This window comes from Eretmochelys imbricata, chromosome 6 (assembly GCF_965152235.1).
Source record: "Eretmochelys imbricata isolate rEreImb1 chromosome 6, rEreImb1.hap1, whole genome shotgun sequence".
NCBI lineage: Eukaryota > Metazoa > Chordata > Testudines > Cheloniidae > Eretmochelys > Eretmochelys imbricata.
Genome location: NC_135577.1, coordinates 66,272,143 through 66,515,788, shown reverse-complemented (window position 1 = coordinate 66,515,788; position 243,646 = coordinate 66,272,143). Strand labels below are relative to the sequence as shown.

Here is a 243,646-nt window from a genome sequence, read left to right as displayed (position 1 = left end):
CGGGGCCCACTGGTGGGCGCGAGGTGCTGCAGGGGTGTGGGGGACCTGATAGTGGGACTGCAGCACCCACCATTTTCCCCCGAGGGTGCTCTAACCCCAGAGCACCCATGGAGTCGGCACCTATGGGAGGGGTGGCCTGTCTTCATATCGAGAGAAAAGATGGTCGTGTGGTTAAAGGAGAGGACCAGGAGACCTGGGTTTTGTTCCCAGTTCTTCCACAGATGTGTTATATGCCTTTAGCCAAATTGCTTTAATCTCTGTGTCTCAGCTTTTCAATCTGTATAACTGTGCTGGTAATGGCAACCTCACAAGAGTGCCAGGAGGCAAAATGTGTTGTAAAGCACAAATAGAAGGTCCTAGGACAGCATAAATTACCATCTTCTTTCTCTTATTGGTGCTCACAGGAACAGTTAATACTGGATTTGGAAGAGGGCTGATAAATGACAAACAATACCAGGGTTATCTTAAACAGATTATTATAGTTACAAATTCTTTCAGTTTCTCCCTTTCTCTGTTGCACATGTGGCAGCTTCTCAAGCATGACACCCTTCAAGATATCTGAGTTACTGAGAGACAAGTTTCAGAGTAACAGCCGTGTTAGTCTGTATTCGCAAAAAGTAAAGGAGTACTTGTGGCACCTTAGAGACTAACCAATTTATTTGAGCATGAGCTTTCGTGCATCTGATGAAGTGAGCTGTGGCTCACGAAAGCTCATGCTCAAATAAATTGGTTAGTCTCTAAGGTGCCACAAGTACTCCTTTACTTTTTACTGAGAGACAAGAAACTCATGGCCCTTTTAGGAAAAAATTCACCTTTTAAGGTTCAAGGAATGTTTAGCTTTAATTTGCAGTAGAATTCTAGATGCATAGATCATTGCTTTAAGATTGCATTGGTGCTGAAATATATCTGTGATGGCAATTGGCCAGTGTAAATAGGAGGGTGTAAATCAAAAGAAGTACATGATGTTGTTTCTGTGCTGCTTACTGTTCTTGTTTTAGCACTAACCCAGCCTCTTTCAGATGGGGGGGCTTAATGTACTTCACTTAAACTACAGCCAGAACAAGGCAGCATAGAATAAGCCCACCACTGTAATTTTACTTGAAAGGAAACATACAGAAGCTATAGCCAAGTCTTCATCTGGTTTCTTGTTTTTTTACAATAGGAAGTTAATAGAACAGAGAGGCCCTTTCAGCTGCAGAGGGAGGTTATTTCTGCTCCAAGACCGATTGCATCATTCAATTTGTTGCACACTTATGCTACCAATAGTGGTCACAGGGTGAAAACACAATAGCTTCCCTTTATACCTGCTTCTTTGTGACGACTTATCACTCAAGTTCTAGGATTTCTCAGCCACGATACCTTTTCATAGAAAACATGGGTCAAATTCTTCTCTGTTACACTGGGGCAACCCCATTATCTTCAATGGGTTTGCATTGGTATAAAAGCACAGGATTCCACATGGTGATTTCAGGGCTATTTATAGTTCCTAATTCTCATTTTGGAGAATGACTAGAGATTCCCCCCCGCCCCACCTTCCAGGTTTAGATGCCATGTTTTCTAATATGTCTCTGTGCGTGGATGAGATTAGTAAAAATAGCTGAAAATTACTCTAGGTAAGACTGCAGTTATAGTGGGAAGGAGGAGACATTTACAGGAACTAGCCTATACATTTTCTATCAAGGTTACATGCCCTCTGATAGTTAAAAGAAAAGGAGTACTTGTGGCACCTTAGAGACTAACAAATTTATTTGAGCATAAGCTTTCGTGAGCTGTAGGATTTCAGTGGAAATGCATCAGATGACGTGAGCTGTAGCTCACGAAAGCTTATGCTCAAATAAATTTGTTAGTCTCTAAGGTGCCACAAGTACTCCTTTTCTTTTTGCGAATACAGACTAACACAGCTGCTACTCTGAAATCTGATAGTTAAGTCAGTCTGCAGCCTAACAGTCCTCGTGGACCCTCACTGCTACTGAATACTCAGGTACCATCAGCAGGTAAGAGAACCTTCTTCTGCCTGTGGGTGGCCTGTTGTCATCTCCCACTTTCATGACTACAGTGTACTGCACCTAGAAGTGAAGTTGGGGTTTCAGAAAAAACTCATATGAATCAGAACTCAGCAGCCCATCTGCTCACCCACACAGACTGCTGTGAACATATCACTCTGGTGCTATAGATTCACCATTCAATACCAGATTAGGTTCAGGGGCCTGATTCTGAACTTCAAAGCCCTCAAATAGACGGGGACTATACTAGTTCAGAGAGAGAGACACATCAGTTGCATTCACCAGGAACAATGAAACTGTCTAGGCTAGACTGAAGCTTGAGTGAGTTTGGGACAAGGTGCTCTCTCAGCAATGGTACCATCACTATGGCATTGAATTTCCTTTCACAAGAGTTGAGAATACCCATAGATCTTACTATTAGGACTAAATGCAAAACTCCATCTTTGCATCCTAGTTTATCACCCCTATCTGACTCCCAAAAAACAAACAAAAGACCCTAATAATGAATAATCAGTGCCTAAAATCTCTAACAGTGGAAAGAAAGATGATCAGGGATCTATCTGTTTATATAATCTGTGCAAGGTGTTCAGGTAGAATGGTGATGAATACCTTGATAGGTTTACTGCATTACAAATTCAATGTCATTTACCATTTATTATCACTAAGGTCTAGATTTTTAAAGGTATTTAGGCATCAGTATAGCAATGCCTAATTGATTTAGGAGTCTAAATCTAATTTTCAAAAGGGATTTATGCATTTAGGAACCCAAATCCCGTTGACTGTCAATAGAATTTTGAGACCACATTAAAGCACATTAACAAATTGTTAATGAGCATCAGCAGGGACTACATGGACAGATAGTTCGTGACAGGCTAGTCGGGGGTGGATTCAAACCCCAACTTGGCACAAAATGAATGTTTGTGAAGACAAGCCCTAAATCCCTTTTGAAAATGACAGTTAAGCTTCTAAATTATTGCTGAGCACAGCAGTGCCTAAATACCTTTAAATCTCTGGGCCTAAGTCTCTTTCAGCATTACTACTTTCTAGCTATCATCCTCCCAATGAATAGCCATGTTTGGGAATTGCCTTACATTTTTCCAAAATGAATTTCATTTTGATATTTTCTAGACATGTTATTTCTCTGTGCTCACTGATGTTTATACCACCACCTCCCAATTCGGTATAATTTGTGAATATCAGTAATATAACATTTACTCCTTCTCCTAGAGCATTAATAACAATAGAGCTAACCTAGATTCCTGCAGTATCTCACTAAACTGAACACCTCACCCCCGCCTCCAGCTGATATTTTGCCATATTGTTACCTGTTTTTACAGACCTTCAGTTAGTTTTTATACTCAGGTGTCTTTGTCATATCCAAGCCAATTTAAATTAATTTTGAGGTACACTGTCAAATCCAGATATATTCCATTTTTTAAATGTGTTCCCTTCATCTGCTGATTTTGCAACTGTCTGATTGATTTATTTAAAATTCATCTTACTATGGCATATGCAGGTTTATTTGAGAACACATGACTGCTGTTCCCATAGTCTTGGTAAACTATGTTTTAGGCAATCTTTTTGTTGCTGAGAAGTCTAAAGACCACAGGCAGGGAGGGTTTAGTTCACAGGAAGCCCCTGAGGTGGTTTTGTCATTAAGGGAGATTTCATCTTTTTGTCTGCAGGATTCAAACTTTATACTGCCCTTTTTTGGGTTACAAAAAGCCCTCTAGAGACCTTTTTTCTTATCGTATGAAACTGCTTGCTGGGGAGATCTAGTTTAAAATCCACCTTTTTCCTGTTATGGAATCTTACAGGGGTGCCTGGTCCTCATTCTCTTTATTGATGATTGTGGTAGAACTCCTGTCAAGGTTCCTCCCCCACTCTGAACTCTAGGGTACAGATGTGGGGACCTGCATGAAAACCTTCTAAGCTTACTTTTACCAGCTTAGGTTAAAACTTCCCCAAGGTACAAATTAATTTTATCCTTTGTCCTTGGAATATCCACTGCCACCACCAAACTCTAACTGGGTTTACTGGGAAACGTAGTTTGGACACGTCTTTCCCCCCAAAATCCTCCCAACCCTTGCACCCCACTTCTTGGGAAAGGTTTGGTAAAAATCCTCACCAGTTTGCATAGGTGACCACAGACCAAACCCTTGGATCTGAGAACAATGAAAAAGCATTCAGTTTTCTTACAAGAAGACTTTTAATAGAAATAGAAGTAAATAGAAGTAAAGGAATCACCTCTTTAAAATCAGGATGGTAGATACCTTACAGGGTAATTAGATTCAAAACATAGAGAATCCCTCTAGGCAAAACCTTAAGTTACAAAAAAGACACACAGACAGAAATAGTCATTCTATTCAGCACAGTTCCTTTCTCAGCCATTTAAAGAAATCATAATCTAACACGTACCTAGCTAGATTACTTACTAAAAGTTCTAAGACTCCATTCCTGTTCTAACCCTGGCAAAAGAAGCATATAGACAGACACAGACCCTTTGTTTCTCTCCCTCCTCCCAGCTTTTGAAAGTATCTTGTCTCCTCATTGGTCATTTTGGTCAGGTGCCAGTGAGGTTACCTTTAGCTTCTTAACCCTTTACAGGTGAGAGGATTTTTCCTCTGGCCAGGAGGGATTTTTAAAGGGGTTTACCCTTCCCTTTATATTTATGACAACCCCTGGCAGCAGTCATCAGTTTAACATCAGTTTAGATGGGATATACATACGGGAGATTAATAATAGGGTATGTTTTACAGGGATGGTTCACTAATATATTTTTTTAATCACAGAGGGGCCTTGCATCACACTTTTTAAACACTCAGGACTTTAAGAGAATGCTTTGGACTAGCCATAAATTGGTGCAAAAAGAATAAATTATTCAGCATTGCTAAAATAGCTTTGTTATTCCAGAAAGCAACTCAGTACTAAAAGTTCTTCAAGCATAAAGACCTATGAAATAAATATCACAATGGAGGTGAATAATATAACTTCAGCTATAAAATTCCTACTTACTGAAACATGTAAATGTTTCAACAATTGGATATGGTTACTCCTGACAATCACTGGTTAGGAATGTGTGCTAAAATGGCAACATTACATAGGTGCAGACACTAAGGGGTGAGAAGAACATGTCTCCACTGAACTTGTAGATGCCCTCATTAATCCCATTTCATTTCAATCCTGATCCTCACAACAATTCTTATGATTGCACCTCTACACCATTATCCAAATATATATATCTCTTTGGATCCCTAATAGCTTTACTGTTTGTAAAGCACTTGAGATTCTCAGACAGAAGACTCTTGAGAAGTCCAAAGTATTATACAAAGGAAAACTCCAGTGAGAGATAAGTTAATCTTCATTGTCTCTAATTACAGAGAATAAAAAACACTTGTATCTTAACTTTAATAAAAACAAGCAATTAATCAAAGCTGTCACCCTGAGTATAATATTCAATATTTATTATCTAACATACTAAAACAAATCATGGAAGTCTGCCTTTTAAATCGTTAAACTTCATTATAAGTTCTTTTCTTATGCCAGTTTTGGGAGATCTGTTTACCCAAATAACCTTATTGTTAGAGAAGGAAAGTCACTATTACCCAGTTTTATGAATGGCAACCTAGCACTTTTACCCAGTTAACCAGTTTATGTATTCCCTGATACGATTCACCTCTAACCCAACAAACAAGCTAGATCAAACACAAGTGGGAGACATCTCACCTCAAAACATTCTGCAAGAACTTCCTAAAATTGTTTCAAAATGAGATATTTGTATGTTAACTTAGAGTAAAAATATGGAAGGAAGACTTCATGCTGTTGGGAACCATGAACGGATAAGAACATAGGCTACCAGTGTGTTTACTCACAGCTACTGACTGACTTTTAAGAAATTGCTTTACAAAATGAAGATTAGTTCTGCACAAAGGCATCTCATCACAGAGCTGGAAGGTAATAGTCCTTCTGAACAAATCTCTGGTGTGACCAGATGGCGGTGTAGTGCATTTACTGCTGGACATTGCATTACTTACAGATATTAACAATTTATAGGGAGTACAGTGAAGAGCCCATGTTTCATAGTCTACAGGATAGACTTACAAGCCTATGTTAAATGCCTACTGCTTCTCTTATTAAAGCCAGCGACAAAACTTTCATTGTCTGCAAGAAGAAATGGATCTGACCCTAAAAGAATTAATACATATAGCATAGCTAAGTGATAGCTGGAGGGATATAAAAAGGTGTAAACACCCTGAAGAGAGAGGCACTACTGAGCATAATAAAAGAGGGTAGGACTAGAATTAAAGGATGATGTTATGGGAGGAAAACATAGCATATCAGAAAGGACTTCCTGGAAGTGAGATCTGTGGAATTATTTCACAAGGGTGAAATTGTGGAAGCACCATCACTTGGCACACTTAAAGTTAATTTGGACAAATGAATAGTCAGAGTGGATAAAAATTGATGATTTTTAAGAATTTTTTAAAAATCCTTTATATTAGATTTGTAAAATTTAAATACCTTTTTAAAAACCCTATTTAAAATTTAAATTGACAACCTATGTTAGTCCAAATTTGCTGTAGTCTATAAACATAATATAAATTAAATAAAAAGATTATATTAAAGCAGTATATATTTGCTGCCAATGTTGTATAGAAAGTCAAACCACTGAACTGATGGAAGACGCTAGCTAAGTACCTGGAACTAGAGTTTGCTGAAGTGGTAAATCAGCTTTTGAGAGCAGTAGTCTCTCCTGCAGGTACAGACAAAATACTGTCTTCATTTCAGTTTATTCAGATAGTGCAGTTCAATGACTAATTCAAAAGTTGGAAAACTCATTGGTAGTGACAAAGCAGAAAAGTTGGTTTTCCTGTTCCAAACTATAAATAATAATCAGGTTTTGAGGACATCTGTCACCAGACGCAGCTCTCACTCCTGCAGGTACTGGTTCACCTCCCACAATCTTTGCTAATTTTCAAGCACGGTCTGGATTTGCCCTTGTTGCTTATCTATCCCATTTGCTGGAGGTGGCAAGTCTGGGGTCCAGCCTGGGAGGGTTTTGCTGCCCTCTGCAAAGAGTGCCTCTGCCCAAAGCGACTCCATAGTCTTTTTCTCTTCTCCCCTCACCTTAAGGGTGTCTGTCCTGCACTGCACCACAACCTTCCCTTATGTTGGGATGACTGTGCTATATAGCTCCTTCAGTTCCCTTTCCTCGGGGTCAACTGCCTCATGCAATCCTTCACCCAGTGCTCAATCCTTCGCACCATCCCCTTACTTCAGGGACGATCGATTGCCCGCGTTCTCCATCAAGTTGTCACAGGGTGCAGCTCTCACCACTAAACTGGTGCCTCTTCTTGGTCACTCTGGAGGTTAGCTCAAGGCAGACACCCTCCTCTGTGATCTGCACATTATCACTCTCTCTGATTCTGCTTACAGCCCCTCTCTCCATTTCAGGAACTGCAGCATCCTTCTTCCCAACTCAACCCTCCGGCTATGGTGCCAGCTGTGTTTCCCCCTTCTGATGGTGTGTTTCTGTGTCCAACAGTCCAGTCACTTCCTCAGTGGCAAGTGGGGGATGGACCCGGGCCCACCTACTACTCTGGGTCCTGACCCAGAGACCCTGTAAACAGCAGCCTCCTGCTGCACCTCTTTAACTCCTGTCAATGCTGCTATATATCCCTGGGCCATTTCCCCATGGCCCCAGCACCTTCTTCACCCTTACCTCAGGGCATTCAGCTGCTCTGCCCCGCAGCCAGCCAAGAGCTCCCTCTTGCTCCTCCGGTCCCTGTTAGCAGTTGCTCTGTCCAAGGTGCTTACTGTTCTCTCAGCCCTCCAGGGACACAATCCTTACTCCCTGGCAGCAGTGACTGACAACCTCGGTCCCTACAACCCTTTTTATGTCAGCTTTCTGGGCCCTGATTGGCTGCTCCTTGCAGCTTCTCTCCTATTAGCTGCTTCCTGTGCAGTCTCCCTAGGACTTTATTAACCCCTTTTATGCTAATGTAGGGTAAACAACCCATCACAACATGTACCGGTTCTGAAATTTTAAAGGACATATGGCCAGATTCTCAAGGATACTTAGGCTCCTAAATTCCGTAGAAATCACTGGAAGTTACGAGCCTAAATACCTTTGAGGATCTGGGCCAGAGAGACCAGAACAAGCAATTCAACTCACTAACTACGGATAATACTTCCTTTGTTTAATAAATCAGTTAGTTTAAATGCAAATATTTTTATAACAGAGAAAGTAAGATAATGTATCACATTTAAGATTGTTTATTAGTTAAATAAAACTATTTAAAATCCTGTTTTGTGCATTTTAATTGAATTCCAATTTCCATCAAATGCAGCTTGACACAAATCACGAGTAAAAAATTAATCCTCATCTAGTAAATGTCATTCATCATTTTCTAATTTAAAAATTAAAAATCTGAATAAATGTATATCAAGCTATATACTTGTGTAAATGTGTACACATACCAAGAGTCATGGTGGATTCTCCATTATTGACAATTTTTATATCCAGGTTGGATGTTTTTCTAAAAGCTAAGCTCTAGGAATTATTTTGGGGAAGTTCTGTGGCCTGTGTTATACAGGAGATCAGACTAGATTATCACAGTGATCCGTTCTGTCCTGGGCATCTATGAAAAATATAGTGTATCTGCCTGATTAGCAAAAAGTAGTACCAACTTATACAAACAAAAAAGAATAAATTTTTTTTAGGAAAATAACTAAAAAATGCAAATGTAAATCAAGGTTAAAATAAATTATTTCAACCCAGGTTTTTTGCTTGCTGATTTAAATCAAGATTAAAATGGATTTAAATCAAAGTGATTTAAATCAATCCACTATGGCAATAATGAATGTACAATAGGGGACAATCGTGCTTTGGCAGGGTGATGAATTAAATAAGTCTTTTCTATCTCTAGATTCTTTGATCCAACTGTTTGCAAGATTTATTTACAAACAAATTAAGATTATTCAAACAATGTCAAGGAGAACTGAGACATGCCTATACATTTTTCCAACACAGGCTATTATAAAACATTTTTCAAGATAGAGCTAGAGAGAACTAATATAACCCTGAAAAAGGTATTACAGAATGCATTTTAACTCCTGCTAAATCCAATAAACTCCATCTCACAAATGCACTATTATCTCTAAAAAGTAGCCCAGAGATGGACCTGGTGGAAAGAGGAGTTTGAGCTGTCTGCAGACCTGGCCGTGCAGGATGACGACAACAGCAGGAAAGTAAAATTTATTTTACTTTATTGGAGAACAAGTCAGAGAGCTCTGCGCCACTCTGAAGCTCACCACTGTCTCAAGCCTCACAGCAGTCCAGTTCTAGAGCCCTGGAGACCTGTTGCTCCCCAAAGCAAAACAAAACTGTGAAATGACACAGGTTAGTCACTAGAGACCAATCCAAAGGGGAGGGGATAGACTTCTATGTTACTGCCTTACACACGTTGGCTGCTACATACAATTTTGGGTATTTGACAGGATAGTCTGCGGCACTTGAGAGCACTACCTGTGGGAGAGGTTGCTCCAGAAAGGCTGTCTCTCATTAGACAGATGCTTAGACATTGGTCGTGCAGTGGAAACCTCAAGGGAAAAGATGAAAGCTGTAGGAGGCACAACACCCCCTGAAGTACATGCTGTGAGATAACACCAAAGGAGAGCAGTGGTCAGGGTCCCAAACCCATAGAGAGATGCATTTACTACGGGAGGCAGCATATATGGGTAAAGGAGAAGTGTCCTGCACTAAGATAGCATTGGAAGGAATATGGCATGCTGAATCATTTTAGCAGTATGCACTAGAGTAGGGGAAGGTCCAGAATGACTGACTTGTACAAGACAGCTGTGGCACATCAGATAGCGGTGATGACATCATGACTCTCTCTTTGAGTCCAAAAGTATATCAGATTCAGGCTGTCAGGACAGGAAAGCAACAAGGGACAATGCTGCATACATGGAGGTTGGTAATATTAATAGGGAAATGCCCTATGGATAGCAGGGTGTCCTGAAAAATGATTCTTCAGGGTGAATTGGACTCAAAACACATGCATTACAAAGAGCAGGCACAATCTGATAATATGCAATGAGAGCATAATGCAGCCCCTGGGAAAATCTGACCTCATAGTAACTAACCCAAAAAATAACAGCCAGTACCAACTGAAGTTTGTAGTGATGGATGGTAATACCACAGACCGTACAACCCATGAATCTGATCAGGGTGTAGCATTAGAATTTTATAGCTGTAGTGTTAGAAGCAAAAAAAAAAAAAAGGGAATTCCATAGGCAATGGAGACAATTTTCTAAAGCGTATAGGGATGTTTTCAAAGGTGAGGAGTTCCTCAAAGGAAAGCTGTGACTGGTAAGACCCCGCAATGAAATCGGTGTGCTTACCACTAAGGAAAATTCCAGTGGCACTACATAATCCAGTACAAAAGAAGATCAAAAGTCTGTAAAGTTGGGGTATCATAGCCCCTGTGGAGGCCAGTACACTCTGGGTAAGCAGCATGAGAGTGGTAAAGAAGCCATCAGGCAAATTAAGCAGCTGCATAGACCCAAAGCCACTGAACCAGACATTAAAAAGATGCCACTATGCACTGCCCACAATTCATGACCTCTTTCCAGAACTTTCCAAAGCCAGAATTTTTATGGTCTGTGATGTGAGGAATGGATTTTGGCAAAAAAGTGTAAATGAACTTTGTGTTTTAAATCACTGAATTAGTGTTCTGTGTTCACAGAGATGATCTTGGGAGCCCAGCCTCCCTTTGTTATTGCCGGCTGAAGGACTGCACAGAATTAGAAAGTGGCCATGAAGAACTAAGGGGGACTTTCTGCATGATGTTATGATGCAGCCAAAAAACAGGAACTGAAGGAGTGGCGGGACCGAAATGAGCACACAGCATGCCAGAATGAAGCCACAGAGTGGCTCTTAAACATTATGGAACGCCAAGAGGACACACTCCAGGTGATACTAGCACTGCAAATCGAGCAGCTCCGCACCTGCCCTCTCCTGCAGCCGCTGTCACAAATCTCTTTCCCATGTGCCTCCCAGACACTTCCAACACACTCTTATCAACCCTCCTGGTTCCAGTCTGTACCCATGGCATTCCACTCCTCCCCCATCACAGTCCAGCACTGCAGACTCCCAGTACTCTCTGCACTCAACACCCATCCCTCTGCAGTTTGGCCCTGCTGAAGTACAATACCCACTGCACTGTACTCCAAAGGAGAAGACTGGATATGATCCCTGGACATAGACAAGTCTTTAACTGTCCTGGTACCCCCACTTCCTCCTGGGACCTTCCCTTCCCCATCCCCCTCAGTGCTGATATGGTTTTTTTTGTTTGTCTCTCTCCTCCAGTTGTTGTTGTTTTTTAAATAAAAAAAATGTGTTGGTTTGAAAGCAAACAGAACCCCGGAAAACAACAGACAGTTATCTTAAACCTTCATATTGCATCGTCTGCACCAATCACAATCACCTCCAAGCATTATAAGCACAGCACTCCCAAGCATAGCAGCAAATATTAGTCTCTGGCTGTTCAAATTCAGCCTCCAGGAACTGAGCCTCAGCAGTCCAGCCCTGAGTGAAGATTCCACCCTTCCCTTCACAAATATTATGGGGTGTACAGTATGCGGCTATAAGCCTAGGAATGTTGTCATCAGCCAGGTCCAGCTTCCCATATAGGCAGCACCAGGGGGCCTTTAAATGGCCAAAAGCACACTCAACAGTCATTCTGCTCTTGCTCAGCCTGTTGTTGAACTGCCCCTTGCTGCAGTCAAGGTGCCGGTGTATGGCTTCATAAGCCACCGCATTAAGGGGTATGTGGGGTCTCACAGGATCACAATGGGCATTTCGACTTTCCCTGTGGTGATCTTCTGGTCCGGCAAGAAAGTCCCTGCTTGCAGCTTCCTGAACAGGCCAGTGTTCCAAAAGATGCATGTGTCATGCACCTTTCCGGACCAGCCTGCGTTAATGTCTGTGAAATGCCCATGGTGATCCACAAGCACCTGGAGAACCATTGAGAAATACCCCTTCCGATTAATGTACTCAATGGGTAGGTGGTCTGGTGCCAGAATTGGAATATGCATGCCATCTGTCACCCCTCTGCAGTTAGGAAAGCCCATTTGTGTAAAGCGATCCACAATGTCACGCATGTTGCCCAGAGTCACGGTCTTAATGGCCCTGCACACTTCCGTCAACACGGTCGACTTTCCAACTCCGAATTTGTTAGCGACCAATCGGTAGCAGTCTGGAGTAGGCAGCTTCCACAGTGCAATCACCACGCGCTTCTCCAATGGCAGGGCAGCTCTCATTCTTGTGTCCTTACACCGCAGGGCTGGGGCGAGCTCATCACACAGTCCCATGAATGTGGTTTTCCTCATCCTAAAGTTTTGCAGCCACTGCTCACCATCCCAGACGTGCAGGGCGATGTGATCCCACCACTCAGCGCTTGTTTCTGGAGCTCAAAAGCAGCGTTCCAATGTAGTCAGCACCTCCGTGAATGCCACTAGCAATCTTGTGTCGTAGCTAGTATGCATGGCAAGATCAATGTCGCACTCCTCTTGCCTTTTTAGCTTAAGGAATAACTCTACTTCCACTTGTGACGTGTTAGTCAGAGTGAGCAGCATACTGGTCAACAGTTCGGGATCCATCCCTGCAGACTGAAGAGGCAGAGCACGCAGTACACAAACCATTGAAAGATGGTGCCAAATGCGGACAGAAGCACAGGGATTGCTGGCATGCAAAGCAATGCATCACAGGGCATTGGGACAGGACCCAGGATGCCCTGCAACCCCATCCGCCTTCCCACAGCTCTTAGTGGCAGAAGAGGAAGAGATGCTCTGTGGGATAGCTGCCCAGAGTGCATCATTGCAAGTGCCGCAAGTGTGAACATGCTATTGCGCAGGCAGCTAACAGTGTGAACACACAACAGCGGTTTCCCTTCAGTGCTCTCTGAGCGGCGCTCTAACGGCCAGCACTATAACTCTGCCAGTGTAGACATACCCGAAGTAGAGAGAGCCCAGTTACTTGAGTCATTTAAAATTAAACTGGAGAAAGTATTGGAAAATATATGATAGGGAACGAGCCTGCAATGGGCCCAGAGGGAAAGTAAATAACGGTACAGAAATTAGCTATTAAAAACCACCCACTATTTTGACTTTTTTTAACCTTCACAAAGCTTCACACACAGAAAACCAAATGTCTTTACAGTGAAAAGAAAAGGAGTACTTGTGGCACCTTAGAGACTAACCAATTTATTTGAGCATGAGCTTTCGTGAGCTACAGCTCACTTCATCAGATGCATACCGTGGAAACTGCAGCAGACTTTATATATACACAGAGAATATGAAACAATACCTCCTCCCACCCCACTGTCCTGCTGGTAATAGCTTATCTAAAGTAATCTTCAGGTTAGGCCATTTCCAGCACAAATCCAGGTTTTCTCACCCTCCACCCCCCCACACAAATTCACTCTCCTGCTGGTGATAGCCCATCCAAAGTGACAACTCTTTACACAATGTGCATGATAATGAAGTTAGGCCATTTCCTGCACAAATCCAGGTTCTCTCACTCCCTCACCCCCCTCCAAAAACCCACCCCCATACACACACAAACTCACTCTCCTGCTGGTAATAGCTCATCCAAACTGACCATTCTCCAAGTTTAAATCCAAGTTAAACCAGAACATCTGGGGGGGGGGGGGTAGGAAAAAACAAGAGGAAATAGGCTACCTTGCATAATGACTTAGCCACTCCCAGTCTCTATTTAAGCCTAAATTAATAGTATCCAATTTGCAAATGAATTCCAATTCAGCAGAGTGACCCAACACTCTCACAAATCTTGGGAGACAGGCCAGTCCTTGCCTACAGACAGCCCCGCAACCTGAAGCAAATACTCACCAACAACCACATACCACACAACAGAACCACTAACCCAGGAACTTATCCTTGCAACAAAGCCCGTTGCCAATTGTGCCCACATATCTATTCAGGGGACACCATCACAGGGCCTAATAACTTCAGCCACACTATCAGAGGCTCGTTCACCTGCACATCCACCAATGTGATTTATGCCATCATGTGCCAGCAATGCCCCTCTGCCATGTACATTGGTCAAACTGGACAGTCTCTACGTAAAAGAATAAATGGACACAAATCAGATGTCAAGAATTATAACATTCATAAACCAGTCGGAGAACACTTCAATCTCTCTGGTCACGCAATCACAGACATGAAGGTCGCTATCTTAAAACAAAAAAACTTCAAATCCAGACTCCAGCGAGAAACTGCTGAATTGGAATTCATTTGCAAATTGGATACTATTAATTTAGGCTTAAATAGAGACTGGGAGTGGCTAAGTCATTATGCAAGGTAGCCTATTTCCTCTTGTTTTTTCCTACCCCCCCCCCCCAGATGTTCTGGTTTAACTTGGATTTAAACTTGGAGAATGGTCAGTTTGGATGAGCTATTACCAGCAGGAGAGTGAGTTTGTGTGTGTATGGGGGTGGGTTTTTGGAGGGGGGTGAGGGAGTGAGAGAACCTGGATTTGTGCAGGAAATGGCCTAACTTCATTATCATGCACATTGTGTAAAGAGTTGTCACTTTGGATGGGCTATCACCAGCAGGAGAGTGAATTTGTGTGGGGGGTGGAGGGTGAGAAAACCTGGATTTGTGCTGGAAATGGCCTAACCTGAAGATTACTTTAGATAAGCTATTACCAGCAGGACAGTGGGGTGGGAGGAGGTATTGTTTCATATTCTCTGTGTATATATAAAGTCTGCTGCAGTTTCCACGGTATGCATCTGATGAAGTGAGCTGTAGCTCACGAAAGCTCATGCTCAAATAAATTGGTTAGTCTCTAAGGTGCCACAAGTACTCCTTTTCTTTTTGCGAATACAGACTAACACGGCTGTTACTCTGAAACCTGTCTTTACAGTGGTTATTTTATCTGTGCTTTTCTATATGTATCATCCTGGTTGAAGATTCCAAGGTAGCAACTGCTATGTAGTTTGTGGGACTCTCAAGGCTGAAAGATTACAAACAAATACGCATTTATCTCATGTATTTTTATATTCTTATTACTTCGCTATTCATCTATATGCCTTATTACCTCTCCTTGCTAAAGTGTTGCTTTCTTCACCTAATAATTGGTTCAAATGTGTGTTTCAAATTACAGTTTGGCCTTATCTTGCCTCTTTCAGTGTTTATGAAAGGTGATTTAAAAACAAAAAAGTTGATATCAAGTGAAGTCAGAAAGAAATTCATCTCAGATTTTATCTTAATAATCTTTCGAACATCACCTTTATATTTAAATACTCCTGCAATAGTTAGGGCTCCCCACTGATTGTCATTTTCTTTTGGTGATATCTGTGCCTCTGGGCAAAGTTTTGATTCAAAGATTGTTTGAATATTCCTGAAAGAAGAAAAGCAGCACATACTGGAAAGACAGGCATCAACTTCATTCACTGAGGGAGGCATACATCCCTCTCCTGTGAAAGGGGGGTGCCCTCACCTTCATGAAAGCGAGCCTTTACCAAAGCTGTAATAGACCTGTTGTGCAACTGAAACACTTACCTAAAAAACTGAAGGGCCTTTAGAGGACCGAAAATCCAGACCATCTGTCTTTGCTGGTACCTCATGTTTCTAGAAGCTTCAGGTGGAGAAAACCTGAAATCACGAGCAGAAAGACTTAATGAAAACATCCGTCCAAAAAGGCAACTAGCTACTGAAGACTTGATAATTAAACAAAAACAATTTGTGAGGAACTCAAAATTAATATAAATTTGCTCTGATTGTGTGACACTACCACTCCTTCTGGATGGAATGCTGGTCTGCTTGGCTTCTAGCCACTTGTCATTTAAATCCCTCCTGAAAACTCATTTTTCCATCAGTCCCATTATAAAGGAACCTACAGCATTCACTGTTATAATCATCATCTTTATCTTTATAGATTTAAACATAAGAAACGTAAGAATGGCCACACTGGGTCAGACCAAAGGTCTATTCAGCCCAGTGTCCTGTCTGCCGACAGTGGCCAATGCCAGGTGCCCCAGAGGGAGTGAACCTAACAGGTAATGATCAAGTGATCTCTCTCCTGCCATCCATCTCCACCCTCTGACAAACAGAGGCTAGGGACACCATTCCTTACCCATCCTGGCTCATAGCCATTAATGGACTTAACCTCCATGAATTTATCTAGTTCTCTTTTAAACCCTGTTATAGTCCTAGCCTTAACAGGGTTTAAAAGAGAACTACATAAATTCAATTCTTCCTGTCATCGATGAAGTTCCTTGCTGACTGATGGGTGCTATAAAAATAATAATAATTAATAATAGAGTGATTGGTGTTCCACAAAGAACTAAGACACTGACAGACAGAGGTGTGCGTAACTCTCTCAAGTTGAGTGCATGATCTTCTTGGCTTCCTTCTTAAAACCTCTTCTTGTGTTGTCATCTTCCTGTAGTTATCGTAATTTAGATTGTAAGCCCTTTGGTGAAGGGACTCCATCTTTATATATTTTGTAAAGAACCATGCACATTCAGTCCAGTTCAGCAGGTATAAATTGACATAGCTCAACTGAACTCTAAGGATCTGTCCCTATATAAATAATATCTAACAACAGGTACACATTCAGTGGAAAGATCAAATTGAATTGAACTACTACAGACACAAGGGCAGGTATTGCATCTAACAGAATGTGGAGAACCAGGAGCACAGACTTACTGATTAAACAAGTAAAAGTGCTCTGATGAAGAGAGAAGTGCCTAGTGCTTCCATCAGCAGTTCATCTTGGACAGGCTCTCAATGCATAAGTAAACAGATGACAGATGCCCTCATAGCAATGGTGTGACATCAAGAAATATTCAGGTGATGGATAGACATTTAAAGCATTCAGAAAAAATAATTTATTTTGCACCATTTGAGAACAGAAAAGGAAGTTTATCTATTAAAAAAAGAGCAATAGGCATTCTTGCAATCCCATCCACTTTCGGCCCATTTTAGTTAAACAGATTTTAGCCAAGTTCTGCACAGGGTGAAGAGACTCATTTAATAACTTCATCTTGGCCAAAAGGGCCAAGACTCTCAGAAATGGATCAACTAATGTGATATAACTCAGACTTTCCCTCTAGTTACTGTATAATTACACTCTAGTGTGTCACTCTTTGGTAGAATTCCTAAATTGGATAGCTGGATGGATGAAAGGCAAACAGCAAAAATTCCAATATTCTGCTCCTAGCAAGAAAACCTCTGCTGTTTTTTATTAAAATAATCCTTAGGGTGAACTTGGTACCCACAACTGTTGCATTAAAGCACCTCTAGTCTCACCTGTTGCATTGCCAGGCTCCCACAGTTGTTTCTACGTACTTCCATCTTCACTTCCTGCATCCCTTGCTATTGCAGCACTAGTCACTCTCTTCAACAGAAACTAGCAATAATACTAGCGTGGGATTTTTAGTTTGGTTTGGTTTGGGTGGTTTTTTTGTGCATGAAGTATAGTAGATAAATGCCCAGTAAATATGAGGATTTTGATCATTAAATTCACCCTACATTAGAGGGGGAAAGACTAGTGCATTAATCCCACTGCATCATCAAGGCTTACCAAGGCATTTTTACCAGGTTTTGTTTTTATTTTAGTATCAATACTTTATAAATATTTATTTCTGAACAAGTTAGAGCAGCACTTGATGTAATATCAAACCAACTGTTACCTTTATATCTTCTAAATCATTGGTTCTTTAGACTGACTGTATTTAAAATTCTGTATCATTCCGGCTGGGGTTATCTTTTTACCCAGATATAAAACCAATGGATGCATTCATTATTGCTACTTCCTTCATGACCGTAGTCACCTAACCTGAGAGAACCAGAATTATCTTTGGTGCTGGCAAAGAAAGTTACATTTTCGGTTACCACTAATGTGAATTTCACAGATGTCAATGAATCATCTCCTTTTTTATTAAAACTTAAGTTCCTAAGGAAGAAAGCTGGAACAGCTGTGAAATTACACCTTTGGTATATATCCACTGGAGAATGTCAGCCCAGATTTCTAACTGGCTCTCACCTTCATGCAAAAGAAATAAAATAAAAAACCCTCATTATAATACAGTAAATAATTGTCTGAAAACATTCAAACTGGTACGTGAAAGACTCACTGATATCCAGTAGAAAGTTATGTATATAGTGACAATGCATCTCACATCTCACTGGTATTTCTCTTCCCCTTTGTTATTTTATTACAAAGTTCATTAGCAAGGATACAGGGACTTTTCCCCCCATTGTGACCCTGATCCAGCAAAGCACTTAAGCATGTCCTTAAATTCATCCCTGTCTAGCAAAGCACTTAATCACGTCCGAGTCCCATTGACAATTTAGGTCACTGGTTGAACTGGGGCTTGTACCCACTTAACTGTGAACACTCATATGAACTTAACTTAACTCATATGAACTAGGCAGGTGATGAATTCTCCAATGGTATTAGGTTTGTTTTTGCATTGAGCTATCTGGAAGGTATTAGAATTAATCAATTTTAAGATGAATCATGAACAAATTATGAGAATATAGAATTTAATAATTTATTAAATAACTTTTTACAAAAATTCACCTAAGCTGTTTAAAATTTCTAATACAAATCCCCCCTCCCAAATATGTGCAAAATTACAATCTCTTGAATAGCAGAGTGATATAAACGTTTTCACAAAGTGCTTTTTCCTTTCTGCCTCTGCCTGCAACTAATGTGTGCATCTGTATATTACACACACATCTACATGTGTATTATATAGAAAACACTGTGTTAAATGAACATTATTTAGACTGCAAAGTGAAACACTCGAAAGTTACAAAATGCCAGATTTATGGTTTCCCATGCAACCGCGTTTCTGCTCCCGTGTGTGTCCATGAGGCAAAGGGGTCTTGTGGAAAAAAATCAGTATATGACTATGTAATTAAACGAAAGTATCATAACACATACATGGGGGGGAGGGAGACAGAATTTAGACTTGAACCCTAAACCTTCAGCATTCTAGCACTGATTATTACCACCTGAGCTATAAGACTAATTATATTATCTGGCATCATTGGGTCTGGTGAGTAGTTGCAGCCTGGCTTCTCTCTCTCTTTCTCTCTCCTCTGCATGGGAGTTAGGGAGACCCAGGTGGTGCTCCCAGATGGGGTGGGACTAGACTTCCTGAGGCAGGTGCAGAGTTTGGTGGGGGAGAAGCCATGCCTGTCTGTCTCTCTTGCAGCGGGATACAGGAGGAGAGGAGAAGCCAAAGGCAACCTTGCCCCTGCTCTCTCCCTGCTTATAGCAGCTTTGGCAACTGCCATGTGTGTGGCTGATGCTTTGAGGGTGATGTCAGCCCCCACCTAAGAATGCTCACCTTCAGTTATTGTTTTGGCATGCTGCCAACGTTTTTCTTGAGAAACACAAGCAAGAGAAAGGAAGTGGTGATTGTTAAAAATCTCTGCAAAAGCTTACTGGAATTTCATGGAACAAAGAAAAGGCACTGCTGTAGCCTGAAGGCTATCCCCTGATGCATATCAGTTGTCACCTGCAAACAACAGAGCTGTGAACTTCTCAAAGAAGTTGTCATAAGACTCTTTTAGAATGGAAATTATTAGGCAACCAAAACATAGGGGTTGCTAACAGCTTCCCCCTCTAATAAACACATTTCCTTCTAAAATAGCATCAAGACCCAGCCTGCTTAAAGTTTTTACAAGGCATCATGATTTTTTCTTGACCGACTGGGTTTTGGCTGGTGCTGGAGCCAGTGGTGATTCAAGAAGCTCCAACCCTCTAGTGAATTTGAGCCCTCTGATTGATTGGCTGCCCTCTCCACTTACTTGCCTGCCTCCTAGGTCACAATAACCAATCAGAGCTGCTGCAGGTAGACCTCTTTTCTCCTACCCATAGCAACCCAAAGCCATTCTTGAGGGGGTGGAGGGAAGAGGGGCAGGAAGAGAGCTAAAGAACCGCACAGCTCCACTCCTTCCTCTCCTCCCTCTCTCTGAGCTATGGGGACAGGGCAACACCTCTACTCCTCGCCACTCTCTTCTCCCTCTCTGCAGCGCCTGAGAAGGGGCAGAGTGGGATGAAGAGCAGAGCTGCCTCTACCAGGCGTGAGAGAGTGGGGTGAGGAACCCCAGAGCTGAGGTTGGGTGGGCTGAACTGATGGGTGTGCAGTCTGCGTGGGAACCTAATTAATTGTCAGGCAGAAGTGGTGAGAGCTCCTTGTGCTGGGGCCAAAATCACCTTCGGAGAGTGTGCATCACTAATTTTCCAAACACATACACTGGGAATGGGCAGAGAGAGTTCAGAAATCAAAAGATAAACCAGAAAACCGCAGTATAATCTTCAAAAAAAACCTCATGATTTTTGGAGTTTGACTTGTGATTTTTGAACTTTTAAGGGGGTCCAACCCCTGAATTTTGATCTTTGGATGTTGGCAATATTGCAGTTGTCTCCTCTTCCCTGACACTTAGAAGCCATCCAGAAATAGATGAAGATGAAAAAGTTCACAGTAAATTAGAGCAAATTTGCTGGATAAAACTGAAAAGAAACCTCAGTGCCCCATTCCATCAGTTTTTTGCACCAACATGAGCATCCTCAGCATGTGTAAATCATTCATATATTCTGTGCTCTGGCTGCCCAATGGATTGTGGATGCAATTTCATACTGCTAACTGCCTGGCAAATCCCATCATTCTAGCATGGCCTCACAATACCTCTAACATGCAAAGATTTTAAAAGTTAGGCTAGTGTGACTGTGTGTATATGTTTTCATGTGCCTAACGTATGTGAACAAATACCTCATGGGTGCATGCAGATCTGCTATTTGAAAACCACATGGCCCATTTAAGTGTCTAACTGGCCATGAGCACATACTTGACTTGCATGCTTAATTTAGGTGTACTCAGGTGTGTTTGTGAGTGCGAGAGAAAGATTGGGTGCACCCCAATGTAGACCTCAATGTAGTATGTGTTATTTAAATACTGTTAGTTTTTATTAGCTATTATACTGAAGAGCAAGAAAATAAGTTAATCATATATTTCAAACAATTGTATGCAACAATATACACTGTGGACAAGCTCTCACTGATAGCTACTACTATTTTATTATTGTACCATAGCTCCCACAATGCGTACAATATATTAAGTCAGGGGTGGGCAATCTACAGCCCGTGGGCCAGATCCAGCCCATTAGGGCTTTAGATCCAGCCCGTGGGTTTGCCACCCCTGTGGCACCACGGGCCCCATGCCGCTCCCAAAAGCGGCCAGCGCCATGTCCCTGCGGCCCTTGGGGGAGAGGGGGCAGAGGACTCCATGCATTGCCCTCGCCTGCAGGCACTGTCCTCCACAGTTCCCATTAGCCAGGAACAGGGAACCGCGGCCAAAGGGAGCTTCAGGGGAGGTGCCCACAGGCGAGGGCAGCATGTGGAGCCCTCTGCTCCCCCTCCCACAGGGGCTACAGGGACGTGGTGCTGGACGCTTCTGGGAGCAGGGTGGGGCCAGGGCAGGCAGGCAGGGAGCCTGCCCTGGCCCTGGTACGCACCGCTGTCACCCCAGAGCCCCTCCAGGTAAGCGGCGCTGGGCCAGAGCCTGCAGCCCAAATGCCTCCTGCACCCCAACCCCTTGCCTCACCCCACGCCAACCCCCGCCCTGAGCCCCCTGCTGCACCTCACACCCCCCTGCACTCTAACCCCATCCTGAGCCCCCTGCTACACTCCTCCTTGCACCCCTGCCCTGAGCTCCCTCCCGCACTCCGCACCCTATCCTGCAACCTTTTCAGGCTCGCGCTGGAGCCCAAGCTCTAGGACCCTGCGAGGTGGGAGGGTCCCTGAGCTTTGGCTGCAACCCGAGCCCAAACATCTATGTGCAGTTAAACAGCCCCTTAGCCTGAGGGCTTGTCTACCCTGGCAATTTACAGTGCTGCAACTTTCTCGCTCAGGGATGTGAAAAAACACCCTCCTGAGCGTAGCACGTTTCAGCTCTGTAAAGCGCCAGTGTAGACAGTGCACCAGTGCTGGGAGCCGCGCCCCCCGTGGAGGTGGGTTTTTTAGAGCACTGGGAGAGCTCTCTCCCAGCGCTCTGCCACAACCACACAAGCCACGTTAGCGTTGCCAGTGTAGACTAGCCCTGAGCGCCACGAACCTGATTCAGCCATGGGTGTCTAATTGTAGTGTAGACGTACTCTCTGAGTACATTTCCCAGTCCTGAAGAAGAGCTCTGTGCAAGCTCAGAAGCTTGTCACTCTGACCAACAGAAGTTGTTCCAATAAAAGATACTACTTCACCCACCTTGTCTCTATTTTAAGACATTATGTAAAACACTTGCACTTGATTTAGTTCATATTTAGAAGAGCAATATAATTTTGGAATAATCTTTTTACTTGTACTTGTGTTCCCCTATTGCAACAACACTAATTTTTGGAGGCAACAACCTTTAGCCCTTCAGACAATTCTCGTTCTGTACTGCCTTTTGGTAGGAGTTTTAAATCCATTTAATAACCACACTGGCATCTAAATAGCAATGACAATGCATATCAAGTGAATTTTAACACAGACTGAGTGTTTATGGTTTATAGTTTTTGTACACTCCTGAATAGCTTAATTAGCGACATAATTTCCCGCAGACCTCACTGCACTTGTGGGAACAGAGAAGAATTACAATTACAGTCCTGGGTGGTGGAAAGCAAGGGACAGCAGAGGGGGAAGAGAGAGAGAGAGAGCGCGAGAGGGAGATGCACAAAACCATTTCTCTGTAAGTGACGGTCATAAATATAAAGGGAAGGGTAAACACCTATACATCCCTCCTGGCCAGAGGAAAAACACTTTTACCTGTAAAGGGTTAAGAAGCTAAGATAACCTCGCTGGCACCTGACCAAAATGACCAATGAGGAGACAAGATACTTTCAAAGCTAGATGGGGGGAGGGGAACAAAGGGTCCCCTCTGTCTGTGTGATGCTTTTGCCAGGACCAGAGCAGGAATGCAGGTCAGAACTCCTGTTTTCCACGGTATGCATCCGATGAAGTGAGCTGTAGCTCATGAAAGCTCATGCTCAAATAAATTGGTTAGTCTCTAAGGTGCCACAAGTACTCCTTTTCTTTTTGCGAATACAGACTAACACGGCTGTTACTCTGAAACCTGTAAAAAGTCAGTAAGCAATCTAGTTAGATATGCGTTAGATTCTGTTTTGTTTAAATTGCTGATAAAATAAGTTGTGCTGAATGGAATGTATATTCCTGTTTTTGTGTCTTTTTGTAACTTAACGTTTTGCCTAGAGGGGTTCTCTATGTTTTGAATCTGATTACCCTGTATGGTATTTACCATCCTGATTTTACAGAGGTGATTCTTTTACTTTTTCTTTAATTAAAATTCTCTTTTAAGAACCTGATTGCTTTTTCATTGTTCTTAAGATCCAAGGGTTTGGGTCTGTGTTCACCTATGCAAATTGGTGAGGATTTTTATCAAGCCTTCCCCAGGAAAGGGGGTGTAGTGCTTGGGGGGATATTTTTGAGGGGAGACGTTTCCAAGTGGGCATTTCCCCTGTTTTTATTGTTAGACACTTTGGTGGTGGCAGCGTTTAACCTAAGCTGGTAAGAATAAGCTGAGGGGGTCTTTCATGCAGGTCCCCACATCTGTACCCTAGAGTTCAGAGTGGGGAAGGAACCTTGACAGTGGCATAATGAGGAAATGGCACTGAGCTAATGCAGGCATATGGAACTGTTCACAGCCATGTTGATAAAGGAATCATGAGTCATCATACGTGCAGCATCAGGGAAGGTATCTGTTTTGCATAGGGAGAAATGACATGTACTGTAATGAACTGGCTAGTGTCGGTAGCACTAGGCTATACTTCATGGAATCAAAGCTTCTCAACTGTATGTCATAGATCCTATGCTGTCGATGGAGATTCTCTTTTCTAGTAGCTGAGGTGGAAGAGACCTGTACTTGTGAAGCAGGAGGATCTGAATTATATCACCACTGTGTCTGTGAAATTTGAATGGCTACTGCTGTATTAGCAGAAGTATTATGGTAACATTCAAAGGCACAATTATTTTAGGTGCTGTACAGTCTCACAAAAAACCCAAGATCTTTGCCCTTTCAATTTAATTTAAGTCAAGGTGCAATGAGAGAGTGTAACAAAGAGGAGTCATCATGAGGGGAAGGACAAGGGCAAAGGTAATAAGGTCACATAGTCACTTAGGTTAACAGTGTGTACAACCTGAGGGTTTGAATCATATAAAGCTTCTTCCTTTTACAAATAAATGAAATCAGCTATACCTGACTGGAGATCAGCATGCTTGTCATTAGCTGGCGATTTCTTAAAGGCATAACAGCAGAAGTGTCATGAGAGTGGCAGTAGCCTAATGGATCTGTTCAAGGAGGGCACTAGATGTGTAAGGGGAAGAAAACATGGAGACATTTGTGGGAGAAGCTGAAATATGGGCATCATCAAGGCAGATATCACTGGTGGAGAGTGGGGTTTGGAAAGTGACCCAGTAAGAGACAAGAGCAGCACTGAAGAGCAGTGACATCCATGAAGTTCTTAGATGGTGATAAAATTGTTAGAGTATCTTACAGGCTGCATTAGCTTCCTTTGTACTAGTTTAAATGAATTCTTAGTGGGACACCTTTAAACTTCTCCTGGCAAATTGGTGAGCTTTTCCGGTCATTCGCATTGAATTTAGCCAGCTCTTGTCTTTTTAATATGTATGGTCAAATTGCTATGTCTGGACATTTTGTGTAATGAATTACCTTGACTAACTTGATAACAGGAAGTTATTTGACAAGAAAGAGTTAAGAATTAGCAGTTCTGACCCTTTTTGATTTATCCAATTTGACAGGCTTTTGAATTTCAGACAGTATCTCTCTTAAAATGCAGTTTGTTTCTGGGTGGTTAGCTGTATTTATATTCTCTTCCTCACTTCCCTAGCGACTGAATGTAGAATGAACATTTTAGCTCAGGGTTTGCAATTCACTTGTTAAATGACCCTCAGGCATTATTTTCTTTTTTTCCCCCTCACAGACACACTTCCCACTTTTCCTTAGAAAAATGTCCAAGTCCTGCTTCCTGTACTCTCACAGACAACTGGACTTACCCTAGTATCAGTGTTTGATGCATTTCACATTTACATCACTCTTGCTCTAAAAGCTTTATTCCCAATCCTCACAAAACACTCTAGTGGAAGAGCGGCAAAGAGTCCTGTGGCACACAGTCTAGTGGAAGTAATTATCTGGCCTTATACAGAGAAGACTCAAAAGTTTAGATTCAGATTTAGATTTAAGGGTGTGGGAGTATTTGGGCACAGGATTTTGGTTTAGTCCATTTTAAAGAAAGGTCAGATTTGCAAAATTCAAGTCCTGATCCTGGTGTGGGTTTTTAACACTTTTACGTTCAGCAGTATTCAGATCAGGTCTGGGCTACTTTCTAGTTTTGTGTTGAATTGCAACTGCTCAATTTTACCTTTAAAAAAAAACATACATAGAGAAGCTACTTCAGAGGCAACAGTAATACTTCATATATATTGGCTGCTATACAAGTACTAATGGCCTCACAACACCCCTCTCTCGTATGAGGTAGCTAAAATTGTTTCCACCTGTTTTCCAGATAGGTAAATGGAGGCACAAAGTGTTGAAACAACCTTACCCAAAGTCAAACAGTAACAGAACTTGGATTGGAATCCAGGATTTCTGTGGTCCCGTTCCCTGCTTTAATTGCTACATAAAAACTTTCACCCAACATTTATAATCAATCCCTATCTACACATTGTAATGCTTCCTGGTGAGGCACCCCACTAGGGTTGTGAGGCACCCCACTAACACCTCCCCTTAGCATGAGGAACTCTTGTCTGTGCTTGCTGTGGGTCACCTCCCCAATTCCAGCAGCCATGGGCAACATAAGCCCTCCCCTATAGGCTTTGCAAACCCTGCTGTTACAGGTTAGCGATTACACACCCCAACCCTCCTCAAGCCCTGTAAGCATCTACCTTGAGTGTTCAGCTCCTGGTTCACTGGGCACTCTCAGTATTCACAGATCAGCTGCTTTCAAAGAAGCAGTACACCCAAGCTCACCAGTTACACCAGATCACCGCTCCGCTCAACACAGTACTTAGATAATGTTTATAGTGAAACTAGGGGATTAGTTTATTTAACAAAGCATAGAGCTTAACAAGATACTCTCATTTCTAACCAAGTATTGCTCACCCAAAAGTCCTTGAAGCAGTGTACAGCCAAGTTGACTACGATCCTCCTTGCATGAGACAAGCACTCTGTCAGTTTGCCTCCTTGGTGAAGGACCCATGTTTCCTTACATCCAAAGCTACACCAGAATTAACCTTTGTGTTTATTCATTAACAGGATCTCTCCTCCCAACTGTTCATTTTTTCTTGTAGATTTTCTTTTTTGTATCCAATATCTTATTCCGCTTGTGGCTCAGTATACAAACAGACATACATTTTGAGGTATACAATACACAGATGACCAGACAGGGAGATGAGTGTCTGTTTCCTCCTGCCTCAAAGAATGTTTTCCAAGGTATGTCACCTTCTGGTGACCTGCTTTAACTCCTGGATCTGAAGAACATTATTTCTAGAATAGATACATAACTTCTTAAATATTATCTGTTCATACATTTTGCAGTGATTATGATGACCAATCTCAGTAGAGACCTCACACAACATCCTTCGATAAACTGTTAAGCATAACCCTGGGATCCCAGTAAAATTCTATTCATCCCCTGTGCCCTCTGCCACTTGGCATCAAGGGGTCCCTGGATCACACACATTGCTACCTAAGTCAAAACTAATACTTTAGGCAATTTTCTTTCAAGTGATTATGGTTTTGGAAAGAGCACTTGTAATTGTCCGCACACAGGAGGCATAATTTCACATTGTAATAACACGGCCATCATTTTTGGCCTTTCAAACTTAGTATTTAATAAACTAGTGAGGGGAAAAAATTTTTGAGGAAAAGTGGGAAGTGAGTATGAGAAAAATGAAAGTAAAATAATGCCTAGAGGGATTTTTAAAACGTGAATTGCAAAAATAAAATGTAAATTTATTTAAGCTCAAAAATATGTGCTGAATGCCCATATTACATAGGTTGAGAGAGGCTTTCGGGCAGGAATAAGTTATAGCTAGCTTTTCCTTAACTTTCTCTCCTCCTCTGAAATTCTCTGGCACTTCCTCCTTTACTAAAGACATCCCAGAATGCATCTTTTTGCGACATCGATACCAGATACCATAATTCTCATGTCACAGAGTAGTGTACTCTGAGAAGTTTTTACCAAATCAAGAAGTACCAGGGGATTATGCAGGGAATCATTAACTTTTACAAAGATTAATTATCGCTCATTTCTGTCTGAGTGCCCTTCATAGCCAGGTTAGTGGGTCAGTCTGTATTTCTTATCTTAACTCACTTTTCATTTTAAGCTTTGCAATTGTTGGTTGACCTGTAACGGAATACAGATTAAAAACCTGAAAATACTTTGGGAAGCACTAATCAAAGGTTATGGGGCAAAGTCATTATTTTAAATAAAAGATTTCTCACCTGGAGATTTGGGTAGATCTATGCAGCATGCTGGCTAAATGACCATGTGTTACCAGTGCTCTCTATTGGATGTTTCAGTGCAAATGGTGATTCTCCTTTAGTTCAAGGGGTAAAGGCTTGGGGCTTTTGGTACAAGTAGGCTATCCAACTTTTCAAAATGCAAAACTGGGAGAATGGTGGCGAGGATAGTGGCCAGGGTAGTGTGCAAGAGAGAGCGTGGCGGCTGGGGAGAGAGAGTAAGAAGTGCCTTCTCCTCAACCTATACCAAGTATCATCCCAGTGCATTCTCTGCCATTTCAGAATGCAACCCAGGAAATATGACAGTAAAAGTTGGAAGAAAACTATTTGCCCATCTGTGTCCCCTTTATTGTTTTCTTCCTGTGTCTGCAGACCTAGCTCCTTCTAAAAAACTCACCAGCACTGAGTTCCTACCATATGCCATGCTCGTCTTTTTTTTCTCTACTCCCAGCTCTTGCTGGGTTTTCTGTTCCTATACTTCAGTTTTCTCTTTCCCCCACATTCTCCTCTGTTTCTTCCTTTCTTCTCTCTCCATCTTTCAGTCTATTCCTCCTCCCCTCTTCCCTTCCTAGATTTCATTCTCCTGGCTCACCCTCTCAATCTTTTGAATCCCCATCAAAAATGGGCTCCCATTTGTCTTCCTGTGCCTGCTGCAAACTGGTGATGCATGGGAGGTGAGGAGAAGCACAGCCACCTGCCTAAGCCAAGTCAGTAGTTGCCTGCAGTCTGTAGACTCACTATTCATGTTAACTGGAGTCAGACAGATAGATCTGCAACTCTCTATTAATTTGACTTTGTATATAAGGAGGCCTACCTCAAATACTCATTGGAGTTCTCATAGCTGCCAAGTTGTGGGCAGCTCCATTTTATGCACATTATTTAATCCATATCTATAAATTAACATATAAAAAAATCTCAGTTTATGATCAACACACTCTGCCCCAAGTAGTGTGTGTGGGAGGAGGAGGTAGGACTTGGAGTTACATAAATCTTGGTAGCTGTGGCTGAAGATAGCGGAGGAAAGCTGGTGGTTGTCTAGGGGAAGCTGAGGGGAAAGCTAGGAGGGTGCTGCAGTAGTGGCAGCTACTGTGTTAATGTATTTTTTTGCCATTGAATTTCCTCAATTTATGAACAGGAAATGATATGTTGTTGGTGTGAGTTAGTAATCACCTAGACAGTTGTACATATTGTGTCCCGCAATTTGCGTACCGAGCCAAATCAGCCTGTAAGCAGCAATCTCCATGTCATGGTATACTCCTCGGTCTTCAGCAAACTTCTGCAACCTTGTGATCCAGGAATCACCGGGAATCCACATGCTGGCAACACTGGCAGTGTACATATTTATTTCCCCTCAGTGGTTAAGGTACCTGTGCTGTCAACTGCAAACCTCAGCATAGTGTGTCTTTGGAAACACCACATTAATATACCCCAGGAGCAGAAAGTAGCCTTTCCCTCTCCTCTCCCCCAGCCTTTCTCCAGGGGCTGGTAAAATACAGATTTTCCTCAACCAACCAACTAAAGGTTTGCCTATCACCCATCCTCATTGCCCAAACCCTCCGCAGCCACAATCCCTCTGCATGCCCCTTCCTCTCCCCAAATCCTCTGTCTCCAGCTCCTTCTCACACAATCTAACAAATATTTTGGTTGACCGGCTGTTGACTGTCCGGCTCTGTTCACAGTAAACCTTCCCATAAAATAAAAACATGTTATAACAGAGACAATTTATAGCAAGCAACATGAGCTGTACAAAAAAAAAGGTTTGGACTAAAAATGTCTGAGGTGGGATATCCCTGAGGGCCAATGGTGTCAGCACATTCCCTAGAACTACCTGCACAGAAACCCTCTCATGGTTTTTTTCTTTATCAGAGCATGTGCACAATGAGCCTTCCAGACTGTGCATATCTATGCACATGAAGAAGTGAACATGTTCTTAAATACCATTTGCAATCTGGTCCCCTAAACATTTAGTGGATGCCATGCACTACCTTGTCTAAAAATTGGCCAGCTGAGACCCATTGCAGTAATAGTTTGATCTCTAGCTCTGCGGAAAAAAACTCCATCTGGAAACTTTTTGAGCAATTGCTACTTGGGGAGGGGCTTATATTTCTGCGCATGTGCCCCCCCCCAACTCAAATGACTCAAAATTTGGGTCACTAACCCTACCCTGCACCCTCCTGAGGCACACCAACTTTTAAAGAAATCCAACCACGCGTGTAGATTTTAGAAGAACTCAGGTCAACCTTTAACCAGATGTCATGATGCTACCTTAATTATAAAAAGAAAAGGAGTACTTGTGGCATCTTAGAGACTAACAAAATTATTTGAGCATAAGCTTTCGTGAGCTACAGCTCACTTCATCGAATAGCAAGCTGTAGCTCACAAAAGCTTATGCTCAAATAAATTTGTTAGTCTCTAAGGTGCCACAAGTCCTCCTTTTCTTTTTGTGAATACAGACTAACCCGGCTGCTACTCTGAAACCTACCTTAATTATAGTGATGCTGCCTTGCCACTATAACCACAGTAAATAAGGCAGGGAACAGGGGACACTCCTGTATTTCTTGGACATTTTCTTGGACAAAAGGACCCAAACTCCATCCCTGTTTATAACCATGACATCCTGTAGAGTTAAGGCTACAAATTAGTCACAGAGGTCACGGCAGTGACAGATTCTATGACTTTACTGCACCTCTATGACTTCTTCCACTTTAGCTATCAGCAGCTGAAGCTGGGGCTGGAGGTGGGACTCTGCGTCGCAGCCCTGCAACTGGGACTGGAAACGGGACCCTGCAGCCGCAAGGAGGGGCTGCAGCCAGGCTGTGCACCCCCCGTGGCTGTGCCCCCCTGCTGCGCCTCAGCCCAACGGGTTCCACCAGGGTGCTGCAGCTGGGCCACACACCCCTGCCCTGTGGCGGGGGCTGAGAGTTCCCCTTGCGTCCTAGGGCCATGCACCCCTGTTCTGCGGCTGCAGCCAGCTCCAGAGCAGGGGCTCTGCGCCCCTCACTGCGGCTGCTGGAGCTGGGGCTGTGCCCCCTGCCCTGGCAGGGGTCTCGGCCTGTCAGCCCCTCCCCACTACTTAGTCCTGCCCCTGGTTATTTTTAGTAAAGTCACGGACAGGTCACGGGCTCCTTGAATTTTTGTTTATTGCCCTTGACTTGTGCATGACTTTTAGTAATAATAACCATGACAAAATCTTAGCCTTATGCATAGTCAGAACTGTCACACCAGCTGTATATTTCCAGCTTACTGGGAGTAGACACTTTATGGTGGCAAGTCAGTAATTTCCACAGAAAAGGTCTCACTGCATCTCTCTCATTTCAGAGCAAACCCTTAGCTTCTTCTGTACTTTTTCTCTCTAGATATATTCGCAAACATTTCATCCTTTATTACTGAATACTGCTGCCTGCCTAACAACAAAAAAGAGGACTTGTAACTAGGGATTGTGGTTGGTGAAGCTGAGGAGTGCTGAACTAGACTCTCAGTGAACTAGATTCTTAGTATTTTTTATCCTTATTGTAAAATTTTGAATTCAGCAAAGGGCAACAAACACAAAAAGCTGTGAAAAGCATCACTCAGAGTTACCTTTCCAAGGAGATTTCTCAGTGGCAGTTCAGCCATCATCTATACATCAACCAAGAAGAGATTAGTATTTTCCAGGGAATCATTGGCACATCTCTAGGACAGTTAAAATTGAACTGGATGAAGCAATTGAGATTATAGTGTAGGAATAGATACTTCATGGTCCTTGAGAGAGATGATTCTGTGATTCTATGATTTAATTGTTTTTTTTCAATCCAGGGGCAGAAGAGATCCATTATAGCAAAACTGAGTGAATGGAGGGAAATACTTATCACGTATATTTCTCTGAATTCTAGGAACACATTTCAGTTCAGCTGTTTGTGGCTATGATGCTTGCTGAACAGAACAGTGCAGTATGTGAACTTTGACTATTTACAACCAACTATTTGCACATTATGGGAAAGGCATTTTAAAAGAAATTAGTCAATAATTGAGTAATAATATTTGAAAATACTGTGATCTACTTGTAACCATTTCAAGAGAGAGAGAGGAGGTGAAACTTGACACCCTTTGTTTTGTAAATAAATTATTTGCTTAGCACACTTGTTAGGTCATGCACCCCATCTTCCTCCTAATACAAGATAGCTCACTACATTACATGTTCTGATGTTGTGTCCAATCTAGGTGTAAATATCCCAAGCAATGAAGCTTCCACTGCCACTCTTGGGAATCTGTTTCACAGGCTAACACAGTTCAATGTCAGGAAGTTACTCACAATAGTCTCTCTTTCTTAATAGCATCCCATTACTTTGACCGAAAAACAAACAGGAAAAATAGAAATTGAGGTCTACCATATTTAAAGAAAACAAGTTTCCTGCCTGTGTTACGTATGCAACCTGAGATTGTTAAAAATGAAATGATTAAAACAAAACCCAGTTTGCCTTTTGCTCTACAATCACTATAGACTATGAAAATACACTGAGCAATTTCTAGTCACTTTCACCTTTTGGTTCTTTTGAAATAGCCTTATTACAGGAACCTACATAATCAATTTCCTATGTAAAAGAAATATGTGAGTAGCAGTGGTCACTTATGGAATGGAACTGTAAATATAGTCTGTTCTTTTCTAATTTAATTACCCCTTAACATTCACAATACTAATTTCTATGTATTTAATAAACAAAATAATTTCATACTTTGGCTTTATGTAGTGTCTTTCATCTGAGAATCTCAATTCACTTTGAAAACATTCGTGGGCACATCCTCAGCTGGTGTAAATTTCCAGAGAATTTACATCATTTGCAGATCTGTCCTTAAGTGTCTCAAACTCCTGCACTGTAGATCAGGATTATTATCCCCATTTTGACAATAAGAGAACTGAGGCATAACAAAAAGAGGTTAAAGAACTTGCTGAAAAGTTGCACGGCAAGTTAGTGGTAGAGCTGGAAAAGAACCCAGAACTCCTAACACCTAGTCCCCCATGTTCTTCTCTGCTGCTTTAGGGTGTCGACAATTTTTGGCTGTTGTAAGGGGTAAAAAGTACTTGGACCTTGCAGGAAGAACTGTTTCTCCCCAATTTTCTTTGAAAAATACATTCATTTACATTATTTGTTTATTGTCTGAGATGTAATACAGCTTTGCAATGCCATTTTAATGTAGGAATTTAGTTCCCTGTCATGAAAACTGATTATGTCTAAAACAGTTAGAAGATCATGCACCATAATGTAATGTACAGATGAACTAATAATCACAGCCAATGTTGAATTCTGAACCAATTATTCATTTCACAGGCCACTTCCATTCATTATTACACAAGAGATAGATTTTAAAATGCAAAGCAAGAAACTGGAGACTGCTGTAGAATGTGCCTCTCATAAGTGATCAGTCAAGGTAACCATCCTACATACAGAGAATTCTCCAAAGAGAAAGTCCTGTAATAGCTGGTTAAACAGTAAACTGGAGGCAGTCGTGAGGCCTAAGCCAACATTTACAAAGATTTCTTCCACTAATTTGCTTAACAGCAACCAGCTGTTTAGAAGTGGCTATGTTACAAGCTCAACAATAGATCATGAGACATCATATATCTGGAGGCTGTCTTCTACTGCCATTAAGTACCATCCTTACTGATGCATCTGCCCACCAGCCTCACTGAGGGCTTTGAGATCTATGGATGAAAAGTGCTATATAAGAGATAGTGATTATTATTAATTATTATCCAAAAACAAGCTCAAGGGTGGAAGTTACCCCTCAAACCCTCACCGTTGTCTGTAATCTCCCCATAACTTGAAACATAGCCCCCATCTTTAGGGTTTCAATTTGACTCAGATGTAAATCTTTGATTCTTCAAAAGCAAGTCTCCTAGTCAATGAGGAAATACTGGAGTGTATCTTACCCCACACACAGTTTTCACCAAAAGGGCCTTGCCGGGTGATAGGGTACTGAACTGGCACACAAGCAATCAAGAGTTCAAATCTCAGTCTTGTCTTTCTGCTTGCAAGCAGGAGATAAGAATGAGAAGGACTTTAAAGTAGGTTCAAAGGGGGCAGGTGACAAAAATCCATAGTAAGCATAAAAAAGGTGATCTGTTAAAGAGAGTTAAATGTTTCAAGGGACATGAACAACTACAGCAGGGTCACAGAAGCAACAAGAGGGAAATCAGTAAGGAAATCTGCTCAATATCTTAGATGTTTGTACACAAAATCAAGGAGTATGGGGAATAAACAGGAAGAACTGGGAGTATTAATACAAAAGCTAAAGTATGACTTACTTGGCATCACAGAGAAATAAAGAATATATACACTTGTTCTGAGGTCCAGAAGGAGGCCAGTTGAAAGTCTCCAGGTAAGATAAAAGGAGAAAAAATAGGGGTGACCTCATGGTAGGGATTGGTTCTACTATAGATCACCAACCAGGAAGAGAACAAACAGAAGTATCTAAAAACACAAGACTTGGTAGTAATGGGAGACTAAACATCCAGGCATCTGTTAAAGAAGTAATATGGCAAAACACAAAAATTCCAATAAATTCTTGGCATTCCAAGAACTGGGAACAACTTCCAGAAAGTGAAGGACGTAGCCAGGGGGACAAACATTTTAGACTTCTTTGTGACCAACAGGGAGGACTTAGTAAAGAATCTGAAGGTGGAAGGCAATTTGGATGAAACTGATCATGAAATGATAGCTTTCACTATTCTAAGGGAAGGAAGGCGTGAGAGCAGCAGAATAAGGACAATGGAATTCAAAAAAGCAGACTTTAAACTCAGACAACTGGTAGAAAAGGTCTCATGAGAAGAAAATCTGAGGGCTTGTCTACACAGGCACTTTACAGCGCTGCAACTTTCTTGCTCAGGGGTGTGAAAAAACATCCCCCCCCCCCCGAGTGCAGCAAGTTTCAGCACTGTAAAATGCCAGTATAGACAGTGCACCAGGCCTGGGAGCTGCACCCCCAGCCCTGGTAGCTGCGCCCCTCGTGGAGGTGGGTTTTTTAGAGCGCTGGGAGAGAGCTCAACCAGCGCTCTGCCGCGACTACACATGCCTCGTCAGTGCTTTAACATTCCCAGGGTAGAGTAGCCCTAAGAGATAAAGGAGTTCAGGAGAGCTGGCAGTTTCTCATAAAGACAGTATTAAAGGCACAACTGCAAACTATTCTGATGTGAAAGAAAGACAGGAAGAAAAGTAAGAGGCCAGTATGACTCCATCAGAAGCTCTTTAATGACCTGAAAATCAAAAAGTGGAGACATGGACAAATTGCTAAAGAGGAGTATAAAGACTAGCACAAGAATAGCACATAGGGACAAAATCAGAAAGATTAAAGCACAAAATGAGTTACGCCTAGCAAAGGGCATAAAAGGCAATCAGAAGAGGTTTTTTAAATACATTGGAAGCAAAACAAAAGAAAGTGTAGGTCCCCTACTTAGCAGGGAAGGAGAGCAAATAACTAAGGCCATCAAGAAGGCTGAGGTGTTTAATGCCTATTTTGTTTCAGTCTTCACTGAAAAGGAAAATGGTGACCAGATATTCAACACAATTAATATTAACAGCAAGGGGGAAGACACGCAAGCCAAAATAGGGGAAGAACAGGTTAAAGAATATTTAAGTAGGATGGATGTATTCAAGTCAACAGGGCCCAATGAAATTCATCCAAGGATACTTAAAGAACTAGTTGAAGCAATCTCAGAACCTTTAGCAATTAGCAAGTACAGTATCTTCGAAAATTCATGGAGGACAGAGGACTGGAGAACGGCAAACTTAGTACCTACCTTTAAAGAGGAGCACAAGGAGGACACCAGGAGTTAGACCAGTCATCCTAACTTTGATACCTGGAAAGATACTGGATTATTAAACTATCAATTTGTAAGCATTTAGAGGACAATTGGGTTTTAAGGAATAGCCAGTATAGATTTGTTAAGAACATGCCAAGCCAATGTAATTTCTTTCTTTGATGGGGTTACTGGCCTGGGGGAAGCTGTAGACTTGTTATATCTTGATTTTAGTAAGGCTTTTTGACACAGTCCCACATTATATTTTCATAAGCAAACTAGGAAAATGTGGTTTAGATGAAATTACTATAAGGTGGATTTCACCTGGTTGAGTAGTTATCAATGGTTCACTATCTAACTGGGTGGGCGCAGGGTCAGTCCTGGGTCTGATACTATTCAATATTTTAATTAATGATTTGGATAATGGAGTAGAAGGGTATGCTTATAAAATTTGTGGATGACACCAATCAGGGAAAGGTTGCAAGCACTTTGGAGGGCAGGATTAGAATTCAAAAGGACATTGACCAATTGGAGAATTAGTCTGAAATCAACAAAATGAAATTAAAGAGAGACAAGTACAAACTACATCACTTAGGAAGGAAAAATCAAATGTACAACTACAAAATGGGGAATAACTGGCTAGGTGGTAGTACTGCTGAAAAGGATCTGAGAGTTATAGTGCAGAGGTGGCCAAACTTACTGACCCTCCAAGCCACACATGGCAAACTTCAGAAGTTTGAGATCTAGGGCACACCTGCTGGGGCTTTGGCAGGGGTGGGAAATAATATTCACATGGGGCCACTCCATGAATTTTGGTGAGTTGTCATGGACCACACATTTCTACTATATTAATGAAATTTTTAAATTCTACCCCTCCACTGCAGTGCCACATAATAATTTGTGCAAAAACTGAGGGGGCAGGAGAGGGTCCGGGGTCTGGGAGGAAATTTGGGTGCAGGAGGGAGCTGCAGGCTGGTGCAGAGTCTTGCGGTGCAGGAGAGGGTGAGGGGTGTAGGCTCTGGAAGGGAGTTTGGGTACAGGAGGAGGTTCTGACCTGGGGCAGGGGTGGGGGTGCAGGCTCTGGCCAGGAGGTGTTTACCACAGGCGGCTCCCGGCCGGCAGAGCAGCAGGGCTCAAGCAGGCTGCCTGCATGCTGTGGCCCCACACCGCTCCTGGAAGTGGCCAGCTGCAGGAACGTCTCTGTGCGTTCTTTGGCGGGAGGGGGCCAGTGGGTCTCTGTGTGCTGCCTGTGCCCACTAGCACCTCCCCTGCAGCTCCCATTGGCCGGTTTCCAGCCAATGGGAGCTGTGAGGATGGCACTGGGGCAGCACACGGAGCCACCTCCCCCAAACCTGGGGCACGCAGAGACATTCCAGCAGCAGCTGGCCACTTCCAGGAGTGGCGTGAGGCCATGGCAAGCAGGCAGCCTGCCTGAGCGCCCCGCTGTGCTGTGGGACTTTTAGCAGCCTGGAGATCATGAGGACAGAAATGTTAGTCATGGCGTACCAGACAGAAATGTTAGATGGGCCAGATCCAGAAAAATCTTATTTTTCCCACCACTGGGCTTGGGACTTCAGCCCCCTGGGAGGCACCTTTTAGGGCTTGGTGCTTCAGCCCCATTCCCGCTGAAGCCTTGAGCCCTGGGAGGTGCGCCCCACAGGGTTGAAGCCCTGAGACACCCCCCTCCCTGCTGGGCAGAAGCCTCTATCCCACCACCTTGCTGCAAGGCAGAGGTCCTGAGGCTCCAAGAGCCACACCTTAATGGTAAAAGAGGCGCATGTGGCTCGCAAGCCACAGTTTGGCCACCTCTGTTATAGTGGACAATATGATGCAGTTACAAAGGCTAACAACATTCTAGGGGGTATTAACAGGAATCTCATATGTAAGACATGGGAGGTAATTGTCCTGGGCTACTTGGTGCTGGTGAGTCCTCGGCTGGAGTATTATGTCCATTTCTGGCCACCACTCTTTGAGAAAGATGTGAACAAATTAACGATAACCTGACTTGTGAGGAAAGGTTTTCTAACAAAACTGGGAATGTTTAATTTTAAGAAGAGAAGACTGAGGCGGGACCTGATGTTAGTATTCAAATATGTTGACTTATCAAGAGGAGAGCGATCAATTGTTCTCCATGTTAACTGAAGATAGGACAAGAACTAATGGGCTTAATTTGCAGCAAAGGACATTTAGGTTAGATATTAGGAAAACGTTCTAACTATAAGGGGTAGTTAAGTTCTGGAATAGGCTTCTAAGAAAGGTGTGGAATCCCCGTCTTTGGAGGTTTTTAAGAACAGGTTAGACAAACATCTGTCAGGGATAGTCCAGGACGGTTTATTTGATCCTGTCTCAGCCAAGGGGCTGTTCTTGATGACCTCTCTAGGTTCTTTCCAGCCATTCATTTCTATTATTCTGTATTGGAGGAGAAGAATATATGCACCCCAGGTACAAAAGAATTCACACATTACAGCCTTATTGGCTCTTTCAAAGAGGAAACTGTGTCTACCCAAGGAAAACAGGATTCTGCCTTTGGTTGCTGTATATTATAAGAGCATGAATAGGGACTAGTATGATCATTCTGTGCACAATCAACAACAGGCAACCATTTGTGAGGAGGGTAATTTGCTGCATCTCATGAGAATACAATATCAGTACCTTAGAATCTCTACCATGTGGAGAACCTGGTTCTCAGATGAACCTCACTGGTGATGGGCAGAGAAGAGTCACAGAAGAAAACAAGAGACAGTGGTCGTGATATGGTCAGATGGAGAAGTCTTAGCACAAATGAGGCCACGTCAAGTGTCTGGAATGCAAAAATTATTAGGTTTATTCATTAAGTGTAACTATGCCTACTACATTTCAAATCTTTTGTCTCTCCCTTTACCCATTGTAAGAGGCAACCTCAAGTGTCTGTTTTCCATAAGAAACAGAAGAATTTTTACCTTGTTGGTTGCACCTGCCAGCCACTCCCCTGAGTGAATCTCCAAACCTGCTCCATTTGACTTAAAGGAAACTTGGGGTGGTTTTTACCACTCTCGGAGAGCACAACAGAAAACGTCACTTTATCAGAAAATGCAAGTTAAGCAAGGAAACAAGAAAGCAGTATTACAAGATACCAGAAAACATTTCAAAACCCTGAGTGCTCTGAAGTGGGCAGATGGGCAATCCTTGGGGGCTACTGACAGAAAATGCAGACTGACGTGTGTCAAGACAGGAAGAACAGACACAGAAAGTAGCTTTTTCTAAGCACTCATTTCCAGGGGAACATTTCAAGTACAGATATAGCTCAAGGATCCTCAGTCAATATTTCTGAAGCATGTTACCTGGGCATATCCCAGCAGACGCTGAAGGAAAATTACAAGCCAGTAGTAAGATTCACTCAGATAATAACGTTAAAATTTAAACAAGTGATAACAGGTATAATGAAAACTAGACAAGTTGGTCTTACATGTCACAGACATCCAAATGTCTTGGAAAGTAGGTGGGATACTGGAAGAGTGTATGTTCCCTCCAGTATCACGTCTCTTTTTATGAAAGCAATTATTCTAGACATTAACCAACTCATATTAACCATTTACATAACACCCATCCAATCTTAATCAGACATTCTGAAGGTCCAACAGAGCAGCTGGATACACAGCTTACCTCCCCAGGGATATAAAACAGCATACACTAAATAACAACAACAACAAAAATATTTAGCACTTATATAGCACTTTTCATCCATGGATGTCAAAGCACTTTACACCTCAATTTTATTGATGGAGAAAACTAAGGCATAGACAGTAGGATGTTTTTCCATTAACACCTATGACCCAAAGCCATCCACATAATAAAAGGCTCTGGGTGTTAAATCTAGCAGTTCCAGAAAGTTTAGAGTAATGACAGAAGGAGAAATAGAAAAGGAGTACTTGTGGCACCTTAGAGACTAACAAATTTATTTGAGCATAAACTTTAGTGAGCTACAGCTCACTTCATCGGATGCATGCATCCAATTAAGTGAGCTGTAGCTCACGAAAGTTTATGCTCAAATAAATTTGTTATTCGCATCCGATGAAGTGAGCTGTAGCTCACGAAAGCTTATGCTCAAATAAATTTGTTAGTCTCTAAGGTGCCACAAGTACTCCTTTTCTTTTCGTGGATACAGACTAACATGGCTGCTACTCTGAAAGAAGGAGAAATAGTTAGTGCCAGACACAGGTGGACTAGATTCAGTTTAGCCCTAGTGGAGGAAATATCACCACTTCCAGTTGCCGCCTGGTTAGATGTGCACAAGATGTTTTGATGGAACAAAATGCACCATTAATAACAAACAGTACCCAACTAAGAGTGACACAAAAGGTATTTTGTAATTGCTTCTAGTACATCAGAGTGCTTGCTCTTCCAAAGAGATCTGCTGTCTTATAATTCACATTGGGATGAGCAGCTAAGAATCTTGCTTTCTTCACAACTGAATTAATGTGCAACAACACTCAAGCAGTGAGAAACATTTAGAATGTATTAGGCTTCTTCTCAGTGGGTGTAGGTAACAATAAGGGGTAATCAGTCAAAGCTCTGGTAAATATGAAATGAACAAGAGAAAAAAAGTTAATGTACCATGGCAATTACATTGCTTGGGCTGGGGGAGGAGAGGAACAGGCTTGCTTCAAAACCCTGAGGTTTCTATGGTGAAGGAGGAAGGAGACTGGAGTAATTTCTGTTCATGGAGAATTTAATTTCAGACTCTCTCTCCTTCATCCCCTTAAAATAGCTTGTAAAATGTGCCAGATTGACAAGACTGGAAATTGTCCTTTAAAAAAAAGTGTTTCTCTTTTTACTGAGTACAGTCTTTTCCCTGTGATTTTGAGAAAGTGTGTGTTTGCACATGTGAGGAAAAGACTTTTGAATATCAGCTGTATGAAGAAATATTTTGGCTGCAAGGAGGGGATTGGAAGTGGCTAATGTGGCTGTGAAACGGTGATGCCTTTTTCTGTGTATTGTACCTTCACATTTCTAAGAACTCTGCCTGCGTGCAAAGACGGCAGCCATTTTATTCTCAGTGTTACTAAGTATATCTTACAGAGGAGAGAGACCTAGTGCTCTCATGGAGATTTTACTTAATAGACTTTTCTTGTTTTCCTTAATGAGAAGTAAGAAGCCATTTAGAATGAAAATACATCACAGTATATGGGAACATTACATGGAAGAAGCTGCCTTAGAATTTTTTTTTTGTTAAACATAGCTCTAGTTCCCAGCAAGGTGAATTGATTTAAATCAGAATGATTGAACTCACCAATTTTAATCTTGCTTTAAATCAGCAAGCAGGAAACCTTGATTTAAATAATTTATTTTAATCATGTTTTGCCTTTATATTTTTTAGTTATTTTCCTAAAGAAAGGTTGATTCCCATTGGCTGGCAACCATTAAAACATGTTAATTTGTAACTAAATATAGATTTTACATGAACTTTGGTGCTTCTCTTTGCTGACCCGGAGGATACCCTATATCTATATACATTTATTTAAGCAATTACATAGCTTAAATTTTTACTTGTGATTTGTTGTCAAGCTCTATTTGGATGGAAATTCCAGTTCAAGTAAAAATGCACAAAAACAGCATTTTATTTGTGTTTATTAAATAAAACTGTGTTGAACTATGAACTAAGAAAAAAGTTTTAAATGCAAAACATATTTTGATAAACTAACTGATTTATTAAACAAAGGGAAATATCATCTGTAGTTACTGAGTTGAACTGATTGTTATGGCCACAGTGTGCTTACGAGTCTAGAAATAGTAGATCTCATCCTCTCACACATAGTTTTTTCCCCATAGATCAGAAGAAGAAAACAAGCTTTCCTGCTTTTTCAACTCTGAAATGGTTCCTTAACTTTGAATGAACTAGTCATTCAACTGAATTAGTTGAATAAACTGAAGAGGAAATATTCTTTCTGCACCTGCAGAAAAAGCTACTGCTATCGAAAGCTATTTTAGCACTTCAGCAAACTCTGGTCCTGGTCGTTAGCCAGTGACTTCCACTAGTTCAGTGGTTTCAGTTTGGCAGCAAAAAGTAGTGCTTAATATTATTTCTTATATTTCATTTGAATTATTTTAATAGCTGATAATAAATGTAAGCCTGAATGTAGACTGGCAATTTTAAATAGGTTTATTTAAAAAATAATAATATATGACTATTTAATTTAAATTAAAAATCCAATTTAAAACAATCCATCTTTTTAAAACCATAAAAATTTATACACTCTGGTTCTCTGGTTTGAGAGCTCCTAAGGTTATTTAGCAGGAATGAACGGGCCATTGCTGTAGCAGCATTGTATGCAAGGTCAAATCACATATTTGGGGCGTTCATCTCTAAACTCTAAAACAACATAGTTAATGGAGACAATGCAGAGGGGATCCTTGTTAGGGCCACCCCCACTTAACTCCACTCTGTTAGAAAGATGAGGAAGAGGTTGTTTCTCTTCCTTTGCATGTCTTTTCCCTATTTCACTCTTGTTTGTCTTTTCTTCTGTTGCTATTTTTGTCTCTGTTCCTCTCTTCTCACTCACTACCCTGTAACAGCATCATTAGGAGCCAAGGCTTATTATTATTGTTATGATTAAAGTGATCTGCAAAGAGGAAAAAAATGGATTTGTGCCATTTTCCCTTTTTGATATATGAAGAAGGCCTGAAAGTAAATTTGTGGGCTTTTTCTTTCTTCCTTTTATTTTTTTATTTTTTATTTTTTAAAGTCAGCTTCTTCTTTTTCTTATTTGAAATTCTGGTCTTTTCTACCCTGCTTTCCCTGGAAGACTAAGAACTAGAGAACTGGTAGATTTATGACAGAGAGACCACACAAGTGAAACCTAATTAATGGATGGCGAAAAAGTCAAGCCTCTGGCCCTTCAGCACTGAAACCTTCAGCCAACCCTCCACTAAAACCAGAGAAGAGCAGACATGACATCCCTGCTATTTGTAGGATTATGAGAAGCAGCCACACAAACTCTTTTTGGGGTAGAGGTGAAGGAGAAGTCACTTTCAGGCCTTTACAATCTGTCAAAGAAGCAAAAAGAGCACAAACCCCATGTTTTCCCTTTACAAGTCATGGTTAAGTGTTCACATGTGATCAGTGCTGTATAGGACATAAAAAAAAGACAAGGTTCCCAGCCTAAGAAACTTACAAAGGACTAAGACTGAGCACTGAAGTACTTTATATATTGAACCAATTGGGTTCAGAAACTAAACCCCCATCTACACTAGAAAAATAATCAGTGACACAGGATCCCCTCAACTAAAGCAGAAAACAGTCCATCCATTAATATAAACTGGGCCAAATGGTTTATAACACTAGTCACAGAAAGCCCATGGTACAACAAGGTATCTAGAATTTTTTTTGCTATGACAAATGTTAGAGTTATACTCATATCTACTAATGGCCAAATAATTTTCTTTCATTGTTTACACAGAACAGAGAGGCCTGCAAATACCCATTATTATAGGGTATAATATAAACACCAAGTATAAACACCCCCTACTAATGCACAATCCTAGTCAGTTTACCTTTTTAGCCCATTCTGTTGATAAGGCAGTATTGGTTAAAAAACTAATCTGGTTTACAGGGGAAGTAAAGGAAACTATAAAAGTATCTAACAAATGGGAGAAAGGGGAAGATGATAGTAATGAATATAAATCAGATTCTAGGAATTGTAGAAAATTGATGAGCGAAGCAAAGGGACAAGGAGAAATCTATGGACAGCAGAGTTAAAGAGAATAAGGAGTTTTTAAAAAAAGAATTCTGACAATGGTATTAATCTATTACAAGATGGAAATGGTAAAATTATCAATAATGCAGAAAAATGCAGAAAAGTTCAGTAACTATTTCTGTTCTGTATTGGGAAAAAACACAAATGATATAGGCATATCATATGATAACTCTCTTTCTTCAAGTGCTTCCTCATGTCCATTCCAATGTAGGTGTGCACACCCTGGATACATTGCTGCTGGAAAGTTTTCCTTCAGTAGTATCCATCAGGTTGGCTCTGGTGCCCCCTGGAGTCGCACCCTCATAGTGCCGGTATATAGGGGGTCTGTGGCCTTGCCACCCCTCCAGTTGCTTCTTATTGACCGTGACGGTCGCTGGAACTTCAGCTTGTCTCTTGCTTTTCACAAGTGTTTCTTCTCAGTGGACTTTTCTGTATGCCTCGGTCCCCAGGGTTTAAACTGTGTGCAGCGTGCCACAAACCAATGCCTGTTGGTGACCTGCACAAGAGTTGCCTTAAGTGTCTTGGAGAGGCCCAGGTGCAGGAATGGTGCAGGATCTGCAGGAGCTTCAGACCAAGGACAAAAAAGGACAGGGACACTAGACTGAAGTTCCTCTTTATGGAGGCAGTACTCCATCCCCCTTCGGCACCGACTCAGGTGAAATCAACATAGTGTATTTCTAGGTCAGTAAGAAATGCCCCAGTGTCTCTGAGGGAGACGCAGTGCCATTCTGCGTCCCTGGCACCAAGAAAGGAATCCACGCCGATGGTCCAGGATTTATGACACTGACATGAGTCCTCGATGCCAAGGAAGTCAATTCCAGCGCTCACCATCGCCAGTGGTGAAGAAAAAACAGAAACAGATGGCACTCTCTAACCGCAAGGTCTACAGGCCATAGGGATGCAGTCAGTGTGACCCATGCTGAGCCACTTAGAGGCAGCAATGGGGCATGTGGCACTGTCAACTCCGGCCCCAGGAAGGACACGTGAGTCTGGTACCTTGGGACTCCTCACCTAGGGAGAGCCACCACAGGGTGACAGCCCTGACTCTACTGTCGACATTGAAGGCTTTTGAGACAGCAAGAGACTTCCTTTCCATCCTGGTGCCACTATCCCATACCATTTGGGAGATGTCAGCAGCAGCATCAGAGCTGAGGGATACCATGGCACTGAGGCCGGTACTGGCAAAGGGTAAGCTAGCCATGATAGTACAGCATAGATCCCCTCATTCACAGCACTGCTCTCTGCAACTGCCCCGGTCGCCAAGAAGCAACTCCTTGGCCTCTGAGTCAGAAGCAGAGTCCTGCGCAGGCGCAGACATTGCTCCAATCAACGGCACCCCGTGGCGGACATGAGCCAGGGCATGCTACCAGTGGCCATTTTGGAGCCCCTGGGAATTCCAATCTATCCAGGGATCCCAATCTAGAAGATTCTTCTCTGCGATATCGGAGGCATGAGCTCCCTTGCCCATCTCCCTCAGAGCGGGGATTGGTCCCCGGTGCTGCGCCTGGTAGCAAACCGTAGGACTTCCCCTCAGAGGACTCATCTGGAGCAGAGGGAGAAGTACAGGGCCTTGTGCCTGTACAGGCCTCATCATCTTCCTCCTCCGCTGAGGCAGTGGGGCCCGGGGCGGGGGGGGGGGGGCGCTTGCAGACAGCTATGACGCTGACCCAGGATGATTATAGAGCACACCAGGAACTCATGCAGAGGGTAGCCCAGACCGTGAGCATAAAACCAGAAGATATCTCTGAATCCTCCCATGGCTTAGTGGATATTTTAGTGACCTCAGGACCATCATGCATGGCCCTGCCATTGAATGATGCCATCCTAGAACCTATAAAATTGCTCTGGCAGACCCATGCATCCCTCCAACCTACTGCCAAGAGGATGGAGAGGAAATACTTTGTCCCTCCCAAGGTGTATGAGTTTTTGTATTCAACCCCCCACTCCCACCCCTCAGGCTTGCTGGCCATTTTGATGGCACATGAAAGGAAGAGATAGGGGCTGAAAGGGCTGTCCCCTAAGGTCAAAGATGCCATAAGACTTGACTCTTTTGGCAGAAAGGTCCACTCTACAGGTGGCCTCCAGTTAAGGATTGCCAACAACCAGGCTTTCCTGGGTCGGTATGACTAACTCCTGGACTGCAATGGCAAAGTTCAGGGAGCTCCTGCTGTTGGAATCCAAGGGTGAATTTTTGGTCCTGGTGGAGGAAGGCAAAGCAGTAGCCAAAGCATCCCTCCAGGTGGCTCTGGACATGGCAAACCCTGCAGCCCGCTCCATGGCTTCTGCAGTGGTCATGAGGCAGAGCTCCTGGCTTCAGTCTTTGGGACTGCCCTATGAGGTCCAGCAAATGATCTAGGACCTGTCGTTTGAAGGCAAATTGCTCTTTTTAGAGCAAACTGATTCAAAACTCTATAGTTTGAAAGACTCAAGGGCTGCTTTGAAATTCTTGGGTCTGCATACACCAGCCCCCATTAGGGAGCACTATAAGCCCCAACCAATGGCCTGCATTTATCCTCCACAGACCACAGCAGAAGCAGGAATACAGTAGGAGAAGGAACAGAGGCTACAAGAGGAGGCCCCCATCCCAATCCTCATCTGCTCCCTTGAGACATTTGGCAGGATCTAAGCAGGCCTTTTTAGAGTGTGCCTGAGGACAGCTTACCAGGACAGTGTCTGGATCCTATGTCCCCTGCATCTGTGGACTGCTTATCCCACTTCTGTCAGGATTGGGCCCTCATTACCACAGATCACAGGGTACTGTGCACAGTAGAAGTGAGATACACCCTTCAATTCAGTTGTTCCCCTCCTTCCCACCCTGCCTCCCTGTCCCTCTTTAGGAATCCTTCTCTTGAGAGAATTTTAGCTCAGGAGGTGCAGTTGCTCCTAAGGGCAGGAGCAGTGGAGAAGGTTCCACCAAAGCTAAGGGGCTGGGAGTTCTACTCCAGTTACTTCCTAATCCCAAAGGCCAATGGTGATCTCAGACTGATCCTGGACCTGCGAAACTGCAACAGATTCATGAAGAAACTGAAGTTCCACATGGTATCCTTGGCCTCCATTATCCCCTTTCTAGATCCAGGGGACCGGTATGCCACCCTCAATTTAAAGGATGCATATTTCCTGGATGCTGAAGTTAGACATTTTAAAATCAGTAGTTCCAAATAGCTTGCATCCAAGAGTTTTAAAAGAGCTCAGTGGACCATAATGTTGATTTTCAATAAGTCTTGGAACACTGGGAAAATTCCAGAAGACTGGAAGAAAGCTAACGTTGTGCCAGTATTTAAAAAGGATAAACAGGATAACCAGGGTAAGCATAGGGTTGTCAGTCAGACATTAATCTCAGGCAAGATAATAAAGTGGCTGATATGGGACTCAATTAATAAAGAATTAAAAAAGAGACTAATATAACTAATACCAGTCAACATGGATTTATGAAAAATAGATCCTGTCAAACTAACTTGATATCTGTTTTTTGAGGAGATTACAAATTTGGTTGATAAAGTTAATAGGGTTGATGTAATATAGAGTTCTGTAGTGCATTTGACTTGGTAGCGTAACTGATTTAAAAACTAGGTCAATATAAAATTAACATGGTACACATTAAACGTATTAAAAGCTGACTGACTGATAGATCTCAAAATAAAAATGTAAATGGGGAATCATCATTGAGCATGTGTGTGTATAGTGGGGTCCTGCAGGAATCAGTTCTTAGCCCTGTGCTAGTAAACATTCTTATCGATGACTTAGATGAAAACATGGAATTATAACTGATAAAATTTACGGATGACACAAAAATTGGGGTAGTGGTAAATAATGAAGATGACAGGTCACTGATACAGAGCGATCTATATTGCTTGGTAAACTGGGCTCAAGCAAACAATATGCATTTTAATACAGCTAAACATAAACATATAATCTGGGAAACAAAGAATGTAGGCCATTGTGAAAGGGTTGACTCACTGCTAGCACCTCCTTGTAGCCAGAACTGGTGTAGCAGCTCTCTTCCTGTTGGGTACCCGCTGCCAATGGTCGCTCTGCCTCTGCGGAGATCTGCCTCTTCCTGCAACTTGGCCCTCTAGCAGGTCACTGAAGTCTCTCCTCTTCCAGGGTAATCCATGAACAAAAAACAAGGGGAATTAATGCAAATAAACTGAGCTAACAGGAAATAGAGGGGAATGATTCCCTATCAAGGTGTGTTAGAATCTGGCACCCCCTTCCATCAGGGAGCAACCATTGGGCAACAGCCGCCTGGGAAGCGCCTGCTTCAGTCAGCCCTTTCCTTGAGAGTGGAGGGCCAAAAATCTGTTTGCTTCCCTGTTCTACCAGTGAGTGAGCTGCTCTGCTTCCCTTTTAGAGTCCTCCTCTAGTCTATGCATGCATCATGCGTGGTGGGGCAGAGCTGCCTGAGCCCAGAGCAGCTCCTTAATCCCTTGTTGTCGAGTGTGGGCTTTGTATACCTCACCACAGTTATATTTACAGGATGGGGACTCTATCCTGGGAAGCGGTGGCTCTGCAAATGCTTTAGAGGTGGTGGTGGATAATTGGCTGAACATGAGTTCCCAGTGCATTGTTGTGTCAGAAAGAGCTAACACGACCATTGGATGCATAAATAAGATAATCTCAAGTAGGAGTAGAGAGGTTATTTTACTTCTGTATTTAGCACAGGAATACCATGTCCAGTTCCAGTGCTGACAATTCAAGAAAGATGTTGATGATCTGGAGAGGGTTCAGAGAAGAGCCATGAGAATCATTAAAGGATTAGATAACCTGCCTTATAGTGACAGACTCTGTCATAAATATAAAGGGAAGGGTAAACCCCTTTGAAATCCCTCCTGGCCAGGGGAAAGCTCCTCTCACCTGTAAAGGGTTAAGAAGCTAAAGGTAACCTCGCTGGCACCTGACCAAAATGACCAATGAGGAGACAAGATACTTTCAAAAGCTGGGAGGAGGGAGAGAAACAAAGGGTCTGTGTCTGTCTGTAGTCGTCTTGGCCGGGGATAGACCAGGAATGGAGTCTTAGAACTTTTAGTAAGTAATCTAGCTAGGTATGTGTTAGATTATGATTTCTTTAAATGGCTGAGAAAAGAATTGTGCTGAATAGAATAACTATTTCTGTCTGTGTATCTTTTTTGTAACTTAAGGTTTTGCCTAGAGGGGTTCTCTATGTTTTTGAATCTAATTACCCTGTAAGATATCTACCATCCTGATTTTACAGGGGGGATTTCTTTATTTCTATTTACTTCTATTTTTATTAAAAGTCTTCTTGTAAAAAACTGAATGCTTTTTCATTGTTCTTAGATCCAAGGGTTTGGGTCTGTGGTCACCTATGCAAATTGGTGAGGCTTTTTATCCAACATTTCCCAGGAAAGGGGGGGTGCAAGTGTTAGGAGGATTGTTCATTGTTCTTAAGATCCAAGGGTCTGGGTCTGTAGTCACCTAGGCAAATTGGTGAGGCTTTTTACCAAACCTTGTCCAGGAAGTGGGGTGCAGGGTTTTGGGAAGTATTTTGGGGGGAAAGACGCGTCCAAACAGCTCTTCCCCAGTAACCAGTATTAGTTTGGTGGTGGTAGCGGCCAGTCCAAGGACAACGGCGGGGAATATTTTGTACCTTGGGGAAGTTTTGACCTAAGCTGGTAAAGATAAGCTTAGGAGGTTTTTTTCATGCAGGTCCCCACATCTGTACCCTAGAGTTCAGAGTGGGGGAGGAACCTTGACAGACTCAAAGAGCTCTAGCGCTATAGCTTAACAAAGAGAAGGTTAAGGGTGACTTGACTATAGTCTATAAGTACCTCCATGGGGAAGAAATACATGGCAATGGGCTCTTCAGTCTAGCAGTGAAAGGTATAACACGATCCAATGGCTGGAAATTGAAGCTAGACAAATTTAGGAGTGGAAATAACGTGTATATTTTTAACAGTAAGGATAATTAACCATTGGAACAATTTACCAAGGCTAGTGGTAGATTCTCCATTGCTAGCAATTTTTAAAATCAAGACTGGAAGTGATTCTAAAAGCTCTGCTCTAGAATTACTGTGGGGAAGTTCTATGGCCTTTGTTATATGGGAGTTCAGACTAGATGATCACAATGGTTTCTTCTGGCCTTGGAATCTGTGAATCTTGAGCTGACCACTAACTGGGACTTCGGAAGTGTCTGCATGCCAGGACTCTGCAGGATTACGGCAGGAGGAGAGGAAGGAAAGTATTGATCAGAAAACATCAAGGGACACAGAGACATAGTGGGAGATGATGAATACATGGCTACTCAGCTATGCTTTGAGGCACTCCTGGCACAGAATAAGTATAACACAGGCAGTGGAGGTTCCCTCCAAACAAACAGTCACCTTTTCTCATTTTGGAGAGACCCAAAAAGAGATTAGAGTACTGTCGTCCACTCTCATTCAATCCTTGGCTTCTCTGCTGAGACTACCAACACAATGTTTGCTTGTTTGTTGAAGACAAAGCCAATTCCTACACAAACATTTGTGATAGATAGATAGAACAACATTTGGTTACTACCCGCTCATACCTCTTTATCATCACCAAGCCATCCAGTCCTATCCTTTCTTCCTCCACTCAAATGTTCATGGCTTAAACTAGTTCTCTAGAAGTACCTTGCTTTTTGCTGATCTTACGCAAGACTGTATATAGTTGTTTTTTGGCACCCCCTTGACATGGTTTGTGTTGCATTATGGATTTTTTTTAAATTTAAGAGCATATCCAGTTTATTGAAAACAAATTGTTCTGTCTTCCTATGAGAAGTTTCATAGCCACTCAGTTCATCCCACATAATGTCGAGGACAGCAGGTTGACTATTATTGGCTGTTACAAACAGATAAAAAGGGAAAGGAAGAAGCGGGGCGGGGGAGAGAATGTGTTAGATGTGCCTACCCAGAATATCACCAGTGACCACAAAGGTAACTTCAGCTAAGAAGTGGTTGGATGAGTGTTTATGTGAACATACCAAGTCAGGGTTGGCTTGAGCTGGTTTCCAGATGTATGGGGATTTCTTCAGTGGCCCTAGTGCAGCACTGAGAACGAGCAGACAGCCTGAACTCATAGCTCTGATGGACATGAATAGCCAAACTCATCTCAAATAGGTGATTAATCCTGAAGCCTAATGATGGCAAATTAAATGTGAGCACTTAACTTTATTCTGGATATTCTGACTGGGGATCATCTAATTCCTGGAGACAACATATAAGCAAGCAGAAAAGCAACTTTACAAAATATATGTAAAGATTGCATTTTAATATTCCCTTCATGCCTGGGCTTTGCAATTACTGGGCGTGGCACACACCAAAAAAGTTACTCTGGCTCTTCTACTTCTTCATGCCAAGAATGTAATTTTATGCTAATTAAAAAGAATAGTGTTTATCCTGAAGCCTCCTGTCAAACAAGTTGGGTCAGGCAGGCTGCATTAATCGCATTGTTATTGGCCATTGTTCCACAGAACCCATGCATCTCACTTCCTTCCTTGTTCCAGCACAAAGAGTAGGGTTTTCACAACTAGCTCCCCTAGTATACACAGTGCTGTGAAGGCTAAAAAAAAGGAAGCAAAGCAGATGAATCTGTTGAGGTCAGATAGGTACACTGCATATAATTTAAATAGGCATCCTCAGGAGACTGCCAGATGTAAGAGAAATCCCTCTCCTATATGGGATGTATAGATGCTGCCATCTGCTGGCAGGTTTCTAATTTTTAAACCTTTACCTGTGCAAGGGAAGGTGTATAGGATTAGACAAGTTCAGTGATCAGCAAGGACTAGTCAGGTTTCATTTGCATTTAAAAGGTTCCTGGAAAAGTTAGGTTTGGCAAAATGCTGATGTATGAGCACCGGGGGGTGGGGGTGACTGGACAGACAATGAATTCTTCTAGTAATGTCTCTAAAGTCTATCACTATAAGGCACGTTTTCCAGTCCTTCAATCATTTTCATGGCAGGTGAAATTCAATGTTGATAAATGCAAAGTAATGCACTTTGGAATACATAATCCCAACTCTACATATAAAATGATGGGATCGAAATTAGCTGTTAGCACTCAAGAAAGATCTTGGATTGTGGATAATTCTCTGAAAACGTCTGCTCAGTGTGCAGCAGCAGTCAAAAAAGCAAACAATGTTGGGAATCATTAAGAAGGGGATAGATAATAAGACAGAAAATATATTGCTTCTATATAAATCCATGGTACGCCCACATGTTGATGTTGTTGCCCAAACTCAAAAAAGTTATATTGGAATTGGAAAAGCTTCAGAAAAGGGCAACAAAAAATGATTAAGGGTGTGGAACAGCTTCCGTATGAGGAGAGATTAATAAGATTGGGACTTTTCATCTTGGAAAAGAGACTATGACTAAATTGGGGGGATATGATAGAGGTCTGTAAAATCATGACTGGTGTGGGGAAAGTAAATAAGTGTTATTTACTTCTCATAACACAACAACTAGGGGTCACCAAATGAAATTAATAGGCGGCAGTTTTAAAACAAATAAAAGGAAGTATTTCTTCACACAACACACAGTCAACCTTTGGTACTCCTTGCCAGAAGCTGTTGTGAAGGCCAAGACTATAAAAGGATTAAAAAAAGAACTAGATAAAGTCATAGAGGTCCATCAGTAGATATCAGCCAGGATGGGCAGGGATGGTGTCCTTAGCCTCTGTTTGTCGGAAGCTGGGAATGGGCGACAGGGGATGGATCATTTGATGATGACCTGTTCTGTTCATTCCCTCTGGGGCATTGACCACTGTCAGAAGACAGGATACTGAGCTAGATGGACCTTTGGTCTGACCTAGCATGGCCGTTCTTATGTTCTGTTCTCATGGCTTTTCTGTGAATTCTCTCCAGCATCCCTTTTGAAGTTCAGGCAGCAGATTCACAGCTTCCCAGAATAGAGGCTCCCATCCTGTAAGTGTAGCCTACATTCTTTCTTCCTAGATGTATGACTTTACATTTAGCTGTTTTAAAACATATTGATTGCCTGCACTCTGTTTACTAAGTGATCCAGGTTGCTCTGTATCAGTGACCTCTCCTTTCTCCCCCCTGCCCCCAGCCGCTTTGTGCTAATTTTAAACCCATTTAATGTGTGCCAGGTTGATTTTGTGTTGTTCTAGTTTCTGTAATGAGGTATCAAGTCAAATGCCTTACAGAAGTGTAAGTATATTACATCAACATTATCACCTTTGTCAACCAATCTTGTAATCTCATCAAAAAAGATAGTTTGAAAAAATCTGTTGTATATAAACCCATGGTTTTGATTAATCAAGCCCTATGTAAGCCATTCCATCATTTTGTCTGATATCAACGACAGGCTAAAGGCCAATTGCTGTAGTAATCACATTTACTCTTTTTAAATATTGTCCTCTAGAATTTCCCAGTGTCCAAAGACTTTTTGAAAAGTCAAGAGAGCTTTCCAGCTAGTTTTTTTTTTACAACTCTTGGATCCAGGTTATCTGGACCCAGATTTTAAAATGTCCGACTTTAATAGCTGCTGTCAACATCCTCCTGAGTTACCATCATCTTCCTCTACTGAAATCAGCTACAGGAGCACAAACTTAATAGTTACTGAAGGGGCCTTCCCTCTTGGAGAGAGAGATTTTTAGCTTTAGGCAACTGTATAAATTCATTAGTAAAGAAGCCTAGATTTAGCACTAGTATCGTGTGGCAAAGGATAGTGGAATTATTCTGCAGTTAAGGGGTAAAGCCTACATTTGGTTAATATTTGTTAACAGATTTGGTGTCCATAATATACAGAAGTGCCCAGAAACAGTGCTGATGGGCAGGATTTTAAGTGACATACTGTAAAAATAACTATGAAGCAAACGTGGTTGGGGCAACGCTTGTATTAACTAATAGGTAACATCTAAATGTCACAACGCCTAGACAGAGTAAGGGAACTCAGTTTAATATACCAGGGGTTCCTTCATAATTAAGGCTACATTTTAGTCATAGGTATTTTTAGTAAACGTCATGGACAGGTGATGGCCCATGACCTGACCATAACTTTTACTATACACCCCTGACTAAAACTTGAGGCGGGAAGGCTGGTTCCCTACCTCTGCTCTGCCCCAAGCCCCGGTTCTGTAGCTCCCATTGGCTGGGAACCACAAGGCAATGGGAGCTACATGGGCAGTGCCTGCAGGTGGAGGCAGCACATGGAGCTAGGAGCTGAGGGAAGGGAGTTCCTGTCACCCTTCAGTGGAGCCCCCCCCCCCCCCCCAGGTAAGCACCGCCCTGCACCCTAATTCCGAATCCTGAGCCCCCCCCACACCCAAACTCCTGCTGCTGGAGGGCCCCAAAGTTCCCCAGCGGCTGCCCGAGCTGCTCAGGTGGATCCCAGGCCAGCCGCACGGGCTGCTGCAGAAGTCACGGAATCCGTGAACTCCATGACCTCCGTGACAAACATGGAACCTTATTCATAATAAATGGGGAACTGAGTGATATACTGAGGTATAATTTAAAAAAAACGGTTCTTTATAGTCATTTGCAAGGTTGGCATCCCATGGAAAATGAAGTGAAAATGCAATCAATAAGAATAGCACAAATGAAAAAAGAAAATTTTATTTCTCAGTGTTTCTTCACTGTCAATACTGTCCTTTTTGATACAACACATTGCAAAAAAATCTCTGCTTTTTCCATTTCAAACAACTACAATATTTACAGGCTGTTTTCAATAACACACACGCAGACACATACACGCTTACAGACACACGCAAATACATGTATCCCTATCCCTGGCAAGATATCTATATGCTGGTAGAGGCAATGTGTATTTTTCATAGCCCATTCAAAACTCAACCCACTCTCTCTCTCTATGTTTTATTCCCCTCCTCCATCAATTTTCTAATCAGCGGCTCATTGTCAGGCCTACTTAGGGTCCTTATGGAACAAGTTAACATTAAGCTATATGATGTCTATCAAAGTCATGGGATGATTGAATTTACCAGAGGTTATATATTCAAACTGTACACCAGAAATTATTAGATTGCTTGTATTCAAATGTTTGTGACTGAGTGATGTACATATACTCCTGAAGTCTTTTGGAGCAGCCATCTTAAATCATTTTTTCTTGGAAATATAAATATACAACACTGGGGTGAAATAAGTCATGTACTGTAGTTCCCACCAAGGTGTTATGTAACCACTGTTTTATTAAGGCACATAAATACAACTAATTTCTTACACTGTCTAGCTTCACTGCGTGAACTACATCATGCTATCATGTACTGAGTAATGCCAGACAACAAGAAGAGTTGAAGCCTATATAATAGGTATAAAAGCCCCTTAATAAAATTAGCTACATAAAACCTATGGTGGTTTAACCAGATGTCCAATACGAGTTACTTATATATTTTAATTATTCATTATAAGAAATCCAAGCTGTTCTACTCTAGTTTGTGAAAGGAGAGTCCATTCTCTATTAATAAAGGTCTTCAAAAAGGTATAAGTTATGTATCTACAACACTGGGTCATTTAGTCTCTTGGGTCTGGTATCAGTGAAGTGATTCCCAGTTGGATATTTATTATTATTATTCCCCAAGGCAAAACTTTTAGGGCATCTGCCACAAATTGCCAAGGGCACAAATGCCACAGCATATCTATTCTGAATTTTCAGTTCATTACGCACCTAGGGTCTGCCCTCAAAGATCACCATCTGACAGAAAGCAGGATGGGATAGAGGAAGGACTGGAGATGAACTGCAAAGAGCTAATATGAAAATTGAGTCAAGGTCAGAAATGTGCAAGTGCCCCACTCAACAGGATATAGGGCCATTCAACTATTTACCTTTTTAAAAAATCCTTCCTCCCCCAACCTCATTGTGAAATCCTCTCGCACTTCCTGGTTTGCAAGAGAGATCCCAAAATTAATCCATCACTCTATGACATCACAGATACCATGAGTTGCATAGAAATTCAGGTAACAGTGGTGGTCAAATGCATGCTGGGATATCATTAGCAAAACCAGGAAGTATCAAAAGATTTCACAGGTAGCTAGTGTGGGAGAGAGGGAATTCAAGAATTTAAGTTATGTTTTGCTGCTGAATGCCCCTGCAATCTGCTTAGTACAAACATTCAGTGTATTTCTGTACTTGAATATTCATTTTAGCTCAGCAGTAAGCCCTTAATGTATGTATCTATAGATACCGCCTTCAGAAACATCTACTTACAGAAACAAAGTAGATGTGGATCATATTCCCAGACGCTACAAAGCTAGTCTTAACTGGAATGTCAATACAGCAAAATACCAGCAACACACAATGCTGCCAGAGGATAAGAGTGAAACCCTGCCACCATCTTTCTACATGGCTGAAGTTTCCATGTTGGACTGAGAAAGTTTAAGAACTCCATTCTACAGCCATGACATACTAGTCTGGTAGGACAACAATATGAGAATATTCAGGGCTTCCACTGTCCCCCAAAAATTCTTATGCATCAGTATTAACTCCTGATTACACCACCACAAAAAAGAAAGCATAGCAATCAATTTAAAATAAATCTTGTTGAAGCACGGGCTGACCTAACATATTCGGAGTTAGCAGAATTTGGATAAGTTTTGTCCATTTAATCGTGAAATCAAGAGCCCACTAATTTAGTAGACAATCCAATATAAAATAATTTAGGTAATTTAAGGGCTTTATAACCAAGTAACTGAAATATTGGAAGGTGAAAAAGCTAATTTTTAAAAGCCATATGGAAGGGTAAAATTGCAATTAGCTAATTTTCAGTGAGCATATCTGAAATCAGTTAATAGTAAATTATTAGGATTTACAAGCAGTTTTGGTGTTGGTGAAATACAGCTATCTGAATGACTTCACACAGACTTACTAATAATGCTTTCAGGAGAAGCTATTAACCTGTTAACTAACCAAGTTACAATCGGTCTTCAAATGTCAACACAGTGGAAGCCTTAAGATTAAAAATATAGATCCACAAGTCATATTTACTGTTTAAGACATGCCTTGGTTCTTCTAAATTTTACCATTTAACTTTGAATAATAAAGTGTTACTGTAGTATTTTTATATATCCTCAAAGCATATTATTAGGAATGGACTTGTTGCTGGGAGAAATTCATTATCTTTCCCAAAAGAGAGTAACAGAGATTGCACATAAAAACCATATTTGAAGAGGTGCTTCATCCAAGTTGTGATTTTTTTAAAATGGGGTATATGTATTTACTTTGCTTTTTAAGCATCTGATTCTCTCAAAGCATCAGAACAGTGAGGACCCTTGTATTAATACCAAAATTAGGGTCTATCCCCAGAGAGGATTCTCATTTGTTAGTCTTTGTGAAACCATATTCCAGCTGATAAAGGAAATGGATTTTTTAACTGTCAGCAGAGAAAGGGCATAAAAGTACAAACCTTCATTAAAAATGGCTTCAACTCTAACAGAAATTTTCTTCACTCATGACAGCAAAGCTACAAAACTGCCTATCAAGTCAGCTACTTCACTATGTTTTCAGATAACTAGGAGATAAATTTAACCACACTATCGTGCACATTTGGTAAGGTGTTTCGACCAGACAAATGATTTCCAAGGTGGCAGATTCTGAACTGTGCATTTATGCAAAGATTAAATACTGCATATGTATAAACTGTACAGTAATATGGAATTGTAAAATGCACAGTACATAAAGTGTACACGCTTTGCATCGTATACAACATAAGCAAAGCCCGACAACAGGGCACTAGGAATTGGGTTCATAACTGACCAGACACTAGGCATAGAAGAGACTACTTTTTCATCGCTAAAAGCTTGATAGTAACTTGAGTCAGCATATCAACACTGCTTTGCAGGAGGCATTTGCTTCCTACATGTTCCTTACCCCTTGTAGGTTTACTCTTACATAAGTATATAATGGACTAGATTTCAGTGCTTACAGAGAAATAATTGCAACACATCCCCTGCAATCTGCTAAAACTCTCCCCCAGTTATACTACCTCGGAAGAAGAGGTAATGATGGGGGAGAGAAGATGGCTGCTCTCAAAAGCTAGGACTGCGTGAAGTTCTCTGCAGAACTGACCATAATTCCAGATCAGAGACAGGAAACAATCACAACATGGATTAAGAGAATCAAGTTAGAGGAGCTGCAACTTAAATCTAAACTGCCGTTTTCTCCTCACACCTCCATAGTAAATTTGAGTTTTACTTGTTTCCCTGAATACACACATTTTAAAAAACACAATAAAACCTAGGATATGTAACACATGAATAATTGAACTTCACAGTTATAAATACTCAAATTACAGTTACATAGAATATATAATCATTGAAAATAAAATTCAAGTCATAGAAAAGAATGAAGACTAGAGGGAAAGGAAAGGTGAGATGGTAAAAACGATACAACAGTTTAGGGCTGTGCCTCCTCCATAAGTCCTTTAAAAAAACCAAAAAACAAACGAAGAAAAAACAACCAACCAAACCCCAGTTGTTTAACTGTACTGAATCTGAAAACCTTCAAGGTCGCAGAAAATAGACATGGACCATGGACTAAGATTCACCCCTACCTCCCTCAAAAATCAAGTGCCTCTTCCAGAGAAGAGCCATCAGTATAACTGAGTTAGCTCCAGGTGTAAAGGAGCAGAGAAGCCAGGACTATCTAAGAAAGACAAAGGATGCAAATTAGTGCATTGAGACCCACTTTAAAGCTGAATATGTTGTACAGATGATTGATGCACCACCACCAAAATAGCTTTTGATATAGTTATGGGGATATTCAGGTACATTACTAGATATTTGGTATTTTGCCATTTATTGTGAAAAGGATGCAATGCACTGATATGAAATACAGACTACTGAACCAAACAGAATCCATGGCACAGCTCTTACTGTCAACATGTATATGGAGAGGGAGGGGATTAATCCCAAAGGCAATTTAAATAATGATATTTTATTTATATATAAATAAATGTTCTGAGCAATCTCAGATATTTTAGTGCATTGCTGTAAAAAAATTAGTGCAGTTCTCTCATTAAAGATTTTAGCTCACAAGGAAGAAGATAATCTATACGTCTATACGTCTGCTCAGTCTCTCGCCATACATAAAATCTCTATATGGCTTTACGCTGAACCAAAGGTTTGTATGCTAGTCAGTTTCTTTAAATAAGGTGAATGGACGCCACATGCTCCGTTACAAAACATGGCAATTTTTGGCAAAGCAATTAGAAAAATATGAGGGGCTCCTATTTTAGAACTGAAGTTTGTTGATTTAAAGCAATACACAATGCATAAAACAAAGTTTCAAAACAAAAATGATGTCTCAACAAATCTTTACCCTTCATGCAAATGTTTCCTCAGCAGCTAACAACTTAAAAAAATCCAGCTCTTACACTTCTTTATTTTGGGGAAGGGCCTTCTACAAGCCCCCTGTTTTCAGGTCCTGTCCTATAACTGGACTAAAGTTTCATGCCCTGGGAACATCCTCTCCTGACCCCTCCTCTCTTCTGAATCTTTGGAGGAGGGGAAGTTTAATTATCAGTGTGGCTCACACTTCAGCCCCAAGTTCTAGGACTCCAGTTTCAACCACAGCAACATATTTGTCTTCAATCTGGACCAGCAGGATGGTTTTATCTATGTGGGACCTACTCCCTGGATCTCTGCTGCAAGGCACCCAGCGGTGAATCACCTGGAGAAGGCAATCATAACAATATGAAAGGTTAGTTCCACACGGATTACTGCCATTTCACGGTGTTGATTTATAATTCTGTACTATAACAGGGCAGAGGCAAAAGTACTGAAAATGTCATACAATCTAACCACACATTTTTCAATGCTAATATATCCATAGATATATTATTCTTGTAATACTTCCTCAAAATCTGCTATAATCTCTTTATGCCAGTAAGGAAAGCCTGGAAATACACTAAATAACTAGAGAAATGCTGTCTGGCACACAAAATCCAATGTAAGGATGACGTATTTTGAGGGAAGGGGCCTATAAAAGATGTAAGACTTTACTTTTCTGTGCTCTGCAGAATCTTAGGTTTTCTTTTTGGTTTTCCTACAACTATAGAGCTTTCTAGTCCTCTAGATACAAAAGATGAAGACAGTCTTCCTACTGCATATTACCGCACCCCTGTGTTTTTGTGTCTATAGCAGTAAAGAATGAAAACTCAAGAGGCTCACTTTCTGTCATTCATCTTAGTGGGGTGTTAAAAGAATACTTAAGTCTGTTTAAAAACACACTCATCAAGCTTAAACTATTACATATAAATAAAGAATAGCTGGGGTTGGATTTCAGCAAGAGAAATCAAGTTAATCCCAACCAGACCCCATGTAACCACTGCAAACTCAGTGAAGAGCTGGGCGGTGGGGGAAGACAAGGAGGAACTTGGATATGAGGCTCCATTGACAGTGTAGCTCATGAAAGCTCATGCTCAAATAAATTGGTTAGTCTCTAAGGTGCCACAAGTACTCCTTTTCTTTTTGCGAATACAGACTAACACAGCTGTTACTCTGAAACCAGTGAAAATAAAGAGTCCCAAATTATTTCGGTGCACTGCAGTGAACAAACTGCAATTTAGGTTACAGTGATGCTCTAAATGCTTAGACCAATGAGACATGAAATATTATACTCCTCCCCAAAAAGAGACTTTCAGAAACACTGGTTTGTTCTCTACCTCTACAAATTATTCACAAAAGATACTACAGAAAGGAACAGGATTTCAGAAGCACTGTTATTTGCTGTCTGTGTAGGAGCTTTGATAAACTGCATTTCTTCAACAAAGAAAATCTGTGCTATTTTGGTATACATTTAACAAACTTTCACAAAGCAGGGTACTGTATTGTATTTAATAGCAAAGCAGAAGCACCACTTAGGAAAGAAGCAGGATGCACATAATGTTGAGAAATTTGAGACGAGTTCAGTTCAGTCACCTTTAAAAGCATAATTAAAAAAAATATATATAATTGAAGGGGCCAACAAAAACCCCTCACTGATCACAGGAGAATTAATACATACTTTCTGAAAGCCAATGTACAGAACATCTCAAACAAAGCCCAAGTAATTTCTACAATTTTTTGGAAAAACAGCTTACAAACCAGGTACAGAAGACACACACACAGATCTTAGAGCAGAGGTCCCGAACCCTTGTGGGAGCTCTGGTCCTACCCATCTCATGTCCCATCATGCAGTTTTCAAAAACAGATTCTGTCCATTCTCTCTTGAGTCTTCTCTCTCCCCTCCCCACCTTCTCCCCTTTCTTTTTGTTCATTTTTGCTCTGGTTCACTGCTTCTCTCTCTAGTTATTCCCTCTGAAAGCTATTCTCTTTCCCCTGGTTACTCAACAGAAAGCTATGCACTACTTGGTGTGGGGGTGTGCTTATTAGTTGCTCAGTGGTCCAAGACACATGCTCCTGTAGCTGAGCTGGGTGTTTTGAGAGCAGACAGTGCCTTTGGCGAGTAAGCTTTTTCTTGTGTCCCAGTGTGCATGAGCATCTCCTTTGCTCAGTTGCATTAAAAGACTGCAAAAGGAGCAGGAAGGGAAGTGAGTTTCAAGTGAGCTTTACCAACAGCAGCAAGTTTGTTATAGGGAGTTGAAGTAGATCCAATGTCATGAAGCTTTTACCACACAACTCCTTCTATGCATACTCCTGGAGGGAGTGCCCTCCCTCTTCCCCAAGGTTAAAAGATACCATCCTAGAGCAAAACCGCTAGCACTATGTTCCAGAAAGGAAGTAATGCTCCAGAATTACTGAACAGAACTATTCACACAAATAAACATTTAGATCAGCAGCTTATTCTAATCTTCAAACTCTCTCTTTTTAACCTTCCTCTCTTTCCTTATCATCATCAAACAGTGTAGATGCTGGCATCCTGTGACAAGCAAGGCCAGTTAACGAATTCCTTGGAAGCAATTCCCAAGTGACGCTGGCCAACTGCCAAGGAGTATTCAGAATGATATACATTATCACTAGGATATTCCTTATCTGCAATGGCTAACAGAGTAAGTTCCAAAACTAGAAGGCACAGTATTAACAACCTAGACCCTTAGTTTGCTTATTATGTCTTATATACAATACCACTAACAGCTGCTGTATTAAGTCAAGTTTACAACTAAGATTTAATGCACATGAGCCATAAGAGTGGACTGCCAATGGCAATACAAATTCAGTCATGGACAAGGGGAATTTATTTCCGTGTTCTTCATTCACACACTTAAAAATCCAGTTAGACTCTAGCTGTTCATGGAAGCCAACACTTCTAAGCATAAGACACTAATAGTGGTTAGAACAGAGCACTGGGTGTCAAGATATTCAAGTTCGTTTCCCTGCTGCCACTGTCTGGCCTTGAACAAGTTGTAACTACTCTGCACTTCTCTTCCTTCTCTCTCTTCCCCAATAGGTACAATAGGCATAAGTTTTTACCATCTTCTTAAAACACTTTGAGAGCCTTTGTTGAAAGGTGCTAAAAGGAAAAAGTATGTTGCATTTTTGGCTGCCAATTGAAAGACTGGTTTTTTCCTTCAGGACAAAATTTCCCATATGACAATCCCTACAAGAAAGTTTAGGATGCTTTAAAAAGTCTCCTTAGGCTTCTCAGGGGTGATTGAAAAGAACTGGGGTGGGGTGGATCAAAGATTTTAAAAAATCTCAATACCCAGCCTCCCTGGAATAGCTTCCTGGATGCTTGGGTGGAGTGGAGTGTTATTTGCAGGCTGCAAACACAACCAGTTTATTTTCTAATGCATACCACTGAATGCCTAAGTGGGAAGTCTGAACTGCTAAGCATTAGAAAGTCCTTGTTCCCAATGCCAGACAATACATGCACACATCATTTTAGAGTAGTGTGTCTTCCCTGGTAGTTCTTATGCCTTTCATATTTAAGGGCATTCTGACTTATTTGCTTGTATCATTCAGTTCTGAATATTATAGTGATCTTGAAGAACACCTCTCTTGGGGCCGAGCACTGATCCAGGAGTGACTAACTGTGTATAAGTAAAATGATGAGATTTCTGAAAGGTAGAGCTGCAGTTTTCTAGAAAGGAAACTATTTCAGTACTTACTAATCCTCTCCACTAGATGCAGTGAAAGGTGAAGTTGCAGCTATAACAGCGGAGGAGGAGAAGAGGGATTACAATTAATAGGCCGCTGGAAAACTGAGTTAGACTAGATCTTTGTTTTCAGTTGAATCTCAGAACTTCCTTTTTATATACAGAAATAAACCGGAGACCTAATTGTGTTATCTCACTACATAATTAACTCAACCCTATCTGCATTATAGTGATTTGATTTAAAGCCAAAATACCATTAACTAAGCAATTCCTGCAATATTAAGGCTGGCTGGTAAATTCATCTTTTGCATACTCTCAGGAGTTCATAATTTTAGGAAAGGAAAACTGAAGGCCGGGTGAATAGTACAGTAATTTAAATGCAATGCACATAAAGGGTTTTGTTTAGGTTTGTTTGTTGTCTTTTGCATAGGGCTGTTGATTAATCACAGTTAACTCATGCGATTAACAAAAAAATTAATTGTGATGAAAAAAATTAATCAGTTTTAATTGTACTATTAAAAAGTAGAATACCAACTGAAATTTATTAAATATTTTGGATGTTTTTCTACATTTTCATAAATATTGTGTTGCAATTGAAATCAAAGTGCATATTATTTTTACTACAAATATTTGCACAGTGAAAATGATAAAAGAAATAATATTTTTCAATTCACCTCATATAAGTATTGTCGTGCAATCTTTGTTATGAAAGTGCAATTTACAAATGTAGATTTCTTTCCTTACATAACTGCACTCAAAAACAAAACAATGTAAAACTTCAGAGCCTACAAAGTCCACCCATCCTACTTCTTGTTCAGCTAATCGCTAAGACAAACAAGTTTATTTACATTTACAGGAGACAATGCTGCCGCTTCTTGTTCACAAGGTCACCAGAAAGTGAGAACAGGCATTTGCGTGGCACTTTTGTAGCCGGCATTGCAAAGTATTTACGTGCCAGATACTTTAAACATTCGTAGGCACCTTCATGCTTCAGCCACCATTCCAGAGGACATGCTTCCATGCTGATGGCACTCGTCAAAAAAAAACAAACATGTGTTAATTAAATTTGTGACTGAACTCCTTGGGGGAGAATTGTATGTCCCCTGCTCTGTTTTACCCACATTCTGCCATATATTTCACATTATAGCAGTCTTGAATGATGACCCAGCACATGCTGTTCATCATTTTAAGAGCACTTTCACAGCAAATTTCACAGAATGCAAAGAATGTGAAATTTGCTGTGAAATTTGAGAATACCACCAATGTGAGATTTCTAAAGATAGTTACAGCAGTCGACCCAAGGTTTAAGAATCTGAACTGCCTTCCAAAACCTGAGAGGGACAAGGTGTGGAGCATGCTTTCAGAAGTCTTAAAAGAGCAACACTCCGATGTGGAAACTACAGAACCTGAACCACCAAAAAAGAAAATCAACCTTCTGCTGGTGGCATCTGACTCAGATAATGAAAATGAACATGTGTCGGTCCGCACTGCTATGGATTGTTATCAAGCACAACCAGTCATCAGCATGGACGCATGTCCACTGGAATGGTGGTTGATGCATGAAGGGACATATGACTCTTTAGCTCATCTGGCATATGAATATCTTGCAATGCCGGCTACAACAGTACAATGAGAACACTGGTTCTCACTTTCAGGTGACATTGTAAACATGAAGCTGGCAGTATTATCTCCTGCAAATGTAAACAAACTTATTTGTCTAAACAAGAAGTAGGACTGAGTGGACTTGCAAGCTCTAAAAATGTTACATTGTTTTATTTTTGAATGCAGGGTTTTTTGTACATAATTCTAAATTTGTAAGTTCACCTTTCATGAGAAAGATTGCACTACAGTACTTGTATTAGGTGAATTGAAAAATACTATTTCTTTTGTTTTTTTACAGCACAAATTTGTAATAAAAATAAATATAAAGTGAGCACTGTACACTTTGTATTCTGTGTTGTAATTGAAATCAATATATTTGAAAATGTAGAAAACATCCAAAAATATTTAAATAAATGGTATTCTATTATTAACAGTGTGATTAATCATGCGATTAATTTTTTTAATCACTTAAACAGCCCTACTTTTGCACTAAAGACTCTATCTTGCACCTTTTGGATTGGTTTCAGAAATTTCATGCAGTTCAAGTGAGGACCTAGGCTCCTTCTTCCATACAGGTAGTAACTCAAAAGAACATCTGCTCCACCAGCATATGATCAAATATGCCTTTTGAATGGTGGCTGCACAGTGTTTCAGACTGACCTTTAACAAAGTTGACTCCCCACCCCCCTTTCACAAAATCAGCTTCCAAGTGAAACTTACATGGCCTTCCATGCCTTCCTGAGGACTCCAGTCTTTCCAGCTATTTCTTCCAGCTTTTAGCCGTATCACCTCATCTGGCCACTGCAGCTCCTTCCTTTTAGACATGTTGATCCCTTCCAGTACTTGGCTGGGATCCATTATCTAAAATGAAAAGTAGAAATTGATTTTAGACTATTATAGGCCCACCAATTAATGGTTAATAGTGAAACTGTAACTGTTCCCTTAGATGCTACTCATAAAAATGTTGCTCTTTAAAGGACTGATCTTGCACCCACTAGAGTCAATGGCAAAGCTTCAGTGGATTTCAGTAGTGCAGATTCAAGCCCTAAGTTAGCTAAGAGCTGCACTTTAAAAAACTTGAGTGGCACAGGCCTTCAGATTTGGGAAGGCTCAGAGGATTTATCACCAGGCAAAAGAACTAAGTTCCATTTAGGATGCTCAGCAGAGACCAGCCCGTGTTTTGAAATTAACAGGCTTCCTGCACCTGGAAGAGGTCAGCAGGAAAGCATTGTGGAAAACCTCCCTCAAGTGGTGAACAAGCAGGGAGCTGCTTAGATACCCACCATCACACTAAGAGTTTACAGAAGGGACACGGAAGAAATATTATTGGGAAAAAACAGTTTTAAAAGAAGGGCACTGAATGTTAGCAGATCTCAGCTGTATTTTACTTAGCTCACCCCTGCCAGCATACAAAAGCTACAAAACTGAGGCCTGCCAAATTTATTCACAATTGTCCGTGGTTACTGAATGACTACGACCAAGACAGGCTTCAGTATGGCATTAAGTTGTGTCACCATGTGAAGCAAGCTGGATACGACCTTTGTGGTACTGGGGACGACTTCTTCATTTATTCCAGCAACACTCTATTGTAAACATATACTAGGGTTTATTGAAAGCCACATAAGCTAGAGCTTGTGTTTAGCTTCCAGATTTCAACAAAACCACCAAGGTTTCCCCAGACAACTTAAATCAATGGTGAACTGGCACATGCGCAAAGGCTTTGTTCAATTCTTTGTTATTGCCACATACAATGAAAAGGAAACTGACAATATTTTTACAGTGACTACTATAGAAAATTTTCTTAGTTTGCAAATCAAAAAATACAAACTGCCAGCACTGCTGAGGAAGCTGTTCTGGCTTTCATGTTACAACCAGTAAAGAAAGATACCGCAAGCAAAACTAAGCTTATAATTTTGTTGTTAATGTATGAAGCAGAACAGAATCTAGCCCTCTCACAGCTCTGTGCTAAAATAAAACATGTCTGTAATGTGCGTAGATATTGCTCAGTATTCCAGTAGGCCACTTGTTCAGCAAAATAAAGATGAACCTTTCTAGTCATAACTGCACTTCTGTTCTGCACTGAGAAACTCAAGGACGTGTGTGTGGATAGAAGACAGGGGTAGTGTTCTTTAGTTGCTACAAGGTGTAAAATAATAAAAATGAGAGGAAAAAATAAGGGCTAAAAATATGTAGATTAAACACGTTCTTCTGGCTGATTCACCTGGATTCTGTAAATAACTTCATCCCTTTTGGCTTGCATATGGTTTGCAGGGCTTGCATTACCACCTGACTGTGCATCAGTTACGTTATTCCCTCCTTCTGTTCCTAGGAAGCCCACAAGGGCATGTTGTTTACAGGCTGGGATGCTTTGGCTGGAGCTGCTGGAAGAGGGTAGGCCATGCTGCATGATGACAACGCCAGTCTGGCTAGTGGGTTCCATTTGGTTCACCATGGACAGGCGAGACTGGATGGAGGATGGGAGGTTACGAAGGGATATCTGACTGGTGGAAGAGCGTCGGCAAGGCACAAAGCCTGTAGTGGACGTACGAAGTGATGAATGACGACTGCTGTAGCAATAAGATGAATGGCTGGCTACCGAGGCACGAGCAGGGGAATGTCTGACAAGGCTTGACTGCACAGAATGGGAGCTGTGACTGGTGCCTAACAAAAAAACAAAAACGGAATCAGGAGAGTTGATAGTTTTAATTCATGCCTCCCACATATTTTAGACTTTACACACTTACAAAAGTGTTTTGGCACCTTGATACAAAATTGATGAGCATATCAGAAATGCCTGGAATACTTCAGAGACAAGATGTCCTTTCAACAATGAAATATTTAAATATGTTCAATTAATCTTAACTGGTTTAAGAAGCTGATATTACATTGCTAGGAGCATAGATGCAACAGTGTAAGTGTCCTTGATAAGTATGAACCCAGCTCTTATTGCATTAATGAAGTATTTCGTTAATGCTGAAGAGTTTAGTTTCTCATTCTATGTTGTCTAATTCTGCCAGTAACATTTGCAGTGTTTCAGAACCACCAAATATTCTTAGTCAAACATGTGGCTTGACTGGACTCCTAAGTGTGCATCAAAAAGTTTAGTTACTATTGCTGCTATTTTAACTAGTTCTGAAATGTTTAATTAGATTTGAAGTTGGCAAAGAAAAACCATGAGAATTTTAGCTCTTAGTGTTATTTAATGCATATTAATTAATGCTCCTCTCTGGTGCCAGACAGTTGTAGATACCCCATCACAATTATGGACCTTATAATGCTATACGGTATGATAAGATTCAGAAGCTGGCAATGTACTAATCTGTAAAATAGTTCTGTTTTTCTTGAAAGGCAAATGAAAGCAACTATACCTCAGGAAACACATATGCTCAATTACCTCCAGTTCCTCACTAGATCACTAATGGCGCTCCTTAGGTACTGTTTAACTGAAACCCTGCAGCAACAGACAATTTACTCCACAGTAGCAGTAAGGTTGTAGTAGCATAAAAGACAGATAGTCACATTTATAAAACACTTGTTATGAGTTTGGTATTTGTGAACACAAGGGAACAGAAGAACTGGTGCAGGTTAGCCAACCTGTAGAGAGGTGCTAAGAAAGGCTATCCCACTCAACTCTGGTCAGCATATCAATCCTGATCTGCAATCCTCAAACCATTCCAGTAGCAGTCCAGAAACCTGCCACTGTGCTAAACTGCACTGAGATTTTGCGATACGAATCCATTTCCATTGGGAATTAAGATTACAGAATCAAAATTAATTTTGTGCTTGTAGCCCAGCCCTGATCTACAGTGGTGAAAGGCTAGCTGGTATTTATGTACAGTTCCAATATTTTATATAACATACACTTTAGGTTAGTTTTACCTAGTGTTGAGGGGTGAGAAGTGACAGGAGGGTGGAGTCCCACGCCAGGGCCCTGCCCTGTAATTAAATTCCCTCCTCCTTGTGACATGCTGCTTTGCGACTCATTGGCAGCTGCATTGTTACTTGTGCAGGAAGCCCCACCTCCAGCATCTGAATCTTCAATGTTTCCACCACTGTTGCAGCCAGCACCACAACCTTTCCTTAATCTGAGAACAGAATGAGAATCAATTGTATTAGTGAACAGAAAAAAGTGACCAGACATCAGTTTCAACTATATTGCTTTTTCTTCTGTACTATGCTTTCCCCAACTTGTAGGCTGTTGTCTGAGACAGCACTAAAAATATTTTCCTGACAAACATATAAGTGATACTTACTTTTATTTATGTAGTACCAACTGTTTACAAATGTGACTTGGAGAATTCATTGGTAATACTTTTAATAACAAATACTAGAATTTATTGCTCTTCTATTTTGTGGTCATATTAGCATCAGAGTTTATGCTGTTCTGTCTATAATGGCTGTCATTTATCTCTAATTTCAGGCTCTTCCTCATACTTTTTCTCTCTTTATGTTTAAAATGAGCAGGAAAGAACTGTTAGCTCTTTTCATCTGTTTCTTTTCTTATCGCTTTAGCAATGGATTTCAGTTATGACATACTTTAGTGACTATGATGTGCTAGGGTTATTTGAGATTTTTATACTGCCCAAGCCAGCATTTGAACATTTAGGTGGGTTAATCCATTTGTTAGCTGGAGCTTGTAAGCTTTTATTTTTACAATGTTGTTTGGAGGGCTACACTTCATTTAGCCTCACTAAAGAAAGCACATTTACTCATCCTCCAGTCCCTAGTACTACTCTTGTTCTTCTGTTCTCAGATACACAAATCCTTTCCCAGTCTCTTTGCTTCTTGATCTAGGATTTTGAAGTATAATTAGCTTAGGTCTAATGCTTTGTTATGGTACTGTGACAGGTTTTTCTAGCAATATGCTGGAGAAGTGGTTTGGGGTGGAGAAGAGATATGTCACAGCTTGCAGTAAATACACCACACAATTTTGAGGAAACAGCCAATTTCTACTTATATACTATAGGTGTACAGCATGGTTATACCTACATTTAGTCAAATACTCGTGTAGTATTAACATTTAGAATGGTATGTTGCTTACATATTCAAAGTGCTGTACAAAATCATCAATCTTGGAAGTATTAATGCCTTGCATAATTTTACTCATGAGAGAGTCCCAGTTACTTCAGTGGGACTACTCACATATTTAAGTATATTTAAGACCTGCATGAATCTTCCCCACACCTTCGTGAGGTAGATTATTATACTCCTCTTATGGACAGAATAAACTGAGGCACTCAAAAGTGACACACAAACCCCACAGCAGGTCACTGACACAGCTAAGATCCCATCTCAAGACAATGTTTCCACCTAGAATTATTTTTATGAGTTGTTAAAACTGGACACGATATTCTAATTGGCAAAATGCTTGGGATGTTGTCCACGTGGCCTGCTGAACAACACTCTTGCCATAGTAGGGCCATGTGTTGCAATTGTGACTGAAGGGAAAAATACTGAGAGGCAGCCACACTTCTGTGAATTCCATAAATTATGCTCTGCTAAGATGTACTAACATCTTAGCATTGACAGTGATGTTACTGAATAGCTGAGTGCTCTTAAGAACTCATTTCCACAGCTCACCTGTGCCATGTGGACACTATGAAGTTTCTTATATTTCCCAAACTGATAGCGCCCCCAAGAAACTCTTTGAGCTGATCATGGCTATCTGAATAGGAAGTAGTCAAAGGTGAGACGTAGATTGGGTATCCAATGGGCTGGTCACAGGAAGAATTGATCATATTCCTCAAAGCCTGCTTTGCATTTTGGATGCTCCCTCTTTCTGGGTTACGGTTACGCAGGAAGACAAGTTCCTGTTGCTGCCCTGCCCAGAGGCCACGTACACACTCCTTATTTACCTGCAAAAGAACAACAAAAACCAAGAAAAAAAAAGGACATCAGAAAACTAGTCAAGGAGAGGAAGAAAGAAAAAAAAAAAGCTACTAACCTTCCATAACTGTTGTTCTTTGAGATGTGTTGCTCATGTCTATTCCAATATACGTGCATGCTTGCCCCGAGCGCTGCTGCCAGAAAGTTTTTCCCTCTGTGGTATTCATCAGGTCAGGTCTGGTGCCCTCTGGAGTTATGCTCTCATAGCGCTGGTATAAAGGATGCTGCCAACCCACTGACCCCTCAGTTCCTTCTTGCCAGCTAACTCCGATAGCGAGGCAGGAGTGGGAGGTTTTAGAATGGACATAAGCAACACATCTCAGAGAACAGCAGCTATGGAAGGTTAGTAACTGTTTTTTCTTCTTTGAGTGCTTGCTCGTATCCATTCTAATGTAGGTTACTCCCAAGCAGATGTAAGGGGTGGGTTTTGGAGCTCACTGACAAGCAGATTGTAGCACTGCTCTGCCAAACCTAGCATCGTCTTTAGCCTGCTGAATCATGGTATAGTGAGACACGAAAGTGTGGACTGAAGACCACATTGCTGCTCTACAGATATCCTAGATAGGGACCTGTGCCACAAATGCAACTGAAGATGTTTGTGCCCTTGGGGACAGAGCAGGGACTTTCATCATATCATAGCATTTGCGGCTACAGGACATGATCCACTATGAAATTCTCTGGGCTGAGACTGAAAGACCCTTCATCCTGTCTGTAACAGCCACAAAAAATTGAGTCATTTTTCAAAATGGATTTAGTTCTTTCTGTGTAGAAGGCCAGCGTGCGTCTGACATCTAGTTAGTGAAGCCTCTGCTACTGGTTTGTTGGCATGCAGTTTCAGACAGAAGACCAGAAAGAATAGGTCTTGATTACTATGGAATTATGAAACCATCTCTGGGATAAAGGCTGGGTGAGGCCATAACTCGACCTTGTCCTTGAAGCATACTGTGTATGGAGGTTCTGAAGTAAGGGCCCTAATCTCGGATACCCTTCTGGCCGAAGTAATGGCCACCAAGAAAGCCACCTTCCATGACAAATAGAGCAGAGAATGCATTGCCAATGGCTCGAATGGGGAACCCATGATCCTTGAGAACACCAGGTTGAGATTCCAAGGGGTACAACCTGTCAAGTCCCTTGAGAAACCTACTGCAGATCGAGTTTGCAAAGATGGACCAGCCATTCACCCACAGATGAAAAGCCAAAATTGCAGTCAGGTGGACACTAATCGATTAAACCAATAGCACCTGCTGCTTCAGGTGTAGCAAGCAGTCCAGAATGAATGGCACTGATGATTGCATGGGCAAGACACCTCTCTGCACTCACCAGATCAAGAACCTTTTCCAGTTTGCCAGGTACATAGTTCTAGCGGACGGTTTTCTACTCCCTAAAAGAGCTTCTCGAACCAGTCCAGAGCATGAGCTTCCAGGCCATAAGATGAAAAGCCTTGAGGTTTGGGGGACGCAGGGGTCCTGGGATATTAGGTCTGGAACCTGCGGTAGTCAGATTTGCGTTTCTACTAATAGAATCATAGAATATCAGGGTTGGAAGGGACCCCTGAAGGTCATCTAGTCCAACCCCCTGCTCGAAGCAGGACCAAATCCCAGTTAAATCATCCCAGCCAGGGCTTTGTCAAGCCTGACCTTAAAAACCTCTAAGGAAGGAGATTCTACCACCTCCCTAGGTAACGCATTCCAGTGTTTCACCACCCTCTTAGTGAAAAAGTTTTTCCTAATATCCAATCTAAACCTCCCCCACTGCAACTTGAGACCATTACTCCTCGTTCTGTCATCTGCTACCATTGAGAACAGTCTAGAGCCATCCTCTTTGGAACCCCCTTTCAGGTAGTTGAAAGCAGGTTCAAGAGTGTCATGAACCAGTGCTGGCGTGGCCAGGCCAGGGCTATCAGGATGACTCCTGCTCTGTCCCACCTGATCCTCAGCAAGCCCTTGTGTATGAGAGGAATGGATGAGAATGCATAGAACAGATGTCCCGTCCAGGGCAAGAGGAAGACATCTGTCAGAGATCCTGGACTGTGGCCCAGGAAAGGGCAGAATTGGAGACACTTCCTGTTTCACCTCGTTGCAAATGGATCTATTTGGGGAGTTCCCCACTTCCGGAAGATGACTTGTAGGATCTCTAGGCGGATGGACCACGTGTAGTGGTTGGAGAAAACCCTGCTGAGGTGATCGGTAAGTTGGTTCTGAGAACCTGGCAATAGGTTTCCTTGAGGTGAATTAAGTGGGCTATGCAAAATTCCCATAAGCAAAGTGCCTCTTGGCACAGGTGAGAAGAGCGTGCTCCGTCCTGTCTGTTGATATAGAACATGGCTGTTGTGTTGCCTGTACAGACTGACATGCACCTGCCTGCTACATGGGTTTGGAATGCCTGGAAGGTCAGGCGAACTGCCCTGTGCGCTCTGACATTGATGTGCAACAAAAACTCTTCTGGAGACCAGAGGCCCTGAGTCCTGAGGGAGTCCAAGTGAGGTCACCATCCCATTGCCAAAGTCTGATGAGAGACTGACAATTGGGGTCTTGAGAAAGGTATTCCTGCGCACACTGTTAGCAGGTCTAGCCACCAATCGTGGGAAGTAATCACCAATGGGGAAACTGTAGTGACTGAGTCTACATGATTTAGGTTTGGCGAGTATACTGACACCAGCCATGCTTGGAGAGGTATGGGCTGAAGTCTCTTGTGATGAGCCACATAGGTGCAAGACGTGATGTGGACCAGGAGCTGTAAGCAATTTTTTGCCACGATGACAGGGTGATTCTTGAGGCTTTCTGTAGGTTTCTTTATTGCTTGGAAGCGTGCTTCTGGGAGAGAAGCTCTGGCCTGTACCAAGTCCAGAACTGCCCTGAAGAATTCTATCCTCTGGACCAGGAAGAAGGTGGATTTCTGTGCATTTATGAGCAGACCTAAGTTCTGGAAGGTCGACTGTATTAGTCTCACATCTGTCTTTACCTGGAGTCTGGATCGACTTTTCATCAGCCAATCGTTGAGGTATGGATAAACCTGAACCCCTTATCTCCACAAGAAGGCTGCAACAACTGACATGCACTTCGTGAATATCTGAGGGACTGCCAAGAGACAGAATGGGAGTGCTGTAAATTGGTAGTTCATGACAAATTTAAGGAACCTTCTGTGTCCCTGAAAGATGGCAATGTGGAAATATGCGTCCTTTAAGTCAAGGATAGCGTACCAGTCCCCTGAATCCAAGGAGGGAATGATGGAGGACAAGGAGACTATGTGGAATTTCAGCTTCTTTACGAATTTGTTGAGGTTTCACAGATCCAGAATCGGTCTGAGACTGCCACTGGCTTTTGGGATTAGGAAATATCAGGAGTAGAACCCTCAATCCCTTAGCTCTGATCCCACTCTTAAGAGCGATTGCACCTCTTGGGTTAGAAGTTGTTTGTGAGAAGGGTCCCTGAAGAGGGATGGGAAGGGTAGGTGGCAAGGAGGGGAACAAAAAAACTGAAGGATGTATCCCACTGCGATCATGCATAGCACCCTATCGAAGTGGGATAACCAGTCCACAAAATCTGAGGAATTTGGATCCATAAACTCCTCCTGGTACATTGTCCTTGAGCGTCCCATCAAAAAGCCTGCTTTGACCCCACCAAGTGTCTGGGAGTGCAGCTACAGATGAAGGCTGTGGGGGAGGTTTCCTGCTGTAGCCCCTGCTCTTCCTGTTGCTATAGTCCTGCCAAGCAGGCGGGAGGAAGAAGCAAGTCGTTTGCTGTGGCTATAGCGCTTCCTCACTGGGGCCACAGTATGAAGGCACAAGGACGTGGCCCTTGACTCTTAAAAACTGAAGTTTGGAGTCTTTCCACTCTGAAAAGATTGACGTACCTTCAAATGGCAGGTCCTGCAAAGTTTGTTGGACCTTCTGCAGCAAGCCCGAGGACAGCCCGATGTGGGTCACACCTTAGCAGCGTCTCTGTGTCCCACTGACCTCAGTGTAGGTGATCAGCCTCTGTTGGTCTTCCTTTGCTTCTTCCTAGGCATCAGTGACAGTGAACGGTGCCTGGGCTCTCTCGCATTCACATCCTTGTTTGGCACCGGGGATGACTGATGGTGCTGAGGTTCCTTAGGCATGGTCGGAGCATCTCACCTTGGTGCTGGATCTGGAGAATGGCACCGGGTGTCCCAAAGTGAAACCAGGGTGCTTCTTACTGAGGCCAACGTACTCGGTGCCAAGTCCAAGTGGCCTTGCTTCAATGGAGGTCAGAGTGCTGCCTCCATGAGGATAGAGTGGAGTCTAGCGTCTCTATTTTTCTTGGTGCAGGCTTAAAATCCCTACACAGCTGAGCTTCTCCATTCCAGCTGCCCCAAGTGTCTGGGGGGTCACTCACAGGCATAGACTTGTGACAAGATTCACAAGGCTTGAAACCTGGAGACTGAGGCATGTCCTGGTTCTGTGGGTGGGCCGGTTAACCCCACTAACAGGGTTCCTAACTAACTAACTTAATAACTGAAACTTAACTAGTAAATACAATCAACTATATACAATCAGAGTAGAGAAAAGTTCACTAAGGAGTACTTGCAACAGCAAGAATGAGCCAAAGTTCCAGCAACTGTTGCAGGCTGTAAGAAGCAATTGGGTGGTCAGCAGGGTCCTTTATACCAAAGCTATGAGAAAGTGACTCCAGGGAGCAGCAGAGCCGACAGATACCACTGAGGTAAAAATCTTTCTCGTGGCGATGCTCATGGCAAGCACACACCTACATTGGAATGGACATGAGCAAGCACTCAAAGAAGAATTACATTATTGTGGATAGAGCATATAAAGTGTACACAGCACTATACAACCAACCATCAAGCATTCACGCTCCCTGCTTCAAAGGACTCAATATATAGGCACAAGCTGCAAACAGTACAGAATAACATGCACAAATACGGAATGGCAGGTGGGCCCTCTAATAGGAGCTGGATTCTAGTTTTTGAAGAGAGAGTGGCAGTTTGGCATATGTTAATTTAGGATTCTCTCACATACCTTTGGGGTGGGGGAGGGGGATACATAGAAAATAAATGGACCTTTTATCTGCTTCATATCAAGAATGACACTTGAGTGGACAAAGGGGAGCAGCAGGAAATATATCTGAAATCCAAAGTTATGGAGAGACCTGGAAGGAAAGCTTAAGCTTTGTTCAGAAGAGGGGGCAGCTGTGTAAATACCGAAGGGGCGGAAGTAAAGCTATAGTCAGAGTAAGGCTACATTTATCACTGTCATCTAAATGTAGATAAATTCAAAATTGCCACCAATAGTACAAGTCACAATATGGATATGCTTTCACGGGGCCATGTTTGTACAATAGGAATATTATGCTGACTTTACAAGGTATTAGACACTTTCCAGACCTCATACACATACTGGACAAAAGGGCAATAAGAAGATAAACAATTAGGTCCAATGAAACTAACAAAGGACTGCTGAAATTGTGTTTTGCTGATATTGTCACTAGGTATTTTTAGAGATGACATTACACTTATTTTTCTGTCAATATTTAATGTTCATGTAAAGCACTATCTTGATAACCAACTAAGTACTCTAGGACAGCCCAAGCAGAGACCGCTTACTGAGAAAAGAAAAGGAGTACTTGTGGCACCTTAGAGACTAACCAATGTATTTGAGCATGAGCTTTCGTGAGCTACAGCTCACTTCATCAGATGCATACCGTGGAAACTGCAGCAGACTTTATATATACACAGAGAATATGAAACAATACCTCCTCCCACCCCACTGTCCTGCTGGTAATAGCTTATCTAACGGGTGGGGCTGAAGTAGTAGTTTTCTGTAATGATTAACCTAAATTCTAAAACAGCATGAAGCAGCACATCATATGTCCATTCAACGTGCATATACAATGAACACACACCTTGATCACTCTGAAACTGAGATAACGCTTGTTCAGCATGATGATTTTATATTCATTGGTGCCATCATCCATCACATGGCGGAGGGCAAGCAGGGAGGGAGAGTTGGAAAGGACAGCGCTCCTCCAGGCAGGGTCCCCTTCATGTGCTATAACCAGGTTTTGCTCATGGGACACAATGGCTTCATAGAGGACAGTAGGGTCATCGTATTCATCTGGCGAAGTGAAGTGATCCTGAACTCAAGAATAAAAGCATTACTTGAGAATGGCTTAGTGTCATAGATGCTAAATGAGTAAAAAAAAGTAGAGATTTCAGACCTCAGAAACTATAAATAATGCATTGAACAAAATTACAATAATCAAAAACAGATTCCCACCATTGTTTAGATGAGTTCAATATCCACCACATCAAATGTTTCTTTAAGTTTGGGGGTGCGAAGGATTTATCTAGTACTGGTAACAGTTAGTTATTATAATTTTTATGCTGATTTTATTGTGTATCTAGTCACATTGCCTACGGAGAGGTTTTGGTTCTAGTAAACTACTCCAGAGCTCAGAAGCCTTGAAGTTTAAAGCCAAAGAAGTAAAATACTGAATATTCAGTGAGAGGCTTCTTTTCAACGGTTGGTCTCATTTACAGTAAGAAAAACAAACACATGAATGTGTGTTCAACACCGATCCGCAGTCACACACTAAAAAGAAATCGAGTTTCAGACAAAACATCCTGTATACTTCATCATGCATTCAAAACATCATACTATTGCTAGCCACATATTTACAGGCCTCATTCAGTATTAAGTTATGGCTCTTTCTGATACAAAAGTACAGATTTAAATTCCAAAGGGCGAAGACCATGTTTAGGTTTTTCTTTTTTTTGTTTGCTTGTTTTAGTGCCTAGCACAATGAGGCCCCAATCCTGAGTGGAGATACTTCAGAGCACTACCACAATGCAAATGAAAAGTCACCAGTTATCTGTACTATGTATTAGTTCAAAGGGTTGTGTTTAAAAACATTTATATTTTTATGCATATTTGTGTATATTCACTCATTTCTCCATATTCAGGTGCATACTTTGTAGTGGCCTATCTAATATCTTGAGAATATTTCAGGATTCGTAAATTATAATCCTGCCACTTTCACCACAGAACCATAGAATATGGAGTTGGAAGGGACCTCTGAAGGTCATCTAGTCCAACCCCCTACCCAGAGCAGGACCAATCCTCAACTAAATCATCCCAGCCAGGGCTTTGTCATTTATATTACTTTATATTACTCTACTGAAGTTCTTTTCTGCATTTACACCTTCCGTTTCTCATTTTATATACACTGCTAAATTAAGAGAATTCCATGATCTAATGGAACAAGCTAACTCAATTATTGCTATGCCATTGCATGATAGTTTTTGGTGACTTTCGGACATTGCAGTGATGCAAGCATGCAAGACAGCTGCAGCGGCACAGGAGCCAGCAAACAGAACTGTAAACGGGAGTTTGAGTGGGAATTTGTAAGGTGAGTTTGGGGGGGAAGATTAAGAGCCAGGTAAAGGAACAGACAGGCTAGTGAAGGGAATGTGTGGTGTTTTGGTGCTCGTTGGGGGTTTGTTTTGCTGTGGTGTTTTGGTTTGGTTTGTGTTTCCCAGACTAACAGGACTTAGGTGAGACGGCTATGACAGACACAGAGGTAGCAGTGGTAGTGACCCAAGTAGTGGAAGACACAATGAAGATGACTGGATGTAGAAGCTGTGGCATGTATATGATCCTGGAGGGGGTACCTGAAAATAATTTCATCTGCATGAAGTGCCGCCTGATAGGGCTGATGGAAGAGAAGATCCGAGGATTGGAGATGCAGGAGGAGACTCTGGTTGAGTTTAGAAGGGGGTTCGAGCGGATGATGCAGCAAAGACATGAGGAGGCTGAAGGGAAAAGATCAGACTTGCAGATGGAAAGAGGACCGAAGAACTCTGAGGGGATACTGCTGGGTGAGGATTCTCATGTGACTAAGAGAACCAGGCAGAGGAAAAGACGGGCAGTGAAGGAGAAACAGAGCTCAGGAACAGTTCTGCGGAGTTGGAAAATGAAGAAGGGGCACAGCAGGTGGCCACTGAAGGTGAGAGCGCAAGGAAGAAGAGAAGAGCAGATAGTCCTTTAGGAAGAGGGCGAGAGTCAATGGAGATAACACCACCAAATATGAGCTCCAGGAGGATACGGTATGGGTTACAGAGGATTGCAAGGGACAATAGGAATCAAGAGGACTTGCAGCCAGATGAAACAGGGGATAGACTGGAGAATCACACCATCACCAGGAAAAGGCAGGTCTACGTGATTGGGAATTCATTACTGAGAAGAATAGACAGGCCTGTAACAACAGCTGATCCAGAGAACAGAAGGGTGTGCTGTCTGCCAGGTGCTAAGATACAGGATGTGGACCTGAGGCTGAAGAGGATCCTAACGGGAGTGGGAAAGAATCCATTGATTATCCTTCATGTGGGAACAAATGATACGGCCAGATTCTTGCTGGAACATATCAAGGGAGACTATGCCAGGCTGGGGAAGACGCTTAAGGAAATCAAGGCTCAGGTGATCTTCAGTGGGATTCTACCTGTTCCTAGAGAAGGGCAACAAAAGTGACACAAGATTATGATGCTCAACAGATGCTCAGGCAGTGGTGCTATAAGGAGGGCTTTGGGATATATGGCCACTGGAAAGCATTCATGGACAGAGGACTGTTCTCTCAGGATGGACTTCACCTGAGTAAGGAGGGAAATAGACTTCTAGGATGGCAGATGGCACAATTGATCAAGAGAGCTTTAAACTAGGAATTCGGGGGAGATGGTTGGGAGATGTCCAGGTAATCTCCACGCCAGATTTTCTCTTTGAGAGAGAAGAAAACGAAGTAAGAAAGGATACAGCCGTGGGTAGGAGAATGGACATAGGGCAGAAGGGCAGTGTGGATACCAATCTAATAGGTAATATTGTCAGTAGAATATCTGTGCCTGACATGGGACACTTAACAAGCGAGGATTTCATGTCCTTAGAGCTATTCAAAACACAGAGAGGGGAAGGAAGAATGATTGAATGAATGAATTCCCAAAAAGAGAACAGGGCCAGTCAGGCAAGCCAATGAGTTTGACGAGGCAGAGATTATACTGTCTTAACTGAACATGGTTTCACCTCAGTTTGATTAGCCCTATAAACATTTAAAACACTGTCTTTAAAAACATATTATAGACTTAGCTAGCTCTACCCAACACACTTATCTTAAACAGGATTTAAAGCTTGCTATGCTGGCCAGGCAAGCTGTGTGGAAAACTGCTCCATATATCACAATTTAATCAATCAGCATGGACATAGCCAAAAAACATACATCCCCCGTTAACCTTATTACCTGATGTAGTTTCAGTGACATGCGTATTCCGGGAACCACCACTTTCCTCAGCAATTCCATGTCAGCAAAGATCCATTCATCTCGGACTGAAGAGATACGGAAGTCGCCCTTAAACAGGGCATGCAGCCCATACAGGAAAGATTCCAAATTACTGTTTGGGATGGAAAGTAACCCCAAAACATTAACATATTTAAAAACCTCCATATACAGCATCCCTTCCTTACATCAGTAGAAATACTGATTTACATAATGTAACACTGAACTGTAGAGACAGGTACAGTTGTGATATTCCTCTGTACACATATGAACATAAGAATGGCCACACTGGGTCAGACCAATGGTCCATCTGGCCCAGTATGTGGTCTCCTGACAGCGGCCAATGCCAGATGCTTCAGAGGGAATGAACGGAACAGGGCGATTATTGAGTGAGCCATTCTCTGTCATCCAGTCTCAGCACCTGGCAGTCAAAGGCTTAGGGACACCCAGAGCATGGCATTGCATCCCTCATCCTCTTGGCTAATAGTCCTCCATGAACTTTTATATATAGGCTTCATGCTTTGAGCAAGGAATGAAGTTCAATTTCAAAACTTGATTAATCCTGCTCATTTTTCTGCAGGTATCATGGACAAGAAAGGCATGAAGGCCCTCCACTTCACCACTCTCAACTTCCATTAGTTAAGGAAGTGAGATGTTCGGCTACAAGTCTTCCGCATCCTTCATTTGCTGAATCTTGGCACATCTTCACTGGATCATCCACAATATTTATGAAGGAGGGTGGCCTAGAGTATCTGTTCATTTTGGGGGTCCATGAAGAACACTGCTTTTGTATGAAGAGTTAGCCATTACCCCAAACCTAGATGTTCGCAGGATCCCCTCCTCCAAAATCCTTGAAAAGAAGAGCGTAGTATTACCTAGACATATGATGGGAAGCAGTCCCCAAAGCTCTCCGCCCCAGAACACACAGTCCGTAACAAAGAGTCACCAAGGAGGAGTCTTTATCTGCATCCAGCGGCTGGTAGTAATAAATACATAAAAAAAATAAAGAGTCATGTTGAGAAGATAGGGAGAGATTCATACCATAGCAAAGTGTATGCTGATAGGAGGAGTGACAAAAAGGCAAATACAGAAAGCTACCAGAAATCAACTTCCAGTGGCACTTATGTTAAATAAAAGTGGGTTGGCACTCAGAAGCACCTGAATTCAAATTCGGGGTTCTTACAGTGTTTTGTAAACGCTGCCTTACTAATGAGATTTGTACAGAAAAGCACTACATTTGCCATTTGAATTAGTTGCAAGCTGAATGAATGTACATACTATCCTGCATGCATACTCTGTTCTGGAATTCTAGGTTTGATTCATAAAAAGACTAGTCTTGATGAACAGAGATGTAACAGGCATATTAATGGACCAGGCATACATCTCTCACTTAAAAGTTAATATATATTTGTGAGTTTACTTCAGAAGTATGTAGACTGCTTCCACTCATCAAAACACCCAGAGCAAAAAGCCATTTGTGTGATGCTTTGTAAAGCAACATTACTGATGTAACACTTCATTATAAAGATAATTCTCTTGGCAGTAAAATGTCGTGTATCCAAGTTATTATATCTGCTTTCCACCACCCCCACAAAATAATTGCCAAGTGATGATCATGTAATACAGGCAGACAGTTTTCTTTGATGGCCATTCTCCACATCTAAAAAAGGTTTCAAATATTATACTTCCTAGAAGAGGCCTCCTTTTAGTCACTTACCTCCAGTGGAGCTCCCCAACTCTAAAGACCCAGGTACATCACTAAATCGAAAGGATCAGGAGATGCTTTTACCCACTCCCTGAAAGACCACATCTATCCATGGTCAAACCACACATTTGAGAATTTAAATAAGCAGCCAGATGCCAGTGTAATTCTCTAGACACACTTTTGTATAAACTTCCTTAAAAGGGTGCGGGAGGTTTGGAGAGATGACAAAGAGGCTAGGAGATGAAGTGCTCATCTGGATGAAGTGGTCCAGAGAAGAGCTTCAAATTTGACCATGAGGTACCTAGCAATGCTTTGAGCAGTTGATTTTACGTACTATAGAGGAAATTATTTTGCAGTTAGGGTTGTTTTGAACATTAGGGAACCATGGCTATTCTAAGATCATTCTTCTCTGCCTAAACAGAGGCCCAATCAAGCCAAATTATATTGTGTGATTTGGTCGCCTCTTCCTTTCCCTAGTGCACTTCCAACTACATAATACACTACTTGCAATCTAAGACTAATTTGAACTTTGGTCTCAAGAGATCAAGCTCAAAGCATTAACTCATCAACCCAAACCCAATGTAACACTTTCCTACAAATCAATTTGAAATATAAGTTTCAATAGACAGTTAAATCCAATGCTACCAAAGAACATATGTAAGAGACTTTCCTAGAAAAGTTTAATAGTTCTGGTCACTCAGTCATGCTTACCTTTTCTCTTCGGGAGCAGCAGTACTCTATCCAGTTGAGGTAAGTCATACAGAAACTCTCTCTGGAGACCCCTGCTAGATGGTGGTCATAATCCTCATCAATATTTGGATTAAATGTAGGGTCCACATCAACATAGTTGCAGTCTGCACATGGCTGTAATCCTTCCTGCATTGTCTCATTAGCTAACCATTCCTCCAGCTTGGGGGAGGTTGTGACATAATAGATAATGCCCTGAAATGGTACAAGTTGAAAATATTATGACCTATACTACATATCCAGGAAATAATTTAAATCTAATTTGTTGTATTAAATTGTGTATTTCTCTGTTACACACGAGGATGGAAATAGCACCCCACACTGTTTGAAAGTGCACAGGTTTAATTAAAAAGAAAAGGAGTACTTGTGGCACCTTAGAGACTAACCAATTTATTTGAGCATGAGCTTTCGTGAGCTACAGTTCACTTCATCGGATCAATGATCCGATGAAGTGAGCTGTAGCTCACGAAAGCTCATGCTCAAATAAATTGGTTAGTCTCTAAGGTGCCACAAGTACTCCTTTTCTTTTTGCGAATACAGACTAACACGGCTGTTACTCTGAAACCAGGTTTAATTAGTGCGGGATTTGTGACAGGCCTGTTTGTTTAGTATGTTTTTTAAAAAGGACTGAATTTAATGTTTTTAGTTAAGAAAAAACAAACTTCAAGCCCTTCTGGCAGCAAAGAGAGCCTTCTAAATGTGAACCATAAGTCTGACAAGTGTTTCAAGGCCAGATTTATTTACCCCTCAGAAGTATGAAAGGTTATATCGTATTTGAGACAGTCTGCATATCGATCTTTTGAAGAGATCGAGGCCTGTTGGCTCAGGGTGACCAGTGAAGATCTGGCAACTATCATCTTTCTGCAGAAGATGACATTTTCCACGGAGTCTTTGGCCAATATTTTCCCTCTACCACTGTTATGCAGTGATGTGCATGACAGTGGCCTTCTGCCCCCACTCCTCCATCCCAGAGGTGGCTGCATTTCAAAGATGGTGCCTGTACATACTTAATAGAGAGTTTTGGGATTGAAGAGATCACAAGTGTAATTTCCTATCATTAACACAAAACAGTATTTACTTGCATCCTTTGCAAGCAATGAGAGCATGGCAGGCTCCATACATTCCCCCAGGTTCAAAAAGGCCCATCTTAGTTTTGGATTTGCAATAACTAATTAGAGAAATATTTTTAACAACATTTTCCTGCACTCTTACTGCAAATAACCTCAACAAAAGGTGCACTGACCCAAATCTAAAACAAAGAAAATGATTGTTCAAAGCTATCAATCGAGGAGCAAGGAGGAGTTTTGGGGTTTGGATATTATGTAGTGGTGGGGGGATGGGACTTTCTTCCTTCTTTGGCTCTGTCCTGGCCAAATTCATATTTGGGTAATTACCTTCTGTACCCTAAGCTTCCACTGATGTTTCAGTTGGATACAGTAGTCATTCTCTGTCCTAGATTGTGTTACATGGCTGTCCAAATGTGAAAATAGATGTTACATTTACCACAAGGCATGTCTACATTTGGAGCTGGATGCGCGATTCTCAGCTCGAGGAGACATACTCACACTAGCTCCTTGCACTATAAATAGGGCCCTACCAAATTTACGGTCCATTTTGATTAATTTCATGGTCAGAGGATTTTTAAAATCATAAATTTCATGATTTCAGCTATTAAAATCTGAAATGTTACAGTGTTGTAATTGTAGGGGTCCTGACCCAAAGAGGAGTTGGTGGTGGTGGTGGGGGGAGGTTAAAACGTTATTTTGAAAGTTTAGTTGGTCCTGCTTTGAGCACGGGGTTGGACTAGATGACCTCCTGAGGTCTCTTCCAACCCTAATCTTCTAGGATTCTATAATTGTAGGGGGACTTGCAGTACTGCTACCCTTATTTCTGTGCTGCTGCTGGCGGCAGCGCTGCCTTCAGAGCTGGGCAGCTGGAAAGCGGCGGCTGCTGGCCAGGATCCCAGCTCTGAAGGCAGAGCCGTCATCATCATCATCAGCACAGAAGTAAGGATGGCAGGGTATGGTACTGCCACCCTTACTTCTGCGCAGCTGCCTGCAGAGCTGGGCCCTCAGTCAGCAGCTGCCACTCTCTGGCTGCCCAGCTCTGAAGGCAGCCGCGCAGAAGTAAGGGTGGCATAGTATGGTATTGCTACCCTTACTTCTGCGCTGCTGCTGGCAGGGTGTTGCCTTCAGAACTGGGTGCCCGGCCAACAGTTGCCACTCTCCAGCTGCCCAGCTCTGAAGGCAGTGCAGAAGTAACTGTGGTAATACCGGGACCCTCCTAAAATAACCTGTAACCCAGCAACTCCCTTTTGGGTCAGGACCCCCAGTTTAAGAAACGCTGGTCTCCCCTCTGACACATTTTTCATGGCTGTGAATTGGTAGGACCCTAGCTATAAATCACACCCCCAGCTCAACGTGTAGACATACCCTCAAACCAGCTGTTCTCCTTTGGTGAATGAGAGATTCGTGTATTCATAGCTTATATCGCATTGTGTAATCCTCCACTTGAAAGACACTATATATACAAAAAGTGTTAACAGCTCATGCTTCCAATTCCCCAAAATAACATTATGTTAAAGGACAGCTGAATTCCCCCACAGCCGCGATTGCTAGGTGCAGAGCCATACCTTCACATAATAAGTGGTGAGAATTTTCCGAAGATCAAAGACTTGAAGCATGGAAGCGGCACTGTTGTCTGTGATGCTGTAGCCTTCCAGAACATACTTTGTCACAAGCACTTCCCATGCCAGCCAGCGTTGGCCAAAGGTAGTATTGAATGAAAGCATATGTGGGATGTGGCCAGGTTCACAGCAACAAAACCCTTCATCTTCCTCTACCCCCTCAGTGATGGCCTCTACTTCTCGTTGCTGACAGTAAGTGCCTTAGGGGATGTTAAGAAAAGTAAGAATTTAGATGACTAATTTGAAGATAATTGATATTTTAAAAAGTTTGAGAGAATACATCACAAGTTATGTTTCTGTTAATAGCAGGTAAATTAAACTACTGTTTCTAGCTTAACTATTTAATGAAAAAAATTAAAATTGCTTAGTTTTAATTTACCACTCTATATTCAAACATGCAACTCAGGTATAGGAAAAGAGGGTAAGTGTCAATCATTGTACCTGTAATACATTAAAATGTAATGAGAAACCTATATTAGCTCTGTTATAGAACTCTGTGTCCCCTCTTATGTAAGTGAGAGAAAACCAGAGACCCTGAAGCCCAAGTTCAAAGCCACTGGTTTAGAGAACCAAACTGTAAATAAGTTAAACTTTTCAAAAAAGAGTCAATTTGGCAAGTCAATCAAATGGGTAATCAAAGCACAGAACTCTTACCTCTGAATTCAAGCCCCCTCAGCTGGAAGGTAACCAGACCATTTCCTATCTCTATAAGGTGTACTAGTGCATTGAGGTAGTCAGAAGCTAGGATGAAGCAGTCCCCAGTACTGTAGTTCCCCCACCGCCCCAGCAACAGGTCTCCACACAGGCTGTGCTGAAGGGAACGGGTTAAATGCTCATAGAAGATTGAATTCAGGTTGTTATCATCTGAACCTACAGGAAAAACCCAAGCTTCTATCAATTAAAACTTGTACTTTGCCATCAAGAAAATATAGGAGTGAATGTAATGTTATTTCAAAGATCTCAATCTCTTTTTATGGAGGCAACTATTCAACTAACTGAAATTCATTCTGAATGGATTGATAGGTTAATCAGTTTTGGTTTTTTGTTTGTGATCTCCAAGCCACTCCTTCCGTTTCACTCACACTACTCCCATATGCCTCACTCCATGCAGTGTTTTATGCTTAAGCATGTAGGCACAAAGGAATCAAGCAGCTATCAGCAGCACTACTTTAGGATGCAACCGCCCTGGTACCTAGACACCCTTTAAGCAGTGCTCCGTTCCCAAACTGCCCTTGTTCATAGCACTCAGAAACCCCACAGAAAACAAAACAGCTGTGCGGGTACTGCAACAGGAAGGGGAGAAGTAGGTAGGCATAGAAAGAAGAAAAACAAGGCAGAGTATATGGTACACCTCTACCCCGATATAACCTGACCTGATAGAACACGGGTTCGCATATAACGCGGTAAAGCAGGCCCCGCTTTACCTCCCGCCCCGGGTCTGGGAGGCAGGAGCTGTGGGGGGGCACTTTTGGGAGCCCCGTAGGCACAGAGTGGCTCAGGTGATTAGCAGGGGGCTGGGAGCAGCCCGCTCCACTTCCCTCACCCCGGCCCGCGCTGTGTCGCTTGGAGGAGGGGACTTGGCGAAAGGGATCCCCCGCTGCACTCACCGGCAGCAGCGGAAGCGGAGCAGCCCGGCCCCAGCCTGCTCCACTCTGCCAGCTCCCAGCCGCGGCACTACAATTCCTGCCATCGGTGAGTGCGAGGGGGCGTCCTTTCCCCAACCTCCACGCACTCACCAATGGCGGGAAGTGTTCTTCACAGGTGCTGTGTATATAAATGCACACAAGTCAAATACTTTAAAAGAAACCCAATTATAAGCTGAGCTACGTGTACTACAGTCATCTAACATTCAGTGTAGGAGGTGAACCTCACCTTGATATACAAACAAATTTTTATTTCTGTCATAAGGAGTTCCCAGACACAGAATGGAAGTTGATGTGTGTCCCTTTCATGTTAGTAATATCTCTACATGACAGACTCACACCTCCACTCTGTACCATTTCAACCAAAAAGCAGGAGTATTACCTGGATTTCTATCAAGCTGGGAAGCAAGTCTTGTATTTGAATGGTCCACACGCTTTGTGCTGAAGACAACAAAATTAAAACAAAAACATATTTAAGAGTTTTTCGTACGACAGGAGAATATAGAGAAAGGAGTTGTAAATGATGCTGTACCGAAGAAAAGATTTTTTTTAGAATAGCTTTGAAAGCTTTGCCTGCAATTCTTCTTTACATTCAACTTAGAATCCTGCCCGTACATAACAATGCCTTTTAGCCGTAGTAGTGTTAGAATCTAATACACCGAAGCTCTCACCTTTGCCCACAAAAAGCCAACTAAGGTAGATAGTTTCTAAGTTCTGCATGAAGTTTTAGCTATGTTACTTGCATTGAAGTCAATAGAAGTAGCAAAGCTAACACTTGGCTGCGCTCAAAGTTGACTTTTCAGCGTGGCACTAGTAGTTAAGAAGCATAAGTGCTGCTCCATTTTAGTTCCCCTCACCCAGAAACTGCCATTATGTTGGCTGAAGGAGAAACCCAAATTTGTACACCAGGTTTTAAAAGCAAGGTCTTGAAAGTATTCAACTCTGACAAGTGACTATAAATGACACCTAGGTTTCATTGATATTTATTGCCAGTGACTCGACATGAAACTTGCTCATTTTACATGTGAAATGATTTTCCCCTTAAATGCTAGTACTACAAGCTCATCCTGCCATTCCTGGGTTTTTTCTGGCTCAGGTAACATCAACAATAAAAGATTCTTACCGCAGTGATACCTGCATAACCCCACTGTTTCAGTCTAAGGGAAGGTTTAATTGAAGGTACTATCTTACCTGAAGAATCTTTTATTGGTGGTGGTGCATAAGCCAAGAACTGACATCAACTATGATATGAGGATGAGTTTTTGGCTTTGGGAGTTAGGAAAAAAAAGTTTTACCTGTAAAATGAGCAAATGTGAAGTGGAGTTACTAGTACAAATAAGGAACCCTCAGATGCCCTTTGTATACAGTCACTTTTCAGACTCAATTTTCCCTTAAAATTTCTGTCATTTTGGAGCTTAAATTATTCAGTGTAGTGTAAATAAAAGCTATATGACAGGAATGAAGTGTAAGCACTGTCAGTGTTGAAACAGCTGCTATGATGTTTCAGAAAAATAATATACTTGTATGAAAGTATTAAAAGCCATGAACAAGTTCTCTCTAAAAAAAAAAATCATAGCAGCTAGAAATACAGCAAAACAAAAAGACCACATTCAGTCACAGCTTTCTCTATTAAACAGAGCTGAGATGGCTTCTTAATGGCTTAACTTCACCCACTTGTAGTCTCTTTCCCAGAATTTGACAGGTCTGACATATGAAGTGATGAATATTGCACTTCCCAGAAAGGGGTTCAGTGGGGTGGAGAAGAAAGCTGACACAGCCGCTTGGACGAACAACATTGCAGAATCTGTGGGGTGACAGGGTTAAGGAAGCCAAGACTACCGCGTGGTTCTTTTGCAATGTCACCAAGCTCTTATGTAGCACTTTAAATCATCAGATCTCAAAACGCTTTACAAAAAGGAAAGTAAGTATCATTATCCCCATCTTAGAGAGGGGAAAGTGAGGCACCGATGTTGGCACCAAGTAAGAACAAAGCAAGTTCTCCCAAATCCCTCATGTATTATATAAAGGAAAAAATTATTCCGCAATAAGGGGCACCATTTTTTTTTTTTTTTTTTTTGGCAAACAGGAAAAACAAGACTAGAATTGCACATGGCAACTCTTATTCTGGAACTTCTGTATTAAATGAGAATCAACACCTGACCCAGGACAGTCAACGAAGTGCAAGTCTCTATCTGCGGATAAGAGACTTGAAACTATGAACTACAGACTGGAGATAATTGTTGAAAAAAGGGAAATGTTGGTCAGTCCTACAATTTTTCCAATGGAATAACCTGGTCTAGGTCTTTTCTGTGATGGAACTGTTCTAGTTTTACTAGTATATCCAGACGGCAAGTGCATATAGTTGTCAATCACATTCATTAGGCAGGATAACGTATTCTCTAGGTTTAATTAATTAAGAATAATACAGTAAGAGTCAAAGTATAAATAGATGTAATTAACAACAAGTTGGAATCTTCAAAGGATACGCGGCACAGCAAAGGGCTGGGCAAAAGCATGGAAAGCAGATCCCCAGGTGATCTGCCAAGGAGCGATATAAGTATACACAAATCTCAATTTATAAAAGAGTTCCCAAAGCTAGAGAGAAAAGGGGAGAAGATAAAATATATAAATCATTTTGTGACTTAACTAAAATCAGAGTGTTTTACATATGAACTTCTCAACGGAAAATGCATATAATTTTGACTTGCAGTAAGATATACACTTACCAATATAATTTTGTATTAATTTGTTAAAAACACTCCTTTATATAGATATTGAACAATCACTACAGTAAAACAGATAAACATTAACCGAGTCTCAAACTACAGTAGAACATAATTTTGGGAAAAAAGTAAACAGTTTTAGTCATAAAACTAGAACCAAATATTGGGCTAAAACACAGTTTCCCCCATCAATCTCATTGGTTCACTATCAGTGCTTTGGAAAACTACTGGTCTTGTAAGCACTTGAACTGGTCTGCCGAAGTGCATCTAGCCATACTAAATCACATAATTCACATCTTCTCTGCTCCAAGGAAGTGCTGGGACTTTAAAAGAACAGATACCTTAACACATGCCAAGGCCAAAACATTAATACTGGGAAGCAGAGATTCCCAGCTATCCAATAGTATATGGTCATTTATTCATAGCACGGATGACCTGGGAGATTACATAACCACCAGTAGGATTTTCATTCCTTGGATTCTCAAATATGATGATCTGAAATACTCAGTTTCAGGGTGTGTAATTTTGTGTAAAGTTACCTTGCTGAAGAGTATGGACATGAAGAAGAGGTCAAGCAGCATGGTCTCAGAAAAACTTTTGTAGTCAAATGTAAAGAAGAGCACTGTGAAAACAACAGTGACATACTGGCAGGTTGGGTTGCTGAAAGAGGAACGCAACAACTTCAAACCAGCTATGGTGATCATTAAAGCGCCAATCCTACAAAAGGAGCGCAGAAAGAAAAGTTACTCATCTGCAGTCGACTGCTTACCTGCTGTTAAGCAATTGCAATTTCTTCACATTCAATGCTTAATAGACATGTTAATGTTTCTTTAGGTTATGACTATAGTCTCTCCTTCATTATTCTGAATTCAATCAACATTCTACAATAACAATATTAGCACAGTCTGTGGGATAGTCTTCCTAAGAGATCTAGCAAAAAACCCACGTGTGACAGATGTGGAGCTGATATGTAATGATGTCATGAATACTGAGAGGCAATAATTTTATGAACACTGTGACAGGGTCAAGGAAGGAACGTTTATTGTGCACTGGTCATTAGAATTTGCTGTATGATACTGGACTAACCTATATTGGGGTGATGGAATATCATACACCTATAATGCTCAAATTCAATGAGGTTTGTGTATGAAGATGAGACAATGGCTTCCCAGACAAGAGCTCCCCAGAAAACACTTGAAAGACAATGAGAAAAGCTGTTAGCTTCAAGGATCCAGACTCCAGTGAGTTGCAAACCATTTTCTGCAAGAACTGGGAGTTACTCAATTAAAGGGCTACAAACATTTCAAGTGTTATTTGATTCCTACAAAACTAAGGAAGCAACTGGCTGACATGGAGAGATTCTGCAGAGGGAATTTAAAGAAGTTAAGTCTTCCCAGATCCCCAAAGCCTTAGGGAAAGACTAGATATGCATACAATCAGTTTTGTTGTTTTAAGATCTGTTTTCTCTAAAAGGCTGTTGTTCTAAATAAATATCATCTTGCTTCAAGGAGGCCATTTGGTCACTGTATTAACCTTTGATATATCTCTCTGAGGGACCAGAGCCACAGTCAGACCTGCTGGAATAATCACAGTGCCAACCGAGTGCAGTAAAGGCCAGTCTGACAGCAGAACTCCTCTGTGGTTCCAAACGGCGCCACATGACAACTAAAGGAGAGGTGAGAGGTGCATTTAGCCTAGTAACTAAGACATCATGGCTTGGGTTTTTTTTAAGATTTAAATGGACAAAATACCAGAGGGATTATTTCTGCATTGGCATGGATAAGCTGGAAGGTAAGAGAACTATTCTATCTCTGATATCTGCAATTTGATACATTTCCAGAAAATTCTGTGGCTTGAAATCTGCATAGCATTTGACATGATCTGAGGGGTCCTTTTTAACAAATCAGAAAACTCAATTTTATGATTTCTGCATTTAAAAAGTTTACATATTCATTCAGTACAAGCCATATGGTGATCCAGACATATACGCTTGCCAGGTACTGACACTAGAAACTAGTTATTACTACTTTGCTTTAATTGCAACTCGTATTAACTATACTTCCACTGCAGCTGTCAATTATGATGCCCTTTGCCATTTTCTTCCACCATATTAGGTACACTCAAGTTACTGACAATCTTTTCTACTTACTCTGTGTCCAGTTTCTTTGGACTAGCAATGTTCTTGGCACTGCTGCTGAGCTCATTGAGGACTATCAGTGGGTAGATAACATTCTTCTCCACAAAGAGGAGCCACACATGAAGTTTCTCAAACCACATTACATGGGCAGCATCTAACAGGACAGCAAAAGAGGATATCACAGACTATACTAGGGGCCTAAATAGCTCAGGAGATTTGTAATAGGATGCAGTTCATTTCGGCTCCAGATCAGTGGTTCTAAACCAGTCTAGGTCATCTGACACCAAAAGTACTGGCCCTCTGGCAACTGTCAGGTGGCAAACACAAAGATTTGGTAATCTTTAGTAGCGAGGCAATATGTGAATAACTGCTCTCTCCCTGCCAGTTTCAGCAGAGAAGCCAAAGACTAATAAGGATTCTCAGAGTGAACTACCTTCTCATCCATAAAAGCAATCCTTCCAAGTCATGGCTGAATGTCATCGGAGAGAAGCTTGCACTACCGTATCTGTATAAAGTTGCCCATAGTTTTGGATTTTGGTAAATGTTACAGTTTCTGCATATCAGCAAACATGAGTTACTTTTCTGAAGGGATGGAAGCTGTTACCATAGCTACTGATCAAATTACATTTCATTTTGATTTTAAAATGTTTTTCCACCCATATTTGAATTAAAATGCTTCAGACATATGTTCCTACAGTCTAGAAGAATTTAATTATCCTGCAATTATAAACTGACAACTAATAGCCTCTTTTGATCTTTTATATTAACTGCAAAAAAAAAAAAAAATACAACATTGTTATTATTGACAACAACACACACACACACACACACACAGAGCTATGGGAAAAAAATCAAGGTTATAGGACAGCACACACAGAGGCCTGGAATCAGCTCTGGATTATGTCAGTTTTCAATTATGCCCCTCCCTCAGTGATATCAAATCCGCTGGGAAGAGGCTGCAGAGGTACTAGGTGGCCACGACCTCCCCATCACCAGAGAAGTCCACAGGGGTTCACAACAGTCAGAAAAGTGGGAGGCACTAGCCAGGAAATGAGTGAGGATAGCTGAGACCTACTGATTCAAACACATTTCCACTGCAGCCTTTGGTAGCAAGGCTTCTTTGGAGCCTCCAACAGAAATTAAAGTTGCTCCTCTCCCAAAGCAGAACCCTTAGGGAGGGCAGACTACTGCCTGCCCTACCTCAGGTGAATTCTCTCTGCTGTGCAAGGGGCCAAGCCAGGGTACATTACGATCTGTAAAATTTCATATTGATGTATATGGCTTTAATTTTGCATATACATGTAGAAAAAAATATGAACATTAGTATGAGAGACAATATTACAAACATGTGAGCACTGCAGCCTAATTATAATTCCTGCTGGCAACAAAAGAGTTTCTCAGTTTGTGTGCATGTTAATTCTCAGCCATAAAATTGTATTTAGGTAGGTCTTTTTCCATCAAAAAAATCTGATATCGAATCAAAAGACTGACTGTATTTATTTGAACACGTAATCACTGAAATAATGGAATTTAAAACTGCAGCTATGGGTACTGGTGCTGAGACAGCAATGTACCTGGCTAAAGTGCAGGTTAATCAGAAGACCACAAATGCATTCTGGTGTGAGATGAAGTTTTAGATACAAATCTGACAGCCCTTCTAGAACTATGTAAAGAAACAAGATACTTGTTTGCTATAAATTTATTTCATCTTCTTTACTACTCAGCTATCTACTAATTCCTATTTACAGAGCTACTAGAATGTCATTGACCTTGCTGTTCTTATTTGCCATTAAATGACTCAAACAGGTGATAGTACAATTTGCTGCTTCTTGCATGCAATGCTAGATTTGGTTCAGGTTAACACTGAGATGTGTGAACTAATAAACTTCAATAAAAATTGTTTTTTACCTCTAAGCCTGGCTGCCTGTGAACTCAAGATCTGAATGCAGAATTGGACTGTTCTCTGATGTATTTTCACTAGCCCAATTCAGCAATTGGAGCAGGAACTAGGAGTCAGGAAACTCAGGTTCTATATAGATTTTTCCACTGGCTTGCCATGTAATCTTGTTTAAAATATTTAGGCACTGATCAAAAGGGACAAATGCTTATGCAAATACACTCCACAGCACGTGCAGTAAGGCTCCACTAAAGCCAAGGGGGATGCATACAAGCTGTCGGGGGTCCAACCACACAGACTGGCTTGCAAGAATGGGGCCTTAGGTTTTGTCTGTTTTCCCACTTATAAGTGGGGGTAATAATTTTCACCTTTATAAAGGCTTTTGAGATCCTCACATGAAGGATACTACTGTATGTAAATATAAACTCATTTTAACACTTTTTGCAAGGTTGTTTTGGGTTAACTGGGGTATAATTTGCTACCTTTTAAAAATGGCAGTTCCTTAGAAAACAAGTTTCATAAAAAGTTTCATTAATAAAAGAAATAAAATGGAGGTGCATTTGTTAGATGTATAGTGCAGATAAATGTATGTTTAAGCATGTATATATGTGCAGTTTCACACTTAGTACCCTTTTAAACAAATATAACGCACTGTACTATAGTCTATTTTCAGATGTTTGGCTGTTATTTCCCAATTAAATTTCTAGAAACATGCCAAAAGCATTAGTCTTTAATACGGACCAAGATAGCAAGCTGAAAGTATACAAGTGGGTCTGAAACATCTAAAATAAAAACAATTTAAACCCTCCTAAATGTTGAAAAAAAGACACTGAAAAAATATGTTTGCCAAAATGTTGCAAGAGAAGTTTCAGCACAGGGAATAAGTTTTTGACACTTGTAAGACCCCAATAACAAGGACTCAATGCAATTGCATTCATCATAACAATAGCATTGTTAATGTGACGCCATCATTACTACTTACTAAAGATACATAAAATGCCACAGGATCAAACAAGGCATGCTGAGCTAGGAAAGAATTAACACTGTCAATCAGAGACCCTGAAACATTTAAGTAATGACAAGTTATAAAGCAAAAAGTTAAAGTAAAGTAATGGTTAATATAAACTGCTCAACCAATAGAGCAAATTCAAAAAAAATTATTGATACTTACTTCGGACTTCAAATTGATAATACTCCTTGGTTTTCAGCAATGAGTGAGAGAAACAGTGCCAAGGAAGCTGCTTTCGGAGTTGAGGCAGCACATAATGGGTTAAAAATCCTACTGAGCCCACCAACGCATACAAAATGTAGCTAAGGACAGGCTAAAGAAAAAGCAGAGTTGAATAAAAGATAGGTTCTCAGTCTTATAAATCAGTTAACAACTTGATGTTTTCTATAACCTTTATAAATCAACCTAAAAGCACGACTGGACTGCAATTCCCCTTTTAATATGAGAAAGAATGTTAACTGTACGAATGTAAAACAACAAGGGTTGCCTCAGAAGATAACACTTCTAAGAGAGACAGATTATTCTACTTTTGATCTTCCCTGAAGACTGGGTTGCTACCTTTTCTTCTATAGTACTTCTGATCTTCTTTCATAGACAGTTGTTTCTGATTCTTCTGCATTTCTTCTCTAAAATGGCAAAACTATTATCCTTGAAGGAGAATTTCTGCTAGATAAAAAGGAGGTCCAAGTGCAGAAGAGACCGATCCTCATTCTGGATGATATTTTTAAGATTTCTCTTGAAGAAGAGTTGAATAGCACCCTCTTACTGAAGTATACCCTTTACATACTGCAATAACACATCACCTCCAGGTATGTGAGCGCACTGCTGTTTAAGAATTTTACAGTAACACAGTATCTGTACAGACATGAAAACAACGAGAAGTCCAGTGCCACCTGAAAGACTAACAGATTTATTTGGGCATAAATTTTCATAAGCCCATGAAAGCTTATGCCCAAACAAATCTGTTAGTCTTTAAGGTGCCACCGGACTCCTCATTGTTTTTGTGGATACAGACTAACATGGCTACCCCTCTGATATTTAGAGACATGGGTATGCATTTTACATTACAGCAGTGCCTACTGCGAGAGCTAAATTGAGGTTATGAATCATATTTTCATGGATAGCAAGACGGCAGTGAATTCACAAAGTTAAAACTTTTCATAGGGGTCTGTCTAGAAGCTCATTTTCAAATTTCTGATGTCTTGGTCATTTAAAATAAACCTGAGTGTAATAAACTATTTAGTTAACTCAACAGCAGATAACCAACTTTCTTAGTTGGGGATGGAAGCCACATTCATCAGGGATGGGTGGAGTTTGGGCTTTCCCTGGAAGAGAGGTCTGCTTTAGCAAAAACTAGTGTGGATGTGGTCATCTCTACTCAACTAGAAGGACCCTCCATCTGAAAATGTTTAGATTTAAAAATAAATTGACAAATGCTTAAGAATAGCCTCTCCATTTTTGTAATTAGAGAGAGCAATAGAATACTGGAATCCTTCCAGAATTTATGCCATTTCTTTTCTTCGCATTATTTGGAACAGTGATGCTAGACAAACAAATTAGACATTCTAGTTCTTCCAGGTAGCCAAAATCCAGCATATGTCATCTGTGTAGCAACTTGGCCCGTCATATTTGCCCTAGCAATTTGATCTTTTGCTCAGAGTGAAAGTTATATTTGCTTTCAATACTGTAATCAAACTAGACAGTTTCAGAAGGTTTTTCCAGCTACTTAGGCAGCCACTCTGGTGTGTAAACAGCAAATTCCACCACTGGATCTGCTTAGACAGACTCCTTCACCCACACAAATCCTGTTGCACAATGTGGCCTAAGTCACATGTCAAGCTGAAAATATTTAAGCGTATTCTGAAGCATATGCTAATGATAGCTAGGCTGATAGGTGGAAACTTAGAATGCAACTGTAAGGAAAGGTCTCCTGCCCCCACTGATACCCTGCGAGGAACCATCCCTCTACCCCCCACTTCCATCCCATGGGAGATGGACACTGTCTAGGAGCCACAACAGGTGAAACCCTTTTGAACCTTTTTGTCAATTTACTCTCTCCCTTCTCTAGAATGAGCTTGTAGGTATTTCTGTGGTGGGTAGAGTGAAAGAAGGGCACTTTATCGAAAAGAGTGGAGCACTTAGAGAAGTAGAAGTGGGGAGGAGGGGAAGAAAAGGGAGAGGAACATTGGGGAGACAAAAAAATTGAGATTTAAAAAGGTCTTCATGGCAGGTATTAGTCACACTGTATGTCTGAACAGCACCTTGTGTAAGTCATGCCCCAAGCCCAAATGGGGCCATTGGGTACAACCATAAAAGAGTATTAAATAGTAGCATTAGCAAAAAGGCATCTACAAGAAAAAAGAAAGTACAGGTATTTTATAAATTGTGAGGCATAATGCAATAACTTACCTGCAAAACTGTGAATACTGTACTGACATGAATTGCAAAATAGAGTACACCAATGACGAGGCACACTATCAGGTCAGATTGTAACCGTTCATTCTATGGAATAAAAAGAAAACAGCTTAGAGGACATAAATTTTGGTACTCTTCTTCCAGTCCTAGGATCACCTCCACTTACCTCTTAAAGGAATATGGGGTGCTACTGTCAAAAGATTTCAGCACTGGCCTAAATCTGCTTCCACTGAAGTCAACTGAACTTTCCTCTCTAACTTTGACAGCAGCAGCAGTTAGATAACTGCTTTCAAAAATCCCACCATTTTTATTTCCCAACTCCCAAGAGAGAACTGCAACAAGCACCAGTGCATGGAAGATAACCCTTACTTAGCTGGTCTTGATCAAGGGCATGTGTCCAAATGATTTAATTTAAAACATCTAATCACTGCCATACGTGAGAAGTTAATGGACAAAACACTTTCATTCTGGATATTCTTCCCTTCCAAATTTGAGCCTATTGCCTCAATGTAGGTAAGCGAATTAACAACTTTTAAGGCCAGAAGGAAACATCTAGTCTGTCCTCCTGCATAACACAGGCCAAAGATTTTCACCCAGTAATTCCTGCATCTAGCCAATAACTTCTTGCTGTGCTAGAGCATCTCTTAGAAAGACATGTGATCATGTTTTAAAGACTTCAAATGAAATAATCCATCACATTCTTAGGTAAAATTTTTCCAATGGTTAATTACTCTTGCTATTAAAAAAAAAATAATGCCCACACATAAATTATTTTTTTTCCTGAATTTGTCTAACTTCAGTTTGCAACCATTGGATTTTGTTACGTCTTTGTCTGCTAGATTAAAGAGCCCTATACTATCTAGCAGTAAATCTTTTCCCCATGCAGGTACTTTCAGAACACGATTAATCTTCTCTTGGATAAATTAAATAGACTAAGCTTCTTAAGTTTCTCACTTACTGCTTGTTTATGTGAAACAGGATAACAACTGGGTACTGTTATTTTCACAAGCATTTACAGTGGATTTACTCTAGGTATCCAAAGAATGTGATGATAAAATTAAGTCAATAAAGCAAGTCTCCAGTGTTACTAGAAGCAACTCATTCTTCATTTAAAAAAACCCACCAGCTTTCCTTAGTTTTTAGTTTCTGTGTGTGGGCTGGATTGCCCAAAGCTCTTGTTTATCCAAAAATACTGAGTTAACATCTTTTGGCCACTATCACCCTTTTTCATTTGAGCCTTTATACACACACCAGGTATTACTAGGTTTATTTAGGTGCATATTAAATTGTGAACATGAGTTACAGAACACCATCAGTTATCCTTCACTGCTCTATCATTTTGGGAGTTCTGGCCTTCCTAATTGTATCTCTTTTTTGATAGCTTATATTGTCAAGACAAAGGTAATACTTTTTCCTCATGGCTGTGCATTTTTAATGGGATGTATAGATAAAGATGCAGTGTTGTTTCAATACTGATAGTCAATGAGGCAACGAACTCAGCATTTTATATTCAAAGTGGAAATGCATTCTAAAGGTAGATGCAATTGGTCCTCTGAATGTAAAATTTTGACTCAAACACCCATTAGCATTAACTCAATCCTTAAGGAGTTATTTTTCACTGTGTTAAATACATATACCTAAAATTCTTGAAGTCAAGTGAAAGTCAATGGGACTTGAATGCCTCACTCTCTGGAAGTCCAAGCCCTGGACTGCAGAGTATATAGTGCTAACAAATTCCAACTAACTCAACACCAAACTAGTACATACTCTATTGGCCAGGATTCAGTTTATGTCTGGGTTGAGTTTTACAAAAAGCAAGCCTACTTACCACTGAATTTCTAAGTTTTTCAGGTAAAGGATCTTTGACTTCAGACAGAGGATCCTCTGGGTTTTTGTCTTCAGAATTAGGAAAAAATTTTGATTGTACTAAAGAGCTAAAAAGATGCAAAGCAAGAATTCACTGTGATAAATACATTGCTTTGGGTGGGTTTAGAAGAGGTAACAAAATCAGAGGCCTATTACAAATCAATAGAACATAAGCAGTCCCAATCTGCTATCTTTTGTGGCTCAATTTACTTAAAGGAGTTTAGAAATCTCAATTGGTATATAAAGGTAAGCCTATCTGTTTGCCGCATCTCTCTTTTACGGAAAGAAAAAGCTCAATAAAATCTGTTCAGATTTTCCACCCCCCAAGTAGTCTCTGTTGGTCCAAATACAAAATAGGCAACCAAGGACTCTAGTACTAACTAAAGCTCTAACAGACCAACCCACACTCCTTTAATTTGTAGGGCCATACTGACCAAGTAGCCAAACTCTTAGTAGATGCTACTAGTAATAAAGCTTGATATAGCCACATCTGGAAGCTTTCCAAAGTATTTTTATGGCCTCTTTACCAGTATCTAAGTGGCTCACCACTTTTCCTGTATTTATTCTTGCAACACCTCTGTAAGGTAGGTAAGTACAATTATCCCTATTGCATACATAGGGAACTCAGACAGAGATTAATTGATTTGCCCAATGTCACAAAGGAAGTTGTGGCAGCATAAGGAACTGTACCTGGGTTTTGAGAGTTCCCAGCCAGCAGCCTAACTACCAGACCACCATTCGTCCCTCCCTTTTGTTTTCCACAGGGTTGGGCCAACATCAGTTTCAGTGATACTACTGGGTTTCTATTAATGGTCAAAATGGATCTCCTTTGAGAGTTGCCTTGAGGACAGATGTACAGTCAGTAACTTACAAAAGTACAGAAGGGTCACTACTTTGTCTGCTGAGATGATAGGATATCGCTACTAACAAGCCACAGAATATCGAGAAGAGGACTGGAATATGCTGGCCATCCCAAGAATCCTGGGGACAGAAGAATTAAATTTTAACAGAAAGACAAGAATATATAAAATCAATATCACAAATCAGAAAACTTAAAAAAAGTAATAAGAAAGAGGAAAGATGAAAAAAGTCATATGCTTTTAAAAACAAAGGTATTTTGTTAAAATGTTAACTTATACTTTTTGTAAGTTAAAGCCTTTAATCAGTTTGAACTTTCTCCTGTTCAGGTCAATGGAAAACTCCTATTAACCTTAATGATCATGTCCTAAGAGTGCTACAGTCTGATCAAGCATAAAGTTAGAATGCCCATGTTAATACACTTCATTTGTATAATTAGTGCTTATTTAATAAATCTCTACATATTCGCTTCTAATTTGCCTATAACCATGTTATGCAAGTGGCGAATACCATACGAATACTATAATAAACTGTTTTCAACTTTCCCTTGCGGTACTTATTGACACGCCGGGACTGGGTCTTCTTGGAGTCGGGTTGCTTGGGAATGCAGCCCAAAACTGGTGGTAAACTCCATCTCAGGCTGTAATAAATTGGTGTGCCTGTTTACTATGCTGCATCACTTGGGTTCAAAAGTAATTCACAAGGAATCCTCATTTTGGTTTTAGAAGACTACAATAGTTTTATTATTTGCTGTTTATTTTACAAGTACCACACAGCCATACTTAATTTACCCATGTAATTAAATGTTCAACAGTTTTAATGTACTGTACATACCATTTATCACACACCCCATGATCATAATCCTTAAAAAATTATTTAAATTGCAGTTCCATTCTGAAAATTGACTATGTAAAAAACTGTCACCCTCTTACTCAATAGAACTAATCCTTTTGTAATGTCTACTGACTTTAGATGAAAAAATATTTACTCTTACTCCTACTATGCTGGATCTGCAGGGATCAGATTGATTTAACAACGTTTTGTTCTATCTTGTATATCAACTGATTTGTTTACTACGATCTAATCAGTTACACTCCTGCAAAGATACTGAAAACTATTGCGGATCTATAGGTTCACCGAAGGCACAAATTGGCTAGTAAATCTTTCCATCATCACAAGTAATAAAAGAAGCAAGGTTGACTCTCAAAGCCCAGGTTGATCCTGCAGGACCTACACAGTTAGAAAAAGTCATTTTACTTGTAAACTGAGCACATTTGACCTAGAAATCATGACACTACACACAAACATGGAAGTCAGTGTCATTTTTTGTTGCTTTTCAGAGTAAAACTGTACCTTGAGCAAGTATACATTTTTCTTTGTTCCCTTGTGCTTGTCAGCTGCCTCTCAATCCCTCTCCCATAAACAGATATTCACCACTTCAGCAGAGCAAACTATTCCCTGCTTTCTTTTCAAAATTAGCATTACTGTAAAAATGTTTTATTTCTAATTTGCATCATTGGGAGTGAGTTTTCAAATTCAACCTTTTGGATGAATCAGGAAAAACATGAATGCATGAAAACAATGCAAGAAGTTGACCAGTTCCTATGTGCCCCTCACAAGAACCAGCGCAGAAAATAAATTTAAGGGAGATGGGGAGAGCTTCGCTGAACACAAGTGCGTATTAGATAGTTACATGATCTTATGAAATTAAACATATGGCAAAGTAAGTGTAAAACGTTACCAAATCAGAATGGTAACACTTTACACAAACTTTTCACAAATGTAAATAAGTAGACAAAAGTGAAAGGCACTGGAGAATCAAATCCTAAATATTTATTTATATACTATCAATGTACTGCTTACCTTTAGGGCGCCATAACACAATCCATACAATAATGCTACTGCCACAATACTACAGATGAAACTGTAAAGAGCTGCAAGCAGGCTTGTAGTGGCTGGAAGTAAAAGTGGGGTGGGGAAAAGGATCAGCTGCACAAACTTGAAAACGTAAGACTTTTTAAAGTGGACTGAACAAAAAACTACAAAAATTGCAACAATTTTTTGCTTCAATACCTGCTCAGATGTTAGAAAAATTCTACCAATTCCTACGTCACAAATACCATCTCTCTCTCTCCTCTACAAGTTATTTTTCTAACTGAGCATGATTTACATGTTTTTTTTTTTTTACCATTTGTTCAACAGCACTGCCTTGGGAATAGTCAACTATTGCTGCAACAAAAGCAGTAGATGAAAGCTGACACTATGTTAGACCTATGTGATCAATCTTCTCAATTCTCAGCAATAAACCAGAGAATATTTTCCCTTTTATAAACAAAATATAAATTTATAAGCTGGAGGCAATTTGACACTCGATACTCTTATGGAAGGTTAAATTCGGAGCCCCGCATAGTTGATAGCACTATTAACTTATATAATCTGTTCTCATTTTGGTTTTTGTTGATGAATATTTCTTGCAAAAAATGTTTTTGAAACACATCACTGAAAAGTTAAAGTGAGCAGCTAGTAATGAACACATGTCTTGGGATAAGGAGATTACGTAACACAATAGGTGAGCTTGGTAATGAAGTGATGAGAGATGTTTTCAAATCTTAGTGAAAGTGCAAGTCAACACTGCATCAGGAGCACTGCATGACTGAAAGTGACTGCTCAGAAATCTGAGAATCACAGAATCATAAAAGGATGCTGCAGGAAAGGTATTAATTTAAATGTATACCTAATATTTAAACTGTGCCCATGAACCCTCACAGATACAGGTACACTGAAGATGTTTGCATCCTCACCACAACTAAAATTAGTCAAAGAAACGTATTGGGCTCAGTGCTGCTCTTTTGTATTCCCTGGCCCTGAGGAGTGTACAGTATGCATAACTTATCTGAGATGAAAATAAAAGAGCTCTTAGCAGTGCTCAACAGTTACATCGCTAGCTAATTAAGCCGCTATGTTGATGGATTTAAAACCAAGTTTGGCCCTGGTCAGATTGGAGAGAGGCTGTGGATAAGAGTAGGGAAACTTTAGGATGGATAAGTGAGGGAGAAGCAGTAAGCAATCCTTAAGTAATGTAGAGAACAACAAGGAGATGGGAAGGGAATAGGGAGTTCTCAATACAGTTACACTTTCACCTGCCTTGAAGTGCGAACTGCAAGCGCTTTGATAAACGGGTTATAAAGATGTCACAGTTCTACATATCTTGGGCATTCATGATCTGCCTTTTTAACATCGTATCTAGATACCAAATACAACAATTGAAGGAATATTTTTCTGTGACTGGACCATTTTTCTGCCCCCCACCCAAGTACAAGTCTCTTACTGGATTTACATTTGATAGGTTTTTAAAAGGGAAGTGAAGAGTTTTCTCCTTTTCTGCACTGCCCCAGAATTGAATTTTCTACCAGTAAGTTATTTTGCAACTTTTTGAAACAATAAGCTCTGACAATAAGCTCTCTTACTGTAAAAGCACACTTGAGGGACTATTTTACTTATACTTACACTGTGAAAGGAATTGCTCTTTGTTACAGAACTGTGCTACGTAAATGAGTATCGGTTCTTTTCACTGACTTCAGTGGGTTCTGTATTTTAAGCCCAGACCTAGAAATCATGTTACTAAATAGACTTTTAAATTACATTATTAATTTGATTTGAAAAATGGTAGCAGCTGCCTGGTCTATTTAATACTTCCCTCTATCTTTGACATAAAAGCTGCACTCACCATTGCCACCAAAGACATGAATATCCAGCTGTTCACAGAGGTACATCACAAATGTATTCACCTGAGGCAGAAGACCAATGAAGAATACTATAGGGAAACACAGCGTAAATACTACGGAAAAGAAAGGTGAAAAAAGTGAGTATGGAAAATCTGATATATTGCAATACTCTTCATAGTTTCTTTAAGCTCTGTGATATAGTCAAACAAGATGCAATCCAACATTGCTATGGCTATACTATAGGGACCTTCTAACAGTTTCCAATTGTATTAGACTTCACTTTAACATCCACCTCCAACTTAGATTAGTCACAACTTTCCAACATTCAGAGGGATAAGTACATCTTTGCTGACTCCCAATTTAATCACCAGTGAAATCTGTGTGAGCCAGTCTAACATGACTGGACTTTTATATCACAACCTTTTCATTTTCACATAGTAAAGATCAAGGAAGAGGGTCTTCAGGTATAAAGTCTTGTAAATTTGTCACTCACAAGAATGAAGGCTCTTATGCCTCTCATCAGATCACTTGAACTCCAGGGGGGAAATTCTGGCCCCATTTAACTCAACAGGGCCAAAATTTCACCCTTGCTTTTATTGTGCTACCATAGGTTTGTTTAACCATCAGAAGAACCTCACTGCAACTGATAAATAAGTTTACAAATCGAAGAAGAGAGGACGTTTGTTTCTTTAATTCTAGCTTCCCTCCATCCCTGTCTCCTCCACTCCGCCCCCCAAGATGGAGGGCAACCATTCGATTGGACATTACACATAGGTTATATATGCTTTTCCACCAAAATAGAGACATCTTAAGCTCCTTCTCTCTCATCTTAGTTCAGACTACCTGTATCGAACTGTTGTAGCACTGTTCTCTGACAGACATTTGGAGTGGATTTAGACTATCTATGAACCAGGTCCACATGTCCCACTTGGTGGCCAAATGATAACAGATGTCTTAGTTGAGCTCTCATTAGTCTAATGCCAGCACATGGCAATGATGCCAATCAACTCTGAGGTTTGTCTTGCCCTGCGTCTGTGTTCTCTGGCAGACAGGTTTTACTTCTCCAGGAGCGAACAAATTCTGGTTCAGATCTGTGCTCTTTGCTTCTCCTTAGCGGTTTAAGTTTGCCACCAATGTACAGTTCTTTGTGGAATGCAAAACATTTTGTGAAACAGTGCCCTCAGTGTTACTAGCTGCTTTGAAAGCACTTTATCTGAAATAAATTACTGTTAATTGTTCAGAAAGAAGAAGAATTTAGGGGTGATGCACTGATCACTGGGTTTTATGAGCACAGTTATCAACACAAGTACAAATTGCATGGATTGAGACAAGCCTACCTGAGCAGAATACTGGAAGGAAAGGATTAAGAAGGGGGGGTGGGGGGAGAGTTAAAGTACATTGAAAGCTATCTCAAAGACGGACAGAGCCTAAAGAAAATACCATTGCCAATCATGTTGACCAATACTGTCTCATTGTTTACTTGTACTCCCCAGTCTGTCCATAGCCATCTGCTGCCTCTTGTCTTATAGAGTGTAAGCTCCTCAGGGCAGGGATTGTATTTTGTTCCACATTTGTACAGTGTTTAGCACAATAGGGTCCTGTTACATGACTAGGGCTCCTACACCCTACAGTAATACAAATACAAATTATAAACACACTCCCACCAACAGTGATACTTATTTTAAATTCCTAGCTGTTTGAGAGAGGAAAATTTTCACACTCTAAAGCTCTGTTATGGACACCAGAAAGCCTAAAGCTGCTCTCTCAAATGAAAGGAGAGTGAACTGGGGTCAGAATGTAGTGCTGCAATAGTCTGACACAGAGATCTGGACCTGAGATTTAGATGATAAAAGCCTAAAATGCCTCCACTGTAGTGGAATAGCCAACTCTAACCCATGGTTAATATAATATCCTGGTTATTGGATGTTCATGTACAAAAAAATAACTCACCTATAACTAAGTCCCTGGCAGACAACAGCAGCAACGGGTTGGTGAAAACCATTCCATACAACCTGAACCTTGTTGTAGATGTATTTCTGCTACCATAATCCAACAACCATATAAGAGCGCAACACAAACAGAAATAAACAGGCCGACTATAGGCTATGATACGATTATGACCCTGAAAATTATAGAAGATTTGTTTCATTACTGAACAGAAATGTGCTCTTCACATTTATAATAATAAATTCACATAACCACAAATTTTAATTTTTGTCCATCCTTTTCTCCAAAAGCCCTCTCCCATAGTTTGTCAATATCTCTCAAAGAATATTTTATGACATCAAGGAGTTTTTTTAATCTGTCTTATATTGGTGTAAAGACAAGGACACTTATGGCTCTAATGTTCAATGCCTTTCTAGATGAACAGATTTTCCTTTATTCTCCATCAGGTTTTTAAACAACGTTCCTTACTGAGATATTAAAAACAACAGGACTATACTCCAAGTGTTCTTGTAAACAAAACTGAAAAAATGTGTTTGTTTTTATTAGATGTAAACCTCAAACTAAGAAACATTTTGTATTTATTGGTCAGATTTTGCTACTGCTAAAAAGCCACACTGTTAGATATGTAATAAAAAATACAGTAACTACAACCTACAATACTATACATAGCTTCCTTAAGAGGACTGATACAGTTTCTCACCTCTGGCTTAGGTCACAAGTAAAATAAACTTCTGTCACACCAATCTAATACATGCATAATAAAATTTCCCACTGAGTCTTCCACAGTAACAATCTGAACTCTTTCCATTTTCAAAAGTGCTTTATAACTAGTCCTCATAATACACCTGAGAGTTAAATAGTCACGATTTTAGAGATTGAAAAACTACAGCAAAGAGGTTGTGACTTGCCCAACCCACAGAAAGCCATAATTGGAATTAAATACTCAAATTCCCAATCCTGTACAACAATAGAAGTCTCTCATCCCAAAGATGGCACTTCTCCCCAAATGCAGAGGACTCAGGCAAAGAGAGTTAATCCTCAATGGTGGAAGTGCTGCACCCACTATGGCACTGAAATGGCATACGCATTGACTTACATGTCGAGGGGAAGAAGAATCTGGTTGAACACTCTGAAAGTAAAATGGAAAGAGAGGAACATTATTTTGGGGCCTGCTATCTTTAGAGCAGTATTTCAGGTGGTAACCCTGAATCAACGTAAGAGTCCAGGATTATTATACAGATAAGATTCCAGGAGTGTCACTCCATCTGTGTATCATTGTGAAACCTAGAATGTCTGTTGAACCAAAAAGAAAAGGAGTACTTGTGGCACCTTAGAGACTAACCAATTTATTTGAGCATGAGCTTTCGTGAGCTACAGCTCACTTCATCGGATGCATACCGTGGAAACTGCAGCAGACATTATATACACACACAGAGATCATGAAACAATACCTCCTCCCACCCCGCTGTCCTGCTGGTAATAGCTTATCTAAAGTGATCATCAAGTTGGGCCATTTCCAGCACAATAGCCCATCCAAAGTGACAACTCTCTTCACAATGTGCATGATAATCAAGGTGGGCCATTTCCAGCACAGATCCAGGTTTTCTCACCCCCCCATCCCCATACACACACAAACTCACTCTCCTGCTGGTAATAGCTCATCGCGAGTGGTCACTTTGGATGAGCTATTACCAGCAGGAGAGTGAGTTTGTGTGTGTATGGGGATGGGGGGGTGAGAAAACCTGGATTTGTGCTGGAAATGGCCCACCTTGATTATCATGCACATTGTAGGGAGAGTGGTCACTTTGGATGAGCTATTACCAGCAGGAGAGTGAGTCTGTGTGTGTGGTTTTCGGAGGGGGGTGAGAAAACCTGGATTTGTGCTGGAAATGGCCCACCTTGATTATCATGCACATTGTGAAGAGAGTTGTCACTTTGGATGGGCTATTGTGCTGGAAATGGCCCAACTTGATGATCACTTTAGATAAGCTATTACCAGCAGGACAGCGGGGTGGGAGGAGGTATTGTTTCATGATCTCTGTATGTATATAATATCTGCTGCAGTTTCCATGGTATGCATCCGATGAAGTGAGCTGTAGCTCACGAAAGCTCATGCTCAAATAAATTGGTTAGTCTCTAAGGTGCCACAAGTACTCCTTTTCTTTTTGCGAATACAGACTAACACGGCTGTTACTCTGAAACCTGTTGAACCAAAGTAAAGCAATGGAAACAGTTTCAAGCATGGTTGAGAGCTCTTTTGGTTCAGAATATCACCAGCTGCAATCATTCTGGGTTTCACGGTCTGTTACAATCCAGTTTTTAAGTTCTCGGCCATTTTAACTTTATGAACAACATCTGAGAGATAGCAAGGCACATGTCTATGCCATGCCAAGAGTCCTCAACTACTGTGATAGAGGAAACCCCAACCATTACCCTGACTCTACAGCAAATCTGCATGCAACAATTTCATTGGTTGTATGAGAGAGACTATATAGATCATAGAATATCAGGGTTGGAAGGGACCTCAGGAGGTCATCTAATCCAACCCCCTGCTCGAAACAGGACCAATCCCCAACTAAATCATCCCAGCCAGGGCTTTATCAAGCCTGACCTTGAAAACCTCTAAGGAAGAAGATTCCACCACCTCCCTAGGTAACCCATTCTAGCACTTCACCACCCTCCTAGTGAAAATTTTTTTTCGTAACATCCAACCTAAACCTCCCCCACTGCAACTTGAGACCATTACTCCTTGTTCTGTCATCTAGTACCACTGAGAACAGTCTAGATCCATCCTCTTTGGAACCCCCCTTCAGATAGTTGAAAGCAGCCATCAAATCCCCCCTCATTATTCTCTTCTGCAGACAAAACAATCCCAATTCCCTTGTAAGTCATGTGCTCCAGCCCCCAAGCATTTTTGTTACCCTCCGCTGGACTCATTCCAATTTTTCCACATCATTCTTGTAGCGTCGGTCCCAAAACTGGTCACAGTACTCCAGATGAGGCCTCACCAATGTCGAATAGAGAGGAACGATCTTGTCCCTTAATCTGCTGGCAATGCCCCTACTTTACAGCCCAAAATGCCGTTCGCCTTCTTGGCAACAAGGGCACAATGTTGACTCATCCAGCTTCTCATCCACTGTAATCCCTAGGTCCTTTTCTGCAGAACTGCAGCCTAGCCATTCGGTCCCTTGTCTGTAGCAGTGCATGGGATTCTTCTGTCCTAAGTGTTGTCCTTGTTGAACCTCATCAGATTTCTTTTGGCCCAATCCTCTAATTTGTCTAGGGCCCTCCATATCCTATCCCTACCCTTCAGCGTATCTACCACTCCTTCCAGTTTAGTGTCATCTGCAAACTTGCTGAGGGTGCAGTCCACGCCATCCTCCAGATCATTAATGAAGATATTGAACAAAACCGGCCCAAGGACCGACCCTTGGGGCACTCCACTTGATACCGGCTGCCAACTAGACATGGAGCCATTGATCACTACCCGTTGATCCCGACAATCTAGCCAGCTTTCTATCAACCTTACAGTCCATACCTCTTTAACTTGCTGGCAAGAACACTGTGGGAGACTGTGTCAAAAGCTTTGCTAAAGTCAAGGAACAACACATCCACCGCTTTCCCCTCATCCACAAAGCCAGTTATCTCATCATAGAAGGCAATTAGGTTAGTTAGGCATGACTTGCCCTTGGTGAATCCATGCTGACTGTTCCTGATCACTTTCCTCTAAGTGCTTCAAAATTGATTCCTTGAGGACCTGCTCCATGATTTTTCCAGGGACTGAGGTGAGGCTGACTGTCCTGTAGTTCCCCAGATCCTCCTCCTTCTCTTTTAAAGATGGGCACTACATTAGCTTTCTTCCAGTCTTCCGGAACCTCCCCCGATTGCCATGAGTTTTCAAAGATAATGGCCAATGGCTCTGCAATCACATCCACCAACTCCTTTAGCAACCTTGGATGCAGTGCTATGGACTTGTGCTTGTCCAGCTTTTCTAAATAGTCCCAAACCCCTTTTCTCCAGAGAGGGCTGGTCACCTCCTCTCCATGCTGTGCTGCCCAGTGCAGCAGTCTGGGAGCTGACGGTGTTCGCGAAGACAGAGGCAAAAAAAGCAATGAGTACATGAGCTTTTTCCACATCCTCTGTCACTAGGTTGCCTCCCTCATTCAGTAAGGGGCCCACGCTTTCCTTGGCTTTCTTCTTGTTGCTAACAAACCTAAAGAAACCCTTTTTGTTACTCTTAACATCTCTTGCTAGCTGCAACTCCAAGTATGATTTGGCCTTCCTGATTTCACTCCTGCACGCCTGAGGAATATTTTTATACTCCTCCCTGGTCATTTGCCCAATCTTCCACTTCTTGTAAGCTTCTTTTTTGTGTGTAAGATCAGCAAGGATTTCACTGTTAAGCCAAGCTGGTCGCCTGCCATATTTACTATTCTTTCTACACATTGGGATGGTTTGTTCCTGCAACCTCAATAAGGATTCTTTAAAATACAGCCAGCTCTCCTGGACTCCTTTCCCCCTCATGTTATTCTCCCAGGGGACCTTGTCCATCAGTTCCCTGAAGGAGTCAAAGTCTGCTTTTCTGAAGCCCAGGGTCCGTATTCTGCTGCTCTCCTTTGTTCATTTTGTCAGGATCCTGAACTCTACCATCTTATGGTCAATGCCTCCCAGGTTCCCATCCACTTTTGCTTCCCCTACTAATTCTTCCCAGTTTGTGAACAGCAGTCAAGAAGAGCTCTGGGTTACTTGGCCCAAGTGCTACATCTGAGACATAGCATGTGGCTTTCAGCTACTAGAAATCTGTAACCTTTGTAAATATTCACTAGATACCTTATGAAATTTAAAACCCATGCTGGGGACCTGACAGAAATTCCAACACTAACTAATCTGACACTGAGTAACATTTTACTTTGGAAATTTAACTTTGACAAGCTTCTTCTCTGCGCGTATTTTCAGTAAGCACTAGAGTGCAAAAACAGTTAACTTCTTACAGCAAGCAGTTTTTGACTCATGAGTAGACAGTTAAATAGAGATTGGGAATCTGGAAGATTAATTTTTACTAGTCTCATATCACAACATGGATTATCTTTAAGTTTTATAGAAGAAATTCTCATGCTAGAGGAGATCCAAATTACTTCTGACCCATTCTTCTTTTCTCAAACTCCCTTTCCTTCTCAGAATGTAAGCAATCTTTTAATCAACTGTATTTTGAAATGACCTTCTTGGCAATTTGACATCTGGTGAAATGCCAGGATATAAAGTAGAAAAAGGAATATCTACATGTATTTTTGGAGGGAAATCCTTTTATTTAAATAATAAATTACAATAAAAAAAGAGTCCATTCAATGTTCTGACCTTCCTTGCCAATCTTTTAAAAATACACCGACAGACTCATCAGATCAAATCAACAAATAAAACAACGGACATCTCCACATAATCCCCAAACCACCAATACCCAACTCTACCGACACTCATACCTTGAACAGGCCAGGGAGAAAGGATGGGCCCTTGCCATGTGTCTACACGGCTAACACACTCAGGCCATACCAGATCAGAAGGAAGCAAATTCCAAAGGTCCAGGGCCCTAACAGAACACATTACCAATCACTCCCTTTTTTATAGCAATGGGGTTTCAATTCAGTTGTTTCCCCTGATTATACCTGTGGTAGTATGTCATGGGCAGAGAGGTTTAGGTTTTTATTGTTCCTTTTTTAACAAATATACACAAGACTACTCCAGTGACCTTGTGTGGCCTTATTCCAAACTTTAGCAGAAGCCAAAATTTTTGTTTTACAAACTTTTATACAGTTCTCTTTCCAAAGTTCTTGGTAGCCTAAGTACTCAACCTTCACAGACACCTTTGAACAAGAAAGTTTGTTGCACAAGTCCTCAGTTTATTTCTATTGTTCAAAACTGTAATTAAAAATGAAGATAAAAAAACTAAGGTACCTTGAGTAGTGAGTACTGACAACTGGCTATTACCAGGCAAAACTGGAAGATCCAGATATCCTTGAAAAAGCCCTCTATAAGGAGTACAGAACCCAGGAAAGCAACTAAAATAGCTAGGATGACAGCTAGCACATTTTCAAGGATCTCACGATTCCTGTAGGGGCGAAAAAAAAAAAAAGAGTAATATAAAAAAGCTGGATAGGTTTAGAAGAGATTAGCAGAGAACAGCTAGCACAAAGCCTAGCAAATAAGCTATGCTGCTGGTAGCAAAATGGGCCTGAACTCTTGCATAGTACATATTAGCAAACTGTAATACATGTCTGTTAGCAAAGCTTAGGCAGAAACTACCATGAGTTCAGTGATTGAGATAAATGGGAATGGAGGCAGGAGCAGGGAGGGGGGTGATAACTGCCATCCCAGCAGCCTTTTGATGTACGCATGGTGCCTTTTGAAGCATATTTACAATTGACAAAAGGAGGTGTACAACACAAATTTTCATAAGGGGCTGGAGGGAGAGCTTGGCCTCACCCAGAAGCAGCAGCTCCTGTCCCACACGACTGGGCACCTTGCGCTTTGCTAAGTACACCACGTTGCAATGCCACTCACTCAAATTTGGCCCAGCTAAACCTAAATGGCACTCCGACCCTGTGTATGAGGTTGCAACACCCAGGATGAAGAACGAGGCCTAGACCCCGTGGCCCAGGGCCGCCACTGCTGGGTAAGTGCAGGGCTGGCTTGCTCTCCAGCCCACCACTAAATGACCCATTACCCATTCCCTTCCCTCCTCCACCCCCCATTTACCACCCACTGCATGTGTTCAATGAAGGTTGAAGACACTCAGCATCTTGAAAAATTGGGCCTTTAAGAAGCAGCTTTGATGACCTCAGAAAGTAGTTAAATGCTCAGCTAGATGAAGAATGGTAGCCTCTAACATGGGCCTGTCTCAGAGTTCCATAAAGGATGCTCAAGAGCCTATCATCACATTAGGGAAGGCAAGAAAAAAATACTTTAGCCATCTTATTTATATGCAACAGGGTTATTTATTTAACAGGAGTGTGTAATGCAACAGTTGAAATTACTCTCGCACTCAGTGGCACTAAGCCACTCAATTCAGACTAAGCAAACTACAGTGTAGTGGTGACTAGCAGAAATAATAGGTGTTTACAGAGTTATTGCACAGACAATCGTACTGAGGAAAATTTAAAATTACTGTTTAAACCTCAATACACTGAACATGGCCAAAAGGAATTCGTGCTCACTTCAACAGGTGACACCAAATAACAAGATTTAGCTGTTTCTGCCTATAAAATGACACTCTGGGATTGCGGTCACCTCTTGAATCATACTTGCATTATCTCAGTTTGTAACCATCATTTGGAGTGGTTTCGAAGCTAACGTCTTGCACCAAGCCAATTATCTGGCTTTACAGCCAAGTGTGCAACAGCAGTCCTTCTCTTTCTGTTTTTAAATAGTTCCTAGAGAAGTCAATAACTTGTTTCCACACAAGGTATCTTATACTTGAATCAACAATTTGGAATTTATACTAATGGGGGTTAGAGGAGAAAACAGAGGTTAGCTTTCATAATATTAGTGCAATTAAATTTGTTCGATTTCTTTTTTCAGTGCTCGATAAATTTATATGGCGTGCCCAGGATACATCCATTTGTACTATGTGGTATATTATTCACAATTTAGTTATAATTCTAAATCTTTGCTCCTTTGAGCTGTAATCTGGTAGTACATGAGGATCTCACCTATCAAATAAAGCCAAGAGAGTTAGCCTATCAAAATTAATACCAATCCACAGCTTGGGTAGGATCCAAAAGCGATAGTATTGTTTAACTTTCTGGGCTGCTTCCTCTTGTGATTGCATACGGTCCTGAAGGTCAGGGCTTAGGTCAATGTCTTGGTGCTCCAGCAGATCTGTATCTATAGTTAACAGCCTGTTCAACCTGATCTGAGGAAGAGAAAGCTAAAAGAAAATAAGTATTAAGAGTACTTTCAAGTTATAATTACACTTTCTACTAACTACATCTTTGAAGATTAAGAAGTTTTGGTTTTGAAATACTATTTACTAGTTACCACTTATTTTCTCTGTCCATAGACAGACATGTGAGTGGCACTCTTATTTTTGCAGCATGCAAGTGTCTGCTAAATTAATTATTCTATTTAGAGTGGAAACTCTAAATCTGAAGAGAGGTGAACTAATGAGGCAAGCAAAAGTAATACTTGCCACAGATAGAGACTAATTCTGATTTTAGATAAGTGGCTATATATTGACATCTCATGTAGTCAGCTATGCTGCATGCAAACCCATGCTCAACTCGGTAGTTGATTTTGTGAGGCAAAGCAACATACTCGTGTTTCAATGATCAGACTTATGCCCAGAGTATTTAATATACACTTAAGTTTTAAACAATAAGGTTTGCTCTCACTAGCAAAGCATTATTCATGATTGGCCATGCTTTCCTCTCTCTTCCTTCCCCTGCCATTTAATGTTAGGATTCTTCCCCGAAACCTCAGTAACACCAAAGAACACACAAAACTATTGATACCTCAGGATACATGACTGAAGAGTGAGAAACAGTGTTACAAAAGTATGTAGTAGAAACCTTAATGCCCAACCAAGTGTGTAAATACTGTGAAAAGGCCAAGCGACATTTTAAAGAGGTCCCATTTACTCTTTACGTATAATGCTGTAGAGGTTGGAAAAATTATTTTAATATGGAGTTGTAGCTGGCATTTAATTGAAGCTCTTTTTTTTTTTTAAAAATTAGACCGAGACATTGTCAATTTGAACAAAAAAAAATTACATCTGCCCAAAAATTGTGTACCTATATAATTACATCTAAGATTATTGTAAACAAAATAAATAGGTTCTACTTTTCATTTTGGTTACTTTGTACATTCAACAGCTATGTGTGTATAGTCAGTTTCAGAGTTCTCCTATAGTGTCCTTTTTTTTTTTTTAAAGAGGAATTTTCAGAATTCAGAACATATAATTTAAAATGGAGTCCTAGTAGAAACTTGAATTTTTTTTCATATTAGTTTTTTAAAAGTTGACAGGTGTCTTTTTAAAGCAATGTCACTACAAAAGATGTGTCACATCTTAATGATCCATTAAGCTAACTAGAGACTTAAAGTGTCAATTTGTATTCATAAGGTTTGAGTTTCTCTGAATTTCCTGAATTTGCACAGTTACTAGAAAGGGGAACAGAGGATGGGGCAGCATACACAGCTAGTACCCATCAACCAGTGGGAGCTCACCCTTGAAAGGAAGCTTCCACAGGAAGCCACGGTGTTTCCAAAATACATCAGGATTGAGCTGTGGAGATCACATAACCCCGGACAGGACCAGAAACAAGCTTATTACTGCTCTGCACTGTTCTGCACCAAAATTCCACACTCCCTCTATTTTTGGTTATTTAAGTGATTTAACAAGTTTCATCATTCAACCGTAAGTTGTGTGGATCATCAGAATGATGATTATTTGCGGATTGAATGGTATGGGAATGGTAGAACGCTGAAGGAAGTACACAGGTATGTTTGGAGTTGACAGTAATATCAGAGATGTGTGTGTCACAGGAACACTGAGAACTGCAGAATTTTTTGCACCGATACTGTATGTTCAGTGATTTTGTGTGGGCCTTTGGCTTTACTTAAGTGTCTCACTTCACATGTTCTAACCTTTGAGCATTAGATCCTGGTGGCAGGGTGTATACCTTTATAGGAAAGTCATGATTGGTTCTGGGGACTGCAGCATAGAAATTCACACCTCCTGTGTCCTACAGATCTTAGAGGTGCATAGGAATAGGGCTCTACCCGAGTACATGTATCAATCTTTAGGCCAGCTTTATGACATTTGTCAGAAGAACCCCTAATTCCAACATCTTTTATGATCAAATTATACAAATTAAAGATCATATTGTAGTCTTAGTTCAATTTTAAAAGGTGTAAATTACTCATATAGTTGTGCTTGTAGATGAATTTAGCTTTAGAATTTGCATGTATATATGTCTGAAGGCACTGCAATACTGAATATGAGCTTCTTTCCCAGTCAAAAAAGTTGCTTTTTTAAAAGCTGGTACAACAAGGTATGGTGGATCAGTGCTCTAAAAAATGTTCATGCAAATAGGCAAAAGGTTGCTTTATCATACAAACAATTAAAAAAAAAACTTACTAGATCATGTGGATAAAAGCGAACTGAGGTAGAACTTGATACATGAGAATCCGTGTCGCTACAGGAACAGAGAAAATACTTTAAATTAATATTATATTTGACTTCAACAAGCCACTCCAGTGTATTAAAACGCCTGAAGTTTTACTACCCCCCACAATGCAAGACCAAACTTTTAGCATAAGCACCTTCACTCATTTTTGTAATTTCTTAGACTTCACACTAACATATTTTAAACAAATAAGTGAGTTTTAAGATGCTTCTTACATGTAAACCAAGACGACGGACAACAAATCTTACCCATATACTGAATGGCAAAGAGCTCATATGTGACAGTATCTGCTACAACCACAATAATAAAGATGCTCTCTTCTTCCTCATTTCTGCCATCTAAATTATACCTTGCCACAGATCCCTGGATTGGCTAGCAGTTGTTGTCACAGAAGGAATCATCTCATTTCCTGTTGCCTGAGTGAACCCTTTTTTAAACTTGTTAGCCCTCAAAAGATGAGAACTAGACATCCCTTAATGAAAATCTGAGTATATCTCCTTTGGGCTCCCAAGGTAAGAGAATCTGGTGGATTTCTGCTCCTACCTCCTTCTCTCTCTCCCATTTCTCCTGCACTTCAACATTGTTGCTGATTGTTATATAGTTAGGGTAAAACTAAGCAACTTAAGAGTCTAACCTTCACTGAAAGTCACTTCTATAAAAACTAAAACACTTTTGAAAATGTAACATAGGCATTTTTTAAAATATTACCCTCAATCTCTAGTCAGAAGTTCAAACAAACAAAGTTATCTCGCCATTTGCACTCATTTTAGGCCAGATTGTTTTTAATGGATTCTGATATCAAACCCTTGCTTCTCACAGCAACGTTAAATTTATAGCAAGAACTTGGACAATTAATTTCACATAAATATAGTATGCAAGGATTATGTCAGAACTACACCAATTTTAAACACACTTCCTTTATTCCCTCTCCCTCAGATACAAGGTATCTTAATTTTGCATTTTATCAAAATTCAGAGGGTGTTTTAACAGAGTGAGCAGAAGTGTGGCTATCCAGATTTTTTTCTAGTTTGTGCCTGCTCCAACATCTGCTGTTTCTGACCATCGGACCGTGCTCCTCATGGTAAGAGTAAACGATGTGAAATAAGTTGTAGTCTTTAGTTTCAGATGAAGACTGAGTCATTCTGCAGGACTTTTTCAGTTAATTTTAAAGCCTACACCCAAAAGCCATAGACAAGTTTCGGTTTAGAGTGGAAAACACGGAAAAGCACTCGTGCAAAAAAGCCGGCTGAAAAAGTTGTACTGGCAGTGAGAAGAACTAACCAAAGGCCAATTTAGTTAAGGATTTTTGTGGATTTTTGGGTTTGCAGTTGACTGCAAGTTCAGGCCAATGAGATTCCACTGCTCTGGCAAGTGATGGCCAATATAGCTAGTTGTGCACTCCCTGCAGACTAATGGTAGGAAGGAAAAAACACAACACCTCCTGCACCCTCCCTTTGGATTTAATAGCATTCTGAACTGGACTGGGTCATTTATAATTGGGCCATAATGTTGTTGTTCCTCCAAGTGCCCAATTATTCATTACTCCACAAGCCTCACCTATCTGCACTTGTTCACCAGCCTCCATTACTTCAGTTCAGTGGGGCTGTCCTACCTTCGTAGGATGTAGAATCAGTTTTCGTTTTGCTTTTTGTAAAACTGCAAAATTCAGTAATTACTATAAGTACAGAATGAAGCTTCTAGTGTATGTGTTCCTGCACAGAGCCGCTGGCGCAAAAAAAAAAAAAAAAAAACCAGTGAAAGCAACTCTGGACAATTCACCCCATAAATCTATAGTCAGAAGACTTATTCGACACTATGCCAATGCATTCAGTGTATGGAGATTTTGGTGCAGCTAGGAGATAAGTGTTTGAAGTCTCCCAAAGCTAGACTAATTTTACCTCTCAAAATTACAATTACCCACAGAAATGAGAAAGTTGAAAGTTAATACCTCAATTAGATTGGGTCAGTTCATACTGCTCTTGGGTGCAAATCCCACTGCTTACTCTACAGCTGTGCAGAGCCCTCTTAGCAAGACCACTGCTGTTAAAACGTACAATGCATAAGGGCAAGATCTGGCAGGCCCACGCAAGGAATACACAAGTTTGTGTCAAAGGTCAGCTCCATAGGAGGTCCCTGTGTACTGTTGCACAGCAGGGATTTGGAGTGTTCTGTTGATCCATGATCCATGGCAACATGGATCCAACAGTTGTTCTCCTATGGGCGCAAGTGGTGGAGTTTACTTCAATCCTGAGGGTGGAGTAGTAGGCCCAGAGCAATTCAGCTGCACTTAAGTGGCGTTTTGGAGGACAAAGAACTCTTTATAGCACCAGGAAAACTTCCCAGTGCACAGCCTGCTTTTCAGGCTATGTTGGCAGGCCAAATGTTTGACTTCAGGAACGTTACATTTCTCTACACTGTTTCAGACCATCTGCACACTCAAGAACACAGTATTATCGATTTATGTTTGCTTCACAATTGGAAGTTTATTTTGCAGCCCTAACTGCTAAATTTTAATCTATGATCATATGCTCTGCAGAAACTGATAGTAAGTTCCGCAAGGGAAAAAATCATTTTCTACAGACTATATGGAAGTGCATTTGTTAATCCTTGAGTGAACATATTTACTATTATTTGGAATAGCCATTTTCCAAGGTATTGGTCACCTTAATGCTGTTTTCTGCTAAACTTGTTCAGATTTCACAATAGTAAAGAGAGACACAGGATTACATTTTTTATACTTCAAGGTCTTCTGTAACTGAAATTAAATGCTTGTAACTATACTGCAGATAAGATAAGAAGCCTTCTGACTGGCCTTCACACACACCAGATGTTGGATGATCTTCTTGCAGCTGGCTCAAAGTTCACAAGTGACATGTCACAGCCTCCCGTCTCGTACAGTGTAGAACTAAACTTACCTATTAAAGAAAAGGTCAAGAGAGATCAAATATTCAATACTGCTTCATCGCAGCAGTGCGGATTTCTAAAGAGTAACATTTTAATGGATTGCTATAAATGTAGATCTCAAAACAAATAAGTCATCACATAAAATGTGACTAGCATCATGGATTAACAAAACATCAGGAAGAGGTAGCAAAAGCTTAGCTTGCTTAGCATTCTCCTCTAATACCAAAGTGATGTCTCTCATGTCAATTAACATGATATATTTTAGACACAACTGCAATTCATTATCAACTATGCTTGTCAGGAAAATAAACAATATTGGAAATACAGGGAAACAACAGTGAATTAACCCAACAGAAACACAGTGGTAGCCTTTCAGTGAATATATAGACAAGCTACTTGAAATGGCAAATTGCATTTGTGGGGTTTCATAGAAGACACACTACTGTACGCTTTGAGCCATGTGGCTGTTACAACAGTCTACTCTATCATCCACCATTAGCAATTGGCAACCAGGACATTTAACTAAGGTAGAAATCCCACATGTGGCAAAATTAAGAGGCTTTTAAAGCCAGGTTTCTGCTTGAAAATAAAATTCTATAGAGAGCATAAGTGTTTTGTCAGTTATACTCGTGTCCGTGCTTGTCTTTGGAGAGGAGAAAAGAACTGCAAGTAGAGAGATCTAGGATCAAGCATTTAACAGGGTTTGGAGAATGAAGGCATTATTGGGACCTAAAGAAACACCATTAATTTGATGTTTTTACTTTGGCTAAACCAACATCTATTTCAACAATGATAAGAGAGAGCGCGCGAGCCTGTTCCTAAATCTAAGAACTAAAGAAGAAAACAGTCAGAAATGAAAATCAAGCCCAAACAGTAAACTGCCTGATCCACAAGATATTTATCCTTACTGTGCCCTTCTCTCCCCAAAAACCTGGAAGCTTGCCCATAAGTCCAGATTCACGATATTTCAGCCCAAAGGTTAGAAAATTAATTCTAAAAAGTCTTTTAATGGAAAACGTTCTGCTATCAGCTTTATCTTGTCTAGAATAAATATGATCTCTTGCAATCTCTCACTGAGATACTGTAGTTTTAGAGCTATTAAATCAAAATCAACACTGTAAACTTTAGTTTGTAGGTCCTACATTTTTTAATTTGATACGAAAAATATTTTTCTGCTCCCCTATATTTAAAAGCTGTAGTATGCAGTCCCAAGAACAACACCTAACATGATCAGACCCTCACTTTCCTCCTCTCTGTACATACACCTGACTGCTCATAATTCTTGTAGAGTCTTGGAGGCAGGTACATCTGAGCTCCCCCTAGAGAAGTATATGAGGGTGAAGAGATAGGAAACGCAACTGACAGCCAACAGAAACAGTGTAACTAATGCAAAGTGCTTTTAAATGCACAAAATAAGTGGAAAATATTCGCATAAAAATAAAAACTTCCCACTGAGTTAGAGACTAAGTGCTACTTATAACAGTAGTAGTTATAAAAGAGTAAGGGAAAAGGAACTTGGAGCAACCTGGCCACTTGTAAATTAAACCAAAAGGAAAAAGGCTGTTTTGGCCCAACATTTATACATGTTATAAATTACATACAATGTGCACTAAATTTGGCTAAAGGAAAGCTTGTCCACTATATCTAATTATACTTGCTATGGATTATAGTAGTTAGCGGACACTGTAGATATTTGAATTAATGCTTCAAATGTCAGTGTCTTTTTGTAAGTTTAAGATCTCGGTTAGGCTCTCCAGGTAAGTGTCCATGGTTTGCCAAAACATAAACAATTGTGTTACTGAAGTAAAGTTTAATTTTACCTAATGCCCCATACATCTTCTCTATCACCTCTGATTTATCCCATTTATATAATTAAGTTTCACAATTACAGCTGTAGAAAGATTTTAGTAGTTGAAGCGAACTTCAAGGTCAGATCACACGCTTCATATTCTGGCCAGGACAATATTATTTATGACTCATCAAAAAAATCACATTTCAACACATGAACAAATTATCTTTAAAAGAAACAGGTAAATCAGCTAGGGGTATTCCCAATTCTTGAAGCTCTTGCACAACTGAGCTAACAGCCTGTTATGGGAAGTCAACAGAGCCAATCCACTTAATGCAATCAGAATTGAGTATTCACCAAAAATACCCTCTCAATCTGTTGGATTTAGATAATTTAGTTCAACAAAATTTATGTGCCATTAAGGACTAGTCTACTTTGGTCATCGAAGAAAGTTTATTATCTTAAAAGATTATACTATTACATCAACATTGTCTCAGAAGAGTTTGCAGCTGTGGAAGTTCTAACATACACTTTCTTCATTCCAACGCCTCTTTGAAGCTATCAAAATCCAGACCTGCAAATGCAGAATATGTCAGGCTCTTAAAGGCCATGGTGAGATAAAATATTCCATGTAAGTAGAAATATGACAAATAATTGCAGCAAAAGGCAAAACTCTCAAAATGTAAGATTTCTTATTTCCATTTGAATGAATGCACTTTTACCAAGATATTTGTCATGCTTCACACTTTTGCTTTAAAAAAAAACATTCACTTTTCCTAGTGAAAGTTAGCTCATTTGTGTGAAAAACATGGCTCTAAGATTCAAATTTTGGCATCTTCTCGATAAAACATAGTTGTCCTTTTCTAAAAGGAAAGAAAGTGATGTTCTATTAACATATTAAGTAACCCAAAGCAGGAAAGACTAATAAAAGATTGTTTTTTGGGGGTGAAGTTAAGTTTTGGTATAAGTATAAGTGTCCTACAGTCTTCAAGAATTGCTAAAATGTCATTTAGCTAGATATCATATGCTCAGAAAACCAAGGACTAGGGCAGCATGGAATATTGTAGACAGACTTTCAGCTCAAGTGTGAGATCCTTACAATGCAGTGTAGAAATGACCAGATGAGGAAGTAGTCACAAAAGTTCCTCCCCCAAGTTCTAGTCAAAAGATGCCAATGGACACACATCTAATTCTGTATTTTTAATTATGGAAGACTATAAATAGATATTGAATGTTTACCTACTAAGAATCTATCCCTCTCCATCCTCTTGCCACAGGCATCTTTGAAAATAAAAGTTAAGATTTTTTCAAATCTCATGTTACTTTTAACTAGTTTGAGTACAAAACATCTATACAATTTCAGAACAGTCATTTATCATGTTGCAATTTTCTAAGGCACAGCAGAAGTGATATTGCTTACTCTTGGGAATAAAGAGATAAAAAACTGCTTCAGTTTTAAGTGTTCAGATTCTCAATATACATTTTTATTAAGTTATAATTGTTTTAAGAATTGTGATTTGAGAAAGGAGACTAAACAAATTTCAGCTGTGCAGCAGATCACCCAAACTTATCCTGCAGGCACAGAAATACAGGCAGTAATATGGTTGGCCACCAGATGGCATCTCCCCACACAACTCCTTAGTTACTGTTTGATAGAAATCTTAGTAACCTTTTAGGCAAAGGAAGAAAACTCTGGTTATAAATGTGTTCAGATTAAAAATACTTCCAGAGGTTAGGTCAACCTATTTAGAGAAGCTCTGGATATTGGCATATAACCAACACAGTGCTACTCAAGCACCAAAATACAGATTACATTTTTGAACTGAGATGGCAAGAGGAAAAGATGAATGTGGGCATTTGCTACAAGGATCAGAGAATACTATGTGCCCAAAGACAGAGTGGTGGCGGCTCTAGAATGAGAAGCGTAGAGATCCATGGGATCCTGTCTGAGCTGGCCTTCAGCAGCTACGAGGCGCAAGAAAGGCAGAATCAGCAGCTCAGATAGCTGAAACCAGAAATACTTAACTTGCATAAAATATGCTTAGAATATAAGTGTTCTAAAGTATTTGCCTGACAAATTACTTCCAGAACGCACTTCACGTTTCCAATTGGCTAAAGATCAGTTTGCCTTTGTCTAGCCTCCTAGGGTCTAGTTCTGAAAGATGCTGAAAGCCTTGATGAAGCAATCTGGCCAGCTTAGCACGTGGTGAAGTCTACATTAACATTAGAATGAATTAGAAAATGTTAGAAAGAATTAGCTAACACCATATCTTTAAATCCTAGTCAAGACAAACCCACTCAAGTCAACAGAAGTTGAGGATATTCACCGCTATGCAAAATTTCCTCTCCTTTTAAGATGCAATTTAACTGACCTCACACGTTCAGCTTTGGGGTAAAGTTCATATAATTATGTTTTTGGAACTCGAGTGGTTTTTGGTTGTTTTTTTTTTTTTTTTTTTTTAATATAAAGGTAAGAGTTTATGAAAATAGTAGCCCAAAAATCGAGAGCAACCTGACAAACTACCAAAAGGGAGATTTCCCAAAGGTACAAATGAAAACTAAGCGCCTACTACTTGTGCCTTTAAAAATCCCCCTCCTCCACCCACTCATTTGTTTTTTTATTTTGCATGTTTGAGAACTGATTCAGATTCAAGCTTCAAGCATTTATACTGGCAAGTGATTCAAGAAACGCTGAGAGACAGTATTGTAATTTGTGATCATCTATTGGACCTTTCCAAGGATCAAAATTCTGAGAAAAATCAATAAATTAAAACCTTGCAATAAACTTGAGAGGTAATCATCACCGCCACTTTAGAGAGAAGGAAAAAGGGGTGAAGTGATTTGCCCACGGTCACAGAAGTCTGTGACACAGCTTAGAATAAAACCTAGGGCTCCGAACCCCTAGATCTGTGCTATAACCACAAGATCAATCATATTACACTTTTTAAAATGAAGGATACAGCTGTCTGAAGTTCACAAGAATGGTTTACAGGCATCTCTCTTCCTAGGTCCAGAAATCAAGCACTTGTTCAAGTAAGTTAGCACTCTTCATTTTTAAACTGCCCCACAAACATTAACATCCACACCCCTTTGTGACAAAGGACTTCACAAAATTTACCCGACACCTACTTGCCCTCGGACTTAACTTACTAATCACAGTGAAAAGTATCTGTGCTGCCAGGCCATGCTCCAAAAACCAACATGCTGAAGTGTATTTTTTCCCTTTCATGGGCTCACACCAAATTAAAAGCTGTGTACAGTACATCAGGACAGTCTGTTTTCAGAACATTTTGCTTTTCCTTCCCAACACTGTCTTCTACGCTATATTTTGCTCTCTGCCTCTCCCTTCCCCTCAAAATCTTTGATACTTTCTTTCTGAAGTAACAGTATAATCTATACAAGCCCCCAAACTCCCACAGAATATTAGACATCTAATAACGTGAAGGCTGTATCTACAACTACTACTAAAGCTAACTTTGGAAGTACTGGAAGTACTGAAGATATTGCTCACCACTATCCATCCATCAAGTGCAATGCCCAGTTGAGGAGCCACACTTGTGCCTCCAGCTACTAGGAAAGGAAAGAATGCTGGGATTCTTTCTGCAGGCAGGGCAGAAAAGGTGGGGGAGTAGCACTGTATGTAAGGGAGCAGTATGACTGCTCAGAGCTCCGGTACGAAACTGTAGAAAAACCTGAGTGTCTCTGGATTAAGTTTAGAAGTGTGTGCAACAAGAGTGATGTAGTGGTGGGAGTCTGCTATAGACCACCGGACCAGGGGGATGAGGTAGATGAGGCTTTCTTCCGGCAGCTCACGGAAGCTACTAGATCGCATGCCCTGATTCTCATGGGTGACTTTAATTTTCCTGATATCTGCTGGGAAAGCAATACTGCGGTGCATAGACAATCCAGGAAGTTTTTGGAAAGCGTAGGGGACAATTTCCTGGCGCAAGTGCTAGAGGAGCCAACTAGGGGGGGCGCTTTTCTTGACCTGCTGCTCACAAACCGGGTAGAATTAGTGGGGGAAGCAAAAGTGGATGGGAATCTGGGAGGCAGTGACCATGAGTTGGTTGAGTTCAGGATCCTGACGCAGGGAAGAAAGGTAAACAGCAGGATACGGACCCTGGACTTCAGGAAAGCAGACTTCGACTCCCTCAGGGAACAGATGGCCAGGATCCCCTGGGGGACTAACTTGAAGGGGAAAGGAGTCCAGGAGAGCTGGCTGTATTTCAAGGAATCCCTGTTGAGGTTACAGGGACAAACCATCCCAATGAGTCGAAAGAATAGTAAATATGGCAGGCGACCAGCTTGGCTTAACGGTGAAATCCTAGCAGATCTTAAACATAAAAAAGAAGCTTACAAGAAGTGGAAGGTTGGACATATGACCAGGGAAGAGTATAAAAATATTGCTCGGGCATGTAGGAATGAAATCAGGAGGGCCAAATCGCACCTGGAGCTGCAGCTAGCGAGAGATGTCAAGAGTAACAAGAAGGGTTTCTTCAGGTATGTTGGCAACAAGAAGAAAGCCAAGGAAAGTGTGGGCCCCTTACTGAATGAGGGAGGCAACCTAGTGACAGAGGATGTGGAAAAAGCTAATGTACTCAATGCTTTTTTTGCCTCTGTTTTCACTAACAAGGTCAGCTCCCAGACTGCTGCGCTGGGCATCACAAAATGGGGAAGTGATGGCCAGCCCTCTGTGGAGATAGAGGTGGTTAGGGACTATTTAGAAAAGCTGGACGTGCACAAGTCCATGGGGCCGGACGAGTTGCATCCGAGAGTGCTGAAGGAATTGGCGGCTGTGATTGCAGAGCCATTGGCCATTATCTTTGAAAACTCGTGGCGAACCGGGGAAGTCCCGGATGACTGGAAAAAGGCTAATGTAGTGCCAATCTTTAAAAAAGGGAAGGAGGATGATCCTGGGAACTACAGGCCAGTCAGCCTCACCTCAGTCCCTGGAAAAATCATGGAGCAGGTCCTCAAAGAATCAATCTTGAAGTACTTGCATGAGAGGAAAGTGATCAGGAACAGCCAGCATGGATTCACCAAGGGAAGGTCATGCCTGACTAATCTAATCGCCTTTTATCATGAGATTACTGGTTCTGTGGATGAAGGGAAAGCAGTGGATGTATTGTTTCTTGACTTTAGCAAAGCTTTTGACACGGTCTCCCACAGTATTCTTGTCAGCAAGTTAAGGAAGTATGGGCTGGATGAATGCACTATAAGGTGGGTAGAAAGCTGGCTAGATTGTCGGGCTCAACGGGTAGTGATCAATGGCTCCATGTCTAGTTGGCAGCCGGTGTCAAGTGGAGTGCCCCAGGGGTCGGTCCTGGGGCCGGTTTTGTTCAATATCTTCATAAATGATCTGGAGGATGGTGTGGATTGCACTCTCAGCAAATTTGCGGACGATACTAAACTGGGAGGAGTGGTAGATACGCTGGAGGAGAGGGATAGGATACAGAAGGACCTAGACAAATTGGAGGATTGGGCCAAAAGAAATCTGATGAGGTTCAATAAGGATAAGTGCAGGGTCCTGCACTTAGGACGGAAGAATCCAATGCACCGCTACAGACTAGGGACCGAATGGCTAGGCAGCAGTTCTGCGGAAAAGGACCTAGGGGTGACAGTGGACGAGAAGCTGGATATGAGTCAGCAGTGTGCCCTTGTTGCCAAGAAGGCCAATGGCATTTTGGGATGTATAAGTAGGGGCATAGCGAGCAGATCGAGGGACGTGATCGTCCCCCTCTATTCGACATTGGTGAGGCCTCATCTGGAGTACTGTGTCCAGTTTTGGGCCCCACACTACAAGAAGGATGTGGATAAATTGGAGAGAGTCCAGCGAAGGGCAACAAAAATGATTAGGGGTCTAGAACACATGACTTATGAGGAGAGGCTGAGGGAGCTGGGATTGTTTAGCCTGCAGAAGAGAAGAATGAGGGGGGATTTGATAGCTGCTTTCAACTACCTGAAAGGGGGTTCCAAAGAGGATGGCTCTAGACTGTTCTCAATGGTAGCAGATGACAGAACGAGGAGTAATGGTCTCAAGTTGCAGTGGGGGAGGTTTAGATTGGATATTAGGAAAAACTTTTTCACTAAGAGGGTGGTGAAACACTGCAATGCGTTGCCTAGGGAGGTGGTGGAATCTCCTTCCTTGGAAGTTTTTAAGGTCAGGCTTGACAAAGCCCTGGCTGGGATGATTTAACTGGGAATTGGTCCTGCTTCGAGCAGGGGGCTGGACTAGATGACCTTCAGGGGTCCCTTCCAACCCTGATATTCTATGATTTTATGATTCTCATCAGGGGTGCTGTGCCTGGACCTTGCTCAAATATGTTATCTGGTGTGTTGCATTCAATTTGGAAATGGCTTGTACATCTGAAGTGCTTCACTCACTACCACCACTGGCTGCTAAAAGTGTGGTTACATTAGTCAACAATGTAACACTGTTGCAAAAAAACAAACATCATTTTGGGATGTATTAGTTGGAGTGTTGTAAGCAAGAAATGAGAAGTAATTCTTCTGCTCTACTCCGCGCTGATTAAGCCTCAACTGGAGTACTGTGTCCAGTTCTGGGTGCCACATTTCAGGAACGATGTGGACAAATTAGAGAAAATCCAGAGAAGAGCAACAAAAAAAAATTAAAAGTCTAGAAAACATGACCTAAGAGGGAAGATTGAAAAAATTGGGTTTGTTTAGTCTGGAGAAGAGAAGACTAAGGGGGGACATGATAACAATTGTCAGTACGTAAAAGGTAGTTATAAGGCAGAAGGAGAAAAACTGTTCTCCATTGCTTCTTGTCGTATCTTCAAGTTAAGGTCTTAAATTGCAGCAAGGGCAGTTTAGGCTGGATATAAGGAAAAAACTTTGTCAGGGTGGTTAAACAACTGCCTAGGGAGGTTGTGGAGCCTCCATCATTAGAGATTTTTAAAAGCAGGTGAGACAAACACCTGTCAAGGCTGGTCTAGATAATACTTAGTCCTGCCATGAGTGCAGGGGACTGGACTAGATGACCTGTTGACGTCCCCTCCAGTCCTATGATTAAGGTTAAGATTATATCGCGGAGGTCACAGAATCCACCACTTCTGTAACCTCAATGACATTTTCTGTGTCAGCCCCAGGACAGTGAGGCTGGAGCTGTCAGGAGACCCCGGCAGCTCCAAGCCACCATTCCCGGGCAGACCCCTGTGCTCTAGCCGCCATGCTAGCAGGCACTGGACCACGCCCCCCTTTCTTTACCCTCCTGCAGCCGGGCTCGGGCTTAGCCACATTTTGTCAGTTATTTTTTAGTAAAAGTTAGAGACAGGTCATGGGCTTCCTTGAATTTTTGCTTATTGCCCGTGACCTGTCCCTGACTTTTACTAAAAATAACCATGAAAAAACCTTAGCCTTATGATTATCCATTACTTTACCTTTCTTTCAGCTTCCTGGCTACTACAATAGAGGTGGCCTTTACTACTACTCCTTTCCCTCAACTTTCTGGTTGCTGCCAAGCAGGAAGTGTCTGCTACTGTACCTCTTTTCCCCATCCTCTATTTTTGAGTCCTTTTCCTGTTAGGATGGCTTCAGTGACTTCCCAAGCACCAATAGGTGAAACTGATTTTACTACCTGGGGGTTCTGCTTAGCAGCAGTGAAAGCGGATAATAATCAGATTAGTTTTCACACCGTCGTAACTTGGAAAAACTTAACAATAGTAACAGCAGAGTCTGTTTACAAACTTAAGACAGCACAGCATTTCTACATACTGTTCAAGTTCGGAAGGTTCTCTTTGCAAGTGCAAGGGCTGGATTTATTTATTTATTTATTTTTAAACAGGAACGCTTAGATCTTGCGTAAATTGATGGCACTCACCTAGGAAAACTTCCTATGTGACACGTGCAAGCAGACTTTTCAAGCTCTGATTTTAGAGACAGAAAACTTAGCATGAGTTGAAGACTGACCAATACTAGGAGGAAATCAGTATCAGAGTTGGGCATTTTAATTGAAGAGTTTCTGGTTCTAGTCTTATAACCCTCAATATTAACATCCCAATACTTTAATACGGTATTTACTTAGATTGCTAAAAAGGATGGTGAGATTAAGATTTGATCAAAATAAAGTCTATTACAATGCACTTGGATATAACTCAGGGAAGAGAATACCGAATTGAGAACATAGGACTTATTTAACTAAAGAAATTCGACCAAAAGACTGTCCTCAAACTAAGTTGCCAGTTGGAAACACATTATGAAATATAAGGAGCTAAATTAATACTATATAAAAGCCTCCCAGGTTGCAAGAACAGATTTTCAGAACAACATGGCACTCAGTCTGGGGAGCTCTTTTAGACAGGGGAGTTAAGGAAGAAGTGTGGTTCCTTCCATTTAGGTATGGCTACACCAGGTTGTGGATACAGGTGATGGGGGAACAATTGCTATGCCCTGCCCTGGATGTGATATGATTTCTTTTCTGCTGAAGGAAATAAGATTCCTGGTTTCATGAAGTGCAAGTTCGTGGACATACGGGAGGAGAAGATGCCTGGTCTGGAACTGCAAATTTCAACTCTACACAGCATTCGAGAAAAATGAAGACGTCTCGTCAACCAAATTCAGACATCATTGACACAGATGCCACAAGGAGGATGTGTGATAAGGGCTCTGGAGAGATTAGCAACTGAAGAATCAGACCAGCGATTTGTGACCAAAAGAATGAATGAATTGAGCAGATATTCAACCCAGCTAGAATTATCACATAATTCAGATACTCAGTGAGTCAACAACCAAGAAACCTGTCTCTGCAGGAATGGAACAGCTACTAGGGGCATATCTAATGGATGCCTCCTGCAATATGAAGCAAGCAGCTACCAAAGAGGTTCTTCAACCTCTTAAGAAGGGAAGCAATTTTCATCAGAGACTCCATATTCAGAAGAGTGGACAGAACATTTAGCAAAGGATATGAGACACAAAAGGAACGGGTTGCTGTCTCCCTGGTGCAAAAATACGACATGTGATACAATGGCAAGATTGGGCAGTATTATGAAGTTTTCTGGCAAGTCTCCAGTGGTGAAGATACACATGCCATCAAGTGACAACATCAAATGGAACTACAACATTATAGGAGGGTTCTAGGATCTTGGAAGAGAGCTAAAGAGGAAGTCTTCTCACAGACCTTTCCAATCACATGAGCAAGAGAAGGGAGAAAATGCAAGAGACGCATTGGCTGTATGATTCATGTGAAGCTGAAAATTTTGGTTTTAAGGATGTTGGGCCACATTCCAGTGAGAGATGGGGTTGTATGAACAAGAAAGCCTGGATCTCACAGATAAGGGACCTAATCTTCTTTGCTGGGAACAAGATGGAGCAGCGAGGAGAATATTAAAACTATTAACACAAGGGGAGTATCCTAAGGCGGCAAATGCAATACAAACTCTGTATGTCCTAAACAAATTGAACAAATTTGGCAAAGAACGTGAAGAGAAGAACATTTTCAACTGCTTATGTATCAATGTTAGAATTGATTAACAAGCTATAAGAGTTGGAAATTCTCATTGATGAGAAGAAATTTGATTACTGAACCCAGTGGGATGATTTTCATGACTGGACTGTTAAAATCTCTGGTTATAACCTGTTTACAAACGACTGAGTGGGTAAAAGAGGTAGGGGTTGTAATCTGCACTAAAGATGCTATATATTACCTGGTTTACAGTTATTGATAACTCAGAACTGCAAGATTTTGAATGAATATGGATAATGTGTTAACTAAAATCCCCAAAAAGGGGGTGCCTATTAGACCACTTAATTAAGCCAAAGAACAGGATGAGTTACTCCTAATGCACCTGTCTGAAAACGCGTAGAAAGAAAAACTGTGTTATAGGTGACTTCAATTTGGGAGAAGTATGCTGGTGGCCCCATGGAACCAGCAGTAAAAAAGCATTAGAGTTTCTAAAAATTATAGATACTTCCCTAACACAAGAAGTGTCTTGCACCCAACACCTGGTAACTATTTTGGACCTCATTATGATGGATTAAAATGAATTAATCACTGGACTGGAATCTGGTGGTTGCCTTGGAACCAGTGATCATGATCAGATTACATTCAACTTGGGAAAATGGAGGATTGTGCCAACCAATAACATGTACGTTTCGTGCTTCAAATTAGTTAATTTATCAAAGCTCAGGAAAATGAGTAAAACTGACTTACTTACTGACTTAAAGTAAAACTTTAAGAAGAACTTCTTAGGTGTCCAAAAGGCTATGAGTCCATAATCAAGAAAGAGGATAACTGATTAAAAAAGCCCAATCTAGTTCAGTGGCGAAGTGAAGGCAACAATGATAAATTCGGGGCACTATGACACCAGGTGCTAAATTTTAAAATTTCAGTTTTAAAATAATTTTGACTCAAACTAATAAAGGCATTTACTTGTAAATTCTCAGAAAATTCATTCTGTCCCGAAAGAGTAAGTGCTGCAGTCCTGGTGTATTCTTCATACATAATGTGGCTGAGTTCCTGCTTTAAGAACAAAACTTTATGGAGCAGGAGCAACACACTTTCATAATTCCTGCAACACACAAATTGCAATGATCGATGCTCAATTGAGAACTCAATGATTCATACTAAATAGACAACAAAATCTGGAATTTCAGTGTGGTACTGCTTGAATTTGATGGAGACATATATCCTTCAACATCATTTGGCTAGCTGTCTAGAAACTGCAGGCATTCCAAGGTTTAAAAACAGAACAAAAACAGTCAGTGATTTGAAAGGGTATGATTCACATTTCTGCAGTTAATGTTATAAAACCACAATATCATGAAATGCAAAGTTATGCTTTCAAATTTGCACACAATGGAACCAGAAGATACTTTTGAGTGGTAAGTTCTATGCTAAAACTGTACTTAAAATGTGCACTACACAAAGCAACTCTTTAAATTCTCTCATCTGCACTGTGAAGAATAAGATGTTGCACATTTATCTCCTAATGCAGGATTATTGGTGAGGTCTAAAACAGACTAGCTGTTAGTTTAACAACATAATGATTTTACAGAACTGCACTCAAACCATGTGATTGGTAGATCCTTAAAATAATTAGCAGTCATTGATAAAGGTTATTGTTACAGGTGCCCTATTTTAATATCTTTGCTGTGTTTTTTGCCCAGTAAACTAGAAGTCCCATGTTGATGCCCAAATCATTAGCAGTTGTTTACGTGTTGGAGTTAGGAACCACAGTTTGTTGTTTAGAGAAAGGACCCCCTGAAATCACCTTAATCCAGTGGTTCTCAAACTATGGGGACTGCCTCCCAAAGGAGGCAAAGGAATGTGTCAAGGGAGGTGTGAGCTGTGTGCCTTTAAAAAAAAAAGCTCTGGCTGTCAGCCCCAGGTGGCTGGGGCTCATGCAGAAGGGCTGTGTACACCCAGGAGATGGGAATAAAGGGGACTGCTAGAGCCTGCCACCAGGCATGGGCTCTTTTTCCCCCGTCCCTCAATTCCTCACTGGGAGGCAGCCCAGGCTCGGGCTACCTTCCTCCACCCTCCCAATCCCTCACTGGTGGGGCTCCAGCTGTCAGCCCAGGGTAGCAGCTGCAGCAGCACAATAGTAAGGATGGCAATGGGGCGCTAAGTCAGCTGTGAAAAGTGATATTGATGAATATCCCTTTCCACACTGCCACCCTTATTTCTGAGCTGCTCCTGGTGTGGTGCTGCCTTCATACTGGGTGCCCAGCCAGCAGCTACTGCTCTCTACTCTGCCTTCAGATCTGGGTGGCACTATATGTACTTGTGGGGGTTGTAAATGACTACAAACACAAAGAAGGGGGGCCCAATGAAATAAGTTTGAGAACCACTGCCTTAGTTCATTTCTGTCTCTAATGAGATTATTGTATCACCTTGGGCAAGTCACTTCACATTACTGTGTCTCAGTTTCCCCATCTCTAATGATTTTACTGACCTTACAGAAGTGGCTGAGTGGTTTAATTAATATTTGCTAAGTGCTTTAAGGCCTCTTGATTTAAAAGTACACTATATGTACAAAGGCACTAAAATGGCCCAGTGAATGAGAGAAGACTGACAAGGAGGGAAAAAGTCTGGAATTTTTTTCAATCTGACCAGTAAAGTTACATGCAGAAGATATCTTCCTGATCATGGTACCTAAATGCTTATTACGGCAGCAGCATAACATTCAAGTAACTTAAAATTTTATTAGGAGACAATCTCAGAAATACAAACAATAAGATGCTTTAATTTGAATTAAGCTTCTGACTTCTTTCAAATGTAACTTGCAGTAACTGACATTGTCTGTATTTCACTTCCTACGATTTCTCACCCTCCTCACCCTAACCCCTCCACACACATTTGAAGGTCCAATATATCATAGCCCACTGGGAGCAGAAATTCTTTGGAAACCATAAAAAGATGCTTTCAGGGCTAGTACATTTTTAAACACTCATCCTCCTGAACCAGAAAAATATAGACTTCAATCCCTGCTAAACTCAGTGACCAAAATGAAATCGAGTCAATAGAGACCAAGAAAGCGAATTCAGCCACTTCTAATGAGTGTATATACTGGTACTATTGTGCTGTTCAAGTCATGAAAGCACACAGAGCATCCCTTAAATCTATGCCTCTTTTAAGGGTGTTTTCAAAGTGTATTTGCTAAAGGAAATGGGGAGAGGGGAAGGAATAATTATGAAGGAGTGGGGAACTGACCAGAAGTAATATTTCCCTTTAAGAAATGCACCCACACATTTCTGAAATGAAGATCTCAGTTTAAATTAATTTCAGTGCATTATTACCCATAAATCTGTGGCATTAAAACTTCCATGTCACCAAGGTTACATAAGGCCTGCATACCAAGTTCATCGTGCAAACTGCTACCGCCTACAGCAGATGCATTGTCATGTGATGCTTCTAAGTGGACACTCCCATTTCTCACCAGCAAGGAGGCACTAGCGCTGAGCACAGCTGCCTGGGAAGGGGGGCAGGACTGGACTTTGACCTGTGTTGTGGATTGCTGGTCTTGCTGACCATCTTGAAGGCTACGAAAAAACATGGATTGGGGAGACATTACAGGGAAGAATAAAAAATAGCTAGAAGTGATGAAACAAAACTATTAAAAAAAAGACAAAGTTAAAATAAAGCATACCATAAGAAAGCCATTAGGCCTACTAAATAGGCTATCACAACTCAGGAGTACTGTAGAGCAGAGTATTTAGAAGTTAACTAAATAAATATATATCCTCTACTACACCATTTAAAAATTGCTTATTCTTACTGCTTTTTAATTTGTCCTTAAGCCCCACATAATGCTATTCTAGTGATGTGTGCATTTGTATGTGAAATGGCAAAGTTGTGTAAGATATTACTTTAACTTTAAAAAAAAAATACTTAACTATTAAAAAGATGGTGTCACGGATAGTTACGTGCCCCTGGTGCTTCTCAAAGCAAGAGCTGCTGAACTGTTTACTATTTGCTTTTGTCAGGGACCCACAGGAGCATTTGCTTGTCTGCTGGCTGTCCAACTACACTCTGTTCTCTACACCTTCAGGCCAAGTTACTAGTCAAACTCTGGAGTAGCCCTAACAAGTAACTGGACTGTAGTTACATAAACTCTGGATATATTGCGTTATGTGGCTTACCTGTTCAAGCTGAATGGAGTACAAAACCTTCATAAAATAAAACTTTAAAACTAAATTTCTAATGTTATTAGTTTGGATTTTTTTTAAACTGATTATTGTGGCAACATTCCATTAGAACTATTAACACCCAGTTTTGTTATAAAGACCAGAGATTCTTTTAAGCCCAAAGATATACATGTACCAAGAAATAACTTTTCATATACGTCTACCTAGGGTCAAGAGGCATTTACAGCAGATCTATTTCCCTTCCAGTTTTAAAAATTCTAAAAATACTATTTTCCTCTTACTACCTATTTCCACTTCAAAACTACCTTTTTGATAAAAAGTCTTATTATTCAACAGAAACAGATCTAAAAGGACAAAAAATGGGCAGAGTAACACACTGCAGGTGGTTATACCAAGCCATGACTAAAATCTTCTAAAATGAAGTAGCAAAAAGGTCCCAGACATTTTTAAAATCGCATATATTCTAGCAGATCACATACTAGGCTATTTATATCAATTTCTTTTACCAAATAAGAAGTTATCTTATTTGAGGACCCTGATATGTTGTATATTTTATGGTTTGCTTGGGCAAAACAAGTTTCCTGTGTGCACAGAACATCACTGTCCATTCCCTTTAGCAGTTCAAAATGTAGGTGGTTTCTGGTGCCTTTAAGGAATATGCTGTTCTACAGCGGACTAAGAAGGCAACAACTAAGTATATATAAAAATATGTGTGTGGACTATACCTGATTACAGCAACAGAATATATTCTAGAACTTCTGCTTTTCAGTTCCCTTCTTAAAAATCATTGGAAAAATCACAAGATTATGTACTAAGAATGAATGTTAAAAAAAGCACATGCAAAATAAAACAGACATGCACACAGCACATGGAGAAAAGCAAGCTTGCAAGTCACTACTACCATATTTTATTTTACCATATGGGTTTGAATGCTTTTCAACCTTATTTAATTTAGTGTTTTGCTGCTGTAGACAAGGCTCTCTGTGAGCTACATGGCAACAGAAGCCTTTAGGGAAGTAAGATTCAAAGATACATCATCCCGCAAGAATGCTTCATTGTCTCATTTGAGCATTACCCAGAAGAGCAATAAAGCTAACCTAAACAGCCTATAATTATCTGAATAGATTTTCATTCAAACACAGCTATAAGTTAAAAATTGTACTTAACTTCTTTTAGCTATCAAACCGTATGACAAGAAGAAAGCAAAACACTGAGTAACAGGTTTATAGAATATCCAACAAGGAGTGTTATTCTGTCTCGTCCACAAGATAATTCTGAATACAAAAAGCTTCTGGAGCCATTTCAAACACAAGTAAATTTAGAAGTCAAATCTAAAGTCTGACACTAGTACACTGAAGTGTACAACATTGTGTCTGAAGTGCCCAGCACACTGCTGGTACTTATCAGGGAGCTTGGAAGTAGTCTGTTCTTAAATGGGGCAATGTATGTCCACGTATTTATTTTACCACCATGCCTTCAGAGTTTACTGGAGATTTTAATTGAAAAATCTTTTTCATGGCCAAATGTCTAATTATGCAATGCAATTAGTCTATTTTAATAAAATGTTTCACTACTGAGACACCCTTGTAAAAAAATGTATGTTGGAAACTTCAAATGGGATTGCACAGGCCTTCTAATGACTATATCTCTATGATATCTAATATTATGCCACAGTCAAGAGATTAGGAAAGAAAAGTCTCATTGACAAGAGTATTAAAGAAAAACAGTATCAGGGCAACTAAAGGTTAATATGCCTAACTGTTATTAAAGTTTAAAATTTGAAGCAATAGAGTTTATTAGCAATATAGGAACAAGATAGAGAACCACTTCCTATTAGCAGAGATAGGAAATGCCTACATATTTGCAGTGATCAACACTTTTCCCATAATTACTAAAATCAGTTCGTAACGGAATATATTCATATTTTTCTCTGCATTTCTTTTTTGCACACTAAGTTTTTATTTCTTACTTCATGGGTCTCTTCAGTGCACATACAACTCCCATTAACACCAGTTACACACAAAAAAGGGAGCAACTTTATTTCTACTAGTTATATTGAAGTCTGAAGAATATTTAACATGAATAATTTCTAAATAAATTTCAGTTTGTATCTCAAACAAATTTGTGACAAATAACCAGTGACCCTCTTTGCTCTAAAAATGAGGTCATTTGTAACACTGGTTGACTGGCAGTCAGATTAAAAAAAATAGGCTAAGACATTTTAAACTATAAAATATTTGGCTCCTAGCCAGCATCACAAATAATACTTTTAGTAGGGTGTCTGCTATCAGTATTTGGCTCTGCATGTATATTTCAAATACTTAATTTCCGTTTAGTCCTGGTGATATGCTTCTTTGTAGATGTTCAGAGATCTGAGATAATGGGTTCCGTTTTTCGTTTACACAGGAACAAATCAGGGCATGGGCAACACGTATAAAGAACATAATTTACTTGGCCAGAATTTTTCTATGTTCTCTCGTTCTCGAATTTTTGTCTTTGAATAAGAAGTTATGTCCTTAAAGTTCAGCGCTCTCATTGTCCCCACAACAAAATCCACCTGTTTGTCAGAGGCAATTGTGTCATGGAAATCTTGGTGCCTATATTAGCAGGGAGAAGGAGGCAGCTGCCAACTCCAGTTTTAAGCAGCAGGGACATCTGAGATAGTTCCTCATTTGCATCCTATTCTGCTCTCTCTGATCCATAGAAGTCACAGACGTTACCATTCTTAGGCTGATGTACAATGATTAGTGCTCACACTGATCTGCATGATCTTCTACAGACAAAACACAATTGCTCTACCCTCCGTCAGAAGAGCAGAGAACACAATGCAAGTGAACATGATGCAGAGCAGACAGAGGTGACTCAAAGTACGGAGAGTTGCTATGGCCCTAACTGTTAAGTTATTCACTTATTTTTTTATTGTTTTGAAATCATCTATGTTCAATAAGAATAAAGATCAACATCTATTTTCCCTTTAGTAAAATTTATTTTAAAAAAAATCAACTCAATTAAGTATTGCTATGTACTGTAATAGCCAATAAAAATGCACCTCACTAACTTGTATCTTGAATAATGAAAGTTGGCTAGATGGGTATCAGAAGCCAAGTTATCACTATTTACTCCTTAACTATACTCTGGTCTAACTTCAGTTATCTGAGCTTCTTGAGCTCCTGTCTCTTGGGCAGTTTCTCCCTCTCATTGGCATTGTCTCTGCAGCTGATTACAAGTGCCTAGGGTCACACTTATGCATCTTCACTAAAAAGTGGCTTCCAAAATTCAGGAGGAGCATGCCTATATACCTGCAATAAACCAATGCAACTCTGATATCAAGGGGAGAGAAAAAACAACTGATCTTTAATGTGGGAACAATGGAGAAATTCCCACATTTGGGGGAAAATGGAAGACACACTTGAGTAAGCTTCAGACACAGAAAGCAGATTTTAAACTTCCTCTCACCCCCACTCCCTTAAAACTAGGATGAGCCACTCGTCGAAAGTCAAATTCTGCACCTTATTTTTAGAATCAAATAGAAGATGACCAAACTGGGGAGGAATGTGGGAAAGTGTAAGCTGTTTTACACTAGCTTTACATTTTACATTTACATTCAGGATAAAATGTGATCTTCAAAGTGGGAAGGAAGAAGCGTACATTCTTACTTAAGTGTGTCTCTCCTTTTGCCCCGAAGAATAGAAAAATTGATGCCAAGTGTTTAAAAGCAAGACCTTGCAAGCATCAATCCTGATATCCAAGATATTTTAGAAATTCTGTCTAGTAGTTTCAGAGTGGTAGCCGTGTTAGTCTGTATGAGCAAAAAGAATGAGTACTTGTGGCACCTTAGAGACTAACAAATTTATTTGGGCATAAGCTTTTGTGGGCTAAAACCCACTTCATTAGATGTTGCTTCAGGAGTGCCATGGTGAAGACATGATTCCCTGCCTCCTGCTTACAAACTGTTTGGTTTAGACAGTATTAAAGATTTAAGGCATTAGTTTGCTCAATTTCTGTACTCTTTTACTAAAAGAAATTACAAGAGTACTACTGAAATTTAAAGATGGAGAGCTCATAATATTGGGAGCAATTAACTGTTAACTTAGAAGGTTAAGGACAGGCCTTAAGAATACACAGATATATCAAGTACCAAATGGATGTTAAAGTAATCAGTATATAAGCAGAGTTAGCACCAAGCAACAATAAATTATGGAATTTATTACATTTAAAAACAAGATTACGATAGTTTATGAATTATTTCAAAGACTTCTATTTTGACAGGGTTGATTCCTGGCTCTTTATGCAGTGGTTTGCTGCATTCTAAGATTTAGAACATTTGCAGGACGGTTTAGCTGTTTACATTATCCTGCTAATTTTATGGTGCAGATCTCTTCCCCGCTACAGTCCCTGAGAAGTGTGGGTACTCCTATTCTCCTCTTCCCCCTTGGGAGAAAAAAGAGATGCTGATTTAACATTTTCTTATTTATGATTGAAATTTAAAGTATCTAAAGATTTGACACAAAATTAAAGTGAAAGAACTGAGTAAAAGTCAGTTTGTTACCATTCATTTGTTTTGTGGTTGATCTAAACCCACATGTGCCATGTTGAGATAGGCTAACCTTGTCATTGTGGGGGAAAAAGTGCCACGTACACATGCACAAATTCAACTAGTCCAAAGACATGCAGAGACAGCCCAAAAAGGTTAAAGGTGAGGAGAGAAGGGAAGTACTTTTTGGAAATGCTAGGGGGTGTGGGAAATATGTAGTCTGCTGCATGCATGCTAAAGATGGTGGAATATTTAGATACCATACCTGAGGGGCGATCCGATGAGCAATGTGGGAGGGGTGGGGTTACTCCCTGCATTGTGCCGGCGCCGTACTGCCTGACGCCTAAATGTGCTGCGTTCACGGTGAAACATGACAGTCTCCTCGCTGGCTTGTGCTGCTGCATCAAGACAGACTTTAGGTCAAACAGGAACCCAGCCCCAGTTATATACACAGCAACTGAAGTCTCTCCCTTCCCCCACCCACACCCCAGTTAATGAATTTTGCAGCAAGAGAAACTAGGTCTTTTCACTTACTGTACTCGTCATTTACTACTGTCATCTTTTACCTTAAATAGGATCACAAAAGCACATTATAGCTAGATTTATATTTACTTTAAATATACACCCTACTGGTCTTTCCCCATGTCCAAATAGCCAGGATTCCAAAAAGTTTTGTCTATTTTCTTCAAAACTTTAGATTTTGCTGGGAAGGGAACTGGATTAACTTCTCCAGCTCCCTAATGGAAGGAATAAATTATGTGCAGTTGGTACCACTGCCTATTAAGGTTGCTTGATACTTCCCATTATAGGACCCTCTTTTCAGTTGCACATAACTTTCACCAAACTTGAATCATTTGGTCTGAAGGTTTCTATGCTGGGTGTTTGCCTCAGGCTGAATTTTTGAGAAAATTTCAGCCAGAATTCTTCAGCTGTTTCCAAGAACAAAGCTAGAGAAAAATAATCTTTTAACATGGGAAAACGTATGTACTTTTCCTTGGAAAGCTCTAGTCTCCATCTTTTGAAGCAGGGAGTGGCAGCAAGGTGGCCTGTGTGTCAGAGATGTACCTTTTTCCATCTCTGTGAAAAAATTTCCCATATTTGGTCAAAGATAAACCTTAGAAATAAAAGTTAGTTCACACACACTCAGTGGCATCATCTTACATTTGAGCAGCTAAATTCCCAGAAAAATGCATCTGTACTGGGCCTTTTTCTGCCCAGGGCAGAGGATGACTTTTCCTGCTTTTTCAGCTCTGAGCTGCCACAGGCCATTCTGGGTCCAGGTCTGGACACCTTAACTGAGGGCAGGGCACTTGTCTCTTCTGTGCTCTCAATGACTCTCCTGCTGGGTTCAGACATTCTAAAGGAGTAAACTACCTGATATGAAGGCAGAATAGATGACAACTGGACCGGTGAACCTAGGAGGACTAGATGGGGCAAGGAAACTGGAATGGAGAACCAGTGAGACAGGAAGAAAGAGGTATTGGGAGACATTCATGAGAAGCTGGGACACAAGAGGAGAACTGGGACTGGGAGTCTGGAGGGATGAGGGTAAGATTTACTGAGCACAGAGAGTGGACTGAAATAAGAAGCCTGAGCAGTGGAGACTGGGACTGGCTAGTTGAGCAGAATAGTACTACAATGAGGAGCCAGGGATAGAAAAGAGAAAGGACTGGAACAGTGACAGGTTGGAGGAGATGGGACAAAAGAGGTTATGTTCGGGGGTAGACAGGAAGTGAGCCCTGTAAAGAACACTCCCTCTCTAAAATCTGGAACAGAGCCCATTATTCCTGAGTCTCACCGTTCATTTGCTGTCAGCAAATATTTGAAAGACACTCTCTATCCCACTCTCATGCTGGTCCACACAGAGGAGGACTACCTACCATTACTATCATTTACTGCCATTAGGTCAGCAGAGGTCTGTGCTGTGTATCTAAAGGCTCCAACCCTGCTGATGACCCATATGAGTATCAATATAGCACATGGCATTTCTGCTTTTTCGGTTTGCTTTTTTAAAAGATAGGGAGATACATACACACAAAATCTACATTAAAAGAACATCAATGTTGAAAAGTCAAGAACTCAAAGTTTGGAAATTGCAGAGTTAAGACTACACAAAACCTTAATTCAGCCCCCTTGTGCATACGCTTTTATATAGTCTTTAGTTACATGATCATATGCTAGAGACCCCCCGCTTCCCATTCAATGTACAGGATGGACCTGCCCTGGAGATGATTCAGAGGTGTATACTGAAAGGAGACTGTTGGCTATAGAACCCCTGCTTCCCTTTTTGAAGAAACTGGAAGGCATATAGTGAATGAGGCAGGGAACTGCTGGAAAATAACTGAATTCTCTGAAGAACTGTCCTGGAGAATTGAACTGAATTCTGTTTCTGCCTGTGTCACACAGTTCCTATATGATTCTATTCAAGTCACTTATATCAACCTTTTCACAGATGGTCACTAATTGTGTGGTATTCCTCATGTTTTGGTTGTCTGACTTCCGATCGTGGGGTCTGATTTACAAAAAGTGCTGAGCATTCATCACGGCAACTGAAGTCAATGGGAGCTCTGTCTTAAACATATTAAGTGCTATATACTTTGAAAATCATTCTCAAAAACCAGGTTGTAGGCCTATAAAACAGGGATAACATCACCCCACTCACATCACAATGGGGTTTTGAAAATAAATTCATTAGTCTTTGAGTGTTCCACAAGGATGAATAGTGATGAATGCCACAGAGAAATCTCAAAAGAAAGTTAATAATTTTGTCTATAGAGCAGAATTTGAATAGGAAGGACAAAACAGGGGCCTGGGACCACACAATGAACAATGTGGAGAAAACAAAATAGTGAAATAGTAGCTCATTGACTGATCACTGTCCATTCTGTACACTGAATGAAGAAGGGGTCCTATGGAAAAAAATTGATCAGGTAATTAAAGACTATATCAGAGTACGTATGCACAGGGGGATCTAATTAAGGTTGCACAAGCAACCGTAATTCTGACATTTACTAGCTTATGCATGCTTGACTTTGCAACCTTAATGTTGTTCTTTTAATGTAATTTTTGTGTACACAATATTCTAGATTATCTGACAGTGACTCCTATTGGGGTTTTTCATGATCTTAAGACTTTCCCTAAGGGTAGCAAGGGCAGCCCTCAGATGCATTGCAGCGTCTCGAACCAAAACAAGCTATTTTGGGACTTAGTTGCAAGTAGGCCACCCAATCGCTTGTATGAAAGCCATTATGTATTACTTCTTTTGACTGCAGGACAAAAACAGCTTTCTACTGCAAGGCCCTCTCCTACGGTCAAATTCAGACCACTGAATAGTTATGAGTTAGTGAATGTTATATAAGTCTGTCCTCTCAAGAAGCTATATGTCAAAGCTGCAAGCAAGAAACGCAGTCTAATGTAAACAAAGAACAAACTAGTGGCACAGAAAGAATGGCATTCCAGTTTAAAACAACTTAAACAAGACCATTAAGATATCAGGCTGAACAAGTTTAATTTGTTTGCTTTTTAAAAAAAGCAAAGTTCATCATTCTGAAAGCACACAAGATTTAAAGCACTGCATCATTATGAACATGTCAGACTAAGTACATTTAAAAGAAAGTTAGTACTTTTGTATCTGACCCTATGCTTGAAGAAAGGGGATGGAGGCTGATAAATCTCAAGCAAAATGCCTGCCACAGGTAGTAATGGAAGATCAAGTTCCTAAGCCAGTTTCTATCCCACTCTAGAATTTGTTTAACCATGATGATGATAGCTTTATTTTAGAATGTAAGGTTCCTTTAGTGTTGAACAGAAGGTTATTTTGTAAGTCAGTATTTGAGCAGAATTGATGTTTATTACAACCTCTTTTATCTAGACTGGATAGTATTAACTCATATTTGTACGGTGCTACCATCTGGGGACTGTGAACTTGTGGTCCATACAAAAACTTGGGCTCTTAAGACCTTTGATAGAGGTCTAGCATCTGCGTTCACATGTAAGTTTCAAAAGCCAATAGCATTTACATTTGAGAGGCAGATAACCTTTGTTGGGTCTTGGCCAACACTCACTCTCAGTGAAACTGATTCTACTCTACAATGCAGGAATTTTGTGTTTACTGAAGAGTGCAGGACTGGTTCCACTGTCTACGGCATCACTCACAAGACTCAGCTCACAGAATTATTTTGGGAAGATTTCTAGACTAAGAAAGGCACTACCATAAAATCAATCAATCTAAATTCATGTATGTTATAAGGAAGGTGGAGTGTATATGTAATCTTAATATTACAGGAACAAATAGTTCTATATTATTAGCAAAGTATATCAACAGGATTATTGTAATTCACTTAAAACTAGCTCATTCAGTAGTTGCATCTTCACTTCATAAAAAGCCCAGTTTCAATAGGTCAATCTTTGAAGTAAATCAGTTTACATAAGCAAGGCTCCCCAGGATCATAAATGTCTGCCTCGGAAAGTTCTGCTTCCAATACAACCTTTGGCTCTCAAGTGTTGAAATTCTACAATGTTAAGGTGTGTTTGAAAAAGTTAAACTTTTCCTTCTGTTTAGCAATTTATTTTAATGAGCCATCTGAGACTTGTTACTATCTATTTCCAAGATATGAAAATTGGGACGTGAAGTTTACAAGACACACATTAACTAGATATGTATGCTACAGCTCAGAGATCAATACAAGACCTATTGTGGAGGCCCAACAAAAACTTAAGTGAGAAACTCAGCCCACAAACCCATACTTCCAGCTGTTGGGAGGAAGATTAAGTAGAATGTATCCCAGAGCACCCCAGAGCCTGCCTGCGGTGTGCGGGAGAGGAGAAGTCTGTCTTTCATGGAAGCCTTTGGGTGTTAGATGTGCAGCATCCCTCCCTGATTTCTGGATGAGACAGTCTCTGCCTGCCTGCGTCCAGATCCTGCAAGAAACAGATGAGAGCGAGGGGTGTCTTAATTAGTTTATCCCACCCTCAGCCTCTGTTTTGTTTTAGTCCTCCCTCCACTGCAAACTGCTGATTGCCTGACTGTTGCGATTTATAGCTTTTTCCCCAAGCAACAGCAAAGTGAAGCCAAGAACTCTGATCTACATTCATATTTTACCCACTGATGTAGTTGCTCAGGGGTTTTATTACTATGGCCTGGCCTGCATACAAACTAGCACCAGATTAGCTAGGTTCCACTGAACAGTGCAAACCTTGGTGTGGACATATTTTAGTTTAGTTTAAACCTGATCCTAATGTCAATTCTTTTTTGTCAAGGTACGAATGTCCTGGTCAAAGAATAGGCCAGGTCAAGATTCCAGAGAAAATAATTAAAAAAAAAAGTATATAAAAAGATTTTGGAGTCCGTTCAAAAGTGTCTGGAGGTCCGGATTTGGCCTGCAGTCCACCTATGACTACCCCTGGTACTAATAGCTTTAAGCTAAATTGAAAAAGCTTAGTTTAACAATCAGTTAAAAAAATAATCACAATTTAAATTAAACTAGTGCAACTCTGAGTAAAAAGATTATTTTAATTTCACTAGATTGCTGCTTAGGGTAAAAAAGCCACTATGAGCAACAGCACAAGCATTGGAGCCTTCCTTCAGAGAGAGTAATGACGGCATTACTGTACCACCACACAACTGGAAGTAGGATGGTCGATTAATTGCCATTAATTCACACTATTAACTCAAAAAAATTAATCACGATTAATAGCACTGTTAAACAATAGAATACCAATTGAAATTAAATATTTTTGCATATTTTTCTACATTTTCACATAGTGATTTCTATTACAACACAGAATACCAAGTGAACAGTGCTTACTTTATATTTATTACAAATATTTGCACTGTAAAAATGGTAAGAAATTGTATTTTTCAATTCAGCTCATACACGTACTGTAGTGCAATCTCTTTATCTTGAAAGTGCAACTTACAAATGTAGTTTTTTTTGTTACGTAACTACACTCAAAAATAAAACAAAGTCCACTCAGTCCTATTTCTTGTTCAGCCAATCGCAAAGACAAACAACTTTGTTTATATTTACTGGAGATACTGCTGCCTGCTTCTTATTTACAATGTCACCTAAACGTGAGAAATGGCACTGGCACTTCTGTAGCTGGCGTTGCAAGGTTATTTACGTCCAAGATATGCTAAACATTCATATGCCCCTTCATGCTTCGGCCACCATTCCAGAGGACATGCTTCCATGCTGATGATGCTTGTTAAAAAAAATGTGTCAATTAAATTTGTGACTGAACTCATTGGAGGACAACAGTATGTCTCATGCTCTGTTTTACCTGCATCCTGCCATGTATTTCATATAATAACAGTCTCAGATGATGACCCAGCTCATGTTGTTCCTTTTAAGAACACTTGCACTGCAGATTTGACAAAACACAAAGAAGGCACCGATGTGAGATTTCCAAAGATAGCTACAGCACTCAGCCCAAGGTTTAAGAATGTTAAGTGCCTTCCAAATCTGAGAGGTGTGGAGCATGCTTTCAGAAATCTTAAAAGAGCAACACTCCGATGTGGAAACTACAGGATCCAAACCACCAAAAAAGAAAAATCAACCTTCTGCTGGTGGCATCTGACTCAGATGATGAAAATAAACGTGTCAGTCCAGGCTGCTTTGGATCGTTATCGAGCAGAACCCTCCATCAGCATGGACACATGTTCTCTGGAATGGAGGTTGAAGTATGAATGGACATATAAATCTTTAGCGCATTTGGCACATAAATATCTTGTGACACCAGCTAAAACAGTGCCATGTGAATGCCTGTTCTCACTTTCAGGTGACATTGTAAACAAGAAGCGGACAGCATTATCTCCTGAAAATTGTAACCAAACTTTTTTGTCTGAGCGATTGGCTGAACAAGAAGTAGGACTGAGTGGACTTGTAGGCCCTAAAGTTTTACATTGTTTTATTTTTGAAAGCAGTTATTTTTTTCTACGTAATTCTACATTTGTAAGTTCCACTTTAATGATAAAGCAATTGCATTACAGTACTTGTATTAAGTGAATTGAAAAATACTATCTCTTGTTTTTTACAGTGCAAATATTTGTAATCAAAAATAAAAATATACAGTGAACACTGTACACTTTGTATTCTGTGTTGTAATTGAAATCAATATATTTGAAAATGTAGAAAACATCTAAAAATATTTAAATAAATGGTATTCTCTTATTGTTTAACAGTGCAATCAATCACAATTAATTTTTTTCATCGCTTGACAGCCCTAATTGGAAGTCTACTTTCCCAATGCAAGGTCTAGAATTTTATTTTAAAGAAAAATTCTGCAGAACTTGATAGGTTGCATTCCCACCAATAGTTTGGTGGTCAAGTGGTTATTTCAAAACCTCAATATAACTATCAGATCCATCAAGCAGCAGACTGTACAGTTGGAATAAATGAACACTAGCTGAACCATCCTGCCTGTTACACATGCATTTCTAAAGCCTACTTACTTTCCTTTTGTACATATAAGTGAAGGCATATACACATTAAGTGCTTTATGTAGAATTATTTAACAAAGCTTGAAACAGTTGTGAGTGCTCAAGAAGCTAGACTGTATATATTGTTATACAGTATATTACTAGTTTTTAAGAGAACACATGTTGCCATAAAATAAACTAATCTTTGATTCTCTTTTATAGCAGAATTTGTGTTTGAATACTTGAGGTAAACACAGGTGTGGAGAAACCCCTCTCATGCACAAGTCATTGTGCACCTCTCATGTACAAGTCATTGTTTTCGATCCAAAACTGAACTTAAAAGTTGGAAGAGAAAATGCAAGTGGTGAAAATGCAACGTTTCCTCCTGTTACTGAAGTTAAGGAGGCTAAATTCCATTTTATACTAATGAAGAGTACCCACCACAGAATCCCAAATTAATCCTTAAATCAGTGTGGTTTGGTGAACTCCTGAGTGAAAAGAAGGCAGCTAAGAAAAGAGGGACAAGCTGCAGAGATGGAGTAAAATTTTTCAGACACACAACTTAGGAGCCTACGTGTCATTGAAAATCAGTGGCACTATAGTTCAAGTGCTTTTGAAAATTTTGCCTTCAGACTAAGTACAGTTAAACTCTTAAAACACCCGAGTGACCTTCTGAAATTCCATTTATGTGGCTAGTTGAGTAAATTTGAACTGGATTTAAAAAAAAACCCACCTGTAACTAACAAGTGCTGCAAACTCACCATGACATCTGATTATTAATGGCTTGTGCATCACATACTATAGTAAGGAAGACCCTAATGTCTACTCAACCTGGTTTTCAACCTGGGTGCCTGAAATTTGGTGCACAGATTAGATTCCTAACATTAAGCATTCAGATTTGAAAACATGACCCTCTGTATAAATCTTCTAGAAAAGAATCTAGGTCACTTTTCTTTAGCTGTGTTAGATCTACAAAGCTAAGTAAGAAACCCTACCTTTGTCAGTAAAATAAGCATATTACTCTAAATACTCACACAGGAAGCAAACTGGATCACCAAGACATTTTTACTCAGTATCTTTTCTGACCATTCCTACACAACTTAATGACAGGTTTCAGAGTAGCAGCCGTGTTAGTCTGTATCCGCAAAAAGAAAGAGGAGTACTTGTGGCACCTTATAGACTAACCAATTTATTCGAGCATAAGCTTTCGTGAGCTACAGCTCACTTTGATGTGAAGTGAGCTGTAGCTCACGAAAGCTTATGCTCAAACAAATTGGTTAGTCTCTAAGGTGCCACAAGTACTCCTTTTCTTTTTACACAACTTAAGTTACCCAATTTACATTTCAACCGTTCTGGTAAAATACTCCATCCTTCTAGAAGAAAGACAGTTCAGCCCGCATGGCTCCAGTGATGCACTCTATGCCTTTTATTCTGAACATATACACATATCAACTAAACAGACTGAGTGCAAATGAAGTATACCATACCCTTTGCAATTAGAGGTAAGCCCTAAGCTACAAAATTTCAACCCATACTCAAAATTCAAGTGTACCATTCAAGAGTTCTGGTGTGAAGCGCCACCTCTACTTATCATGTACGTATAAAAACTTGGAACTTCAGATGCAGTTAGGCTGAAGTGAAGCTGCGATGATTTGGGAACAGTTGATATTATGAAGTTACTATGAAAACTGATGTATTATGAATGCCTGTGTGCGTATGCACCATGAGCTGTCACATCTCTGCCAGATCAAGGACATTGGTGGATGTTAGAACTCAGTGACTGTCTATTCAGGATTAAGCACCCTGGGATAATAGATTAGCTAAGGAAGTTGGCTGAAGTCAGCAGTAGAATCAGTTCTCCCCAACCTTCTCAACCCAGGACTGGCATTTAAAGTTACTAGAGCAAGAGAAAGACATACAGACAAAGCAAAAAGTTTATGAAAAGATTAATGGGGAAAGACCTATAGATAGAGCCCTGCACAGACACAAAATTTGTATCCGCATCCCATCCACGATCTGCAAACATGGTCTGCAGATATCTGCAGATTTGCAGGGCTCTACGAATCATGACACAGGCAGAAGTTTGAGCAGGAGGAAGAAAGGGGACAGACAGGCCAAGGTCAGAGGAAGCCACCTGACCAAGGGGGAGAGGCCCTATGTTTTGGAAGAGAAGAGAACTCAGAAAGCAGCAGGAGAAGGATCCTGCATTCCACAGAGGACCATGAATCCTGCCCCTGCACTCCCTTCCCCCCAAAAAACCACACAAAACTCTGGAGTGGTAGAGTAGAGCTGGTTGGGAATTTTCTGCTGAAGCTTAGTTTCATCAGCAAATGCCAGTTCAGTAGAGTGAAGTAGTCTGCTGAATCTATTACAAACCCAATAAAACTTCTGAAGCACAGCAGAGTGCTGATCCCTCCTCCCACCCCCAGTGGCATAGAGAGGCCCAGCACCACCGTGCCCTGCTTCTTTCCCTCTCCCTTCAAACTCCTAGGGACAGAGAGGCATAGCACCTCTCTAGCTCCAGTTGGGGATGTTGGCAAGGAATGGCTGGGCTCTCTTGCTTCCTTGCAAACAGGCTGGAAGTCTCTAGTCAGTTTCACAAATAAGCGGTCCGCCCCTCCCGCCCCGAAATCCCTTTCTATGGATATTTTGTTTTTGACATTTCATCCTGCTTCAGAAGCAAGCTCCGAAAAAATATAAACATTTTCACAGAAAGGAATTCCTTTTTTCAGCCACCTCTAGTGGAGAGGAAACTGCGGCAGAGAAATGCATGGAGGGTTTATTATTTTTTTAAAAAGGTTTCAGACTGTGTACATTAGAATTCTGTGTTATATGCTACACCTATCACATGGCCCCTTGAAGGGGTAAACCCGAAGTCTCATTCCTTTGGTGGAGATTTGGAAGGTGTGTCTAAGCTACTGGAGTACCGTGGGAGGGGGAGCAGGAAGTCAAGGGCAATCCCGGAGGAGGACTCACAGACATTGAGGACTCTCAGACTTTAAGGTCAGAAGGGACCATTATGATCGTCTAGTCTGACCTCCTGCACAACGCAGGCCACAGAATCTCACCCATCCACTCCTGTAACAAACCCCTGACCTATGTCTGAGCTACTGAAGTCCTCAAATCATGATTTAAAGACTTCAAGGTGCAGAGAATCCTCCAGAAAGTAATCTGTGCCCCATTCTGCAGAGGAAGACAAAAAACCGCCAGGGCCTCTGCCAATCTGCCCTGGGAGAAAATTCCTTCCTGACCCCAAATATGGCGATCAGCTAAACCCTGAGCATGTGGGCAAGACTCACCAACCAGACACCTGGGAAAGAATTCTCTGTAGTAACTCAGATCCTACCCCACCTAACATCCCATCGCGCATATTTACCGCTAATAGTCAAAGATCAATTAATTGCCAAAAATTAGGCTATCCCATCATACCATCCTCTCCATAAACTTATCAAGCTTAGTCTTGAAGCCAGATATGTCTTTTGCCTCAACTGCTCCCCTTGGAAGGCTATTCCAGAACTTCACTCCTCTCATGGTTAGAAACCTTCATCTAATTTCAAGTCTAAACTTCCTGATGGCCAGTTTATTATATCCATTTGTTCTTGTGTCCACATTGGTACTGAGCTTAAATAATTCCTCTCCCTCCGTGGTATTTATCCCTCTGATATATTTATAGAGAGCAATTGTATCTCCTCTCAGCCTTCTTTTAGTTAGGCTAAACAAGCCAAGCTCTTTGAGTCTCCTTTTATAAAACAGGTTTTCCATTCCTCAGATCATCTTAGTAGCCCTTCTCTGTACCTGTTCCAGTTTGAATTCATCCTTCTTAAACATGGGAGGCCAGAACTGCACACAATATTCCAGATGAGGTCTCACCAGTGCCTTGTATAATGGTACTAACACCTCCTTATCTCTACTGGAAATACCTCGCCTGATGCAACCCAAATCCACATTAGCTTTTTTGGCGGCTCATAGTCATCCTGCGATCAACCAATACTCAGAGGTCCTTTTTCTCCTGTTACTTCCAAGTAATGCGCCCCCAGTTTATAACAAAAATTCTTGTTATTAATCCCTAAATGCATGACCATGCACCTTTTCACTACTAAATTTCATTCTATTACTATTACTCCAGTTTACAAGATCACCCAGATCTTCCTGTATGATATCCCAGTCCCACTCTGTATTGGCAATACCTCCCAGCTTTGTGTCATCTGCAAACTTTATTAGCACATTCCCACTTTTTGTGCTGAGGTCAGTAATAAAAAGATTAAATAAGGTTGGTCCCAAAACTGATCCCTGAGGAACTCCACTAATAACCTCCTTCCAGCCTGATAGTTCACCTTTCAGTATGACCCGTTGTAGTCTCCCCTTTAGCCAGTTCCTTATCCACCTTTCAAGTTTCATACTGATCCCCATCTTTTCCAATTTAGCTAATAATTTCCCACGTGGAACCGTATCAAATGCCTTACTGAATCAAGGTAAATTAGATCCACTGCATTTCCTTTGTCTAAAAAATCTGTTACCTTCTCAAAGAAGGTGATCAGGTTGGTTTGGCACTATCTACCTTTTGTAAAACCATGTTGTATTTTGTCCCAATTACCATTGACCTCAATGTCCTTAACTACTTTCTCCTTCAAAAATTTTTCCAAGACCAAGTAGCTGTTAAACAGAAAAGGCATTTTAGTTTCTAATATGTAAAAAGTGTGTTTCAGAGAGCGAATCAGAAAATGGCTTAAGGATCTCTTGTCCAGCATAGAGGTGCAAAGACAGCTCAAGAAAATGAGAACATAAGACATTTCAGGATAGTGGTACTGAAAGGTAACAAACTGGAAAGCTTACACATCTAGGAGATCCAATACCTGTGGGCAGATCATCAGTTCGTGTAGATCATTGCCATACCTTCACAACGGAGCTATGGAAATTTATACCAGGTGAGAATCTGCACCCGTGATTTCTTTGCAGAGATTAGCTTTCTGCCAGAGGAAGGGAAGAAAATACACAAGTTTTGGTGGATGTAATATATCTACCAAGCATCCACAGAAAGTTATGCCCAAGACTGATCTCTGCAAGGAAGTTGCCAAGAGATGGTGGAAGGGGAACAGTGAAAGAGAAGGGGCAGCCCCATTCCCTTCCCCACAAGGTAGCAAACTTTGGTAGGGAAATGGGGCAGATGATGACACCATAATGTAAGAATCCAGCACTCAACTGTTTTGCTGGTCAAAAAAGAGCAGCAGCTATAGAAAAGTATGGTCTAAGATTCCAATGTTTTGACTGATTGCATCAAGAGCGGCATTTAGAGGCGGACGAATGAATACTTCCCACCATGTCAATTTGTATCACTGAGTTTGTGAGGTAGAATACTACCTACTAGTCAACAACTATGGGCATGAAACCATCTGCTTTGAATACTGAACAAACATTTTTCTAGGCCACCTTGAAGTCAAATGGATACGTTTTTGCATTAATGCCCAAACACTTAACTCTGAACCTTCTCAGTTGTTTTACCTTATTTTATTTCTCAGAGCTATGACATTATCTGGGAGAACATTAAAAACATGATGTTTCTGCGTTCCTACATGGTCCACTTAATTGTAATATACCTAGGTTTTTACAGCTAGAGACCATTATCTTAATCTAGTCTGATTTCCTGCATAAACACAAGCCATAGGACTTCAAGTGGTAATGTGGGCATCAAAACCAGAAGCCTGAAGTATTTATGCTGAAAGTCTAACTTTCATAATTTAGATGGCTGTTATGAAGTTTTTTGTACACTTGACTTTCTAGGTGGGATAAATCCTAAGGAAAGATACTGAGAATTTGCAGAACACGCTACTATTTTCTTGGTGGTATTGAAGGTGTTTTGGATTAAGTTCATATACATCACTATTCTCATGCTTGTTCCAAGTCACATTTAACACAAAACTATGTTTTAGGTATCCAAATTTTAGTTACATTCTGTACAGCCGAGAGTTACATCCTATAGGTCCCTCTAGCAGTAGCGTATGAAGTTTCCACTGCGGTGCACAGAAAATAGCGTATATTACCTTCTTTGAAGATCAGAAGTTACTCATTGCTACCTGTGTAACAATAAATTCAAACATGTCTATGAAGTACATTCAAGAAATAAATTGCTAGTTTAACTGGAAATCAGATTTGATCAAGTAGGATCCAGACTGGCATACAACAAATGCTAAATATATGTAAATGCTGAAGTCAGCAATGAATCCAGCAAACAGCTAAGAAATGTGAGAAGTGTCCTACTGCTTGTGATGGTTCTCTTATAGAAAAGTATACTTGGAACCTATCTATGTCAGGCAAAAAGGTATTTCAATCAAACAGTTGCACGAGTGTTGCCAATACAAGACATTCAAATACTGTGCTTCCATTATCCACCATTTCAGATATTTCAAAATAATTGTCTGTTGATTTTTTCGTGACACTTGAGACTGTCTTTATTTCAGATCAAGCCAAGATGATTCAGTCCTAGACAATTTTTTCCCCAGTGCAGGTGGAAAATAAAACATTTGGCTGCACTTTTTTTTAAAACCATTTTTAAGTATCCCACAATACAATGGTGGTTTTTTTTTTGTTTTGGGGGGAGGTTTTTTTTTGGGGGGGTGGAGGGGGAGAGGGAAATCAAGCACTCTGTACCTTCCATCATTCAGCCCTGGGGAAAACTAGGTAAAATACCTAGTATTCTGTAATTGGTATTCTAAGGGGAAGTTTCCCTGGGGTAACAGGAAAACTCTTAGCAGTAAATAATACCCAACACCTGTAGTAAGCAACTAGGGTGTTCTCCTCACTGTCAACAGCCACTACTTTGAGTCAGGCAAGTTTGTGCTAGTTACACATGCCTCAATTCCTTCTATGACTACTCCAGCAAAAGCCTATAAGGCTGTCACCTGCCCAAAGGCTGATCGGCGGACCCCACTCAGGATCTGTAGCAATAAAGTACAATCGCATACGGGGTGGGCAATAATTTTTGCAGGGGGGCCACGCTATGAATTTTGGTAAGTCATCACGGGCCACACATTTCTACTATATTAACGGAGGGGGTGTGGGGTCTGGGAGGAAGTTTGGGTGCAGGAGGGAGCTCCAAGCTGGTGCAGTGTGTTGGGGTGCATGAGAGGGTGAGGAGTTTGGGCTCTGGGAGGGAGTTTGATGCAGAAGGGGGCTCCAGGCTGGGGCAGGGGATTGGGGTGCAGGAGGGGGCAGAGGAGGCTGGACAGAAATGTTAGATGCGCCAGACCCAGCCCACGGGCCGTATTTTGACCACCCCTGAATCAGATCAAGGTGTCACAGATCCACTGCTCATTGGGCACCCAAGATTGAACACAATGCTAGGTAGCTTCAGGAGAAGATCAAAAGGCTAAGATTCAGTACAATAGGTCTTGCACAACAATAGTTTCTCTAGGGACATACAAAGCACCTGTAAGGAGCAGGATTATCCTGGTACATAAGCCTTCCAGTGAAAAGGCTCAGATTGTCCACCTTTGCCAGAAGAGCATAGAGAGTACCAGAAAGCAGGCGTTAACTGCTAACTTATTGGTAGAAGAGGGAGTTTCCACACAAGGTACACTACTGTGCTTTCCAACTGTGTTAAGCTTTTGCTCTTGCATATAGTGGTATATGTGGGAAATATTTATTCTGAGCCCAGTGGCTAGCATTCATAGACATTGCCATTTTGGTTTTTGGGCTAGAAATAGCACCAGTGAAAGCAAAAGTTCCCTCACAGGGCAGGAGGAAATATAGTTTAGGCTAATGACAAACCCCCTCAATACTAAACTTGCTTACTCTGCAGTCATATTCCCACTTCTGCTCCTACCATTGACACCATGAAGTGTTAAATGGCTACTTATGAGATTGGAAGTTTCTGAACTACTCCACTTCATTTGTTGCCTCTTACTGCAGGTAGGTCTAAGGGATAAGTGAGCTCTACCAAGTCAAAGTAGTTTCAAGGCATTGCTGCACACCAGATTTTTACTTTTATTATATACCAAGCCCCTCTGCCCCCAAAAACTGTGTTAAAAGAACATTAAGGCTGAGAAGTTAGACACTCAATAGTTAAGAGGCTCAGGAACTAAGGCTGCCATTGCAACATTAATTCAGCTGCCAGGTGCATATGCATTATGATAGTTTTCCTATGTGACATCAGGCAAATATGTTTGGCAGAACAAAGAATGAAACAGCTTTTCTGGGTCCTAAAGCAATGCCTTGAACATTGCCTCTTATCTGTTCTTGTAACTCTGCCTAAATCACAATCCATCCTGTGCAGTGAATGAGGCAGGAGTCCTGTAGAACAAATAGTTATGTTATAGGCAATTAGAGACTATCCTACTGAATATACACAAGGAGGCCAAATTAAGGTTGCACAGGTAACCAAATTCTGGCATTTCTTAACTTCAGAGGGCTTGACTTAGCAAGCAGAACAGTCTTTTAAACAGCTTTATGTACATCATTTCCAATGAAGAACCCAAAAAAATCATCATGTGGAACTGTATTAACCTCCACATTGAATAAAATAATAAAAAAAAACTTGGTAGCAGTAGACTGTTACATCTGTGGACAAGACACTAGAGGTGAGGTATGGCTGAAGTGACACAGTGCTATCATCTTAAATTATCAGTTACACTGCAGAGGAACATTGGGAATCATGAATTGTGTTATTGGCTTAGGAGGGGAATGTTGCCTAATGATTACAGACAGCAAAACAGGCATGTATATTTGACACATTCAGCCTGAAAAGGCACTGAGACTTGGGTTGCCCATATTAGAGATGGGATTCTAGTTGCAGCTCACAAAAACAGGGTAATGGTGCCGATTTACTATAGACCAATAAATTAGACAAGGAAATAGGATGAGCAGCTCCTTAAACACCCTCTGTACTGTGTAGGAAAAATACCCTGCATTATCATGGGGGATTTCAGTCCAGGGAGGATAAAATTAGAGTTAAAGGATTTCTTAAACTACACACATTTCTCTCTCTAAAAACAGAACTCTTTAAAATTAAATTTGCAATTATAAGAAGTTTAGGCCTTGATATAGGTTGTTATAATCTATTAAAATTTAAATAGATAAAAACATGATGTAATGAGTCCATGAGTCCTCAAATTTTGATAAGCCCATGGTCTGCTTTTTTTAGTTATACAAAGAATTGGGGGGGGGGGATATGTTTGTGATGTCAACTCAAGCATTAATACAATTTTATGTACTACATTATCGATAGCGTGTTCAGTCTTTACAATTTAGCAAATGCTGGTACTGTATTTTCTTTTTCCAGATGCAAGTACTTACAGTTTCTGTTGTGCACAAAGGCTTTTTTGCCTTACTTTTGGTTTCAATTTAGTTAGCAGAAGCAGAGAGAATATTTTCTTCACTTGGACTATTTCATTCAAAATTGAGAAACCAATATGGAATGAAAGCAGGAAAGCTTGTTTTCCCTGGCAAATCTATGATTAAAAACCATTTGGAAAGGGATGAGATCTAATTCTAATAAAGTTGAAAAAAGAAGCCAGATTGACAGAGGTATTTAGATGGAGATAGGTACCTAAACAGATTTCCAAAAACACTTTGGATTGTTTCTAGTCACTGTGGGCCAGATTTTCAAAGGTAGACAGATTCCTAGAGGGATTTTCAAAAGCACTTTGATTATGCGCTAAGCTCCCATTGATTTCAAAGGGCTTTTGAAAATCCCTCTAGGCCAGGAGTGGGCAAACTTTGTACATCTGGGTATGGAAATTGTATGGCAGGCCATGAATGCTCACAAAATAGGGTTGGGGTGCCTGGGGAGGTGGGGAGCGTGAGGGCTCTGGCTGGGGGTGTGAGCTCCAGGGTGGGGTCAAAAATGAGGAGTTCAGAGTGTGGGAGGGGGCTCCAGGCTGGGGCAGGAGGGGTGGGGTGAGGGCTGGGAGTATGGGCTCTGGGAATGAGGGTGCTCTGGGCTGGAACCGAGGGGTTCAGAGGCCGGGAGGGGGATCAAGGCTGGGGGAGGGGGTTGGGGCACGGAGGGGGATGAGGGCTCCAGCTGGGGGTGCAGGCTCTGGGGTGGTGCTGGGGATGTGGGGATGAACAGTTTGTGATACAGGAGGGTACTCCAGGCTGGGACCGAGGGGTTGAGAGGGTGGGAGGGGTGTCAGGGGTGGGGCAGGGGGTTGGTGCGCGGGGGGGTGGCTCAGGGGTACAGGTTCTGGGTGTCGCTTACCTCAAGCTGCTCCCAGAAGCAGCAGCATGTCCCCCTCTGGCTCCTATGCGGAGGAGTGGCCAGACAGCCCTACTGCGCACTGCCCCGTCCATGGGCACCCCCTCTGCAGCTCCCATTGCCCATGGTTCCTTGCCAATGGGAGCTGTGGGGCAGCACTTGGAGCAGGGCAACATGCGGAGCAGAGCCCCCTGCCCGCCCCATGCGTAGGAGCCGGAGAGGGGACATGCCGCTGCTTCTGAGCGCCGCACGTTGCGGTCCTTGACCCTGCTCCCTGGCTGGAGTTTCTGGAGCAGGGCAAGCCACAGACCCCACTCCCCAGCTGGAGCTTGAGGGCTCGATTCAAGTGGCTCGTGGGCCGGATGCGGCCCATGGCCCGTAGTTTGCCCTCTCCTGCTCTTGACACCTGTCTACCTTTGAAATCTGGCCCATAGTGATCAGAAGCAATCCATCAATTCACTAACTATTTAATATTTCCTTTGTTTAATAAATCAGTTTTAAATGCAAAACATGTTTTGCTAAATTTTTCTTATGTATCCAGCATATTTAAGGTAGTTTTATTTCACTAATGAAAAGTTCACTAAAGCAAGTTTTTAAAATGCTATTGCTGTGTATTTTTAATTGAGTTTTTCCAGACAAACGTAACTGGACATAAATCAAAAGTAAAAACTAATCAAGTCAAGAAATGCGTCAGTCACCATTTTCTAACCCAAATGTAAAAAAATCAAGCATCTGAAGTGTATGTTAAGACAACTCCTTAAACAAACGTATATAGATACAGTGTACCTTCCCTTCTAGAAAGAAGCAGTACAAATGTCGTGTAAAGGCTAAATTTGTTTGCAAACGTTGATACCAACCACTGAGAATTAAGCCTTTAGGAAGGTAACTAAAAAGCCCAAATGCAAAGCAAGATTACTTTTTAAATTATTCAAATCAAGGTTTCCTTCCTGCTGATTTAAATCAAGATTAACAATGGTGAATTTAAGTAGCTGATTAAGATCAATCCACCCTATTTCAATCTAACGGTCATACACTAGAGGTCTCATGTTATGATGTGTAAAACAACATTGGAGTTCCTTAGATTTATACATGAAAGCTTTTTAAAAAACAAAATTACTTCAAGCGGATTGCAATTCTATACTAGACCATATTATGATGGAAAGATTAAACTACCAAATTAAATTGATGGCTGCCTAGGTTCAAGAGATCAAACTAATTTCATTTGCTATGTCAAATAGAAATACATATTTGGTGTTTTAAAAAAATGCATGTTTCCAAAGCTGAAAATACATGAGCAAAACCAAATGGGAGGACATATTTAAACGTAAGATTGTAAATAACTTTGAATTGTTTAAACATGCTCTATTACATTCAAAAAAATGAAAGAAGGCTTCGTTCACTAAAATCCAAGGGGAAATGAAGGCATCAATTAAAAAAAATCAATACACAGCAAGTGAAGCAACAGACACTGTAGACAATTGATAAGGGAAGCTGAAGGTTACCACTAAAAAATTCAGTGGTCAGTAGAATTAAGCATAGTAAGAAGGAATTCTTTAAATATGTCAGGAACAAACAAAATCCTAGCAATTGAATAGGTTTGACGTGAGACATGGATGTTGAAGTTATTAGTGATGAAGCAGAAGAATTAAATACTTCTGTTCTGTATTCAAAAAAGCAGGATGATGTATTCATATCTCACAGTGCTAATGAAATACTTTATTCCATCAGTAACTAGGGAAGATGTTAAACAGCACTATTAAACATTTTTAAATCTGCAAGACTGATAACTCATACCCAAGATTATTAAAAGAAGTGGCTGAGGAGCTGTTTGAACTCTCTCATCTATTAATGTTGATTTTTAGAAATTTTTGGAACACTGGGGAAGTACCAGAAGACTGAAAAAAGGTAATATCAGAGAGAGTTAACAGGATGATCTTGGTAACTACAAGCCAAGTACCCTAAAAATGAACTTGGACAAAATCATGTAAAGACTGATATGGGATGTAAATCAGTAAAGAATTAGAAGATGGTAGCATAATTAATGTTTTTATGGAAAATACAGCTAAAACAAACCTGGATTTTTTTAGGACATCACAAATCTGATTGCGAAAGTATCTGTGTTAATATAATTAGATTTCTGTAAGGCATTAGAATTAGTCCCTCATGACTTTCTGATAAAAAAAATTAGTATTATACAAAGTCAATGTTGCCCACAGTAAATTAAGAGCAAATTGATGAAAGATCACAAAAAGTAACCGTAAATGGGGAATCTTCAACCAATAAAGTGTTTCTATTGGGGTCCCACAAGTATCTGTTCTCAGCCCAATGCTATTCAGTAACTATCAGTGACCTAGAAGAATTATAAAATCATGCCTAGCAAAAGCTGCAGATCACTTAAAGTGGAGGAGTGTCCAATCATTATGGGACACATCAGTTATACAGACGAAACTGAACCACTTCATAAAATGGGTTTTTAATACAGCCAAATCAAGCTCACACACCTAGGAACAAAAAGAACGTATGTCACACTTACAAGATGGTAGACTATCCTGGAAAGCAGTAACTCCAAAAAGGACTTTGGGGTCACAGTAGATAACCAACTGAATATCAGCTTCCAGTACAATGCCAGAACTAAGAGGGTAAACAGGAAGTGTATTACCTTTGTATATGGTTACTAGTGAGACCACTACGGAAATGGTGTGGCCAATTCTGGAGTCCACACTTCAAAAAGAATCTGCGGAAATCTGCAAGGATTCAGAAAAGAGCTACAAGAACAATCTGAGGACTAAAACACATACCTTATAATGAGTGACTCAAAAAACTTATGCCCAAATAAATTTGTTAGTCTCTAAGGTGCCACAAGGACTCCTCGTTATTTTTGCTGATACAGACTAACCCGGCTACCACTCTGAAACCTGTCAAGAAGGTCAGTCTACTTAGAAAGAAAAGTTAAGAGGAGACTATCAGTCCACAAGTACCTACATGGGGAAGAGACTTCTGCTAAAACAGTTCTTTAATCTAGTATGAAAAAAAAGAGACATAACCAGAGCCAAAGGTTGAAAGCTGAATCTAGACAAATTCAGACTAGAAATAAAGGTGCAAATTTTAAACAGTTAAAGTAATTAGCCATTGGAACAACCCATCTAGGGAAGTGGTGGATCCTCCATCACTTGAAGTCTTTGAATAAAGACTGAATGTCATTCTAAAAGAAATGCTATAGTTCAAACAACTTAAGGGCTTGATGCAGAAATTATTGGATGAGGTTCCTTGGGCTGCGTTATAGAGGGTCAGACAAGATGATCTGGCAGTAAGAATCCATTAAAATATTCCTTGAGATGCAGTTACTGTGAGTGATACGGAGTGGAGGAAAACACACAAAAAAGAGAACGATGGAAGTCAAGGAGAAAGCAGTAGATGCTTATTAGGCGGCTGGACATGGAAGCTTGTCCCAGCTCATGAAATCAATGGAGAAATAAAAACTTGAGACATATAGCAAGGCACAGAAGCCTAGCATTGCCTTCTAACAGCTTGAGACAAGAATGTTTTAGCCCACTAAGATATGCCCTTCACACTCCTCTCCAGATGTCCTCCTAACCCACCAGCCCTGAACTGAGTTCAGGTGTACTATGTAGCTCTCCACAACTAGAGCACATACTGTACAAATTTGATCACTTTCTCCCAAATATTCTTCTTGTTCATCCAAGCAGCCTATTCAGAGCATTAGGGATCTATGCCAGAAAACAGGCATTTTGGCAGGAACAGCAAATGGAAGGACTTCCCACGTTAAAATCTTATACTGTACAGCTCACCGCAGTTAAGTACCAAGGAGTCAATCCCTCTTGGTTTGGTATGCACTGTCTTCATAAAGGGCCTGCAAATTGGCAGCATATTTCTACTATCAATGTACCACCTCTTCCACAAACTGAAGGTGATTAGTGTTCACATGAAAATTAAGATCAGTCATCTTTAGAGACAGTGTATTGTATCCATCCTTGTTTGCACATCAGAAACCATTCAAACAAACAAAAAACACTTACACTAAAGTAGTTTGACTGTAGTGATAAAAACCAAAGTGAACTTAAACTAAGAAGAGTGCAGTAATGGTCAGAACAGTGAATACATACATAGGCCCTTTTATTAATCAGATCTGTTCCCAGTAGGTATTAAAATCAAGAACTGCTTACTACTTTGGTGACAAGGGTGTTTTTACTATGTTATAACCATGTTAACCTTGAACTATTTGTGAAAGAAAAAGCTGGATTCTTTCCTGACTCAGATTGCTTCATTAGGTGATTTGTTAAGTTCCAGAACTCATTACTGATGACTAGGGCTCGGTGTCTGTCACGGAGGTCGTGGAAAGTCATGGATTCCCCGACTTTCCACAAGCTCCATGACTTCTGAAGCCGACCCTGGAGACCGCTTGAGCAGTGGTCCTGGGGACGGCGGGAGCAGCCACAGCTCAGCGGCCCCCGGCAGCACTCCCAGCAGCAGCCAGAGCAACTGTTGCTCAGCCCCATTCCCCCCCACACTCCCCAGATCAGCAGACCCCTCAGGCACACCCCCAAGTAGAGATCCCCCTCTGGAGGCTCCCCAGATAAGATTTAGTCAGGGGTATTTATAGTACAAGTCATGGACAGGTCATGGGGCCGTGAATTTCCGTTTATTGTCCGTGATGTCTCCATGAATTTTAATAAAAATACTCATGACTAAATCGTAGCATACTAATGATAGATAAGCTAGAAAGAACCCAATTTGACTTGCAGATTTCACACTAAAGGCAACTAAACAGGACCATATATATATATATATTACAAACCAAATGAAATTTGATCAAGAATCACAGACCCTAATGCCAGTTTCACAATAATTTTTCAGAAACTAAATGTACTTTAAGTTATAAAGCTCGCTTCTAAACTAAAGGCAGTAAAGGGATAGTATGAGTTGTGTTTAGTCTTCCAGATAGACTTTAAACAAATTCCACCTAACAAGATGAAATATTCGCTACCTTTTATGATTTAAGCAAACTTAATACTTGCTCTAATAAAGGTAACTTAATTACAATTTCTTACAACTTAATTACAACTGTTTATACAGGCTGCATCTACCTACACACTTGAAGTTTTATAGTTTTCATGACTTTCATTAACAGGATCCAGATATCAGAGATGAAATCCAAATTTAAAGGAAACTAGAAGTCAGACTGAAATAACCAGCAACTATACAGAGGTCCTGAAAATTCTTATTTCTGGTCCATTCAATTTCCACAATCAAGTGACAAGAGTCAACCTTCTGGTTTAAGATAGCCAGTTTGGCAAAATGACTCACGAAAGTTCAGAAGCTGAAACAGAGATGATTGATTGATACTGATGAAATCCTCATTATGAAAAAAAACAGAATGGTACATCCCTATGTTCACTTTGTCTGCAACCGATAAGTCAAGTTTACATCTCATGTTCCATCAGTAATCCAAGCAATTTTAAACAGCAAGAGGAAGCTACATTCCCCTTATTGTCACTGGAAGGACTGGGTTGGCTCATAATAATGAGAAAAAAAACTAATCCTGATGAAAATAACTTTGCTCAACCACCTTGGTAACAATGCTAATGCAAAAAAATCAAACTCCTATAAAGAATTTATGAAGTAACTAAACTGTCATGAGAAAAAGCAATTCAAGACACAAGGGCAGATTTAAAAAAAAAAAAAAAAAGTTTAGTGCCAAACCATGCTAGACAATTCCAATTAACAGGCACAGAAGGGTTATTCTTACAATTTCAAGTAGCACAAAGTCTTAAAAAAGCTTTATAATTTAACGTAGGATTTTTTAAATTTGTTTTGAGAGCAATCGTGAAGCAGGTCTAATCTCAGTTACAATGATATAACCCAAAGACACAGTTTTGGTAAAAAAAAAACAAAAAACAAAGAATATTAACAATGGATTCTATAATATTTCATTACATGCCCTTACACACAGTCCCAAAAGTTGTGTGTCCTCTAAAACACAGAACTTCCATGGGGAAACTTTTCTTTTGTCTCCAGTAAAACTAAAACCAAAACAGGATGAAGAACTGAAGCATAGTTTAAGTCAAAGAGCAAGTAATCATGGATACCAAATTTAGTAGCAACATGTGGTAATGTTACCTCTGGTAGCTTTTTTACTTACCTCCACCAGCTGATTCTTGCTCTTCCCCTTCGGGAAACATAGCTTGGCTTGGTAAGCTATTCCTAGAACGAGTGACTGACTCTAAATGTGAAGCCCTTCCCAATAGAGATAGCTCATCTAGCACCTCTCCCTCTTTGGCTTCCAAATCTGATTTTGAAGTGGTTAATTGTTTTATGTTACCTGGTGCCATTAAGCTATTTGGGTTATTTAAACAGGCTACAGTACCACTGTCCAGACTTAATACTCTGGCACGACTCTTCACACTGTTAGTGCTAGAAGTTCGACGTGTTGAACGTTTTTTGCTAATTCCTTCAGAGCCTAAATGGGCTTTGTGGGTGTTCAAGTCTGTGCCTCCTCTTTCTTTAACGTATTTGGTCTTTAGAGCATTGTACTTGCCCTCAGGAGACTGGCATGAATGGGAAGTGGTGCTGGAAGAGCTATCACTGCTGAACTGGTGGGCTGACTGCATGCTTGAGGTCCTGCTCAAGTCACTCTGATCACTGGAGTCCTCATCATGACAAAACACAGCGCTTTGGGGTTTGGTTCCAGACACGCCTCGAAAGGAAACATATTCCCTATGCCGGCTTGAGTCAAAACTACTAGCCCGTTTTTTTCCTGTCCGTCTCCTGCTCGATTTATGAACAGAAGCTGTCCGGTGGAGTAAGTTAGAGGATTTAGGTCTTACATCTCCTTCCTTTTGTTTACCACCTGTTTCTTTACAAGTTCTTGAATCAACTAAGGCAGCCAATTTCTCACTCTGATCATCTCTTGTTTCAGCAGCCTTCCCAGGTGGCCTGTCTATTTGTGTAGTTAGTTCATTGGCATGCGGGTTCTTATTGGCTTCTTCTGAAGCAGAGGCACTAAGACCCCTTTGACTGTGTATATCATCGGATGTGTTAGAATCCTTTGCTTCTTGAACACCACTATTAGTGCTCATTTCTACAGCAGTCCTTTCACTACTAGACCTTTTATCCGTAGCAGAGCTACTGTCATCCTCCGAGTCAGTACAGCAGTCCTTTTTCTTGCTGTTCTCTCTCTCTTCTCTAGGAGACTCCTCATGCTCTGACAACACATTTTCTACATGAGTTGAACTGGTCTGCTCACTTTTGTAGCTACTGATGGTACTGTTAGTGTCACGATCAATTCCACTGCAATAGCTTTCTGTTGAACCACTACTCCTACCACTCAGGCTTCTCAGACTGTCCACGCTTTTGTCTGCTTTCAAAGATTTGCTCTTCCCACTCTTGGCCAGCTGTTGGGGGCTACTACTTTTCAGGATGTCATCTAACTGAAAGACTCCTGAAATACAAGAGTTCTCAGCTAAGGAGTCTTTGGATCCACAATGGGGTTTGGAAGCTTCTAACTCACTGACTGGATCTAGTCCTCGTCTTTGTTGATAGAGAGGGAAGTCATTTAGAGAAGCATCTGGAAAAGCAACAGCAGAGCTAGAGGTCCTTGGCACACCTCGTGGTCTGTGATCTTTTCTATAGGAGTGGGAATGCAAGGGTACAAGAGAAGCCACTTCAGTGTCACATGCACTAGACAGAGACTGATCCACATGGTGGTTGTTAGGGAGGCACACTTTATCACTGTTGTCCCTTGGCAAATCCTGTCCAGAGGATAATGAAGGCTGGATGGAGACAAAGGAGTCATTGGAGATCAGATGAAGAATCTTCTGATCAGCTGCCAAATCTGCGTAAGTGTACATTTGAAAATATTAAAGTCAGCAAGACATACAGCTTTGCTTTTCTACTACCAGGTTACAAAAGAAACAGTTCAGTAAAGAGTTAGTTAGTTTCTATGACAGTAATAAATAAGTTTTACAGGTCCAGTTAGCTAGACTGCAACATTTCAGGTTCTGGGAGACTTGCTGAGCAGTAAGTTCGTAGACAATGCCAGCAAAAACATAAATATCGCTGCAGCACTTGTGTGAGAGTTAAACATGGGCTACATTACCAAACACTAAGAAGTAACATAGGACTGTGTCAAGAAAGAGCACAGTTGTACATCATTTGTACTGAGATTTATACATCTTCAGTACTTCAACAGAACAGCATTATTAAACATTATGTCCCATCACACCTTATTATTGAAGGTCAAAAAAGCAATTCCTCTTCGTTAGTGATCTTTGTTACATATTTAATGTTCTTTGATGCAGTATGTGCATCAAGTCCCTTTTTCTGTAAAAAAGGATCAGATCTGCTCCTTTGTAGGAAAATACAGTAAATGTGACTACATTCACACAATCTTATATAAATTAAAAAAGTGATCAGAACAGTCACTGCAATAAGACCCCATGACTGAAGTGACTTAAGTAGATCCAAAAGATATACAGAAAAACCCATCGAGTGCAATAGTTTCCTACCATAGACTATAAAATGCTATTAACAAATCTGCATGCACTGGCAGCGAACAGCTGGATCACACTCCACCTGAAGGGAAAGTTATTAGAATTCTTCTAAACTGCAGTGTTGACTCCCAGATTTAGGTAAACAAGTAGTTACTACTTATTCAAAATTGAACTGCAGCTCTACTCTGGAAAATGGTGACGTCAAAAGTGTATCAACAACTGTAGTATCACATGCACTAAAATTACAATTATTTACATTATATTTACAGAAAGATTTTGCCTTCTGCCTGCCTTGCAGAAAGCATCAAGAGTGAAGCTCTTTTTCTTCTTGTGCATTACCACCAATATAGAAGGCCTGGAGGCCAAATTAGGCCAACACAGTTACCACCCCTCATTGTTTACAGTGGGTTCCTACAAGTGTAACTTAGTAGATCTGACTATGCACAAGAAGGAGCGGAAGCCAGATGACTCTTAGCTAGCACTGCTAAGCTGGAGTAGAAAGCCTGAAACTTACTTGTCAGTGAGGCAAATAGTCGTGACTCTGAATACACAGGGAACCTAGCTACTGGGTAAGATGGTGCAATTTATACTTAGCCATTACTTAGGTGCACTCCTCTGAAATATGACGAAGAGAAGTCATCATGAAAAAAATTCTCTAGGCTGCAAATTTATATTAAGCTTCACATCTAACAAGATTCTTTCATGGAGTTATAAACCCATGAAAACAGGTTTAAAAATAAAACTACTGACAACCACAGAATATAAATTAACATGCAATGAAAGGATACATGATCACACATTTTCAGGCATCACAGTAATAGTTCCTCACACATACTGCTGCAACATGCAGTTTCTGATCCTGCAAGCATTTTGCTGTAAATATGCCATCAAATACAAAAACCCACTCCAAAAATCTTACTAACCTTTTGTAATTTGTACCCAACTACACCAGCGTCATGCCTTTTAGAGGGTTTTCAGTGGCAAGGGGCCAGAATGTACAGCATACATCCAATACCTTTTGGACGATGCCAAAAAATTGAGCATGCATCCAAAGGGTGAACTTCAGAGGATGCACACTGCATATCCCAAGGGCTTACTGTAATTAAGAAAAGAAGAAACTCCAAGACACCATGTTTTTGGTTCCAGCTAAATAATAAATGAGTTATCCACATTCTTTCCAGCAGTATCAATAGTGACACAACATGAGCTTCATGTAACAGACCCTGACATTTAACTGAAGTGTTAGGTTTTTTTGTATGACCAACAATGAGGTTTTGAGTTGTTCTAAACTGACTTTTATTAAAGTGACATTAGGCGAACTGAATAGCCCCAGTGAAGTGCATATCGATATAGAAGTTTTATGGCAATCATGGACCATAATGCCAGATTAAAGCACAATAAACCAGAAGTCTCACCTTGTTCTTCACTCCCTTCTTTACAAAGGCTACAACTCCGGCCAAGACTTAAACTGATATCATCAGAAGTCTTCGCAGTGTCAGTATCTCCTGTATATCGTAAAAAGCATATTAGTGCTCAAAATATTAACTTTTAAATCTATTGAGGGTACACTTTAAATAAAAATATTTCTCTTACAAGTAAGACGCTAAACATAACAAGATTCAAAATTTGCACTAAGACCTCAGCTTAGTCACTTTGCTTGAAAATGTTTTGACTACCATAATTAAGTAACATAAGATTACTGTAATAGAAAGGAATTGAAGAAAAGTGTCTACTTTATCAGTTAGTTTTACTTTGTATATAAGCAGGTTCTCCTTTTCATTGTGTGGGTCTTCAATATAGCAAGTGGGAAGGGAAAAGATATTCTTACAGAGAGAAAAAGGAAAATGCAAGCCTGATGAAAATTTAGTTTTGCTCAGAGGTGAATAGCTGAAGCGACTTTTTAAAATTTTTTTTACTAGATTTTAAATTTACAATATCCCTTAAAATAAGCTTGACATGCAACTTCACAAAACAGCAATCATGTCAATTCTCTAATAGAAGACGGAGCATATGAGGAGTTTGCCAGGTAATGCAGTAAGCTAGGTTAATCATGCTAGCTTGACTGTGTTTTGCAGACAGTAAGTTATTTGTTTTTAACAGTTGTTTTTTTTTAAATAAACCTACAATAAGAAATGTTGCCTATTTTTGAAAGCAACATTCTGATTAATGAAGACTAGCAGAAACAAAATGCTATGACTTTCCTTGAGCCTTGTTTACATTAGGGTTTTTAGCCACTGGAATGAAGCATACACACAACACACTGGTATAAACTGTGACTTACACTGCTGCAGCTTCCCCAGTTTGAAGCCATGTTAATCTGCACTGGTACAAGACAGTTTACACCTTTTTTTTTTTTTAAACACAAATAAATTGGTCAGTCTCTAAGGTGCCACTAGTACTCCTTTTCTTTTTGCGAATACAGACTAACACGGCTGCTACTCTGAAACCAGTTTACACCAGTGTACAGCTTCTCTATCAGAATTTTGCACAAATACAGCCACACTAGTGGCTAAAAACTATGGAAGGGTGAACAGAACCATGAAGAGGATAAAAATGTACACAGATTGACTAGCAAGGCAGGGAAGAAAACCAGTTATTTCCTTATTTACATTAAAAAGTTGCACATTTAAGGAGGCCACCTTCCATTTTGCCTGTTACAAATAATCTTTTCCACTAAAATGCATTTTAAAATAGTTATTCTGGACAATACTACTTCTCTCCTTATTTGTTGGATCCTTAGCATCCAGTAATATCACATTAAAGTATTGGTCCACCGGCTGCAATGGCTGCAGGGGAAGTAATAAATGAGTACTTAAAAGGATAGGGAGCGAGAGAGAGGAGAAAAAAGTCAGGTAAGCACCTTTCTGGGACATGTATAAGTATAGATACCTTTCAGGAAGTGAGACAACATGGATTTCTATGCTTTCCTTTCCCAGTGAAGTTTTAAAAAGTTTCTCTGCACTTGTAATTACAACGCCCAAAGAATTAAGAATTTGTCCAGTCAGCACGCAGTGTACTCACTCACCCCTATAACAATGGCAGGCTGAAAGATAAAGATGGTGGAAAGGATTTGGAAACATCACATCGACACCGACTTGAAATGCTCCTGCAAAGCAATATTAAGGATAGGCAGAATCTTACCTTTGATGGTTGCTGTTGTTCCAAGACGAGATAATCCTGATCCAATCTGGAAACAGGGCATATTAAAAAAAGGAGGAAAAGAAGAGTAAGCCTTTTCCAAGTTACATGGCACCTGCTGTTTCATAGCGTGGCAATGTGTGTACATTATTTACCTATACACATAAGGGAGATTTTAGGTGCCAAAAATTGGGCACCTAACAATCCTTTGTGTCTTCACAACTGTCTGTGAATGATAAGCCATCTCATCTATTAAAGAGTTAACACTAAGGCTCTACCTAATTTGCAATATTATGGATCCCTCAATATTAGGCTTCATTGCAATTTTAAGCTTACTTTGCACAGTCCACAATTTTGCATATATTTTGAGGTTTGCAACACATACTTTTTCTCCATTAATACAGTAGAACCCCATTTATATGAGCTGATAGGGGCTGTGGCTCCTGATGTCAACCCCAGGCATTAATGACAGTAAAATAGTTCAAGCAAAATGTCTGGTTATGAAAAAAAATATTCATAACAATACTTGAGTGTTTATATTGCTCCAGCAAATTTTTTTTAGAACAAATAGGTCTTCTCTGGCTTTTTCAAATTACCGCAATTAATAAAGGTCCATTATTACTTTTTCCATGATTTTCCATTTCTTGTCTGCAACTCAGCTGCAATTACTTGACAATCATTCCACAATTCAAGTAGGGCCTTAGTTATTACCAAGTGGCATTCTTTTCTTTATAGCAATTGGAAGTAGAGACTTCAGTCTTTTTAAATATGCAGACTTTAACCTGACAGCTTCCCTTTAAATTATCCAATATTGAAATAAACCACAACAACATTGTTGCCAGGCTGACTAGCGCCAGGCTATAGGTGCCTATAGAGATGAAGCCTATAATGGTCCAAGAAAAAAAAATTGATATTGAAATATTTGTCCCTATTTCCTTTAACCTGTTTAAAATAATAATCAGAGACATACTGGTGATGAGGATCCAGCTATGCAATACTGGGAGTCTATATTGTCCGAGTTATACAAGACAGCTTTGGACAATTGGTGATCATGACTACACTATTAAAGCATAAATCTCTCTGACAAGCTGCATGGCTATAACTGATTGTATAGATGAAATCTTAATAAGTTATGCTGAAATCCCAAAAGCATATCCAGTATCAGAACACAACTCATTTACTCAATCAGCTTTGTTCCTGGCAACTACTTCTGCAGCATACAATTAATAATAAATCTGAAAAGTATTACTATAGTGCCTAAGAAATCAAATCACAGACCAGGATCCCATTGTGCTAGGTGCTGTACAAAACAGAACAGAGTCCCTGTCCCAGAGAGATTACAATTTAAGCATTTTTTAAAAATGTTTTTATTTTTTTAAAGATGGAGGATACACATTAATTCTAGCTTTGTGCTCTGGACGGTACAGTAACAATAGCATGCGTTTATTCAGCTGTGAGAAAAATTAAGAACCCAGATTCATAAACTATTCAATTTTTATGCATGAAGGGCTTCAGTACTCCTAAAGTGATGAAACCCTTTGAAAACACAGAGCTGACCCTCTTGGTTGGTTTTGCTGCTACACTCCCAAGCCACTTCCCAGGTTCCTCATCCACCACTGACACAGAATCCTTCAAAAACAGACCAGCAGCAACGAATACCTCCTACTGTGTTCTGACAATGTGAAGTTATTTTAGCCTGCAGATTAGCAGGCTCTCTTTTTGCTGTTGCCCCCACTCGCTCAGGTGGTTATCCCACTCTCCACCACATTACACCCTTTCCCTTTATGAAAAGGATTTAAGAACAAAGTTAAAATGGCTGATTTCCAGCAAAGGGGTGGCAGGAGAAACCAAAGTCCGAAACACCTCACCCTAAGAAAAATCTGTAACAGATTTGAATTTGCTTGATAAATCTTGCAGAGCAGTAGCTGTTTAATAGCTAGAGCTTGTGTTCTTATTATGTTAAGAACTTTTAGCTTTCTTCACATATTTTGCTTCAAATTATCTCCATTAAGTACATAACTTAAGAAAACAAATACATTCAAGATACAAGTTTTACTGCACAAAGCCAAAACATGCTTTTGTCTTTGCATCACTTTTGCAACCAACCACCAGTTAAAAAAGCAAGACTTGCTTAATTTCTAAAGAAAGCTGGATACATTTCTTTACCTTCAAGCATTAAAACTAACATTTTATTTCAGAATGCTCTCTTTATGAACTATGTCTTCACTTTACATGAAAGCTGCAGGAGGGTATATAATCCACTTTTTTGAACAATTCAGTGGAGTCGAAGTTTACCTCATTAGTTCTATTAAAAAGCCATACAAGCATGCAGACAAATTCTGCTTCCTCACTCAACACTAGAGCTGAATGAATAACTGTTTTTTTCCAGTTTGGTGACTGACACGAAAAATCCAGAAAAATATTCAGTTAATTTTGAACTGGAAGTGTTTTTAGGGTTTGGGTTTTTTTTAAAAAAAACAAAAAGCCAAAACAAAGATGGTTCAAGACAAATGAAACAAGATGTTATTTAGAATCAACATTTCATTTCAAAACAAACTTCCAAAACTGTTCCTTTGAAAGTGTAAAAATGGAACAGATTTCCCAAAAAAATTTCAGCTGAAACTATTCATTAAATTCAGCAACTCAAATCTGCAAATAGTTTCAGCGTCCCAAAAAATGTATTTGTTGTGAACTTCCTATCCACTGAAAATTTTTTGTCGAGCTCCACTCAGCACTACGGAAGGGAAGAGGTCAAATACATAGCGATAGTATTATACTTTCAGTTAAAATAGTCATTAACACATTAGTCTGAAAAAAAGAGAGAAGCCACAGGAATTTACTTGCTATAAGCATTTCCACTATTCTGCTCATGATTTACTGGTTTGAAAAGGAAACTATCAAGGTTGACAGGCTGAAACTTGAAAATGGAAGAAGAGATGGAAAGAATATAGAGCAGAAAGCAAAAAGGAGTGGCAGCTGAAAACAAAGGGATTATGTAAAGCACCATCCTTACTTCATCTTCATGAAGAAAGGAGGTAGGTCATACTGCCACAATCCAGCTATTTTCTCCTGTAAATCTTGCTGCCTTCAAGTGCTTTGCTGAACAAGCAGAATTGGTACATAAGCACTAGAAAAAGTTAATTCCTCCAATCATTTAAGACATACACAAGGCTCAGGTGTTTACTACCCCTATGCCCAGTTAATATTACAGCTTCCATGATTTGAGAATAGAAGGTCCCAATTTTTCCAGCACAGATGCAGCTTTAATCCATCCTCCTTCTCCATTATGGAGCCAAAGAACACTGTGCGGTTAGCATTAAAACACACAAGAATGGGTCACAAGCAGCAAAAAGCAGCTTGTGCCCTCTCCATGTGCTTTAAACACTACCAGTCATACCAGTGCATCAAAATCACAGAGGAGTGTTTATAAAGCCACAAACTTAAGTTCCCTTCAAACTTGGTCTGCACCTATGGGGGAAGATAGATATAGATGTATATGTGTATATATATAAAACCAACACTGGTTTAAAGAGCCCTCTTGTTATTATAAGAATATATTCCTCCCACAACCCCAAAATACTTGTTCTATTTAAAAGATGAAATGCTAGCAGCAAGTTCTTACAGTCCTGACCTGAGGGGGAGGGAAAGGAAAACAGAAAGCCATGAGACCCACTTTCTGCAAGATAGGTGGACAAGACAGAATGACCAACCTCCTAAAAAGTGAGTTTCCATGTTTAGTGAAGGAAATAATTGTTTGCTGTGAACATACTTCATTTCTGAGTTCCCATATAATGCTATAGAAAATTAGGGCATAATACGATTACATTAAAACTGAAATCTCAAAAATTCACACAACCTTGCCATTTTGGCTACAGCGGCCCAAAATTATAACCCCTCCCCACCCTGCTTCCCCTCAAACCTCCAAAAAACGTAACAGAGGATTAAAGTAACTGGGACACTGACACAGTTCTTCTTGGAATGAGAGAGATTTAGCGTTTCTCCATTCCCACCAGCTTATCTTGCTCTGTTCCCTTTAGCCAACATTTATGACTACTGACCCTGATATGTCAAGAGTAAGGTCTCTCAAAAAAGCCAATTAGCACAATGTGAAATAGCCACACAAGGTAGTAATGGAAAAAACTTCCTAGGAAGAAACTTCCATTCAATTTTCTTAGCAACTTAAATTAAATTTGCCATTTGGGTAACTAAAAAGGTTAATTTAATATGGAAGTGCTAGGTAAGAAATTCCCAAAGAAATGAAGTTGTAGAGCTAATGGAGTAGTAGGAAAGAAAAGACATTTCAACTATTGGTCCTAGGGCACTGAAGAAGTGTTTTACAAAAGAAACTAAAAAAAGAACAGGGTGACAGAACAGACTGTTTAAGTTTTTCTTTCGATGGAAAAAAGGGGGACCGCAAGCTTACTGGGAACAGCAACAAAGACTGCAGTAATGATTAGATAGCAGTAGTTGGATTAGCTTTAATTCCTACCTGGTTGTTTGGGTCTAGAGCAGCATAAGAATTGCGTGAACTGCAGCCAACTGGGGGAGTGGCTTCTCGTATGAACTCAGACATCTCAATCCCTCCACCAGGGTCACTAAAGAAAAAGTAAAAAGACAATACGATGTTTTTAAACCACTATTCCCATTACCTTTACTCATATTTGCTAGTAATCCAAAAGGCACAATGTTTCAGGTCCTGATTTAATACAGGCTATTTGGGTTTGGTGTGGTTTTTTTAAACTTCAAGGTATGTGAACAAATAGATACCAAAGTACATTTTCTACTTCACTTACCATCTGTCATGCTAGGAGGGTTTGGTCACACTGCAATCTGGCTATTTTGGACTTGTGCAAAGGCTCTTGGAGACAATGCAAAGCAGTCCTTGAAGACATTCTAATTTATGCTGGGAACTAGAATGGGCCCCAGCCACCTCCTGAACCTGAGTCTAAGAACTAGGGCCAGAAGATTTCGAGCAGGATAAACTGAATCTTATTTAAACTAAAATTAACAGATTTTTCAGCCAACCTACATAGACCAAAAGCTAGAGCCTTCTGCAATAAAAGTTTATGAAAGGGATAAATAGGCTCCATCTCCAACGATTTAGGAAATACTTGAAAATGGGACCCCATTTTGGTACGGCTCAACAGTGTAAAGTATATAGTAGCAAGTAACTATTCCTTAAACTGAAGCATTCCTGCTAACATGAACAATGGTTGGGCAGATCCAGGAAAGCAAACACTGAATTCTGGCTCACTAACTTAAGTCTTAGCTAAAACAGAGGATATTCCTTAAATGGTTTTAAAATAAATGAAGAGTAAAATAAAGTTAAAAGGAGCATTTCAGTTTAATTACAGTATACATTACCACCGCAACTGTGCTAGTATAATAATGCCTTGCAAAAAATATTCCTATTTTTCCCCCATTGAGTAGCATACTCAGAAATGTTGCATGCATTTAAAATATTAGCAGGCACATTACTTCTTAGTGTGAATTTTCAGATGGGTGGGTTGATCAAAATTGGCACAGTTTTCTTTTAAATGAGCTAAAAAAAGCTAGCATGAGAATTAGTTCACCCCACTAGGGCTCCCTTATACAAGTAAACCTAGAGTTGTATAGCAGTCATCCCTAGCAGGATATAAAAGACTGACAAAGCATTATTGAAGCTGGGAATATATAAAAATAAGTTTTGCAGGCACAGAAAGAAGTATGGATTTCAAAACTCAAATCATGGCATCTATAAAGGATTTTGCAACTCCTCAAACTCAGACCTTCAATTTACAACCAACCAATTATAATCTTGGGTGAATTATATGTTCATTTGTTTTTCCTATGAAATACTGGAATTTGTCCATTCCTGATTTATCTGTTGACTTCTGCAAGTGAATTCTGAGTGAGAGAGAAGTTGCCAGTTTCAGAACAAGAGTCACAGAAGCAGATATGAAGTTATCATACAAAGATGGGAAGAAAACTTAATGCAAAAGCTATGTCCAGAACAAGTAGTAACAATGAGACTAGAAGTTCGAAATTAAGAAATGAGACTGTCATGAATTAGTAACTTGAAAAGGTCAGGAAAAATTAGCAGTTATTTCAATGTCAACTACCACGATCTTATTTAAATTGGCTAGAAACATTGAGTTCAGCTAGTGACTGTAACGATGAATTAAAGTATAAATGCAGTGTAAATAAGATCTTGAAAGCTTAGTAGCCTGACTGAACAGTAAATTACAGTAAAGCCACTTCCAAGGAAAAACCAAAAAAGTAACTTTATTTAAGAAGTCAGGAATTTTCTGATCTGGAAGTTACCAGTTTAGGTCCATGAAAGTGAATTGACAACCTGTCATTTTCAAAAATTGGCCCTCTGACTTGGAAACTGAACACACTAGGTGCAAAGCGTTTATTCGTTAGTACCCATCTGCTATGGCCTCTTTGTAACTGTATGCACAGACTACGCAATGTCATGTGTGCAGCTTCCTTGACCAATTATTTCCAAAGAATATAAGCTTTTTCAAAAAAGTATGTGTTTCATAGTGATTTGTGCTGAAGTGTGCTATGGCAGAAATTTTTTTAAACTAGTTTCAGATTTACAAGGGGTGTTCAAGAAAAGGATTTGAAGATCCATCTGCACCCCATAAAAGACAGACCCTGCAGTTAATTAGCTACAGCTAGAAACACACAAAGAAGTCAAGTCAGAATTTTAAAACCCTTTTTGATCGAAGTTCCAGTTTCTGAATGGAAACAGGCTGTAAACTGCTGTTGGCAGCAAATATACGGCCAGATTGACAGGCTTCTTTCTACATGCTCACTTTCAGGAAACAGCATTCAGCAGGCACCTGAAAGTGCCAGTCTGCAAAAACCAGCTATAAACTTCCGAAAGAAGGAGGTCAGAGCAGTTAATTTTTGAAGTAGTATTATGAGCGTTTTTTGGATTGTATTTTGTCCCTCTGAACAAAGGGCATATGGGTAGGGGGGCCTGGTTTGGCATACTAAACCAAAGAATACCAGATATTTAATTCCAGCTATTATGCAGACTCCATTTTTAGCCTAGGCCAAGTCAATTACTACTTGACCAAGTAGTTCCTCTCCCCATGTACCCATCCCAAATATCTGTAGAAGGGGGATAATACTTACCAACTGTAAAGGAGGTTGTGAAGGTTAGCTGGCCAATGTTTGTAAGTCGTAACAGACATAAACACCAAATACTGTCAGTCATGACCTGACCATTACATCATTATCAATATAATCATCATTAGAAGATACTTGCAGAATCAGAACCTTAGCCAAAATTTCCATTTGATTAGATACACTTATAGCCATCTAGAATCCACCGGTAGAGTTGGGTGTTTAAGTGATTTCCTATATTTGGGAAAAGGTGCTTTTTGGAACTATTATTAAGCTAGAAAGCTCTAAAGAGATGCACCACTATCACTTGTTTGAACTTCAGTTAAGAGCAAACCTAAATACACGCTCCTCACAAAAAAGATTTCCCTGCATGGAGCTGGGAACAGGGCCACTATGAGAGGCACAGAACTTGTGGATCTTCCAGATGGGCAAGTGGAGAGTATGGTGTTACATATTAAACTCCACCCTCAAACTCACAAAGTGACATGAAATAAGCTACATTTCAGGCAGCTGCTGTTCCTGATTGACTTTAAAAAGCCATCGGACTCCCTGAAACATCCAAAGTTATAGATACAGGTAATATCCCCACAGGTTTTTCACATTACCTTGATTTACGAGTTATCAGCCTGATGAGGACTACTGTTACAAGTAAGTAGTGCATGCAGAAACAGCTTTGACCATGTAAGCAGATGCAGCTCTCTTACCTGGGCCCATTGCTGTCTGTTCTCCTGGTTGAAGTATTGCCTTGTTCAGTTTTTGCACCCCTGTCCATATGTTGTTTGGCATTCCTCTCCACAATTTCTCCCTCATCCAATGCCCTGTGCAAACGGTAGTTCACCATTTTCAGAACAATGAAGAGAGCTGCTATCACTGGACAGTAGACTGCTACTATCACCATTGAAGAAGGAAGGGCCTTTCAAAAGGAAAATTAAAAAAAAATGAAGTGGATTCAAGAGATGTTAAAGACAAGATCACCAAGCATGTATAAAATTGTTGGAGTGTGTAGTAACAGAATTTTATTTGTGCCATGTACGCTTTCATCATTCCCCAAAAAACCAATTTTTATATATATATATATATATACATATATATATACATACACACACACACACACACACACATATATAAAGACACATAGGATATCAGCATGTAAGACTTGTTTCAACTAGTTTTTTCAAACCTGAAAAGGGGACTCAGGTGGGAATCAATTTACAGGGTGCCAAGAGTGGACATGGAGTGGGGATGACTGGGCAGCAAGGTCTCATGATCAATTTGTTTTCGTCAATGAAAAGCAGCAACCGCATGTGAACTGTGGAAAGAGTTTGGGGGGTGAGGTGAGGGAGGAGGAAAAAGATCCTGTTTAGATAAGTTGACTAATCAAGTCAGAACACAACAGCTACTCCCACATGCTAGACACCAGTATCATGGCAGCCCAACATGTTTTCCTGCCTATGCAGAAATATTGTTTATATCATACTGACTAGACACCAGAAATTAACCTGCAAGACTGCACGGTTCAAGTAACATTTGTGCTGCAACAGCTATACATTCCCAGAAGGAAGTAGAAACACAACAAAGGTGACCTGGAAAGGATTTTTCACATCACCACCACACACGCGTTGGTCTGACGCGTAAAAGAGCTTGACTTTTTTTTTCAACTTATTCCAACTGAAGGATGAAAAATGAGAGCTGATCTTGCCAGGTTTTGCTGAAAGACCAATAGGAGGTCTCCGGGAACTCTGCATCCGATGTTGTATCCGATGAAGTGAGCTGTAGCTCACGAAAGCTTATGCTCTAATAAATTGGTTAGTCTCTAAGGTGCCAAAAGTACTCCTTTTCTTTTTGCGAATACAGACTAACACGGCTATTACTCTGAATCCGGGAACTCTGACTGACTGAAGGAGCAAAGGTGTTCCTCTAGTTTTAACCCCATCTCTCAAGGCCATGTCGAACATAAGAGCCTGGCAGAAGTCCAGGCACAACCTAATAACTACTTTTTAAAGATGCTCAAAAGAGATGAGAGGAATACCTCTGCAGTAGAGATATACAGACACTTCCAACCCCCACCTCTCTGGAGAGTTACTTTTGCTTGTTATTCTGTAACTTGTATTTCCCCACCCCTAAGTTTTTGACTTCTAACCTGCCTTGTTGCTCTTGCTGAAGCTCTTTAAATCTTTAACAGACCCAGTAGAACTTCAGCAGCAGTAAGAAGTGCTGGAATTAGCAGAGGAGTTAGGAACTTCCTACCAGTAAGTAATTAGTCAAGGGAACCGATACAAGCTTTTCCCATTTACATACGTGTTGGTAGTGACGCTGCTGCAAGAACTTTAAACTGTAACTGCAAGCATCAACAGGTCCCAATTAGAGAAAGACAGGAGTTAGAGGTGTGGCTGATAAACTCGCTTTGAATGTTTGAAAACAAAATAAATAGGTCAAAAAGAAAATTTTACCATGAAATTGATTCACTAACTCAAAATATTTTAAAAACTTGTCTGGAGCAGAGTAGCTTAGGTAGGGGTCCAAAGTTGAGGGGTTTTTTTTGTTTTGTTTTCTTAAAGCGTGGTTGAGTTGCGCAAGAGAAAGAACTTTGTTTTAGGCCATGACATCAACATTTAAGTGTTTTCAATAAACTTATCCAGAAGTTACTTTAACTAAGCTACAATCATAATCACTAACACGTCACTGACAATCTATTGATTAATTAACCCACTCCATGGAATTCACTGCTTTTGTTCAGTTAGAAAAAGTCTGCTTGTAAAAATAGATTTGCAAAAATAGATTTGCAAAGGCAATACACTTGACTTTTGATCTAGATTCTTGAAGTCCTGGGGGGGAAAAAAATAAATTGTGCCTGTGCCAGACTTAAATATATTTCTGGTTAAGCAAGCCTGTAAAGATCAGCCAAACAAATCTTAGAAGCAGGATCCATAGGGAAATACATTTCATTTTCTACTTTGAATTAGAGGACAAGTGACGGGTTCATATTAGCAGCCATTGAAAAGGGACAGATAATAAGACAGAAAATATTTTAATGCCATAAAAATCCATGGTACTCACACACCTTGAAAACTGGGTGCAGTTCTGGTTGCCCCACCACAGAAAGATATACTAGAATTGGAAAAGGTGCGCAGAAAGGCAATCAAAATAATTAGGAGAGATTAAGAAGACGGACTGGTCATCTTAGAAAAGAGATAACTATAGGGGGAGGGGGAAAATATGATAGGTCTACAAAATCATGAATGGTATGGAGAAAGTGAATAAGCAAGTATTACGTATCCCCTCACATAAAACAAGAACTAAGGGTCACCCGTGAAATTAACAGGCAGCAGGGGGGGCGGGGGGGGAACAGAAGGAAATACTTTTTCCACACAACACAGTCAGCCTGTGGAATTTGTTGCGAAGGCCAAAAGTATAACTGGGTTTAAAAAAAAAAAAAAAAAAGATCAGTTTATGTACCTATTTGCCATGAACAGCCATTAGCCAAGATGATCAGAGATGCAACCCCATGCTCCAGCTGTCCCTAAACTCCAAACTGCCAGAAGGTGGGACTGGACAGCAGAGGATGGATCACTCGAAATTGTCTTGTTCTGTTCATTCCCTGTGAAGCATCTGGCACCGGCCAATGTCAGAGACAGGATGCTGGACTAGATGGGCTAGTTTTCTGCCCCCCATGGCCATTCTTATGGCAACTAACTTAAGGTTTCACAGTAACAGAGAACACTGGTTTAAATACATTCAGCCAAGGAAGAAAGTTATAGATTTGAAATGAGGTGAAGATGAGGGTTGTGTTTCATGACCAAATGTGATAACTAAGATGGTCTATTTCAGTCTGAAAGAATCCAATCACCACATATGTCCTTTATCTCATAACTATTACATTGCATAGCAATTCTTAAAGTTTGAAATGGCAGTGCTCATAAAAATGCCTTCTTATACCGGTTAAAGCCACACTTGATGGAGACAGGCATTGCATGAGCCTTCCTGCACAGATCTCACACTCACAATTTTGCAACTTCATCTTGACCTACAAGTACATACACTATTCTAATCCTGGGCCTTTCCTGAGAAGGCTGCCAGTTGGGCTTCATTCATTATGGTCCTATAATGAGAACAAATTCTGATAAAGTCTAACAATGACTTCACAACTAAGGGCTAGTCTACACTGGCAATGCTAAAGCGCTGCCATGGCAGCGCTTTAACGTGCCTTGTGTGGTTGCGGCACAGTTCTCCCAGCGCTCTAAAAAACCACCTCCACAAGGGGTGCGGCTCCCAGCGCTGGTTCACTGTCTACACTTGCACTTTACAGTGCTGAAACCTGCTGCGCTCAGGGAGGTTTTTTTCCACACGCCCCTGAGCGAGAAAGTTGCAGTGCTGTAAATTGCCAGTGTAGACAAACCCTCACTCTCACCTGTGACTGAAACAAAGCTGCTACTTCGGAGAGGTTACATTAGTTTTATTAGCTTTTGTTACTCTGCCTCTTTTGTATAAATAACCCATTTTAAACCTCAGAGAAATCCTGTTCATTAGTTTGTTGCATATATTGCTTATTCTACAATATTTTTGCAGCTCTACTATATGGTACAGATAAAAATCATAAGCCTTTACTAGAAACTGACTTGTCTCTTAAAAGGAACTATTTATTGGTAGGATATACTTCAAAAGATCAAGTAGACAAAATGCAAGAACTGCTTGTTCATTAGATATAGGGTGGAAAAGAGCTTTTTAAACGTACGAATTAATTCAACTCAGCAAAAAAAGTTTTATGTTTTAAAACTGGCTAGACACAATATGCAAATTCGGGCTACTGAACTAAAGATTTCTCCATAAAGTTTATACCTCTGTTTTGGAACAGCCAGCTTCAGGCAATCCAAACTGAAAAATATTTGTTTAAGAACTTCTGACTTTGAAGCATTTGGGTGTCCTAGGAGATTTAACAGGAAGTGTATGACATTTCCTCTGCAGTAATATGTAGAGTGCTACAGTTTGAGTTAAAGTTTGACCAAACTGGAGTCAATACTGAATGTTTTTAGATAGCCTGTAGAACAAGACGCTGCAATATTATTAATTGCAAGAAGTAAGGTCCCACATTTTGTATGCTGCATCTAGTTGTTAGTTTTATTTGAAGCTTAAAGAATAGATAATACTTGAAGCACTAAAAAAGCTGGGCCCAAGCCCAAGATAATGCCAGGTTTTTCACTTATATTTCTCAAAATCTGTAAAGACATCCCCCAAGTATAAGAATGGCCACACTGGGTCAGACCAAAGGTCCATCTAGCCCAGTATCCCATCTTCCGACAGTGGCCAATGCCAGGTGCCCCAGAGGGAATGAACAGAACAGGTAATCATCAAGTGATCCACCCTTTGTCGCCCATTGCCTGCTTCTGGCAAACAGAGGCTATAGGGGATCATCTCTGTCACCCTGGCTAATAGCCATTGATGGACCTATCCTCCATGAACTTATCTAGTTCTTTTTTGTATGATGCATTTATGACCTCAACTGTTAAGTTACAATAAAGAGTAGGAATAATGGGATTTTCTGAAAAAAACAAATCTAGTTGGGAACACCACCACCACACTAAGTACCACTTAGAGAAAGCAAGCACAAAGTCACAGGGAAAACATCTAACTGAAAGGCATTTCAGTGCCTAGGCTTCCTCACTGTAATCAAGGAACCATACCTGTTTATCTAAAAAGTCCTACCATAAAACTCACTTCTACATTACATTTAAGTGACCAGTTTATGTATGTCTGGCTATTATATCAATTCCAGTTATCTAAAGAGATCTTATAGATACAGACATATTCTGTAAACATGTCCCACACTTAGCAATAATGGGTGAAATCCCAGGCCCAATGAAGTAAGTGGCAAGACTCTCATTCACTTCAGTGGAGCCAAGATTTCCCCCATTTCATTTCTGAGTGCTTTTGTTTTGGATGGGGGAGTGGAGAGTTTAAAATAATATGGGCAGTGATTTGAATACTACATTTACTGGACTAACAGTTAGCATTTATATAATATTCATTTCAAGAGACTTGTACTCCTGTCTCTGGCATGACCTGTAAGACCAGAGGTGTGCAAACTATAGCCCGTGGGACCCTCCTGCCTGGCACGGGAGGCTCACCCCCAGCCCCTCCCCCGCAGCCTCAGCTCAGCCGCTGGCGCAATGCTCTGGGCAGCGGAGCAGTGAGCTCCTGGGGCAGTGCAGCTGCAGAGCCCGGTCTGACCCGGTGCTCTGTGCCGCACCGCCGCGAGCCACCGGTGCTCCAGGCAGCGCGGTAAGAGGGCAGGGAGCAGGGGGGTTGGATAGAGGGCAGAGGGAGTTCAGGGTGGCGGTCAGGGGGTGGAGGGGTGGATAGGGTCAGGGCAGTCAGAGGGCGGCAAACAGGGGGGTTGAATGGGGGCAGGGGTCCCGGAGGGGGGAGGCAGTCAGAAAGGAGAGGAGGGGTTGGACGGCGCAGCGGGGGGCAGTCCGGGGGCGGGCAGGGGGGCCAGATGGGGCAGCGGTCCCAGGGGAGCCATCAGGGAACGGGGTGGTCGGATGGAGCAGGAGTCGGGGGGGAGGGAGGGAAGGGGCGGGCGGGCCACGCCCCCCTCCCCTAACTGGCCCTCCACACAATTTCCAAAACCTGATGGAGCCCTCAGGCCAAAAAGTTTGCCCACCCCCGTGCTAGATGATGCTGTGACAAGTCACTTCCCCTTCCTGTGCAGCAGGGCTTGTATACATTTAAAATGCTGCAGTGGCACAGCTCCACTGTCTCCACCTCTCGGGGAGTCTGAAGAGCACTTGTCTATGGGCTGCCCCTGGGGGAGAGGGTGAAGGAGATGGGCTGCTGCGGAGCCCAGCCCAACCCTCTTTGCCCCCTACCAGCCTCTCTCTTCCAGTAGATGGAGGTTCCTGCCTCATGTGGTGTCTCCAGGAGGGAGCATGGGTCAATGGGCCTGTAGACTTGGATTGAGGCACAGGAATCTAACAGTTGAAATTAACAAGGTTTTGTTTTCTGCTGTATGTGTACTGATCATTGAGTATCTGTACATCTCTGGGAACAGAACAGGTTAACAGCTGATGCTAAAGCAACCAGAACAGTCCCACAGACTTTTGGTGCAACAAACTACATCTTTAGACAATGGAGATATATTTGAACTTAATACTTTGAAGGACAAGCTGCATCCTCTCAGATAAAGTATTTCTTGCCTAAAAACTAAGTTACACTTGAATGTAATTTGATTATAAAAACTTAAGTCACGTTTACCCTCAGAGAGCTTGCTACAAGCAAAGAACTGGAGGGACTTTGTGGCCTTCCTACCACAGGATATTTTAGAAATAAGTCCCTAACGTTACTACCCTAAAGCAGCAAAACAAGTGGGAATTTGTTCCTAGAATTTCCTACTGTGGGAAAACACAAGTAATTTTACAAAAGTTAAATGTAATAAGATCTCCCAGCATTTGAAATCTTTGTTTTAAAAATAACATAGGCTGTTTGTCAGCAAACTACTTTGAAGCTAGTTTAGAAATCCTCTCCTACACATAGTTATGAGCCACACTCCAAAAACAACAAACAAAAAAACACACACCTGGTTTCCTCCAGGGATGTTTAACAAATGCTGCTTAACTGTGCAATTTCTGCAAAGATACAGTTCCAGAATACCAACAGTAAATGATGCTTCAAAAAAAAAGAAGGATATTCAGGAATAAGATGACCACAGTCGTTCTGTCTGTTTAGTTTATGTCTAGACAACACTTAAAAACGGCAAAGGGTGGAAAAGGGAGAACAGCCAAATATGATTCAATCTGCTTTAACTTGTGACTAATCTTCCTACTTATTCTTGGAACATTTGGCATTTGCTGTTGCATCTTTTGTTTGTCAAAGGCAATGGAGAATTTTTTTCTAACTACCTCAAAAAGAAACAGCTTGTTTGTTTGCTTTTGCCTGCTTTTTCTTTCTATCAAAACACACAGGTAGAAATAGTGCTTAAAGTTTCGCTCAAGGCAAACATCCCTAAAGCACCAACTCATGCTGCAAAAGCTGCACAAGATTCAGATGTTACTCCAATTCCATCAGGTATCAGGAAAGGACAGAGAAGATCCTTTCTAAAGGAGTTTCCGGAATGGACATCTTGCTGTTTGTTACAATGTTTATGGCAAGCCCTAGTGACACTACTAATTAGATAAGCTATTTTGTCAAGAAGAAAAGGAGTACTTGTGGCACCTTAGAGACTAACCAGTTTATTTGAGCATGAGCTTTCGTGAGCTACAGCTCACTTCATCAGATACATACCGTGGAAACTGCAGCAGACTTTATATATACACAGAGAATATGAAACAATACCTCCTCCCACCCCACTGTCCTGCTGGTAATAGCTTATCTAAAGTAATCGTCAGGTTAGGCCATTTCCAGCACAAATCCAGGTTTTCTCACCCTCCACCCCCCCACACATTCACTCTCCTGCTGGTGATAGCCCATCCAAAGTGACAACTCTTTACACAATGTGCATGATAATGAAGTTAGGCCATTTCCTGCACAAATCCAGGTTCTCTCACTCCCTCACCCCCCTCCAAAAACCCACCCCCATACACACACAGACTCACTCTCCTGCTGGTAATAGCTCGTCCAAACTGACCACTCTCCAAGTTTAAATCCAAGTTAAACCAGAACATCTGGGGGGGGGGGGGGGGGAAGGAAAAAACAAGAGGAAATAGGCTACCTTGCATAATGACTTAGCCACTCCCAGTCTCTATTTAAGCCTAAATTAATAGTATCCAATTTGCAAATGAATTCCAATTCAGCAGTTTCTCGCTGGAGTCTGGATTTGAAGTTTTTTTGTTTTAAGATAGCGACCTTCATGTCTGTGATTGCGTGACCAGAGAGATTGAAGTGTTCTCCGACTGGTTTATGAATGTTATAATTCTTGACATCTGATTTGTGTCCATTTATTCTTTTACGTAGAGACTGTCCAGTTTGACCAATGTACATGGCAGAGGGGCATTGCTGGCACATGATGGCATAAATCACATTGGTGGATGTGCAGGTGAACGAGCCTCTGATAGTGTGGCTGATGTTATTAGGCCCTGTGATGGTGTCCCCTGAATAGATATGTGGGCACAATTGGCAACGGGCTTTGTTGCAAGGATAAGTTCCTGGGTTAGTGGTTCTGTTGTGTGGTATGTGGTTGGTGAGTATTTGCTTCAGGTTGCGGGGCTGTCTGTAGGCAAGGACTGGCCTGTCTCCCAAGATTTGTGAGAGTGTTGGGTCATCCTTTAGGATAGGTTGTAGATCCTTAATAATGCGTTGGAGGGGTTTTAGTTGGGGGCTGAAGGTGACGGCTAGTGGCGTTCTGTTATTTTCTTTGTTAGGCCTGTCCTGTAGTAGGTAACTTCTGGGAACTCTTCTGTTTCATATTCTCTGTGTATATATAAAGTCTGCTGCAGTTTCCACGGTATGTATCTGATGAAGTGAGCTGTAGCTCACGAAAGCTCATGCTCAAATAAACTGGTTAGTCTCTAAGGTGCCACAAGTACTCCTTTTCTTTTTGCGAATACAGACTAACACGGCTGTTACTCTGAAACCTGTTATTTTGTCAAGCATGACTGGATATAGAAAATTACCATAAAAATGCAGAACAGAACAAACTACAACAAGCTTGCACCTCAGCAGAAGACTCTAAAGGATCTTCCTGCCTTTACATGGAAATAGATTCCCAAAACAACATCCATTTAGTCGTAAACTGGATTAGACTGCTCATCTATTTACACACACTGTGGCTTTAAAAAAAAAAGGCAGCTGTTAATTAACGGCCTCCTGTTTTCTTGCCAGGAATGTATTATTTTTCAATAACGTGAAAAGCCCTTTTCATTTTCCAAAGAACACCAAAATACAAAAGGAGAAGTAATCTCAAAGGCTGTAGTCTTAAAATTTTACAAGATTCCTCCACCTCACTAATTTCTTAATATATTCTAATTACTGATATTGAGTCTACCCTCCTCCTCCACCAAGTTGTAGTGTTTACTAATGAATCTAGCAGCCTGACCTATGACCTCTAGTTCTCCTGCAGTTACATACTCACACTGGGTTTTACCCTGGGGACTCATTCATTAATCCACATACATTTTTCACAAGCCAGCTTCTACTTTAAATCGTCAAAGCATCTTCATTTCCCACATTTGCAGATTAGATCTGACTGTGCCAGAGACCAATCATGTCACACTTAAGTGATCACACTGTACAATTGCTGAGAAATCCATAAACTGAAATATTAATGTGTATCACAGATGACACAGAAGTCAGAATTTGATGCTAAAACATAAAAGTGGTGAGTAGTGTACAATGGGAAGCTACACACAGTCTGCCTGCCCTCCTTCCCACAACCCAAACACAACCTATTAACATCTAGAAATTTTTTGGTTTTTTTAGATGGAAGGCAAGGGGGAACCTACAAAGGGTCATCAAAAAAATAAGAGGAGCTTTTGGGTTTGCAACTCAGCCTCTTTAAAAAACCTAAAAACAAAACAAGATGCTAAATACGAAGGTACCTTTAATAGCAGATTATATTCCTGCAGCATCTATTTCCCCCAGAGGATCCCAAACCACCTTACAAGCTGCAAGGCATAAGAATGCCTTCCCTTACTCCTACGACACAGTCAAGACAGGAGAGCAGACACCACACAGTGCACACAATATATGAATGGACCTTTAGACTATGATCTTTGAAGTATATCCTCTAAATTTAAGAGATGAGCCACAGAATCTTTGCAATTAGACCAGACAAAACCATGATCAATGTCTCATCCAAAGGTTCTTGTAGACACAGACTGCAAACATTCATGTGAAAATAAAATATTGCAATACCACCTAGATCTTACATAGCACTTTTAATCAAAGTACTTTAACAAGGAAATAAGCCATGTTATTTCCATCTTACAGATGGGGAACACTATGACAAAGGGAGGTGAAGTGACTTGCCCAAGGTCTCCCACAGCAGGCCAGAAGCTGAGCCAGGGAACGGAAGCCAGGTTTCCTTAGTCCCTGTCTGCTGCTCTATAACTGTGGAAATTTACAATATATGAAACTTTTATTTTATCTAGGTCATTATAGCAGCAACCATCAGTTTAAACCAGTTCAGATATGCATTGCAAACCTAAAGGATTCTGTCATCTTTGACATTTCCATGGTAGCTATAGGAAACTCTGACTCTTATTGCCCAGGCTGGCACAGGAGAGCACCTCACTGGCTCTCGGTACCACAGAAAGAGCAGTAAGTTTAGACAGGTTTCAGAGTAGCAGTCATGTTAGTCTGTATCTGCAAAAAGAACAGGAGTACTTGTGGCACCTTAGAGACTAACAAATTTATTTGAGCATAAGCTTTTGTGGGCTACAGCCCACTTCAGCGGATGCATAGAATAGAACATTATATATATATATATATATATACACACAAACACACACACACACACACACACACACACACAGAGAGAGAGAGAGAGAACATGAAAAGATGGAAGTAGCCATACCAACTGTAAGAGTCTGATTAATTAAGATGAGCTATTATTAGCAGGAGAAAAAAAACTTTTGTAGTGATAATCAAGATGGCCCATTTAGACAGTTGACAAGAAGGTGTGAGGATACTTAACATGGGGAAATAGATTCAATATGTGTAATGACCCAGACACTCCCAGTTTCTATTCAAACCCAAGTTAATGGTATCTAGTTTGCATATTAATTCAAGCTCAGCAGTTTCTCTCTGGAGTCTCAGAGTAATTGGTTAGTCTCTAAGGTGCCACAAGTACTCCTTTTCTCTGGAGTCTGTTTTTGAAGCTTTTCTGTTGCAAAATTGCCACTTTTAGGTCTGTAATCGAGTGACCAGAGAGGTTGAAGTGTTCTCCTACCAGTTTTTGAATGTTATGATTCCTGATGTCAGATTTGTGTCCATTTATTCTTTTGCATAGAGACTGTCCGGTTTGGCCAATGTACATGGCAAACGGGCATTGCTGGCACATGATGGCATATATCGCAATGGTAGATGTGCAGGTGAACGAGCCCCTGATGGCGTGGCTAATGTGATTAGGTCCTATGATGGTGTCACTTGAATAAATACATGAACAGAGTTAGCATCGGGCTTTGTTGCAAGGATAGGTTCCTGGGTTAGTGTTCTGTTGTGTGGTTACTGGCGAGTATTTGCTTCAGAACTGGCCTGTCTCCCAAGATCTGTGAGAGTGAGGGATCATTTTTCAGGATAGGTTGTAGATCTTTATGATGATGCACTGGAGAGGTTTTAGTTGGGAGCTGAAGATGACAGTTAGTGGCGCTATGTTATTTTCTTTGTTGCGCCTGCCCTGTAGTAGGTGACTTCAGATTGACAGAGCCAGAAGAGTACCCAGAACACAACAAAAACACTAACCCAGGGACCTATCCTTGCAACAAAGCCTGATGCCAACTCTGTTCATGTATTTATTCAAGTGATACCATCATAGGACCTAATCACATGAGCCACACCATCAGGGGCTCGTTCACCTGCACATCTACCAATGTGATATATGCCATCACATGCCAGCAATGCCCCTCTGCCATGTAACTGGCCAAACTGGACAGTCTCTACGCAAAAGAATAAATGGACACAAATCTGAAATCAGGAATCACATCATTCAAAAACTGGTAGGAGAACACTTCAACCTCTCTAGTCACTCAGAAACAGACTTAAAAGTGGCAATTTTGCAACAGAAAAGCTTCAAAAACAGACTCCAAAGAGAAACTGCTGAGCTTGAATTAATATGCAAACTAGATACCATTAACTTGGGTTTGAACAGAGACTAGGAGTGGCGGGGGCATTATACATATTGAATCTATTTCCCCATGTTCGGTATCCTCACATCTTCTTGTCAACTGTCTAGATGGGCCATCTTGATTATCACTACAAAAGTTTTTTCTCCTGCTAACAGCTCATCTTAATTAATTAGCCTCTTACAGTTGGTATGGCTACTTCCACCTTTTCATGTTCTCTGTATGAATATATATATGTTCCATTCTATGCATCCGATGAAGTGAGCTGTAGCCCACGAAAGTTTATGCTCAAATGAATTTGTTAGTCTCTAAGGTGCCACAAGTACTCCTGTTCTTTCTGAAGAAGTTTAGAGTAAATCCAAGTGGACTCTCTCGTCTTTCCCCCACCTGGGAATTTTAACCATAAATGGAATTAAGCAGGAAGGGCCCCGCCGGAGCTGGCAGGGACGGGGCCGTACACTCCCAGCCCCCCGCGGCTAGGGTATTCACGAGGCTTCGGCTCGGCTTCAGTCTCGGTGGAGCAGAAGCAGCCCGAAGAGCTCGCGAGCATCAGACGCCGCACCCGCGAGAGGGGGGAGGGGAAAGCCCTGACAGCGGCAGCGCCCCGGCACACGCAGCCACTGCCCCGCACGCGAGCACGGAGGGGTGGGGGCCGCGCGAGGCGGGTGGGGGCCGCACTCACCATGTAGAGGGTGAAGGGGAAGCCCAGCAGGAAGAGCCACAGATACAGGTGCAGCGCGTTAACCCCGGCGCCATGGTGCGGGTCCTGGTACCAACCACCGCTTAGCGCCGCCCACACGCCCTGGCGCAGGATCTGCAGCGCCTGGGAGCCCATCGCGGCCCCGCTCCGCCGCGCCGGCCCCGCTCTATCCGCCCTGCGAGCCCGGCCAGAGCCGCGTCCCGCCTACACCCCGCGACAGCCCGCCCGCCTGCTGCCGCCAGTACCGCCTCCCCCCCGCCAACGCTGCCGCCATCTTAGGTCCGGGCCCCCGGCCGCCCCCGCGCCGCCTCTGGACCGGCAGCCCCTGCGGCTGGAGCGGCCCGCCCCTCTCGCCGCTGCCAGGGAGAGACAACGAGCGGCGCTGCCTGATAGAGCGGCGGCCCCGGCAAAGCCCGCCCCGCCTGGGGTGCCCCCGTGCGGCGTGGAGGAGGAATAGCACTTCTGAGTCAGCAGCGCAGGGGCTGCCGCTTGCCTCGGCCAGGAGAGCGTGCAGCAGGGCCGAGGCTCGGAAAGAGCCGCCTCACCTGGCAGTACCCCCGTCTCCCTATGCCTAGGCCCCATGGGAGTAGCTGCTGGCGGGGGGGTGACAAGAGGGTGTCGTGGGCCCCTTAGTCACCGTGATAATGTGGGCAAGGGCTGGGGGTGGAGGAATCTGGTTAGTGGCAGTTTTCCCCAGGAATCGAAATTGGGGTGTTTCAATCTACAGGAGGGGTGGCAGCTGATGAAGGGTAAGATCCTGAGGGCAAAGGTGCACTTTATGGCACCATAGTAAAAACTGAAAAAATACTTCATTACCGTTTTATTAGGTTTAACTCATGTTTTAAAATCATCACACAAATTAAAATTAAGTCTCCTATGAAGCACTAAAGCTACGTCCTTCTTGGTTTCTTATACTTTTGCACACCTCTATACATTAACTTCTCAAATGCAGTGCATTCATCTTTGGTGGTTTCTCATGTGTCCGGTACTTCCAGTCCGTCATGATATGCTCATGGTCAGGCAAAAGGTGACTCCTTTCAGAACACAAAATTCTATTCAATAAGGAAAAAGAACGTTCAACTGTAGCTGTTGGGGCTGGGAGTAGCAAGAGATAAATTCCTACTTCTTTCATCCCAGGAAACATGATACAAAGTTTGGGCTGAACAACCACTTGTGATGATAAAGAAAAAGCTGAAGTCAAATCTTCATTCATTTGTTGTATAGTATTTCACTCTGTGTTCAAATTTTTTAGTCTGTCCTGATCACATAGCAGCCCCATTGCTGGTAGAGCCTCACTCCACCCAACTGGCGGTGTTTTATAAGACAGGCATCTGTAAAAGCTATGTAAAGGTTCAGTAGAATCCAAAGGTTGCTGTTGTAGATTTATAAGAATCAAGTCTGTGTACTTTTTCAGCTGGCTTAACAAATGCTTCTTGTCCTCTTCACTTAAGGAGTCAATATACGTGCCTTAAGTAGTCAATTTCTGAACTGAAGTCTTTGCTTCTTCCAGTCCGTTTTCAATAACCCTCTCTCTCTGGTTGATCCAAGTGTAGCTTCTATTGTTGGACAAAGATCTACTACTGTTGTAGCAGATGCCTACATGGCATTGTTTAATGACCCCAGTGGTTTCAACAATAGACTTTCAAGAGAATGACAATTGTCCTTTCTAAGAGCAGGTCTACACTATGGGGTTAAATCGACGTAAATTATGCAATTCCAGCTATGTGAATAACGTAGCTAGAGTCGATGCAGCTTAGGTCGACTTACTGCAGTATCTACATCGCACTGGGTTGACAAGAAAAACTCTCCTTTCAACTTATCTTATGTTTCTCATTCCGGTGGAGTACCAGAGTCGACGGGAGAGCAATCTGCAGACATTTAGCGGGTCTTCACTAAACCCGCTAAATTGACCCCCGATGGATCGATCCCCGCAGCGTTGATCCACGGTAAATGTACACATACCCTGAATGTAGTAGCAAAAGTAGTCCACCAGTCTCACTACTTAGATCCGTCCCATCTCGGTAGATATTTTCCAAAGCCAATAATAATGGTTGCAGTAATTTTAAGACAACAGCCAAGGATCGCTTATGAGAAAGCCAGTGGGTTTTCTCAGGTTGGACTCATTTGAACTTCGGTCCCAGTGTATCTTCTATTTTTTCCAAGACATACAGTCCTTTTGGACTCTTGCTGGAAAAAAAAAAAGAGTATACGAAGAAATTAAATTGTTTTTTTTAAAGGTCTTTTGAAGATTCTGCAGCTCGTACTAGTGTTAGCTGGAGCAGACGGCCTCTGCAGTGTGTATAGGAGAGATTAGAGTTACACTTTTCTTTGAGCAAAGCTTTTACTTCACCACGTCGTCCAGAGTAGTTTACAACTCTATCAAATGCACAAGCAGCCATCTGTTTGGGGGTGCAATTTACAAGCATTTAACTTTTCTAAGATGTGGGTTGTCACAGATGCAACCAATGTGTCTTCTATAACCTGAACATCTAGAAATGCATCTGCTGGCCTACCCCTGACATCAAGATAATGTACGCAATGTCTTAATACTTGACACCAGTTTACATCAGTGCATTCATCAGCCATGTATGCACGTTTTATGCGGTGAGAGAGTTCTTCACTTTTTCAACTGATGAGCCTTTCACTGCTGTACTGCATGCTTCTAACCAGTCAGTTGAGTTTCTTGCAGAAAGATAGTGAGCATTTGCTGGGCTTGGTCAGAACCAGTGTCCAATTAACAAGTGACAATACATTTAACATTGGCCTCCAGTTTGTAGTGTGTGGTATCTTTTGCTTAAATAGCAAGTATGATGTAACAGCCATGTTTGTTTGCATAAACTGTGTTGTCTCTGCAGCATTCTTAACAGCCTCATAAAATACTTCTAAAATTGGCTTTGACAGTGACTGGCTTATAAAGTTTTCTGCATGTCTATGTAGTCCAGAGGCTTAGTGTTTTGCAGCCTTTTCACACAGGTGTTAGAATATAGATATTCAGGCCTGTCGGTAAAGGCCTGTACTCGAAGAATTTAGGTTTATTCTTATCACTTGGCTAGTTATAGAGGTATAAAAGAAAGAATCAAAATCACTGTCTGCCGGTGTAAGGGCCTTCTCTTACTGTGACAGTCTGAGGCCTTGTTCTTAGATTAAGGCCTTTGGCTAAGCAGCAGAGGCAGCCATAAGCTGGGAAGCGAATGGTCAGATCCTCACATTCCAAACTAGTCACACTGAAATAAGGTGCTATTGGGCTGTTAGGAATACAGTCCTGCCCTGATAGTGCCTATCACCCCCAGAGAAAGGGAAGTGCCTAGAAAATGTAAAAGGAAACTTAGTTTGATAGCATCCTGTCTGGCAAGAACTCACTTATCAATAGCTGGGATGTAAAATCCTCACTTCTGTATTGTTTTGTCATTATAGTTCCCACTTTGCTATCGTGTGTCTGTATAATCTGTCTGGTTCTGTGATTGTTTCTGTCTGCTGTATAATTAATTTTGCTGGGTGTAAACTAATTAAGGTGGTGGGATATAATTGGTTACATAGTCATGCTACAATACGTTAGGATTGGTTAGTTAAATTTCAGGAAAATGATTGGTTAAGGTATAGCTAAGCAGAACTCAACTTTTACTATATAGTCTGCAGACAATCAGGAAGTGAGTGGGTGGGTGTGTGGGGGGAGATTGGGAACGGGGTAAGGAAATTGGAATCATGTTTTGCTAAAGGGGGAAATGGGAACAGGGAATGGGAGTGGGGAAATTGAAATCATGTTTGGCTAAGGGCAGGAATGGGAACAGGGACACAGGTGTAAGGCTCTGTGGTGTCAGAGCTGGGAAGGGGGACACTAAAGAAGGAAACTGGAATCATGCTTGTTGGAAGTTCACCTCAATAAACATTGAATTGTTTGCACCTTTGGACTTCGGATATTGTTGCTCTCTGTTCATGCGAGAAGGACCAGGGAAGTAAGAGGGTGAAGGAATAAGCCCCCTAACAACAGGTTGTCAGCATTGGTTTGCTGATCAGTCTGGCAAACCAAGCTCCTCCACTTTTACTATATAAATCCATGGTATGCCCACATCTTGAATACTGCATGCAGTTCTAGTATCCCCATCTCAAAAAAGATATATTGGAGTAGGAAAAGTTACAGAGAAGGGCAACTAAAATGATTGGGGTATGGAACAGCTTCTATATGAGGCAAGATTAAAAAGACTGGGATTTTTCAGCTTGGAAAAGAGACCACTAAGAAGGGATATGATAGAGATCTATAAAATCTTGATGTTGGGATACGGAAGGGTTAAGTAGAGACCTGGGAGACCGCTGGTGTGTTACTATGGTATTAGGGAGTAGAGGCACAGGCAGGCATCATTTCTTCGCTTGATAGATAAGTGTCATTCCTTGCCCTCCCCTTCAGCTTGTTGGGGATAAATAAATGTTAGAGCTGCATAAGGAATGTAATGGTCTAAAGGATACCTTTGTGTAAAGAAGTGTTATCTCCCCCTCCCTTCCTTTCCAAGCTACAAATACCAGAACTGCTCATGACCCCTTCCCCACTCCCCTAAAAACTGCTGATTAAGGAAACTTGTGGCAACAAATTACTACAAAGAAATGTATTTTCAAGGTAAAAATGTGTGTATAATATGCATAATGCTGTAATCAATCAATAGGGGTGGGTATAATCATAGTATTGGTGTTTCTATTACTTAATAAGGGTTTCTTTGGGTTGTAACGGATCTAGGCGTTTACATACTAACTTAAATAAAAAGAGAGTGTACTGTAACTAATCCAGTGCTTACTCGACAATTGGGTCGAGGGGAACAAGTATCACAATAAAGAAGCCCATACTCAAATCCGCCACTGGGTCAACCTGCTCCTTCTAACACTTGACTGATCTGGAGAAAGTGAACACAGAAGTGTTATTTACTCCTTCACATAATGCAAGAACTAGGGGTCACCCAATGAAATGAATAGGCAGCAGTTTTAAAACAAACAAAAAGGAAATACTTCTTCACACACCACAGTCAACGTGGGGAACTCATTGCCAGGGGATGTTGTGAAGGCCAAAACTATAACAGGTTTCAAAAAAGAACTGGATAATTTCATGGAGGATACAGGGGAGGGATAGCTCAGTGGTTTAAGCATGGGCCTGCTAAACCCAGGGTTGTGAGCTCAACCCTTGAAGGGGCCATTTAGGGATCTGGGGCAAAAATTGCAGATTGGTCCTGCTTTGAGCTGGGGGTTGTACTAGATGACCTCCTGAGGTCTCTTCCAATCCTGATATTCTATTCTATGATAGGTCCATCAATGGCTATTAGCAGGATGGGCAGGAATGCAACACCATGCTCTGAGTGTCCATAGCCTCTGTTTGCCAGAAGCTGGGAGTGGACGACAGGATTGATCACTCGATAATTGCCCTGTTCTGTTAATACCTTTGAAGCACCTGGCATTGACCACTGTCAGAAGAGAGGATATGGGGCTAAATGGGCCATTGTTCTGACCCAATGTGGCCCTTCTTATGTTCTTATGCAAAAAGTAATTATAATATATAATAAAATAAATAAAAGTACTTAGTACAGAAACTCCTCAAGATAATGACCTCTCAATACAGAGATGATATGTCATAATGATCTTGTCAAATAAAGGATTTTGAAAATCTTGACCTACTACGAAATGTATATTTGTAGAAGTTTCCCAGTCACAAATCTAGCGTTCTGGAGCAAAGTCACTAAAATATAGTCCAACAAACAAACTTTCCTTTAACATGCCTCTCCCTTCTCCCTCCACCACACCACACATATAGTTGTTGTCCTTGGTCAATGGAGACCCAGAGTTCAGAGGTGCTTTTGTGGGATTTCTCCTCCCACCCCGGTGGGGGAACAGGGGTGAAGGCACCTTGCTCGTTCCTCCAGCCACTCGCTGCTTGCTCCGGCTACTTGCTCTGGCCGCTGTTCGTCAGGCTCAGTTCATTCTATCGCTCTGTCACCGATGACACTATGCCATCACATTCTACTGGCACCTACCACTGTGACCTCAGTGAGTTAGGTTCCTGAGGTTCCACCCAGCAATCAGCAATTTCAGCTCTCTGGGGGAACCTCACAGCTAGTGCAGAATGGGCAGGGTCTTCCACAGAAATGCTGTCCTGCAGCAGATCTAAGCACTTAGACCTAATTATCAGTGATTTCAGCTCTAGTGGTCACTTAACAAAACAAAAAAAAACAACCTCTCAGTGGAGCCTACTCAGCCCTGTCTTTAAACAGGGGAGTGGGGCAGGTCAAATAATCATAGAATCATAGAATATCAGGGTTGGAAGGGACCCCTGAAGGTCATCTAGTCCAACCCCCTGCTCGAAGCAGGACCAATTCCCAGTTAAATCATCCCAGCCAGGGCTTTGTCAAGCCTGACCTTAAAAACCTCTATGGAAGGAGATTCTACCACCTCCCTAGGTAACGCATTCCAGTGTTTCACCACCCTCTTAGTGAAAAAGTTTTTCCTAATACCCAATCTAAACCTCCCCCACTGCAACTTGAGACCATTACTCCTCGTTCTGTCATCTGCTACCATTGAGAACAGTCTAGAGCCATCCTCTTTGGAACCCCCTTTCAGGTAGTTGAAAGCAGCTATCAAATCCCCCCTCATTCTTCTCTTCTGCAGGCTAAACAATCCCAGCTCCCTCAGCCTCTCCTCATAAGTCATGTGTTCTAGACCCCTAATCATTTTTGTTGCCCTTCGCTGGACTCTCTCCAATTTATCCACATCCTTCTTGTAGTGTGGGGCCCAAAACTGGACACAGTACTCCAGATGAGGCCTCACCAATGTCGAATAGAGGGGAACGATCACGTCCCTCGATCTGCTCGCTATGCCCCTACTTATACATCCCAAAATGCCATTGGCCTTCTTGGCAACAAGGGCACACTGCTGACTCATATCCAGCTTCTCGTCCACTGTCACCCCTAGGTCCTTTTCCGCAGAACTGCTGCCTAGCCATTCGGTCCCTAGTCTGTAGCGGTGCATTGGATTCTTCCATCCTAAGTGCAGGACCCTGCACTTATCCTTATTGAACCTCATCAGATTTCTTTTGGCCCAATCCTCCAATTTGTCTAGGTCCTTCTGTATCCTATCCCTGTGACTCTTTGGCAGAACTCACACGACCAAGCAAAACACCTGTCCCCACCCTCTCTCTCTCTCTCTCCACTGGGATCTGCCATCCAAACCCCTTGCTTAGTGAGTGCAGTTCAGTTGAGAGTGAGCAATGCTTAATTTGTAATGAAAGAGGTGCCAGGGCTCAAGCAAGTTTTTTTACTTTCTTAACTGATGTGGCAAGCACAGAGGCTTGAAAAGCCAAGCCTAGATGTGCTGGGAGCTCAGATTTGGCAAAAATTAAGCACTGAGGGTGACCCCCTGAATTATGACAGGCTAGGTACAGTTCTGCTGCCCTTACAGCATACAATAAGGATAACAACATTTAATTCCCCCCACATTCAATACTAAAGTGATTTGTAACCCAAAACCAGCCATTCAGACTTGGCTTACAAATCATAATTTGAAATTATAAGGTTGGCCAACATCACCAAAACGAATGCACTGACATTGTCAAAAAAAACAAAACAACAATAGCTATGTAAGGAAGCTAATCTTTGTTCATACCTTTCAAACCTATTATGCTTTTTCAGGTACAAGTATTTTATCATATACTGTATATTAGTAGTCTCCAACCTTTTTATGAACAAGATCACTTTTTGAATTTACATGCAACCCAGGATCTACCCTGCCCCTTCCCCAAGGTCCTGCCCCTTCCCCGAAGCCCCACCCTACTCATTCCATCCCCCTTCCCTCAGTCACTCACTCTCCCCCACCCTCACTTACTTTCATCGGGCTGAGGCAGTGGGTTGGGGTTCGGGAGAGGATGCAGGCTCTGGGCTGGGGCCAAAGGGTGGGAAGGGGCTCCAGGCTGAGCCTGGAGCAGAGGGTTGAGGTGCAGGAGAGGGTGAGGGGTGTAAGCTCTGGGAGGGAGTTTGGGTGCAGGAGGGTGCTCCGGGCTGGGGCATAGTGTTGGGGTGTAGGAGGAGGTACAGGGTGCTGGCTCCAGGAGGGGGATCAGGGCTGGGGCAGAGGTATAGGAAGGTATAAAGGGTGCAGAAGAGGATTCGGGGTGCTGGCTCCGGGAGGGGACTCAGGGCTAGGGTGCAGACTCCTGTCAGGCAGTGGTGCAAAGGGGCTAAGGCAAGCTCCCTGCTTGCACCGGCCACATGCTGTTCCCAGAAGTGGGCAACACAACCCTGCGACCCCTGGGGGGAGAAGCACATGGCTCCGCACGCTGTACCTGCCTGCAAGTACTGCCCCCACAGCTCCCATTGGCTGCAGTTCCCCATTCCTGGCCAATGGGAGCCTGCCTTAGCCCTGCTGCGCCCAGGGGTGGCGAGTTGTATGGGCCCATGGTGCCTGGGCTCCAGGAATATTCAGGGCCTGGGGGCCCGGCTCCACCAATGTTTGGAGCCGGTCTCTCCCCCAGCCCTGCCTGCCTCCTCCAGAGTGTCCCCCAGCCCCTGCCTGCCGCCCCTGCGTGCCTCCCCCGGGCCCCGGAGCGTCCCTGCCTCAAGTGGGCGGTTGCCCTGCAGCTCTGCTCTACGCTCCCTTGCCAGTGGTGGCAGCGGCCACTGCTGCTTACAACACAAAAGTGGTGCCGGTGGCAGGCCAAGGAGGCTGCTGCACCTGCAGAGGAAGGAGGCGCACACATAATCCCCTTCCCTGCACCCACTGGGAGGCGATGCTGAGGGGATTTCCGGGAGATGGAGTCTGGACCTCACCTGAGCAGCTGCTGGGGCTTGTGGGACTGTGGAGTCCTCCTCTCTGGCCCCGTGGCAGCCTGGCTCCACCTCAAACTCCTCATCCCCAGCCCCGCCCCGCCCCACCCCAGCCAGAGCCTGCACCCCCAGCCAGAGCTCTCACCCCCCCCCGCAGCCCAACCCTGAGCCCCTTCCTGCATCGTGAACCCCTCATCCCCGAACCCACCCCACAGCCCTCACCCCCACACCCCACCGCTCTGCCCTAGCCCTGAGCCCCTCCCACACCCCAAACCCCTGATCCCCAGCCCCACCCCATAGCCCGCACCCCCAGCCAGAGACCTCATCCCCCCTCCCACACACACACACTCCCACATTGTGCAATGTAGGGAAACTGTTAAATGCTTACTGTTTCCAGTCCATTTTTACATTATTTTAAAAAACATATATCGGCTTACAAGGCAGGTGTGGGGTGGGGCAAGTCTTGGACCTGTTCTGGGCACCACCAAAAATTATACAAACCTGCCACCCCTGGCTGTACCACCAAATTTTAGTGGCTGGAGATTGCAATCAACAGGCAGAGGCTCCGGAACTGACCAGTTGATCATGATCTATGGATTGGTGACCACTGCTGTAAATGCTTTAATAGAGGGCATTAGTGTTTCGATTTCAATTCAAATTTCCAATCAGTGACTCAACTGGCAACACTGCATGCAACTAGTTGACAACTGGGGCGGTGCTGGGGAAATTCATGGGGGGTGTACACCCAGGAGGTGCAGAGAAATCATTCCCTTTAGTCTACCAACTCTGCCAACCCTTTGGTTAGCTAAAGGCAGCACAAACCATTACTGCTCTACAGCTGCAGTTTTCAACCTTTTCTCATTTGCGGACCCCTAAAAATTTCAAATGGAGGTCGGACTCCTTCAGAAATCTTAGACATGGTCTGTGCAACAAAGGTTGAAAACCACTAGCAGAGCTGCTGACCTTAGGGGTGAGCATCATGGGCAACTGCCCAGAGCACCATGGTCAGGGGACTACTGTATGCAGCACAGAGGAATACCCACAGCCGTGACTGACAGCACGGAGTGAAGCACTTGGGCAGCGTTTGGGGGCGGGGGAAGGAAAAACGCATGGGGGTCACCCAGATTTCTTCCTGCTTCCTCCCCACAGAGGAATGTTTGGGGGGCAAGCGGTGATGCACAGAGTGCCTGGCATTGCTGCTTGCCTCCCCGCATGTGCCCCCACACCCCCTTAGGAGACAGTGAGAGCCAGCAGCAATGCCCCATGCTCTGTGCATCCACGTCACATTCCCCACCTGAGCTGTGCGGCATCAGGAGCTGCTCGCCTGCCCTCCCCTTATGCAGCCCAAGTGGGGAAACTGACCTGAACACACGGAGCACAGTCTCCCCCCTCCCAGCCCCCTGGAGGGGCATGCAGAAACATTCAGGGGGGGGCGGAAGCAAGCAGCAATGCGCTCTGTGCATCCAGGTCAGTTTCCCCACATGAGTGCAGAGGTTAGGGGACAAGAGGCACAGAACAGATTAGGGGACAAGGGGTTACTTACTGTTATTCTGTATTTTACAAATAATTTCAGACACACACCTCAGATTAGATGCCTGAAATCACACTCAACTTTATCAGTGACTACCAACTCTCAGCTTCTCTGCACGAGCACAAGATGGGTCCATCTCCCACTCTGTCTCCCTGGGTTTTCTCCTTCCCTTTCTTTATTCTTAGGAGCCTTCAGAAACCTATCAGCAGGAGCCACAGATTTGACCCTGAAACCTTTACTCTGCAAGGAGTCCTTACTCATACACTTAAACCCATTGAATAGGTGCTGGAACAATTTTTATAGTGGAGGTCCTGAAAGCTATTACCATGTATGTAGGTGTTGTTACTACTTCAAGCCAGGAGGAACTGCCACACCCCCAGCGCCCAAGTCCCATTGAATTCATGAAGGTTGCAGGATCTGTCCACAGCTCCTGCTATAGCTCAGCTGTTCAGAGTTTTAGAGCAGCTACATATTTGTATTGATTTGTCTGCAAACATTTTAATGTTTTGCTTCTGTTATGAAGAATAAAGAATGATTCTATGTTCTATCCTATACACACACGTATCCTGAAGTGAAATCACCTATGTCAGACTCCTGTTGGCTATGTATAGCACATGTTGTGAAATAAAGCATGTTTTCTTGCTGATTCCCAGACAGACATTGCAGCTGTATAATACTGTTAAAGCTACAACGTATGGATTTGCACAGGAGTAATTTCCCTATAAATTAGTTCCTAATAAAGATAAATTCTTCAGAATAAGCACTGGAATCAGCTTTTGCAATACTGATTAGCCTAATCAAATTATTTTTGTAAAGACTGTTTAATAGCAGACAACGTATGTCCCAGTCCAAAATTTATATCCCTTATGGCACAGTTTTTGCCCTTGTTTATATATTTTTAGCTAACACAGAAGTTGCTAAATTATACAATTAGAACAATGTTCTGTATTCTGTGTGGTTAGTGTGAATATAGTTTAAGCCTTAATTTCTTGAGACTCTAATTCCATAGTTATGGATAGTAGAAATTCCTGTAGTAGATAAAGCAGTGTCCAACCAATTTTATGGGAATGTGTGAAAGAGTGTACTTCTGTTTTAGATTTAAAACAATAGGAAATAAATTACAAATACAAAAACAAAATGGGTAAAATAAGTCTTTATCCTGTTTGTTTGTTTTAAACTAACAACTCTGCAACAACAGACCTGCAAGAAGGAAAGGAAATCTATAAATGATACTTTCTCATGCCATTGTATTAAACCAGCTGGATAGAGCAGATATAAGAGACAAGCTCTAGGAAGTGGTGCCTTTTACAATGTACAGGAAGATTTGTTGTTTTACATAGCGTTTTGCTGTTGAAATTTTTTTTGCCCAAATCATGTGATGTGACCATATGTGACAAATTTCTTGTAATTTAGTGGTTCTTTGGTTTTTCGTCTTGAGTGCTAGGCTGCTGGAGAGCAGTGGCTGCTGGCCGGGCACCCAGCTCTGAAGGTAGTGCTACCACCAGCAGCAGTGCAGAAGTAAGGGTGGCAATACACTATGCTACCAGGAGACAGGTGGAGTGGCAGCCTTCCAGTCCACATATCTCTCCTCCTCGCATTTGGTAACCATGCCAACCCATACATTCAATGTGCAATAAGTGGTAGCAACCTCAGTTGGTCAACCTTAATATGTTTTGATTGATTTCAGTTATTTTAAACTATAAATATTTCCCCCATTTCTCTAATCTTTCAGTTTATTGTCATGCCAACACATTTTCATTAATGGCATGTATAGTGGAGCAGAGAGTATGCTTATAAAGTTTGCAGATGAAACCAAGCTGGAAGGGATTGCAAACACTTCAGAGGACAGAATTAAAGTTCAACAACAAACCTTAATGAATTGGAGAAATAGTCTGAAATCAGCAAGATGAAATTCAGTAAAGAAAGTGCAAAGTACTGGACTTAGAAAGGAAAAAAAATAAAATGCCCAGCTACAAAATGGGGAATAACTGGCTAGGTGGAAGTACTGCTCAAAAGGATCTGGGGGTTACACTGGTTCCCAAATCAAATGAGTCAACAATGTGATGCAGCTGCAAAAAAGGCTAATAATCATTCTGCAGTATATTGACAGGAGTGTCATATGGGAGGTAACTGTCCTCCTCTACTTTGTCCTGGTGAGGTGTCAGCTCGAATACTGTGTCTGACGCTGGGCACCACACTTTAGGAAAGATGCGGACAAATTGGAGAGAGTTCAGAGGAGAGCAACAACAACAAAAATGATAGAAGATTTAGAAAATCTGACCTATGAGGAAAAGTTAAAAAAACTGGGCATGTTTAGTCATCAGAAAAAAAGGCTGAGGACAGACCTAATAGTTTTCAAATAGATTAGGAGCGGTTACAAGGAGGACTGTAATCAATTAGTCTCCATGTCCACTGAAGATTGGACAAGAAGCAATGGGCTTAAGCTGCAGCAAGGGAGATTTAGGTTAGATATTAGGAAAAACTTTGTGACTATAAGGGTAGTTTAGCACTGGAATAGGCTTCCAAGGGAGGCTGTGGAATCCCTGTCACTGGAGATTTTTAAGAACAGGTTGACAGACACCTGTCAGGGAGGATCTAGGGATACTTGATTCTGCTTTAGTGGAGGGGGTGGGACTTGATGACTTTGAGATCCCTGCCAGCCCAAACATTTCTATGATTAATTTACCAGAGCCTTGAAGACCCCTTCTCACTCACAGTTATTTAAACTGTAACAACCCAGTTTGTACCAGTCTGTGTGTTTCCAATTTTTGCTGACTTGCATAAACAGTTTTATTTAAAAGCCTGAGCTGGACTTGTTACTCTGGACAACGTAGATTAAAAGCCTTTTCACAACATGCCTAAGCACCTGGTGCCATGTCCCACTGTGCCAGGCACTGTACAAACATATTACTTAGTGCTTACAATCTGAGTATAAGAAGAGATGCAGCATTGCCAACTATGCCAATTTTATGATGAGTCTCACATGCTTTGATGTTTTCTTAAAGTACCAACTTCTGGAGTCTTGTAATTACAAGAGAATCTCTACTATCATTAAAAAAAATTAATAGCCTTCATGGCTACAGAGAAAAAGCTTGAAACAAAACCATGACTCAAATGTACCATAAAAAGCTCAAAAGCCAGAAGGCAAATAAAAAAAATACAAATGAAACACTTTAATTAAAATCAGGAGGTTGGTTAGAGACCTGATTCAGGATTTTTGAACTCTTACGCTTGGTAATACTGTGGTAACAGGAAGATATCTCCACTACAGCCCTATGAATGAGTAAAGAAGCATTAACATTATTTTGATTAAAAAATTAAATTAAATCTTACTCAGAGGAAATAGCAGCATGTATATAGTTTAATCATACAACATGGTTGGCAGGAAAACACTTACCTGCTTAGGTCTATCCTGATAGCTAGATATTGTCACACAAGCACCCCACAAGGTCACTGCAGCGTAGCTCATGTGTGGTGGGATGCAGCTGCTCTAAGTTTATCGTAGGGTAGCACATAAACTTGCAGTACCTTGTCAAATGGTTGGTTTGTGCAGGGATGCATATGATAAGTATTGAATATATTTCTATATCTATATGAGAGAGAGAGAGAGAGAGAATGAGAATCTGTTTAGTTTCAGAAATTCTCCATGAAAAGTTTTATTCTCCTGGAGTATTAACTGAATCAACAGCAGCATTTTGCTACTTGAGAACCAGAAAGTAAAACTGACTAAACCAAAATGGGTCAATTTTCATTTTCCAAGATCAAGGGAAATACCATAAAGAGTAGTACCAAAAGTAAAACACAAAATCCCAGTATAAATAATGAACAGTGGTTTTAATTCTGTCAATGTGGCAAGTGTTTTGAAGGATGCATTTTTAGTATAAAACTTTTGTATTACTAGTGTTCCATTAAAGAAACATTGCTTTTTCAGGTAGCTTCTATAAATTATACTACATATAAAAGTTACCTGGTCATTACAAAACTTTTGCTGTAACTGGTAGCAGGCTTGGCTACAGTCACCCACTGAAGAGATCCAAAACCAAAGATCACTTTTGGGGGTGGAGAGAGAGCAAAGCACTGCACTACACATATGGCAATAGCATGTGAGAAAGGATGCCAGTATGTATATCCTTAACTATGAAATGAACTTGAACCCCGCGCAGTGAACCAAAGTCCTCACCCACCACCATTTGTAGACTATCTTTAATCGCCTCCCACCTATGGATTTCAAAATTAATTTAGCCTTACACCACCACAGTGAAGTAGATACTACCCTCACTTTATATCGCAGCTAATAGGGGAACAGTAATAAAAGTGCATAATACTTGAAGCTGTATTTAGGGTAGGGGGACATTAACTTAAGTAATTGAAGACCACCACATTCTTCCAGTGATTGTATTTTTGTTTATGTAGGGCAAGACTAAGGCATACAACACAGAAAATAAGCAATTTGCTGAAGCTCACATAGTATATCTGTGGCAGAGCTAGGAACAGAACTCAGATACTGTAGCCTCCCAAGCTTGTGGAAAATCATGCAGCTGTTCTTTCTACTACTCCATAGACCTGTTCTTTCAAGAGAGCGGATATAATTTTGATCTTCTCTCATTCCTGCCACATTTACACAAACAACCTCTCTGGGGTTTTTTTTGTTGTTGGGGTTTTTTTGGTGGCAGACGGAGACTCTTCTGTAAGCAAAACTAATTTTATGAAGTCTGTCAGCATACAACATGATACTAAAACACAGAAGACCAAGTTAAAAAAAAAAAAGTGGATTTTGCAATAAGCTACAACAATGGTTTTCTTCATGCCCTCTAAACCCATGGGAATGTGCGTTTTGGAAAAATAGGGCAATATCAGATGTGATTAAATGTGGACTGGTCAGATGAATTTCTAGAACAACTCAAAGGGGATAAACACAAAGTAAATCACAATAATTAAAAATACTACTATGTACTATAGAAATGCTCGAACACACTACCATTTACAAGTGTGATGCCACAGTATGTTTTGTACCATTCCTGGAATTTAAAAAGGGGACATTTATGTGATTATCAGCCTTCCTCATGGAACCATCTGACGCTACCATTTCTAAGTTAGGTACTGAGAGGTACACCAGGTTCAGTGGCTATAGAAGTTAGACAAAAACAGATGAGCTGTTTGGGAGAAAGATGTAACAACAACAAATGCATTAACTGTTTTATCCATTGCCAAACAGGACTTTTATTGTTTAGACATCACAAAGTTAGATTACAGTTGAGTGAGTTACAGGAAACTGGAAATAGCGGTCACAGCCGTTAAAGTTTGCTTGCAAGTATTTTTACATCAAAAAATCAATTTTGGCTCTAGACTAATTTAAAAAAAAAAATATATCAATATTTTAATTGTTTACATTGCTACAGTCAACAACACTGAGAACTGGAACAACATTAAATAATCAGATCTATATGCATAAAACAAAAAGCCATATTACTTGTCTTGAAAGGGTGCTACCAACATTAAACTATGCTCACATCATCCCTGTGAAGTAGGCAAATATTTATCCCTATTTTATAGATGTGGAAACGGAGGCACAAAGATGTCAGGTGACTTAGCCAAGGTCACAGAGTTTAAACTCTAAGAGGTTCCTAGCCCTTAGACCACATTATTCTGTTGCAATTCTATGAATTGTGTGATGAACTCCTGGGGTGGGTTATCTGCCAAGATTAAACCCGGAATCACTGGATCCAAAAATCATGAGTCAATCCTTTCAACTGAAAGGACCAACTTCATTAACTCAGGCCTGGTCTAAACTGTGGGGATAAATCATGCATGCGAATTGTGAAAAGTCATGAAATGGGCTACAAATGCAATTAAAAAAATAAAGGTATTAAAAAGTTTAACAAATGGGGGAGGGTGCCAAAGATGCTCCTCGCCTAGGGTGCCATTTGGCCTAGGGCTGGCCCTGATCAGTAAGCAAACTTAGATGAGATACAAACAGCTTCTTTGAAAAAATTGCACAACAATTAACAGAAACTATTTCTTCCTGCTCTGCCTATTCATTCAGTTAAAACAAAAAGTCTTACAAGTACTGCAAAAGCACTTTCTGGTGATTTCCAGTAATATTACGCTATGTTAATAGAAAGTAAAAATTAAAATGAAACATCCCAAGAAATCATTCAACAACATTTCAGAGACAGAACAGCAAAGAGAAGATAAAAGTGCTTGAGATCAGTTTAAATAATTTAATTTACACAATATGTATATATGCACTAAAGCAAAGTCCATGTGAACTGTTGTGTTCGCACTGGTTAAAAGTGCCTGAGAACACCCTAAAAAGTTCCATTGTCATACTTCTCAACCTTCAAAACTGCCAACATGTAACACAAGCAACTGAAACGTGTGACGAATTAATAAAATGGGGAAAAACCTATGATCTGCTGCATATTATGCCATAAATAATAGAAAATGATCTTTGATTATAAAACCTGCTTTTCCTCACTGTGTGGATTAAATAAACTCTTTTTTTAAAAAGTCACACATAGCCGCAAGGACTTCACACATAGGTCATCAGCAGGCTTTAAACTTTAGTCCTTCAGATTCCCATTGCTTGAGCAAAAGGAAGTAGCTGTTATCTTCTGTACGGAATAGCCACTAGAAGGTGACAATACATTTTGCCAATGGATTAGACAACTACTGAGAGAATCATAATTGACAGATGATGTTTTTATACTATAAAACTTGTTCCATTCCCAGCTCTGGGGGGAAGCCTAGTCTAGTGGTTACAGACAGCGTAGCCAGTCAACTGGTACGTTAGCCACTCTTTTTCAGAACTAAGTGGATGAGACTTGAATTGGTGATATTGAGGAGCTAGGTTCTGTTTACGGTTCAGCCAGAAGAGACCTGTGGGCAGCCTCTCAGTTAATTTATTTGTAAAATGCAGGTAATAGTATTTGACTGTCTCCTAAGGTAGGGTATGAGACCTGGCTCAATAATGAGGGTTATAGAGTGCACAGAAGCAGAGGTAGCAGACGCTCATTGTGAATGGGGAGGGCTGAAGTTCAGGGCATGGGGTGTGCATTGAGGAGCCTAGGATGCACAGGGAGCTTGGGCAGTGCCCGGTGCTCTGGCAGCTGTGGGGGTAGAGCAGGGTGGCAGATCAGGCACTCGCCTTGCTTCAGAGATGCGCAGCAGGCTGAGGAAGCGGTTCCTGCTCCCCCTACCCTGGGCAGTCAGAGCAGCCAGCTCTCTGGTCTCACCCATCTGTTGCTTTGGCAGCAGTTCCTGCCCTAGAAGGGAAACAGCCCTTCCCCACATCCCTGAAATGACACAGCTGTGCCCTGCTCCCCCCTCCCCAGCCAAGGGAACTGGTGGCCAAGCAAATAGCAGAACTTGGGCTGTAACCATCTCTGTACCTGAAGAGGGTGAGAAAAAATATTGTGGGATGGAAACATAGATCAGGCCCCACAATATTTCCATGGCCAGGGCATTAGCCCCCACCACCTCCTGGTTTCACCACCCCTGCACAGAAATATAAAGAGCAGTCTGCAGAAGTGAAACTTGACTTCAGGCTCTTGCCTCCCAACCCAGTGCCCCTTACCCTAAGCTAAAGGTATTTTGTAAGCTCTTTTTCTCATAGACTGATCTACACATAAAACATGTACCATTATAGTTACGTTGGTTAGGAGTCTGATATTTTGCTGACCTAGTTATACCACTAAAAGCCCTAAAGTAGATGCAGTCATACTGGTATAAAAAGGTACCTTATACCATAGGGACTGACTCCATGGTATAGGGAAAAAACAGTGGGTGCTGGGCACCCACCGGCAGCCCCCCATCAACCCCCCCATCACCCTGTGTTTTCCGCCTGCAGGCGGCCCTGCTGATCAGTGCCTCCCCCTCCCTCCCTGTGCCTCCTGCCCGCTGCAATCAGTTGTTTCGTGGCATGCAGCGGGCTTTGGGAGGGAGAGGGAGGAGTGAGGGCGCGGTGCACTGGGGCGAGGGGGCGGGAAGAGGCAGGGTGGAGGTGAAGCAGGGACAGGGCCTGGGGCAGAGCTGGGGGTCAAGCCCTCCCCCCCGGCACATTGGAAAGTCAGCGCCTATGCCTTATACCAGCATAGTTCATTGTGGTTCTGAACCCGAGTAAGCTCTACTGGCATAAGCACTTGGAGCAGGGGTTGCTGCTTTAACAGTACTGACATAATTAAATCCACAACATTTTATAGCATAGACAAGTCCTAAATCCAAAAAGGAGGAGCCATATTACCAAGCACCTAAAGACCAGAACAGACTATAAACATGGAACGAAACCAAGACCTAGAAAGGGAAGAGAAGCTGATAGTCCTGGGTCTCCACTCAACTGCCATTCATCTTATGCAAGTAACAACCTTTGGAAACATGGAGTATAAATACAAAATACATTTGCATTTTTAGGAAGAGAATCTAGCTGGGAATCCTGGGATAAACATCTAAACTTCTTAGCTGGATCTTGTTAAAGATAACTTCTTTGGTAGTTGCCCAGACCCCAAAACTGTTATTTGAACTCCTCCAGTTTGCTGGACAGATTAATTGTAGAAGTTAATCCTTTTTCAGTTTGTAAAGGTTAATTGATAGAAGAAGTGATAACTCAAATTTTAGCTCGGTGTTTGTGTAATATAAACCTTTGCCTAGTTAAGAATATTAATCTGACCATACTGCTGTTTGAGTGAAATGCAATTCATAACCTATATTTTGGTTGATTTTGCAATACACTACAAAACCAGTCTTTATGCACTTTGTTGTAATGTGATTTACTCTCATTCCCTAAGCAATATTAAAAGTAGAATTTAGTTTACTGTAAAGGGGGAGCCCAGAGTGCTCTGGCTTAAGTTAGGTGGTATATCTTGACTTTAGTAACACTTTTGTTACTGTCTCGTGTGACCTTCTCATAAACAAACTAGGGAAATACAACCTAGATAGAGCTATTATATGGTTGGTGCATAACTGGTAGGAAAACCATGACCAGAGAGTAGTTATCGGTGGTTCACAGTCGAGCTGGAAGGGCATAACAAGTGGCGTCCTGCAGGAATCAGTCCTGGATCCGGTTCTGTACAATATCTTAATCAATGAGTTATATAATGGCATAAAGAATACACTTATGTTTGTGGATGATACCAAGCGGGGGTGGGGGGAGAGATGAGGGGAATTGCAATCGCTTTGGAGGATAGGATTAAAATTCAAGAGGATCTGAAGTAAATAGGATGAAATTCAATAAAGACAAATGCAGAGTACTCCACTTAGGAAGGAACAATCAATCAATTGCGCACATTAAATGGGAAATGACTGTCTAGGAAGGAGTACTGCAGAAAGGGATCTGGGGGCGATAGTGGATTACAAGTGTAACACTGTTGCAAAAACAAACAAACAAACAAACAAAAAAAACCCAAACATCATTCTGGGATGTATAAGCCATAGTGTTGTAAGCAACACATGAGAGCTAATTCTTCCACTCTACTCCACTGATAAGGACTCAGCTCACATACTGTGTCCAGTTCTGGGCACCACGCTTCGGGAAAAATGTGGACAAATTGGAGAAAGTCCAGAAGAGAGCAATAAAAATGATTAAAAGTCTAGAGAGCATGACCTATGAAGGAAGATTGAAAAAAACTGGGTTTGTTTAGTCTGGAGAAGAGAAGACTGAGAGGGGACATGATAACAGTTTTCAAGTACATAAAAGGTTGTTACAAGGAGGAGGGTGAAAAATTCTCTTGTCAATCTCTGAGACTAGGACAAGAAGCAATGGGCTTAAACTGCTGCAAGGGAGGTTTAGATTGGACATTAGGAAAAACTTCCTAACTGTCAGGGTAGTTAAGCAGTGTATCAAATTGCCTCGTGAGGTTGTGGCATCTCCATCATTGGAGATTTTTAAGAACAGGTTAGACGAACACCTGTGAGGATCTAGTTGTTATGTAGTCCTTCCTTGAGTGCAGGGGACTGGACTAGATCACTGGTTCTCAATCAGGGGTACGGGTACATCAACTCATCTAGATATTTGTCTAGTTTTACAAGACACTACATAAAAAGCGCCAGTGAAGTTAGTACAAACTAAAATTTCATATAGACAAGGACTTGTTTATGCTGCTCTATATGCTATTCACTGAAAAGTAAGTACAATATTTATAGTCTAATTGATTATATGGCAAAAATTAGAAAATAAGCAATTTTTCAGTCATAGTGTGCTGTGACACTTTTGTACTTTTATGTCTGATTTTGTAAACAAATAGTTTTTAAGTGAGGTGTATCTTAGGGGTATACAAGACAAATCGGATTCCTGAAAGGGGTACAGTAGTCTGGAAAGGTTGAGAGTCACTGGACTAGATGACCTCTCAAGGTCCCTTCCAGTCATATGCTTCAATGATCATACAAAAATACTAATCAATATGGGTTTTACTGTAGAAAAAAATCCCTACAGCCTTCTAATAACACTTGTAAAGAGTTTTCAGCTGTTTAGCTTGAGTTTTAAGTGGCCTCTATAGCCTTGTAGTGGTCCCTCACTCTCAAGTAGGGAGGGAGGCCAGTCCACCTCACTGCGTCAGGCAGCAGCACTCAGGCTCTGGTCACTCTGGCAGGGCTAAGTGGAAAGCAGCCTATAGCTCGTAGCCTCCTAGCAGAGGCAAATAATCATTAACAGTCTGGAGCTCTAGCCCAGAGTCTCATGGTCTGGGGCTACTGCCAATCAAGAGTCTAGGCCTCTGGCCCTCTGGGCGTGGCAAAGAAAGGAGCAGTCCTCAGCCTAAGCCTCCAGGCTAAAGCAGACAGCACCCAACAATCTACAGGGGAAGCTCTGTCCCTCCGGGCAGGGCAGAGCAGAGCAGGCTTTCGCCTAAGCCTCCTGGCTGAGGCATCCAGCAAAGCACACAGACTGGGACTCTGGCCCTCTGGGTGGGGCAGAGCAGGGAGCAAGCAGGCTTTTGCCTAAGCCTCCTGGCTAAGTCAGTGAGCAAATACACTATCTGATCCCACAGTCTCCTGAATGGGGCAAGACACAAACAACACACAGGTCTGCTGGCCTAGTGGTGAATAGGCTGCCACGCTAGGGTTGGGGTTGGCAGCAGGGGATCCTGGGCCCACCCCACTCCACTGGGTCCCAGCCCAGGGCCCTAACAATGGCAAATGGTTCTGCCACTAGGTCAGCAGGGATCCTACCGAAACATGCTGACCCCTCTCCAACAAACAAAACTGGACTGAAGTCTGGTTTCCCTGGGCTACTTCCTGCCATAGTCTGGATGGTGGAATTCTGTAGTCCAAGGGTCCTCTGTCTCCTTGAGATATGCTGCGGATGGCAGTCCTGGCAACTCTGCTCCAGGGTCGATCTCCTCCGAGGGCACGGTACTTCACAGCACAGGCTCAGCTCCAACGGCAAGCTTTTCCTGGGGTCGCTTTCATTGACACCATGTCTCCACTGCTATTGTTACTTGCACTAGTCTAGTCAATGGTGCATGATTCCACTTCTATTAAAAAGTAGCAATACTAGATTTCTCTTTTTTTAAGAAACTACTACAAGTTAAAAAGACTACTACGATAGGCCAAAAATACTGAAGTAACTGTAAGGTGTGGCATTTTGGACAACTATGGTAGTGCAACAACAGCTGCTCAATCAAGCCTGCTATATTTAGAACAGTCAGGAATTTCACGGTAACCCTTCAGTTGCTTTGAATTTCTGAAAAGTTTTCATTTTGGGATGAAATTGCCCATGCTTTTTTTCAATCCAAAAATATGGTATTTAGGAAAGTTTGAGCAAGATCCCTTGATTCAAGTTTGATGGCATGGGAAAGGAGGTTATAAAACTGTTTCCTACCTTTCGTAACTGTTGTTCTTTGAGATGTGTTGCTCATGTCCATTCCATTCTAGGTGTGTGCACACCCACGTGCACAGTTGTCGGAGACTTTTGCCTTACCAGTATCCGGAGGGCTGTCTATGGTGCCCTCTGGACTGCCACGCTCATACCACAGTATATCAGGCGCCGCAGGCCCTATGCCTTCTCAGTTCCTTCTTGCCAATTACTCCAACAGAGGAGCAGGAGGGTGGGTAATGGAATGGACATGAGCAACACATCTCAAAGAACAGTTACAAAAGGTAGGTAACCTGTTTTTTCTTCTTCGAGTGCTTGCACATATATCTTTTCAATTCTAGGTGACTCACAAGCAGTATCTATGGAGGTGAGCTTGGAGTTCAGCGCTTGGTGGCTTGCAGTTCTGCTCTACCAAAGCCAGCATCGTCCTGGGCCTGCTAGGTAAGTGCATAGTGAGACGTAAAAGGTATGGACCGACAACCAGGTGGGCATCCTACAGATGTCCTAGATAGGTACTTGGGCCAAAAAGGCTGCTGAAGAGGCCTCTGCCCTGGTAGAGCAGGTGGTGATTACTGCCGGGGGCGGCACCTTTGCTTGATCATAGCAAAAGCAAATGCAGGCAGTGATCCAGGAGGAAATTCTGAGCAGAAGCAGGTTGACTTTTCATCCTGTCAGCCACAGCGACGAATAATTGCGTCCACTTATGGAATGGCTTGGTCCTTTCAGTGTAGAAGGCCAGAGCCTTCCTGACATCCAGGGCATGTAGCCTGCACTCCTCCTCTGACTTATGTGGCTTCAGAAAGAAGACTGGTACGTAAATGTCTTGGCTTGAATGAAACTGAGAGACCACCTTAGGAAGGAAGGCCGGGTACGGTCTTAGCTGGACCTTGTCCTTGTAAAAGACCGTGTAAGTCGGCTCTGAGGTGAGCACTCGAATCTCGGATACCCAGCGGGCCGATGTGACTGTGACCAGGAACGCAACCTTCCAGGAGAGGAGAAGGAGAGAGCAGGAAGCCAAAGGCTCGAAGGGGATCCCATGAGCTGTGACAGCATCAGATTCAAGTCCCGATGTAGGAAAAAGGTCCCTGACATGCGGGCAGAGGTGCTCCAGGCCCTTGAGGAATCTGGTTGTGATATTCTGAGAGAAAACAGACCTGCCTTCAAGCGGTGGGTGGAAGGCCACTAGATGGACCTTGATGGATGAAAGTTACAAGCCCTGAAGCTTGAGGTACAGGAGGTAGTTTAGAATGATCTGCAATGGGGCTCACTCAGGTCAGAACCCCTTATTTGCTATACAGCAGGTGAATCACTTCCATTTGGCAGGTAGGTGGCCCTGGTGGAGGGCCTTCTATTGTCAAACATGACTTGCTGGACTTCGGATGAGCACTGCTGTTCTTGCAGCATTTAGCCACACAGCAGCCAAGCTGTCAGATGTAGCACCACCAGGTTCGGCTGCAGGAGACTGCCGTGGTTCTGGGACAACAGGTCTGCCCAGAGTGGCATCTGGAACGGGGTCGCCACCGAGGGGTCCAGCAGCGTGCTGAACCAGTGTTGGCATGGCCATGCCGGCGCTATGAGGATGACCTTCGCCCTGTCCTGCTTGATCTTCAGGAGGACTCTGGGCAGCAACGGAACAGGAGGGAAAGCATACAACAGAGCCTCTGACCATTGGAGCAGGAAGACATCCAACAGGGATCCTGTCCCTCCCCTGGAACGAGCAGGAGACATGGCATTTTCTTGATAGGCACTTAGGCGAACAGGTCCACCTGGGGAGTTCCCCATCTGCAGAAGATAGAACCGACCACCTCCAGGTGAAGGGACCACTCATAACAACACGAGAATGTCCTGTTGAGGCGTTCCGCCCAAGCGTTCCCTGCCCCAGGAGGTGAGCGTCCACAAGATGGATGTCGTGGTGCAGGCAGAAATCCCAGAGACAGAGCACTTCCTGACATAGGGCAGACAACCTGGCTGCCCCCTGCTTGTTGATATAAAGACCATGGCCTTGTTGTCCATTAGGACCTGAACTGCCTTGCCTTGTATGTGAGGCCGAAAGGCTTGGCACGCTAGGCGAACCGTCCTGAGCTCCCTGATGTTAATGTGCAGGGACCAATCGCGATTGGACCAACAGCCTTGAGTACTGAAATCGCCCAGGTGGGCTTCCCCAATCCAGGTGTGAAGTGTTGGAGACAAGAGTCACTGACAAGACTGGGTCTGTGAAGGGACTCCCTCCAGCACTGACGCAGGATCTTGTCATCAGGTAAGAGACGACAGTATGCTGTCTGGAATCCTGATCACCCGGTCCATACTGTGCTGGTTGAGGATAGACTGATGCCAGCCATGCCTGTAGGGGCCTGAGGCTGTCGCATCTGCTGGACCACGTAGGTACATGATGCCATGTGACCCAATGGTTTCAGGCACATGTGGGAGGTGGTGAGTGGTTGGGCACACAGAGATGAGATGAGGTCCACCATGGCTTGGAACAGAGTCTCGGGGAGGAAGGCACTGGCTAGAGTGGAGTCGCATTCTATACATTGCACTGGGTGAGGGTTGACTTTTTGTCGTTTATTATTAGGCCCAGGTAGCAGCAGGTGGAACAGACCAACATAGGTGCCAACTTTTCCCAGTGCCGGTGGGTGCTCGCCCCCACCCCGACTCCACCCCTGCCCCACCCCCATTCCAACCCCTTCCCCAAAGTCCTCGCCCCAACTCTGCCCCCTCCATGCCCCTATTGGACCCCTTCCCAAAATCCCCACCCCAGCCCCGCCTCTTCCCCAAGCATGCCACGTTCTCCCTCCTCCTCCTCCCCCCAGCAGTTGCAGCCATGAAACAGCTATTTTGCGGTGGGAAGCGCTGGCAGCGAGGGGGAGAAGCGGGGACATGGCATGCTCAGCGGAGGAGGCGAAGGCACAAGTGAGCTGGGACATGGGGGGGTGGGGAGCTGCCAGTGGATGAAGAGCACCCACCAAATTTTTCCCTATGCGTGCTTCAGCCCCGGAGCACCCACAGAGTTGGCGCCTATGCAGACCAGCTCGAGATGCTTCCGCACCTGATCCAAGGACTGGCCCCTTATAAACCAGTCATCAAGGTAGGGGAAGATTTGGACTCCCCAATGCCGCAGGTAAGCGGCCACTGGCGCTATACACTTTGTGAACACTCTTGGGGCCGACGAGAGACTAAATGGCATCGCCGTGAACTGGAAATGGCGCTGGCCCAACATGAAACGGAGGAAACGCCGGTGCCCCAGAAATATGGAAGTATGTGTCCTTTAAATCGAGGGCGGCGTACCAGTCTCCTGGATCCAGGGAGGGAATGATGGATGCCAGGGAGACCATATGAAACTTCACCTTTTTGAGAGACTTGTTGGAGGGGCACTGGTCTAGGATAGGTCTGAGGCCCCCTTTTGCCTTTGGAATGAGGAAGTAATGGAAGAAAAATCCTCTTCCCTCCATGTCATCCGGAACCTCTTCCTCTGCCCGTAGGCTCAGGAGTTTTTCAACTTCCTGAACAAGGAGTTGCTTGTGAGAAGCATCCCTGAAGAAGGACAGGGAACGGGGATGGAAGGGTTTGTCAGCTACAAACTGCAGGGTATAGCCCAATGAGACAGTGTTGAGCACCCAGCGGTCCGAGGTGATATGGGACCAGGCTGACAGGAAAAGGTGGAGGTGGTTGAGGAAGATGGGGAATGGATCCGGTGCAGTGACTGGGCCATTGTCCTTGGGTGCACCCTCAGAATGACTACTTCTGGCTGCCTTGATTCCTGGAAGGAACAGGCTGGGCAGGTGGACAAGATGACGACTGGTTGCATCACTTAAAACCCTGGTCTTTGTCCTTCTTTTTGTAGGAGCCAGAATGAGGGGAACCCCTAGACCTCAATGATGGTGGAGGGCGGAATGGCTTTCTGGCCTGCTGAGGAGTAAGTACGCCTAAGGAGCGGAAGGTAGCCCAGGAGTCTTTAAGACCATGGAGCCTAGGATCAGTCAGCTCCAAGAAGAGCCCCATTCCCTCAACGGGAGGTCCTGGAGGATGGATTTCATCTCCTGGGATAGCCTGGAGGTCTGTAACCAGGAGCTATGCCTCATGGCTATTGCAGAGGCAACCACCCTAGATGCCAAGCCCATGGCATTACAGGCTATCTGGAGGACACCCCTGGTTACCGCCCTACCCTCTTCTATGAGAGTGACGAACTCCTGCGCCATTGGTCCTGGGAGAGGCTCTCTTTGAACTTGCCAACGGAGTCCCACAGGTTGAAATTGTATCTGCCAAGTAGGATCTGATGGTTAGAGACCCTAAATTGGAGGCTTGCTGTGCAATAAATTTTTCTGCCAAATAAATCTAGCCTCTTGGTATCTTTATTTTTGGGGGTGCCACTTGCCTGGCCCTTTTGTTGATGGCAGACATGACCAAGGACCCTGCAGGAGGGTGCGTGTATAGGTATTCAAACCCCTTTGCAGGGACATAGTACTTCTTTTCCGCCTTCTTGGATGTGAGCGGAATGGAAGATGGGGTCTGCTACACCGACTTGGCAATCTCTAGGACCCCTGCATGAATGGGCAATGCAACCTGGGATAGGGCAGAGGAGGGAATGACATTGAAGAGGTCATTGGGCTCCTCAGCTAGCTCCTTGACCTCCAAGTTCAGGTTGGCCACCACCCTTCTAAGTAGGGCTTGGTGCTCCCTGAACTCATTGGGGGTAGGGGGGCGGGGTGGCTACCAGTTTGCGAGGGCCTCGCCACCACCTCATCCAGGGGCGATGAGGATGACTGCACTGTCAGAGTTTGGGGGGTGTCCTCTTGCTGCGTCGGGGACCACTCCATGGTCACTGGGACCTCCCTCGGGGTCACTGCTTCAGATTGGACCCCTTGCTCTGACACCAGTGCCAGCTGTGCTGGGGGTAGCTTGTCTGATGCTGTCTGGGAGGAGAGGTCGGAGTATGGTGCCGGCATCATAGGTACTTCCCACGGGTTCCAGCACTGCCACTGGGCAGGCCATTGCTCTTGATCACATGCCGGTGCCACAGGTGGGCTCCTGGCTGGGAGACGATTTGCCCAGTACAGGGGAAGGACTAAACTGTACCTCTGACCCGGACCACTGTCCTTCTGGTGGCCAGGGTGGGGCCATGGAAACCTGAGTCTGTCAACTGACTCTTGTCGGCGATCAGTACAGGGAAGGTGAGGGCCGGTGCCTGCCCAAAGAACAGTACCAGGGCCCTGGCAACTGGTACCGCGACCAGGAACGGTCTCATATTGGAGGGGACCGACACTTAGGAGACCTGCAAGGTGATGGTGACTGGTGCCTTGGCGATCTCTGGTGGGAGGACTGTTGGTACCAAGAATACAGGCATTAGCATCGTGATTCCAAAGTTCTGTGTCTTGTAAGCAGAGACTGTGGTGTTGGAGATCTGGGGCCTCCTGGCCGGAGACAGGGGTTGCAGTACCGGGGTCCTTGGCCGTGGCGAAGGGGAAGGATAGCTGCGGTCCAGGAATGTTCCACTGCCTTTAGGATGGTCCCACCAAACCACCAGCTCAGATGACCAAGCTGGTGATGGGATCTGCCTTGCAGCCAGGCGTCTGCAGTGCCGGTTGGCCTAACTGTTCTTTGGCTGCCAGGCCCATTTCAGGTGCAGATGGCCCTGCGATGGGCTGGGAGCCCCTACCACTCCCCGCAGTTGGAGGTGGGTCCCTGGCTGGGTTGGGGGTCCGACCACAGTGGTATCCCTGAGAGCCTCCATTGCAGACATGAGGCCTAGCTCAGGTTTTTTGCCCGAAGTTCCCTTGTGAGGTGCCTGTGGACCAGATGACTTAGACCGCTTCTTTGGTACTGGCAAGGGGGAACAGTGCCAGGTGGATCCCAGCTCCGTTAGTGCACTGCCTGCTGATGCCGAAGTACCAGGCGTGGAGTCCGAGGGCTCTGATGCTGGGCGCTGAGCAGCCCCCATGAGGAGGGCCCTTAATTGAATGTCCCACTCTTTTTGAGTTCGGGGACAAACATTTTTGCAGATCCGGCACTTGTCTTTTCAATGGGAAACCCCTTGGCACTTCAGATAACTCTCGTGAGGGTTACTGATGGGCATTGGCCGGCTGCACTCAGAACACGTCTTAAAGCCTGGGGAGCGACAAAGTCCCAACCTGGACTATAACTACTAAACTACTACTAAAACACTTAACAGGTAACTTTAATCACTGACTAAATAATAAAGGAGAATGATCTGAACATTGAAGAACTGCTCATGCTCTTGCTAAGCAAGACCAGGTGCTCCAAACAACTTTCACGGGCAGTAAAAAGGAACAGAGAGGGTGTAGGCCCAGCAGCACCCGATATACTGCCGCCTGAGCACAGCACTGCAGAAAGCGCCACAGCCAGCCTTATGGATACCATAAGGCAAAAGTCTCTGACAACTGTGCATGTGGGCACGCATACACCTAAAATGGAATCGACATGAGCAAACATTCGAAGAAGAACAAGCACCTTCTTAACTTGTTTTTTTTTTTCCTTTTTTTTGCTGAAATTAATATATGGTATCAGATTCTCACTATATATAGCAGGACTTTGATGTTATGAACATAGGCCCCAATTCTTCAATCAGATCCAGTGGGCAGAGCCTTGCATCTGTATGGAGCCCCACTGAAGTTAGCATGGCTCAGATATTTAACTGATAAGAACAGATATAACTTAGATAATTTTTTCACTTCAAGGTCCAAGAGACACAGACAAGGTTTTCATCTCGAGGCCAAAAGACCAAAAACATCAAGACACTTGGACACTACTTACATTTGATCTTAGCCAAACTGGATCTTAGCCAAAAGGCCGAGAAGTATAGGCAAAGGTGGCTGCCTACAAAGATCCAATTGCAGGACTGGATTCAGAGGAAATAGAAAACAAGAAATAGTCTATTTCATGTCACTGAACCTAGCCAAGGATTCCAGATCTTTTGCAAAGCTTTATTATTTCTCCATCAAATAATCTGGTTCTTTACTGATGGGAGACTAAGTTTTCTGAAATTAATTTAATGGCCTTTTCTTATTTCCACTGCCTAGTACTCTTAACCAGTAGAAGAAAAATCACTATGAAGAAAGGAAAACTTAAGAGAACAAATGGAGGTATACATTTAAAAATTGCAAAGTTCAATAAACAAAAAAGGTAAGGCTCTCCTAATTACGAAAATCTAGTTACATTTTATATGCCATAGATTCTACTTTTAACCACAAAAAATACAAGATGTGATAGGCAGTTAGATTCACATTATTATGAAAATCTTACCGTTTTTGTTTTCTGACTTTGCAGTTTAAGTGTCCCTTAATGTTACATTAAAAAACAAAAAACTGTTGTAAAAGGATGGAGTCTCACCATTTGATCCAATGGTAGTGACAGAACAGGTGGAGTAGCTCATGCAGTCCATTAGAGGGGATTTGCAAAGGAAGAAAAGGCCTGAAAGTTTTTTTTCAATTTGAGTTCTTTTCCTGCTTCCATGTCTCCTACTCTTGCCCCCAGACATTAGAGATTCAGGTCTTGTCTACCCATTTTTTCCCCCTTGGAAGTCTCTATGGCTCATTAAAGCACTAATAAATTTAGGCCCTTAGAAAAACCAAGCAAGGGAGATTTCATTAATTAATTGAGAGGGAAAGTAATTTTTATTTAGGGTGTTCCTTTGGGGATTTTTATTAATACCTATTTAATTCAAACACTTGGAAGAACAAATCTGTGTTACAGATTGAATCACTCCTCTGGCCATTCAGTTAAAGTCTAGGACTCTGATCCTGCAGTCAAATCCATGCAAGCATGAACTTCGTGCCTATACAGAACTTCTTTGAATACACATTGGAATCATCTAGTTAAAACCAGGAATGTCAAGTTTTCTCCTTTTTTCTCTTTTAAGCCTTTATAAATCATAGGGGGAGGAAGAAAGGAGAGAACGCAGGTGGCAGATCACCTTCAAATCCACTGAAGGTTCATTAACTGCACTGGGGCACACAGACAAAGCAAGATATTCCATTTCATAATAGACAAATAAGTTAACTGGAGTTTACACATTTATTCCTTTTAATTGTAAGGTCTTCTCGGAAAAGACCTCATTATTTTGTTTATTTCCTATCATCTATGTTTCTCCTTCTATAGAGCCACATAGTACTTCAAAGTGCTCCTCCAGCGATCTTTCAATTAAGTTAGCATAAGATGGTGATTACTCAAACTCATTATACCTATGACCTGCACAAACAGCTTGTCAACAAAACACACTCATGTTACTCGTACCTTGCCTTCCCTTTCTCCATTAGTTTGTTACAGCCAGCAGTTGCATCTCTTTAAACTCTTTGGGGCAGGTACTATCTCTTATTACACGTGTGATGCAGTCTGAGCATCTAGATAATACTGGAATATAAATAAGAAAATAAACAGGCCAAAAAGCACAGAGCACATTTAACTGCCAGAAAGCTCTAAATGAAGACATTTCAAATGACAAACATTTTTACACAGAAAAGAGTCACCAGTAGGCTAAAAAATAATCTTTCCAATCAGATGTTGGAAAGACTCCCAAGTTAAATGTTAGCTGGGTCCCCTCTATTACCTAGTAAGAATTGGTTCCATCAAGCTACTTGAGGTAAACCCTTAGCACCTGGCTGAACCCTCAGTCTTATTACCCAAACCTTTCCCAGTTGTTTGGGTATGGCAGCAGGCAACTTTAGCAGGGAGTTAATTCTCTCACTACCAGTGCTACAGTAGGGCCTCTGTAGCCCATTATAGGAATTTTTACAGTGAACTTCCTTCCCTCTTACACCTCAGACCATTAGTAGAGGATTTTTTCACAGGAAACTTCTCTCGCTGTATTTTTAACCAGTCATTTTCACATCTTAGGACCGAGTTCTGCAATTGCCTCCATACGGGCAGACTCTTGCACCCACGAAAAGACCTAATAACCAATGAAACTCCAGGCAATCAACAGGCATCTGCTTGCATGCAGCAAGTGTCAGGATTGGGGTTTGGGTATCCACTGATGGCATGAGAATTTCTTAAAAAGACCACAGAGATAAAACATCACAAACAGGTTTAATATCATAATATATAAACACTGAGCTGAAAGTATTTTAACAGCATTTACATAACGTGCTTTCAAGTAAGGCACACTAGTGTCTCAGTACATGCACATTTCTACCAAAAGATTAATGATCCTATTAGGAAAAATTCTTCATTAAAACTACCATTCAACATCATAGTTTCATGCGTGCAAAGCAATAGGATGAGCTATTTTAGTGAATCTATAAAACCTCAGCCCACATTTTCGAGGGTTTTATCTCAAATATCTCTGTCTTACGCATGGTTAGGTTTTGAGTTTTTTGTAAGTGTTTCAGTTCCATTCAGCCTCCAGCCCCTGTCATTTCAGTTAGCTCTTTTCACCACAGCCCTGTAAACTGATCCAGGTGAGCATATGTTGGATTCAAGTGAGGGTTTGTGCAAGCACAAGCACCTGCCCAGGCAGATCAGCCTGCAGGACTGGCACCTGATTTTAGGTCTTGCTCAGACTTCTGAAAGAATTCTGAGAGAACAGTAACCTTACATTTCCATGGTACCTTTCTTCTTATTGAAAACACTTTATTAATTGTGTATATAGGGCCCATCCAGGGGCATGTGCAGGAAAGTAAATTTGACTGCTTTTGGAGGGGCATGTTAAACACATGATGTTATGAGAAAATACAGTACACCCTTTCTATAATGACCCCTGGGGATCCAAGCCATTTGGCCTTTATAGCCAGGGGTTCATTATACCAAAAGAGAGGGGGAAGGACAGCTCCTCCAGCCCTGGGGCCATGGAAGGGGCAAAGAGATCCCCTGGCCCTGGGGCTGCAGTGGAGGTGCAGAACTCCTCTGGCTCGGAGGCCACAGCAGGGAGAGTGAGCTTCTCTGGCCCCAGAGCTGCAGCGCGAAGAGCTTTCAATAGCATAGGGCCAAGAACCGATCCCTGTGGACTCCATTAGAAACATACCTGTTCAATGATTATTCCCCATTTACAATTACATTTTGAGAACTATCAGTTAGCCAGCTTTTAATTAATTTAATGTATTGTTCTAGTTTTTTAATCAAAATATCATGCAGCACTAAGTCAAATGTCTTACAAAAGTCTAAGTATGTTATATAAACACTATGCAGTTATCAGCCAAACTTGTAATATCATAAAGAAGATATCAAGATAGTTTGACAGGATCTCTTTTCCATAAGCCAATGTCAATAGGCATTAATTATATTAACCTTATTTAATTTTTTATTGAGTCCCATATCAGATGCTCCATTATCTTGCCCAGGATTGATGTCAGACAGGCAGGCCAAAAATTACCTGGGTTATCCTGTTTACTTTTTTAAATGTTGTCATGACATTAGTTTTTTTTCAGTCTTCTGGAACATCCCTAGTGTTTCACAACTGATTGAAAATCAACATTAATGGTCCAATGAGCTTCCCAGACAGCTCTTTTAAAATTCTTGGATGCCAGTTACCTGGACCTGCTGATTTAAAATGGCTAGCTTTAGTAGCTGCTGCTTAACATCTTCCTGAGATATTAGTGGAACAGAAAGAATGTTATCATCTGATAGGACTACAACCTTTCTGTGGCCAAGAGCATACTCATGCCTTTAGAAGAGTGTGACGGACAGCGACACTTCTCGGCAGCATTTCAGTGGCAATGTTTCTCCGCTGGAAGCGCTCCTCAGCGCTCCTCTCCTCTTTGTTCCTTGGCGCCAGCCCTGATGGCGGGTACACATAAATACCCTGGCGGGCATCATGGCACCCATGGGCACCACATTGGAGACCACTGGACTACACCATCTGTTTTTTCCCCAAATACACAACAGAAATATTTATTAGGATGAGGCGTAAAGAAGGATTTCTGCATTTGAAACTATTGAGGGAATACAGGGAGTCAGAATGTAATTTGTTCCCTTGAGATGGAAAGTGTTTATGGCACCAAGGTTAATAAATCTGCACTTGAGAAAAGACTACAAGATTTTTCATGAACACAGTTCATGTTTTTTCTGAGAGACAGCACCTCCAGTCACACAATGATCCAACTGATTTAGTTTTGACTCTGAGGGAAGAGTTCCACCTGCTACACCTCTCAGGGCCAGATCAAGCAATATATTATCTCTTTCAACGCATATGTGCAAGAAGTACCCACCAGCTCACAAGATCTGACCCTACTGTACCTTTCTATATCACTTCTGTCTGTTCCTTGGAGCTAAGCGCTGACGAGTCCAAAACAGCTTTGCTTGGAAAATCTGATGAAATCAAACCCCAAGGTGTCTGGCTACTATTTTTATATTTGCTTGAATTGGCAATGCCTGGAAGTGCAGTTGACAGATTTCATAAAGTAAAAATTAACACATGATTAACCCAGGGGAAGTGCCCTGAGAACACTTTATGTTACAGTAACATGGATTCCAGTAGCCATTTTTAAGTATTTTTAAAAATTCCATAAAAATTACAATATGAAAGCAATATTCAATTGATCATAACAGCAATCCAAACTGTTCTGCACAACCTTTCCTTTTTCTCTTTGTAATGGAGAAGTGCTTACTTAAATAAATCATAGTCCTACATCTGTACCTCTGCCTGTACTAAATGAAATCAAGAATAAATACACGGCAGCTTGAGGGAGGCATGAAGTCTGCTTTATTAGGTAGAACATATGGATCTTAAAGAAAGGGTCTTTGATGTTCAATTGGAAGTGGCACAGTTAGCCTTTAGGAGAAGAATGGCAACTGCATAGCTCTTCTGTCACCCTTACTGGTTGAATATGGGGGAATTTTGTGCCATAGTGCAATGCAGAATTTTGCAGAAATTAATATTGCGTGCACAGAATTTCCTTTCCCAAACAGAAATAGGCTGCAGTGCTTCTGGCTGCCACTGGACCCAGCAGAGCCCAGTTCACACATAGAAGACACTGCCAGTGGAAGGGGATGGAGCTATAGGGTTCCCGGCAGCTGCAGCTCCCTGCATGCCCTGAGGGAAGGAGACAGTGGCATGCAGGAAACTCCACACTAGACCAAGCATCAGGCTGTTTCTCCCTCTGGATCCTTGGGCTCTGCGGGGTAGGGAGCGGGTGTCTGGCCTGGGGGGGGACATAGCTGGGCTCAGTGGGGGAGAGGGGCGTGGGTATCTGGGCAAGGTGGGGCATGCAGCTGGACTCCAGGGGGAAAGGTGGGGTGGGTATCTGGGCTGGGAGACCCCATGGCTGGGCTCTGGTGGGAGGGGGTGCGGTTATCTGGGTTCTGGTGGGGAGGGGATACGGTTATCCGGGCTAGGGGGATCCTGCAGCTGGGCTCGGGGGGGGGAAGAGGTTTGGGTGTATTGGCTGGGGGGGCCATGGCTGGGTTCTGGGGGGTCGGGTTGTGGGTGTCTGGCCCCCTGGTTGGGATCTGGGTGGGGAAAGGGGCAGAGAAACAGGAACTGGGTTGTCATATGGGTTACTTTAACTCTCTACTCCTGGGGGAATTTTTGTGTGTGTCTGTATTGTTACAGACATACTTGCTGACAGGTATTTTGAAATAAATTACCAAAATAATTGTTGTTTTCACCAATAAAATTTGCAGAATTTTTAATTTTTTGGTGCAGAATGCCTCCAGGAGTAATATGTTTGACATTACCTTTCAAGGGGCATCTTCTTGGTAATAACTTTGGTATATCTTACCTCTAGTGATCATGCTGGTGGGTGTACTACACGTAGATGAATCAAGATATACTCACAGAGAGTACTACGTGAGACAACAAAAATAGTCTTTCTGGAGTATCAGCATGTGGCTAGTTAACTTGTTCACTGAACCAAATTCTGTTTTGCCCTATACTTACACCCATGCACACATGCTACCTGCCATCACAACTCTTTTCCTTCATCTGGGATAGTGAGATGTGATGTTCTTCACTAAACTCTGGTGTACTGTGAATCAGCACACAGGCCTGAAAAACTCTGGGCATTGAACAAAAATTAAACTAATAACAGATTTGAAAACTCAAAGGCAATGCAGCCTAGTAAATGACACTAATAATAAATAGTAATACCTACCTCTGATATAGTACTTTTTATCCACAAATCTCAAAGAACTTCATGATCCCCATTTTACCCAATTGGGAAAACTGAGGCACAGGAAGGCAAAGTGATTTGCCCAAGGTCACCCAGCAAACCAGTGGCAGGGCTGGGACTAGAATGGAGCCCAGGTCTCTTGAGTGCCAGTCCAGTGCTCTAGCCACTAGGACATACTGCCTTCAACACTAGAACGTATCTGCATATTGTCACAATTTCTGAGGGGTCAGAACATATAAGGACTCTTGGAGTGGGGTTTTCTTCATTTGAGAGAGAAATCAGTGGACCTAGGATCAAATTATTCCTTCCTACTCTATATTTATTTACAATATGACATAGTTCGTGGTATTGTTTGACCAGGAACAGATATTGAATAAAACAGTAGCAAAGCTCATAGAACGGCAGAAAACAGCTGCATTTCAACCTTCAGCGAACCAGCAGGCTCTCCCATAATGACTGTCTGGGCTGTAGGATCATCCCAATGTATGGAAAAACTCCATCAACATCTTCTGACAGATTTCCTCCCTGATCATTTTGTTTTGAGTTAGGGTTTGCCCCTCATGGAATTGGCTGCAAACCCTGCCTTCAAACTTAGCAGATCCTCAGAGATCTGTAAGGATCCTGGGGAATCTGCAGGAGTTCAGGGCCATATATATATGGAGGCCTTGTGCCTTTGCAGCTGCTTTGCTTTCACCCTTGATGTGTCCCCCTCCCCATATTAAAAATATGAATGTATTTATTTTGTAAGTGTGTGCTTTAGTATTTGTCAGAATGCTGAGATTTAGCCAGTTCCTTGGGAAATCCTTGATGGAATCTGCAATACAAATGAACAAGCAAAACATTGTTCCACAACGACGTTGGATAAATGAATCTGACAGTGATGTGAGCTGCATATAATTGTGGTTATATCTGAATGTGAAATATAAGACCTTTTTCATTGTTACTGTGGGAAGGTCTGTGCAATGACTGCAGATTGGTCTGGAAACACCTTCCTGGAGATAAACAATGGAAATGATCTAACATTTAAAATATAACTCCAAAAGCACAAAACACAAATGGCATCAAAACAAAGAAGGAGTGGTGTAGGCAGCCCCTTCGGAGAAAATTATGCTTCACTTCATTATGTTTATAGACCCCAGTCTTTCCAATGATGGTTGCATCAGAAATTCATTGACAGACTATAAATATAAAATGTATTGCAAGTCTTTGTAGAAATCCTAAATCTAGATATCACAAATCAATTTACCTATCCTAATGTTTATAGCAGCTAAAAAGTTAGATTCTGAGTGCTTTTATTTTATTGGCCAATATTTGGGCAAGTGACATGACAAGAATAGTTTTTTGCTACAAGCAACCTTGAAACACACAAAGCTGTTTTGCAATAGAAAATGTACTTCCAAGATTTAATTTGATACTGTATGCTATACAAATTATGTGAAAAACAATCTTTATGTGGCAACAGCACGGCATGTCCTAAATATTTTGTCACTTGGACTTATTTTTGGACCTGGCACATGCTGCCACTTCATCTTTTTGTCAATGTCAACACAGCTAAATATTGGCTCTTAAATCTTCCTTAAATGGTCATGTAACATAATGCCAAACAAGACATTTTAAATAAAAGACCCAAGGTTGGGGCCCAATCTTGCAAGCCTTCCACACAAGGGTATCTTTCTGCATGGCCATATTCCTACTGGCATTAGGGGAACTACTCACATGAATAAAGTTACTCTATTGAAAGGGTTTGTAGGATCTGGGTCTTAGCTGGTAACATTTCAAACCTTTCCATAATTTAACCTTCCCTACCCTCCCTTCTGAACCCAGTGGTTAAAGTAGTATCCTGGGATTTTAGAGGTTCAATTCCTAGCTCTCCTACAGACTAGTTATGTCTTATGCAACTCAGTCTCTCAATTCCCAATCTGTAAAATGGGATAGTAGCATTGCCATCACTTAGCGGCATGGTGTGAAGATAAATACATACCCTCCCTTCTGCCTGACTTCCTGCTACAGATTTAAAGAAACAGCATACATGTTCTCAGAGACTACTTTGTGATCTGCAGATCAACTAGGGGCATAATGACACTATTCTCACTGGCTAATTGCATCCTGATTTTACAAAGATGCTTTTTTAACTCACAGACCCATAAACTCTGAAATAGGTAGTCAGCACTGTCAGATTTAGCTCATGGATACGATAAGTAAATCCCCTCCCACCACAGAATGGTTTTAATAATAAAATAACAAGAAGTCATGTTTTACCCTTTTGGGGGAAGAGCAAGTCAAGGGTGAAAGAGATTAACTAATGGGAATGGGACAGAAGCCCCAGGAATCTCCATTAAATTAATTTAGCAGAGCTTCTGACTTATGCTAATTGGAGGGGAATTTTGATGGTGGTAGTGTTGGTAGGTTGTGTGGTGTATAAACCCCACAGAAAAAGGAGGCAGAGCTGTATTGAAGGATTATCTTTCCATGGTGATGTTTGGCTTCCCCTTCCTCACTGGCAATACAGCATGCTCAGGAGCCATGCATCTATTTGCTTCTCCACTTGCACAATAACCTCCTTCCTGAGAAAGGAATACAATCATAGAGCAGGAATTATTGCTACTGGCCATGGTATTAATTCCGGTGTGGATATATACCTTGTCATCTGGAATCCGCTGTGAGTCAGTGGCAGAGCTGTGAATAGAACCCAAGAGTCCTAATCGTACACCATGTCCAAATAAGATTAATTCAGATTTCAGGCAAAAGTACAACATGAACTAAAAACCTCTCCCATCCCAACATTTTGGCTTTAGAAAATAAGAAACAAACTAACATTCCAGAAACATATGTATTGTCATTCACCAGCACTCTTTCCGCCCCATTCTTTCAGCATTATGTAATTTATTTTTCTCTGCAACTAAGGTTTTACTACAGATTCTCTCTATTGTTTCTTTCCTTCAGTAACAGTGCCTGCTTTGGCCATGCTTTCATCAGATACATGCAGGAAATTAAATAATGTAACATGGCAGAGTTTCAAAGGTCCTTTTTCTTAAGGGGAAACCTGAAAGGGTACTAATGGTTTGAGGAACTGGGAAAAAAATAAGTCTTATGTAGACTGTAGCTATTTCATGTAACTGACAAAAAACAATAAGCCTGGAGCCCTAAGGAAACAACGCGTGACTCCATCAGGTTCAAAAATAGCCGGTAAAAGAATTTCTTCATAGTTACGACACAATGGAAAAACAAACTACATATGTAAAAGGCAATATCTAAGTAATGGGAATGAATACCTGATCTGATGCAGACATAAAGTAATGTGCAGCCCACTCCATGAATGCATGGTGTTATGAGTCACAGAGGCGGAACTCAAGACCTTTCACTCATAAAATCGTGGCCCCTACAATCTGAGCTAAAGGAGAATCTATATTAGCTGCAGTAGCCTTAGTGTTTATAGAATTTGAGGGCCAGTGGTATATAACACACCAGCAAAATTATCACACACACAGTCACGTAGATGAAAGCTCTTTCTAAGTGCCCAGGATTCATGGGAGTTAAAATCACACAGTTGTGCTAATTTTAAGACATCTGTGGTCACGAGGACTTCCTGGCTTTCATTTTCTAAATCCCAAACCCCTGTTACATGAGTTAAAGAAGCATCCCCATTACAGGTAATAGCAGCCACCAGTATCTGCCATGATCACACAGGGACACACCTGAACAGGCCTGATATTCCATCCAGTAGTTTCCAGTGGTTCTGGCCAAGATTTAGGGAGACTTCATGTGGTGACTATAGGCACTGCAGGCTATTTCAGCAAATCAGGGAAATAAGGAAGAACCAGTGTCCAGAAGACTGAATAAAGTTTCCCTTTGAATTCACTGCATCAGAGTCATGTCCCCTCTCTCCACCCTACATGGGCATTAGAACAGATTTTAGTAAAACAAATAGAAACAGAGGACAATCTGGGCCTGGAACAAAAGAACATTGTATGTGTTTTCAGGAAGTTTCCCATACAACTCTTGATGAGTTCTGATCATGCTTAGTTTCTGAGAACTGACCCCATCATAGCCTAAGGTGGTATGGCTGAAGATTAATTGAAATGCAGCAGTAGAAAATGGATGCCTACCACAAGGCTTGGATCCCAATGTTGCACTTAAGTTTGTTATAATTAAATAAATGTAAGACCTCTAGCAGGATCTATTGAATAATGTTTCTATAAAGATACACATTTGCTTTAATTTTTAAAAAGTTTTACATACAATAGTATAATTTAGAATTTCTGTGATGTCCTCCATCTGAGAATCTCATTGTGTTTAAGACAAGCTAATTAAATACGTCTTAAAACACTCCTGGGAGGCGACAGATCATATTGTTATCCCCCTTTTTACAGACAAGTTAACTAAGTCCCAAAGAGGTTAAGTGTCTCTCACAAAGTCACACAAGAAACCTGTGGCAGAGCTGAAATAAAACTCAGGGCTCCTGAGTTCCAGTATTGTCCTTTTCTTCAAACAAGGTAATAGAAAAAAAATCTTCCAGAAAGTGAAATTACAGCATAAGAAAATATAGCATGAGGGGAAGGTGCCACTGGTAACACACCAGCTACCTGAACATCAGGGCAAGACCTAAAGGGATTTGTTTATAAGTTATTAGAAATGTCATATTATATGTGATCATAACACTCACTGAGTGAACTTCACTGCAAGATTTACATACTGTGCAGCTGCCATTGTATCAATACAAAGCAGTAGGTTTAGATGATATTCCCCAGTTCATTGAGTCCAGAGTTCTGAATCATTTTGTCCTACCATCTGAACAAAGGAAATATGTATTCAGCTGATTTGCACAAGGAAAATAAGGCAAACTGGCCAAACTCACTGCAAGGTTGGGCAAATCCACTCATAAATGCCTGGTGTTAGGCTGGATATGAGGTAAAGAACTAGCTCTTTCCTCAGCTTCTTGTCAGTGACTTTCTTCCCCTCATCAAGCAAAAGGCTTCAGTCTTTTGCTGTGTTAATTAGGACTTGTGAGAATACCAATGCCAATTAGTTAAAACTCCTGCTGGTTAGGCGATCTGAAATTCTGCTTCACTAATAACAATGACCAAAATAAGCGCTAGAAGGTTACTGTAAATGTCATGCTGTGTATTGTATTTCCAGAGCTGACTTGACGCAAAGGCTACATGTCCAAAGACAGACACTGCAGCTCCTCAGTGTGTGTGACATTAATGAGTCCTACCTGATTACAGATCCTCCACCCAAGGGACAGCTCAAACAAAGTACAATTTGTCCACTGCCTTGACAATACGATGACATATGCCCTCTGCTGGGAATACTACAGACAATAATATTCTGCAAATAGGAGATGCATTTATTACCAGTTTACTTCAGTTCTCGTGTGGCTCCACTGTAAAGTATGAGAGATCAGGTGCCTCTCATAATGCAGGGAAATAACAACACAAAAAGCCTTGAAGAATAGATGAAGTGGTCTTAACTATAACATTTTTACACATTTATTCAACACAGCATAGTCCAGCATTAGGATTTTAACAATATCAATATAGTCTAGGTTTTCCCAAATGTTGTTAAAAAGCTATGAATTGAATGCAGTGTTTTAGCCCCATAGGTGACCTACCTACAGTACCAGTTAGCTGTTCACTTCTGATCAAGAGTTTGATCCTGCACCACTGAAATCAGTGGAAGTTTTGCCATTGTCCTCATGGGAGCAGGATCAAGTCTATAGTGAGTATATGCTGGTGTGAAGGTTTTATTGGCATAAGGTTGAGATGAGTGCATTACTTATGGGCATTGAGGCCATGAGTGAATTATACAGGTCATCCAAAATGAGTGGTGATAAAACCTTTACACCACCAGCACAAACTGTATTTGCCACACAAGTTACAAATGTTTTAAATAGTTTCAAAAGTATGTATTGTGGTTATTTTTCAGATCCCTCCTCCTGTAAAGCTACATGCCTTAGTTACCATGATTCCAATTGTGCAGGGCTCAGAGGGAGCAATAAAAACCTCTACAGATTACCTAAAATAGCTTTTTGAAACATAAAAGTGTCACAGTTTTAAACTCTATTATCAGAGAACTTCCATGTAGATGCTCGGAATCTCCTCTTCCCCAGTGAATAAAACTCAAATTTCTACCACTAATGGACAAGGAGAATCAGACTTTAAATCTCAGACATTTATATATAGAAAATCTGTCACTGGCACATCACTGAAACTTGCACATCTGGGGCCTCTGGTCAGTGTAATCTGGAGGCAACATTCCTTATGTTGGGAAAGAAAGAGAAACATTTCTTTGATAGGTTGATTTTTTTAAAATTATAGCTTTTTGAAGCTGTTCAGGGGATTGGAATGTAAGAAATCTAGGGGAGATGGATTAATGGGTATAGGACAGGTCATGGAGCAGGTCCTCAAAGAATCAATCCTGAAGCACTTACATAAGAGGAAAGTGATCAGGAACAGTCAGCATGGATTCACCAAGGGAAGGTCATGCCTGACTAATCTAATCGCCTTCTATGATGAGATTACTGGTTCTGTGGATGAAGGGAAAGCAGTGGATGTATTGTTTCTTGACTTTAGCAAAGCTTTTGACACGGTCTCCCACAGTATTCTTGTCAGCAAGTTAAAGAAGTATGGGCTGGATGAATGCACTATAAGGTGGGTAGAAAGTTGGCTAGATTGTCGGGCTCAACGGGTAGTGATCAATGGCTCCATGTCTAGTTGGCAGCCGGTGTCAAGTGGAGTGCCCCAGGGGTTGGTCCTGGGGCCGGTTTTGTTCAATATCTTCATAAATGATCTGGAGGATGGCGTGGATTGCACTCTCAGCAAGTTTGCGGATCATACTAAACTAGGAGGAGTGGTAGATACGCTGGAGGGCAGGGATAGGATACAGAGGGACCTAGACAAATTGGAGGATTGGGCCAAAAGAAATCTGATGAGGTTCAATAAGGATAAGTGCAGGGTCCTGCACTTAGGATGGAAGAACCCAATGCACAGCTACAGACTAGGGACCGAATGGCTAGGCAGCAGTTCTGCGGAAAAAGACCTAGGGGTGACAGTGGACGAGAAGCTGGATATGAGTCAGCAGTGTGCCCTTGTTGCCAAGGCCAATGGCATTTTGGGATGTATAAGTAGGGGCATAGCGAGCAGATCGAGGGACGTGATCGTTCCCCTCTATTCGACATTGGTGAGGCCTCATCTGGAGTACTGCGTCCAGTTTTGGGCCCCACACTACAAGAAGGATGTGGATAAATTGGAGAGAGTCCAGCGAAGGGCAACAAAAATGATTAGGGGTCTGGAACACATGACTTATGAGGAGAGGCTGAGGGAACTGGGATTGTTTAGTCTGCAGAAGAGAAGAATGAGGGGGGATTTGATAGCTGCTTTCAACTACCTGAGAGGTGGTTCCAGAGAGGATGGTTGTAGACTATTCTCAGTGGTAGAAGAGGACAGGACAAGGAGTAATGGTCTCAAGTTGCAGTGGGGGAGGTTTAGGTTGGATATTAGGAAAAACTTTTTCACTAGGAGGGTGGTGAAACACTGGAATGCGTTACCTAGGGAGGTGGTAGAATCTCCTTCCTTAGAATTTTTAAGGTCAGGCTTGACAAAGCCCTGGCTGGGATGATTTAATTGGGGATTGGTCCTGCTTTGAGCAGGGCGTTGGACTAGATGACCTCCTGAGGTCCCTTCCAACCTTGATATTCTATGATTCTATGAAAATTGCCTGATTAGTTCATGTATATGTTTGTATGACCCCATCACACACACACATATATGTAAAGGGTCAAATTCCCTTACTTACTTCCATGCTACTTTAAACCACAGGAAATAATAGGGATGCATAGATGTAAATGGAGTAAGAATTGGGCCTATGGTTCTTCGTCCCTTACCATAAAATATCATCACACTAGTACATTGTACTGAATGTGTGATGCATGAGTTTGTCCCATCAGACAATCACATGCATCAAAACATGCAATGCAACATGGTGGTGGCAGTGACCCTGGTGTAAAAAATTAAGAAAGTTATCTTCATTTTAAAAAGAATATATTTCCTTTCATAAAACCTGCACGACAGTATACATGAGAATAAAAAACAGTGCAAGTTCTCCTGCTGTGTATTCACCAAAGAATGCAAATAAAGTAATTTGTCATTTTAAAGCCTTCATTCTTATTGTCTGTTGCCTTTATTTTGACATCCAGCCTAGGTCAAAAGTAATGACCACAGTGAACATACTTGACAGACATTCCATCAGGACATGACATATGCCCCTCCAGGGCTTTTGATTTCCTTTCATTTGCTTGGTCTGTCCCCACTTTATTCTGTGAGGGCTAAATCCTGATAGGTGTTAAAATACCTGCTACTCCCACTGCGATGTTGCACTCCCTATGTTTATGGAAATATGCTTATGAGTGTAAATATAATGTAACTGGAATATGCTTTATGCAAAAGGTCTCTTGAAAGGTATCATTACAAAGCTTATAATCCACTGAGTGTGTTCATCGTATTTGTATGAATGTATCATTCTTATATCTGAAGCTAAAATATCAAGTATTACTCTGAAGTCCTATTGTAACTATGCAAGTGTGGGCCATTAATGGTGTCTTGGAATCTTGAAGGCTCTGATTAACTCGACAATTGGTTGTGAATGGCTCTGTTTACTCGAAAACCTTCCTGGGTACATGCAGGCCAGCCCTGAAAGAATGGAGAATGAGGTCTTACAGTGACATGTGATCATGTCACCTGGTACTGGAATCCATCTTAAACCTGGTGCTTTTCCATTTACTATGGTGGGTGGGGACCCAGAGAGACAAAAGAATCTCCACCTTGTGCCAAAGCTATAAAAGGGAGTGGAAGAGAACAAAGGGGGTTGCCAGTCATGAGAAATCCCCTAGTTACCTCCTGAGCTGGAACTAACAAGAACTGTACCAGGGGAAAGGATTGGGCCCAGACTAGGAAGGAGTCTAGTCTGTGAAAGAAGCTTATTGGAACATCTCAGAGGGTGAGATTTACCTGTATTCAGTTTCTTAATCTATTAGGCTTAGACTTGCGTGTTTTGTTTTATTTTGCTTGGTAACTTACTTTGTTCTGTCTGTTATTACTTGAAACCACTTGAATCCTACTTTTTATACTTAATAAAAACACTTTTGTTTATTATCAAACCCAGAGTAAGTGATTAATACCTGGGGGAGCAAACAGCTGTGCATATCTCTCTATCAGTGTTATAGAGGGCGGACAATTGATGACTTTACCCTGTATATGCTTTATACAGAGTAAAATGGATTTATTTGGGGTCTGGCTCCCACTGGGAACTGGGTACTGGAGATAAGTAACGTGCTGAGTGGTTTTCAGTTAAAGCCTGAAACTTTGGGGGCATGGTTCAGACCTGGGTCTGTGTTGCAGCAGGCTAGTGCGTCTGGCTCAACAAGGCAGGGTCCTGGAGTCCCAAGCTGGCAAAGAAAACGGGCTCAGAGGTAATTTCAGCACATCAGGTGACAGTCCCAAGGGGGTCTCTGTGACTGAACCCGTCACAGACCTAATCCTGAAAGAGGTGCTAAACATCCTCATTTCTGGAGGTCAGATCTTCAGCAGGTGAAAATTGTTATAGCTCAGAAGATCTGCCTCTGGGAATTTTGCCATTGACTGAAATGGGAACAGGACTGGATTCAGTTAGAGTTGAGGGCACTCAGCACTTTGCAAGATTGGGCCCCATCTACGCAGACTAAGCGCAGGTGTCATACTTGTTTCAGAGCTCATAAAAGCTTTAACAATATAGCTCACTGTATACTCCAGTATATATGGGGGGATTCTGTGCCAAAAATTAAAAATTCTGTGCACAATACTTTAAAATGCTGCAAAATTCGGCATATTTTATTTGTCAAAACAACACAATATAATCACACCAGTTTCAATTATTTTTGGTCATTTATTTCAAAATAAATAAATAAAATAAAATTTCAGCAAGTATGTCTGTACCAATACAGACAACAAAAAAGATTCAGGAAATGTTTTTTGACAAATAGATTCCTTACTAGGCATACTAATACAGAATTCTGAGTAACACAATTCATTTAAACTACAATACAGAACCGTATTTCCCACACCCCTCAGAAGCAGTGCAAAGGCTTGGGGGAGTCAGGGGTAACTGAGTAGCTGAGGGACAGGGAAGTAAATAGTTGGGAAGGAGCCTGGATGTGAACTTGGAGGGTTGTTGGGTATGGGTGGGAAAGTATGGAATAGGTTTTTTGGGGGGTGGGGAAGGATTGTTAGGGAGCTTCCCCCGTGCAGACCCTGTCTAACCCTAGCCTCTCCCATTCGGTCAGGTGCATCTGCCCCGTCCCCATGTGTTCCTGCACCCTCTTTCCACATGTCCCTCCACCCCAACTCGGACATCCACTCAGCCCATCCCATGTGGCCCTACACCCCTCCCCATGTTCCCATGTGGCTCTGTATCCCCTCCCCATCCCCATGTGTCTCAGTGCCCCCACCCAGGCACTCCCTTGTCCCTATGTGTCCCTGTACCCTCTCCCCCACCCACCCACTCCCCTGTCAGTGTGTAGCTCTGCACCCCCTCCCTCATCACAATGTGGCCCTGCACCTCCCTCCCCCCGTGGCCCTGTGCCTCAATTACCATTCAGCCTCTGTCCCAGTTTGTCCTCCCCCACTAGCCCTTATGAGCCCCTGTCTGACCCCCCAGCAGCCCACCCTGTTTATCTCCCCATATCCCCTATTTCCTGACCTGGCCTGACAGACGCTGCGAAGAAGGCAGGCTCTTTCTCTTCCCTCACTGGCCAGGAGCTGCTGCTGTGTTCCACTGCCACAGCACCCTCTGCTGGGCAAAAGGCAGAACTGCAGAAGTTATTTTCTGCTGGGAGCTGCTGCTGTTCTTGCGCCACAGTGCTCTCTGGTGGACAAAAGGTGGAACTGCAACAACATATTGGCAGAAGTTTTTTTCTGCACAAAAAAATAAAAATATGTGCGGCTCATTAATTATGCATGCGCACAGTAACAGAGAATTCCCCCAGGAGTTCAGACTGTAGTACCAGATATACAGAACCATAGTTCACCTGCAAACCACTTAGGGAAACAAAGTAGGGAAAACCAAGCAGCAAATATGAAACTTCTGGAATGTAAAGGGCAAACTCCTCAAATCACATTTGCATGTTGCTTAATGGATTGGTGCCTCTTGATGTCTATGATAGTGGGGCTGCCACTGCTAACAACTGCCACCACAACAAGGACATTACATCATTTTCTGCCCATGAACACTGAGAGTTTTGCTGTGTCCTGCCAAAGGTGAAACCAGGCAAGACAAAACTGATGCTAGTGAAGCATAAGGGGTTTGGCCTATTATTATTAACAATAAATATTAGACTGCAGGCACAAAAGGCAACTTATGATATATAAGTTCATAGTAGTTAGAAACAGAAAAGACAGAAATATAATTGATTCCATCTCCCTGCAGATGTAGAACAGAGTCCCCTGACAGAGGATGTATCAAATAGTAAATGGATACAGTACCATATTTGATTTCAGTCGTCAGGCAAAGATAAAGCATCCCTACATAGGAATATCAGGTTTTAAAATTTTCCAGTAAAGATTTATACATTTTTTTCAGACTGCTCTAATTAATGTTGCTATGGATTTCAACTGTGATTGCAAATAAAAGAAGACAGCAGGCAAATGCTGCCTGTTCCCTCAAGACAGCTGGAAAAAATAATTAGAACTGCACTGACTTATTTGATTTTATTTTTGCTTAAGGTTTTACTGTATAGTAAGTTAACCCATCGGGGACATTTTAGAAAAAAAAGACTATCAGACTCAATCATCAAAAAGTGTCTGGTTCCGAAGGAGAAACTACTTCTATTCTTTTCATAACTTTGTCTGTATTTCTGATAAGAGATTAGCCTGAACGTTGATTTCGATCCAAACTTTTTCAGAGTACAACACTGGCAGGTTCTGGTGTTCCAGTTAGACAGCATCTTATGGGTACTAAGTACAGCTCTGAACTGCCCCTAACTTCAAGGGGCTTTGCAGTCAGGGTTACAGTTTGGATCAACTTTATAAAAGTGGTTCTGAGACAAAATTTTGGGTTCAGATCCAGTGTTCTTCGGGTCTGTGCTGATCTGTGTTTCTGAGGTAGGTAGGTAACAGGGATGTGTAAACAGGCTTGAAAGCTGAATACTGTCCCAAACATTTTTCCAAATCACAAATCAAATTGCTTGACAAACTTTAAAACAAAATAAAATCAAGCAGTTTTTCACTTCATGCCTTCAGATGGGCCAAGATCTCATCAGCTCTCATGAGCAAATCATGGTTGGGCTTGATTAGTACTTGGATATGAGACCTCCAAGGAAAACCCAGGTGGCGCTAGATGCTATGTTTTACTCTGAGATGGTGCTGAATCAAGGCCTCAGCATTCTGTTAAAGGATATGTGCTGCTGGACAAAACATAAAAGTGAGATGATACTGACCACTTATAGACATTAAAGATCCTATGGCTCTTTTCCCAAGAGTAGCTCCAGTGTCTGAGGCAAATTCCAGTGGGGGTGATTATATTCTGCTGCCCTAAGTTCCTCTTTCTGTTTTAACTATTCTGTTGTTCTTCACATCCTATGCTAAACTGCTATGTAGTGTTGATTGTGTTTCTGTATTCCTCTCCAAAGGTGGCTACACTCCAGTACCAGGTGAAACAATACCTATAGATATGGTCTGTATTGCACTTTGGAGAATAGAGTGCATATGTAAATGAAAGTATTACAATTACCCACAGAACACAGGACAAAGCAACACTTCTGCTAGATGTATCACAGCTAGTCTATAAAAAAATTGTGTTTAAAAGTCCGGTTTCATTTTATTTTTTTAATGGATCCTGCTACATTTATCAGACCTTTGTGTTATGTGGCCCATGTGAAACTGTATTGAGACCTGTAATAATGCTCTTAAAATCATTGCTATGTTTTATTATCAAAACAAATACAAACTAAATTTAAAAGTAAAGTCCCTCTGGGAAATCTGCTTAAGGCTCCCAGATTCTACTAGTTCCAGGATTCCTACTATCCAGAGGGTTTACAATCTTGTTGTGTTTTCCAGATCCTCTGTTTTGTGAAGAAAGAGGATTTATTTTCCTTAAGAACATAAGAATGGCCGCACTGGGTCAGACCAATGGTCCATCTAGCCCAATATCCTGTCTTCCGACAGCGGCCAATGCCAGATGCTTCAAAGGGAATAAACAGAACAGGGGCAATTATCAAGTGATCCATCTCCTGTGATCGAGTCCCAGCATCTGGCAATCAGAGGCTTACAGACATCCAGAGCATGGGAGTACGTCCCTGACATCCTGGCTAATAGCCATTGATGGATCTGTCCTCCATGAACTTATCTAATTCTTTTTTTAACCCAATTATAGTTTTGGCCTTCACCATATACCCAAGCAATGAGTTCCACAGGTTGACTGAGGGTTCTGTGAAGAAGTACTTCCTTATGTTTGTTTTAAACCTGCTACCTATTAATTTCATTGGGCGACCCCTGGTTCTTGTGTTATGTGAAAGCGTAAATACCACTTCCTTATTCATTTTCTCCACACCGTTCATGACTTTATAGACCTCTATCATACCACTCCCTCTTAGTCATCTCTTTTCCAAGCTGAACTGTCCCAGTATTTGTAATATCTCCTCAGATGGAAGCTGTTCCATACCCTTAACCATTTTTGTTGTCCTTCTCTGTACCTTTTCCATTCCTAATATAACTTTTTTGAGATGGGGTGACCAGAACGGCACACAGTATTCAAGGTGTAGGAGTACCATGGATTTATATAGTGGCATTATGATATTTACTGCCTTATCTATCTCTTTCTTAATGGTTTCTAACATTGTTAGCTTTTAATTGCTGCTGCACACTGAGCAGATGTTTTCAGTGAACTTATCCACAATGACTCCAAGATCTTTCTTTAGTGGTAACAGCTAATTTAGACACCATCAGTTTGTAGGTATAATTGGGATGTTTTCCAATATGCATTACTTTGCATTTACCAACACTGAATTTCATCTGCCATTTTGTTGTCCAGTCACTCAGTTTGTGAGATCCCTTTGTAACACTTCACAGTCTGCTTTGGACTTAATTATCTTGAGTAATTTTGTATCATCTGCAATCTTTGCCACCTCACTGTGTACCCCTTTCTCCAGATAGTTTGTGAATATGTTGAATAGCACAATCCCTGTACTGATCCCTGGGGGACTACTACTATTTACCTCTCTACCTTCTGAAAACTGACAATTTATTCCTACTCTTTGTATCCTGTATTTTAATCAGTTACTAATCCTTCAGAGTACCTTCCCTCTTATCCCATCGCTGCCTACTTTCCTTAAAAGTCTTTAGTGAGGGACCTTGCCAAAGGTTTTCTGAAAGTCCAAGTACACCACATCCACTGAATCACCCTTGTCCACATGCTTGTTGACACCCTCAAAGAATTCTAGTAGATTGGTTTGGTATGATTTCCCTTTACAAAAGCTGCGTTGACTATTCCCCAACAAATTACGTTAATTTATGTATCTGATCATTCTGTTCTTTACCATAGTTTCACGCACATTGCCTGGTACTGAAGTTAGGCTTACTGGCCTGTACTTGCCAGGATTGCTTCTGGAGTTTTCTTTAGAACATTAGGTATCATCCAGCCATCTGGTATAGAAGCTGTTTTAAGTGATAGGGTTATGTACCACACTTAGTAGTTCTGCAATTTCATATTTGAGTTCCTTCAAAAAACTCTTGGGTGAATACTATTGGGTCCTGGTGACTTATTTCTGATTAATTTATCAATTTGTTCCAAAACCTCTTCTATTGACATCTCAGTCTGGCACAGTTCCTTAGATCAGTGGTTTTCAAACATTTTTCCTGGGGATCCAGTTGAAGAAAATTGTTGATGCCCACAACCCAATGGAGCTGGGGATGAGGGGTTTGGGAGGGGCTCAGGGCTGGGGCAGAGGGTTAGGGTGCAGGGTGCAGGCAGGAATGAGAGGTTCAGGGTATGGAAGGGGGCTCAGGGCTGGGGCAGGGGGTCGGGGTGCAGGAGGGGCTCAGGGCTCTGGACTGGGGGTGTAGGCTCTGGGGTGGGGCCAGGGATGAGAGGTTTGGGGTGCAGGAGGGGCTCTGGGTTTGGGGGGGTTCAGGGCTGGGGCAGCAGTGTGGGCGGTGGGAAATGGGTCAGAGCTCTAGGCTGGGTCCGGGGATGAGGGGTTTGGGTGCAGGAGGGACTCCAGGTTTGGGGGACACAGAGTGCAGGCTTCCTAGCATCATAGACTACACTGTGCCTGAAGCAGCCAGTCTGGCTCCTAGGTGGAGGTGCACAAGGGGCTCTGCGCGGTTCTTGCCTGCAGGCACTGCCCTGCCCCCCACCCAGCTTCCATTGGCCAGGAACCCATTGGCTAGTCTGAGTTTTACTCTGACTGAAATATTATTTCCAAGAACCTTTTATTTTATTTATCTAGTTACCAAGCAACCAATGAACTATGAAAAAAGGGGCAACATCTTTTTTTTAAACCTGCAGTTGAAAGTCTTTTACAGTATCAAGCAATTCCACAAGGTTGCAGAGTTGTCTATTGTTTTTCAATCTACTGCAGTTAGATACAGTAAATGACTAAGTAAACCTGGGTCATCTTTCTTTCATCTGTATCATACCTCTGAATCTTCAAACCTTCCAACGTGTAACATTAGCAGTCAAAATATATGAAGAATGACAGAAAGGTGGAAGATCAGTACTTAGTTCATCACATAATTTACTGATTTTTTTTTAATTACAAAACCTGCTTTGAAAGATGTTTTTTTATTGTATGATTTAAACAAACCAATTTTTTTCTAAAAAGAAAAAACTGTAAAATACCACTTCTCCAAGGAACATCAGCAGAATGGGTGGTTGGCCCTTTAGAGCCCCAGCTAATGCCTCTACCACTTGAGCTACAAGAGTAATTACTAGCCCCTTTTAATACAAGCCACTCAAGGAGGATTTGACACACACTTTGCCTGTGGGTCAGACAGCAGAACACTGGAGAGCAGGTAGCCTGGGTTCTATCCTTGGCTCTGGCAGTGGAATGTGTCACCTATTTACAGATGAACTTTGTCTATCCTATTTGGCATATTCAGTATGAAAGGCAGTACGGCTACATGCCACACCTAGGTCTGTCATATTAAAGATATAGGTTCTATTTCTAACTCTACTTGAAGTAACCTCATTAACTTATTTGTAAAATCTAAAGGTCTGGGAGGTGTTGGTCAGTTTCATTACTACAGGGTGAACTGTGTAGACTCTTTTATTCCTCTTGAGTGCACCCCCACTGATGACATGCCTGGCTTCCCGGACCTTGCTCTGGGTAGAACCACATAGTTCAACCACTCAGGCTGGATCTCTGGGCAGTAGCACCCCAATTCCCAACTGTCTTAATGACACAGTCATGACTTGGTTTTGGCATCTGTAATAGTTTCCCTTAGAAGCCTGTATCTGCATAAAGTTTGCAGTGACACAGAAAGTGTCTTCAAAACAAAGCATTTATTTATTTATTCCTGAAAGGTACAAAGCACTTAGAGCATTGGTAAAATATTTGTTTGTTTAGGTAAAAGCACTAAAAGGCTTACATGCCTGGGACTTACTTACACCTTAAAAACTTTCCTTGCCAGCTTTTGTAAATTTTCCTAATTCCATCTCTGGCAGGGAAAAGGAGCCTGTCCTGCTGCAACAGGCTCCCTGCCTGTGTGTGTCTCAGTCCCTCTCTCAGCATTCAGTGACACTCTGGGTAGCCTTTAATTATTCATTCAACCAACCTCTCCTTTTTCCCCCCTAGCATCTTTGAGGTTTAGGATCTCCTTTGATCCTAGGGTCAGCATTGGGAAGAGCAAGCCATTCTAGCATGGATAGAGCCAGACAAGGGGGTATTCCTTAACTGATAGGTCTACCTATGGTTTCCGCAAGGATACTAATCTTTGCCACTGTGTTTTCCTGTTCGTTTTCCCCTTTACAGCCTTCTTTGATTCAGTTCTTATCTATTTGCTATTAGCCTGCCAGAGAGCTAAATGTCATATGCCTCTCAGTTTAAAAAAAGAATGATACACAACTCCCTCATTTTCCAAGGTCAGCAGTAAGAGCTCTGAAGATTGTGGAAAAGCAGTGAAAATGTTTTGGTCACCTCTGGTTCTTTTTGAAATAGTTATAATGAAGCTCTAACTGGTTGTTTTTCCTAAAAAATACCCTAGAAAATTCAAGCACTTCCCAATCTACAATAAACATTTTGAACTAATTCAAAACACAGTTAAAATAGAAATCCTGATGCATCTGAACTATAGTGATACTGCCATGATGTTATAATGATAATGTAAAAGAGAAACAAGACTCTTTGGTTGACTCACCCATTAGCAGGTGGTAGGGTACATAAAGCAGTTGGTCTGCTGACTCACCAGGCCAAAGTGACTCCACTTTGGACGGAAGGGAAGCAGTCCTTTAGATAGGAGGTCATTGAAGGAAGCCCAGGTTCAGATGGAAGGCAAATCTTATTTTATATTAATGTTTTTGAGTTAGGTATCAAGTCAAACCCAAAGGAGGTAAATTTGGATCCTAACTCAGGGTCTATGTACTCTCGAGGATGAAGTAAGTGATTAAATTAATCAGCCTTTACCACTGACTTCAATATAGCCACTGAGTGGGAGTAAAAAGGGACACAAGGAATAATATGATTTTTCCTTCTATTTAAGCAAAGCACTTTGGCTGGTGCTCCTTTATCAGCAGCAGACTCAGAAAGTTTCAAATCAATTGGATTTGGCACGAGAGTTGTGAACTGCATTAGACACTGTCATAAATATAAAGGGAAGGGTAACAACCTTTATGTATGCAGTAATATAAAATCCCTCTTGGCCAGAGGTACAGAATCCCCTTACCTGTAAGGGGTTAATCGGTTCAATTAACCTAACTGGCACCTGACCAGAAGGACCAACGGGGAAAGAAGATACTTTCAAATGGGGAGCAGCTTTGTTTTTGTGCTCTGTGTGTGTTCTCTCAGGAGAAAGAGACCGAGCAAGTAATCCAGCTCCTACTGAATGATACATCTAAATTACAGGAACAGTAAGTAATAGCAAGGAAATGCTTTAGAGTATCTTTTGTTTTAGCTTGTGAATTTTCCCTCTGGTTAGAGTGAGGCGTATCCCTGTTTTTTGTAACTTTAAAGTTTTGCCTAGAGGGGAATCCTCTGTGTTTTGAATCTGATTACCTTGTAAAATTACCTTCCATGCTGATTTTACAGAGGTGCTTTTTATTTTATTTTTTTTAATAATCTGATTGGTTTTAGTGTCCTAAAAACCCAGGGATTTGGTCTGTGCTCACCTGTACCAATTGGTGAGGATATTATTCTCAAGCTGCCACAGGAAATGGGGTGAAGGAGCTTGGGAAGAATATTTTGGGGAACAGAAACTCCATATGGTTCTTTTCCTTGAATCTTTGGATAACTCACTTGGTGGTGGTAGCAAATACCGTCCAAGGACAAGAAGGGATTTGTGGCCTTGGGGAAGTTTTAACCTAAATTGGTAGAAATAAGCTTAAGGGGGGTCTTTCATGTGGGTCCCCACAACTGTTCCCCAGAGTTCAGAGTGGGGAAGGAACCCTGACAGATACTAAGATCATGGTAGCTTTAGAAATACCTCAGACAGATGGATTTGGGCATTTTGAAGAGCCAGTCAGAAACAGTTGGCTTTGGGCAAGTAGAAGGAAGCAAGTTTAGGGGAAAAAAAAAAGCGTATTGATAGGAGCAAGATGCCCCCAGGAGAGAGATTGGGAACCAGTCAGAGGGGAAACATTATGAGGCAGCTCGGTAAAGTGAGCAAGAACACAAGAAGATAGAATGACATTAAGCTGAAGAAAAAAAAAGGGGGGGGGGGGTGGAACAAGAAGAAACAACCACAACCAGGGAGAAAGCAAGAGCAAAGGAAAAAAATAAATGAATAAAAATGGAAAAGTGACCTTAAAGTCAAGCGAGCTCCTGCTTATCCTATGGTAGCACTGAAGTCGTATAAAGGGTTTAAATTAAGGCTGTTGATTAATTGCAGTTAACTCACATGATTAACTCAAAATTAATTGTGATTAATCACAGGTTTAATCACACTGTTAAACAATAGAATATATTGAAATTTAATATTTTGTATGGTTTTCTACATTTTCAAATATGATTCTACTACTAGACAGAATACAAAGTGCACACTGCTCACTTATTTTTTATTAATATTTGAATTGAGAAAATGATAAACAAAAGAAACAGTATTTTTCAATTCACCTCATACAAGTACTGTAGTGCAATCTTTGTTGTGAAAGTACAACTTATAAATGAAGATTGTTTGTTACATAACTACACTCAAAAACAAAAAAATGAAACTTTAGCGCCTACAAGTCCACTCAGTCCTATTTCTTGTTCAGCCAATCGCTAAGACAGACAAGTTTGTTTACATTTACAGGAGATAATGCTGCCCGCTTCTTATTTACAATGTCACATGAAAGTGAGAACAGGTGTTCGTATGGCACTTTTGTAGCTGGCAGTGCAAGGTATTGAGGTGCCAGATATGTAAAAATTCTTCGTGCTTCGCCCACCATTCCAGAGGACATGGTCCATGTTGATGACAGGTTCTGCTGGATAAGGATCTAAAGCAGTACGAACCAACACATTCATCATCATCATCTGAGTCAGATGCCACTAGCAGAAGGTTGATTTTCTTTTTTGATGGTTTGGGTTCTGTAGTTTCTGCATCAGAGTGTTGCTCCACTAAGACTACTGAAAACAAGCTCCACACCTCATCCATCTCAGATTTTGGAAGGCACTTCAGATTCTTAAACCTTGGGTGGAGTGTTGTAGCTATCTTTAGAAATCTCACATTGGTACCTTCTTTGCATTTTGTCAAATCCGCAGCAAAAGCATTCTTAAAATGAACAATGTGCTGAGTCATCATCCAAGACTGCTATAATATGAAATATATGGCAGAATGCAGGTAAACTGAGCTGGAGACGTACACTTCTCCCTCAAGGAGTCACAAACTTAATATATATATATTTTTTTTAAAACGAGTATCAGCAGCACGTTCTCTGGAATGGTGACCGAAGCACGAAGGGGCATACAAATGTTTAGCATATCTGGCACCTCAATACCTTGCAATGCTGGCTACAAGAGTGTCATGTGAACACCTGTTCTCACTATCAGGTGACACTGTAAATAAGAAGCAGGCAGCATTATCTCCCGTAAATGTAAACAAACTTGTCTGTCTTAACAATGGGCTAAACAAGTGCAGGCTCTAAAGTTTACATTGTTTTATTTTTGAATGCTTTATTTGGTACATAATTCTACATTTCTAAGTTCAGCTAGCACTATAGTACATGTATTAGGGGAGTCAAAAATATTTTTTGTTTTTTTTACAGTGCAAATATTTGCAATAAAAAATAAAAAGCAAGCACTATACATTTTATATTCTGTTGTAATTGAAATCAATATATTTGAAACATTGAAAACATCCAAATTTTAAAACAAATGGTATTATATTATTGCTTAACAATACAATTGCACCATTAATAAAATTTTTGAATTACATAATTTTTTTATTCGTTTCACAGCCCCAGTTTAAATTGCTGCTTGACTTGTTTTTTTAAGGGAACCAATTTTCTCTTTGTAGAAATACTCTGCTACTCTCTACTATAACCATCACAATTCTTAGGCATTAATAACGAAGTGGGGGGGAGGGGCCGCGGGGAGCCTACCCCGACCGCTACTCGAACCCTGCTCGTCTATTATTACGAGTCCCCTACACCGCTAACCAATTCTTTTTAAATGCGGCTGGTGGAGGCCTGCACTCCCAGAGCAGACAGACACGAGCTCTGCCAGCTGCTGTGATCCAGTCACTGCCGTGAAGCTCTAGGCGGCTGTGGCTGGATGCCCTAAGACTGTAGGACCCACGGGCCCCTACTCCCGCGAGGCTGCCGCGGCGGGGGTGGTGTAGGGCAGCGGGCTCATACAGCACAGCGGCAGCTCCCGAGCCGTGAGACCGTGCTGCACCCCACGGAAGCCGCAGCGGCAGGGAGGGAGAAGGCCTGTGACCGCTCTGAGGGGACGAGAGCTCGCACCCCTGCGGTGTCCTTTATGGGTTCGCTAGTGACTCACGCCGCCCCCAAGAGCGGTACATAGGGGCAGCCCCGCGGTAAGCCAGCCAGACACCACTTGCCGCGGCTACTGCTAGTACGCCGCCTCTCCGACACCACACTCAGCACCCCAGTCCACTTGACGTCTACTAAATTGCTGTTGGGCGGCAGTGTCTTACTTTAACCCCCCTCCCAACCAATGGCAAACAAACAAATGTTCTCCTCGGGGCCAATTGCCCAATCCAAATGAAG

General features: G+C 41.5%; 1 protein-coding gene across 6 annotated transcripts; it reads right to left on the bottom strand.

Moving 5' to 3' along the window:
- Positions 1–53,611: 53,611 nt before the first annotated feature.
- PCNX1 (pecanex 1) lies at positions 53,612–187,259 on the bottom strand. Of its 6 annotated transcripts, none has more exons than XM_077818744.1 (37): positions 187,055–187,259; positions 174,304–174,512; positions 170,970–171,075; positions 166,484–166,529; positions 166,368–166,385; positions 164,758–164,847; positions 160,993–162,684; positions 137,486–137,618; positions 131,896–132,080; positions 117,213–117,303; positions 114,340–114,397; positions 111,914–112,131; positions 110,160–110,313; positions 105,307–105,339; positions 104,214–104,385; positions 102,266–102,376; positions 100,402–100,493; positions 98,552–98,661; positions 97,643–97,748; positions 95,809–95,901; positions 93,562–93,712; positions 90,506–90,647; positions 88,896–89,073; positions 88,120–88,228; positions 87,308–87,437; positions 86,016–86,074; positions 84,645–84,860; positions 83,937–84,190; positions 81,269–81,499; positions 79,728–79,828; positions 78,817–78,967; positions 75,436–75,666; positions 69,251–69,525; positions 67,550–67,755; positions 65,892–66,331; positions 64,391–64,531; positions 53,612–58,701 (listed from the first exon to the last, which is right to left on the bottom strand). In XM_077818744.1, exons 1-37 carry the CDS (start codon positions 187,205–187,207, stop codon positions 58,561–58,563), a joined length of 7,026 nt encoding a protein of 2,341 aa, XP_077674870.1. In that variant the 5' UTR covers positions 187,208–187,259; the 3' UTR covers positions 53,612–58,560. The 6 variants fall into 6 exon arrangements, with proteins under 6 accessions (XP_077674870.1, XP_077674871.1, XP_077674872.1 ...); XM_077818745.1 differs by having other exon boundaries at positions 137,486–137,615; XM_077818746.1 differs by lacking the exon at positions 166,368–166,385.
- Positions 187,260–243,646: the final 56,387 nt, after the last annotated feature.

Bases quoted from the DNA above. Each gene is read 5' to 3' on its own strand.
- PCNX1 (XM_077818744.1), bottom strand. From the start codon at position 187,207: ATGGGCTCCCAGGCGCTGCAGATCCTGCGCCAGGGCGTGTGGGCGGCG. The intron at 174,513-187,054 runs GTGAGTGCGGCC...TCCTTTTGAAAG, and splicing joins TCCCCTTCACCCTCTACATG to GCCCTTCCTTCTTCAATGGT. The intron at 88,229-88,895 runs GTAACTTTACAC...TTTTCTCTCTAG, and splicing joins TGTCCATACTCTTCAGCAAG to CTTTGGGAACTCTTTTATAA.